Below are 258728 nucleotides of genomic sequence, written 5' to 3'. Positions count from 1 at the left end.
TGCCGCCGGCGGGCAATGGCGAGGAGCTGCCTGGCAGCGGGAAAAGCCTGGGGGGGGGCCACAGCGGGACCCCCCTGCCCCGGCTGCGTTTCTTGCTCCAGGTGCAGGTTGCACCGTGACAGCAAAGTCTGGCTGCGGGCAGGAGGATGGCAGGAACCCGCCTGGACACGGCGACCAGCTCTGGACTGGTTCGGGAGGCGGTGGGAGCCCGCGGGGCACCTTCGCCCCAGCCTGCTGACCCGCTTCTGTGCCCGTCCTCCTCCCTCCGGCGGGACGGTGCCCTGGCCGGGCCCTGCTCGGGTCCCTCTTCAAGCCGCCCATTGCTTGGGAGATGCCTCCCCGCACCGGGACGGAACCGGGCTGCGGCTCCCGTGCCGCTGAGCGAGGCCGAGCAGCCCCAGAGGAAGCCTTGGTCCCTCCCTCCCTTTGCTTTGCACTATATTGACTTCTCTTTTTTGGTACAGACTGGAGCCCGGTTGTTGGGGGGGCTGAGAGGCGGGGGGGGAACCCCCAGCCCTGGCTCTGGCCGCCGTGGAGCGGGACCAGGGGCTCTCGCGGTTTTGGCAGCGGCAACGCTGGTGATGCCGGTGATCCCACCCTGTGCTGGAGCTCAGGGATGCCTTTGCTGGGAGGCAGCGAGGGGGTGCAGGCAGGGCTGTGCAGGCAGAGCCGTGCAGGCAGAGCCGAGCGCCTTTGCCTGCCCCAGCCCAGCCAAATCCCCGTTTTGCTGGTGGCCTCTGGAAAAAAAAAAATGCCTTTTTTTTTTTTGAAAAGCAAAGACAGCAAGGATTGCTCAGCGGGGGCTGGCGAGGCGTGAGACTTGGGGCTCCCCCCGGGGCGCGCGACGCTCCCACCCCCACGAATGTCTGTGGCTTCTTCGTGACTTGAACTAACAGTGTTCCCCCCCTCCCACCACCCCACTCCACCACCCATGGGTGCCACTGGCCGCGTGCCCTGGGAGACGGCGATGCTCCACGCGCCAGCATCCACCGGTCCCCGTAGGGGCCCACGCCGCGTCCCACGTGCCCCACGCTTCCCCGCATCCCCCGTCCGGCGGCTGGGGCACGGGGCAGCGGCTCTGCCCGTGCTGGGGACGGTGGAGGCAGCGGCAGCCGCTGGCACAGCACCGGGTGCCGGGTGAAGTATCCGGGGAGAAACGGTGGCAAGGCAGCCGGGGCAGCCGATGTAAGCGGAGCTAGGATATACGCCTCTTGTGCAATGTATTTGTGGATCTGTGTACATGTCTGTTAGACTATCCAAAGCTTTGCCAAGAAATAAATGTAACGATTATATTTGAAAGACAAATCTATATAATATATTTTTTAAATACAGAACTGAAAAAGCTGTAACCCCCCTTTTCTTGTTTCCCCTGTCCTGTACTCGCTGTCTGTGGTGGATGTAATAAACGTCGCTGGGTCTGTGTCTGCTTTGGCTGGAGCCAGCCTTTGGCGTCCGCCCCGAGGGGGGCTGGCCCGAGCGGCGACACGGGGGGACCCCGGGACAGGGGGAGGCATGTGCTGCATCCCTGCTGATGAGAGGAAGGAGAGGGCCGGGGGGACACGGGGGACATCACGGGCTGGCGGTCCCCCCGCGCCTCCCTGCAGCCACCAGCCTCTGTAGGGATGAGAGTTTTTGTGCTAAAACAGCTTCTTTTGGGGATGCTGCGGGGGTACCTTCAGTGCCCGCTCCAAGCTTCCAGGAGCGTGCACAGGCTTGGCCGTGGAGGCCGCCCATGCCGGCGTCATCCCCCCGGGACGGCAGCGATCGCATCAGAGGTCGGGGATGGAGTGGTCCATGGCCGACTTCACCAGCCCTGCCGAGAGCCTGCGCACAAGGATGGGTGCTCAGTGGGGGGAGCCCATGGGTCCCCTTGGGGGGCCCCGTGGGGCCACAGCAGGGTGGGGGTGGGCACCGCGGCCCCACGGTCTCACCGTTTGACCATGTGCTCATAGATCACGGTGGGGATGATGGTCAGCGTGACCACGTTCCCGGCCCCTGACAGCACCTCCGTGAGCTGCTTATCCTGTGGGAGAAAGCAAGTGGGTCCCATGGGGTGCCCGGCTCTGCCCACCATCCCGTGGCAGCTCCTTACGGCTCCCCTGGCCAGATCCTGGGCACCCCCGGGTGTGTTCTGCACCGCCGGTTGTGCACGGCCCCTACCTTCATGCCGATGACGTTCTGGCCGTTCACCTCGCAGATGTAGTGGTGGGTGAGGAGGCCGTTGCGGGCAGCAGAGCTGTCCTTGGCCAGCGACACGATTTTCCCCTTCTTGACCACGATGCCGATGTTGCCGCTGCTATCCTTGTGCACGGTGACGGTGCGCTGGAAAGGCCTGCGGGGAAAGCGCGGTCAGCACCGGCACCGCTGCTGGCACCGCTGCCGGCACTGCCCGCCCGCCTGCTCACCTGTCCCGCACCACCATGACAATTTTCTCCGGGGACGCCTTCTTCAGCACCCGCTGCGCCTTGTCGCTGCTCCAGCCCGTGCAGTTCTTGCCATCAATCTGCAGGATCTGGTCACCGAAGCGCAGCCCCACCAGCGCTGCCGGCGAGTTGGCCTTCACCAGCTGCACGAAGATGCCCTGGGGACACGGGGGGAGCGATGACACGGGGCTGGCACGGGGACTCAGTGGCTGTGCCATGCCATGTACCATGCTATAGCACGCCATGTTGTGCCGTGCTGCACCGTGGCATGCTGTGCCATTTAATGCCACACATTGCTATGCCATGATGCACCGTGCCATGTCACGCTGCACTGTACTGTCATGCCTGTGCCATGCTGCGCCCTGCCTTGCCATGCAACGTCATGCCATGCTCCCCCACACCACGCTATGGTGCACCACACCGTGCTGTGCCATGCCACGGTGCACCACGCCGTGCCGTGCCACGCTGTGCCATGCCGTGCACGGCCCCGCGCCAGCCCAGCCCCTTCACCTGGTCGATGTTTTTCAGCTGCAGCCCCGTCTTGCCCCGCTCGTCCTTGCAGAGGTGGATCTCCCGCACGCCCGGCTTAATCTCTGCCCGGCGCAGCCCCGCGTTGTTCCCACTCAGGGGGGCGACGAGCTGGCCCGGGGGGGCCCGGTGGGTGTCAGCGCCTGCGATGGAGCCGGGGGTCAGTGGGGCCAGCGGGGGCACGGGGCCCTGCACACATCAGCCCTCGGGGGGATGCTGCATCCCTTCCCCGGGCAGGATGCGGCCCCGGAGAGACCCCCCCCCCCGTCAGCAGGGATGCTGTGGCACGGGGGGGAGCCCCGCGCAGGGCAGGTGAGAGCCACCAGCCCAGGCACCTACAGTGCTGCCTTCCGGGAGCAGGTTCTTCTGGATCTCCTCGCTGGAGAGGGAGAGCCCCATGTAGTTCTCCAGCTCGGCCAGGTTGGGGTACAGCACGGGCGGCGCTGCGGGACACACCAAGGGCGGCCTCAGCTCGTGGGGTCCCCAACCCATGGCCATTGCCTCCCCCCTGGGAGCCCCCCGGGACCATGGGCCAGCGGAAAGAAACCCCCAAATCCCATTCCCTACCCATGCACCGAACTGCAAGGGGTCTCAGCTGAGCCCCCCTGCACGGTGAGCACCGCTCCCCCCCACCCTCAGACAGCCCCTCGACAGGGAAAGCCGATCGCAACCCACGTTACCGGTGCCCGAGACGAGCTTCGGCTTGTCCGTGACCACCGTCGTGGCGGGGGTCCTCACCCCGGCAGCTGCCTGTGCCTGCCAAGAGACGGGGTTTGCTCGAGGCTGTGCCCCCCAGCCCTGGGGACCCTCTGAGAGCAGGGACCCATCGGGGTCTGTTCACCCCCCCATAACGCTGCTGCGCTGACACTGACCTGTAAGATCTGGTGGCCCTTCATGTCCTCCAGGGACGGGTAGAGCGTTGCCATCGCTGCTGCTGCCACAGCCGTGCCTGGGGATGAGGCGGTTCGGGGACGGGGCGGTTCAGGGACGGGGTGCCTCTCCCCGAGCACCCCTCCCAGCCCACGTGCCTGGCTCCGTGTGCTGTCACCCAGGGCCTCCAGTGTGACTCAGGGTCATGTCACTGGGGCCACCGCCTCCACCACTTCCCGGCAGCTGGGACACAGGCGGCTGCGTGCCGGGCACGAGCACCCCAGGCATCGCTTGGCTGGCGGTGGGTCCCGCTCCCCATGTCCACCTGCCCAGCGGGGCCATTCCAGCATCACCCAGACACGGGAGCGGGATGTCCCATGGGAACAGCCCCTTCAGTTGCTCCTCACAGTCCCCTCTGCCCCCCAATGCGCCTCATGCTGTGCCCACAGCAAGCCTCTGCCACCCAGCCCTGCCCCACAGCATTGTGTGCCCCAAAACGCATCGTCCAAAACTCGGGGCGTAGGGGCCAAATCCAGACCCAGCTCTGAGCCCCATGGGAACCGGGCAGGATCCCACACACAGCCCAGGGACCGCAGCAGCATCCCCAGATGGGCGAGACCCCCAGAGCCCAACCCTGGCACCCCTGGACTCACCTGCCAACAGCTCCTGGCTCCCTGTGCCACCCTCTGCCTGGCCCCGGAGCTTTTATAGCCGTGGCTGGCCCAGGGAGGGGCCAGGCAGCCTCAGCTGACCGACACCCCCGCCAGGTAGGGCACAGGTGAGGAAGAGGAAGAGGAAGGTGAAGCCAAAGCTGCACAGGGCCCCGGAACTGCAGAGATGGGGATGGGGACAGGGATTGGGATAGCTTTCTGTGGGTTCGGGCATCCTGGGGGAGCAGGGATGGCTGTGCCCTCCTCCCCCCCCAGCCACTATGGTGGCCCCCCCCTCCCACTGCATCACCACTCCTGCCGGCACCAGCACATGGCTTGGCCCCACCGTAGCCCTTACGCCCCAGCCCGGGCCACCGCAGCTCGGTGCCCCAGACCAGGGACTGAGGGTGCTGCCGGGGCAGGGGGGGGGCGGGTTGAAGTGGGGTGCCCCACTGTGAGCAGCCCTGCGTGGGTGGCTGCCTCCCGCTGACACCTCGCTGCCTGGGCACGTGGGGCTGACGTGGCCGTGACCGGGATGCCGTGTCCCGCACCCTTCCAGTCGTCACTGGTGGCCTCGGGGCACGCACCAGGCGTGACGGCCCCGTGGGAGTCCCACGCCGCAGGTGGAAAAACTGAGCGAGGGCAGAGCTCGCTTGAGTCAGGGCACGGGGCGGACGCGGGCATCCCACTGCCATGGGACATTGCCGCGTCACCCTGGGATCCAGACTTTGAGTACCCACCTGCGACATCCCACTGCCGGCACCGGCGATGCCACGGGCCACCGTGTTCCCAGGAGCCGGGCAGCAGGGTCCTGTGGGCACCCAGCTGGGCCCAGCGCCGGTGGCAGCAGCCTAGGACCTCGCCGGCATGGGGACAGCCCTGCTACGGAGCAGCAGCCGGGCACATCCCAGCTCCCTGCGCCTCCGCTCCTGCGTGCCAGGCCAGGAGGAAGCGTTTTATTTACTGGTGTTATTTTTAGCCCGACAGTGCCCGGCTGCCTCAGCCAGCCCGGGCTGAGAGCGGCTCGACCGCTGATACACACAGCCAGGAGCAGGGGCAGGGAGCCGTCCTACAGCACCCAGAGAAGGATGGGTCCCGGGGGGTCTGTGCCTGCCCCAAAACCCTCATCCCTACCAAACCGGAGCTGGAAGGACCCGCACCCCATCTGCATTTGTGGGTGCTACGGGAGCTGCCGCAGGGAGCTGCGTGCTGAGGGCACCGGGCTCCCCCCAGCCTCCCGCCAGCCCTGGCTTATCTCCAGCCAGAAGCCACGGCACTGCCTGGCACCGGTTAATAATTAAAGCAAAAAGCTTTGCAGGAAGAGAAACCCAAGCTCGCCTTGAGTTTCCGCCTAGAAGTAGTTGCAGCAAAGGGCAGAGCATGATGCTGGCGCCCCAGCAGCTCCCCGTTCTGCTTAACTGAGCAGCAACTAAGGGCAGTGCTTGGCCCGAATCCCACACGACCCTGTGCAAGCATTGGTGTTCCCGAATGCAGCCCAGGGAGCAGAGCTGCTCCTGCCCCATGGCCGCTGTTCCCTCCGGCGCCTTCCCCAGCCTCCCCAGGCCCTCGTTAAACACAAACTTTGCTCCCAACAAACCCGTTCAGGAGCTGGGACTTGCTGCATTATCGATCGTGGCCGCGTTATCGATCGTGGCCGCGTTATCGACCGTGGCAAATGGAGCAAAGGCCGTTTGCGGAGGAGCTGGGTGCTGGCACGTAGCGGTGCCCGAGCAGCACCTATGCCGTGAGCCACGCAACGTTCCCCAGCCGCCGGCAGCAAACTGCGGCAGCAAAGACCAGAAGCAGGGGGCTCAGGGAGCCCTGCCGACCAGGCGCGCTGCGGGATCACTAAGAAAGGCACCGAAAAAACCCCAAGAGGCTTTTCGGGTCCGTGGTGATCTGGCCTGCAAATACCGGCTGCTGGATGTGCCATGTCAGACGTTGCAATGTCCAGCCTCCAAAGAGGACTGAAATAAACGTATAGAGACGTATCGATATGCTTCTCCGGAGCTGGAGGGACCCTGGGAGCACACGTCCGTCTGCCCTTCACGCTCCCAGTCCAGGCTGAGTCACAACCGCAACGGCAAGAGGCTGTGAGGGCAACGCTTAATAGGTTATGGAAAGGCAATTAATTATGCAAATTCCAACAGGCCACCATCACCTTCCCGCAGAGCCCAGCGAGCCCCAGGCATCCCTCTGTGCTCCCAGGGCCAAGCACCCGAGCCTCACCCCAAAGCAAGCCAGCACAGCCAGAGGCCGGCCCTTCCTGCTGCCACAGCACTCTGCGAGCCCGGCACAGCACCCACAGCACCCTGCGAGCCTGGCACAGCACCCTGTGAGCCCGGCATGGCTTCCCAGCACAGCACCCACAGCACCCCGTGAGCCCAGCACGGCACCCACTGTGCTGAGCGACAGACAGGCGAGGGAAAAACCTCCAAGACACAGGGTTGAGAAAAGCCAGCATAAAGCGTTTTTATTGCAATAATAAAACTTGATACCTTTATGCGGTGGAGAAGGAAGTGAACGGCGGCAATTTCTCTTACCAAATCACTAGGCAGGGCGGAGGGAAGGGGCAGATAGGACAGCAGCGGGGGAAGCTATGCATCGTATGAGACCAGACAAGCGGCGATGACCAGCATCAGGTGTCAGGAGAGAACGGTCAGGTGTGCTCAGACCGGGGACAACTGGGGTCTGATGTTTCCTTTCCAGGGGGGGAAAGAGGGGACAGGGGTGTTTTCTTTGAGCTGACTCCCCACCAGCCCCGCCACCTCCCCTGTAGACAGCACCTTCCGTTTGTCTGCTGTTTTCCTTTTTCTTTAAAGAAAGCTCAATGTAAGCTACTGAATTTTCAGGGTGTGGTGGAGCTCTGATGGAAACCCATCTCCATGAATCTGAAAGCGGGCTGGGGGAGAGGGGGGAAGGAAGGTCCACCGTGAGATGGCAGAGTGAAGCAGGGGCAGAGCAGCCCCCCCTTCCCGGGAGCAAACCCACAGTGCCCGCAGCGATGCTGCGCCCTCCTCGGGGAGCAGGGAAAGGACACGCTGCTCCCTCGCTGCCCCGGTTCCAGGCAGGGTACCTACACACAATCCTAGCGCTACTTTGCTCTCCGCATCCATTCAGCCTCGACAGCCTCACTCTGCTATGGCTTTTGCAGCAGCAGCAATTTCTGGTTTGAAAACACCATAGAGATCTGCACCAAAACGAGTAACTAACAGGTTTCCTTTTGTTCAAATGACTCCTATCTAAGGTCAGCCCATCTGCGTGCTACTGGTAAAACGTAGTCTACACCTGGAACAAAAATAAGATTAAGAACTTGACCCAAAAAGAGTTGAGGTTTATGGCGTATAGTTTAAAAAGACATAAAAACACGATACAAGGAGGAAGAGTCAGACGCAAAGCTTAGTGACCAAAGGCATTCAATCAAGGTGTAAGGTTATACAATGAGTGTAGTGGACTATCAGGAAAAGCTCCGTACAAAGTCATGTGCACTCTTCTTGAAGCTGAGATTCTGGATTCCTCCATGTGCCAAACCTGCTGGGAGAGAGGAGAGGCAGCGTGACAAAGCTGCCCGCCTGCCCGCGGAGGAAACCCGGCAGAGGAGGGAGCGCGCTCCCGAAACGGTGGTCTCACCGCACACCGCGCCGTTCGCTCAAAGCAGAAGTCAAGCCCCGATTACAGGGGGGAGCACAGCGCAGCCCCATCCCACCTGCACTGCAGGACCCATGCACCCCAGAGCACAGCCCCATCCCACCTGCACTGCAGGACCCATGCACCCCAGAGCGCAGCCCCGTCCCGCCCGCACCGCAGGACCCATGCACCCCAGAGCGCAGCCCCATCCCACCTGCACTGCAGGACCCATGCACCCCAGAGCGCAGCCCCATCCCACCTGCACTGCAGGACCCATGCACCCCAGAGCGCAGCCCCGTCCCGCCCGCACCGCAGGACCCATGCACCCTAGAGTGCAGCCGCGTCCCGCCTGCACTGCCGGGCCCATGCACCCCAGAGCGCAGCCCCGTCCCGCCCGCACCATGGGACCCATGCACCCCAGAGCGCAGCCCCGTCCCGCCCGCACCGCCAGGCCCATGCACCAGCGGCAAGAGAGGCACGAGGGGGAGCGGGCAGCCGAGCCCAGCAGTGCAGCAACACAATGCAAGGAACCCGAGGCATGGTCAGCCAACACCGCAACGCCTCCATAGCATGAACCCGCTCTGCCAGGCTGGGAACTTTGCTCGTACCACCATAACGATCCCCAGCTCACCAGCCTCCTGAGAGCAACTTCTACCCACAGCCAGAAACCTGCCCGCTCCTTCTCATACCCCGCCACTGCCACCACCTCCATCCCACCTCCCCACACTAGCCTGAGACAAAAGACGGGGGCCTTGAGTCACCCCCAAGCCACAACGCTCCCTGTCGGCAGCTGCCCCTCCTTACCCGAGGACAGGGTGCTGGGGTAGGTCATTCCAATTTCATGAGCTCCACATCAAAAATTAGAGTGGCGTTTGGTGGGATGATCCCTGGGTGGCCAGTAGAGCCGTAGGCGTAATCTGGGGAGATGGTCATCTTTGCCCGCTGACCAACGCTCATCTGGGGCAGGGAAAGAAACACAGGGATGTCAGGAGATGGGCACAATCACCGGGGACACAGACCTGTCCCCACTCCTTTCCCTACACTGGGCAAGAGCAAGGACCCAGGCTGGACAAACCGGAGGAGATGGAAGAGGAATGGGAAGAGCATCAGAAGGCAAAGGCAGGCAGCACGGGCTGAAAAAGGAGCAGGGCTTGAGATGTCCTTCACGCAAGTCAAGGCAGGGAATGCCAGGCCATTCTCTACAGCCACCGGCACCCTTGTGCCACACTACCCAGCGGCGCACGGAGCTGGCCACAGTCATGCATGCAGGAGCCAAAGTTGCACCGTGCCCACCAGCCCTCCCTCTGCGTGGGCTTCACAGCCCGGGAGCCGACTCCACTCGGAGCGGGAGGCCTGAGCGCTCCCCGCCGCGTTCGTTCCGAGCTGACTCAGTAGAGAAATGTCACTGCTGAGTCACCGACGTGCCGTAGGTGTTCCTGGGGCCCGGCCCTGCTCCATTCCTGCCATCTGGCAGGTGGCAATGCAGAAGGTGATATTCACACCCACACCTCCCAGCGCCGAGGGGGCGGAGGGGTGGAAAACACAGGGGAACGAAATTAAAAAAAAAAAAAAAAAAAAAAAAAAAGAAAAGAAAATAGAGAACGAGCTGCACACAGTGATTTCTGCCCACGCTGCAGCTCCCCAGGCGCACGGCTCTGCGCAGCCCTGCAAGGGAGACCGTGAGGCGGAGAAGCACCGGGCACCTGAGCGACTCCTTCCTCCCAGCCACGGATCACCTCCTGCTTGCCCATCACGAACTTGAACGGCTTGTTCCTGTCGCGGGAGGAATCAAACTTCTTCCCATCCTCCAGCATACCTGGGGAGAGAGGGAGGGAGACGACGGTGACACGGGGACAGAGCCACGCAGGCCTGCGTGAAACAGGCTGTGACCTGGCAGCCTCAGCAGGTGACAGTCACCCCTGGGAGAGCTCATGTGGCCCTGAGTCAAAGATGTTTCTCAGCTCAGCCTCCTTTCCCCTGAGGAAACACCTGCACAGGGCAGCTTGGAGGGGAAAATCCCCACCAGCACCCCCCGGGGCATCATCCAGCCCAGCAGAAGCAGCCCTGGGGCAGGGCAGGATTGCTCCTGGCTGCTTCGACCCAGAGAGAAGCTCTCCTCTGGGCTGGGACCGAGGACAGATGAGGGGAGCAGATGGAGGGGCAGGGAGGTAAGAACCTTCCCCACCTTGCAGCAGTGCTGCCAGCCGTTTTGCAGGCAGCAGGATCAGGCATGGCGCTTCCCATCCCACCAGCAAACACACCTCCCGCTCCTCACCATGGGCAGGCTTCCATCCTCGGGCACCCAAAACAGAGTCAGGGCTCCAGTGCCCCACCTCGGCTGCTGCCGGCCTCCAGCCCTCCCCGTACCCAGCTGCATCCCACTGGTCTTCAGCCAAATCACTCCCGTACCCAGGAACGACGACGGGGAGAGGCAGCACCCAGCACTAGATACACGTGCCCAGGGCAGCCCTCGTTCCCCCGGCACACGCCGCATGGTGAGGGCTGAGCGAGGCTGATATCCCCAGGGCTAAATATAACTCCCCAACACGAGCAAAGGAGGAATTTCCTCCCCTCCCTTGCTCCCTGCCTGACCTTCTTGGGGAATCTCCGAGCCAGAGCTGCCTTATAGGAGCAGCAACTCCACTGGCCGGCGGAGTTGCTGCTCCTATAAGGCAGCTCCAGCTCCACGTTAACACAGCCAGTGCCCTGTACAATAAGAGCAATATTAAACTCTCCTCCAAACTCTTCTCACTTCTTCACTTTTCAAAACAGCCCAAAAACCTGTTTTCCTGGCTGGAAACCGCTCTATAGTCTTGAAAAACCAACCTCGCCCAGCAATGCATGGGGCACCGTGATTTCCCTTCACCAGGGCACTGCCCACGGGCAAGAGAAAACGCATCTGTGCAAAAGATGGGACGGGGCATCTCAGGCCCGGCTCGCACCACGACGGCGGCCAGAGCAAATGGCACACAGACACAGGCAGCCACAGCGATGGGAGACACTGAAGGGAAAGAAGGGAATGGGAAATAATACATCACCTTTGCAGGGGCAACAAGCACCGAAACCTCCGGGCTGCAGGAAGATGCAGGGGGTGGGGGCCGGCAGCCCACCTTTCTCTCAGGGAGTAGAATTAAGCTTTTAATTTCACAGAAAGCAAAAATTCCCTCTCCAGGGCTTTGAGCATCAGCTCAGCCAGTCACGCTGTAGCCCTGGACTTTGGAATAGTAAATCTGGAGTTTTCTCATTTCCTCCCTCCAGGATAAACCTCTTGTCGCTGAACCTGTTTCCAGCCCTGTCTGGCACCGCTCCCCGCTCCCGTCCGCTGGCCTTCCTCCCGCCCGGCGGGGACGCTGGCAGCAGGGACACAGGGCAGGCCACGCCGGCTGGCACAGGCAGCGCCGCTTGGCCGTGACACGAGCTGACCCTGAGCTCAGCTCTGAGCCCTCAGGCATCGCAACGAGCTGGGGTGGCTGCACAAGGACAGAGGGGACAGCTCTGTGCATGCCGCACTTCTCCCCGGGTGCCCGCAGAGGCAAAACCCTGGGGGCCACGTGGCACCGCACAACTCCCCTGCTTGCTGCGGCAAACGGGGACCCATGGGACGCCCGCGGGGCACCCGCTGCCTGCAGAAGTGCATCTCCTTTAATGCCGCAGCCAGGGGAACATACAGGCACCATCAAGGGTGCAGGAACGGACAGCACTGCCCACCCCTGCCGCCGAGCTCACCTATCCAAATCTGGCCTCGGGAAGCATTTTGGAGCCGGCAGCACCCCAGAGGCAGGAGAGAGGGATTCATGGACTAAGGTGGTTGCAGCAGCCCGGGGGGATCGACCACTCGGGCTTCCCCCAGCCCAGGATGGCCAAGGTCGCACATGGGAGCTTGTCCCTGCTCCCCGGCATGGGGCTGCTGCGCTCTCCCCATCATGCCAGCGGGGAAAACAAAGACGGTCCGATGCTTCGGAGACAGCATCCTCATCTCAGGCACGCTCGCGAGGCTCCCGGGAGATTTCTCCAGCCCTGGACAAGTATGAGCAACCATTTCCTCATCCCTGCCATCCCCGAGCAAGGAGATAACAAGATCTTAAAGCTATTACAGAGGCAAAGCATCCTCTGGCAAAAGCAGTTGCCCTGCCAGAGTCCCAGGAGCAGCAGCCAGCCCCCGGCACATCCCGGCTCGTCGCAGCCGCCAGCAGGGCTCCTTGCTTGCCACCACCAGTCCCGCAAGGAGGACAGAGCCCATGGAGATGGGTTACGGAGACCCACCTGCCCCGGCTCCCACCCTGAAAGATTTGACCGCCCCCAAACATCTCAGCAGGGCTATACGGGCACCGAGGGGTCTCGGGGGAACCGCAGTGAGGAAGAGCACGGAGCCCTGCGGCCAGGGCTGCAGTAGTTGTGGGACGGAATGGGGGGTTCTGGAGAGCAGCCGGATGGGCAGGCAGCGCGGCACTGCCAGGTCTCTGCCACACTTGGCAGGCAGCAGCCGGGAGACGCCGGCTGCAACGTGCGACTTGGCTCCGGTCCCCCCTGGGCGGGCAGAGGCAGCGGAGAGCGGCGCTGGAGCAGGCAGGCAGAGGCAGCCCCTGAGATAAACCTGCAGGTTCGGGTTTTGCCGGGTGGGGTGCGGAGCCCCACTCACGTCCCCTCCATCCCCTCCATCGGCACCTGGGGTGCTGATCCTCGGCATGGCCATTGCCTGCACGGAGCTGGCTTCCCGAGGAGAGGCAGGGAGAGACCCGGAGCAGGCGCCTCTGCTCCAGCTGGAGGAAGGGACACGATGGGAAACCGTTCCCAAAAGCCCTGGGATACCCGGCATGCTCCAACCCCCTGCGTCAGGACAGGGCTGCCCAGCTAAGGTTAAATCCTGCCTCCACCAGCAACCCCTGCCAGACGCTTTACATCCCAGGGCCTGAGCTGCCTTCCCATCACCCATCCTACCCCCATTGCCACCCACAGCTGGATGCGGGAGGGGGCTCTGCCCACCATTCTCCATGGCCTGGCAGGAGAGAGGACCCCCTGCACAGGCAGGGAAGGGATGCTTCAGGAGAAGGCGCTGAGCTCCCACAACCCACCGACCGGACGTCGTACGCCTCGGTAGGAAATGTCTCGCGACCACAGAGTGTTTGCTGCTGCTGTGTGAGCGTGGCAGCACCCAGACGCAGCGGGGAGAGCACCACCGCACCAGGTGCCATGCAGACAACAGGAAGAGACGGCAGCCGAGGCTGCGTCCAGCCCGCGCGGCAATGCACGGGTGCTGGGGAAGGACGGCGGTCCCCTCTGCGCTATCCTGCTGGAGAAGGCCAGTTTTCTCTAGTATCCCTGCCAGCATTTCCACCCCCTGCTCCAAGCCCACCTTCCTCCGACGCACAACAAGCTGGGTGCGCTTTGCCACTCGGGCAAAAGCCGTTTGGCCAAGCCAAGTCAGACTCACTCCCGTCCCGGCGCTCCCCAGCATGACCACGGGCCCCCATTTTCCCTCCAGAAGCACAGTGGGGTGGCCGTGGTCTCCCCACACTCTCCGCAGCCCCCGTGCGCTCAGACAGCAGCTCCCCCTTGCACCAGCTCTCTTCACCCCCCAGCCTGCTCCTGGGGAGCACAATATCCAGCCCCGGCAGCACTCTGGCGCACCGCAGGAGCCCCAACCGTGCCAGCACAGCATCCCACTCTGCCCTGTCTCCCGCCCCAGCAGCCAGACACAGCGGGGTTCAGATCTGCTGGCCCCCAACCCGCACCCCCCTCCCCACCGACTTGCTCCTACGCAGCCCTCCCGCCCCACGCCAGTTGCTGCGAGCAGTCCCGAACACATCAGGGAACTTTATCCTTGATTTAGTTTCTTTAAGAGCCCTTTGTAGCAGATTTCACATCAAAGGCTGTTCCAGACGCCCCGCCGCACGAGCTCTCCAGCAGCGCTCCCCCTGCTCCCCACGGGCTGCAGGCACGACCCTCCCACAAAGAGCGGGGACCGAAGGAGGGGGAAAGGGTCCAATTCCCCCAGCTCCCCCCACGCGCCTCCACCTCCGCAGTCCCAACACGAGCAACTGGCATCTCCGAGGATGCTCCGCTCTCCACCTCCTTCCCCAGCGCTGCCCTCCTGCACCAGGGCCGTCTGTCTGTCCGTCCCTCACCCCTGGGATGAAATGGCTGCTCTCAGTGGGGCCAGACCCCATGGAGCAGTGGCTTGGGCACAGGCAGAAGCAGCAGCAGCCGCCGGACAGCCAACCGAGCCGGCTCCCCACGCTCCCTCACCCTTGGGTCACCGGTGTTTTTTTCCAAAACGTTTTTTAACCAAGTCACTGCACATCCGTAACCCAACGGAGCAAGAGCTGAATCGCCGCACACCCATCATGGTGCACCACGGGCTGGATCTCCCCAGCGCCGGCAGGTTTCCGCGCGGGAGCAAAGGGCAGCCGGCAACGGAGCTGACCTGGAGCTCTGGAAGGAGCCTCGGAGCACGGCACCTCCCGCACCGCGCTCTGCCGCCGTCCCTGATGCTGCTCCGGGATCGGCGAGCACCGTACCGGCCCAGGGAATCAAAGATTTCTAACGTTTCCCGAGAGCCAAGTCCCGCTCCGGCCTCTTGCAGGGCAGGCTGCGGGGAGCCACGCTGCCGACGCAGGCAGCGTTCAGCAACGAAAACGGCATCAGGGCCTGAAGGTGTTTGATTTCTGCTGCCTGCCAAGGCGGGGGCGAGGGGCAGAAGCTGCCTGCAGAGGGAACTGGGGGAATAAAGGCCAAAAGGAGACGATAACAACAAAAAAACAAAAAAAAAAAAAAAAAAAAAAAGGAAGGAAATTAGAGAACCGCTCCCACACGCAGCGGATCGCTGCTGCTGGGGAGGGTCCGTCAGGAGCAAGTCACCACGAAGCGCTTTGCCCGAAGCGCCAGGACGTGGGGACGGGAAGCCGGTGACCCGTGAGCAGCTCTGCCGAGGTGGGGGCCGGAGTCGGGAAGAGCAACAGAGCTCCGGCAGCGCCGCGGGAGGGGAGAGACGGCGCCGGGAGCCGGGAGAGCTGGCAGGCGGCAGGGCTGGCCCACCGGGAGCCACTTGACTGCCTGCCAGCCTCTCTTTGTTCTTCCACCGGCGAAGGAAACGGGGCGGCCGGAGGAGACCGAGCCGCTTCCTCTCCCTCCTGACGAGGGAACGGGAAGGACGGGGGGAGACGGAGGAGAAGCAGATGGGCTGGACGCCCGCCGAGCCCTCCCGGCAGGCAGGGCTGCCCGGGCCCAGCTCCGCAGAGAGGGGCACCCTCGGCCCCTCACCGTGGGCAAGGGGAAAGGCGGAAAGCGCTGGGGCGGGAAGGGGAATCGGTTATTAGCAGAAACAGCCACAAATGGGTCGACTCGTTTTAACCCTGGAGCACAGCGGCCACCCCGCTGAGCCAGAGCTGTTTGAAGGGCGGCCGAGGGGGAGAGGAGACCCCCCAGGGTGAGCCCAAAGCATTTTTCAGAGTCCCAAAGTTGGTTTCTTTCCCCCCTGAGCTCACAGAAGGCTGCTAGAGGACACCGTGCAGAGTATGACCCTCCCCGGCTGTCGGGGAAGCCCCTCATCAAAATACTACGCCCAAACCCCAAACAGCGTTACCCGCACCGGGGTCCCCCCATGGGACTGGTGTCCCACGCTTCCCAGCCCTAAAAACGTCCCCGGGTGGGCTGCGGGTCCGGGTCTGCCCCACGGGCACCCCTGGTGTCACCTCCACAGGGCAGAAGGTGCTGGGGCAGCAGGGACGGTGTCGGGGAGGGGGCTGCACCCCTCTAGGGACCTCTGGCAGGGGGGACCCTGCTCCGATGCAGCAGACCCCGAAGCTCCCGGGGGGGGGGGGCTGACTCGCCGCCAGTGTCCCACGGGAGCACCCAGCGTGGGGGGCTCTCGGCTCAGCCGCTCCACAGCCCGCAGACCTTTGCTGCCCTGGGACCCCCCCCAGGGACCCGCTGGTGCTGGCCAGGGTGCCCCTGCCTGCCTGGGGTGCCCCTGCCTGCCCGGGGTGCCCCTGCCTGCCCCTCAGTCACCCCCTAAGCACCCCCCAGGCCGTTTCCCGGTGCACCCCCAAAAAGAGGCTGGATACGGGTGGGAAAGCCCCCCCCATCGATGGGGCAGCGGTAGAGAGGACTCCCACAGGGACCACCGGGGACTCCCCACGCCCACGGGGCACAGCCAGACCCCCGCACCGGGGCTCAGCCCCCCTCCCCCGCCTCGGGAAAGCCCTCCTGCCCCCCGGGGTGGGCCGGACCCCCCCCGGTTCCCCCGGGGAGCGCGGCGGCCCAACCGGGCCGCCCACACGGCCAGGCCCGGGGTCCCCGCAGGCTGCCGGGGCGGGGCGGGGGGGGTCAGACCCCGCTCCCCCATCGCGTCCCTCGGTCGCCGGGCCAGGCCAGGGCGACCGTCCCCCGGTGGCGGCGGGGCAGCCCCGCCCTGCAGGCCCCGTGGCGGGCGGCACTCACCCGTGTAGTGCACCACGCAGGTCTGGCCGCGCTTGGGGAACGTCCGCCCTGCGGGGAGACACGCACCGTCAGCCCACCGGCACCGGGACCCGCACCGGGACCGGAACCGGGACCCGCACCGAGACCGGGATCCGCAGCGAGACCGGGACCAGGACCGGTCCAGCAAGGAGGGGAGGGAGAAGGGAGGGCATGCCGCGGCTCACCGTCGCCGGGGGCGATGGTCTCCACATGCACGCCCATGCCGGTGCCGGTGCCGGTGCCGGTGCCGTTCGCGCACCCGCAGCGCCCGCAGCCCGAGGGAGGAGGGGCCACGTGTGCGCAGCCGCCGCCGCCGCGCCGCCATAGAGCCCGCCCGCCCGCCGCCTAGAAGGGCCCCGCCCCCGGCCCGCCGCCATCTTCCGCGCTCTCCCCCCCCTCCCCTGCCAGCCTCCTTCCTGCCCGGCCCCGGCCGCCATCTTGGCACCGCGCGGTTGCCGGGGAAACGCGGGGGCCCGCGGTGAGGGACCCCCCCCCCTGCAGGCTTTGCCCGTTTCTCCGCCATTTATAGGCCCAAGAAGCGCAGGGCCTGGCCGCGGCGAACCCGCCAAGCCCTCGGGTGCGTGGGCCACTGTGGAGGCCCGAGACTGCCAAAGCAGGGCTCCTCGGGAACACCGCGGTGGACCCCCAGACAAGGCTTTTAATTATTTCCACGGTTCCCAAGGCTAGGCTGTGCCTCAGTTGAGAGTGTTGGGCACATGCAATGACGGCAGCCAGAGAGCAGATAAGATGCTTGTTTTATAGATCTATATTAAATGCTGCTCACCATGCTGGCAGAGGTCAGCACCGGCCCTGCGTTACTGGGGCAGGTTCAGAAGAAGACACACAGGTTTGAACAATCCCACGCTCAAAAGGACTTTCTTCTGGGAACAACAGCAACTCCTTTCTTTTGGTCAAAAAAAAGGAGAAAAAAAAAAGCGCTCCAGGCACAGGATTTTTGCCTCAAAGCGTCCTATTTCGTTACTTCAAGGAGATGAACTTCAGCGTCCGCAAGGGAACAGAGAAGTTCCAAGGACAGCCAAGGGACTAATAAAAAACCAGTATTCTCAGCAAGTGCATTAAAATGGGACACAAGAGGAGGAGACTCTTAAAATAACAGATAATGGGATGAAGCAAGTTTTAATTGCTTCTATTCCTTGCTTGCATCTTTTAAATACTGAAATACCAAGGGGTTTTTTCCTTCCTTGATGCCATAGCATTTTTTATGTTAAAGCTGCAACACACAGATGATGCCTGCGGTCCTGACTTTCCACGAACGCACCCGTCAGCAGGGCAGGTGTGTGAGGCCCGGAGTCAAGATGAAAAATAACAGGGGAGAAAAAGAAAAAGAAAGCATCCCTCCTGATTAATGCTGTCTCGGTGAAGGGTTGGCCCTGCTCTCCCTGCAAGGGCCAGCGATAAACAAGGAGCTGAAAGGGGAAAATACTGCTCGATGTGTGCCCACGCTAGAGCCCTTGCCACGCCGGCGCGGGCACGCTCACACAAGTCAGGCACTGCGGCTCTCGTCCTGGGTGGAGTGTTTTGGTTGATTTAAAAAAAAAAAAAAAAAAAAAAAAAAAAGGCGCCTTGCTCATTTTACCGGCAAGTGAGGCCACTGCAACAACCAGTACTTCAAGCGGGGCGAGGAGCTCAGCCAGGTTTGACCACCCTTCACTGCTCAGGGTCCAGCTGGTCGAGACCCAGGAAAGTTTCAGGTCAGATTCTGGTGTCTAAACTCTGGAAAAAAGCACAAAGGCTTGAAAACAAGTGAATTCTGCCCAAACCGCTCCCTGCCCTCTGGATCATCTGCTGGCAGAACTCACATAATAAGAAATACCAAGAGGGAAAAGCGTGACCATTCAGATTTAATAGTGTAAAAAATAAATGGGACATTATTTGATATACAGAAGCACCACCCCAGGCAGCAGCAGGGCTGGCAGGCACCACGCATGCCAGCAGCAGCTCCCTGCTCTGCACTGGGTCTGGTCCCGCTCTGCAGGGCCCGTGGCCGTTCACGGCCCATGCTGCAGGTTGGGAGCTCCAGGTCAAGCCCGCTCTTCTGTCCCAAGGGGTGCATGCTTTTCAACATAATTTATGCTTTCTGCAGGATTTGAAACTCTCAGCAATCAGAGTGTTTCCTCAATGCTCAAAGGCACTTGCTTGTTCGTAAACCCACAGGCAGCAAGGCTGAAAGCAGCGCGGTGGCAGAGGGCAGTGCATCCCAACACCTGACCGCAGCCTTAGTCAGGCGATCCCAACGAACATCCTTCACACTCCAGAAAACAAAACAACCAAAAAAAGAAAAAGAGAAGGGAAAAAAGAGGAGGCCCTTTGTGCGTCTGAGAAATTGTTCTGAATCTGGGCTGCTGCAACAAACCCGCAGGTGCCCTGACGCAGCTCTAAAACACTATCTCCCCCATTGATCGCAAAGTTGCGCCACAAGACTTAAGGCTTCAGATTAATTCAGCGCACAACTGGGGAGTAATTTGCTCAGATCCTGCCAGTGTGCACCAGACTGGAGAGCTGCAAGGTCAACCAACGGTCAGATACAGCTCTAGCCCTAAAAATAACCAGCCTCACTCTCTGCCTCTGCACAAGGCTGAACACAGCTCAGCGCTACCAGCCACGAGATGGCTGATTTCTCCTCTCGTCGCCCCGCTGCCCCCTCACTGTTGCCAGGAGAGATGTGGGGGTGCTGAGCAGCTCTCGCAAGATGCTGCTGTGGGAGATCTAGCAATGGGCTACGATTTAAAAGCGACTCAGCTCTTCTTGACATTCATTTGACACTTCTGCCGTAACCTCCCAACCTGGCAAAAACCAGGACAAGCTGTCAGAAACCCCCCCAGCTGCCTGACTGGAGGCAGTGCAGCCCCTTCCCACAGCCTCTTGCGCCGAGAAGCTCCTGGTTTCCCAGAAGTGACTCAGCTACCGAGGCCCAGGCAGACGGACAGAGCTGGCTTCCACCACCCTGCTGCCAGGTGTCATTGTTTCTGCACATGCTTTAAAACACCGCTGGCTTGAACTTCACCCTTTTTCAAAGAAATTCTAAACCTTTCCCTGTGAAAGGGCAGTCTAAGCACAAAGACATACACTGTCTTGGCAGTATTTTCCCTAATTTCCTCTCAAAACCAATCCCTGTGTTCTTTGTGCACGGTTTCCCACAAGGTTAAGTGACACCTCCGCACCCCAGTGTGTGTGAGCACTGCTCTGGGGCTGGCGGGGGCCTTTCCTCCCCGGCACTGCAGTCTCTTCCAGAAGGAGAGCATAGATCTGCCTTGCCCGGATCTGTCAGGACCTGCCAAAAGAGTGGTGAGGCCGAGCCCTGGAGAAAGCAGCTCTGGTGAGATGGCAGGGCTGGGGCTGCAGCAGGACCCCATCCCCGTCCCGTGCCTGCCAGCTGGGAGAGGGAGGGGGTCAGGATGCAAACCAGGCCTTTGGGACAGGGAACAGGAAACAACAGGAAGCGATGACTTTCCCCGACAGCAGCACATCCTGACAGCACAGCAAATCCGTGTCCTTCCCCGATGAACTCACCCACTTCAGCCCTGGGTTTATTCCCGGCTGCCGCGCTGTACCTGATGCCTGTTAAAAGGAACACGAGCACTCATGAAATCTGGTGTGAAGTCAGCAACCTCCAAAATACCCCCAAAGCCCTTCGGGAAATGCACCCCTAGAGAGGATCGTAGCCCAAGCACGGGGAGCTGGACTGGACACACGCAGTCCCTCCCCTGTACAACACTTCTGTGTCAGGCTAGGACCAAGGCAGACACAGAGACTAATGCTAGGTGACCTGGCTGCTTCAGGGAGCTCAAATTTACCCCATTGCCTCCATCTCCGTTCTCATCTGCTTCCTCCTCTCCTCATTGATGGGATGGAGGCAGAAGATGATTATGGCAATGAGCAGCAGGCTTATTGGGACTGGGGCCATGAGAAGCTGCAGGGCGAGGATGACGGAGGGGTTGTATGTGCAGTCTCCAGCACGGTAACCTGCAAAACTAAAGAGAAGAATGGTTTTCCTTCCCCGAGCCCCACCGGGCCGCTGCAGAAAGGCAAGCAGGCACCTCCATCGCTCTCCTCTAGAGTCTGGTATCAGAGGCCCAGTTTTGGGGAATTCCCACTCCTTTCTGCTCCTCTTGCTCCCCGTAGGTGTTGGGAAGACAAATTGGGATACCCCTGTGACTCATTTCAGCATCTCCTATCAACACTCTAGAAAACAGCAGTGGAAAGTGCCTGTGCTGAGCTGACAAAATAGGGGAGGTAGTGTCTGGGGCTTACTGTAAACTCAGTGTCGATATCCCCACGGCAAGGCCACCTGCAAACTTGTTGAAGAAGACGTAAAACGAGTAGAAGAGAGACTCCATGTTGAGGCAGCTGGGGTTCCTCAGCATGAAGTCGTCCACCGTATCTGGCAGCATGGACCTGGGGACAGACAGCCCCACAGGCACGTCGGTGACACCCACGCCAGCTGAACTCAGCTGTAGATGCTCCCAGGCCTCTCCAAGCAGCAGAGAGAGACAGAAACCCCTTGCAGAACCCCACTCTGGAGACCGTTTTGTGCCTGTCCTCTGCCTTAGGCAAACAGGGCAGAGAGCATCTTACAGAGAGGGTGCGGCAGCTGCTTCAGTAAAAGCGAAGAAAAACAACGCCTTGCGCAATGACTGGCATCCTTCTGCCGAACCCGAACGCAGACTGAACGATGCTGCTGGGGGACCGTGGACCACATCCACGTCCCTTCCCAGTCCCACCTCTACATGTCCCTCTGCAGCCCAAAAGCTGCTGTATTGAGCAAACGGGCAGCCTTGGCACGTCATGGGTGGTGCTTTCCCAATAACCTTCCCCTCCTCTCCGCCTGGCAAGTGGCTCAGAGGTGCCTCTACTCACCATGGTAAAAGGTAGAGCACAGCCATGCTGCAGCCTGCCACGATCACCAGGAAGACGAAGGCCAAAAAGTTGTGCTTCACCTGGGTAATGGCTGCCAGGGCCGGGATGATCAGCTGCAGTGGCGAGAGGAAGAGGAGAAACAAAAGCACATGGGCCCTTTCTGCTGCTCACAGGCAGCTTGCACCCGTCCACCCCAACCGACGGCCGCTCTCCCCCTTCCCCACACATTTCATGAACAGAACTGCTTCTGTCCCCTGTGCAGTGCAGCATGGAGGCCCTGGACAGGCTGATACTGGCAGCAAAACGTTCCTCATGGTTAAAGAAGGGATGGTTATGGAGGGCAATGGAGCTGAGTGGTTAAACTGGAAAGCTGGATCTGCTAGGGCTGCACCCAATGTCGGTGAGGAAGGCATCTGGACATAGATCCTCAATGGGATTTCAGCACCTAGTTCTGCAAAATGCCAAATGGGATTTCCTTGCTGACCTGCAGAGCCAGGCAGCAGCTGGGACGTGTGCCTGATGAGCAGGCTGTTTCCCAGCCACTGCCAAGCGTGGTGCACAGCCCTTCCTTCCCTCCCCGTGCTGCTCACGGAGCTCGATGGCAGAACTCTGATCACTTGCATCAACCATGCAAGATCCTGGAGCAGGACAGAGGCCACAGGATGATGTTTGCATGTGCACGTGAGACTGGTGCGTTGGTACAGCATCTGATCACACGCTGCTCACCAGATCTGCAGCCATGGAGTCTCAGAGCCCAGACCCTTGGTTGGGTGATGCTGCAAAAAAAATCATTTCCCCACTGTCCCAGGGACAGTCCCTCAGCCTCCCTGCACCTTACTGCAAAGCTCTGCAAAGCCACGGCCACCGATACCAGCAGTGGCCAGACACAAGGAAGCACAGAGCTGCCATCAGCTACTGGCTTAACTCCTGGTCACCTGCAGTGCAGAGGACACCGTGCTCAGGGCCACCCTTAGCTGCCAGCCAGCTCTTCTCCCCAGACACCATGAGCGGCGGGGGGCAAGGCTGTCCCCTTGCAGGGCTTCTTCATCCACAGCCACAACCACAGGCAAACTCACCGCCAGGCCCAGTGACGCTGCTGTTTTCTTTCCAAATCTCCCCAAAAACCACTGCCAAAAGGGAATAGAGAGGGAAGCTGTGACCTGCGGAGAGGACCAAAGGGGAGTCTCAGCAATGCCCGCCAGGACTGCCAGTCTCTGCTTGGGTGATGTCCTTGCTGATGGGCAGAAAGAGCAGCACGTGACTCCACGAGGCTGAGCTGCCCATGCTCGAGGGCTGGGGTGACCCAGGGATCAACCCCTCCACCAGGAAGGTCTACCTGGGGCTCACTTACCAACATGATAAGCACTAAATGCTGGAACTTCCCGGCCAGCCCCGCGGCATGAGTACAGAAGAAGGCAAAGATGCCCTGTGTGATCTGGGAAAGCAACACGGAGATGTTCATGGCTGGCGGTCCCAAGTTCACTGTCCGGTTAACTTGCCCAGACATCTCATCCCCCAAGCTCTCCTCCTGCCGCGGCAGGTCTCGCACCTGGAAGGCCAGGGACGCAAAGAGAAAGCCACACAGCAGCTGGGTGTAGGGCTTGTGTCCCACGATCATCCTCAGGCAGCTGGCAAAGGGCAGCTCAACCTTCCCCAGGGGGCTGAGGGGCCCTGAGAGGAGAGACAGCAGGGCTGGCACTGGAGCTGCCACAACAGACACGATGGGTTGGGAGGCACAGGGGGATTGCGCCGCTGTGTCTGGGGTGCAGTTCAGCTGGGTGAGGAGCTATCGGAGTCTGACGTCTCGGTGCAGAGACAACAGCCGTGGTGTCAGCTCCAGGCAGGATTTTCCCTCTTTACACTGCGCACTCGGCTGGCCCGTGTAGCTCTGCAGGCTGTGTGTTGGTGAGACCTGCTCAGTGTGAAGCAGGGAGCTGTGGACCCTGGCCCAGGCCCACGGCTCCCTGCAGGAGCTCCCAGGCAGCCGGAGCCTTCCTTCCTCCGGAGCATCTCCCCTCTCCTCTGCGGGAGCAAGATGCTGCCAGCACAAACCGAGAAGGGTCTCGGTATCCAACTGTGTGTTGTGTTTCTGAGCCCCACACCCGAGAGCCATCCCCCACATAGGTGCCCAGCTCCCTCTGCCTCACACCTTCCTCTGCAACCCCATCCTCGCCATCCACTGCCATTGGGCACCCTCCAAATTGCATCTAAATGGACCTTACCAGGCTGCTCCCTGACTCCGAAGATGAGAATCAGACAGGACAAGCCATAGATTGAGCCCAGGACCAGGGATGCAAATACATAGGCCCTACGCTGGAAAATGAGAGACAGTGCACAGTGACAATGCAGGTACTACGCACAGAGCTGGCAGCACAGCCAGCGGCACCTGCCCCAGAGCTTACAGGAGGAGCAGAGGGGCAGCCGGGCCAGCCCTTACCGTGTTCTCCAGAGAGTGTGGGAGGCTGTAGGTGCTGGTGTTGGGCAGGGTCTCATTCGACACGTAACAGCCGTTCGTCATGCGGGCATGGTAGCTGCCCACAATCTGCCCCTGGATTCCTGACCCAAGGAGCGTGCTGAACACCTCCATCCCCATTCCTGCCAGGATGACCAGGAGAGAAACCTCAGTCCCACTCCCTGGCTGATGGGACACATCCCTCAGGGTAAGAGACCAGCTTTGGGAATGGAATTGGAGGCACCAGCATCCAGAGCTGCCCCAGAAGAAGAGACCTGCTATTTCTACCTGCTCTGATTTTTTCCCTTGGCTCCAGCAGTAAATGCTCTAATGTTTGGAACCAATAAATCTGGGTCCTGAGTTCCCTAGGGATGATACAGGCCTAAGAAGTGTTTCTGCAGGTAAATTCTTTGCAGATGACGACTGGTTTCATCCCTGTTTTCATATCCCTGGTTTACCCCATCCACTCTGTAGCCTGTTCAAAGCCAGAGGCACTTATTCATCTCTCCTCTGGGGAGGGTCACCCAGGAACACAGGCAGACCGGGGTTGTAGGGGCACAGACACTTACTGTAGGCAGTGGCTGAGTCACGGTCTCTCTGGGTTCCTCCCAGGAACATTGTCAGGGAAGAGTATGGCACGTGGTGGCACTAGGGAGAGCACAGTTCAGACACAGCTCTGGCTGCTGCTTCCCCGGTTTGCTGGTCATGACCCGCCTCGTCCCTACACACAGCAGCTAATGCTGCCTTCTGTGTCACCCCTGCACACAGGTGGCTTTTCACCCTCTTCTGCGATTTGCTCTGCTCCCACAAACCCGTGATGGAGAAGTTCGCATCACCATATACAGCTCAGCCCAGCTGAATCCCCAGCATTAAAATGCACCGCTCCATCTCACCGGCCCTGCGGGGATGGTCTGCGCCATCCTGCATCCCTCACCGCTCCCCAGCTAGAGCTCTCCTAGACTTCGCTCCGGGTCCCTTCCTGGCGAGGCTGGGACTCCCCAGCTGACCGTGCCCCCGTCCCTTGCCGTATAGGATGGTGTGTAAGACACTCAGCCCCAGGCACCGTGTTCCTTACAGTCATGCAAGTCTGGAAGAAGCTGTACATGAACAGGTACCACAGGAATTTCAGGGAGGCGGGGCTGGCATCCAAGAGGGTGGACCACATCATGCAGTAGCAGAGCACTCCAAATGGCATGGAGCATGCGATCCTGGGGAGGAAGCAGAGCTGGTCAGATGCAACCCTCAGATAAGGTGGTCACACTTCTAGTTGCACAAGCTGAGCTACGTAGCACAGCCTCTTCCCCGGCTTCCAAACCACAGCCCAGCTACTACAAATTCAAGATCTGCGAAAGGCAGCAGCTTTGCTCACATGAGTGTCCATCAGTCAGGCTGGGGGGGGCTAAACACAAACATTGAGAGAAAAACTAACGTCCAAGTTGTCCGGCATTTCTTATTCTCTTAACTACTTCAAGTCCTTGCCCTACAGCAGAACCTTGAGGGCAGCGGTAACCCTCTTACGTGCAAGATCTGCCCGTGGTTAGAGCCTGGTGGAGAGCTCCTGGCACAGCTAACTACCAAACTCTGTCCGTGCCACCACACAGGACTCTCAGAGCACCAAACCCCACGGCCTCGAAAGTGTGAGGCCCCAGGGAAACAGCAAGTGTATAAGTTTGCAGCACATTCCTCCTCTTTCATTGCAATGACATATGGACCCACTGCAAGTTATGTTATCTTTAGTGTCCTTGTGATGTTAAGGTTTTGTAATTCTCCCTAAGCCACAATCACATTAAACTCCCAGTGAGGCATCCCAGCTGCCTCCTTGTGCTAGCACTGAAGGAATTTGAGTCCAGCAAAGACCCTCCTGAGGCTCCAGCCCGGACACTTACCATGGGATCAGCTTCCCATATTTTCTCTTTGGGCTCTTGCTGACCAGGAAGCCAACAGCAGGGTCAGTAACCGCATCCCAGGCTCTTCCAAGGAAAATGATCAAAGAGGCATGGAATGGCTCCAGCTTGGGGGAAATGGAAACCACAGCTTGAAAGGGAAAGAAGTCCTGGCGAAAAGCTGCGAGCAGTCAGCACGATGCAGCTCGGTCTAGCCAACGTTTCATCTGCATCCCCTGGAGACCACTCCAAGCGTTGAAATGGCCCGGAAACATTGCCTGCGCGCCCACCAACGCTATTTACATCGTGCAATTTTGATCCAGTTTGAATGCCTAATTCTGATGAGCATTTCCAACGGCTTTGGCCACCCACCAAGCTCTCCCCTTGCCCCAGTCTGCTGAGTTTATGCCAAGCACCTTTGCAGATAACCCCATCTCATGTGGCCACTCACCTGCACAACATCCAGCAGGAAGATTTGGAGGAAAAACCCAAGGGCGTTGCCTGTCATCTGGTAGGGAATGCCCCCGACAGCATAGCAAACCTTTCTGCAGAGCGGCAGTCCTGGCTTCTCCTGCAGCCGAGACATCAGGGAACAAGCCCGCTTGAGAAGTGATACACACCTCTGGCTGACAGCTAACCTCCAGACGCTGCTTATCCCATCCGCTGGGTTCTCCGAGGCCCGTTTAAACCCGGACTCATGTCGTAACCCCCCCCACACCCACCCATGACAGACATGCCTGTCCTTTGGCTGGACATCACTCCACCTGATACCCACAAGCAAGGTGGTCATGGCCGTTGGGGTGCTGTAGGGTGCTTCCCCATCTGCTGGTAAGCTTGGTGGGTCGGGGCACAGAGCTTCCTACACGCGACCTGCCCTCAGGCAGCAGCCTGGCTCCTGAGGTCCTGCTCAGCGGCGTTTCATATTCTTCATAAGCCTTCAGGGCCTCCTGCACAGCCGCTTCGAGGGACGGGGCACGCTGACGGCCTCTCTCCTCGCTCCAGCCCACCAGCCCACATCCACTCCTCGACCAGCCAAAGCCCCAAGGCAAGAGCTGATCAGCGGGCATCTGTCTCATTTGCTTGTCTTGGGCTTGTCTTGTCACCAGGGCCACATCCCTGGTGTTTCACCTTGATTCTCCTCGGAGGCATGTTTGCATGAGATCACAGGCTGCTAACATAAATGAGATACATATCTAATGCCAGACACAGAGCTATATCTGCCAAGCTGGTCTAACGTTGTCCTTTCCTATTCTATTGAGCCACAATCCAGTGGTTCAAGTTCTTTAATATTAAAAAGTACAAATTGCATCAGGCTTAAAGGGACTGTAACGGAGGCAGTCCGAGAAGAAGGACTGCAAAGGCCAGAGCCCAGGGGGTTTCTATAGATCAACAGGGAAAGCACAAGGAACGTTTCAGCGTGCAGGAAAAGGGCTGATGGCAAAGCCTCTATTTTATTTGGACATGGTTAGCTGTAGTAAATACCGTACCAAGCCTCAAGTATCTGGCAAGTTCCCAGAGGCAACCTACAGCACTGACTTCCTCCCAGCCCCGAAATGAACTTGCTGTCTAGCATGATACATCTCTGCATCACACAGGACCAGGAGCATACTGCAGAATACAGGGCGAGACCACATAGAAAGCAGATGCCTGGGGCCCGGGGCTGACCTCCCATCTCAGCACAGGCTGCCTTGGATGATGCTTGGGGCTAACACGCTTGTCAGCATCTCGGCATCCTGGTCTACATCACGTTTCGGCTTTCCCCATCACCGAGCAGCTCCAGCGCAGCTCAGAGTGCAGCAAGCGGGTTGCTGTCCTGCACCCAACAAATACACAGCCCTTTCTGGAAAGATAGGGAAGGCTCCCCTGCTCAGGCGGGGCAGACGGCCATCCCAGGCGACAGGCTTGGTCCAGACATGGCTATAAAAGGCTGCGAGTTCCTCCAGCAAGAGCTCTGCAGAAGAGCAGAGAGTGCGGAGGGATGAACGCTTGGCACGGAGGCAGCTGTGCAAGAGGCTGGGCGGAGGGACAGACTGCAGGGTCACATCGACAGCTGGGTAACAGGGAAATCAAGACAGGGATCGCTTCAAATTCCCGCTTGCCTCATCTCTTGTGGGACGAGGGGGCAACCTGCCGTTCTCCAGCCTGTTTGGGCTGGAGATGGCTTGCTGTGCCGCTAACGGCGGTCGAGCTGACAGCCACCCTTGAGGGATGACAGACCTTCACTGTAACGGTACTAGGGAGCAGCTTCCGAAAACACAGGCACAATCCCAAAAAGCAGCATTCCAGAAGGCACTGAGCGCGTTTCCCTCGCGCAGCCATTAGCAGTGACTCCTCCAAAGCCCACGCCACGGAAAAAGCACTGATGCTGCTCTGCCCACCAGGCTGGGGGGCCCAGCCTCTTCCTACACGCCCAGGGGAGCAGAGTGCCTGCTTTCCCCGTGCCAGGTAACCGCAGCAGCCTGCTTGTGCCTCTCAGCTGCTGGTCCTGGTTTACTTTCTGCCTTTTACAGCACACAGCAGCGAGAGTCAGGTCCCTTGTATTTCAAATTGCAGACCAAGCTTGTCCCGCCAGGATGGCTGAAGCATTAGGCTTGCACCACCGCTGAGGAGCACTTACTCATACAGCATCTTGTTTCCGCAGCAGTTCTGTTTCTAAAATTACAAAGGCATTTCTCTCGGCTGTAAGGTTTTGCGGTGGCTTTTGTTCCCTTTATGCTCTCAGCAGGTAGGACCGCGCTCTGCACGTCTCTGCCCATTTCACTTGAAAAAGTCAGCAACAACAACAAAACGCGGAGCCTTGCTTTAACAATGTGTTCTCGAGCTTGAGTCATAAACACTTCGAAACACCCCCACAGCCTGCGGCTGCTCGATCCGGGTAGGCTCCGCGTGGGTGTGCGCACTCGCGAGGGTTAGCGTGCACGTGTGAAATGCATTTCTGCATGTGAGAAAGAAGCACCCTGGGACACTGATCTTACCTCTCTGCAGACCACTCTCCTCTGTGCGAGAGCTCCTTCCTGGGTTAACCTGTGCAGCTCAGCATCTTCGTGACCACTTGGAAGCATGACTGCAGACACGACCGTGTCCTTCAGTGGCACATGGCGGGGAAGGAGAAGCTTCCTCATCCAGCGTGAGGAAGAAGTTGCCTTGTATGTCAAAGAGCATGCCGCAGGCGCAGATCCGAGCTAGATGGAGATTTGACAAGTGAAGATACATCATCTGCGGTGCCCCAGGGGAGCTGGTAGGGGAAGTGACTGGCCCTGAGGGAGGAGCGTGGCCAGACCCTGCCCATGGAAGCAGGAAACATGGCAGGGCTCACAGTGCCGCACGCACTCGGGGCAGTAGCTCCCAGGCTCTCTGCAGTCAAGTGGAGAAATCTGGTGCTCTTCAAAGGTCAAGCTGGGTCCAGCACTTCCTTCCCATCCCAGGGCTGCTGCCACACTGAGATCTTAGGGATGCGGAGAAGTCCTTTGCCTGAGCTCCAGATCACCGCAGGAACAGGCTCAAGCCATCCCAGGGCTCCTGCCTCAGCATCAGCAACCACCAGCGGCAAAACCCAGAGCGGGCAGCCGAAGTGGCTGAAGCAGCCAGGGAGAGGGCAGCAGGAACAGGCAGTTCTTGCCTCAGGTCACTCGCCAGCAAAGCCCCTCTGTCCCAAGGCAGTCCAGGAAGACCAGGAGCCCAGCTCTGGCTCCTTACTCAGGGCTGTGGAAACCCCCTGCCCCTTTGCTTTGCCCTCTTCTTAATGGGTGCAAGGTGTTGGCACTGCTCTAGCCCAGGACAATGTCAGTGAGAGTAGGAAGCGTGGGATACATTTTCCTTTCTCTATTAAGCGAGATCTGCAATTATCAACCTCTTTCAGCCTGTGAGCTCCTGAGAGATCTCCCACGGCAATGCAGACCCCACACGGTATGTTTTAGCCTGGTGACAAGAAACGTGCTTTTCTTAGTCCCCTTTCACAGAACCCTTCATCACCGATAGAGCCCAGCAGTCTCAGTATCACAAACCAAAAATTACTCCTACATTAAGAGCCGTAGGAGCCCAGTTACTCAGTGCTGGCTGTGTGGGAGCAGCCGAGTTCCCAAGGCAGCAGTGCTCGCAGCACGCAGCCGGTCACCGTTATGAGCGCTTGGCAAAGCAAAGGCGGAGGGAGAAATTGGCTTCAGAGGACAGAAGGCACACAGCAAGAGGCTGGCAGGAAAGGGATCGCATCGCCACTCTGCCCGCTAATCATCTGTTTGGCACGTCTAGTCTCATCAGGCAGCTCTTTAAAAACAGGCTTCTCCAGCTAGATCAAACTCCGTCTCCAAGACTGAACTTAGATGCCGCAGCCTGGGCAGACGAACACAGGCAAAACCCTCTCCCTGCTCTCCTCCCAGGTTACCAAGAGCCACCGGGAGCGTTAAATCCATGCTAGTGTCTCTGTACCACCACCCATACCCAAGGGGAAACACAAGCACCCATTCTGCAAGGTTCATCACAACACTGTTCGAAAAATGCATCCTCTTCAGCTCAGCCTTGCCTTGTCCAGTGGGGGTTAATCTAAAAAACATGAATTTCGCAGGCTGAGTCAGAACTTGGTTAATAAGCCACAGTACAATTGAGTCAGCGGCATCTCTCTTCACTGCTATTTTACTGACATCCCAGATAACAAATACCACTCACGCTGGACCACAGCCAGTGCAGTGGGAGCCAAATCCCCGTCTCCCACCAGCATATCCAAGCATACATCTCTATAAGAAAGCAAAATACATCTCTCCTCACCCAAGAGGAAAGGGGAAACTCAAAAGGAAATATAAAAACCCAATCTTTATTTTTTTCCTAGGCCATTTTGTACCCACTCACCACATACACAATTACATTTGGACAGACACAAGGTACCTTTGGAAACTGTACTCAGCACTTAATCCTCTGGCTCTTTGGCACTCATTTACTCTCCAGGTGCAAATAGCTGCATTTTCTGCTCACAGACTAGAAAGCCAACAGATAACCAACAGTTACCTCCCAGAGTAGCTGTGTAGCTCTCGCTCCCTGGCTAGTTCAGTGCACAATTATCTTCAACACAGGAAAGCTTTATTTCTGCTCTGCTCAGATCCTCCCAAAGCCTTTTGTCACGTCGCTCAGTGCCTTACAGAAGACAGCATCACCCGTTGGGTCTAGACAGGATGTCATGATTGCTAGTGCAGCATGGGGAGCTCTCAGCCCGCCTCTGCGCGAGAGCGGGGTTCAGCTTTGGGCTGGAAAGGCAGATTTCGGTGAAAAGCACCGATCTCACAGTTAATCACTGCTATACACAGGGCTACTTGCTGCAGGCAATGAGCTTTCTAATAACGCCGTGTGCCAAAGCCCGAAATCTAACCAAACCAGCTCGCCGTACACTGCGCGCACCAAGGGTCTGGGGCAAAAGGACGATGCCTCTTCCATCGCTACGCTGATCTTTTGCTCTCAGATGCTTAGAAATCGGTTTTGAAAGAATAGGGAAAGCACTCAGCAACACCGCAGCTACACCCATTTTTCTGTTGCACAAATACTCGGCGAAAGGCTCAGAGAAGCCAAAGCTCTGCAGTTTAAGAAACAAGGTCGTGTTGGAGTGTACTCACTGCAAAGGAAAGGTCCCTTCCCCAGAACCCCCTTCTCCACTGCAGAAGCATGAGATCTTATCTCTCAAGGCAGCCCAGGGCCCAGGAATGCGTGATACAAAGAACTCCAATCCAAGCCATGCTAGCAGAACAGCTTTTCTCAGGGTACTATGACCTAGAGACGGGCTGCTCAGGCAAGGGAGCCCCATTGGAGGCGGGGGGAAAAGTAATCTAAAGCCAGCAAATGGGAATTTTTTGGCACAGAAGCAAGTGGCAGCATTTGGATACGTTCCACTAGCAAGTCCTCCGAAGGTTTACCCCTCCTTGACTGCTTGAAGCACAGCCAGCGGCTCTCGTGTTCCCCTTAGCACAGCTGCCTTCTCTTGGTGGAACGGGAGTCGTGACTTCAACAGCCACCAAGACGGACGAGAAAGGAGAAGAAGGGCTGTTGCTACTGTAGGCCCCGTAAGCCAATAAAGAGTTAATTTAATGAAGAGTCATGAAGTGTACCTGAGTAAATAAGAACATCTGGAATCTATTCAGGAACTCCCAGCACTGGGACAGACAGGCTCAGTGCAGACAAGACAGAACAGCAAATAAGATAAGCATTTAGGAATGTAGTAAGTCAGAAAAGGATAAATTAGTAAATCGAGAGCTGCTTGACACAGGAGCTGTTCAACTGCCAAAGAAGTGGGCCTGTTGCATAGTTAGCATTATACTACTCTCTGCAGAAGTGTGTAATTGGGAAATGTGGGACTCATTTGGAAAAACTTTTGCTAACAGGTAACTAGAAAGGATTTCTCTTCCCGTTTCTGTTGAACGCCGCAGGATCCCTGCTGACAGCCAGCCCGATCACCCGGCCAGCAGCTGCAATAAGCTGCTTACCTTGGTTTAGACAGCGTGCGTTTGCTTACTTGTTCCATCAGGATTGCCGCAGGAGCCCAGTTAGCACTTTGACAGCAGCCAACATATGAAAGTCCCCGAGCAGTCTGCAGTGACACACACCGCACCAGCTCCCAGAAGCATTCACCGCTGTCGTGCCTGCTGTGTACGTTTATGCCACGTGGTACAGCACGTGCATTATTTACCAGAGCAAGAAGGAGACTTGCAGCTGAACTCTCAGCAAACATCAACGACCTATAGGCTTTTTTCCCTTCCTAACATAAAGTGAAAGTGCCTAAAACACACCACGAAAGCTGGCAGGGCGATCGTACCTCGTTAACGAGGACTGTAGGTGAGGAGACCCAGCTCTGCACGATTCAGCACGTGAGTGTGCGCGCAATTGCCAATTCCCTTCACACCAGGCAGAGCACCGACGCGTACGTTCATCGCCGCTGTGCCTGAAGGACAGGTACAGAAGCACGCAGCTCGGAGAAGTCTGGTCTGAGTCTCGAAGCGCAAGAGGAGCTGAAAGGCTTTTCTTTCAATCGGGGATGCGGCTGGGTCGCCAGGAAAGCACGCCTGGAAGCAGGCACGGCTGAGAACCGCAGGCTCCGGCTTCCCAGCTCTGCCTCGAGTGACTGTCAGGCACCCTTCCTTGGATGATGGCAGGTGTTTACCACACAAGCACCAATGGAAACCCACAGCCTGGTAAAAAAAAAAACAACTTTGTTGCTTAATTAAAACTGTCATTTAAAGTTACCAGTCTCCATCTATAGACATTCTGGTTCACCAACAGAAACAAGACCATGTAGAAGCGGTAAGGGGGTAGCACTGTCTTGCTTTCACAATCTAGCAGTTCTTCACCCAGGCTTACCTAGAACAGCAAACTCCCGAACAGACACCAGCTCCTGCCCAAGGATTAACACAGATATCACAGGTCCTCCTCTCCTGGCGGTGGGCTTTGAAGAAACCCATAAGCATCTTGTTTTACGTGACTATGACACCAATCCCCCAAGCCAGTTTTCCACTGTAACTACAGTCAGAAGAAACATCAACTCAAGGTCCTTTTTCTTGATAACAAAGGATCTGTAAAGCAGTGCTGCTTTCAAAAGAAAACCCCCCTGACTTGAACTTCCAAAGAACTTCCCAGGAGCAGACTGACATCCTTTTAATCATTCCTCTAAATAAAGACACCAGGGAGCTGAAGACCCACCCAAGAAGCCGCCATGGCATGGAGGTCACTTTCGCCTTCTGGAAAGATTTAGTGTTGTCCAGCAATGAGGAGCAAAGACTCAATTAAATATAACTGATGATAATCAAAAGGCAACAAGAAAAAAAAAATATTAGGCCAAAATTTACAGTCATCCTCTTGTAGCTGCAGGTGTCCCCACTGAGATTTCTTGCTCCCTATCTCGCCGCTGCTTCCATTTGCCTGCTAGCTGAGCTACCCGAGTTTTGTGCCAAAACAAGCCAACCAACTAGCTGCTCTGTGCTGTTAACGTTGTTTTACCCGAACAGGCAGCTGAAGCTATGGCTACACCTAGAAATGGATGTTCCTACACCGGGATCACTGAAAAACTACTTGACCAAAAGGCACTGGGATAGCAGAACCTCCTGAGGTAAGCAGAGCACTGACCACGTAAGAAACATGGACCAGGACCGTGGCAAAAGCAGCATTACAGAGGGGAGGTAAAGTTCCCAGGAAATGGTGCAAAATGCTATCAGAAAACACAGGAACTAAGTCTTAACAACAAGGACATGTGAAAAGGAAGAAGAGAAAACAATGAACTGCGTGCGAAGGAAAAAAAAAATCCAAGGAAGTCCTACAATTACCCGTCTGAGGAAGAGAAAACCGTTAAAATACAGCACTCGGAGAAAAACACTCGGATACAGTGAGGGACATCAGCCCCATATAGGGCAGCACAGTCGTAAAACCGGGCTGTATCTTATCACACAGGAATTGAAAAGAAGCGAGTTTTCAGATGAGACATGGAGCACTGCCTGAGCACCAGCGTGTGAAAGGCCAGGAAGACAGGCAAGGCTCCCCTGTGGAGGGAATGATCAGAGAAAAAAAAAGAAAATTTTCAAAGTGAAACACTTCTCCGGGCAAAGGAGGAGAAAAAGACACTTTTTCGTGAGCATAAATGTCAGTTTTAGAAAAGCCCACTCTCAGCCTGTGACTCTGTTAGAACAAAGAAATGGAATGATAGACGAAGGAGATTTTACTAGAGAGAAAGTCAAATAAACTCGCTAACAAACCATCACAAACTGTAGGCGTGTCAGAAACAAGCATTTACCTTCCTGCAGGGGCACGTCAAACACCGAGGAGCTGCACAAGTGACAAGGAAGGTGATGTTCTTTACAAAATCGAGGTGTCTCCTTCCACCACCTCCCTTTTTCCCATTCTGGTTTTTTTATCCCTTTCCCGTTAATTAGCCTGGCTGTCATTTTTGCTTTATAGCTTATTTTATAGTGAAATGTTGCACCAGCTCCCAGAAGGAGACAGTTTAATACAGGAGATCGCACGTACGTTGCTTCCAGTTTGTTCCACGGGCTCTTTTGTCAACTTTGGAAGAAGATACGCCTATCTTGGTTACCAATACTGCTTCAGTGCTCCACTCGGGTACACTTCAGATAGCCTGGCGGCAGGGCAGAGCTGATCCTGCTCACCAGGAGATAAGTAATGAGCAGTCCATACAAAAACAAAAAAAACCAAGAAAAGAATCAGAGGAAGGAGGAGTCGGCAGCGGCGTCCCAGCGGCGTTCACAGACACACAGGAGCACAAGGTGCAGCTCCCCGCAGACAGCAGGGAGCTGGCGGAGTTTCTCAGCAGGAGCCTTCAAGGTGGAGAGCGGCTTCTCTGCAGCACTGCCACCCTCCGGCTCAGGGGAAAATACGCTTTTCCTGACAGAGAAGCATCTCCGAGCCCGGAGCCCCTCTGAATTTATCACCTTTCCATCCCACTGGTAAAGAGAGAGCTGGGAGGAAACCTGGATGTGAAACTTCCCATCGGTGAGCAGAATCTGCGCGGCAAAAATCCTTGAGGTCAGCAGCTAGATGAGTTGCCGTCTAGCTGCCAACCCTCTTTTCATTTGGGGGCACCAATGTGCCCAGCTCATCCAGCCAAAGACCGCGGATGCCAGCTAGTCACCACCTCAGTCGCCTGAAGCCACCAGCTAGCCAAGGCAGAAGCAGGAGACAAATAATTTGTCGTCTTTCCGTTAGATAAACTTTCTTTCTGGCTCTAGGGGCACATCCTGTCCAGCACTCTGGATGATGTTGTCCCAGGTCACCAAAACGGCACGTGTGGAGATGAGGATACAAGAACTCCTCCGATGAACAATTAAAATAAGTGACTTCCCACAAGGCAGTTGTGACTATATTTAGCTCCGAGGGAAAGTCCCTTTCTGAATTCTCTCTGTACTGGTTCACACAGATTACTAAGTGGTCATAATATACAACATCAAGTGATGCAGGCAGGCAAACCCCACGTTCACCTGTCGGGGGGGAAAAAAAAAAAAAAACAATCTTTAAAAATGCTGCTGAGATTTTTAATCTCATTTAGCTGAAGACAGCTCAGCACTGGGAAGCCTGCTTGCAGAGCAACCCAAAGCGGCAAGCGTAGACATCCGCGTGCACATCATCCAAAATATGAGAACAGATGGTAGCCGTTATTAGAAAGGGTCAAACGCTGTTTTCCTATTTTGCGGGCTTTTAATGGTAATTTTCACAACAATTTACAAATTTGTTGTTACGCACGTTATGTATCCATTTAGTAATGAAAAATGTAAGTTAATCCAGCTCTCAGTTGAGAAACTGTTGTAAAAATGCCCTCGCTAAGGTCTGGTATCTACTCCCGCAGTTTTGTATTAACGCAGGCAGCCAAGCGAGTTTCTCATGCCGAACCTGTCCAACCTGCTTGGCCCTCCCCCAGCCTGCACGTCCCTGGAGCTTGTTCTCTGCTCGCACCGAGGTGAGGACCTGGAAGCTTCAGAATGCTGAGGGGGGTGGACTTACAGCTCAGCAGCCGCAGGGCTCCAGCGTGACTAAGGCAGGAAGCGGATGGCACGCTCGGACCCTTCGCAGGGCAGCAATCCAGCCTCTCGCAAAGGGATACCGCTGGGTGCGGCGCAGCTCCCAGTTAGCCGACGTCTGGAGGGCCACCGTTCGGCGCAACTCCCGAGTTCCGCTCCCAAGCCCAGGGCTTAAGGATAGCAAGCGTGCCGCGGGTCGGTGCAAAGCGCCGTGGCACAACGCTATACGGCAACTCGGACGCGTGACGCTACACCAGCGCTACCAGTCCCTCATGTCTGGGCGTAATGAATTCACCCGCAGGATTCTGTTCAAAGGAAAGAAAGATATGGAGACCTGAGCCCAAAACACAAACAGCGGAACAGACCAGAGCTGGAGAATTCCAGGTGTTCAGCTATGTTAGTCCTCAGCAGAGGAGAGGAAATCAAAGGGTACTACAGCCTTGAGTTTTTCCACCTCAGCTGTTTCTACCGTCTCAGTAACTCACCTCTTAAAATAAAACTTGTTTTCCAGTAAGATAAACTCTGTTTGCCTTTTACTTTCAGTCACTTCAAGCTGATTCAGCTTTGTGCCTTCTTGGAAAGAAAAAAAAGTCAGCAGCAGGGTTTCTCAGAGAAATGCAATACAGCAAATTAAAACTGCAGTCAGCCTGGACTGCTGGAGACAGCGCAGGCAGAGCCAGCGGGTACTGCAATGAACGCCCCTAAGAGCTCTGCTGAGGGAAGGAAAGTCAGGACTTTCCCTCCGGAAAAGCCCAAGAAGAGCGTTAAACCTTACACCTGCACACACACGTCGGAGTTTTCCCCACGCTGAGCAACAGCTGTTTCACAAAGACTTCCCCCACAATGCTTTTACAGGAGCGTAACCATTATCCTGACAATCTGATCACTCATTCTCGTATAGTTTATATTTAATGTGCGAAAATAAAGGGAGTACTTTGCAGCAGTCCCTGAAGGAGAGGGAAGAGCAAAAAGATTGTGATGAGCAGTCAATTGGCACGGACAGAAACTGCTCCCTGGGAGCTCCCTTCCCCCTTACCTTCCTCCCCTCTAAAGAGTGCAGTAACACAATCCACAAAGGTAACTGAACTCTCGTGGGAGAATTTGTGGCACAACAGGCTGCAGCTCCTTTCAAAACGGATTCGTTTCGTTTATTTATTTTAAAGTCCACTGATCATCATCATCACAAAAAAAAAAAAACAAAAAAAAAAACCCAAAAAACCATGGGAAATGCAACTAAAGAGAAAAAAAGTCCAACCAAGACCTAAGAACCCAGAGCTACGAGTAGATGTGAGCCTGTGTTGCACGGCGCAGGTGCACGCACAGGACGGGACGACACATGCGCACTGCGGGCAGGCGTGTGGCGAGAGGTGGGTTCCTTTATGTTAACCGCTGAACAATGACAGCATTGAGCAGGTTGGCTTCCTTCAGGGTTTGGTTCTCATCAGTCAGCTCTTTATTTGGGAAGGTGGTCATGAGGACGAAACTGGTGGCAGCCATCGCTGGCCGAGCATCTACTATGAAGAGCCGGATGTCACGGATCCTGTCCAAGGGGATCAAACACACAAGGGCGATTGTTACTGAACATCTTGGAACAACGCATGGCAATAGCCTAAATTCATCCTTTCCAGAGCATGCAACCCTGCAGCCACTGCACTTGTTTTTCAGCTAACAGTAGAGGCCGCAGCTGGACAATTCTGATTTAACCTACTCCTCCGTAGGCTCCCGTTTAGTGAAATAACACAAGCTGCTTTATAGGCTAAAGACTTACAGCTAAACGTTCTTTTACACTGCCCAACGGGAACATCTGTGTTGTCAGGCAGCTATTTGAAATGGAAAGCTTCTGAACCCTTCAAGATGAACAGATTAACGAATTGCTTGACACTAGCTGCCCTAAGTGACTGAGCTCACCACACACAGCATAACGTAGGTGACCTCAACTCCCAAGAGCAGTCACAACAGCGACACTGGATCTATTTCCTGCACCTCATCGCAGAATAAGGTTTTTGTAACTTATTGCATCATGCTTGATTCTCTTATAGAAGCTGGAGGAACGAGTATAAGCAAATGCTCACACTCTCTGAGATCAGGTAGGTGAGAAGGACTTCAGGAGAGAAGTCTAACGAAGCAGCAGGGGATATAAGCCAGCTTCGCTCGTCCAAGGGAGCTGAACTGTTCTAAGAGCACCCCTTGGTGCTCCATTCAGCACAGGGAACAGCCCAGTAGAGAAGTCTGAACTGAGAGTCAGAATAACTGAACCAAGTTCCTAATTATCTGACAGTTTCTAAAGCCCTGAGAAGAGATTCTGGGTTTGGGGTTTTTTGGGGGGGGGGGTGTGTTTGGTTGTTTGGGGTTTTTTTTTGTTTTTTTGTTTTTTGTTTTTTTTACAGGTGACATTAAGGAAAGTTCTGCTGATAATACTGACGCTCCCAGGTGTGGTATCACTGGCTATAATCCATCACTATTTGGGAAGCAAATCCTGTCCTTCCAACAGTTCCGACTGCCTTAAAACCCCACAATAATTTTATTCCTGTTCACCATACAGAAGGATCCCCAGAGCTCCCTTTAGCAGGCTAGCCAGGGTTTTAACATCTGCTCCATCTGTGCACAGTTTGCAGTGTCATTCAGGCCTTCCCAGTCAGTAACCTGTGTTTCCTGTTGCGTTTGTACCTGTGATTGTGGTTAAACTTCTGGACCAGTCGCCCACCGTCAGCAAGCCGGATTTGGATGTTGGTGACGGGCTCTGACTCATCGATAGTGATGGCAGAACTGGCTTTGGCTTCGTTCTCTGCCTGCTGGGCTGGCGAGCTGGTGCCCATCACCTGGGGCGCCGTGCTGAGAAGAGGGAGACACAAGGCGAGCTGTTAAAAACCAAACGACTCCCCTAGCTGCAGGGTGCCAGCAGGCAGGCAGTGAGCTTATCGCCTGCTGCGCCCAGCTACCAGGGTTCCCAGTCAAGAGACACCAGTGCAAGTTGGAGGCGAGAATTTAGGAATCAGCTAGTCAGCAGGAACTTATCTAGAGCTTCACCTCTACCATCTCCCTTTGGAGCACCACATCACGGGTCTTCACACACCCACAGGAAGAGGGGCAGTGTAACCTGGAAACACTGCTTCTACGTGCCATGGTGGTTCCAAACGAGGGATCCGCCGCCTGCCACAGAAAGGCTGCGCCATCTCACAGCACACGCCAGTAAGCCTCATTTCCTCTCTTAGAGGAAGACCTCACACACCACAGGCACCGAGGGCCTTTTCCTCAGAAAGATGAATCAAAAGGCTCATCCTAGCAAAACTCTCAAGTGACTCTCTCACACCACACACACAGCAAACCAGTGCTGCTCTCTTCTCACCTGCCCAGCTTCTGTCCTTCTCCAGTAAAAGCTTTAAAGACACTTTTAGGTTTCACGTACTCCTCATCACGGTGATCCTCCATATCCAGGTTCACTTGTCCACCCCGTGCTAACCTGCGCAGCTCTGCCGGGACTTCCCTGCAAAGAGAGTGTCCTAAGGCAGCTGCCTGAAGAAGCAAGTCAAGAAAAAGTGCTAGCCACAGACCTCTGGAATTTCAGGAATCGCAGCGAGCCCTTGCTTAATTACCAGGGCAGATGCACACCTCCCCACTCCCAGACACAAATTAAAGGTTACTTTTCCCTGGCCCTCACCTGGAGCGACATGATGCATCAGAAATTCTCAGCCCAAATATCAAAGTCTGTTTGTTCACTTCAAACTCTCAAGGCCCCGTACAAACCAAAGCCACTTCCCATTTATCTGAAGTAAATGTTCCAGTCTGCCCTCCCACAGTTTCCACATTAAGAATCTAGCTCTTATAAGAAAGCTCAGGTGAAATGTGCCATTGATTCCGCATCCTGGATTTCACAAATGCTTGTGTTTCAGAAAACAGCTATTCTTTCTCTCCCCTCTCGCTACATACCCTCTGCGGATATCATCAAGAAACTGGGCATTGGATGGATCCTGGTAGCTCCGCAGTTCTCCGCTATCCAGGCTGAATCCACTCTTCCAGAGCTTCAGTACAACATGCACCTGCAGCAGCCCCCAAACAACAATCAGCCTCCCTGAAGCATCTTAGTAAGAACAATAACCGGACGCAAAATGAAAAGTTCCTGGCTGGCAGAGGACTTTCAAGGTGCAGAAAACATTCCAGCAAGGCTCCTCTGGGCTGAGGGAAAAACCCAAAGCACCGGCTACGTAACGGTCATGCATCAATTCCTAGAAGGTGGCACCACCGACCCCTTTTTGATAAATATGGTTGAAGAGCCAAGAGGGTGCGAGGCGAGGAGCCTAAACCAAGCTCCCACCAAGGTCTAGATGGGTATTTGCTCACAAACCAAGCACGAGAGAATCTTGCATTGATGCTGGTAGCTCCACATCTCTTCAATGGATAAAAGAAGAGTTAATCACCCAGTGCTCTTTGCACACTATTTTTCACAATCCGCACTTCTAAGGAACACTCAGATTCTTAATTAAAAGTTCATCAGAAAACTGCTTACCCAAGACCCAAGCATCTATTACTTGCTAATCAGAAATCCCACGAGAAGCAGGATTTACCATACTTCTGTCCTCTTTAATTTCTATCAAGCTTTATAACTCTCTGGGGTCGCAAGCTGGGTAGCTATAGTAGAGAAATCCCTCGTGTGACATCTATAAAAGAGAACAGAGAGATACTCACATCCTGAGCAGAGTTCTGTCTCCTCTCTCCTGCCACATAAGCAGACTCCTCCTCCGGAGTAGCCCCGAGGCGATACCCTCCCCCTGCGAAAGGCTGCAAGAGAGAGGGGCAGGCAAAGAGGTTATAGAATGACACAAACCCAGGACAGCTTGCTTCCCTTTCCCCAACACCGTTATGGATGAACAGGAGGGCTTCGTGGCATCAGCAACATCTATTGTCCTGCAGGCACAGTGACCAGCTTGAATAAATTAATAAATACGGCACAAGAAAGTGGCTTTTCTTGCCACGGTGACACACGAATTGGAGCTGCACTAAGAGAGTCCAGGCTTAGCTGTCCTTTTAAGATAATTCCAGGACTCCACAGTACCAAACAGCTGTCACGGTGGGAGCCTTAACTGAAACAGGGAACAGAAGGAAGAACAACTCATCGCTCCTCACTTTAGGCTTGCTAGTCTCGCCACCGCTCTTGGCCGTCCGATCAACCGCCACTGCACCGTGCTCCTTTGCTCCTTTGAACAGATCCTCCACCAGCTCATTGGGACTCTTCTTCCTCGGAGGACCAACGATCTGCTGTCCACTTCTCTCTGAGCCGCCGGCATAAAACCTAACAGAAAGCACACAGCTTCTGGGTAAGACCGGACCACTGCTTCTCCGGGAGATGCATGTGACAGGACCCAGCAGCGTTATATCGGGATTCAGTTCATTTTTGCACAGCTCGGATCTACAAATATTAGCTACTACCAGTGGATCTCCTACTGTAGCCACTTACAAGTTCCTGTACTGCAGAGACTTGCTTTTTATGTCAGTTACTGTAAAATTACCCATTGATCAATAGCAATAAAGTGATAATAACAAGAGAAACAGTCCAGACTGACAAGGCTCAGTTTCAATTGCTAGTACCAGCTTTATTACCAAGCTGAACAAGACTTCCAGCAAGTCTCTGACCTGTCAGATGGAAGATGGGCAACATCTGACTGGTATTTGAGGGAAGGCACACGTTCATGCCACACTGAAAGATCACCACACGCAGGACAGATCTGACCTGGAAGCAATGAATGCACAGTCAGTCAAACGCAATTAAGCGCTTCGGGAAGACTGGGATTATTAGCTTCCAGATGGCTTGTAACACAGACAGAGCAAGCTCACATCTGTTTGCAGAAGACCACGCAGCCTACCTAGGCTGAGCCACCTTGAGATACATCAGTTCCATTCAATTTACCTTGCCTGTTAACCTTAAGGGTATTTAACTACTTACAGCTGACATCATAGATGACTTTCCCACTAGTGCGCCATGTTCCCATTGGAAAGGGGACCTACATTTTTCTTTCCCCCTCCACATTCGACTACATTACTCTTAAGCAGCACTTCAAAAAAAAAGACAAACCCACAACCAAACAAACCCAAAACCCCAAGCAGAAAGAAAAACAATCCCTGCATTATTCCCACATTTCCGTTCTCTACGGACACAAATGATGATCTGGGCTTTTTTCTATTCTTAATCTAGGGCTTCCACATCCTACCCTAAGCTTTCTCTCAACAGCACAATTCAGTGATAAAAACTGGTGCTTATACAGCCACACTGAGCACGTGCTTGTGCACAGACTTTGCACTGACCAACCTTTCTGTGTCAAACCTGAGATTTTTCACTACAGGAATTTCATATCGACTTAAATCTGCTTTTAAAAAAAAAAAAAACCACCTGCACACAAGTGGTAAGCCGTCACAAAAGGGCAGGGATAAACACACAGGTTTAAGTCTTTAACCGAAAACTTACCGCTGTCCCTCCTCCTCTTCATCATCATCCTCCTGCGCATGAACAAGGTCTCTAAACGATGTTACTCTATGGTCACTGCAAAAGTCAATCGGAGAAGTATGTCAGCCTCATGACACATGTCAACCACATAAGCAAAAGCTCCCGAACACAGCAGTTAGGTTGACCCTGTTCTACTTTTAGGGTCTGATTCACTACTCTCTGAAATGACAGGTCAGCACTGGTGTAACCGAGCGCTGAACCGAGCTCTTGCACCTCTCTGCCAACTACACCAACAGAAAACCGAAGCGGGTGCAACTGGAGGAGGCTCAGACGGCGGCTGCGGCCACAGAAAAAGCAGTGAGTCTTCGGTCACCTTCCTTGCTCGCGTACTGGATTTCGTTGCCTCTTCCAAAGAGCCGCCACTTCCGAACCCGCACAAGCACAGGTTTCTCTTCCAGGCCCCAGGACAGCCCAGCCTCCACGTTCTTCCCCTCTTGTTTCTGCCGAGGCTGTTAGCTGTGATCCAAACTGAAACAGGGCTCGTCTGCAATATGGGCTTTATTCACCGAAGTCTGAACCGAGAGCACTTTCCTTCAAGATATAGTCAGTAACTCCTTTAAAACTGGATAGTATTTCCCTACTGCACAGGGATTTGGTAAGGCAAAACTAACTGTTTTTTGTAAAATGCTCAATTTGATCAGATCAGGTGTCACACAAGATTAGAAAAGTTTTCCTGTGGAGATACAACCTGCTCAAATGAAAGTGTCATCAACCGACTGTCTTCTAACCTCAAAAGACAAATCAAGTTTTTCCTGAGCAATGAGGCAAGTTGTCCTAACTGATCTTTGGATTAGTTGTGCAATAACATCTGCGCTTGCGATGTATAAATGCTGAGGTTTTCACAATTTCTAGGGAGCCATACGAGGTGAAGCAGATCTAAACGCAGAGCTATTTCTCCTGAAAATTAACATACATCAATGCTTTACACAGAGCTTGCGTTTTTACATAAACAGTTTTCACTGTCACGTTTACAAGCCACCGACAAACAGATCAGCCTGAGCTGAAGTTCCCTCCTCACCTGGCTGCAGTGCCTCTGGATATAGAGCTGGGTGTCGGCTGGGGAAGAGTCAGAATGTCCTCATCACCCCCGTCCTCGTAGAAACTGGCAAGCGCAATCTGGAAAGGAACACCGCAGGAGCTTTTCAGGATGAGAACAAGCATTCCAGAACAATGGCAAAACCACACCCAAATAACATAGCTGAGGCTTCTGTCACGTTGGACCTCTTAAGGCACACCAACACTAAAGACATTTCATGTCATTTCCCCCATTGGAGATCCTAGCAGAGACGAGACTTTGCCAGCTTCTAGTGTTTGGCTTTGTTACGGTAGGACACCCACCAGTACAGGTATGCCAGAGCAACTTCCCTGACGGGAAGCCCTTATTCTGCAATATTTCTACAGGGGCTATGCTAAAATTACTGCTTTTGTGACATCCATGAGTAGACTCGGAGTTTAACACAGCCAGATCGTTTGAGGGCGATGGGAGACAGGAACAGGTCAGAGTGGTGGCCGATCTCCCCCTTAATTTGGGGGTGCTGGGACTGCTGCTGACAGTACAAACAGCACAGCACTAACAACCTCACGAGCATTCAAGGAAAACCTACACAAACCCCGCAAAAACTCAGAACCCCGCCGGTTCCTCGCCCCGCGCTAGAAATTAGCTACGTTCAAATTAACGAGAGAACCAGGACGGGCTTCGGCCCCAACCAGCCCCCGGACCCGCGGCACCGGCTGAGCCCGACCCTCGCAGCCCGGCAACGGGCCGGGGACTCGGGAGCGGCCGCCGGCCGAGCCCTGAGCCTGCAGGAGACCGAGCTCCCGGCCCAGCGCCCCCCCCCCCCACTCCGCCACCGCGACGGCCTCCAGGGCCGCGGCCCCCGCCCGGCGCTGGCCTCCGCCGCGTCCCCGCCGCCGAGCCCCCCTCAGCGGGACGAGCCGGCGACGGAAAGGGCGGAGAGGAGCGAGGAGGCGACGGCGGGGCTACCTGGAGATCCCAGCCGGCGGACTCCAGGAAGAAGCGCGCTCGCTCCTCCTCAACGCCGGTCACGGCCACGAACTCCCTCAGCGCCTCCTCCCTGTCCGCCATCTTGCCGCGGTGCAGCGCCCAAACCCGCCGGGGCCCGCTCCAGCCCCTCCCTACCCCGCCCCGCTGTGCGTCGCCAAAACCTCCCGGGCGGAAACAGTCCTTAGCAAAGCGCAACGCCCTGCGTTCTGCACAGCGGCCCCTGGCGGCCCGGGGGTGTGCAGCGCCGAGCCCCGGGGGATGTGCAGCGCCGAGCCCCGGGGGTGTGCATCGCTGAGCCCCGGGGGTGTGCAGCGCGAGCCCGGGGTGTGCATCGCTGAGCCCCGGGGGTGTGCAGCGCCGAGCCCCGGGGGCATTGCTGAGCCCGGGGGTGTGCAGCGCGAGCCCGGGGGTGGCAGCGCGAGCCCGGGGTGGCATCGCTGAGGGGGGTGTGCAGCGCGAGGGGGGGGCAGCGCGAGCTCGGGGGTGTCATCGCGGGGGGGTGTGCAGCGCGAGCCCGGGATGTGCAGCGCCGAGCCCGGGGGTGTGCAGCGCCGAGCCCCGGGACGGCCCCCCCCCCCCCCCAACCCCCGCGGAGGGCTTGCGGTGCCGCCTCTCCCGGGAGCGCGGCCGGGGGTACCCGGCGGGGGCTGCAGCGGGGGTCTGCGCCCCGCGCCCGGGCGAGGCCGGGTGTGCGGGCTGCGGGCAGGGCCGGGCGCCCGGGACCGGCGGCGCGGAGCAGCCCAGGGCAGCCTGTGCATCCCGGCCCCTTTATTTCCAGGTACACACACGACAAAGCTGGCGGCGGCCGAGCCCCGGGACTCGCTCCCGGCACCGTGACCCGAAGAACCGGTCGAAGACCGGACCGACGTGGAGCGGGATGGGGCGGCGGCCCCGGCGTTTCCCTCCTCATGGCCTCCCACGCTTGAAGAGGAAGATGAGGAAGCCGCCGAGGAGCCCCTTCTCCAGCAGCATGCCAAGCCACAGGCCAGGGCTGGACAGGAGGTTCACACCTGCGGTGGGGACAGGAGACGTGAGTGTGTCTTCGGGGAAGAACCCTCCGGCCGTGCAGGTGAAAGGCACCGATTGCTTTGGTGTCACTCTGTGGTCGGGCCCAGACACAACCGGGGAGGTGGGTCTGGCTGCAGGGAGAAGTGTGGGGCCGTCAGACCAGGCTCTGCCACCCCTGTCCGGCCCCCGGGGCTGCAGGGAGCAGCGTCTCCCGCAAGGGCACGGATGTGCCCGGGGATGGCCCACGGGACCCTCTCCTGGAGCCAGCACCCAAGCCCCTTCCCCGTCCCTGCTCACCCCGAGTGCAGCCCACCAGGCTGGGCTGGGCTGGGCCAGGGGCTGCGCCCAGCAGGGCTGGTTCCCACCGGGACCTGCTCCGGGAGCCCCACTCACCGTGCACGGACACCACCGTGCCGTTTCCATGCTGAAACGCTCATCAACACCGCCCAGCGCTTTGCGGAACTTCACGCAGTAATAGATGCCGGCATCCTCGAGGCGAACATCCCTGATGTGGATGCTGAAGTCTGTGTCGGACCCACTCACTGCCCTCGTCACGCGGGGGAAGGAGGCCGTCTGGTCATAAACGGTCTCGTTCCCACTGCCCCAGCCCTTCAGCCACTTCACGGCACCAGCGGGACCGTCTCTGGACATGGTGCAGGTCAGGGTGAGCATCTCCCCCGCTGTCACCGACACCTTGGGCTGGGGTTGCTGCACCTTGAAGTCCTGACCTGCCTGGGCATCCGTACCTGGGCACAGCGACAGGAGGGTTTGGGGCTGATGAGGGGCCCCGGAGCCGGGGCACAGCACGGGGCATCGCCAGACCCCCAGCCCAGAGCAGGGGACAGAGAGATGTCCCCATCCCTCGCCCCCCGGGGCAGCCGGCACTGCTGGGGACTGCGGGACGGGGAGGGCCTGGGGCCCCCGGGACGTGCTGGAGTAAAACAAACTCTTCAGCTTGGGAAAAAAAGCAAGCTGGAAGGGAGGTAGTGAGAGAAGAGCCCCAGATACCCGCGGGCACAGGGGATTGCCCTGGCAGTGGTGCGGGCGAGTGTGCTGTGGGAAAGGCGCTGGGGCTCTGCGGGGCCCCCACTCACCCGGGGCTCTCCAGAGCAGGAGCAGCATCAGGCAGCTGAGAGGCAGCACCCGCATCGTCGGAGCCATGGTGATTCCCATGTCCTGCTCCCTGACGGCACGGCTCGCTCGGCTCGCTTGGCTCGGCTCAGCTCAGCTTGGCTCGGCTCGGCTCAGCGGAGCGCTGGGCTCTCTCCTGGCAAAGGGGAAGGAAGGGGCTCACCGCCGGCCAAGTTCCTCCACGGACCCCTTGCACAAGTCGCAGCTGGTTCCCACAGTGTTCACGCCATCTCGTGTCACGAGGCTGGTCCTCGCCAGCGACGTCAGTCCCGCTCTCCCCGCGGATGTGTGCCACGGCCACGGCCACGGCCACGGCCACCAGCATCGGGCAGCCAGAGAGAGGGGCCCCAATCCGGCACGTTCCCACCACGCGTGGCCAGCCCACGCACCTCAGGGTGCCAGAGGGACACCCAGCCCTCGCCAGCAGGATCGGGGCACGGGCTGGCGTCTCCGACGGGCCCGTGGTGCGGAGCCGGCCCCGGGCTTCTCCTGAGCCCCGCTGCAGCCAGCGCTCCGGCCGGCTTACCGAACCGGGGAGGGCACCGAGCCGCTCTCCTGCCCCGTGCCCAGCGCAGCCCCTCGGGGTCGGGGCGGGCCGGGAGGCTCTTCGCCCTCGAATGATGCCCTTCGGGGGTGAAGCCCGGCGGAGCTGCCGGCCGGTTCTGCCGCTGCCCCTCGTCCGCCCCGGGGCAGGCACCAAAAGCGTTAACAGCCCGCTCCCGCTCGCCTCCATTTCCTGCGCAGCTTCTCTTTTTCCTTCTCCCGGAGCCGGAGTCCAAAGTCGGAGCCAAGTGCCGATGGCTTGGCGCGCTGCTGCGGCGGCTCAGCTCCTGCTCGGGCACCTCAGCCTCTTCCCACTGCGGTTCCCGGGTGAGTCCGGGGCGGCGGCGGCAGCCCCCGCCAGCTCTCCCGCTTCCCGGTCCCGCTGGCCTGCTGCTCGCCCGGGGCGGGACGGCGGGGGAGCGGCGCGGCCGCCGCAGCAGATCGCTAACGCGAGCAGGCCGGCACAGATAAACACCGGACGGGGCGGGGGGGGGTGGTGGTGGTGTGTGTGCTTTCCTCCTCCGACCACCTTTTTGGGCTGCGTGGGGATGCCGGGGGCAAAGCGGGCGGGATGTGCAGCGCCGAGCCCCGGGATGTGCAGCGCCGAGCCCCGGGGACGTGCAGGGCCGAGCCCCGGGGGTGTGCGGCGCCGAGCCCCGGGATGTGCAGAGCCGAGCCCCGGGGGTGTGCGGCGCCGAGCCCCGGGGATCTGCAGGGCCGAGCCCCGGGGGTGTGCAGCGCCGAGCCCCGGGGGTGTGCGGCGCCGAGCCCCGGGATGTGCGGAGCCGAGCCCCGGGGGTGTGCAGCGCCCAGCCCCGGGGGTGTGCAGCGCCGAGCCCCGGGGATCTGCAGCGCCGAGCCCCGGGATGTGCAGCACTAAGCCCCTCCAAGTCAGTGCCGAAGGTAGCGGGGGGCTTTGGGCAGGAGGGGTTTGGGGGCAGGAGGGGTTTGGGGGCAGGAGAGGTTTGGGGGCTGCGTTCGGCTCCAGGGCCGCACATCCCTGCTCCTGGCCGGCTCTGCACAGCCCCGGGCTGTGAACCCTGCTTTCTCGCAGAGCCCCAGTAATCCTGGCTAGTGTTGTACAGAGCTGGGGCGTTAATGTTTAACAGCACTCGGGAGTTTTTGCTGCCAGGAATTCCCCTTGGCTCTGCACCTCTCTGGACTCAAGCATCCGCAGCGCCTCCTGTTAACCACACGGCAGGGGATGCGAATTTGCCCCTTGTTCATTTTGAACCCGGCTTCCACCGCTCCCAGTGCCTGCGGTTTGTCTCTGCCATATCCAGGGATATTTCTCAGCTGAGCTGCTGCAAACTGGGAGCAAGCTGGGGCTGCTCTGCCCGTGCCGTTCAGGGCGAGTGGAGCAAGCTGTCGCCTCGCTCCGTCGCTCAGCCCCAAACCCTCCTGTCGCTGTCCCCAGGTACGGATGCCCAGGCGGGTCAGGGCTTCGAGCTGCAGCAACCCCAGCCCAAGGTGTCGGTGACAGTGGGGGAGACGCTCACCCTGACCTGCACCACGTCCGGAGACGGTCCCCTTGGCCCTGTGAAGTGGCTGAAGGGCTGGGGCAGTGGGAACGAGACCGTTTATGACCAGACGGGCTCCTTCCCCCGCGTGACGAGGGCAGTGAGTGGGTCCAACACAGACTTCAGCATCCACATCAGGGATGTTCGCCCCGAGGATGTCGGCACCTATTACTGCGTGAAGTTCCGCAAAGCGCTGGGCGGTGTTGATGAGGTGTTTCGGCGTGGAAAGGGCACGGTGGTGTCCCTGCGCGGTGAGTGCAGCCCAGTGGGACGCTGCTCCCGGGGACCCCATCCCACGGCCCCCCACCCTGCCCGCGGCGGGGTCCCGTGCTGCCCTGCGCCCACCACCCTCTCCCCGCTCTGCCTTGTATCTCCACAGACACAGCCCTGGTTCCCGGCATGGTGGCTGCAGCTGTAGGACTCTGCTTCCTCCTCCTCCTCAGCCTCTTTATTGCCCTTTGCATGCGCAGGAGGAAGCGCAGAGGTGAGGCGGAGAGCCAGTGCCTGGCCGGGCCGGTGGCCATGGGCAGCTTCTCGCCCATCCCTCTGCGGTGCTGTGCAGGGACCCCCGGCACTCCCAGGTTTGTACCCACCACCTCTTCTTTCTGCACCCCGAGATGAGTGAACCACCTTATCCACCTGCCTTATCCTGGTTTCCTCTCCCTCTGGAGCAGTGGTTTTCCCCAGAAAAGGTCCTTTACTCACAGGCGCATCGCTGCGCTGCATCGCTTCTCTCTGCGTTTCACGGGAGCGCGCGGTGGGGAGCACCCAGCACCGGGGAGCTCCCTGCAGCCCCTCACCGCAGCGTCTGAGCCCGGCCCAGGCGTGCAGACAGCATGTTGTCCTTCTCCTTTGCCTTCAAAGTGGGCATCGTGCAGCCACGTGCCGCAGAGTCTGGCTAAAATTTGGGAGGGGAATTGTGGAGCGCTGTCCTGAGTGGGGTGGGGAGGGGACCTGGCTTCCTTTAGCTCTAATGGCTGTCCTTCCCCCTCCGCAGCGAAGTCCCGGATGCAGAGTCCTCCCATCTGCCCAGCCAGGTAAGAGTGAGCCGTGAATACAGGGAAGAGCATCCCGTGCCGATGCCCTGGCTTGCAGGGACTCTGCAAGGCTCCGGGGCCAAGGTGGGCATTGGGTGAGCAGCAGCTGCCTGCACGTGGTCCCGGCACGCTCTGCACCGTGGCACGGGGCCATCTGTGCGGCTGTGGCACCGCCGTCCCGGCTTGAACCTGCCGTTAGGGTTATTTTTGCAAGATTTATCTTGTGACAGCATTCCCCGTTTCTGTGCACTTCTGCAGCAAAGCAGCAAGGAGGACAATGACATCCACTACGCCGATCTCCAGCCCCTGCCCGCGGCCCCGTGGCACGGCAGGAGCCCCGGCACAGCCTGCTCTGAGTATGCCAGTGTCAGGGTAGCTGCCAAGTGACGTGTGGCACCGCAGCCTGCAAGGCCGAAGAACCCATCTCGGCGGAGGAAGCAGAGACATTTCTGCAGGGCACAATAAAGAAGTGGATCTGTTTGCGTGGCACACCCCGGTCCAAGCTCGGCACGCTGTGCTCAGAGCTGGCAAAGCTCCCCTAATTCATTCCCGTCTCAGCGGCAGTGCCGGGTGAGGCTCAGGGCTGGACCCGCTGTGCTCTGGAACGCAGGATCAGGCCACGAGGCTGAGCACCTCTGCCTTGTGCAAGCTGTTCAGTGCCGATTGCAACAGGAGGACTTCACGCACGCCTGTCTCCACCAGCACGGGCCACCACCAGCACTTTCCTGGCTCAGCCAGTCCATAATTTGTGTTATCTTGTCACCACACTAAGCCCATCCTCATTAAAGCCAGCAAACAGCCGTGCCGTCCAGTCCCGCTCGGTTCAGAGCAAGAGCAATAGTGCCGGTCCCGCGGGGTCCTGGGAGACGCGTGCCCTCCGCAGCCCCGTGCCAGCTCACCCCGCGCTGCTGCCGGGCTCGTGCTGAGCCCCACCGGCAGCTGCCGGCTCCCACCCTGCCCGCGGGCAGCTCCCCCGGGCAGGGCGGCTGCCCGGCTCCCCCGAAACCCGCATCTTCTGACAACGCACGGGGCAGTTCTCGGGAACAGTCCTCCGTGCTGCTTTGCTGCAGCTCATGGGCCGAGGACCAGCCCTCGCCCGCCTTTCCCTGCCCTCCCGAAGGGGCCGGTATTTGGGAATGGGGCTCATGATGCTGCGTTAAAACCAGGGCAGCTGGCACCAGCCAGCCCGTCCACCTCTTCTCCCTGATCCGTGCACATCTCCTGCTCCAGCCCCAGCCGGTCCATGCACATCTGCTCCATGCACATCTGCTCCATGCACATCCCCTACTCTGTGCAAGTCTCCTGCTCCATGCTCATCCCCTGCTCCATGCACATCCGCTCCGTGCACATCCCTTGCTCCATGCACATCTGCTCCGTGCACATCTGCTCCGTGCACATCCCCTGCTCTGTGCACATCTGCTCCGTGCGCATCCCCTGCTCCATGCACATCTGCTCCATGCACATCCGCTCCGTGCACATCCCTTGCTCCATGCACATCTGCTCCGTGCACATCTGCTCCGTGCACATCCCCTGCTCTGTGCACATCTGCTCCGTGCACATCTGCTCCGTGCGCATCCCCTGCTCCATGCACATCTGCTCCGTGCACATCTGCTCCGTGCGCATCCCCTGCTCCATGTACATCTGCTCCGTGCACATCTGCTCCGTGCACGCGTTCTCAGTGCCCACCTCCGAGGGGAGCAGGCCGGTGGCCGAGGACGGAGTGTGGCGGTGGCAGGAAGCCACGGAGTGCATGCTCCACGCCGGGCACCGCTGCGGCGCCCAGGCGTGCCCCGGCACGACGTACCCACACGCAGCCACCCGTGCCGGCAGGCGCTCCCACTGCACCGTGTGCCGCCACAAGCAGACACCCGCCTTCACGGGCACGGGCTAAGGGCGAAACACGCTTTTCAGGCAGAGGAACCTGCTGCTTCTGCTGCTGCTGCCTGTAACCTTGAAAGCCGCTGCAGTTGCCGGTTTCCAACTTTATCTACTTTTTACCATGAAATCGAAAAAGAGAAGTGAAAGAAGACAGCGTGAAATAGCAGCGTGTGTGTACCCAGGGGAGCTTTGTCTGCCAGCAGAGATCTTCTCGGGGAGAGAATTGTTATGGGGGGAGAGGAGCCACTACTGAAATTCATTTGCATGGCTGAATCAGCATCCTCTGCTCTGGGGGACATGCCCTGGGGACAGTTTTGGGTCATTTCTTTCTCAGGGGCACTCAGCACCCTGTAGGCACAGTGGGGTGGGGGGGGGAGTTTGCCAGGGCAGGGGTCCATCACCGCCACCCCCAGCACCCATCACCCAGCCTGGCCCCCTCTGCGCCTGCCCCAGCAGCAGTGAGGGGCTGTGGGGTGGGGGTGCCGGGGTGAAGCCTCCGGCAGCGTTGGGTCCCGAGCGGAGCCACGGCCACGCCGGGCAGCGGCTCGTTTCCCAGCCGAGGCGGCGGCTGTTCTGAGCAGGACACAGGGGTTGCCCAGGCTCTGCGTAGGGAGGACACCAAAGCTCGCAGAAAGCTCACGTCAGGATTGCGAACAGGAGTATGTAAAATAAGTGGGTGAGACTGAAACTGGGGATAGACCTCACGGACAAGAGGAAATGAAATTCAAGGGGATTTAGGGCTTTTTAAGCACTGGGCTAGGTCAGGAGGGGGGAAATCCAGTTCGATACAAGCATATGCAAAGCAGCGAGTGAGCAGAGCACAGTGGAGCACTCTGTACCTAGGAAAGGGCCCAGGTCTGCGGCTTACTGCCCAGGGGAGGGATTTGGTACTTATTATAGGAAAATCCTTTAAGCCACCAGCCCGGGGTGTGCCGGCAGTGAAAGCACAAACAAGCGCCCGAGCACAGACACAAGGTAGGAGCGTGCCGGGGAGCGCCTCGCTCGGGGGGCAATGCCTCGCTCGGGGGGCAATGCCTCGCTTGGGGGGCAGCGCCGGGCAACGCTGGGGTCGGGGATTTACTGCTCATCCGGGGTGGTTTCCCGGTGCCATCGGGTGTCATGTCCCGCTGAGCCGCCCACTGGGTGCTTGAGCGAAAAAGGTGGGTGCTTGTGCCAGGTCGAGAGCTGCAATGGCTGAGGCGGGCGCAGGGCGATGCTGGGGCCGGTACTCGCCGGGCTCCTCCTGCCCGCAGCCGGGGCAGAGCAAAGGCGGCTTCGCCGCGGTGCGGAGCCGAGACGGTGGCTGGATGGGCGGTGGGGAAAGGCTCGGCATCCCAGCCAGGGAGGGGACATGCCAGCTCCAGCCAGGGTCTGGGCTGTGTCCCAGCGTCAGACCCCATGCACGGACACCCCGGGGCGGTGCCGTGCCGGGGCAAGGGTGCAGCAGGGGCAGATGAAGCCGCGGCGGTGTGTCCTGGCAAACGGGCCTGGCAGCGGCCCCTGCCACGGTGAGAAGCTCCCGGCGTGTGGGTGGTGCCGGGGGTTTTAGCCAGGCTTTTCCTCTGTGTGGTCTGTGAGCCCGGCAAGCGCGGTGTGGAGCCGTGCTCCTGCTCCCCACCAGCCTGGTGCCAGGACCTCGCCGGATGGCAAAGCCGAGCAACGGGGTTGAGGAGAGGCTGAGCTGGGCTGTGCCGTGGGGGGGTCTGCGCGGACCCCCACCCTGCGGAGAGGCAGAAAGCAGGAGCTGGGGAAGGGCCAGGGGATGCTCGGGGGCTGCTCCGGCATCTGCTCCGCTCCCGGCCCCAGGGGCTGGGAAATGGCTCCTGGAGGTGCCGAGGCAATAGGGCTGGCAGGGCCTGCCGGGGCGGCGGTGCGTGCCGTGCCGTGCCGTGCCGTGCCGGGGAGCCAGCGTGGGAGGTGTGGGCTGTGCCAAGAGCCAACGGGGAGCACGAGCCTCCAATGGAGAACATGGAATAACAGAGAGCAATTAGTCCGGAGAGCGTGACTGACGGAGGAGGCTGGCCCCAGCAGCGAGGGGAGGGGGAGCAATGATTTAATTAACGCCGAGGAAGAGCATGGTCTCAGCTAGCACATGGGGCTGGCTGAAGCAGGGGGATGTGGGCATCTCCCTGGTGACCTGGGGGACAGGAGAGGGCTGGCAGCACTCGCGAGGGAGCGGGACAAAGCTGAGCTTGTGCTGGAGCCAGGGCTGAGCAAGGAGAAAAGGGGAGAGACGGGGATAGACGCCTCGTGCCCTGCCCCGGGATGCTCCAGCTCCGCAGCGAGAAACAGAGCCCCCCGGCGCTGGCAGTGCCTCTCACAGGGATGGGTGCCCAGGGGCCATCGCGTCTCCCAGGAGCCGGCATCGCTCCAGCTTGTCCCCTCCAGCGGCTGATGGGGCAGCGGCTCCAGCCAAGGCTCTGGTTTGTGGCTGTCTCTGTCCAAGATTCCCTTGTGCTCCTGCTCTGTCCCCGTCCCTGTCCCCATCCCTGTCCTTGCCACTGTGAGACCGTGGTGGCCACAAGCCCGTCCTCAGGGAGAGACAGGCTGGTCCCACATCAGCATTAGCCAAACAGCAATGGGTCCAAGAGCATCCGATGCCACAGGGCCCCCACAGGGCCCCCACGATGCCACAGGCACCCGGTGATGCCATGGGGACCCCGTGATGCCATTGGGGACCCGGCGATGCCGTGGGGACGCCAGGATGCCATGGGGACCAGGCGATGCCACGGGGATGCTGTGCCAGGACACTGACGGGGAGCAGCATGGGGAGCTGGAGGAACCGCTGGGGTGCTTTGAGGGGGTTGGGAAGGGCGAGAGGGTCTCAGAGACACTTTTGATTGTCCCCAAGAAATGCCACGCGGGTCTTACCTGTGCCCGCTGACTGCCCCGGGCTGCGCTCCTGCCAGGAGAGGGAACTGGAGGGAGAAGCCCTGGGATGCTGCATGGCCGGACCCCGCTCCCACCAATTCCAAACCCGCCAGCTCGCCCCTTTGCAGCTCCCCCATTTCTCAGGCTTTTCCTTGGAAAGCAAGGAACGAAGCCGAAGTAAAACAGTGACGCGCTTTACACTGTTCCTGATTTATTTCGCGTCTTACTTATTGAATCTTATTCCCCGGTTTCACGGTTATTGTGGATTTTTATTAAAGGGGATAAACAGGTCTGGGATTTGGGGTTGTCATAGGAACTGTTTCGGTGCCGCAGCCTCACTGCCAGCCTCGTCCTCCCGCTGGGTGCCTGATGTAGTGAGGGCTCTCGCCAGCACAGCAGAGATTTCTCCAGCCCCCCAAGCACAGCCCCAGTGAAAGCCACGTTATGGGACAGCCGCCCCATGGCACTGGGGTGCCCTGAGGGACCCCCCGGGATGTTCGGGGAGGAGGTGGGCTCCCGGGCACTGCCGACCTGTGCCCACGCTGCAGCCTGGCCTTGCGGCCACGGGAAAGTGAACCGGGAGCCCCGGGCTGCGGTCCAGGACTTTAAGCTGAGGAGAGGTGGAGGTGCTTGGAGAACGCTGCTTGTCCGTGTGGATTCTCTGGTGTCTAACAGGAGGTTGTGCTACCGCAGCTCTTGCTGCTGGGAACCTCTCTGCCCGACCTGGAATCATTTTCATTAAATCCCTGGAGCTGAGGGCGTGTGGGGCAGACCGGGGGTTGCCCTCCGGCCATTCCCCATCTCCTCCATCGCAGGCAGAGGGGGCAGGCAGTGAAAATGAAAGTGTCAAACACATTTCAAAGGAAATCCTTTGCGCCCAACACTCCTTTGGCCCGTGCGGTCCTTCGCCGCAGGATGTTGTGGAGGCCAAGACTCTGGCAATGATTAAAGAGGGATTTCCAGGACCGTGGGATGAACAGGAACATCCAGTGCTTAAGAAAGACTTACTTTGTGCTTTCGGTGTTTGACGGGACATTGCTCAGGGATAATCACCCTCCAGGGCCGGCATGGGGAGGGTGGATCCAGCTACGGCACTTGGTCCTGCCAGCACCCGAGAGAGGGTCCCAGGGCAGGCAGGAGGGGTGTCCTGCCTGCACTGGGGAAGCCCGGGGCTCTTCATGTTGGATCAACTGTGGGTGGCACATGGGAGTGGTCCTGGTCCCCCCGACATCCACATGTGCATCGTTCCCGGCATGAGCCGTGCGCGTTCCCGGGGATGCTCTGGTGGGTTTTGTCCGGGGAAAAGAGCCGGGGGCCGCTGCTCGGGATGGGGAAACCCTTTGGGGAGCTCCCCTTCCCGAGGGGAGCGCAGGGCGTCCCCATCAGCCAGCGAGGGCAGGACGCTGCGGGGGTCCCCGGGGCTCCCCGCTCCTCCCAGCACGGAGCAACCTTAAAGCTTGGCTGTGCTTGGCGGCGGCCCCGGTGCTGGCAGCGCCCCAAGCCCGGCACAAGTGTCCCTCTGAGGAGAAGTGCAGGGAAAGGAAAAAATATTTAGAGAGGCAGGAGAAGGGGGAAAGCAGGCGCTGCGGGAGGGAGCCACGGAGAGGGCTGAAAGCGCGCTCTCAGCGGGTTTTTGTTCGCCCCGGACGTGCCCAACGGTGCTGCCAGCACGGAGGGGCTGTGCCGGCGCCGGCGGCTCCCGGCGTGGTGCGGCCAGGCGAGGCCGGTACTCCGGCAGCCTGCCCGGCGCCTCGGCCCGGCGACACGCCCGTTAGCAGGATGCGGCCCCTGCAGAGCCTTCGGTGGGGAGCTCCATCGCCCCGGCTGGGCTGGGCCCCTCGCTGCCGGCCGCGGGGTGGGCAGCACAGCGGGATCAACAGTGCGCTCGCTAAAATAATTGCTTCTGACAGATCCATTTCTTCCGCAAGGTTCAGGCTTAATTTTATAATGGTATCGGTAACTATGGCAACGTGTAAAAATAACATATCCCCGAGCCCGGCAAATTCTCCGTAAACAGCTCCCAATCTCCAGGAGCCGAGCGAGGCCCCGGCCAGGCGGGCAGCGGCAGCCCCCTGCCCGCAGTGCTGCCGCGGCCGGCTGCCTGCACCGGGGTTAGTGTTTGCGTTAGGATTCACACGATGACTAATTAGCGGTGTTAACTGCTTATGCCTTGGGATGATGATTTTGCTAATCCTTTGGGCCCGGCAGAGCTCACAGCGGCTAATTGGGTGGATATCATTAATGCTGGCGGTCAGGAGCCTCTGTCAAAGGGCTGCGGCGCAATGAAGGCTGGAGCATCTCTCGTGCACGTCGCAGGGCAGATGCTTTGCCACCGGCTCTCCAGGTTCCCTCCTGGCACCCGAGACCCGGCACGGTGCTGGCAGCCGCCGGGGGCCGTGCATGGCTTAGACCCTGCAGCACCACCGGGCCAGCAGCCCCGTTCGCACCTACAGCCCCATCCCAGAGCTGTCGCTGCTGCACACGCATGCACGTGTGTGCACCCACATGCAAACACATGCACACACGTGCACACGCGTACGTGCACGCATATGCAAATGCATGCGCCCGCATGCACCCGCAGAACAGGCTTCCCACCTGCATGCACCCTCCCTCAGCAGACATCAGCTGGGGCAGACGTGCGTCTCAGCTCAGACATCTCTGGCCGCCGCTGCTAGCAGATAATCCCAGGCAATATTTTCGAAACCTGTTAGACATCCCACAGACCCTCTAAATCCCTGATCCCCCTCCACAGCTCCGGCAGTCCTCTGGCCCCTGGCCCAGCTGCCCGGCCCCGTGCTGCGCCATCCCCTCCAGTCTCGAGGCCGAGCTCCGGGGCAGGATGGCAGCGTTTCACAGCTCTGATCTGCAGCTCCTTACTGGGGCCAGGCCAGACCCTTGGGACTGATGCAGTCACCAGGAGCGTGGTGGATCTTGCAGAGCCAGAATTAATCCTTGTGCTTTTTGTTGCCCTTCAAAAAAAAGACAAAACAATGCAAACCCCTTGCAGAAGCATTTTCCTCAAGCTCCCAGCAGCAGGACCAGCATGGCCCCAGCCCCGTGGAGCTGGGAGTGCTGGGTCAGGCAGCATGGATGTGCCTGGTCTCCACGGGGCCAAAGCAAACAGCCCCGAGCCCCGGCATGCAGCCCCCGAGCTGCAAGGCTGCTGTGGGGACAGCGTGGGGACAGCCACCGCAGGGACAGCCCGGTGTCAGGGCTGGGGACGGTGCTGGCGGTGCTGGGGGCTGGTCAAGAGAGCAGCACCCCCGCTCCAGGGCTGGGTCCGGCCGTTTCGGGGGGTGCATCCCCCCTGCATCCCAGCCGCTGCGCAATTGCTGTTTCTGCCGCGATACGTTAGATACGGCACTTACACAAATAATCTCAGTAAAAGCCCTCACTGCCAGCCACGCCGTTATCTCTCGGCACCCTCGTTAACAACACTCGGTAAAGGGAGATGTGGGGTTATACCGGGACTCCCGCACCCCATGCGCCCCGGCTCAGCCCTCCACTGGGGCATCTCCCCGGCTCCGGAGGTGCGAGTGCCTGGCCGGCCAAGGTCCCACAGCACAAATCCCCCGCCAAGCCTCTGCTTCAAAGTCCCGCAACTGTCCCTGTGCCTCCAGCGAGAGCTCTGACGAGCAGGAAGCGATGGGCTGAGATAGCTTAACATGATAAATCCCCCCGCGTTAGCATTTTTATTTTCATCTGCAGCTGCCGCAGGACTTTATCAGGCAGCCCAGCCTGCAATGAGTTACAGCAGCCGTGCCTGGGAGTGCGCGGAGCATTATCTGCTATTGCAGCGTTGGATGCGCTTTCATGATAACAATTTGCAATCAACAAAGAACTTTGAGAGGATGCAGGAAAAAAAAAAAAGGGCAGAAGAAAACCGAGATGATATCGCTCCTCCCTCAGCCAGGCTCCTCACCCTGCCATGGTCCTAGCGGTACCGCCAAGGGGAGACCAAGGTCTTCTCTAGCATCGCTCCATGGGGCCGTAGGCTCAAAGGCACCCGCAGTCCCCACGTGCATCTCCACAGCCTGCACCCCGTCCACCCACCCGCAGCACCCCGGGAGCCCTTGGCCTCCAGGCACGGTCCCTGGCCGACCCTGGGCACGGGCACGGCACGGGACCAAGTGAAGAGCAGGGGGCAGCCGGAGGAGGATGGGCTGCATCCAACGTGGGGAACCGCCAGCAGCTCTGGCAGGGACCTGGCCCGTTGGGGAGAACCACAGCTGCAGGGGCTGGAGAGGGCGAAGTAAATTTGTCTGGCGTCAGCGTGACAAGGCTACGTGTCACGCCCCTGGTACAGAAATTAGCCCCTGGTACATAAATTTGGCTGTGGGCTGGGGGGAGCTGCTTGTGCATCGTGGGGATCTGGGTACCAGCACCGCCACCACCTCCCCGTGGGCCGGCACGGTGCAGAGCTTTCCCCTCTGGAGCGGGGATGGAGGCTTCGGCTCAAACAGCTCCCAGGAGCCCATCAATGATTAACACCCAGCTCCGAAATGTCCCCTGCATGGCTGGAGCTCCCTGGCTGCCCCTGCCTGCCCTCCCCTCCCCTCCCTGCCACTTTCTCCTCCACAGCACTGCTGCTCCCGGGGCTGAGCATCCCTTCCATGGGTCCAAGGGTCCCAGGGCAGGCACCGCTCAGCTGCCACCGCGGCATTGGGGCTGCCTGCAGCTCTGGAGCCCACAAAAGCCGGGGCGAGCCCCAGCCATGCCCCCCGGCCAGCGCGGATATCCCCACAGCCCCTGAGCTTTGCAGCTGCTAGCACAAGGGGTGCAGGATTGGGGCCACCCTGTGCCCCCCAGTGAGCTGCCCTGGGTGGGAGCTGCCTCGCGCCCTGGTCCCCGTCCCTGCGCCGTGCACGTGCTGCGGATCCAGGAGGCTGCAGCGTGGGACTGCTCGGGCTTTGCTCAGAGCAAATCCTCCTCCAGAGCAAGGGGCAGGATCCTGCCTCAGAAAAATGTCGTCACAGCCCTCCGAGTGCTTATGGCAGCTAACCGGGCAGCAAGTGCCGGCCCTGCCAGGTCCGTCCTTCCGAGCTGCCCCCCGCAGCCGGCTTTTCCCAGCCTGTCAGCAGTTTCACCCTAAACCCCGTCCCTCTGCCCATCGCCTCCGGGTCAGCCGGGGCCACTTCCAGGCCAGGCACAGGATATAAACCACCTTTCCTGCTCTGACACAGCCAGGAGGAATTCCCCCCAGTCGGAAGCTTGCAGGGCTGCATTAAGGAAGCCCGGCCGAGTTACCCGGTTTGCAGCACCCTGCAGGGTGCCGCTGCCGAGCGGTAGCAGCCCGGGAGCATTGCATAGCCCTGGGACGGGTGAGCTGCGGTGCGGATACGGTCCCCGCTGCACCCCACATGCTTCTCTTTTTGCTCAGCGGATGGTCGTGGATGGTCTGAGGCCGGCTGGGCTCTGCCGCCGCTGCCAAAGCCCAGGGTGATGGTGCGTGAATGCCGTGAGGGCACTCGGAGCATCACTCCACCCCGGCGAAGGCCTGTGTGGGGCAGGCAGTGACGGCATCCCTCCCTCGTCCTCCCTGAAAGTCATTTTATGGACTGGGAGGGGACCAGCCGATCCCGGCAGAGCACTCAGGGGCCGCTAAAATTAAGTGGGCTGCGATTAGGAACCCGGCTCCCCAAGGAGGCTGCAGTAACAGGCAGTGGGTCCGGTCGGCGTGCGAGGAGGTGGCCTCCTCGGAAAATCCCCCGTGCCGGGGACCACCTCCTCCCCAGCCGCCCCCAGCACCATCTGCACTGCCGGGGCTTGAAAGCTCAGACAAGGACCTGAAATGTCTCAGCTCGCCCCTAAATCACACGAATAAAAGCTTGACCAAAGCAATTACAGACAGTTCCCGGGAGCCCCCCCAGCAGCCTCCACAGCCCACCCCTGCCTTTCTTTTGGCGAGCCTTAACGAAGCACCCCCCGCAGCTCATTACCCCCTCCCAGGGCCTCTCCCACATAAGGGGGTGGCTGGGTGCCCCCATCTCCAGCTGCAAGGTGTTTGTGGTGGTGGGTGCTGCAGCAGCAGGAGCGTGTGCTGAGCAGACAGGTATGATACACCCCCCGGTTTCTTAGATCAGTGTTTGTGGGGCTGGGGTGCTCCTGCTGTGGGTGCCTGCTGCCTTCACCCCTTCCCTGGGTCACGGGCCGGCTCAGCTGCCCCTGTGTGCTGCTCCTTGCAAACAGGCTGCTGGTCACTTCTTTCCATCCTCGTGTTAACATATTGCTTGTTATAAGTTAACATCAGATAAACTAATTTAAGCTCCTTCTGTACTGGATGTCTTGGATTAAATTGGCATGGTACCTAATGAAGCTGAAGCTCCATTTGTTGTGCTGGAAGCCCTAAATATCAGCAGTGTAATTGGTGCTACCTACTTTAGAAGACATTTGTGTGGTTTTTTTTTTTCCTCCCAGCTCAAAGCCCTGTGAGGGTGCTGACTGCGAAGCCTCAGGGCTGGCGGGGAGAGGCCAGAGGGCTGTAGGATGTGCCCACCTGGCTCGTAGGCTGGAGGGGTCTTGAAATTTGGCTTTGGAGCTGGAGGACAGATGGGGTGAGTGTGCCCAGCCCCGTGCATGTGTTGCTCTCCGGCTGCAGGGAGGCTGCGCTGGTTTGCGTACGCCGGGGCAGACCCAGCGTGGGCGCTGGGGCTGGGCTCGGTGCTCTGATGTGGTCGCACACCTCGCTGTGTTGTGGTGAGCTATGAAAGCAGCACCTTTCGGGGTGCTGGGCCCAGGCTGGGTTGTGTTTGGGGCTGGGCTTGGGCCAGGATACGACCGGGCAGCTCTTGAGCTTCCCCGGGGCAGCGAGTCCCTGCAACCCTGAGTGCCTCGGTGGGGCCGTGCGATGTGTTACTTGGATTTATCGTGGAGGGGTCCCACGGGTGCTGGCTGCTTGCCGGTGCTTGGGCATGGTTCTGTACCCATGGCCCCAAAACAGCACTGCTGGATGCTGGTTTTAGGGTGTTTTCTAGGCTGGTGTCCAAAGTATTAGTGTTTTTCCTATGTTTATCTCTAAGCTTTCCCTGCTGGTTTGGGTTTTGAGGCTGAACTGAGCTCACAAGCCCTCCGGGACAGCCGCTGTGTCCTGGTGCGATGTGGCCGGTCGGTCAGGCCATAGGTAACCTTCCCACTGCGCCGTACCATGCTGGTCTGGGGCTGGGGATCCCGAGGGGGAAAGTCCTGGGCAGGGAAAGAACTGCGGTCACCTCCATCGTTAGTGAAATGTGGCTCATTAATAGGCCCAGGTTTGGCACCGTAGGGCAGGAACTGAAACCTCTCCCATCTCCATCACCTGCGAATCCCCCTTCAGCAGAGTGAGCCACCGCTGTCCCCGTGGGCTGTCAGTGCTGGGAGGGGATCAGACAGGCTGCTCATTAGGGGATGAAAGAGCAGTCTGGGCAAAACCAGTGCTGCAAGACTTTCGGCTGGCATCGCCCTGGTGAGGCTGTAATTGCTCCCCTTGGATGCTGCCAGGCTCAGACAAGAGGGTCTTTTTGGCCCCGTCCCAGAGATGGGGTGCTGCTGCCCCAGCCGGGGGTCCCTGTGCGGGGGGAAGGATCCCCACCTCCTCCTGGGGAGGAAGGCACCCACGCAGCCGGTCCTGCTGCCCATGCAGAGCTGCCCAGCTGAAAATGGGGAAATGCAGAAGCACACTGGGCCCCTGGTCCCTGCTGGGAGCAGTGCCAGCTCTGGCTGGAGCCTTTGCCCCAGGAAGGGGAACAGAGCCCCGCTTGGCTCAGCCTCCCTCCAGCACCCAAACCTGCGGGAGGGTGGGTGAGCCCAGCCCAGACCGGCCAGAGCACGTGTCTTCCCTGAAAGGGTGCTGGCAGCGTGGTGCAAGTTCCTCACTGTGCTTCAAAGCTGTGAAAATCAACCTATTCTTGAAAAGCTCTCCTGAAACGCTGGTCCAGTCCCCCACACCGGCTGCTGCATGGCTCCCGGGGCCGGGGAGAGCCGGGCTCCAAAATCATCCCTGCGGGAGCAGTGGTTTTAAGCTGAAGCATGAAGATGCTGCGAGAGCAAGCGCAGCCCGGCTGCCCGCTGGCAGCACAGGGAGTCTGGCAGCGCTGCCCGCCCTGCCAAACGGCGCAGCAGCCTCCTGCTCGCTGTGGGTGTTTGGTGCAGAAGGAAGCTACTAATGACGGTGTTGTGCTTCCCGAAACGCTGTGCTCTCGCTCCGTCGCGGGCATGCAAAGGAACGGACCGCTCCTCTCCCCCGGGTTCATTGCCAGCCCGTGGGGCAGGGGCTGCCCTCCCGGGGTGGATCCTCCAAACCCTCCGTGTTCGAGCGGGCCCCTGCGATGCCGAGTGGAAGGGCCGTGGGCAGGAGGGGAGGCAGCTGAGCCTGCCCATATGCTTCCTAATGGGGAGCAATAGCAGCTCTTCCAGGGAAGCTCACGCTGCACCATCTGCTCTGCCGCGGTACCTTCTCTTGCAGAGCTTTTTTAAGCTCTAACTTTCCTTCCCAAGCGCTCTGCGGCGGCTGCTTGCGTACGGGCTGTCTCCGCTTTGTAATTGCCTCAAAACAGGTTGTCTGAACCTTCAACACCAAGCGGGAGAACAGCCCAGACAGGCTGAAGTCAGCCAGGCCTCCAGAAACTGTGCTTCCATTTAAAAATAACCAGGAAAGTGGCTGTGAACGGCTGCAGCAGCGCGTCCCCAGCACCTTCCCTCTTGCTGGGCACCCGCTCACCCCCAGGGTGCCTGCTCCCAGACTCGGGCTGAGTGGGATGCGCTGCCCATGGCAGTGTAGCTGCAAGGTTTCCACAAACCACTGCTAATCCCACATCCCATCCCTGTGCAAAGCGATTATTTATTTCCATGCCACGCTGCACGTGCAAAAGGCTGAAGGCCAAACCCAGCGGCTCCTCTGGGTCCCCGCTGCTTGCTCACGCCCTCGCCAGCTGTGCAAAGGGGAAATAAAAACAACTGCTGCACTGGGCTCCCCAGGAGCAGCGCTGGCCACAAATTATTTTGCAGTAGGAGTAGCACTGGCCACAGTACTTGAGTGCAGCCTCCAGCTGCCCCCGGGGGAGCTCCCGGAGGGATGTGCAGCGCAGATGCCTGGGGAGGTGGGTCCCGGCTCCCAGCAGCAACGCGAGCTAAATTAAGGCTGGATGCAACACATGGGCGTAGCTGGGGCCGAGGGGGAGGCTGGCGGGGACGGGAACGCACGCAGGCTGACGCCGTGCACAGATTGACGGTGCCAAGTCACTTCAGATATCTTTGCTGTTTGTTTGTGCGAAGCTCTAAATAAAGCCGACAGCCCCAGCGGCTGCCTGGGGAGGGAGGAGGGAGCCGGCAGCCGGTCCCCCGGCATGGCACGGCACCCGATGCTGCCCTCGGGGCCCGGTCTGGCGTGGGAGAGTAGTTGGGTGTGATCTGCGCTGCTGGGGATGCTGTGGCGTGGGTGGGTGGGTGCTGCCGGGTGCTACCTGGGCATGCTGGGGCTGGGAGCCCCTGCTCAGCCCCGGTCTGCAGAGTGTCTACCCCGTCCCTGGGTGGGCAGAGGGGAAAGCAGAGTGGTTTTGGGAGCTGCCAGCATCACGTCTGGCTGCAGGTGACTGTGCCCACGCAGGGCACGGGGGAACGAGCTGGTCCCTGTCCTGGCCTTGCTGAAGTGCCCACGGGTGGCGGGAGAAGTTGCAGCAGGCACAGACAGTGGAGGATGTGTCCTTGTGCCTCCCCTGGGAAGGACTTTGTGTCAGGGAGAAGCAGGGCGGTGCTTCTCCCTGACACATGGGACACATGTCCCATGGATGCTCACATCCAGGCACCCTCCTCCTCCTCTGCACCCTCCCTCAGCCCCATCTCCCACTGCAGCTGCCTCGTCCTCAGGCTCTCGCCTCTCCCTGCCACGGGCTCCTACTAACCCTGTCCTGCTGAGGGGACATCATGGGGATGTCCCCATGCTCCCAGGGTGTGTCTCCAGCACCCCATGCTGAGAGGGGTGCAGGTATCTCCTCTCCATCCCCATCCACCCTCCAACTGTCTGTGCTGTGCCAGAATCCCCTCCTGGCTCTGACCCTCGTGGGCTGAGCCGGCCTGTCCACGTGGCACCTCCAAAATGCTGTTTGCGCCTCTGCTACGGGCTGTCCCAGCTCAGCCGCTGGCCCTGCACGGTCCCTCGGACGGCACAAACCGCCCTGCGTGTTCAGGAGCCCCAAGGCTGCGTGTGCCCCGGCACCCCAACCCCAGCGCTGGGATTGCTGAGCCTGCGTGTCGTGACCATGCTGGCCCTGTCGCAGGAAGCCTGTGGCGAGCGAGGGGACCCCAGCCACCCTCCTCGCAGCCCTGGGTGAGCACTGGGGCCACTGAACCATCCTTCCTCTGCCCCAGCTGCTTCCTCCGCCCCTGGGTGCTTCCTGCTTGCCCCGGGAGAGCCGGGCACCCTGGGGCTCCTCGCAGCCCTGCCCGGGGGGTCCCGGGACCGGCTCGGGGTTCTCCCCCCCCCACCCCACCTTAAGGCAGCAGCACACCGGGCAACGCCGGGGTGACCTTACAAAAGCAAGTTTGCTCCGGGCCGGGCGGTGCTGGCTTTGCCCCCGCCGCCGGGGAAGCGGCCTTAAACCGGGGCTGCTCAGAGCCCCGCGGGGAGGGGTTGGTGGGTGGGTGGGGGTGTTCTCCGATCCGGGGCCGGTCCCGGTCCCATCCCGCCCCGGTGCCAAGGCAACGGCGGCGGGGTAGGCGGCGCGGCGGTGGGGAGGCAGGCAGGCGCGGCTCCGCTCGGCACCGGGGCATGCGCCCGCCCGGGGCCCCGCCGCGGCGGCTCCGTTCAGCGCCCGGTAGCGGAGCCCGAGCCCGGGGCCCGGCCCGGCCAGGTCAGTGCCCACGGGCGGCGGCGGGGCCACGCGTGTGGTGTGCGCTTTCCGCCCGCAGCCGGGGGGAGGCGGGAGCCCAGCCCTCCTTCCTCATTTTGGGGCTGAGAAAAGCGATTTCCTTCTCCAGCTGCAATTCTTCTTTTTTTTTTTTTTTTTTAAATTGAAAAAAAAAAAAAAAAAACAACAAAAGGCAAAGCCCGAAGCCGGAGCCGCGCTCTGAAGCCACTCTAATCTCTGCTTCCCAGAAACAGCCGACGATGGAGCCGCTTCCCCGCGGCCCCGGCCGTGCCGCCTGGCCGCTGACCTGCCTGGTGTTGCTCTCCCTGCGCGGCTGGCCAGGTAAGCCATGGCTCCGACCTGCGACGGGCTCTCCTGCTCCTGCCACCCTCCTCTTCTGTTGTGTTTTGGCTTCCCCCCCCCCTCACCCCCCCATTTCTCCTCCATCCTGCTCTCTCCTCTCTGCCGCCGCACACCTCCTGTACGCGACATGATGCTGTCTCACGGCGCGCGTTCGGTTTGACCTTTCCATGGGATGACCTAGAGCGCGGCGATGGCAGAGGGGAGCAGGGGGGCTCCCGCAGGGCCCTCGCCCGGCTGCTCCTCTAGAAGCAAACTTCAAGGCAGACATTCCCCTTTCCAGCGAGACGAGGGAATTAGGCAAGGACATGAAGAGGCATGTTGTTTCCACCCATTTGCTAGCACCCCCTGCCAGCTATGTGAGAGGCAAATCTCTGCAAGCAGCCCAAATTCCCACTCGGAGGCTGCCCGGAGACGGGAAGGATGGCAGAGAGGGCAAGGGGAGGCTCCGGCAAGGGCTGCCTGCCTCCTCTGCCGGGAACTTGTTTTTCTTGCTACCCTCTGCTTTACCCCTGACGGTATGCAGTTCTTGCTGCTCTACCCAACTGTTGAGCACCAAAGCGGTGGGATTGCACCATCCTCCCCAGCGCCTTGTGTCACCCAGCCCTGCTGCGAGCACCGGCCCTGGGTCACCTCAGGCTCCTGCTGCCGGCCCCCCCCGCTGCCCCAGCCCTCCCCAGGGCTTGTGGCTCTGCCGGTCCCTTATAAAAGCTTGGGGATGCAGCATGAGAAGGGATGATCAGAGCGTGCACCGCTCCCTGGCTGTTTCCCTTCCCTCGCTAGCAGTGGGAAGTTTCTCGCTCCACCAGGAACGAAGCCCTGTGGTGGCTGCTGCTTTCAAGGATGTTTACTTTCTAGGATGTTTCGTTTTGGTGCTCTTCATCTCAGATGATATTGCTAAGGAATCACTCTCCTTCCTGCCCGCCGCTGTCTGCACCTCCAGGAAGGGACGGGGCATCTTGTGCAAGCCTCCTGGGGCAACAGCAATGCACGTTCAGGAGCATCTCGCTGCTGAGCTTTTTGCCTGGTCTGTCCAAATTTCACGCCTTCCAGCCGGCTCCTGCTACAAATAGCCCAGCCCAGGCTCCCACACGGGTGAAACGTCGTCCCGTGTGGGGGAAAATCGCTCTCTTCCAGGCCCATTGGAGATATTTACCATCGAAGCTTTACTTGAGCAGAGAGTTGAGTGCAAACTTGAGCAGAAAGCAAATGCTTTCAGCACAACACTCCTTGCTTTGAGTTGCCTGATCACAACTGAGAAGTGTTGGCCCCAAGCTGAAAACTCCCAGTTGCTGAAAGCCAAGAAGGCTTTGGCGGCGAGCGCAGCTTCTCAGTGAACCGCTGCGATTTCTGCCACGAAAGAATGGCTCGAGCAAAGCTCTTGAGTTTAATTAAACGTGGCCTTGGAGTGAGAACCCCATTTTTCCAAGCCAGCCATAGGAAAAGAACCATCCTGGGGCAGAAAGTCCTGGGTTGTGAGGTGGTTTGCGTCCCTGATTTCAAGTGCAAGCATGCAGATCTCAATTTTTTTTTTTTTTCCGGGCAGTGGAGACCCTGCAGTGAACCCTCTTGGGCCACGGCTCAAACTCAGCCTGAACTCCAGAAGAGCTGGCCCAGGCTCCCGCTGCCGGAGGGCGGCTGCTCCGGCAGTGCTTTTGCAGAAGCAAAGGGGAACAGGGAAGGTCCTGCAGGAGATCTTCCTGTAGGGCAAAGAGGAGCGAGATGCTGGGAAGCCAAATTGCAAAATCTGCGCCGTGCAGAACCCTTCCGTGCAGGCGTTTCTCGACAGGGTTTCAGCTGCACTTCCCAGAGCCTCCTCTCAAGAGGAGATCAGTTTGGTTGTGGGACTCTGGCTTTCAAGCTGAATTTCTGCTAATGCTGTAGGAGGGAAGCTCACAAATGGTGGCTGCGTGTGATCCGAGGCTTCCCCTGATGTCATGTATGTAAAATATAGCCTTTACTATAACCATCCCCAAGCCGCTCTGGGATCTGCATAGCGCTCGGCAGCTATCCCCGGGTCTCTCTTCTTGTCTTCCCCTGAACTGCAGATTCCAGGCCCTTTTTATAGGCAGCACCTGTTATTTTCCCCCGCGGGCAGCCCCGCTGCAGGTGAAATTCCAGCAGGATTATTTTGGGGCTTCTCTTGCCCATCAGCCCGTTCCTTCAGTGAGTGACCGTGGGGCTCCGGATGCCGGTGACCAGCTGCACGTTGCTTCTGGAGCACGCAGCCCTCCCCTCGCCATCCTGGAGCTCCTTACCCGGCTCTTTCGGAAGGAAAAAAAAGTCTATTTTTACCAGGCAGCATCCAAGCAGCCTCTCCTGAATTAAACCCCAGCCTCTTGCAATCTGTTCAGTATCAAATACTTCAAAAGGTGGAATACAGGGAAAAAAAAAATGTGTCACCGAGACGGAAAACTTGCACCGCCGCGAGAGAGCTGGGGATTATTTTGCTCTCAAATTAAACCGAATAACGGGAGGGAGGCTCTGCCAGACCAGGCGCAGCATGACGCCTGTGCTCATGCCTCTTCTGCGGGCTGGGAGTGCTCTGGGTCCGCTTGCGAGGGTGCTCCCACCTACGTGGGAACTGTCAGGTGGTGATTTTCAGGGCTCTAAAACCCTTTGCTAATTCTGGAGTGTAGGATAGAGCAGATTACGGGGTCAGAGCACCTAAACTCCCCTTGATCTTGAGGGCAAAAGGATCGCGCTCTGACTGTAGGTGGTTTGAAATCAAAGTCTAAGAAAATAGTGTCATCGGGTGGCACTGTGAACGTGCGGGTGGGAAGCAGGTTTGCACTGAACCGGCGCTTGTGGTGAGAAATCGCGGCGTCCCCCTGTGTGTTTGCAGCACAAAGACTCCCTGCGTCCCGCTCCCGGTGCACAAGCACGTCGCGAGCGTACAGGGCTTGCATGCGCCGCTGGCAAATACCTGCTGCGAGGGGGCTCGGCCGGGCTCCTGGCCCCGCCGCTCCTCGGGGCGAGCACCCAGAAAGGGGAAGGAGGAGAGACATCTTCTGCTGGCTGCAAGGAGAAGCTGCATTCAGGGGGAAGGGAGGAAAGGAGCTTCAGTGGAAACTTTGCATTTTCTAACTTGCATATTCTGGGGTTTTCTATCAACTTCCCCTTTGTGTTTTCCCATTGCAAGGGGGTGGGGGTATCGCTCTGCGCCCTGCTGCTGGAGTTTGAAGGTGTTTCTGAGCATGCGGTGGGGCAGGTTGGTCCTGGCGTAGGGCTGTTGGGTGCAGGGTGGGCAGGTGGGGAAGTCGGGCGGTCTGACCGGGCCTCGTGCTCCTCGGCTGGGAGGTGTGAGCGGGGCTCGTTAAGGCGGCGTGGTGTTAACGTGGCATATCATGGCTGAAGCTCACGTAGAATAGATCTGCAAACCCTGAACGGTGTGATCTGAAGAGCACCGGCCGAGCAGAGCTGTGTGTGAAAGTCTCTAAAGTAGCGTGGCGGCTACTACAGCAGAACGCATGGAAAAATACCCAAAAGCCACATTTTAGTCCTATCTGAGAGGCTGCCTAGAGCCACGCAACGTTTTCTGCCGTGACCAAGAGACCGAGAGCTGCCGGCGAAGCCTCCTGGCAGGCGGCACCGGAGGCAGCACGAAGCCCTTTGTTCCCTGGCCGCTCTGGGAGCAGCAGCACCATCAGAAAAGCCCCGCGCGGCGGCGGCCCCGCTGCAGCAGCACCTCCGGCAGCCTGTCACTGGACAACAGCACGTGCCCTGCCTGCAAATCCCTCGGCGCAGGGAGCAGGCAGGGTGCTCGCACGCCGCTGCCCGGCGAGGAGGCGACGTGGGCTCGCCGGTGTGAGATGCACGCAGACCATCCGCAGCCCGGCTGCAAACCCGGGCTCTCGGAGAGGCAGCCCCGCTGCCTGCCAGGATAAATCCCTGTGACCCTAGGAAGGCAGGAGCCTTGTGCCAAGGCGGCGGTGAGCTGCAGCCCCTGCCGCACGCCAGGCGTGGCTGGGTGCTGCCACGCTCAGTTTAACTGCCCCGTGCTTTTGTGGATGTTGCTCTGAGACCCCGTTGCTGCAACCAAGAAACATGCTTTGGGGTTGAGCAATGCCCGTTGCCGCTCGCCCTGACCACACTCCAGCGGTGGGGTCAGCTCCGGGACCCCAAAGCAGGCGCTTCCCCTGGCTCTCTCCCCTCCTGCGCGGCGCTTGCCTCCTGGGGAGATGGACAGATGGAGAGAGGGAGGATGAAGAGGAAGCGCTGGGCTCGCTGCAGGCTGGGCTGGGCTTGGCTGTGCGGGGTGGCACTGGCCCCTCCAAGCAGGGCGGCTCCCCCCCAGCGCAGGGGACCCTCGAGGGGACACGGGGCGGGGGGGGTCACCACCCCACAGAAGTTGCTTTTCAGACAGGATTGCAGAGGGGAGCAGCGAGCGACACGTTCATCATGAGGCACAGAGCCTCTGCGGCGGGGAGGGGGCCTGGCTCCTGGCACCTGGGCTGCGCGCAGGGTGCACGGCCCTTGCTGCATTGCAATGCCACCCGGTAACGAGCGGTGAGGCAATGCAGGCTTCGTTTGCCCAGCGTGGTGGAGCGAGCAATTAGCAACACGGCCACCCTGGGCATGCGAAGGGGCCGGGGAGGGGGGGTCTGTGCGGTGGGTGGCTGGGGGTGCCAGTCCCTGTGCCCAGAGCAGCCCGGTCCCCTGCCTGGGTCACGTCCCCAGGCGGGGGCCTCGGCGAGAGGTGGATGATGCTTCTCCGCTTTCAGACTTCCTCTGTGCATTTCTCAACCGTTTCTTGCGAAAGGTCCGGGGGCAGCAGGCGATGGAGAAGCTCAGGAGATGCCGCAGCAGCGAAGCCAGCGGTGTGTGCCCTGCGTCACCGCCGTGCCCTGCACATGGGGTGCACAAGCCCCCAGTGAAGGGCAGGGGCTCTGCTCCGGGGCTGCTCCCCCCGATTTGGGTGTCACCCCAGAAACACGGGCTCACCTTGCAGAAGCCCAAACAACCGCTGCTCAGACGCAAGACCGAGGCTCAGCCTGAACAACGCATTTGGATGTAACACAAACCAGGTTTCTGTCCTTCCACGCTTGTCTTATGGGACAAACTTGTTTCGGTGTCAAGTGCTGCTACCACGTTAGCCTTGACCTGGCTTCGAAGGGAGACACCAAGGGCTGAAAGTTTGGCTCACAGGCGAGCATCGGCCTGTGCTGGGGATGCAGCGGACTAATGCCCCGGGGCAAAAAGCCTTTAACTTGGAGAGTCTGGAGAAACTGTGCTCCTGGTAACTCTGGCCGTTGAGATCGAGTAATTGCGCAGACAGTGAGAACATCCGTGGGTACATCAAATACTGCTGGAAGTCAGAAGGGATTAGCAGCTGCCAAAAATCCTCTCCAGTCTCTGTGGGAGCCAGCTGTGGCCAGGAGGGGTCAGAGCAGCTTGTCCTACAGCGGGGCCTCCTGGGAGCATCCAGCCAAGGATTTTGTCCCATCCTGGGGATGGCTACGGCAGCGGGCTGCGGAGGTTCCAAGGGCAGCCTTTGCAGGAGTCGCTGCCCTGGTTTTTTCTGGTGCGAGAGCGGTGGGGGTGCAGCTGCAGCCCTCCAGCCAACAAGGTTGAAGAGTCAGCTGTGCTGACGTAGCTCCAACCCACCCGGGATGCTGGTCCGTAAGCTCCCCACGCTGCTCGGCTGCAGCAGGAGTTACCTGCTCAGACATGACGGTCTCTGCATGGCCGTGACACCGGTTCTGCGTGCCACTTGGCAGGTCCGGGATTGCAGCAGTCAGCAGTTCCTGCCCCCTGTTACCAGCAGTTGCTTAAAAATGTTCCTTTAAACAGTGACCTGCATTGAAATCTGCATTGAAATACATTCAATTCAGTCGCAATGACTCTATTGGCACGGCAAGCGTTGCCAAAATTAACCCCTCGAGGAGCTGTGTAGGCTGGGGGGTGGCTCTCTCTGTGGCTGCAGGTGTTTTTTAGGAAGTGGGGAGCAGCGGCATCGCCGGTTCCCACAGGGCTGAGCCGGCCGGCTCCTGGTGCATCACACCTGCACGGCACCGAGCTCGGAACCCCGTCTCTGCCAGCTCTGGCTGCAGGTCCACCCGAGGTGGATTTTGTTACTGCCTGCCCGCAGGGAGAGCGGAGCCCCTGCGGTTTTTCTAGAGACCTCGGGAGTTTCTCCCTGCCTGACCGTGCATGCGGGAAGGTGCGTTGGCACCCATGGGTGCGTAGGCGGGGGGGTCACTTGGGACGGCGGCTTTCTGTTTGTGCGGCGAGGGGCAACGCGGTCGGCTGGATTAGGGAGCCTCGCTATTGGGATGCTTCGAAGGGGACTGCTCTCCTCTGTCGGTGACGAGCAGGAATGGCGTCTGCCTGACTGGCACCGGCTTCGGCTAATGGCTGTGCGCCGCTGGGATGAATCAGGGCTCGGATTCAATGCAGAAATGGGACAGATTCAGTGCAGAAAATGTGGTATCGCATCTGCATCTGCGAGGGGAGCTTGCTTGTATTTTGTGCCCTCGTTTCCTCCTGACTGACAAAGCCGAGTGGCTACGGGAGGCAGCACGGTGTGCCGGCAGGCGTGGGCAGCTGGGATTTGCTTGATGTTTTAGCTGTACAGAACACAGCATGCGGTCATCTAGCAAAGCTCCGGCCGGCTCCGCTGCCGAGACCTGCGGGCAGAGGTCTGTGCCCGCTGCCGTAACCGCAGCCTCTCCCCTGGGCTCCCTGGCACTGGCACAGCCCCGTCGCCCGTGGTCCCCGCTAACCAGAGCTGTGTGCTCACCCCGTCCTGTGGCTGGGGAGGGCAGGTGGGGAACCTGGCCGAGTGTGCGGTGCCAGATGAGACTTGGTCTGTTTTTTCCCCAGGTATGGATGCCCAGGTGGGTCAGGGCTTCAAGGTGCAGCAACCCCAGCCCAAGGTGTTGGTGACAGCGGGGGAGACGCTCAACCTGACCTGCACCACGTCCGGAGACGGTCCCGCTGGTGCCGTGAAGTGGCTGAAGGGCTGGGGCAGTGGGAACGAGACCGTTTATGACCAGACGGCCTCCTTCCCCCGCGTGACGAGGGCAGTGAGTGGGTCCGACACAGACTTCAGCATCCACATCAGGGATGTTCGCCTCGAGGATGCCGGCATCTATTACTGCGTGAAGTTCCGCAAAGCGCTGGGCGGTGTTGATGAGCCGTTTCAGCATGGAAACGGCACGGCGGTGTCCGTGCACGGTGAGTGGGGCTCCCAGAGCAGGTCCCGGTGGGAACCAGCCCTGCTGGGCGCAGCCCCTGGCCCGGCCCAGCCCAGCCTGGTGGGCTGCGCTCGGGGTGAGCAGGGACGGGGAAGGGGCTTGGGTGCTGGCCCCAGGAGAGGGTCCCGTGGGCCATCGCCGGGCACATCCGTGCCCTTGCGGGAGACGCTGCTCCCTGCAGCCCCGGGGGCCGGACAGGGGTGGCAGAGCCTGGTCTGACGGCCCCACACTTCTCCCCGCAGCCAGACCCACCTCCCCGGTTGTGTCTGGGCCCGACCACAGAGTGACACCAAAGCAATCGGTGCCTTTCACCTGCACGGCCGGAGGATTCTTCCCCGAAAACATCAACGTGAAATGGCTCAAGGATGACAGCCCGATCCCAGACCAGCAGTCCCAGATCACCCCTGGGCAGACAAAATCCTCCTACAACATGTCCAGCACCGTGCTGGTGACACTGCAGGAGAACGACGTCCGCTCGCAGCTCGTCTGCGAGGTGCGGCACTCCACGCTGACGGACCCGCTGAGGGGGGTGTACCCGCTCAGCAGAGCCCTGCGAGGTGAGGGCTGGGTGGGGACCGGTGCTCGGGGTGCCCAGCTCCTGTGGGGCTGGGGGTCCCAGGGCGGGGACAGGGCACCCTGCGGGCAGCAGAGCCGAGGGATGCCAGGCACCAGGCGCGGCCTCTCTTCCCAGTTTCCCCCAGTGTCCACGTGGTCCCTGACCCGCCGAGCCCCGTTGAGGTGAACAAGACCGTGAACTTCACCTGCCATGTGGATGGGTTTTACCCGAAAGGTGTGGCCGTCACCTGGCTGGAGAACGGCGTGGAGATAAAGGTGGAGAACGTCTCCCAGCCGATGGAGACCTCCAAGGGCTTGTTCAGGCTGAGGAGCCTGGTGCAGGTCCAAGCGACGGAGGAGAAGAACGGGTCCGCGTTCACCTGCCGAGTGGTGCACGATGCCTGGGACTCCATCAACAGGACAGCCACCCTGCAGATCGCTGCCCCAGCCAGGGAGGGACAGAGCGACTGGCCCCAGACAGATAACGGTGCGTGAGAGCGGCCAGGATGCGGTCCCTGCCAGGGGCGGCTGTAAGATGTCACCCCCCCTGAGAAAGCTCAAAGTCCCACCAGAATCTGGTTCAAGGACACAAAATCTCCATATTGGGGGGCCGGGGGGGTGTGATGCTGGCAGGTACCGAGCTGTTGTCCTCGATGCTTCAGGCGTCACCAGGCCAACCCCAGCCGTAAGGCTGCAGGGACTCGGTTGGTACCAGCATTTTCAGGCCCATGGTGACCTTTTTCATTCATGTTTCAGAGAATTTGCTCCTCATCTATATTGTGGTGGGAGTGGTCTGCACTGTGCTGGCACTGCTGGTGGCTGCAATTCTTTGCCTCATCCGGGCAAAGCAGAGCAAGGGTAAGGAAACCAAGTGCATGGCAGGGAAGCAGCTGCTCCCGTCTCCCTTCTCCCTCTCTCTCGAGCATCACTGCTTGGATGCTGAATTCACAACTGTGCAGCTGCAGCTTCTGCCCAAAGGGGAGGATGGAGCAGAGCTGACCGGGTTATTTGCAGGCTGCAGGGAAAGCTCTGCCTGGTCGCCGTTGCGTGCCGATGCCTGCCAGAAGCAGAGTCAAACGTGCTTGTTGTTCCTCGTAGCTAAAATGTCCGACACCCCCCTGCACCTCCTGCCCTCTGCCAGGAACAGTCCTGCAGTAAATGGAGTGAAACTCCAGAAAACTGCAGGCGCTTGCCTCTGGGAGAAGATGTGTATCTGCTCTTGTAGCAGTTTCTGCATGTGGGCTCGCCTGCCCGGGGAAGCAGAGGTGGGGGGTTACGCTGTTTCCTGAACTATTTCTTCCTAAACTATTTCTCTTCCGGCAGGTAAAAGCTCGCCATCTGCTAGGTAAGTGCCGATCTCCTCTAGTCACTGAGTAACCCGCAGGCACTCCGAGCTGGATACCTCCAGCCCACAAACGGGGTCCCTTGGGATCGGGACGGAGCTGGATCCCCAAAAGCTTGTTGTGAAAGGGAAGGCAGGAGCGCAGGCTCTGCCCATCTCCCTGGTTGTGGGTCTGTCCCCACGGTGATCTCATACCCAAACACGTGGCTTTTGGTGAGGCTGAAAAAGCGAGTAGGAGCCGGGTCTCCAGCCTGCGGAGATGTAGCTGGACCAGCACGTGAGCAAATGCTCACCGGTGAGGACGCATCCTGCTGGGTGCTGCTGCAAGGACCTTGTTTTGCATCTGAACCCCCCAGCTGCTCCATCACTAGGGAAGAGACGACACTCGGATGATCTGACTTGTTTTGTTCCCCCTTTCAGGTTACATGAGCCGGAGAAGAGCAGCGAGGCCACTACCCAGGTGAGTTGCTCAGCCCCGGGACCTGGGGAGGGAGAGCGGCCGGGAGGCACCGGAGGCAGGAGCTGGAGGGTGGTGGTTCCTGCATGAAAGATCTCGGTGTCTCCAGTGGAGGGTGGTGGTTCCCCTGTGAAACATCTCAGTGTCTCCACGCTGTGGCTGGAGAGGGAAGAGAAGCTGCTGCAGGGATGGGGTGGCCACTTCCCAGCATCTTTTCTGCCTTCGCCCTCTCTCCTCCTCCTCCTCCTCCTCCTCCTCCCAGGGAAGTCTGGGTTTGTGCTGCCTGGAGAACCAGCTGTGCGATAGCCAGCCAGGCTATTTGTGGAGTTATTTTGCATTTGGTGACACAGTTACGAGCAAAGTCGTGATCGGCAGCAATCTGTCCGTCCCACCCGGCCTCTGCCAGCTCCCGCGTGGGCATCGCTGGGCAGGCTGGCCCCTGCCCATCCCTACCAGGACTGGGTGACGGGGCAGCTGCAGTGGTGGCTCTTGAATCGTGCTGGTGGCTCTGAAGCCTGTCGGTGGCAGCAGTGGCTGGTGATTTGAAGTCGTAGCATGGGGTAAAGCATTGCTGCAGGATCATCCCAGCTGGCTGCTGGCATCGTTCTCCCTGTGCAAGCAGAGACCGAGCTGTCCCAGGTCGAGCTGCAGCGGGATTGACTTCAGCGTGGGGCTTTGGGTTGGTGCATGGGTGGGCACGGGGGGCTCCTCGCTCGTCCTCCCAGAGGAGGAACTCTTGGTGTCTCGCGCAGGAATCGGACCCCAACAACCTGACCTACGCGGACCTGAACTTCGACAGAGAGAGGAAGACCATCCGCCGGATGGTGGAGATGAGCCAGCAGTCGGAGTACGCCTGCATCCAGACCAGCCAGGCGCCCACCGGCGATGACAACCTCACCTACGCCGACCTGGACATGGTGCACCTCAGCAAGGCGCCCAGGCGACCTGCCCCGCGCCCCGAGGAGGCCGGCTCCGAGTATGCCAGCGTCCAGATCCCGAGGAAGTGAGCAGGGCTGCAGCGGCTGCCGGGACCCCCAGCCTCGTGGGGAGCCACCCTGCTCCTCCCCAGGAGGATTTTCTTGGAAGCACTGAGAGTGATGTGAAGATGCGCTGCGGTACTCACCTTTTGGGATGGAAATGGAGCCTGCAATACTGTGGGGGTCGGCTCCCATCCGCAGAGACCCGATTTTTGGGGGCAGCTTGGTCCTGGGGCTGCCGGCTCCATCCCTTCGGGATCCCCCCCCACAGCCACGGGAGCCGCTCAGCCTCGGTGTGCTGGGTTTGCCTGCAAGCGGGTTAAGCCAGCGGAGCAGCAGCTCCTCGGGAAGCCCCAGCCGGGCTGAGGGGACGGGGACAGTGCCTCCACACCAGCTCCCATGGGGATGCCGCTGCCTGGCCAGGCTCGCATGGCTTCCCGCAGCCGCCCCGACCCCGCAGGGTCCGGCCGGGGCCCCCCACGCTGCCTTCTGGGGCTCCCTGCCACCGGCGCCTGGAAAACAAACTCTGGCTTTAAAGGAAGGACCTAAGCGTCCGCCTCTCTCTTCCCAAGTGTCCCTTCTGCGGGACCTCGGTCTCGCACCAAGGCCAACGAGGCTGGGAAGGCCGGCGAGCTGAGCCCTCCTGCCGCAGGCTTTCCCCCATCCTGCCGCCCAGGGAGGCTCCAGGTACGGCTCCCCGGCACCGAGCATCCTCCTCCTCCTCATCTTCCTCTGCACAGCCTTGCCCCGCATCGGGACCCACCAGCGCTGCCCCAGGCTTGTACAAAGCGTGCAGCTCCACGCCGGCTGGGCTGCGGGTGCCCCCGCCAGCCTGGCTCCCCCCGGGAGCTCCCCGCAGGTACCGTGTAACATGTTTTGACTGTTTGACATGTAACTGTTAATTTTTAGAGCTAAAACCCAATGTTTCGTGTTGTACGTGGGTGTACTGCTGTGTACTTAACACTAGAGTAAGATGTGCAAAATTAAGACCGAGGCCTCAGTAAAGACCCCTAAACCCCGTAGAGTTTAAAAGAGAATTACACGACACCCCCCCCCCCCCCGCCCCCAGCTCTGCCGGGGGGGCCAGGCAGGCTCCCCCCAGCCCACCCGTGGGGACAAGTGTCTTCCATGTGCCCCCTCCTTGGGTCATCGCACGGGGCCAGCACCCTGCGTTGGCTCCCGCAGCACTCGGGTGGCCTTGCAGCAGTGGGCATGCGTGGGGCTGGCCCCCCCCAGCTGCTGGCGGGGGGCCGGGGGGGCCTGGTGATGCTTTGAGAATGATGTGACTGCTTGTACAGACTTCTTTTTTTTTTTTTTTCTTTTCTTTTCTTTTTGCTTGCAAGATATTTTTATAATAAAAGTGAAAAGTCCTGTGCTGCTCCCGCACATCAGCGTGTCCCCGTGCTCAGGGTGGTCACCTTGTCACCTGCACTGGGGGTGCATGGGGGGGTGAGGGGGGGGGGGGTCTGCGTGTCCTGCAGTGAGGAGGGGGGGCCTCATCCTGCACAGCCCTGTGGTGTGCTACAGAGGGAGGGAAGAGGAGGAGGAGGAAGGCGGCAGCAGCAGGAGGTTGAGGCTGGGATGGGGGCTATGGTGCTGGTCCTGGGCAGCGTGAGGGAGGGGAGCAGCCCACCCCGAGGGCGAGGACAGACCGGGGTCTGGCCAGCTCTCCCCACACAGCCCTGCTGCAGCTTGAGGTGCCCCCGTTCCCTGGGAGGTCAGCTGGAGCCGGGGTGCCCAAACCGGGGTGCAGGCAGGGTGGGTGCTTGGCTGCAGCCTGTGCCATGGGTGAGCTGAGCGTGCCAGTCCTCTGCAGTGACCTCCCCACCTTCTCCCACCCCGGAGCTGGCGGCTCGACTGTGTCTGGCACAGAAGCTGTCTCTCGCTGGGGCCGGGAACTGCGGCGTGAGGCTTCCCGCAGTGACGAGCCCCACGGAGGGCGATGCTGCGAAGAAGTTCAGAAGGGAATTTGCTGCCCAGGCCGGGCTTTCTCAGCACCGAGCTGCTGCCGGCAGGGTCACGCTATCCTCAAAGCACGAGCGGGAAGGGGACAGCTTGGCCTCTGCCCTTGGCACAGCTGCCCCTTCCCGGCTGGGGCAGCTGCCGCGATTCCCAAGGGAGCTTCCCCTGGGTGCTCCTGGGGGTGAGCGGGTGGCCCTGCTCTGCTGCGCTGCAGGAGGTCCCCGGCCAGCACCCCGCATGCCCCCGGGCCGGGCTGAGCACCCCTGCCCTGCCCTTGCTCGGCTGGGGGGGCCCTGCCTCCCTAGGGGCATGGCTCCAGGGGCAGCAGCAACGGGGTGCGTGGGGTCCCACATCCCCCTTGGCACCCATGGCGCAGGGAAGGTACCACTGCGTGCTGCCTGCAGGTCTTGCAGCTGGCACCCCTGGCACCCCAGCCCTGGGCACCCATGGCTCCCCAGACCACCCCCCAGGCCCCAGCTTGGGGTGCGTGGACCCCTCATGCCGAGGGCTTGGTCTGCCCCACGGAAGACGCTCAGCACCCGGCACGGCTTCGGCTTTGGCTTCGTTAGCATCTGCCTTTTATTGGCTGCGGGGGGGAGCAGGGGCCGGGGTGCGGGTCGGACCCTGCCTTCGGGGGGTCGTTCTCGGAGGGGGAAGCCCAGGGGCACCAGGCGGGCGCTGGGACGGGTGGGATGCGGCGAGCGGCTCAGGGAGGGGTGTCGGGGTCGTGCTCAGCCGGCTGCCTGCCCCGGTGATGGTGCCGTGGTGCCAGCCCTGCCCAGCTGCCTCTCCCCACGGCCGTGCTGGCTGCGTGAGCCATTTCTCAGCCCAGAGGGCCTGATCCTGCCCCAGCTCATCCTTCCCGGTGCTCAGAGGCCATTGCCCTGTACATCAGCTGTGATGGTTTCCAGACCCTGCTGCGCTTCTGCAGCCGCGGGAAGGTGGAGGATACATGTCCCCCCCCTCAATTTGCCCCCAGGAGCCCTGGGGCTGGACCCGCAGCCGCACCGCCAGCAGCCGGAGGGGTGGCACTGTCCCCTTGATGCATGGGGTCCCTAAGGGATGGGCAGGTGAACCAGAGAGGGACAACTGGGCATGGGGACCCATGGTGTCCTCGGGGGACGAGGCAGGGATGATGCCGGCCACGCTGGGCTGGGCAGGGGCTGGGGCCAGGGGTGACGTGCAGTCTGGGCCGGCAGCGTGGGGACCGTGGTGCCACCAGTCCCACGCCTGGCTCTATAGGTCCGAGACCTCCGCTGAGTAGGCGCTGGGGTCCTCGTCCGACCGCGTGGTCACCTTGAACTGCCGCCGCAGGAAGCCCCCGTAGCGCTTCTGATTGTCCCACTTGAGCTTGGGCCGGATCCGGCGCATGAAGCCACCGTAACGCTTGTGCAGCTCCGCCAGCTCCTGCCCCTCGGCCCCGGCACCCGTGGGCTCCTCGCCCCCATCGCCTGCTGGCCCCGGCCCTGGGTAGTCCTCGGGGGCCGCCCGCTCCCCTGGCTTGCGGCCGAAGCCCCCGAACTTCTTGCTGAGGCCGCCCTTGCTGTGGGCATTCTCGCGCAGCAGGGAGAGCAGCTTCCCTTTGGCCATCTTCTTCATGAAGCCCCCGTAGCGCTTGGCCGGTGCCGGCGGCAGCTCGCCGGGACCCAGCTCCTGCTCCGGCTCTGCCTCGTCCTCCTCTGCCTCCTGAGGGGACGGGTCTGTCCCTTCGGCCAGGGCCACCAGCGGGGCCAGGAGTGCCAGCGCCTTCCTGCACGTCTCCCACTCGGGGCCGGGCGGTGAGGAGCCCTGGCATTCCCGCAGGCACATCTGCAAGACAGCAGCCACAGTGGCCCCGGGGTGCCCGCCGGCATCACCCCGCTGTTCGAGGTAACCCCCCCGTCTTCCTCCCGCCCTGCCCCGGGGGTGCCCCCACCCCAAGCCCGGGAGTCTGTGCCCACCGTGCTGCCAAGCTCAGCGAGGAGCCGAAGCTTGCACGTTCCCAGCACCCTGGGGTGCCCACGACCACCACCCCAGCAGCATCCAGCTCTGCCAACCATGCGCTGGCACCCGCGATGCCCTGGGCTGCTGTGACCCCCCCTGGCTAACGGCTGCGTGGGGCCCGGCACTCACCAGGGGCCGGACGCTGCTCTCAGTGCCGCGGGTCCGGGCCTCGCAGAGGGAGCACTGGGTCACGCAGTCGGCGGATGCCGCCGCGGCCAGGGAAAGGCAGAGCACTAGTGCCAGCACTCGCCGCGCCATCTCACCCCGCAGCCGCTGCCTGGGGAGGGCGAGACAGCACAGAGCCCATCACCCTCCCCGCACCAGCCCCGGGGAACCCATCGCCGCCCCGTTCGCACCCTTGGCGCGGGGCACCTACCGCCTCCACCTGCGCGGCTGCTCCTGGGGACGTGCACCGGGACCTGTGCCCATGCCTGCACCCATCCGACTCACCTCCGGGTGCTGCTCCTGGGTCCCAGGCAGGGAGAGAAGGGGACAGGAGCGACCGGCGGGGACACCGCGGGATGCGATCCCTTACCCCGGCTGCAGCCTGGTCCTTGGCACAAGCCCTGAGCCACGGCCAGGTCCCCAGGGCCACCGAGGGACTCCCATCCCATCCCATCCCATCCCATCCCATCCCATCCCCTTCATCGCCCTTTCCGTACCGTTAGAAAGAAAAGCCCCTTTTTTTCCTTAGCGTTGAGTTTCTCTGCAATATTGCGATCGCCGCGTTGGCGCGGCGCGGAGGGGATGAATCACCGGCTCTCCCCCTTGGCCTTGGGGAAGAAAAGCACCGCGATCGGAGCCGCCAGCAGAAAGGGGACGGGGGATGCCATCACCCAGTACGGACTCACCCCAGGCTGCTGCACCCCATGCCGAAGCAGCCCTGGCTCCCCTCCCTCCCACCCGCCGCTTCTGCTGGGCTGGTGCAGCAGGAGGGAGGGGGAAAAAGCCAGATTTCAGGTTCAAGCCTACCTGCAAGCCGTGATCGCCGTCCTTCAGCCTGCCGGGAGCCGTGCCAGAGCCTCTTGCCTCCGTGGACAAGGCCAGGAGGGCTGAACATGCCATGCAATGGCTGGGAGAGGGCTGTGCCGGCGGCAGCGCCCGGTGCCAGAACCCCCTGGGCGAGGCCAGAGGGGCCGGTGCCAGTCCCGGCTGCAGTGCCATGGGACTGTGGTGCCACTGTGACCACGATGGCTCCGGGAGCAAGAGCCACCCCCAAAGGGGTGCACTGGCAGCAAGCATTCGCCTCCCTCCTTGGCTGCTTTTATCTGGGGTGGAAAGGCATGACCCAGAGGGATCTGTTACACATTAATGACGCATATTAGAGACTATTGTATTCTCCAGCAGTATCTGCTAATGTACTGTAATTGGTACTGATGAAGAAATGTTAATGCCACAGTATTAATTCATGCTAGATTAAAATTTAATTTGAATTATCTGCACCATCGTGTGTCAAGCTGTCTGCATTCCGCGGCTGCACCGCGCACCGGCTCCGTGCTGCCCTAAGTACATCACCTCAGCTCGCCCTGGCAGAGCAGCAGGCACCAGGGCAGGCAGATGCCCAGGACGGGCATGGGCACAGCGGGACCGCAGCCAGCCCTCGCCGCTGAGACACAGTGACGGTCCCTTATTGCCTCGCCGCCACCGAGACAGCACCGATGAGCGAGGACTCACCAGCCACACAGGTAGGTGCCAGCTGCAGCACCGAGGGGAACGAAGCTCCCAAGAACCACCACCGGCTGCTTCCCAGCAGCTCCACTGGGAACCTTTTTCCCCTCTCTTTTCCCACCCTCTTCCCCTCTCTTGCCCCTGCCGTGCTCCTCTGCTGCTGGCAGCCCCACGGGTGCCGCCGGAGCAGCGTGCGGGGACCGCACCGGCAATGTTCACCCCACGCGTGTCCAGCAGCCGAGGAACAAGCTGCAGGCGCGACTGGCACCGCACAGCTCAGTCCCCTGGCATTTCGGACATGGTGTGTCTCATCCCTGTCACCCAGCACCCAGCCCCGCTGCAGCCGGAGGACTTCATGGCACTCAGGGGATCTGCTGCTCTCTGGAGCACAGCGTGGCCAAGGACCCTCCGCACCCAGGCACCCCGGGACACCCCGCTGCAAACATACCTTGTCCAGGCAGTGCCACGAATGCCCCCACAGCGCTCTGCCTGCTCCTGCGGCCGGGGACTGGCAAAACCGGGGCAGGAAAAGGGGAGGAAAACAAAGGGCTTTAGACAAAAGCGAAAAGAAGAAGCACACAAAGGGAGGAAGAAGAAAAGCAGAGTTAGAGCTCGATCCTGTGTGACTTGGAGGAGCCCTGAGGCTCCGGAGCCATCCCTCCTGCAGAAACGCCTCGACAGGATCGTGGCAGCATCTGGCAATGCCAGCGGTGGGTTCCGGCCGCTGCAGCCGCCCTCGGCACGTCCTACCTGTGTCAGGCATCTGCCGGGGTCCCCTCCTCCCCTGTCCCGTTTCCACTCGAGTGTTCGGTGCCCCAGCTTCGCTTGTGTGTGGAAAAGCCCCAAGCTGCGTCCGTGCATCCCAGGGGCCAGTTACAGACTCGGTGACCCAAGGCGGGATGGGGAGTTGGGACGGTGTGTGCCAGGCAGCACAGAGACCGACCCCCCCGTCATGATTAACCTGTGATTGTTTCTAGTGAGGGATGTGAGCAGCTCTCCCAGCCTGAGCAGATCTCTCCTCCCACACAGGTCTAACTCAGGCAGGTTAGGACCCTGCAGGTATTTCTGGTGGAGAAAAAGAATCACCTTCCAGCAGTTCCTTTCCTCACCTTTAAAAATGACCTGGAAACGCCTTCAGGACAAGGCTTCTCAAAAAAGCCAATGACTTTTGGAACAGAATCGCAGCAAAACCCAGCACTGCGGCCGCTGCTGCTGCTTGAGCCAAGTCGGGGGAAACAGAAACCTCCCCCCATTCTCTCCCCCCGCTCCCTTTGCCCCTCCGAGCCCCGGGTGTCCCCGCTGCCAGGGTGGCAGACATGGCACCCATGTCAAAACGAACCCCAGCGAAGCTCTGGACAGCAGTTCATGGGCTACGAAACCGCTGGAGGGACAAGAAGAGCACTTGCGGCCAGGTGGGAGCCCCTCAAAATAAGGCAACAAGCCCAACCGTGAGCCACTCTCGGCACCGCAGCTTGGGGGGCAGTTTTTAAAGAGTTGCTCTTTGGTGAGCAGGAGCGATACCCCAGCTGCGCCCGCGCGATGGGAGCGGGACGGCGACCCCGGCAGCCCTACCTGCCGCTGCTCCCCGTCCCGCTGAGAACCCGCTTCACCGAGTCAGGATGGGTGGTGGGTGGTGGGTGTCCCTCTGCGGGCGTCAGGCTGAGCCGGTCATCGGCGGCGGTGGCGGTGGCAAGGCCCCGCTAGCTGGTGGCCCCGCGGCGACGCCCAGGGTGCCCGCCGGACTCGCCGCCCTCCAGCTCCCACCCCGCTTTTATGGCCACGGAGTCTCCTCCTGCAGCGGGGCCCGGCTGCGCTCGGCGCCGCGGAGCCAATCGGGGCGAGGGAAGCTGTGAATAATCAGCCCCGCAGCATCCTCGCCACCTCCCGAGCAGGCTCTCCCGCTGTGCCGGGGCCTCCTTGCAGCCCCCCAGCCACCCCTGGGACCGGGGTGCACGTCCCGCCGCCGCACCGCCGCCGGCTGCATCCCTCGGGGACCCCCGTCGGGGACAGCCTCCATCCGAAACACGTGCCCCAAACACAGGAGGTGGCAGGGGACCGGGATGGGGTCCGTCTCCCCCCCGCAGCTGCATGCCGGAGGAGTTTGGCTGCCGGGGGTGTGAATCCCCCCTGGGCACCAAATTCAAATCCTGCCCAAGAAGGAGCAGGGGGGTGAAGCCCTGACCCCCCCACCCCGCTTCCCAGGCTGGGGACAGGCACCGTCCTCGTGGCGATGCTGGGGAGAGGAGCGAGCCTGTCTGAAGCCGCTGGGAAGGGCGAGAGGGTCTTCACACCCTGGGAAAGGCTGGTGTCCCCCCCAAAACCACCCAGCCTGGCAGTGGTTGGGCAGCAAAGCCCTCGCATGGAAACCCCCCACCTCTGCACCGTCGGGGCTCCAACCTGCCAGGCTTTCCGCCCCCCCATCCCTCTCCCTGCTGAGGACAAACCCAAAAAGGTGAGCCAAAGGGGCAGGGGGAGCGGGGTGGGGGGACAGAGACAGCCCCCCCGTGCCCTGCTCAGCCCCGATTCCTGTTCACACATTTCCGAGCCCAATTTGGGGGTGAAGGAGGGCAGTGCCGGGCAATGCCAGGTCCCCCCACCCCGAGCCCACGCACCACCGTCCCCCTGCACCTTGTCACACCAGAGGTGTGGGGCTGGGGGGTCTGGGGCGCAGACCCCGCGGGGTCAGGCCAGCCCGTCCTGTCCCCTGCAGCCCCGGCGGGTGCAAGCGCATCCCATGCGCCGCCGGCAGCGCAGCCCGTCCTCTCGCCTTGAAGACGGAGCTATTTTTATCGGAGCTCAAGAGGGATGTTTCCCAGCAACCTGCCTTTCTCCCCGGCTCGAACACCAGCTGCCAGACCCCGTGCCCCCTACTCAGCCCTCCCGGCGCTGGCGAGGGGTGCGGGGGCCATCGGCATGGCCGGGGACACTTCACTGGGCACCCGGCAGCCGCAGCCGGGCAAGCAGGGCAGCCTGCGCCAGCTGCCCGTGGTCCCCCAGCCCCAAGGTTGGTGGCTGCCTCCACTAGCACCCGTGTTTGGGGTGCCAGGCTCTGCTCCCCAGAAAGCACATGGGACCCCACAGCTTTTGCTTGGAGGTGGATTTTAGCTCGCCCGGGCTGGGGCCGTACCAGCACGGAGGGACCAAGGGCAGAGCATCCTGCATCTCCCCAGGGCCGATGGAGGAGACGTCCCCTGCGGGACCCATCCTGGGAGGTGACAGCGCTGCGGTGAGGGGGGACGGAGCTCGGGCCCCGTGGGGGGGCACGGGCAGAGGGCAGCCACGGCCCCCCCCTCACTGCGGTGTGCTGGGCTGTGCAGGCACAGAACAAAGCCGAGAAGAACACAACGCAGCTGCAAACCACCACAGACACCCTCGGCCGGGGGCTGCGGGCATCGCCCGGGCAGGTTTAACCCTTGCTGCCAGGACTAGAGGTCCTGCAGGCACCGCAGACATGGTGGGGAGGAGCATTTCTTACACCAAAACCATTATTTCTATCAAATAGCCCTCCCAAACCCATGAAGTCCATCCCTAAAGCCCGGCCTCCCTGGTTCAACCTGCCGTTATGCAGGCAAATGGCTCCATCCAGGAGCCGCATCTCCGGGTGAGAGCAACAGCATCGTCCCAAAGGCCGGTGCCTGCCCGAGGATCACGGAACGCGGAGGGGAGCAGCGTGGCCACGGCTGCCGCCAGCTCCCCACCCCAAAACCAGACCTGCTCGCAGCATCCCCCCGGAGCCCAACGGCCCGGGGTGCAGCCGCCTGCCCGCGCAGGGTAATTGCACCGGAGGGAGATGCGCTTCTGGAGACGGAGCAAACCCCACAGGCACAGAGAGAAAAGTCATTTGTAGTAAGGTTCCTTCCTCAGGGCTGATTCCCTTTGCTCCGGGAGGGAGGTTGAGTTAATCCTGTCCCAGGAGCAGAGTCGTCTTATTTTCTACGTGTGCCGCAGATGTGCTGAGCTGGGTGAGAGAGTCCTCTGTGGGGCCGGTCGCGGTCCGGGCAGGCATGAGGGGGTGACAGGGTCCCCCCCCCCGGGGAAAGGAGCTGGGAGTGAGCCCACCCACCAGCAAGTTTAATTAATATTCATCTGTCGCTTCCTAATGGGAAACTGTCTCTGAGTCACACTGACATTTCCCTGGGACAATGGTAATTAAGCACCTGGGTAAGAGAAATGTGCAGTAATAGAAAAGTTAAGTTTTCTTAACTACACGAGCGAAAAGCGGGTTGGGCGAGGAGGGGGACGAGCGTGCGTACCAGGCTCGCGCGAAAGCGAGTGGGAGTTAATGGCAGCTCACGTCACACAGCGCTGCCGCTCTGCCCCGACGCCCCCAGCCCCTCCCCGGGGACTCGCCCCCCAGACCAGACAGGGCACCTCGAGGGTGCCCAGCTCCCCGTCCTGGGATGGGGTAAATCATCCCCGCGGGCGGAATGAGCTCTGCCAGCTGCCCGGGCTGTCCTCGAGCAGGGGGACCGTGACCAGGCGCTGCCGGCGGGAGCATCCCGTGGGAAGGCAGTCGCTCCACTGGAGTTCCTCCAGCACTGTCAGCTTTATCCTATTCAGTGGGACAGGGTTTTTCCAGAAACCGCTCCATTGCTCCCTCACCCTCGCAGCCCTAAAGCGATGCCAGCCTGCCGCGGGCAGGGCAGGGAGGTGGCCTTTTTTGCAGGCAGATGTGGGCACGGGGCAGCAAGGGCTGCCTGCAGCTGCTGCCGGGCTGCGGGGCGAGGGATGCGCCGGCCGTATTTCATGAGCCATGAGAAGCTCCATGGGGATAACTGCCCGGGGGGGAGCTAACCCCGGGGCTCTGCTCCCAACCGCCCACGGAAGCCGTGCAGTCTGCAATCGACCGCGACAGCACCGGAGCGAACCTCCGGCGACTGCACCGGAGGCAGATGCTGGCCAAGTGGCACGGAGCAGGGAGAGGTCACCGCTGCGGGGGACGCGGCAGCCGGCAGAACATCGGTGTGGGACCGGGAGCCGATTCAGCCCCTGCCCGCGTCACACCGTGGTGGCTTGAGGTCACCATGCAGCCCAGGCGGGCACACGTGCGGGCGCGCGGTGACCTCCCTGCGTGGGCAGGAGGCACAAGCAGCCACTCGACGCCGGTACAAAAAGCAGAGCTTAGGTGAACACTGCGAGCCACGCCACTGCCATTGTCCTCGCCGCCGGCACGCACCACGCCAGGCTGCCGAGCGGCCTCAGGAGCACGGGACTGCGGCACGGCCCCCTCGCCCCCAGCCTGGGAGGTGAAGTGGCTCCATTTAAAAGCAAATTGAGTTCAAACCACTTGCAGGAGCTGCAGCCTGCGCCGTGCTATCGTGCCGCAGAGGGTCAGCTCCGCCGTGGGAGCCATCACCTGCCCCGCACGCCAAGCCCTGGGTGCTGGTGGCTCCGGGGGTCTCCATCCCCGCCCCTCCCTGAGGGGAACCAGCGTGACACAGCCCAGAGCTGCTGCGGGCTGCGTGATCGCAGCGGCACATGCCTCAGAAGTGAGTCAAGAAACCAGTAATTTTAGAGCTCCTTTGTAAACTGGCTCGGCAGTTGCTCTCCTTGACCGTCCGCAGAGTGCCTGCTGCTAACGTCACCGGCGCGGGGGGCAGGAAAACGCGGGGAGATGCAGCTGGAAAAAAAAAACCTGTGTTACGGGGTTTGATCGCCTTTCCCGGCCCACCACAAGCCCACGGGGAGCGGCATGGCGGCGTGCGAAGCCCCGAACCCCAGGGGCTGCCGGCCGCCCGCCCCCAGCAGCACAAGGCCCAGCAGCCCGGCGTCGGGATCAGACCCCCTGCACCGGCCGGGGTGGACGGATGCTTGTGACGTCCCCGGCCAGGGGGGTGAAGAGCAATTTGGGGACGGTGTGTGGGACAGGGACCCCTGCGTGGGGACGCGGCCATCCCACACCGCTTGCCCACGGGAGCAACGTGGCCAAACCAGCCCCGCAGGGAGCCAGGACCCAAGTCAGGGGGACACGGCCATCCCGGGGGGACACACTGCAGGCCTGGGGGCTCCCACCCGACCCCTGCCACCCCTCAGGGTCTCGGTGTACGGCAGTCACCGTGCCCTGCTTTCGGTGACCCATGTATTTCCCATCCCATGGGCACCCAGTGGGTGCTGGGCCACCCCACGCCAGCCTGCCAGGTCCCAAAAGCCCCCGCTGCACCAGCGCCCGCCCGGCCCCGGTCCCCAGGGCAGCGGGGCGATGCCCCCCGGGATCTCAGCGACTTTCCCAGGGAATTTCCAGCTGGAAACCCCCCCCCCGTAAGCCCCGGGAGTGGGGTCGGACCGTCCCCGGCGAGGTGAGTGCGGTGCCCGGGAAGGGTCCCTGAATGCTACGGGGGCTCTCAAACCGCCCCCGAACCCCGCGCCCGCCCTTCCCGGTGCAGCCGTGCAGCCCCGGTGCACCGACCCCTTTGCACCGCACGGCTACCGCCAGTGCACCGGGTCCCTTCTCCCGCTGCACGACCCCCCCTCCCGGGGCATCACCCCCTCCCTGGTGCATCGACCGTCCCGGTGCGGTGGGGGGGGGGAGGGAGGCGGGGTCGGGTCACCCCCGCCGTTACATAAGGGGTTACGTCAGGGCGCGCGGCCCCGCTCTTATCCCGCCGCCCCGCCCGTTCACACGCCGCCGCCGCCGCGCAGCGCCCGGCCCGGAGCTCGCTGCCGCCGCGCCCTAGGTGAGCCCCGTGAGCCGCGCCGCGCCGCGCCGCCTCCCCCGTTCCGTGCCGAGAGGGGAGGTAAGCGCGGATACCGAGCCAGGCCGGGGCGGCCGCTGGGCGCCGCCGCCCCGATGACCGGCCTGTTTACACCGGGGCGGTGCGTACCACGGCGGCGGGGGGGCGGGGGGACCGGCCGCCGCTCTGAGCCCCCACCGCGCTGAGGCGCCCTGGCGGCACGGCGCCCTGGCTACCGGGTCCGGGTTGGAGAGGCCGGGCCGCCGTTACCGAGGCCCGCCCCGCCGTTGGGGGGAGGCCGGTTCCCGACGCGGTGCCCTCCTCCCCCCCCCCGCCGCCGCCGTGGTTCGTCCCGCTCCGCCGCGATTGGCCGAGCGCTTAAAGGGGCAGGCAGGGCGCGCTTTTCCGCCCTCCGACGCGGCGGCGCGTGCCCCCTCGCCCGCGCGGCGCTCCCCGGCGCGGCGCTCCCCGGCGCGCGGGGCGGGGGGGGCGGCGGCGGCGGGCGCGCGGCCCCCCCTCGGCGGCGCCATGGAGACGGCGGACGGCGGCCGCCGCGGGACACAAAGGGCGGCGCGGCGGCGGCGGGCAGCGCGGCGGGGCCCTATGGCGGCGGCGGCGGCGACGGCGGCAGGGCCCGGCCCGGGAGGTGGTAGTGGTGGTGGTGGTGGCAGTGGTGGTGGTGGCGGCGGCGGGGCTCCGCGGTACAGCCTGCTGGCCGAGATCGGCCGCGGGGCCTACGGCGTGGTGTACGAGGCGGTGTCGGGCCGCAGCGGCGCCCGGTTGGCGGTGAAACGGATCCGTTGCGACGCCCCCGAGAACGTGGAGCTGGCGCTGGCGGAGTTCTGGGCCCTGACGAGCCTCCGGCGGCAGCACCCCAACGTGGTGCGCTTCGAGGAGTGCGTCCTGCAGCGGCACGGCCTGGGGCAGCGCATGAGCCACGGCAACAAGCGCAGCCAGCTCTACCTGCGCCTCGTCGAGACCTCCCTCAAAGGTACCCGACCCCCCCCACACCCGCCCCGGGGCACCCCGCCACTGCTGCCACGCTGAGGAGACCCCCTCCCCCCTCCAGCACCCTCCTGGGCACCCCAGCGTCATCCTCCCTGGATGCCCCCCACCCCAGTGTCACCCCACTCCCGGGTTATCCACCCCTGAGCACCCTGGGTCTGCCACCTCCCTGCTGTCACTGATGCCCCCGCAGTAGGTAACCTCTGGGATACCCCACACAGGACACCCTGGTGTCACCCCCTTCCCAGACACCCCTGCCCTGGGCAGCCCCCTTGCCCCCCCCCCCCCATCAGCCCATTGCTCAAATCCCTCCTTGGCATCACCTGCCCTCATAGGAACACCCGAAGCTCCCCCCCACCTCTCGCAACACCCCTCTGTCCACCTTAACTCACTACTTTGCCAGTATAACCACCCCCAGACTCCCCCCACTGCACCCCTGGTCGTCCCAGTCTCATCTGTCACCCCTGCCAGCCCTAGGGTCCCTCTGTACCGCAGTAGTACCTGCCCCAGCCTCGCTCCCCTCTGCTCCCATCACCCGCCTCAGTCCTGTCCCTGCAGGGCTCCCCCACAGGGTCCCTCTGCTGCCCCAGCACCCCTCTTTGCTACCACCCACCCCAAGCACCCCCTGGGACCCCTGCACAGCATCACCTGTCCCATGCTGTGCCCTTGGGCTCTGCCTGTGTGTCCCCTCCACTCTCTCCTCTTCCTCTGTGTGCTGCTCCCGGGGACACCTCTCCCTAAGCCCCCACCCCATGCCTCGGCAGCCCTGTGCCCTGCCCGTGGGGTCCCTCCCTGTGCCCTGCACCTCTGCAGCACCCCAGCCCCGTGCCCCTCCTCCTGAGGGACCCCGTTGTCACCCCCAGGCTCAGACCCAGCCCTGGGGAGCGTCCCTGTGTGCTGCCCTCAGCCCTTCCCTGTACCCCCTGCCAGCGCTTACCTCCTCCTCCCTTGCACCCCCCCCTCCTGGGGCTCCCTCCGCTACCCTGACCTGTGCCACAGCCCACGCACGTCCCTCGGGGACCTTCACCGGTCTCTGCCCCAGTCACACCAAGGGGACATCTCCCCCCTCTCCACCTGATGCACAGTCCTGTCTCCTCTGAGCACCCCAAGGCTGCAGCCCGTTACGGTGCCCTGCCTGCTCCCTCGAGTTCTTACAGCTTTGGGACCGTTCTTTGTGCTCTCCTGTCACAGTGCTGGCTCTATGGGGACAGCCCTGGAAGCACTGGTGCCTGTAGCCTGGGCTGACACCCCCATCTTCCCCTGGGGTCCCTCAGCAGCATCACGGGGCTGTCAGGGGTCACCTTCTCCTGCCACAGTTGATGATTGTGATGGTGACATCTTTGAAATGCTCCCTCCCTCCCTCTGCTCCTTTGGCTGCTTGTCAGACCCAGCTCTGCCAATGTGCAGTGAAGATGTGGAAAAATACTGGAGCCCTGTATCCTCGGTGCCCCCCAACCTGTCACAGCCAGAGCCAGTCACCCAGTCCCCCCCCCCTTCCCCAAACTTGTGTGCCAGGAGTCCTGTACGCTCCTTGGGGAGCTCAGTCTCCCCAAGCCCTGCCCAGCTGAGCCCTGCAGCGTAGGCAGCCTCCAAACCCTGTGCCAGACACAGACTTCATGCAAGGCTGCCGAGACCCATCCTCCGAGCAAACCTCTGGCTCTCAGATTGCCTCTGCCTTGCCTGTCCCCTCCGCACTCCTGCGGGGACGTGTCCGGACCTGCCTGGCTCTCCCCCATGCAGACCTGATCCTGCTCTCCCTTCACACTCCACAACCACCCAAGGGAGCCTCCCCAAGAAGGGCAGTGTCCTCATTTCTGTATAGCCTGCGTGCTTCCGTTATGTGCTCTCGCAGCCACGACTCCCTGCGAGAGAAGCCAACTCTTCCCTTTGGGTGCGTGTCCAGCTGTAGCAAGTCAAGCTCTTTCTGGCAGGTATGGGGGTTTCCTGCCCCCCTTTGTCATGTTGCACACCCCAAGAAGAGGTGGCATGGCTTGGGGAAAGCTCTTGGGTAGCTATAGGTGTCCCCCATCTCTAGGTGAGAAGAGACCCCCCAACTTCCCTTGCCGTGGGGGGGCTTTGCCTGCCCTGGTCCTGCTGCAGCCCTCTGAAGAGGGGAGCAGAGCTGGGCTCTCCATCCCAAGGCTGGAGAGCAGCAGTTTCACTCCCCAAACCAGAGTGCATTCTCCCCTCCATCTGCCTTCCTCCCGACTGCACTCCGGGCTGTGTTGTGCTGGCCACAGCCTCGGGCAGAGGCTGCGCTCGCTGCCTTCCCAAGCTTTGGGTCTGATACGGCACCGATAAATATTTTCAGAACAAAAGCTAGAGCTAGATGAGCCTCCCAGGTCTGCTTGCTCTCCTTCCCTGTCCGCAGCACGCGGGCTGCACGCGTGGAGCTGCCGTGCTGTTGCTCCGGCTGAGGTAGCCGGCACGTAGCTGTGCTGCCGTGCCATTCTGCACGACCGCAGCTGGGCTATTTACGGGCCTGCACAGATGCTGTGCCAACGTGCTGGGGCTCAGGGCACGGCGGGGGGGATTAGTCGGAGACTTTCTGAATTGGGAGCACAACTGTCGGGATACCAGGCGATGTCGGGTCTCAGCTACAGCACGGCGCCTGAACCTTCATCGTTTTAATGAGATGTGGAATAATTTAAGGGCAGAGTGCAAGAAGGAAGCTGAAAGCCCGGCACTGAGCCTGGAGGAGAGGCACGTACTTGAGCAATGTGCCCTGATACATGCACGCCTTCAGGGCTTGTGCATGGCCATGTGCCCCTCTTGGGGTTCCTAACCCATAGCAGTCATAGAGCTGCCTTAAGTGAATGGGTATGAGGTGTTGCTTCCTAGCATGTCACCCGTGGGGCCACCAACTTGCCACCAGTGCTCAGCCTCACTCGTGAGCTGCCCTGGCATCGCCCACACATTTTACCATCAGTCCAAGCACCCAGGCTTCATGCTGCTGGCTCTCATCTCTCCGGCACACAGAGGGAGTCAAAGGTTACACGTGGCAGTGGGGAGTGGGATGCTGGTTCTGCTGTCATTAGATCCATGCCCGTGATGCTAAGCAAATTAGCAAGCTGTTAATGAGCTCCCAGGACAGGTCGTGGGAGAGGCACTGCAGGGACGGAGAGGTTAGTGTGTGCTGTCCTGTGTTCGGGCAGGGAGCGCGCAGGGATGCTCGCTTCGTGATGGAGAACAGGTCTGGCCTGTCGTCTGCATCTCTTCAGCTCTTGGCTGCTTGACTTCGGTTTGCTAACATCTCATCTTTAGGAAGCGGCTTGCCAGCTCTTTATGTTTAAAGCTGTTTGTTTTGAAGGCAGGAAGATGATTTAACAACTAAAACACTTTCAGATTATAGAAAGAAAATGAGGAAATATTAGTCTTGGCTTAAGCCTCTCCTAGCAGCACTCCACCCAAAGTGAAGTGCATGGTGCTTGCAGCTACTGCTGGGTCAGCAGCATCCTCCCTGCGCTTGCTGAGGTTCAGGGGCCAAGTTTTAAACCAGAGCCTTCGTTATGCTAAAAACAAACCTTGGCTTGTTGGAGCCAGCAGGTCCTGGCTGCTGGTGAGCCAGTGTTTATGCTGCTTCCCTGCGGGAAGGGGCTGTTGGCAGTGCTGCCGTGTGAATGCTCTCACCTCCCACCTGCCTGTGCTGGCCTGATGCTCCTGGCCGTGTGTGACAGGCACGGGGCTCTGCCATGCTCCCCATCGTGGTGCGGTTCCTGGCTGAGAAGAGCCAAACCCTCCTGCTCCCCATGTCAGGGCTGTATGGGTGCTGAGGAGAGCAGGAAAGCCAAGCCCTGTGCTCTGCTGCGATGTTGCTGGGGTTTAGCAAACCCGAGGTAGCGGCAGCGGTGTGATCTGGGGCTGTCCTGGCTGTGCAAAGGTCTCTGCTCCCGGGACAAGCAGCCTCTGCTTCAGTTTCCATGCTGTCATGCTCGTCTCACCAAAGGGTGACTCGCACCGGAGAAGCTGCTTTTCCCGGTCAGCGTTTTGGTCTCCAGAGCCAAGCTGTCCTGTGCTACTCCCAGTTGGCCCTTGGGCTTGCGTGCTGAACCCCGCTCCAGCACTTCGGGTGTCTCATTTGGCCCCTCAAAGTGCACCCAGCGCGCTGCATCTCCAGCCTGTGCACGGTCCCTCCCATCCCCCAGACCTAACCTTCATCTTCTGCTGAGGGTAGGGAGGTGCAGCCAAATCCTTCTGTTGTGCAGACTTTCATTTCCATAGCAGTAGCCATGGATACAGACTGTTTGTGCAAATAACCAATATTCCCACCCACACCGATTGCTGACCATTGCAGGCACGGGCGCCTGGCAGGCTTGGTGTCCCTTGTAGTCCTTGGCTTTACCTGCTGCTGGAATTTTGCTTTCCCAGATGTTCTCTAGGGCTTTGCTAAAACAAAACCCAACTTTGTCAAATGGGTGGAGTTATTTAACTGCTTTCAAAACACTCGGATTCGTCCGTGTGACTTGTTATACTGTGGCAGAGGTGAGTGGTGTCCTCCAGCTTCTCCCTTATGGTGCTTGAGGGTAAAAAAAAAACCCTAGTTTCTAGAGCAAAATGACACGCTGGGTGCTCTGTGCAGGGGTCTGGCAGTGGGATTTGCATCCTGGCATCAGCTAACGGGACCGGGTCTGCCGCCGGCGCTCCCCAGGGCATCCTGGCATCGCGATGCGATGCCAGGATGCCCTGGGGAGCGCCGGCGGCAGACCCGGTCCCGTTAGCTGATATGATGCTTGTTGCGTTTCTCCGCGCGTCTAGTTTATGTGCAAGAGTGTGGTTTGCCTTGGCAGCGCGTTTGCGAAGTAAAAACTGGATGCAATGAGTTGGACCTGAGACGCTCTGAGCTTGAAGAGCTCAGTGAGATGTCTGGTGAAGGAAGAAGCTGTTTGGGGCATAATATTGAATAGCAGTACTAACGAGCGAGGCGACAGTTATATTCCTAAGCGTGGCTGAGATTGCACTTAAACGTTGTTTGCTGCTTGGGCCTCCAGTTTCCTCTCTTTAAAGACTTGTTGGCACTTAATAAAAGCTGTATGAAGTGGCAGAGCTCCCCTAGCACAAACATAATGCTTAAACGTACAAATTTAGTCTGAGAAGAGCCAGTGTGCTGCAAGGCTTTGACAGTGGTGTGACTGCTCTCAGCGAGGCTGTGCTGGCACAATGTTAAGGGGTATGATTTACTCCGCACTTGCACTTATACTGGTAAAGTGTAAGGTATAAGCCAGCCTTTGCCTCCTGCAGCAGAGCTCAGGTGGGAGAGCTGGCGTTCACAAAGAACTGATTTTTTTTTTTTCCTGTAGACTCGCTGCTAATTGTGCTTTTAGTGTCTGCTGCTTTGGCTTTCAGAGCCTGGGGAGAATTGCCTGATGGTAGCGCAGGAAAATAACCCTCCGCTTCAAAGTTCCCTGCAGGCACCTGAGAAGACGCATGCTCGGTCTCACTCACATGCCTGTGCTTTTTGCTGGGAACAGGTCCCGAGCTGGCTCCCAGGCAATGGGCTCAGATAAACGCGGTGCTGGTGCGTGACACTCAATTGGATCCTAAAGTACTTGAAGCCACAGCAGTGCCAGCATCACTGCTGGTACCCTGCAGCGCGATAGGTCCCGGTCACATTCCTAAGGCCTTTACTATCCGCATAAACCAGACGCGTTCCTTGCCCACGCTGAGTTAGCGTGGACATTTTGTAATGCATCTGAAAAACCCACTCTTGCTTTTGTCCCTTTTGGTTAGGTGAGAGGATCCTGGGCTACGCGGAGGAGCCTTGCTACTTGTGGTTCGTCATGGAGTTCTGCGAAGGGGGAGATCTCAACCAGTACGTGCTCTCACGAAGACCCGACCCAGCGACAAACAAGAGCTTCATGCTGCAGCTGACCAGCGCCATTGCCTTCCTGCACAAGAACCATATTGTCCACCGGGACCTGAAACCAGACAACATCCTGATAACCGAGAAGTCTGGCACGCCTGTTCTCAAGGTGGCCGACTTTGGGCTGAGTAAGGTCTGCGCTGGCCTGACTGCTCGGGGCAAGGAGGGTGGGCATGAGAACAAAAATGTGAATGTGAACAAGTACTGGCTGTCTTCGGCTTGCGGCTCCGATTTCTACATGGCGCCTGAGGTTTGGGAGGGACACTACACTGCCAAGGCTGACATCTTTGCCCTCGGCATCATCATCTGGGCCATGATTGAGAGGATAACTTTCATCGACGCGGAGACCAAGAAGGAGCTGCTGGGGACCTACATCAAGCAGGGGACCGAGATTGTGCCCGTTGGGGAAGCGCTGCTAGAAAACCCAAAGATGGAGCTGCACATCCCTCAGAAACGCAGGACTTCCATGTCTGAGGGGATCAAGCAGCTCTTGAAAGACATGTTGGCTGCTAACCCGCAGGATCGACCCGATGCCTTTGAGCTTGAAACCAGAATGGACCAGGTTACATGTGCTGCTTAAATTCAGGGCAGGGCACTGCTGTGCTTTGCAGCTGGGTAAGTGATCCGCAGTTTTTTTATTATTCTGTCTGCTGTACCAGCCGATAATGCACTTTGTATTGACACAAAGGAGGCTTTTATGTTCCCAGAGCTATTTCTATAGTGACTCATCAGAGCACTGCTTCTGATTTTTTTTTTTTTTTTCCCCCCCCCCCCCCCACCTATTCTACTGCAAAAATAGAGGTGGGAAACAGAATTAGCAGCAGCATGTCCCACTGCTGCCCAAAGGCCTGGCAGGGCTGGGCAGGAGCCCTGCTCCTCAGAGGTCCTGGCCAGTGGCTGAGACAGGCTGGTGCACGGCAGAGAGACCTGCGAGCACCTTCTGACATCAGCTTTGGGTACGTCCATCTCTCCCAGGGGCAGGGAAGGAGCTGCCAGTTCTACCTCCTCTGCTATGTGGTATAATTTCTGCCGTCAGTGCTGGGAGCACGTCGCTGTCTAGCGCAGTCCCCTTCCCCTCTGAAACTCAGATAGGACACCTCGGGGCTGGGCTGGCTTGGTGAGCAGGCACTGAGTGGCAGGTCCGTCTCAGCGCAGACAAAGCCGTTTCCTTTGCTTTCACCTACGAGGCACGTGGGTCTGTCTTCTGGGTCCGTCTCGTTTCATTTCCTTGTTAAACGCAGGACTTCCCTTTGGTGTGAACTGCAGTTGCCAAAACCCGGTAGGATGCTTTGGTCTCCTGCATCCGAGTTTGTAGACCTGTGTCTGCTCAGGAAGGAAGCTTACAAAACAGTTGTGCTCAGACTGAGCTCAGCTCCATTCGAGCAGAGTCCCCTCCCTGCTCCCCCCCCCAGCTTGGTTCCTAAATAGTGCCAAGCTCAGAGGTCCTGGTCCTGAGGCCTGGGTGGTCACACGTGGTCTGGAAGGACCCCCAGGGATGTGGGGAAGCTGGCGATGTCATGAACCAGTGACACCAAAGGCCTGGGAGGTGTTGCCTGCATGGCAAAGCTGTCTGTAAACAGGAGCTGTTACTAGGGATTCTGCTGGCCAAACACTTCAATGAAACTGAAAAACTACAGATTACAAGGGGGTGAGGCTGACGTCTTCCCAGCCCAGGTTCTTTTTCAAGCTCCTGCAGAGCTGCCTGACTGTTGCTGGTCACAGGAGACCTCTGAAAGCCTGCCTGTGTCAGGTGCTGGCGTTGCAGCTTGGGCTCCCAGCCCTTACCTCACCCTGAAACCGCACAGATCCTGCTGGACCAGAGCAGACCACAGATACAAGAGAGCAGAGAGGGACGAAATGGCTGCCCTAGCCAGCAAACACCCGGCCTTCAGCCCTGCAGCCGATGGCTGTGTGCCTGGCCCGCTCCTGAGAGTGAGCTTCCAGCAGCAGGGCGGTGGGGAAGGGGGGGGCGGTGTGTGTGTGTGCATTTTGGCAGGTTTTGCTAAAAAACCAAACCTCATTGCTGCCCACCTGAGGGTTCCTGAGCTTACGTAAAGCGATGTGCTGCCCGTCCCCTCTCTGTGTGTGTGCCCAGGTTCTGCAGCGCGAGTAATTGATGCGACTGCTTCCGCCTGGGGCTGGAGCTCCTTACTGGTCCCAGTGCAAGTGTGGGCTGGGGATTAGGGTGGGGGAGTGAATCTGCAGAAATGTGAGCCCTTAAGATGGGTGTGATAAAGTCCTGGGGCAAAAGCAGGGCACCCCACCTCGTGCCCCAGGGCGAGGCGTGGGTCTCCTCCGGCTGTCGGGAGCAGCTCTGCTGCGTTGCGGAGGGTCGGGGTTTGCCGTTGCCATCTGCAATCGCTCTGTGCTGACACGATGCTGCTGAGTTATGCAACCAGCCCGTGCCCTCCGGGGAAAATTCATCCTGCGCATATCTGCAGAATAGTACATGCAAGGATAACAAACACCGAGGGGACAGTCCTACCCCGGGGCTGTTTGCTTAAAACCCAGCTGCCTTCTGCAACCCCCCCACCCCACTCCATCCGCAGCCGGAGCCAGCCGTGAGTCTGCACCGATCGGCTCCGTCGGTGACACAGCTGCAGCAGAGATGGATGCACTTATATAACGCAACCTGGCATGCGTAGTGTGGCCGCTTGGCCCAGATAGGAGCCCGGCGCCAGCCATATGTTCACCGCAAACCCAGAGCGTCGTGCTGTGGGGAGCGTTCCTCTGGCTTGTTTATGGGGCAGCAGAATATTTGGTGTGCTTTTCTATAGAGTTTTTCTAATGCGTTGTGTATTTGTGCATTCAGATCAGCCTACCTCTGGCTGTTATTAAATGCAAATCTTAAATTGGAAACCTGCTTGAGAAGCTTAAAATGGGATTTAGAGCAGGGCCTGAGTTCTGCTCTCAGGTAATTTAAGTTGACCGAGAAACTCAGGTAACCTTTTCCAACTTAATTGTGGCACTGGCGTGTAGCTTATAGTGCTGCTGGGTCATGCAGTGAGGAGTTCTTCCCCAGGACAGCTTCAGACCCTGCTCAGCCTTGGTTCATGACATAACCTGGAAAACTGTAACCCTCCCTGACCCAGGCAATCAGATTTTTGCTTATTCTTTGGTATGCCACTCACCTCTTCTGATTTTGCTTCGTGTCCCGGCAGCTTTGCCTTTAGTTCTGCTATGGATGCTGCACGCACCTGCTAGTCGGCAGGCTTCATGCTCTGTTACCCTTCCAAAATGCAGATATTAAATGTCAGTTCTCAGCCAGGAAAGTGTTTCTGGCTTGGTTTCTGCTGGACACCAGGGTGTCTGGGGTGGAGATGAGCCTGCTTATCTCCTTGCTTATCTCCTTGCTCCCCTCACCAGCACTGCTGGTGGCCCCAGGGCAGTAGGTCCAGCAGAGGTGGGCAGCATTTCCCTGGGCAAAACAAAGGTCTTCTCTTTCTTATTTGAACACTGTGCTTCCCCACCTTCTGCAGAAGGAGTTTATCTAAAGCCTGAGATCGCTGTTCCCTGAAGCATGCCTTTTAGGCAAAGAGGACAAAAGCCTTTTGTCGTGGTTTAACCCCAGCCAGCAACTAAGCACCGCTAACCCAGCCAGCAACTAAGCACCGCACAGCCGCTGGCTCACTCCCCCCTGGTGGGATGGGGAGAGAATGGGAAGGGTAAAAGTGAGAAAACTCAGTGGGTTGAGATAAAGACAGTTCAATAGGTAAAGCAAAAGCTATGTGCTCAGGCAAAGCAAAACAAGGAATTCATTCCCCGCTTCCCATGGGCAGGCAGGGTTTCAGCCATTGCCAGGAAAGCAGGGCTCCATCACGCGTAACGGTGACTTGGGAAGACAAACGCCATCACTCCGAACGTCCCCCCTGCCTCCTTCTTCCCCCAGCTTTATGTGCTGAGCATGGCGTCCTATGGTCTGGAATGTCCCTTTGGGCAGCTGGGGTCAGCTGTCCCGGCTGTGTCCCCTCCCAGCGTCTTGTGCACCCCCAGCCTCCTCGCTGGTGGGGTGAGGAGCAGAAAAGGCCTTGACTCTGTGCAAGCACTGCTCAGCGATAGCTAAAACATCCCTGGATTATCAACACTGTTGCCTGCACAAATCCAAAACACAGCCCCATACCAGCTACTGTGAAGAAAATTAACTCTATCCCAGCTAAAACCAGCACACCTTTCTAGCACAGATAGGGAGTGGCTGGATTGTGCTGGTACCTGCTGATCGTCTCTTGATAGCTGTGCGATAGCCCAGCGCTGTGACTGCACCGCACACTAAGGAGTATTTCACCCCTCCTTGGCAGTACTGGAAGGCTGGGGCCACTCTCCTCCTTTCCTGCAATGCGAACATCTTTTTCTTTGCCTGTCTTTTTTGTAGCTGCCCTCTGAGTTCCCCAGGGCAGGCGAGGGGCCTCCCACGGACGCTGCTTCAGTGGGACCCTCTAAGGTTGTGGGTTTGTGCAGTGTGGATTGAGCAAGCCTTAGACAAGTTGCTGAGGAGCGCGGTACAGCGAGAGCACGTGGCTGTTTGCTGCTCGCTGGAGTGGCACCAGTGGCCTTGGCCACAGAAACAAGGGGAGCAAGCGGCAGCATCACCCACGCCTGCAGTTGTACATGTAAGAAACTTTGTAGTTTTAATTCACATAGGACGTCAAACTGCAATGGTTGTGATCAGTGTGGAAGGCAGCTTGTTCTGCTAAGATCATGTTCCATGATATTTTCACTGTGGATAAAACAGTCGGTCTGATTTTGGGGTGGATGCTCAAGGTGAACGGCGGGAATCTGTGCATGCGGCGTGGTGCAGACTGCAGCATCTCGAGGGCTGCTTTCAGCAGGAAGGTGTCTGACAGCCGAGGCCAGCCTGGTTCACTCCAGCACTCCTCTTCCTCCTCTGTCACTGGTTTTGATCATTCCGGTTTCAGCTGAAAGTAACTGTTTGCATTTGCGTTGTTGTCCTCTTTGCATTTTCAAAATGCAACGGGAGCTGATGCTGAACAAGCTCATCTGCTCTCCCTGCATGATGGTGCCTGTCCCCAGCGAGAGCTCTCTGGTGCTGTCCCAGCCACTCCTGAGCACTGCTAACAAACTGCTGCCCTACGGAATTTCAGACCTGGAGGGCAGGAATTGGACGTACGTCAGCAGCGTCTCTGCGAGCTGTCAGTGAGCAGGGCTGTTGCATCAAGTTAGGTCTTGCCTGTTAGTACCGCTCAACTCAAATTTTACCGTGCGGTAAAAGTGCCCTGACCCTGCTGGCCAGGAACAGGTGAGCAAGTCAAGGAAAAGGATAGCGCTTTCATTTCTGAAACAACGTTGGTTCTGACTTCAGACTGTTTTCAGTGTGGTTTGTGAATCTTGGCATGGACAGAAGCCACGGGACAGTAAAAGCAAGGTCAGTTCCTCTTCTTGGCCGTAGCAGCGAGTGCAGCATTGCAGGGCCACCCTGCGGAGTGGTGACATCTTTCTGGGCAGCGTTGATTCTACCTGGGGAGAAGCAAAGCCCTGAGGTTGAACTGGATCACGTCACCTCTGGCCAGATGTGTTAGTGGTCACGTTTGCTCACAGTCACCCCCGCTCTATCTCCTGGGGGAGGCCGCTGCGGTTGGATTTAAGGAAGCTCCCAAGGAGTGCGTCACAAATACACGTACAGAGCATGAGGAAGAACTTAGGAGATAAAGCAGGCTCTCAGCCCCCTTCCCTTGTACCCTGTGTTCCCACGCAGGGGTAGATAATGTGATTAACACGAGAAGGTGCTGGGTTATCTCTCCCTCCCCTGCGCTGAGTCCTCTGATACCACGCAGACCGCATTGCCACCTCCCATCTCTGCTGTGACCCACGCATTGGTGTCATCTTCCTTAGGTGCTGGATGAGGACTCCATGGGCTGCTGGTTCATATCCTGCTGATGCTGAATGAACATTTGAGCTGATTAAAACTATAAGTGGCATCAGTGGAGGGATTAAAAGCTCTTGAACAAGCCCCTGAAACAACGTGCGTCAATGGAGTGAGCTCTCCTGTCTCAGAGCTGTGAACTCGGGGCTGCTCAAGCAAGCGCCTTCCCTGAAAATGCTCCTACTCCAGGGAAGCATGAACAGAAACGCTGCCCTACTTGCTAATGAAGCTGCACCACAGGAGAAATCTTCCAGAAAATTCCTCGCGCGATTGCCCCTGACCTGATGTCCGGGTGCCTCTCGCAAGCCTGCTTTCTCAAACAGAAAGGCTTTTTTTCTGATTGCAGCCTGCAAAGGCGGCATCTCCCTGTTAACCTCTCCTGAAAAGCAGCGTGGCCGTGGCCCTGGCTTCTGCTGCGAGCAGCAGAGGCAGCCTCTTCCTTTAGAAATGTGTTCCTCGGGCATGGATTTCTTTAATGAGATTTCCTAGGGCAAAGGGATTTGAGTAATTTGCTGGGCAGTGGCAGTTTTTCTTCAGCAGGTCTCTTCCCGCTGCTCCGTTGCTGTTGCTCAGTGTGTCTGCAGAGCCTCTCGCTCATTCCTGGTGGCAGAGGACCTGCCCCTGCTGAAGGGGGGAGCTAAATCCAGCCCCCCAATTTTTTTCCATGTAACTGTGAGCTCAGAGCTCAAGTTTGGGGAAAAATTAAACTGCTGTTAACTCCTGGAAAATTACCAGCCGTGCATAGCACGAGGGGTGATGAAGTGAAGCAGGGCCCTCCCCTTGGGCTGAAGGTTTGCATGTGTTTCAGTGACTTCCAGCCCCGTCCCCTGCTGCGGGAAGCCCTCGAGGAGCCAGCGGGCAGAGCTGACAGCAGCGGGGAGACCCCCGGGTCCCTCCATCAGGCAGGTGGGTCCCAGCTTTCATCGAACCATCACTGCTGCTTCCCAGCACAACTCCTGGCCTCAGCTCTGCTGGTCCCTCCTCTGCAGGTTCTGACATCCTGAATGATGTATTTCTAACACAGAAGTGACATCGCGTGCACGTGTGCTGTTCCTCTGCTGGGTCCAGCCCTGCTGCTGGATGGCATGTCCACAGGGAATTTCCTGGGTTGCAAACAAACTGGGTGGAAAATGCTGGTGGCTTATGTGCGGAGTGGAGCATTTCTGCGTCCCTGAGCTCGGAGGACGGGAGGGTGCGGTGCCGGGGCTGTGGATGAATCGGTGCAGCACCCTTGGTGCTACAGGGGCCGTGGGGCATGCTGTACGTTGAGGCTTTGGCCAGAGCAGGGACTGGTGCAGCAAAGATCTGCCTGTTCTTCCCTAAGATCCCTGACACTGAGCATCCTCGTGGGCTGTCGCAAGCGCAGCACAGCCGCGCCGCGAACCCATCCTGCTCGGCTTTCAGTTGCACTGAAATGGATTTTAACCGCCTCTTGCAGAGCCACTTGAGAAGCCCGAGCTGCTGCTGACGCACAGGGCGAGCGGTGCAGGGCGTCCCCGGTGTCACAGCTTGTTCCACCTTTCCTGGTGGAGTACCGGGAGCCAGCGCTCGCGGTTTATATCACGTGGAGCCTCAAGGCTGAGCTCTGCTGCAGTAATGCTCGTCCTTGTTCCAGCCGGGCTGTCACCACAACGAGCCCTGCGAGATGAGGCTGTGTTACGGGCTCTGCGGGGCGATCCTCAACCCCCAGCCAACCCATCCCAGCTCAGCCCGCACGCTGGGGCAGCCGGATGCGTGCTGCCCTTGGCAGCGTGCTCTGTGCAGGGCTGTCTGAATCACTCCTGAGAAAGAAATGACTGTAAACCGAGTCCAGCTCCGCAGTGCCTGGATCGATAACAAAAGCACTGCAAAGCAGAGAGATGTGGCAACGCCCGTCTCGGACTAACTGGGACCAGCGGGAAGGCTGTGGGAGTGGATGCCCTCTCCACAGTGGTGTCCTCCAGCCCTTCCATCCAGCAGCCGGATGACTCCGGCACCAATCCGGTTACCGTTGCACCTTCCACCCGGTGCAGTTGTTCGTAGGCGTTGCTGTTTGCACTCGTTGGTTGGGGCTGTGTAACGAGAAGGTGTGCGCTCATCTCGAGTTCTCCCAGACCCTCAAATGCCGCTTTAATTAAGGCTTGGGAATGAAAGGAGAGGGGCAGCGAGCACGCTGAACCAGCGATCCTGCTTGCTATACCTGACTGCAGTCTGGGTTAGGTGGCAGCGGGAGGGCTGGCAGGACGCTGTCACAATGTAGTAACTGGGACAAAACCACTGACATACCTGACCTCTCTTTCTCCTTTCTTGTTTTTCTTGCAGGTTTATTTACCAGGGACCCATAATCTCCATTATTTACGTGCAACGAGGGAAGTCAAAGATAAGGGAAGACGATGATACAGAAGATCCCTGGTCTGCAGGATCTCCGGCAATGTGAAATCTTTGGGTGTTACTTTGTTTTATTGGGAAGAGGTGTTCTGGGGGTGCGAGGGGGGCTGCAGGGGCCTGTAGAAGAGCGCTAGCTGGCAGCTATCATGCCCACGAGACTTCTAAACAAGATCCAGAGTGCAGAGCTGCCCCTGCCCAGCCCTCGCTGCGTCTCCTGTGCTGCCATTGACTCAGTAGATGTTTCTAGAGAAGATCTGGTTCCATAAGGAGGTGGGAATTGGCAGCCCGGCAGCGAGGTGTGCTGCCAGGCACCAGCTCTGAGTCCGGCTGGGCACAACTTTGGGTTTAAAGCTATTGCTTTTGCCGGGGGGGAAATGGGAGCAAAGTGATTGCTAGGTTTGCACCGGGAGTGCAATGCTTTAGAAAAAGCGAGTGTCTCGGACCACGTGTTGCAAGCAGCTAAATAACTTCATAGCCAGGCAGCTTCTGAATGGATGGATGCTGCCCGGGCTGATCAGTTGACATTAGGATAGAGTAGCATAAACAAGCTGGAAAGCCGTTTGGCAAGGCAGGTCTGCTGCTGCGACGGGCAGACCTTCCTTCTCCCCGCGCTGGATTTCACTAGTAACGTTTGTTACGGTCTTTCTATACAGAGGGCAACGGGGAGCCCGGAGGTACATTTTCAGGTGGACATCGTCTGCATACAAGAGAAACAGAAAGCAGTCCACTACTCTCATCCATTTAATGCCAAACTTCAGTTGTTAGGAACAATACTTGGGAGAGGAGGAGGTTTGGCCTAAATGGCTCACGGGCTGGATTCTAGCCTCCCAGGAAACACTTTTCCCTGCTAGATAACTATCTCTAGGAAGCAAAAGGCCATGCTGCTGTTTAGGTTTGGTTACAGTACAGCTCAGGTAAGGAGATTTGAACCTCAGGCTGAGCAGTTAATACTCTATTTCCTTGCCTATATTTAGAGCAACACTAATATTCTGGGGCTGACCCCGTGTTGATGGTCTTTAGACTTTGCTCACTGTAAATGCAATGTAAAGCACCGCGTCTTCTCCACTCTGCAGGTTCTGAACCAACTAAAACATTTCTCACCAAGCTAAATCACCCGGCAGCGGTTTGGGGAGCGGGCTGGTCTGACCCAGCATCGCTCACGAGTTGGCCGGGTGCTCAGCCCTTACTGCAGCCGGAGCTGGCCAGGGCCACAGGCAGAAAGAGGGTCCCTCCGACCCCCTCGTCCCTGGCTGTGGGAACTGCTCCTTGCCTGCGTGCAGGTCGCAGCTTTCCTGTGTCATCACTGGAAGGTTCCTGAACTGGCAGCGCCTCCTTGTATCTACTCAGTGTACTTTGCTGACCTCACGGGAATGAATGGAAATGCAGGAAATTCAGGTGGGCTAAGGCAGAGCTAAAGCAGGGAAAGGAGGGAGGGGTTTCTTTTGTTCTCTTCCATCTATTCCAGGACACAAAGCTAGGGCTGTCGCTGCAGGAAGGGCAGGTCCCTCTTAGGAGGACGATGCCAGGAGGCTCCAGACCATCTGTCTGTGACTTGTGAAGGTTCGGGCAGCACAAATTCAGCGCCAAGCCCCCATTCCCACACTGCTCTTCTGTTTGTTCCTAGGGATGCTTCTGTGGGCTGTGGCCAGCCACAGCCAGACCATGACTGTACAGACTCCTTCCAGGCTGGTTACTGGGGTTTGAGCAGTTTGGGGTTGGTTAGCAGGCGCTGTGCTCGGCCCTGGCCGCAGAGCACTCTCAGGGTCTTTGAACAGAGTCTTTGGCTGCTCTCGTTTCTCTCTAACTAGCAGCAGATCCCTGCAGCGGCCGTGCCGAGGAGCTGCAGGCGGGTTTCTCCCGCAGCTCCCGGGGAGGGCTTGCAGAGCCCTGCATCCCGCAGGAGGGGCTGCGCTGAGACGAGAGCTGAACCCTGTAGTTCACAAGTGCCCTGATCACTGGAGCATCCTTCCTCCACCTGACAGAGCCTGTGCTCCTGACTGTTATAACTGTTATAACCTAACCCTGGCTCGAACGGGTGCAGTAAGAGGGCTTTTCCCTCCCAGCCCTGCTCACGTGGCTTTCCCTGCTGGAAGGGCCCCTCACCAGGCGTTACACCCCAGTTGAAGGGAACTTCCTAGCAAGAGGTTTCCATGTGTGGAATCCAAGCCTGAAACGCAGGACTTGGAGGTGGAAGGTGGTGAGCGGGTTGTTCACCGGGACCGCTGCCTCCAGCCGGCTGCCAGCACCCTGCTCCTCTCTTGGGGACAGGAGCGAGCCTGGCAGGCAGCTCCCGTTTGGAGAGCGGGCAGGCAGGAGCCAGGCAAGCCCTGGGAGGGTCAGCCCTCTTGGTCCACCACTGTTTCAGGCCATCTTCAAACCACACGTCTCCACCTCAGCTTTTTGCATTGCAGATGTGTTTTTAAAGCAGCTTGATGTTAGTGAGCTAGACCGTAGTGCCTTACTTAGGATTTAGCAAACACTTCCAAGGACGAGTCCTAGGCTGCTAGCCTTTGGCCAATGTGGATGTTTCCCTGATTAGTTTGTCCTTTTAAGAGCATTTCTCCCTGATGATTTTGCTGCTGTTTGTGCTCGACTCCCCAGACTATACGGGAACCTGCCTCATGTTTACAGCTCCCAGCATCTCTCCTGCCAGTTACTTTGGCCCAGACCAGCTCTCCCTCTAGAACAAGGTGGGAACAGGGGAACAGCTCAAACCTGCACGTGCTGTGGGACGGAGGATGTTCAGGCTTCTCTTCCCAGGTGGGTCTGTTGGGCATCTCCTGCCCGGCTCCTGCAGGCTGAACTTCTCCCTCCGCTGTAGATGTTTTTGGCATTAGGATGCGCCGCTGGGAAAACTCAAGCTTAAGAAAGCAGCATCGAGCCTGCAGCCCATTGCCCAGCCCAGGGTCAGGCTGTCTCCATCTCTTCCTGGCCGCAGCGAAGCTGAGCATCCAGGTGCTGGGGGGGCCTGGTCAGTGCGGGGGGAGCCAAGCACCCTCTCGCGAAACGCTGCTGCCCTCTGGGCTTGCGGGGCCCCAGCCGGTGCCCGCGCCGGGGGAGTGATTGTATGAAACTGTTTACTTCTGACTATGCTGTTTACAAGAGGGATGTGGGGTGGGTGGGGGGAACAAGCCAAGCCTCAGGAGGATTGGGAAACGTGTTATCTGCACCAGCCTGCAGCAAGGCTGACACCGCCGGCATCGTGCGGGTGTCGTGGGGATCTCCCGGCCAGCTTCGGTCCACGGGGAGGAGAGAGCAGAGGTGGCTCTAGCCTAGAGGGGTTAGATTAGCTCCCCCTTGTCCCCTTGCTGCTGTTTGAGGTTCAGCGGTGCTAGTGACAGATACGAGTTACCCCTGTGGTCTTCCTTTACTCCTCAGGACCCAGCTCCTTCACATATCAGAGGCTCCCAGAGCCTTTCTGGAGCAATAAGACTTAAAACAAGCATTACCATCGTTGTGGAAATCCTCCATTGTGTGCGTTGTATGTCTCCTCTGTATGCAGTACCGAGTCTGGGTTTAAGCCTGCCAAGCGTCATGAGGCAACTGCTTCAGGGCACAAACCGGGACACGTTTCCCTGTGCTTTCTGCAGGTCACGAGAGCAGGGAAACACATTGCTGCTTTCCTTCGTTACCCCAGGGCGTGCGCTGCCCAAGCCTCACACTACAGCTGCCCGGGGCGAGGGGGGCTCCTGGTCCGCTTTCGGCGACGCTGCTGCAGGACGGGCGTGCGGTGCTCAGCCCCGCGCCGGCTCGGCCGTGCCGCAGGAGCAGGCTGCGTGCTTTAGCCCGGCTCCTTGCAGCCTCCCATCCCATCGGCCAGGCTGCGCGGGTCTGAGGCTCAACAGAGGGGCAGCATCTGGAAAGTAGAGCCCCTGGCTCCCTCGGCAGCAGGATGCGGCCGATGCTCGTGCTGCTGGCTCGCGCTGCCGGGAGCCGTCGCTGGTGGTGGGGAGAGCTGCGCTGGCGGCTCCTCTGCTGCTCAGCTGGTTACCGGGCACGTCCCAGCGTGTGGCCCTTCATGTCCAAAAGCATTTCACGCTTCAGAGCAGGGTGTCGGGGTGGTGGGAACAACTGGAAGGAAAGCGCAGGGAGCTGCTCTCTTCCAGCTTTGACCTGACAAATCCTGTTTCTCTGCAGTCAGCACAAGTGCTTTTAACTCCGAGGGTGACGTCCAGGCTGCTGGAAGAGCTCGCAGGGGCCACACGGGAGGGCTTGGTGTCCCCATTCTGGTGCCTGCCCCCTCCCCAGCAGCTGCCCAGCCCACCCTGGGCCTTCAGCTCACTCATCCAGCAAAACCCAGGAGCTTTGCAGAGGAGAGCCGCTTCCCTGCCACGCCGGGGAGGGGCCGGGCCCCCAGCAGCGCTGGGTGAGCCCCGGGACAGGGGCACCCTGGCCCAGCCCTGCTCCAGGCTCCCCCCGCTCCCTGCAGCCCCTGTGCTGAGCTAGGAAGAGCAGAAGGCTTAAACCCAGACTCCAGACTAAAGATAATGATATTAGTAAATGAATCTGTATTTTTCTTTTTTTTTTGCACAGAAGCTGGTAATCTAGGACCTATGTGTGAACAACTTTATATAAATATTTTTTGTACTTGGTTTACTCGGGTTGGTATGAGACGTTCTATTTAAGTTCTTTGAACACTGTGGATACCCTGATGTGTATGAGTGGCAGAGGCTTTGTAAATTAAGAGACGTTTGTGTGAATAAAGCTATTTGATGGGGTTGAAAAGCCACACACAACTTGAAACACAGGCTTTGTGCGTTTGTCCTCAGCCATGCTGCCAGCAGCGGCTTTTATAAGGAAGGGGAGTCCCCGAGCACCGGTGGGCAGACCAAGGCCCTAAAGCGGTACCGAGTCCATCCCGGAGGGCAGGTCCAGCTAAGCCTGGGCTGGGCTAGCCGGCCTGACCCCAGGAGCTTAGGGCACTAAACCAAGGCATGGTGGCCAGTGCCAACCAGAACGTGGCTCCCTGGCATGTGGCACCCACAGCCATTTATCCTCGCCCCAGATTAGGATTAGCCCCATTCTCGCTGCAGACACCAAGTAGGCCATGGTGATTAGCGGGGCAGGCAAGCTCGGCCTCTGCCCGCATGCTGCCTGCGGAAATGCCTCCCTGTCCTGCCCCTTCCCTGGCAGTCCCACGGTTCGGGAGCCAAAGAGGGCGAGCAGCCTCTCGCCCAGCCGGCCACCCGCTCTGGAGGAGGCTGCAAACCCAGCAAGGAAAATGCCCTGCAGAACTGCTGCTTTAGTAGCCACAAATATTTTCTCCCTTTGCACAAATCCCAGATGCACGGACCAAAACTAAGCCGGTCACAGCAGCTGGGAGCCCCTGTAGCCCCGTTTCCAGCCAGGACCCCCAGTGCCACGACTGACATCCACAATAGGAAAAGCACAGCGAGGCTGAGCCGCATCCTGCAGCGACGAGAAGTTTTCCTTTGGGCAGGGAACAGCAGCCAGTGATTTCCCAGGTATTGAGCAGCTTGGGCCACCCTGAGCCGGCGTGGGACACAGGGCCATGCACTGCTGCTCGCCAGCCCTTGCATAACGGCCCCACAGCCTCGTGCGACCCAGGGCAGCCGGCAGCGCCCGCGCTGGGACGTGCTCGGCGGCCAGTCCTCCCCTCCCGCTCCCCCTCTGGCAGCCCCAGCACCACCGGCCGCACGGCCGCAGGCTCCCCCCGCATGGCCATCAGCATTGTGCTCCCTAATCGCTGCCGACAGGGACCTAAAATGGATGCTTTCAGCCCAGTGGGGCCGCAGTGGGGCTGGTCGGCCCCAGCCGGAGCGATGCCGAGGGGCCAGAGCTGCCCTGCTCACCAGCAGGCAAGCAAGGAGGGGCCCAAGTCGCGTTTCTCCCAGCCCTCCCAGCTTCCAGCTGGGTTATCTCGGGGCCGAGGGGCATTGACTGCATGGCACCCACTGCGAGGGCAACTCTGGGTGCTCAAACATCTGCCCCGGTCCTGCCCAGAGCGTCCTGCCTGCAGGCAGGGAAGGGGTTGGGTTGGCTCCGGTTGCGCTGGCAGCGGGTGTGGGACAAGCCCCGAGACTGTCCCTGTCCTGGTGACAAGTGCAGCTGCAGAGAGCGGCTGTGCCACGCCGCTGTCCCCCACCACATGCGGTCACCCCCAGACTCCCCAGCACAAACGCTGCCGCACCTCCAAGAAGGCTCCTTTTGCTCTCATGACTTCTCTCTGTTTTAAGCTACACCAGTGAGAAGGATCGTTTTGCCGCCCTCCAGGTTCGTGGCATCATGCACTTCTCTGTGACCGGACACGTAACGTGCTCCGTGAGCTCCCATGGCCCCTGGGCCCCAGCTCTCGTTAGCTCAGCCCCTGCAAATGTGATGAAGATGAAATTCAGCAGGAACTTGGGGTGGGAGCCCGGGTCACCTCGCACGTGTGCTGCTGCGCTGCAGGCGAGAAGCCGGTAAGGGCAGGTGACCGGCACAGCCGACAACCGAAAAGCTTTTAACATCGTTAGCGGAGAGAGGTTGGTGTCAGTCACCAGAAGAAATGTTTCACTCTGGATTTGCTCTCTGGAGACCTGCTATTTCATATGCAAAGAGGGCTGCTAAACTCCACAAAGACGCTTCAAGTACTTGATAGCTGACAAAAGTACCCCAGCACCAGCCATCCCCTGCCCTCCTGCTCCCTGGGGACCCTGGGGCACATGCTGGGGTAGAGCTGCACGTGGCAAAGGCCACGGCCAGGCAGCAGGCAGCAGGCAGGCAGCAGGGCAAGGGTGGGATGGATAGGTAAGGAAACCTGTGGCAGCCACCACCACCATGAGACCAGTTGCGGTCCCGAGTGCCAGCTGGGCAAGCACCCACCGCACCCTGGAGGGATTTAACATCAGAGAGCAGAGGTGAGATGCTGCCGCCATCAGCTTTGCTCTCCCTCTCCCTGCTTTCACACATGGTAGGAACATTTTCAAGAGCCTCCTCTCCACAGAGGCTCTGGCACTGCGTTTTACAGCTAGAGCATTAAGTCATTCAATGCAAAACCTAAGTCCATATTTCTTTTAAGATCTCTTGAGCTCCTCAAGCAGCAGCCACTTAAGCAGTCCTCGCTGGAGCACAGAGAGACACCAGCTGCTCGAGCTGGTAGGAGGAGAGCAAGGCCTGTTTTATTGGTACAGGACATTGATCTGCCTCATCTCCACACTGATGAATAGCTCTATTTTACCCCATGTCAGGCTCCAGCAAAGCAGAGGATGAACAGCTAAAGCTGCGGTAAGCCCACACACTCCATTTAGCCGGGAGATGACTCAGACGAGGCTCTTTGTGCGGGTGGAGGTGACGATGAGACGCGAGGGTACGAAAGCCGGCACGCTGGCGAGCGGGGGCTCTGCTCTCCCCACCGGCCGCCGTGCTGCGAGGCAGGAGGGTGAACCCTCCTCACCCTCTGTCCCCCTGTTCGGTCGCAGGACAGTCGTGGGGGTCCTCGGCACAGGGACAGCCCAGCCCCGGTGCTCTGCCGCATGGCGGATAAGGCCGTGGACGGCATCAGGCTGTCACTTATTAAATACCTTTTATCCCATTGCACACAGCATCCCAACAGCTCTCCAGTGCCGGCTCGGACAGGAGCAGTGCAGCCCCCGGTGTGCATGGGACGGCCATGGCCATCCCCTCCTTCCTCCTGCAGAAACCCCAGGCAGCCCCAGGGATGCCAGCCCTGCCCGGGGGACCCGGGGGATGGAGCAGGGGGAGCAACATCGCCCAAACCACCTCTCAATTCCAACCAAGGCTTCAGAAAAGAAAGACGGCCAAGTCAGAAAGCCAAATATCTTTTTTGCCTGCTCTCTGCCTCGAATGCACATTTGCGGAGCTGCGCAGGGTGCGGGGCGCAGGGTGCAGGGTGCCCACCTCGTGCACGCTCCACCTGCCTCTCCCCACAGCAGGGACCGCAACGTGGCAGAGGTAGCAGCTTCGCCCAGAGCCACTTCAGGTGAGTCTCAGTTCCACAAACAAAAGCCACTTCTCATCTCCAGCTCGTTTCCTGGCAGAGTTAATGGCCTGCGCCCCTCTGGGGACCCAGCACTTGCGAAGCCACGCTGGGAGGCAAGCAGCAAGGGAGGGAATTAAGACCTTATTTCCTCTGCTAGAGATAAGATCTTTAAACAAGCTTCTCAGCCAAGAACTTTAATTTTTTTTTTTTTTTTACAGGTTTTGCAAGGGAATCTTGTTCTCCGGAATTGCATCCGCCTCCAACCCCACTTACAGCTGCCAAAGCCTGCGCTTCCCCCGGGACCAGCCTGCGAGCGGCGTGGATGGATGAGCTGACACGGGCATGACTTCACCCCTGCTGTCCTGCCGCCAGAGCCGGGGGCTGTCAGGATTCCCAGAGCGACCCCCCTGCTCTGGCCCTGCGTCGCAGCCCCACCAGCTCCCACGGATCGACCACACGGACCACTGCCATGCAGTGCCGCAGCCCCCTGCCCCAGCATCAGGGCTGGATGTGGCCCCCCGGGGCAAGCATCCCTGCGAGCAGCAGCAAAGCCTGACGCAGCGGCACACCGCTCCGAGCTCCAACTTGGCTCCCTCTGCACGAATCCAGCCCCACGGCTGCTTCTGTTTTAACCCGGGAAGGGCCAGCATCTGCGGTCTTGTGAAAGATGCTCGTTTCCCCTCTGAAAAGCCTTCTGGAAATCAGTGAGGGGCACTAAAGTGGCCGTGCAGGGTTCACCTCCCCTCTTCCACAAACCCAAGCAGGTTGTTATCTTACCGTGAGCCTCAATTCCTCCTTGTAACACAGAAATGCCCCAGTACTGGCCCTGTTTTTGGGGAACACAGACAAATGTTCCCAAAACCACCATAACCTTCAATGGCAAGAAATAAATGCCCCTGCCTTGCTCATGCCCTGGGGGTTTGCAGCCCCCCCGTTGCTTGGAGGCTGCTGTGGGAACGAACGCTTGGGGCTGGTTTATCTGGCACATTGGCACTGCAGATTAACGCGCCAGCCCTGAGAGACGGAAGGGAGCGCAAGCCAGGCAGCCAGGCGATAAATCACAGGGCGCAGGCTCCAGCTCTGCCCGCCATACTCTAGGACACTAAAGGTGCTGGTCACCATGTTCCCAGCGGGACGAATGCTCGAGCCTCGGAGCTGCTTTCATGTCCCATCGGGGAGGGCGGACAGCCGGCTCCCTGGGAGTGCTGCATCCTGACATTAGCCCAACTGCGCTCCCCGCCAGCCGCAGCCCCGAGCGGGGACCGACCGCAGGTGACGACCAGGGGACAAGGCTACAGGCTCAGCAAGTTTCCCACGTCCCATCTTCGCTCTCTGTCCCACATCCAAGCAAACGTGACCCCCTTGGGAAGTTTTCCTGGAAAAAGGGGGATGCACGCTCGCTGCTCGGATGAGCCTGCCAGCAAGGGCCGTCTCGTGGGATCTGGGACACGACGGCCTGCCTTGAACTTATGCTCAAGGACGTCTGTCTTGCAAAGTGCAGCACAGCACAAGGATATCCAAACGGGCTTTTGATGAGCTTCCAGCAAGATAAAGGAGCTTCCATGACCCCGCTCCATCTTCCTGAGCTAGATCATCGGTAAACCAACCGCTGCTGTAGCCTGCAGCTCAGACGAGCTCTCACCTCTCATGTCCTGCACACGTTTCGGGGTACTTAAATTAATGTCACTGCTGGAGAACGGAGGATCTGTCCGTCCTAGGACTCCCCTTCCGTGCCGAGACCTGTCCGGGCTGTCCAACCACCAAACACTCAGCAGGGGAGGAAAGGAGAGCTAACACACGAAGGCTCCCTTTCCCTTACCCGAGGAAATCCCGAGCACTCAGCCCTGCACGCAGCAGATCTCGGGGCTGGCCGCAGACCAGGGAAGATTTTTGCCCCAAACCAGCCTCCAAACCCACAAACTTCTTGGCTTGCTGTAGGCAAACAGCTACCCCAAACTCCAGCAGGTCCAGGCTGTGGGGCTCCCTCCTAGGGTGCCATTAGTGGGTGTAATGAGCTGGAGATAATTGGTGCCTCGGGGACACAATTAACTCCTTCCTGGCCTGGTCCAGCTGGGGCTTTTGCATCCCAGGAGAGCAGTTCCTCCCCCCCGCCCCAGCTTGCTCAGAAAACTTACATCCCTCTTCCTTCTCCAAGTGAGCCTTCTGAATCACAGCCTGACGAGCAAAGCGAGTTCACTGATGTGAGTGGCGATGATTTAGATTTGGGATCTATCATCAGGAACGTATAATTTGTTTCAGGTATATGAGGCACCAGTGAAACTGGGAGCAAGCAGTGAGTAAATCAGTCACACCCTGGTGATAATGAGGTTTGATGCAGCTCAGTGCAGTCAGCTGATGGGCAGCCCTGCTCTGAAAGTCCCGCTCCCATGGGGCCAGGCAAACACGACGAGTTACGGGTACCATCTGGAGATGCAGGGACACAGTCAGGAACCCTGGAGGAGGTGGTGACGTTGGGAGACTCATGACAGCGCTGCCAGCAGCGGCCGTGGCCACACAACCTCTAGCAGAAAGGTCTGTGTTGAACAGCCCTCTGTCCCTGGCACAGGGATCACCTTGAACCAGGGGCTGCCCAAAGAGCTGCTCCAAACCTGTGCCTGCCTGACACCCACCTTCACCCACGAGGTCCCATCTGGAAGCAGCAGAGGAAGAACCAGACACAAAGTCCATCCTCCTCCCTGTCCCTGTGGTGGTTTCCTTTGCAGCAAATCACTGCTTCAGAAATGCAGTAGACATGACATATGAAGACAGAAATTGCCAGCGACTTTTAATTTGGGTTCTGCCAATTTCTCTGTTCCAGCTATTGATTTTCCATAAAGATGAATCCCCGCTCCCAGCTCTCTCTGACAGGCACTATCTGGGTGTTTCGCTTACCCCAAGAGTGAAAATACATGTTTTATTAAGTGTCAGAGCTCCCTAATGAGAGAAGGAGGAAAATCAATTGTCTGCTTATATCTTGATCTCAAAGACAGGACTAACAAGTTCTTTATTTTGATGCTGTGGGCAGGAGGACAAGGCAGAATGATAAACATGGCAGACAACGGCTGTCAGCTCTGCTATAGAGACAGCTCAGCTGATGAGAGAGAGGGGAAAAGGGGGTACATGGCATTTGAATGCTTCAAACACATTTGTATTTGTATTAATTCAAAGAGATTCATGGAGTCCTATAAAATCCTATGGTTGAATAGATCCCTGATGCAAAGCTATGGAAAACAGTAAAATTTGAGCTGCAGACTATGAGCAAGTTTATGCTCATATTCCTAAAATCAAGGCAGCAGCTTGGCCGGCTGTTTGGGATAGGGGCAGCCAAAGGGTTTCCATTTTTCCCTGCTAAATTTGGGAGGAAGGTTAGCATTTATGACAATGAGAAGTACAAGCAAGCTCAGTGCAAAAGTCTGTGCACAACTCCAGCAATAAACCCTGGTTCAAATGTGCACCATGCTCATAGCAAGTGCTCAGGCGACATCCTAACCCTGCCAAAATGAGGAGCAAAGCTTGCTAAGCCCAGGATTTCACCTTTGCTGCGTGAGAAGCTCAGCCACTGCGCTCAGCTCAGCTGTGCAATACTTTTATCTTCTACCTCCACCTTTTTCAGGTCAGTTCTGGGGTACAGGAACACCCTGAGTAGCCTAGACCTCACCAGCTCAAAGGCAGACACGCTCTCCACCGAGAGCTATTAAATACAAAGACGCCATCATAACTTCAGAAATCATGGGATGGGAGGGTGCCAAGGGAAACGGACACAAAGTGGAAGCCTTGTTTTAAACTCCTCCCTGGGCATCTGGCACAGGCCATGGCTGGAACAGGAGGCAGGGTTAGCTGGACATCCACAGGACTCTTCGTATGTCAGACCACCAAGGCCGAGGGAAAAGGACAGGTCCAGTTCCCAGCACACACAGCCCCAACGGCAGGATTGCGATCCATGACATGAGCATGAACATTCATTTCCCGCAGAAACTTGGCGTTATTACCAAATACCGATCTCTGCCAGCCCTCCCCGCCCCCCAAGCAAGGCTATCAACCTTCTTTCACTCATATTTGTTATCTTCCTTGTCTGTTAGAGAACCACACCTGACAATTGCATGGTTAATCTCTTGGCAGCTGTGAAATGAAATGGTAAGCTCCGTCTGCCTTGAGAAGATGCATTGATTTCTTAAAATGACAGATCGCCTCCTCCCTTGATGTTCAAGCAGAAGCTCAGGGCTGGTGTTATGGATCTTGCCTATCATTCAATTAAAAAAGCTTAGCAGAGATGCACCAGCTATGCGTACAAGACAGCATTAAGGCTAAGCCCTGACCCAAAGATTTAATCGCAAGGAGTATGAAGGCACCTTCAGACGCAGGACGCCTGTCCGGTTTGCTGATGAACACACCGGTCACGGTATTGAGCTCGCCACTGTGAACCAGACGAGCCAGTCTCTTCTCCACAATAAAACAGCTGGGACCAGTGAGGTCCCACAGCAAAGCAGAGCAGGAAAATCCTTTCCTACCCAAAAGGAAGTTTGCTGCACTTAATGGAGCAGTTTATATCCTATTTCAACACATCTCTTTAATAAGGATTATGTGTTTAAGTTAAAACTCCTGGCACTTTGTGAAACAGCCTCAGTCTCACTGCAGAGAGCAAAGCACTGGAGTGTGTCTGGCCTCAGATGTAAAGACTGCAAGATTCACCCTCGAAGAGTGAAAATGCCCCCACCCCACAGCATGCCATAAAGCCCTGCAGCTCCCGTCAGTACCCCTGAACCACCTATGCTTTCCTGGGTGAATATGAACATTTGCAAAGCAGCAAAAAGCAAAGCTGAAGCCTATCTGTGGGTATCTCGGATCCTCCCCACGCTGGGCTCAGAGCAGGTCCCAGGCAGGGCAGCAGTGGGGTGCTGACGATGATGTCCCAATGCGCAGGAATTCAGGGCAGGGTCATTCACAATCCTCCTCCCAAAAATGCTACGAACAGCACAGTTGTTTGGAGCAGCCTGGCTAGCCAGGGCTGCGAGGATTCACCAGCCCCAGAGGCAGAGGCGTACCTGCACCAGGCGACTCAAAACCCCAGCGAGGTGCCTGCGGTGTGAGAAACAGGGCAGCCGCGTGCCGGCACGGTGCTTCACCGCGGCCACCTCACAGGGTGCCACTAGCATGACCTTAAGGCTTCCCAGGATGGAGCCAGCTTTTCTGCTCAGTGCTGCGCTCACTACACCTTGCTCTGAGCGAGCATTTACCATTTTCTGGCTGTCCTGCCTTAGCTACTTCATATCTCTGTCTGCAGGGACCCTTGGCTCGAGGCCATGTCCCCGCAGTTCACCGCTAAGGTCCGGGCTCTGCAGAGAGAACAGAGCTTTAAACCAGCCCACAGTGAAGCAGCTCAGTTAGGCTCCTTGGCCGTGGAGCTAGGGCTCATAAAACACTGAGGCCGCTGCCTAGCTCCATGGAGCAGAGGTGAAACGTTGGAGGAGCCGTGGGAACATCACACGCAGGGAAGCAAAGCTTTGGAAATCACATTTTGGATTCTCCAACGAGAAACAAACCCCGCAGTCCTCAGAAAATGGTCCTTTCGTCAGCTTAGCGCTCCCACAGCCCCATCGCAGCATCAAGGGCACAAGATGGGAGTGAAACAAAACGTGCCTGCTAAGGGGGAAGCACAGAGCCCTCGGCCCCTCTGCTCTTCTCCTCCGTGCCCTCCAGCACGATGGGAAACTGCCCGGGCACAGCCCTGGGGTGGGGGACAGAGCCTTCTCACACCTCGAAGTGCACAATGCCCAGCTCAAGGATCTCACTGACCCCTCGCCCCGTGCCCAGCACCGGGAGATGCATCCCACTGTGATTACAACAGGCAGGCATTGTGTGCCGGCTCGCTGTAAGCGACCTGAGTCACCGCTTTCGGTATAAAAACAGGCGCCGCTAATTAAGCAGGCAGAGGAGAGCGCGGCTGCGCTCCTCTCCCCACGCACGCGGCCATCTCCCCTTGGGGCCGGCCTGGTGTCACTGAACCCGCAGGGACCCAAGGTACCATGTTTCCCCAGGGACCAGAGGGCGAAGCGGGGGGATTGTGGCTGAGAAGCGGATTACTGAGGTTTATTGGAGGGGAAGGTACAAACGATTTTGGGGCCTACAGTCCTGTAGACAATTGGGGTATATGTCCCCACAAACCACTGCCGCCAAGAGCAAAAAGCATCACGGTGAAAAGCAGGGGCTTGGGGGGGGAAGTTGGTGGGTGCCAGGGGCTCAGCCCTGCCAGCCGGGGCACGACTGGGTGGTGGAAACCAACTGCAGGGAGAGGGAACAGCACCCGCCTCCACCCAAGACGCTGGAGCCTCGTCCTTGGGCGGTTTGCCCGCGGCTCCCTGGGCCTGGGTGGTGGGGAGGGCAGGCAGGGACCCCCCCCGGTCCCGGTCCCGGTCCCGGTCCCGGTCCCAGCACAGGCCCCGGCCCAGGCCCCGCACGCCACAATGCGTCGCCATGGCAACCGCCGCGGCCTGCAGGGCTGCGGGCTGCCGGGCCGGGCCGCAGGTAGAGCCGGGCAGGGCCGGGCCGGGGCCGGGGCCGCTGGACGGAGCTCCCCGGGGCCTGACAAGGTGGGTCGGGGCTCGACGGGGCTGGGTAAGGCAGGCTTGGGCCTTCCCGGGCTTGGCCCTTGCTGGAGGGGCCAGGGCTTTTCCCCCAGCCCGGGGCAGCGTGAGGAGGCCGCAGCCCTGGGATGAAGGGCTGGGTTTGAGCCGTGGGGAAGGTGTTGGGGTGCCCCCGGCTCCCCTGGGTGCCCCCTTCCACCCCCTCCAAGCGCTGGCCTGGGGGAGGCCCCAGCTTGGGCGACTGCAGCCTCCCAGGCTGCAAACATAGCGGCGCTACTGGGAAAACAGCCGTTTCTGGCAAGAAAAAAAGGGATGTAAAAACAGAAGGGGAAAACAAGCACAATCACAGCTCTGTCTGTGGGCAAACAGACTGCTTTAGGGAGCCACATCGCTCTGAAAGCGGGGTAATGTCACCTGGTGCATGTGCTGTCCCTGTTGTGCTCCATACGGGGATGCCAGGAACTGGCACTGCTTTGGTTTAGGTTTTTGGGGTTTTTTTTTTGTGGAAAGAAAAAAGTGTAAAGGAAATACAGCTTGTTTTTTTAAGTTGACAGCTCTCTTGGGAAAACAGTTGCAGTGAATGAGTGAATTAGTATAAATTGTAGTGCAGCTAGGGGCCAGACATCTGAAAGGTTTACAAACGCTTGAATTTCCTACGAGGAAGTATTATTAGTTCTGTTATGTATTTAGGGAAAATGAGGGTAAGAAAAATTGCTTTGTCAACTAGATATCACCATCTAGCTTCTACAAGACATGTAAGAATTAAAATATCCCAGTTAGATACTACAAGAACTTAAATAATTATAACCAGAAAATTACATAGAATGAGGAAAGTTACACGTTGCTAGAGCGTATCATCACAATCTGACTGAGGTCACAAAATCCTACTTTCAGAATTCCGTATTTATTTCTTTTTCAAATCGAGCGTGTTCAGCTCGTGAAAGCCACGTTCTCCACGTCCAGCTGGGTTCTCATTACAACATTACCAACAACAGGGAGACAGGCATTTATTTAGCTAATTTCTGTTTATGATACATAAGCTGTGTGAGCCACAGGTACTTCAGCTAAAGCACAACAGAGAAATGCCTTCCATCTTGGCTCAGCAGGCACCACCAACCAGGGCACATCTTTGTCAGTAAATAAAACAGCTAAGACTAAGACAGCAGATATAGCGTTGCAAAGGACCACTACCTAAACACCTTCGTAACAGCAAACCGTTATCTGTTCACAGGTGCTTTACATGTGTTTCATTCTCTTACTGTACATTGTTGATAGACTAACAGTGTTCTTCTACAAGAAAGCAAGTAGATGTCATGGACCGAGGGTGATGATGTAAACTAAAACCAAAGAAAGAGAAAGCAGTACATCACTGAGAACGTTGTCAGGTTACAGCTGTCAATCTGCCATTGAAGGCAGAGGTGCAAGGAAAAATGCTGGCACTCCTCTTGAAAGCTGTTGTGAGGCGGCACTCAGCGTATTGCGTGGTTCTGCCTGCTGCATACCAGCTTGCTTGAGGGGCAGAGGGTTAATTTGAATCACCAAGGTGATTATATAGCTGTAGGAATTGGCTTAGAAGATGGGTCTCAAACCTCAACAGCCTGGCAGATTATAAAGAGAGAAAAATAGACATCTCCAGAGATGTAGAAGAATGGAAAGAAATTGCTTACAGGAGTACAAAGGCATCTAATTAGAATGAAACAGAAGATAATAAGATAGGGAGAAATTTTGGCAGAGTATACCAGAGAATAATTCCTGACAGTGAATCTATTAAGCAGAGGTAGAACCTCTCAAGGGGGGTAGCAGGAGACCAGTTGGTTGGAATATATAAAAGTAGACTATACAAAACATTAGAAACCATACAACTATAAAGGAAAATTCCTCTGGAGCTACATCTAGTCTAACAGTTCTTTCCCATCTATAAATTTATAAGCTAAGCTTTAATTAAGAGAGGAGAGTCACAGCCATGATTATACTCCCTCACAGCTGCTTTTCCTTCGGTTCTTAATGTTATTATTGCTGCTTTCTTACACAGCAACTGAGCTTTGGAATCATGGCTGCGATTTTCAATGAGTTTGAAACCGGTTCAGAGAGTACTGCGCACAGCGAAGAACAACAAGGCAATGCCAGCTGGGAGCTGTACTTGGAAAGGAGAAGCCTTGTTCTGCAGTTCCTGCACTCCAACCTGAGCCTCCACAACCTCCAGCACTACCAGAACAAAGCTGAGCTTCTGAAGAAGTGTTACTTTTACTTGGAGATCGAGCCCAAACACGTGAACGTGAGAGACCAGAACCACGTCATGCATCGCACTGACATCTTGCGACTAATAGACTCCTACCAATTACAGAGGATGAAGAAGGTGGGAAAAAACCAGACTGAAATCCAGCTATCACTTTTAACTGAGCTGTTAGAGCAGCTGGAACGAGGTCGGGAGGAGCTGAGCTGTTACGTAGAGACCTGTGACGTGATAACTTTCCTCTCCCGGTGGGACTTGATTATGCAGAGACTGTCCAAGCTCTCTGAGTTTATGGAAACTCTCCTTTCCTTGCAAGTGCCAGGAAAGCTCTTCGTCAAGCACCGTTTGGTGTCACATGTGGATCTTAGAGGTACTAGACTCCCCAACATTAGGCTTTCTCTCTGTATAAAGATGCCACTGATTTTTGATCGAAAAGAATCATTTGCACACAAGGACTGGGCCAAGCTCAAGTGGTTTACCGAAAATCAAGAGTCACACCTCGAACCATGTGAACTGTGCGTTAAGTTACTGACAAATGGGAGTCAGACAGAAGCGGGATACGGTAGGACTTGGGCAGTCACCTCCAACACATGCGTAGTCCAGGACCTGCAGCCTGGCAGATTATACAAATTCACAATTAGAAGATCACACACTCAAACATTTGTCTGTGACAAATGGCACGACAGCATTACGCTGGAGACAAAAACTAATGCTGTTGAAGACGCGGAAAGCAGTGCTTGTGCACCAGAAGGATGAGGTGGCACACAAGAACATTTTTCTCATGTTATCCATTTGAAAAAGACAAATGAGAAAAATTAAAGGTAAACCTTATTTTTAAACATTCCGTGTAAAACTGAACTCGTTCTGTTTTCAACAACAATTTTACAAGCGCCTTCCCCAAATCTTTCCAGGTTAACAGTAACCCATTCCAAATTTCTCACACAAAATAACATCCTTAGGCAGCATTCGGGACTCACCACCCACTTCCCGCTGCCAGAACTCACAGGTGGGAGCAGCTAGAAGCAGGCAGTCTTGCAGGACACCTCGGATGCAAAGCACAGGAGCTAGAAGCATCTCCATCATCCCGTGCTTTCCAACCACCGAACGATGCCCAGTGCCAGCTTCTTGCAATGATGTTGTTTTGGGTTTTTTACCCCAAGTTATTTTTTTTCCCCACGTCCTTCCTCCAGAACACCTGAACTGAATCCTGAGCTCTTCAAATCACTCACCCTAACTTGTCTGCATCTCTGGTTCCTCTCACCCTCTACACCCTGTGCCTTACAGGTACCTAAGCATGATTTCATGCTCATCCCTCTACAGCGCATGAGAAGATCACTCTGATTAAAAAAACCAACACAACCCAAAAACAGAACAACAAAAAAACCCCAACCACCCCCCCAAGCCCCCACAACAACCAGGGCAGGGTAATACATCCACACGACCAATATGTAGAAAACAATCTTTTCCGCCATGTACTACAGTTAATGCTCATTTGCTTTTTTACCAGTTGGTTCAGTCCAAATATAGCTGTCCCCACACAGATTCTAGTCAAACCATCGCATAAACAGACCTTTTAGTAATAAAATTTATTATTTAAATAAATTCAAATCATTTTTACAATTATGGCTTAAATATCAAAAAAGGAATGTTGAGGTTCATTCTTATAAACGGTAGAAGCAGGTAAAAATATTTGTATCCAAAACGTCATTTGAGGTTTGCTGCAAGTCACAGACATACAAAAGATAAAAACCTGCCACGTTTAAAGTTCCTTAATTTACACTTCATGACACTTAACATTTCATTTCTATTTTTAAAAAACCCAACAATTTATTGCAGTAAATTGATTGTCCTACACAGATCGGTCCAAAAAACAAGTCCAGTGGGCTTCTCCTTTGCCAGCTGAAGCCAAGGAGAGGTTTCCTAGTTCTGGACGTCTGTAATTTCACTGCCAGTCCGAGCAGGATGCAAGGCGATGGCTCCAACTGCACGAACCGTCACAGGCTGACGCCTGGCACACCGCTTGCTGCGTACGCAGGTTCCCGTTGTTCAGCTTGGGCTCAAGCTCTAGCTAGTGCCGAGGAAATTAAGTTATCCTGTTGGATGAATTGACATTTGTGTCCTGCAACAATGTTCTTTTGTCTGTGAGCTGCGGAAAACGTAGAGCCTGTGATCGGAGAGATACCCTGTGCACCATGCTGCCAGTGGTTTCCTACTGGAATGACCGAAGGTTTGGTGGTTTTGTTTTTTACAAGTATTTTAAGAATATGTGCTCCAACATAAAATTCTTTCAAAAGTAAATTCAAAGCTCTGTGTGCAAATGAAACCGGACTACGTTGAACTGTTTTTTCTCTATTAATCTCTACGATTCTATCCATAAGCATCAGGACAAGAACACGATACTCAGCTGTCACTAACAGTCTATAAAAAGTTTGATTAATTGCACTTTCTGCTATCCCTGACTATTGCAGCCGCATGACCAACTCTACAGGTACCTGCTCACAGCCCAAACAGCCCAAGAGTCCAGCCTGGCTGCTTGGGTGGTCTAGGGCAGCGTTTTCTAAACACCAGTTACAAAATGCATCTTCGGGGAGGGGGGGAAGTATATTGTCTTGCAACACAGAGGTGAGTGACCAAGCAAAGCATTTCAGTCTAGGCTTTACCCTCCAAGGAGTAGCAGTAAACAGTTTTTCCCTGCTGAAGGCAAAGGGAGATGCTTTGTGAGGTCTCTTTCTTGGTCTACACGAACACATGGCCAAACCCCACACAAGAGCAGTGGACTAAGCCACTACACTTGGGGTGAGTCTCCTCATTTGTGTTACGTGTAATGAAATAACCAGCAAAAAAACCAGCGGAGAGACTCTTCGCTTACATTAGATCATGAAAATGAGACCCGCTGGTTCCAAAGGGACCAAGATGACTTTGTTAGAATGATGCTGGCACCATGGTAAAGTATTTATCCCAACAATTCCAGCATCTTTTGCAATTCTCCACATCAGCTGGGAGATACATGAGTGCATTCCAGTACTCCACAAAATTATTCCCATACAAGCTTATTTTGGAATTGCAATCATATTTGCAAAATCAGGCTGGCGCAGAATCTTTTAAGATCCCAGCCGGGATGACTTCAAAGAGGAGCAATGAACTTTACAGCTTTTCTCGAGCATCTTTAGAACCAGCAGGAGTTACTTCCTACAGGCTTTTGTCCCTCATGGCATCGCCAGCCATATGCCCGTTATTATGCTTCAGTAAGACAAGAGCAAGCCTGGGTGGTCTCTAGCGTACAGATCAAACCCACCAAATGCAGAAGTGCAGGAAGGTAGTTTAAAATAAGGAAGAGAACAACAAAATTTCTCCATAGGTTGAGTCAAGTCTAACACAGAGTCACGAGAAGAAACACAGCATTAAATAAGGACTTTACCAGACACAACGCTTTCTTATTGCACATTCCTGCACACTGGAAAGAGCCATGCTGCATTTTCAGTTGCAAACACAGGACAAAATTCATCCCTGCCGTAGCGCTGTGAAGTCACGGGGACCCCTCACTTACGCCAAGGAGGACTTGTGTCCCAGCACAGTATAGACCTGGTGCAAAACCACCGTGATTGCATCTTGGCTCCAACCCACGTGAACATCTAGAGACAGCCAAGCGTGTGGTCTTGGGGAGAGCCGAGGCAGGCACTTCATACATTCAGAATTGAAATGAGATAAAAGACACCCTCCCTCAAAACTATCATGCTTCAAAAAGCAGCTCCATGATTCAGCAGAGAGCACCGCTTCACCGCTATACATCTGTATCAGCCATACGTTACCGGGCAAAAGCAGCTTTTCTCTAGTGAATCACAGCTTCCAGTTCACAGCAGTTTGGCTACTTAAAATAAAAAAATACATTATACACATATATATGCTGTGGTACATTTATCAAATTTCCATCACCGCTCTTAAAAACTCAGGCTATAAGACTGTGAAACAAATTCACGGAGTTAAAAGTTAATAAATTAGAAGCAGCTTTAAAAAAATATGGGGTAGGAAAGGGGGGCTCTTACAGGAGGAGATTTCAACTAAAACTCAGAACAGTTTAAAATATGCTTACAAATTCCAACGTTTCCTGGTAGGAGCGGTCCTTGCTTTTCATTAACTTTATGCTGGTGAGGACAACCTCCTTTGTACAAAGAATAAGTAAATCTATTTACAAAATCAACTTGGCCTTCGCTCTGTGATATTTACACGCTCAGAGAACAGCGTTTTGGCCAGACAAAGAGTGGTACATGGTTCTCTCTTTGCTTTCTTCCTTCACTTAAAAAAAAACCCCCAAAACAAAAAAAGTTGGTTTTCTGCGTTGAGAAATGAGAAGCCTTAAAAATTCCCTGGCCTTGGTTTTAAAATGAGTGGTAGTACTCAGAAGCTTTGGTCCTCTATGGCAAATGGCAGCTTGCTGCACGGCTCCGTTGCGTGCAGTCATTCCACCCTCGATGAATGGACTGAGTATTTGGTCCCCAAAGCGCAGCTGCACTGGCAGATAGGATGGGGGCTCTGCTGAGCATCTTACAGTTAAAAAACCAGGATCATCATCAATAAAGTCACACACCCATCCATCCATTTCCAATGCTTTTTGGTTTGCTAGAGCTGAAAGTTCCTGTCCAAGGTTGCACTGATTAAAAAAACCCCCAAGATGCCAAAGCACGCACCGAAGCTGAGCTGTCACTGCGCAGGGGAAGATCCCGGCACCCCCGCGGCATTTGGCTCCATGGGTCATGAAAGAATGGAAAGATTGCGTCCTTCCCAAGGCACACGTAACGCAGTTCAGGTAGAGAGGGACGAGCTCATCGAGGTACAACCCATCCTCATCGGCGGAGGGCTGAAGTCTTCCTGACAAAAATCCCCTGGGCTGCAGTATAGCAGTTGTGCTGTCTGTAATGCTGCAGCAGTCTCCTCCACAAAGGGTTGCACTCCAGGAGGTACCGGTTCCCTGTTGGCACAGGGATGGGGGCAGCGGGTTAGTGGCCAGAAGAGGCTCGGACGATACCGTCACAGAAACTTTTGTCTAACATTTCTAGCCTAAGGGTGCTGGATAACTTGCAGGGACATTTCCTTCTAGCCAGAGCTCTGTGAAATCCCAGCTCCCTTTCCAGTGCTGTCATATCTGCGAGCAGCTTCCCTACACATCACAGCCTACGCCTGCGTGATTAGGAGAAAAATAAGCAGCCAAATGCTGTTAGGAGAGAGCTCTAGCATGCAAGTGACAGAAACAACGTGGTCCAAACCAGAGGGTGAGAAAAACTAATTATACATGCTGCATACGAGCCACGCACGATCTCTGCTTTGCACAGATTGCCCAGATAGCCCAGTTTCAAAGCCACAGACAGTCTAAAGGGCAAGACCATCGGTAGTACTAGTTTGGATCTCCACCCCTTTATCCAAGCATCCTGTTCCCTTGCAGGCCTGTGCACGCTCCCAGGAGACCCACCTAAAATGCAGAGTCCTTCCTGAGCTCGCGTGATGCCGACATTGACCTGGTTTGGGTCGGTAACAAACCCCAGGTACTTCTTCTGCCAGCTCTTTGTGGGCTTCCGATCGATCTCTGATTGGGGGCAGGAGCGTACAGTCGACAGGATCACATATCTCCACTCACTTCCTAGAAAGCAGAATTGAAGCAGATTTTTTTAGAAGGAAGCATCTGGCCACCCTCCACCCCACAAGACACTCATTTCTCTACAGCAAGACCCACAAAACTGCAGCCACCGCTTGTGTTTCTCCAGTTTTGGAGGCCATCGGACTCCCGGTCTTTGCTCTCCAAAGACCACGTGTTATGGCAGTACTTTAACATCCCCTTCAGACATCCTCCACCTTCCTATCTTCAGCAGTCTCACCCTGCCTGGGCACTCCAGAGGTTTCCAAAGGATTTATTATAATCACAAATCACCCCGAAATCTGGCCCAAGGATGCTTTCTCCATGGCTGAAACGACCCTGGTGTAGGATTTGCTGGAAGACCGTCTCTGTGAGAAGTTGCTTGGGTCCTCAGGAAGGCAGGAGAGAACCGAACCAACCCTCCCCTCTCCTGCCAGCCTCACCTTGACTCTTCATGATGGTGCAGACGGTCACTCCATGGATGCTCTCTTTCAGGAGGCTCTTGCTGATCTCCGACACCTGGGCGTTGTAGGGGCTCAGGATGGCGATGCTCTCCGGCTGGATGGTGCCATCTAGTGTCAGCTGCTTCGCCATCCTCACCTGGGGAGACCAGGGTCCCGCTCACCTGGGAGCTGTGGCCGGAGGGAACCAGCCCTCCAGCACCCTGTCCCCAGGGCAGCGATGGTGCCTGGGCTGTGCTGCTCCCCCTGCTCTGGGTCACACTTCCCTACAGCTCCCTCCAGACCCAAGAAGACTCCAAGCAGATACTGCACCCCGCTGATCTTTATCTTACATCGCTACTCATCGTCCCTCCGCAATCCCCAGGGTCGCCCAGCACAACACCCTCCCTTTTGCATCTCCAGCAATTCCCCAGGACCCTCCTCACCGCCTGCTCCGCTTCTTCTGGGTTAGCTTTGGAGTTCTCGTTTCCTTCCTCAGTGGAAATCATGAGGCTCTGCTCCTTCCCCTCCACGTGCCCGAAGATGATAGGGCAGCAGCTGTTATCTTTGTGGTAGAAGACACTGGGTTTACGAAGAAGCTGGGGGCACGTTTTCAGGCGCGTTTCATAAAACTCCTGGGATGGGAACTCGCAAATGCCTTTGTGCTGGCAGAGAAAAGGGAAGAAACAGGTAAACAAAACCCAAGGAACTTCTCGACCTGCAGCATCTTTTTGGGCAGGCTTCACCTGCAATGCCATCGTGCTATAGCTGGCACCGGGCGAGCGCATTATTCATTACTCTAGGAAGGGAAAGCACAAATGGAGAATATCTGTTTCCCAGTGGCTTGAGGCAAGCCCCGCTAGCAGCATTTTCTGTGAGGGAGAAAAGACAATCCACTTGAGGGCCTCACCATGCGGTACTGCACATCCAGCATCCACGCCTGATTCTGGTAGCGCTCAAAAAGAGACTTCTCCATGCCAAGACTCTTGCAGAAGTCATTATTGACCACAGGCCGCAGCTGTTTGTGATCCCCAAGCAAAACAACCTGGAACGAAGAGTGGACACCTCAACTATGAGGGTGGTGGCACTGGTGAAGGCAGTCAGCTCTTTGAACAGCTATTTGTACACAGACATTTGTTGCTCCTTATTTATGTTACAGTTACAGCAACCTCAATCAAAGACCATGTTGGGCATTATATAAAGATCCTGACCCAGATAACATGGACCCTTGTTCCCATCTGATAGGAGAAAGACGTCATGTAGTAAGTCTACTAAGATGTGCTCTATGCTTCTTGTCACGTTAATACTTCGTACCTGGGTCAGCACGTTTTTTGGTGGCAGTGATACCCACCCTGTAAAGAAGCACCAAAACCCCAGCCACACCACCACTTGTTTTCTCTTGCAGAAAGCCAAGAGCAAGTTCAGAGGAGATGGTATGGGTGTAACTGTTTGAAGACAAGGAGCTGAGCTGATACACACAGCAGAGAGGCAAGCAGATGCAATAGTTCTCCACCACAGCTTTCAGGCCTACAGCAGGTCTTACGACTCTGCTTTATGTGGTATGAACAGATAATGCGCAGCTCATGCATCTAGTGAGAATACTTACGTACTGCATGTACTTCTCTGTGCCTGAAGATTTTAATTATAGTTAGTAGACTTATACCTCAAAGGAAACAACTCCCTGAAGGCTGAAACATTGATACACCATCATAGATACTACCAAGAACAACCTTAAAACCTGGTAAAACTTGGAAGAGCAGCATGGTAAGGGGTGGAAGACATGCTGATGTTCAAGAGCCCTGAGCAGCCGTCATAGAGACACGTCTTTGGAAGGGACTTACCTTCTCAGCATGGTGGTGGCTGACCAAGGGGATGAGGGTCTCGGGCTCCGTGGACATGGCACACTCATCGATGATTATCTGCTTGACATTGAGCTGCTCCAGGGAGGTGGCAGATGCAGCAGAGCACGTGCACAGGATGACATCGTGGCCTGTCAGTTCATGTGCACGAGCAGCCGACAACTGATTTTTGTACCTGGTGGTCGATGCAGAAGACACCAGGTTATGCATAAGGGAAACATGTCCAGGTCCCTCATGCAGGAACCAGGCAGAGGCTATACTTTCCCAAATAATTATGGCTTCATCTCCCTCCCCAGGAAGAGCTGGTGTTCCCAGAAAAGGGCTTTGGATGGACACTGTAGGAAATGTACTTTGTCCTGAACTCAACAGGGCAGGGGCTCAGGGTGGAGGATGCAAGTGTCACACATGCATAATATGACTTTTGGTCCAGATGGACAACAGCACCGGAGCTGAAGTGATGCTGAGGCTCTGCACTGTACCACTAACCCTGAGCTAATCACTTTTGATCATCGTTCCAAACACACAGCTTATTAATCTGTCTTGATGTTTTCACCTAGTCCCTTGGCTTGCACGAGCCAGGACAAATCCGCTGACTTTCACGCAGTCTACAAGTTTGTGTCAGCTGAGACCTAGCAAGTTCAGCCCAAACCTCTTCTCGCAGGGGGAGGAGATTGCTGCACTGCGCTCCTTCGGGCAGTGCTTCCTTCAGAGGTGGGTCACGGCCAAAGTCAGCCGTCTCTCACCAGGGTCTCTTTGTACTCACTTCCTTGTTTCTTCTTCTGTTATCTGCTCTCCTTTCTTCATCCGAGTGTCAAAGTTACAGATCTCCTGCCAGAAAGGGTTGGGCGGCCGCCGGATGCGATGATGCAGGATTATTTCGCTGAATAAAGAGTCAACATATAAATATTTTCCCCCAACACAAACCCAAGTGATCTCTTCTGCAGTGAAGCAGACCACGCTTGTCTATGTGGAAAAACCCCATTAGCTAAAGAAGTCACAGCCAGACTGTTCCACCTTTATCACACTTAGTTCACCCTTGAGGACACAAAATACCACCACTTTTCTTTAGCAGTTGCAAGCAGGAATGAAGTCAGAGACTTCTAGAGCTGTTCAAGAGAGAGATGAAAACATCTAAGATCTTTTCAACAACCTGGGTTTCCTGACTAGGTGCTACATTAGACTACACTCCTTCACTTGAAAAAATTAATTACAAAGCAGGTTAATAGTGCTGCTCCACAGTAGCGGAGTGGAAACCGCATTTGCTCTGGCTTGTTCAGCTTTACTGGTGCTGAAAACATCGCTCCCCAGCACTCTCGGAACCCGCGGGGCCATGCGGTCCTACCTGAGCTCACGCTTCGGTTTTGCATCCCGCAAGGCTTTGCGGTAGAGGTGCCGGTTGCTGCCTGGGTATGGGTATTCCATCGTCTCAATGGCCTCCCCGTAAACCCTCAGTGGTTTCAGGTTCTTCATCTTCAGCAGCATCTCTGGGGAAGGAGGACAGGTCTGCTCAGACAGCACCAGACACCGGTGATGCTGAGAAAGCTCACGGCCTGCGAGGTGTCCAGCGTTTGCCATGCACGTGCCTCTTCTCCCCACCCCTCGCTCATCAACCCCACCTTCACCGATCCTCGCCCTGCAGCGAGGGGTCTTCTGTAAGGACCAGCCCTGCTTTCGGCCCCTCCTGCTCGTGGCCACATGTTCTCCCTCCCACCAGTACGAGCCACTTCAGGGGCTTAAAAACGATAGTTACCAGCAACAACATCAACAGACTTGTTGGATGGGCCACAGTACAAGATGCACTTTCTCCCCTTGGTCTTTTCTTCTTCAGAGAACAGTGTTTGCTCCTTCTCGACGCTCTCCTCATTCAGCTTATGGAACCAGTAGACAATGTGAGTTCCAACAACGGTTTTCCCTGTGCCTAGAAAAACAAAGAGGTTGCTGAGAACACTTGAACCACGACACCCATGCTCTAGATCACCATCCGGATGATCAGTCACGAAATAAAATCAAGAACTGAGGGGGCTGCCTTGAACAGCTGCGGGTGATGCCAACCCACGCTCCCTTCTCCTGTCGCACCAAGGGTCCTACGGAAAGCAACAGATTAGCTCTGACCTGCCTTTCACAGCAAAGCAGGCATGTACTCGTGCCGTCCCCCCAGCCTTACCTGGTGGGCCTTGGATGAGCGTGAAGGATTTTCTCAGAGCATTTAGAATAGCCTGGTTCTGACTCTGGTTAAGCTTCCCGAGGCTGCCAGGGAGATCAAAGGATTTTCGCTGCAGGATTTTGGACGTTGTCACTGTTACAGCAAAGAGCCAAGAAAACAAGTTTAAAGGAGGTTCCTGAAGACAGCACACAAGCGATTCAACAGGAGGATGCAGCAGCAGGTACCAAGCAATCGTGGCCCATTTACAAGACCACCTAAAAGTAATCCTTGTCCCATACCAAGATGTTCTGCCCATGAGCCTTCTCTGTGAGTCCCGGCGATTAAAACATCACCCGTGCCACTCGCCAGCAGGGCATCCCATATTACCTTCACTCTGCCAGCCTAGCAGCTCCTCTCCTACCCTTGGCAGGGGAACCTCCTGGTCTGGGAGCGTAACCCCTATGGCAAGGGCCCACGGAAGCTGCCAGGGCACCTGCCCAGGCCAGAAGCAAGTAGCCACAGGGTAAGAAAGGTGAATATTTGCACTTACCTTTTTTAGGAGGTTCATGGCCGAGGGCGATGCTTTTAGCAAGCTCGGAAGCATATTTGAGCCTCCAAATTGCCTTTTCTTTCCGTCTGACAGACAGGGAAAAATAAGAATGAATGGAATGTAGCATAAAATAGCAAAAATTGTAATACAGCTTTGTACAACTGTCTTGTTTATTCTTTCACTCTGCTTTGGTATTGCATTAAATCCTTCCACAAAGAACTTAAACCAAAACAACTCATTCTGCTCTTGTGCATCTGGGACTATTTCTCAACTGTCTGAAGAGCTGAGCCTGCAAAGATGTTGAGAGCAAGGAGCAGAACTTCTGTCCCAACTCCATTTTATTATGGCCCACCCCATTTTATTGGATTAGCTTCCAATTTTTTCCTAAAATTCACGATACAAAAGGAAGCACATTCTGCCCTGAAAAAGCTACAGCAGTTGTGGATGCGTAGCAGTCCATGCTGTGTACAAAGAAGGGCAAACTAGACATCAGCTCTGCTTTAATAAGAGCAGATCTTGCTTCACAGCAAGAACAAAGGGGAACGATTGGGAAATCAGGGAGCACTTCTGCTAAGCAAACCCTGATCCAGTGCTTCACACTGCCTTTTATGACACATATTGCAGCAATCCAGTAACATAAGAAACAGATGCCCAGGGAAATTTCAGCACGGCACCTTCCCCTATCTCCCCGTTCTCAAGGCCAACCAGAAGAGCAAGAGGCTACCTGGAGAACAGATCTGAGAAATGCTGCCACCCCCGCCAAACATCAACGGCCCAGCAGCACGGCCAGTCGGAGCTGGGCAAAGACAGATTTTTCAGGGGATCAGCCGCACCAGCGAGCAAAGCCCGTTTGGGTGCAGCAAAGGAGTCCCGTGGGAAGCCGTTGCTCTGCATGGACAGGTTAACCAGAGCATGACCGCTACGCACACTTACACGTCTGGCAGCATCTTTGGTATGAGCTCCACCGTGAACCTGGCAGAGGCCTGTGAGATTTCCACAGGGATGTTCTCCATAGACATATAGTGGATGTAAAAGTTCATAGTCTGCTGACTAGTCCTGTCTGACTTCTCGTCGTCGCTGAACTCTTCAGTGACCCCGTGAGCCACCCAGGTGTAGGTATCTGGATCAACCACAAGTTTGCTTTCTGAACTGCCCTTGTTAAGAAAAGTCAGGTTCTGGAGGCTGTGGCTAAGGTATTCCTCATCGCTTTGAAGCTTCAGCCCACCTAAGCGAATGCACAAGTAACAGTGGTTGAAGTCCACTTCAATGGAGCACTCCTTCAAAACTTGCTTGTTTAGGAGGAAACTCCCTTGCAGCTGCCCTTTTCTTGTCCTTTGCTTTGCCCAGGTTATTTTGACATCATGGAGGACAATCGAGTCGTTTTCGGCCACTGCACACGAAGCAGACTCCATGGCGCTCATCGGCATCCATACCTTGTTATACTCTGTTGCGTGCTTGTACTTGTCTTTGGACAGCAGGGTGGCGTAGGCAGAGAAGCAATCAATAGGCTTTTCCGAGTGCTGCAGGCAGACGTCGAAACCCGGCGTCACGCACCACAGCTGCACGAAGGGCACCAGGAAGCCCCGGCAGATGTCCGTGGTGAGCTGGAACTGCAGCGCATCGCCGGCGCTCAGCTCCAGGAAGAGCTCCACGTAGTGCGAGCACTGGCTCTTCCTTACCCAGCCCATGTGCCGCTGGTGCAGCTCCTCGCTCTTCCGAAGGAGGCAGGCAGCGGTCTCAAACTCCTCGCTCTTGATGGCTGTGAGCACGTCTTGCCAAGTCCGGGTGCTGAAGAGGGTGATGTTGCGGTCGCGGAGAGGTCCTTCCCGCAGGCTGTGCTCCTTCATTGTCTCCACAGAGTACATCCTCCTCTTCCACGTCAGCCTGATGCTGCTCCGCTGCTGGATGAACACGGGCTGCTCTATCAGCTGAAGAGACCTGTAGTTAATTATCTGGGGATCCGGAAGACTCTCTTTGTTCAGTGGAAACAGGACTTTAAAATACTTGTTCATCCCTTCGATGTTCACTACGAAGGCGACCTTCTGCAGGACTTGGCCCTTCAGCTGGGTGGCCATCTGCAGACAGTGGGCTCTCTTCTCGTACATCGTCGCCTGGGAATTCTTCCTGTTGAAGTCATGACAGAGAAACTCAATGTCGTCTGCAGAATAGACGATGGGCTTCTTGCAGAGCACGGAATGAAGGTGCCGCTGGACCACAACATCGACGTACCGGCGGATGGGAGAGGAAGCCCAGGTGTACGAGTCAACGTGCAGGGAGTAATGGCCTGCTTTCGACTGGACGGTGGAGTTGGAGCGACTGAAATAGGAGCGGCTGAGCAGTCTCCTGAACTCCAGGGCCACGGGGGCCAGCTTTGGGTGGATGTCATCAGTAACGATAAGGTCTAGCATCTTGTGGAAGTCACGGACGTTAGCGGCTGACTGCAGGTGCTCCCAGATGGGGGCCAAGAGACTGAACTCCACATTTTTAGAGGAGTCTTGGCCAGGAGGCACCTCTCCCAGGTGGTGCGAGAGATGGATGGACAAAGGAAGGATGTGGCTGTACTTGTTTTTCATGAGTGACAACTGTTGAGAGCTTGGCTCACACTGACACCGGAGAGGAGTGACATTTCTGGTGTCCTCCTGGTTGGTGAGGAACTCGGCCACGAAACTGTTGAACATGATCATTAACTCCTCTATCATCTGATGGGATCCCCTGTTACCTGGGGAGCTTTCCTCGTCCAGCCGGTCATAGAAACAGTCCTCCTGCAGCCGAAACTTCCGATGGATCCTGGAGAAGTGATAAGCCACAGCTATGCAGTCCTCCAGGGTATCGAAATGAAGAGCCCCTGCCGCTCCCCTGTAGCGGTCCTTAATGCAGAGCTCTGCCTCTTCATAGGACAGCTGCCTGTCCGAGCGGATCACAGAGATGGTGAAGACTTCCTTTAACATCTCATCAGTCTCCTTTTCTACGGTGACAAACAAGGAGATCACCCGACGATCTTTCTGCGGCAGGAGGCTGCAGACGTCTTGGCTAATGTGGGGTGGGAACATGCACAGAGGCTCCTGGTTGGGAGCGTAGTAGGTGACACCCCGCTTCTTTGCTTCCAGGTCCAAGGCGCTGCCTTTGGGAATGATGCCAGCCACGTCTGCAATGTGGATCCCAATCTCATAGTGACGCCCAAGATCCCTAACGCTGACAGCATCGTCCAAATCCCTGGCACCTTGGGGGTCGACAGTGAAGGTTACGTAACTCCGACAGTCCTTCAGATTTTCCTTGGTGAGGTTTAGTTTGCTGCTGGAGGTGTATTTGGCTGACTCCTTGGTGACAGTAACTGGGTATTTCTTGTCCAAACCATACTCCAAGTCAAGGATCTTTAAGCCTTCTTCTAAAGTCAATGCTGCGTGCAGAATCTCAGTTATTATCCCCAAAGGGTAGTAAAACCCTTCCCGCCAGGAGATTACCTGGACGCAAAATAACTGGCATCTCCTCGTCTCCTGGCTGATCTTCTCGCAGCTGACCACTCTGTACTTCCCATTGACAAGCCTGCGGATGGGAATGACGTTGGGTTTCTCTTTCAGCCCTGGGACGAATATTTTGGTGACAGTGGGATCGATGGGTATCATCACCCGGGGATCAAATTCGTCCATCATGCAGATGAAGGTCCGTTCTCTCTCCGCGCGCTTGAAGATGCCCACCACCTTCCCCTGAGGGCGGTGGCTGCCGCTGTCAGCCGTGCTGCTCTGCAGGATTGCCACAAGCACCTCATCCCCAGTGAAGGCCGTCCCGCAGTGAACTCTGCCTTTGATCTGAATGGTCATCGCAGGGGAGTCGTTGAGGGTGAAGGCAGAAGCTCTGTCGAACCCTTCTTTGATCAGCTCGCACCTCTTGTACATTTTGGGGTGCATGTGCAGATACTCCTGCATCGTCTGAGAAGAGAAGCTGACGTATTCCTGCCTGTCTTCCCACAGGTTTGAAGTCTCAGACTTCACATTCAGCAGCCCTTCTTCGGACACCGTCACCAGCACGTTCTTGCTCTCATCTAAGAGCTCCTGGAGGATGGGATCGTCGGGATTCACGCTCTCAGCCTCAGAGCTCCAGGAATCCGTGTCGCTGTCCTCCTCATCCCTCTCCGGGCTCCTCCTGCTCCAGATCTCCTGGTCGCATGCAGCCTGTTTGATCTGGGCCATCGTTAGGTCCTCCGGGAAGACGCTCCCCTTCTCGATGCACTGCTGGATGAAGCGCTTCCACACCTTGCTGCACTGGCCGTGGGAGCACAAGGCCACGGCATCCCCCACCGCAACAACCAGCGACTGAGCCCGGGTCATGATTGTGTTGAGCACTCTGGCTTCGTTGAAGAACTCGTGGTGGGAGGCCGAGACGCACAGGCTCTCACTGGTGTGGACCGTGCTGATGATGATGACCCGGAACTCCCGCCCTGCACCAGAGGGGACAAGGGAGAAGTCATTCACGGGAACCCAACGAGGAAGACCCTGTCTGGCTGCCACCCGATGCTCTGCCCATCTACGCCGTGTTACGTGGCTGTGGGCTGATGTAACCTCACTTGGCTGAGTCATGGAAAGTCTCCTGATGTGAATAAAGCAGCTCTTGGGGATCGTGAGGGCCTCCAGGCACGAACCAGGATGGACACCATGAGGCCACCACCACCCACACACCAGGCAGGGAAGGGCAGCGTGGAGACGGGAGGAAGGCAGGTCATCGGACCAGTGCAGCCACGAGTGCCCATGGAGCAGCCCCGCATGCTCAGTGCCACCGGCAGCCCCCGCCAGCCACTCCTGGCAAACACGGGTAGAGTTTTCTGTGAATCCCAGATTCCTCAGGGAACTGAGGGTCTTGCAGGAACAAGAGCAGTGACCGTTTGCAAGAATCCCTCTCCCCTCAAGGACAGCTCTGCTGATCGCATGACAAATAACAAACAGCAAGAGGCACCCTGGTGATTTCAGAGCTGGGAAGAGACTGCAAAGAAAGGGTGTGGAGATCAGAAACACACCCCAGGGGTCAGTTATTCTCACCATGAGGAGTCCCAGCTGCACAATAAAAAAAAATAATAATAATAAAAACATGGATGAGTCATAAACTAAGTCCTTGAGGACAAAACCAGCCCCATCCCTTTCTCATCATCCAGAGCAGCAGACTCGTCCTTTAGTGAGCTGTTCTGCGATTTTTGCTGTGACTGGTACCCACAGGCCATCCTGGTTTCAATTCCCTTCTATTACTAGCCTCCCCCGCTGATACTTGGGGCTTCACACGATTCACACATGCTCAAGTCCCTGGGATCGCGCTTACAGGGTTTTCACCCTCCTACAAAGCAACGTCCATATATTTGAAACGAGTTGACAGTTGGGTGCAGATTTAATTCAGTGTGAAATCTTATTCACTAAGGAAAGACAAAAATCAAAGAATTACCAACCAGAAGGGGATGGAAATCAGCCAAAGGATTTCCAGGCACTCCCTTCTCCTAATCAGCGCTACGTGGGCTGTGGTGGTGGCAGAGCCACGGGGAAGGGCAGGGGACCTCTGCCTAACAGCACCGCATGCACCAGCAAGATATTTTGCCACGAGATCAGTCAGTATTTTGCATTTTAGCAAGCAGGACAACATTAAGATGCCAGAAAGACCTCTGCTAACGACCCAGTATCTCTTCCCCCTGCTCATTACACAGTGGCTGTAGCTGCAATAGACTCTCCTGTCCACCAGCATGAGTTGGAAAGTTCTCTCTAGCACACAGAAGACCTCAAAACGCAGCCAGGCATGACTAACTATCACACAAGACACAAACCTGGCAAGTTTTCATAGTTTTCTACCACCACATCTTGTAGCTGCCTCTTCCTCAGCTCTTGTCTTGTTGCAGAAACCTGGTAAGAAAGAAATAGGCACGACTGAATACAGTTTCAGCTCAGAAACGCCCCCCACCCAACGCCAAGGTCCCTCACTCTTCTCAGCTGCAGGCTCCCCAGGAAAGTTACTCAACAGCAGCCACACATCCTGGGCTGGCTTCAGCCAGGGCTCCCAGTCTGCCCTGTAGTTAACCTGCCTAGAAGACACTGAAAGAAATCTTCAACTAAACCATCCCACCATGAGGCATCTCTGCTCCGACCACCCATGACACACTACCCAAATGGAGAGCGCCTTGAAAAAACACTGATGGCATGCAAGACCCCACATTCCCTATTTTGACTAGCACAAGGTTTATCATAAATAGAGTCCAGCATTTATTAGGGAGTGTTTAGAGAGCGGTCAGCAGTGCATGCATAGCCCCTTCATGTGGGGAATGCGTGGTTCTCCTACATACCTGCGTCCCATGGGAGACCACACAGATCCTCTTCAGATCTCGGACACCCCATTCATCTGGCCACCTCTGATAGATCTCCTTCACTTTCTCAATCACTTGTATTATCTCGGAGGTGTTGTGCCAAGAAATCATGGACATATCCCTTTCAGCCACGCCAGACACGTAGCAGAACATGAGTGGGTACATTTCGGGATGGGGTGGGATGTTCCCACTGGCTTGGATAGCATTGCCTTTGCCAACGTAGAAGTGCTTGGAGACAAACTCAATTATGCCTGCAGTGGAACGATAATTCTCATTGAAGATGATCCTGCTCTTCATAGCCACTTCATGCCTCTCTTTCTGGTAAAACTGAAAGAGTCGGTTTAACAGGGTGTGATCAGCAGATTGTCCATCCCCAACACAGAACAGCTTTGGGGTTATCTGCATGTGGTCCCCAGCAAGGACAATCCGGGTCTCAAAAGTGGCGTAGGAGAGTGGGACCAAAGCTTCGCACTCCAGCATCTGAGCAGCCTCGTCGATCATGATGTGGGTGAAGTAGCCTGGGGCAACCTTCAAGTTCTTGGATAACATGGAGGTGGTGATAATGATGTGGTGCCTGTCGATCTCCGCCTGCGTGGGGTGCCGGAAGGAGCGCTGGTCTGGCGAGATGCAGCAGTACATCTGAGTGATGGGGTCCGTCAGGTTGATGGGACGGTCAGTGGATATAATCCTCAAGGGAACAGCCCACGGATGCCCGTTGGTCACGTAGTTATGGAAATACTCCCGGATGTAGATGTCAGCAGCACTGGAGGGGAACAAAAGGCGAAACCCTCAAGGAACTGTAAGTGCTGTTCCCAAATGCTGTGACCATCATCCCAATGCGCTATCTGATCATCCCCCAACACGCACCCAAACTCTCCCCCAGGTTTGGCTGACAACGCGCTCGTCACAGGAGATATTCACGTATGCGCAAAGAAGCCGCTGTTTACGCAGCCACCAATTCCAAGCCTATTTTGAGAGTACGGTTTAAAATAGGAGTCGATACTCAAGACTAGGGCATCTCTCGACGCTCATATGGAAAAACGCAATGTGCCCAACAAAATCTGTGGCCCTGCTGCTCTCTGGGGCCAAGTCACACAGACGTCTCCTCTGACAGCTAACCATCCCCAGCCCGGGTGGGTGATACAAGATCTGCAGAAGAAGCTTCAGTGCAAGCAGACAGCCTGAAACAGGCTAAGATTAGCAGTCACCCATTTATTACACATTAAAAACTAAGGCAGTAACAGCCTGCAGGATCAGATGTGGACACTCTTTTCAGCGTAACTGCTCTAATTTTAACAATCTTGGCCTAGTTTCTCTGAAGGCAGATTCAACAGCAGTCAGACCAGATCTGCATTTCCTCTTCCCCAAACTCTCCCCGGAAAAGTAAAACAATTGGCATGTGCACAGAGCACAATAGTCTTCAAGGGCAAGTAGAGCACAAGATTATCGCAGCAAGGTCAGGCAATGGCTTTCTACTTCTTCCAGCGCACAGTAAACGCTAGAAAGAACTAACTGTCTCTCCGACCCCAGCCCCATTTTATAAAGAGGCAGGAACACACTGCCTCTTCCACAAAGACTTCCACCCATGCCAGGCTTCTTCCTAGCAGGAAGTGCTAGAGCAGTTTAAGACATATTAAATAAAAATGATTTAAACCAGGAATTGAAACGCATACTAAGAAAAGGGCAGCTCAGCTCTGTCTCATACACCCTGGCTCCCACTGATCCCACCAGGCAAGCAGTGGACCAGCTCGCTTGGACCCGGCCCACAACTCTGGTTGCCTCTTCCCTCACCCCCTGCTAACCTGTTAGTGTGAGTGCAGATCAGCACCCGTGTGTTGGGCTGCCTGAGGATCTCCATGGTGGCCATGGCCAAGGTGAACGTCTTGCCTGTGCCGAAAGGCCCGTAGATGAGAAGAGGTGGGACCTGCCGGCTGCTGGTTGCCCGGCCCGTGATGAAGGAGATGGCTAGTTTCTGCTTTCTATTCCCTTTCTGTGGTGACCCAAGAGAGTAGGGGACAGAGCAACTGGCAACATCTGGTAGGACCAGCTTCTCATCCAACAAGCGGTCCACAGCCTGGTGCCACTGCCGGAACAGCAGCTGGTCGATTTGGAACTGGATCTCCACCTTGTGGGAGGTGTTTGGCTTGAAGTTCAGCTCTGAGCAGCATCTCTTTGGTATCTGTAGCCAGATGGTGTTCTCTGTGGTGGCTTTATGCTCCACACTAACCTCGTAAACCCGATTGTCTGCAGGTGGGTCAAGTGCCAGGAAAGCAGTGGGCACAGACCTGCTCAGCAGATAGCCCTCGTCTGTGTCCGGCGAGAGGTTATAAGGGGTAGGCACTTCAGCAAACAGCTCACCAGAGAGGGCAAACTTCATCCCCATGGAGAGGCTTTGCAGCATGGGGGTCAGCGAGATAAGGACCCGCAGGTTGAGTCTGAAAGGAGGAAACACCCAAATGAACAGCAGAGAACTGGCCCATCGGCTCATCAGCGACCGCCCTCCCCGCTGCAGAGGGGGGATTGCCACCTACCCCCAGCGAAGCTCTGCCAGCCCCCTGAGCACACGGAGACAGAAACCGTGCTTCTAGCTAATCCACGGCCACAGGACAAGACCCAGCCCTTCCCCTCCTATCACCACCCTGCAAGCCATCTTTCTTGGCAGGTTTCCTTTTTTCTGGGAAGGCGCCCCAGGACCCAACCCAGAAGGGACAGAGACTTCAGTAGCAGCACGGCCCCAAGGGTTAGCAACGGGCCCGTGGTCCACAGCGAGGAGGAACCCCTCTGGATCCACACTTGGCACTTACTTGGCAATCAGAGCCTGTTCGGCTTCTTCCTCACGGAAGAGGAAGCTGTGCATCCTCTCGCGATAGTTGAGACGGGTGATGGGGACGGTTGCACCACCTTCGCGCTGGTAGTCCAGCGCGAGAGCAGGAGGTTTGTACTTGGCCAGCAGATCCACATCTTCACCAGTCCTTGGCACGCTGGGAACGATGATCCGGTTACCTCTATCCCATCGCACAAAGTTGACGGGGCGGCTGCTCTCCCTGCTGCCGGGGACTTGCTGGGGGGTCTCCCGCCGGCCCACCTTCACCTTGATCTTCTGCATGAGGACGGGGCGTCTGCCGAAGTCAAACACCACCCACTGCTCGAAGACGCCCAGCGTGCAGCACTCCACGCAGACCTCCACCAGTGCGGTGGGTGGGGAGGAAGGCAGGGTGGCCACGTGCTGCCCCCGAAGGTAGTGGAGGCCCCGGGAAAGCCCATTCCCCGAGAGGTAGAAGTTGACTCCAGGTTCCCGTTTCAGCAGCGCCACGTGCTGCAGAGGCATCTGCCGGTTGAGGAGAAAGACAGGGACACGGTGAGGGCAGCCCATGGGAAGAGCCCAGCGGCTGATGAGGTCCTCCCAGCAGCATTTCCTACTGAAAGCTGCTGCAGGAACCGAATGCCGTGTCGCACCTACAGCGCACTTGCAATTCTCCTTAAAGGAGCTTATTCCTTGTGCAACGCCACAGCAATTACTTTAAGCTCTTAAAGAACCTCAGGTTTCAGTTTTATAGCAATTGAGCCAGTCTGCTGTAAAAGGGAAATCTCCTACGTTGAAGAGGACAATGAGACCCAGGCTCTTGCCCCCAACACGCATGAAATCCTGCGCAGGAAAGCAGCCGACTCTTGTTATTTGTGATGATACATGGGAGGTGCTGAGAGCAGCCGGGGCCACCCCAGCCCCACCGCACGAGACGAGACAGGAGACATGGTGGCTGCACCCCTCACGCACGGCCCCAGCTCAGGCACCACCTGAGCCTGAGCGGCTCCCAAATACCCAACACATCCCCAAATCCTTATCCTTCTGCCCCTTGCAGAAACAATAATTAAAAAAACCAAACAAAAAACCCCAAAGGACAAGGACTGTGCACAGCAGCAGGCACTGCCAGCGGCTCGCAGCCTCCCGCTGCACAGAGCTGGCCTTACCTGGGAGTGGACCCTGAACTTCCACTGGTATTTCATCCTCCTGTCCTCCAACTGTACGTGCAGAGGCTGCTCACACACAACTCTGGCACCCTCGACATGCTCAGCCATCTGTGGGGGAGGCACGAGAGGAGCGGGACTGAAGGCAACATCCCAGGGACACGCTGCAGAGCCCTCCGTGGGGCCATCTTCATCCTTTGCCTTTACACTACATCCCCCCCGAGAGAGCACCGTCAGTAAATCCTCATGCTCAGTCCTCACCTACCGCTGCTCAGCGTCCCCAGGCAGCGGCCTTGGGAAATGAAAGGACCCACGGCAGAGCAGTGCAGTCGGGTACCCCGAGCAGGCTCTCGGGTTGCCATCTCCAAAGGGGTGAAGGAAGGGGGATGCGACAACCCTTTCTGCATCACCGTTAGAAAGGTGAGCGGTGGGCCCCCTTCCCAAGCTCTTACACAAGAGACTTCTCGCGATGCGCCGGACCAACGCGTTCCCACCCTGCCGCCCGCCACTCACAATCAACACCTCGTTGGAGCACATCCGATACTCGGCAATGAGCCGGTCCTGGTAGGACAAGAGCCCTTCCTTCAGTGCTTGCTTCTTTTTCTTCACAGCAACCTTCACCCTCTGGATCCACTCCTGCAGCTCCTCGGCGGAATGAGCCTTGGTGCAGCTGTCCCCCATTTCGCACACCTCCGCTCTGTCGGGAGAGAGGTGTCCCAGGTGCCACCCATGCCTGGTGGCATGGGGGTCCACAGGGAGCCGGCAGCTGCCTGCTGCCCCTGCCCTCTTCCCCGCTGCACTGGGTGGATGCCTTACCTGCTACACAGCGAGAACTTGCTCAGCCCGAGTGGCGGCGCGCGGTGGACCCACTGGACAGAAGTGTCGGCCGAGAGCATCTGCATGTGTTCGACGGAGGAGCAGTGGCTCTCGAAGCTCTCCTGCGAGCTGAAGGTCACCAGACAGACCCGGCAGTAGAAGTGCACCGGCGCAGGCGCCGCCAGCTCGCCGTTGGAGCTGCAGGTCTCCGTGGCCGGCAACAGGTCGGAGCGAACCAAGCCGTGCTCCCTCTCGGCTTCCCAGACGGCCATCTCCACGTCGCTGTGCGCGTACTGGCAGCGCTGTGGGCTGTGCTTGCAGGGCTGGCCCCTGGAGACGAACCTGCAGTAGCTGAGGATCGGCATGAACTCAGGGCAGGGCCGGATGGCGGTGTATTGCTGCTTCCTCCGGCTGTCCGACACCACGTGCACCAGGAGGGGGTCCCAGGTCCAGTGGAACTCGCAGAGCCGCCCCTGGCCGCCCGCCGAGATGCGCTGGGGGCGGCCGAAGAAGCAACGCTTGCAGATCTCCTGGAACTGCCCCCCGAACTCGCTGGTGATCTCGCCGGCGGCGCTGGCCGCGGGGTGGGGGGTGGCGGCGGGGCGACCCCCCAGCTGTGCCTGCAGCACCGCTGCCTTCAGCTGGCGCCGCTCCAGCTGATGCTCCCTCTCAAAATTCCAGACCATGGCCTCCTCCGGGCTCCAGGCAAAGGTGCACTGGCTCCTGTGCTTGCTGCAGCCCAGCCCCACCACATAGTATCTGCAGACAGTGTATCGAGCCGGATTGGGGAAGCCCGGCCGCCTGGACACCTTCCTCCATGCTGTGCTCCGGCGGCTGCGGCAGCGGGCCAGGAGGATCTCGTACATGCACTTGTGCTCCACCTCTCGCAGCTGGTAGGTGATCTCGTTCTCCTTCACGCTGCACTTGGAGCAGACCAGGCGCAGCTCCAGCTGCCGCTGGAGGCTGCCCAGCGGCACCGCCGGGCCGTTTGCCGTCGGCATCCTCAGCGGTGGCTCGAGTGGAGCAAAATTAACGGCGGGAAGTTCCTACGAGGCGATGCCGGGGGGAGGAGGCGCCATGGAGTGGCCGTGTCCTAGCTCACGACGTACCTACCAGCCATTGGTGCGAGTTCACAAAGCCTGACAAAGAAACGAGGAACAAGCGACTTAGCAGGAAACATCAGCCAGTCCCTGCCTGAACGCACGCCGAGGCACCGGCACAGCCTGGCCCCGCTCGCCAGCAAGCAGCCAGGAACCTCACCCAGCGCCCAAACCCACCAGACACCCTCGCCCTCGGCACCCAAGCGCCTGGGGTCTGCCCCCACCCGCTCGCCCAGCTCCGTTCACCCTCCAGCCCAGGTCCCAGGGGACCGTCCTCTGCAGGGACCAGGCTGCCAAGCGGCGAGGGCTCCTGGCAGGGCTCAGCTCGGTGCCCGGCGTGCCACAGCCTGCAGACCATCGGCATTTACTGCCCAACGCAGGAGAGCCAGCTGCAGTGGAGGCTGCCCTGGAGGGCCTGGCGTGGACCCCACGGCGGCCACCGACCTCCTCCCAGACCGTGGCCAGACGATCTGACTTCCTCTTCCCGCTGCCGGCGCCTCCCCCGCCTCGGCTCGCTCTTGCCAACTTTCTCTTTCTTTTTCCTGCTCTCTCCCCTGGGTCCGGTGGGGCAGCCCCACCACCGCCCCACACCGAGCGGGAGAAACCCAGCTCCAACCCCCCAGCCCATCTCCCCCCATGGCACAAAAGATTAATTGGAATTAATTAACAAAACAACCGCCCTCTTTGCTCCTCGGATGCAGCACCCGAGGCCAGGAGACGGGCATGCTGGAACAGGGACCTGCCAGCATCTCCTCCGGCCAACAGCTCGGTAAACATCCGGCTGGGTGAGCTCCGGCTCCGGCAGTGAGGAAGGTGACTCACCGCTCCCTGCCCTCTCGGGCCACCAGCTCCGGCATTTGCCGGCAGTCTCCTGGGTAACCAGAGGCCAGGAGCATCCCTGGGAATGATGCTGCAGGGTTTCGTGGCTGGGCCACGCGGCTTGGGACGAAGGGAGCACGCCGGGGCGGATCCGCAGGCAGGGTGTGCTGCCAAGCAAAACCTCCAGCCTCGCGCGAGCACCCGCCTCGGGCTCCTGACCCGCAGCCACCAAGGACCGGCTCTCTAGCGATACAGGGCAAGAGCGGTATTTATGGCTGCGGTCCGGCAGACAACGGAGCAGGGGCGCAGCCTTTGCGCTGCTTCTGCAGAAATACTTTTTCACTTTTAATTAAGATTCCTTTCCCCACCTCTGGGATAAACGGGGTGCTTGGTGCTGGGGGAGGCGGGCAGGGGGGTGCTGAAGCTGCTGCTCCGGCCGAAGCTCCAGGCAGCAAACACCGAGCCAGGACTGCAGGGGGGAAGCAGCCAGAGCATTACCCGCCCTCCCAGCTCACCGTTAGCGAGCTCCTCACATCCCATCCCAGTGCCACAGCACCTACCCGCTGCTGAGCTAGGAAGAAATCACCTAATCCTACTTCTCTGCCGTGCCATCAGGTTGGACACGCGCTCGGTGGATAAACACCAGCCCTATTTATCTCTCAAGGTCTGGCAGCAAGCCTGGCGCTGGGCAGAACTGCTAGTTTCTGTTTCAGTAAGCTGCGAGACTCTGTGGCGAAGTCCCACGGCAGCACTGGCTCTTCCTCCGCCACGATTCGGGTCACTGTGCCACGCCGTCGGCTCTCCGCACCAAGAGCTAAATCACCCCGACTCATCTCTGCGCCTTCGTTTCCGCACCCTTACCTGCAGCACTCCCGTGCAGGCTGGCAGCCCTCACTTGCAGCACGAGCTTATAGCCGGATGGGCAGCATGGCCCTGCCACGGCTCTGCCTGGCCTCTTACCTATAAATTGTCCAAACCTACAGCATCTGCAGGGATCACCGTGGTCCTGCTCAGGCAGCATCACCCACTCGCTGCGTCCTCCCAGGCCCGAAGCCCCTGCAGAGCTGCTGGATGTGAACGCAGCACAAGTGCTAAGGAAGAGCATCCCCGATCCGGAGTGGGGCTGGGGCCAGCGGAGAGCCAGGGTATCCCCATCCTCTGACTGTAGCAAGGTCACAGTTATCAGAGGAAAACCGTTTCTGCAGCCCCGACACGGCACAGGGGTCAAGAGCTCTTTCTTTGCCGTGGTTCTACCACAAAAAAAAAGAGGTTGGGGCCACAGCAGAGGTTTTGGTGCTGCCCGATTGCCGACTGATGCAGAGAAAATGCTTTGTACTGAAATGAAATAACTTGGGAAACAATAAAAATATAGGAGAGCACCTATAAACAATAGAAAGGCAAGAGAGGGAGTGGGACGCTGCGTCTCCTGCCCAAGGGCACCAAGGGATGCTCCGCTGATCCCCAGTGAGACAACGAAGGCAACGCAGCACTGGCATGGGGCTGCAGACCCTGCGCCCGGGGGCTGCTCCCGCTGAACCCCCCCAGGGCCATCAACACCTGCAAAACCCCCGGCCGCCGGGAACTGAGGCAGCGGTTTGGGGAGACACGCTCTGCCCCGAGTACGGCTCCGTGGGACCCCGTGCCGGGCTGCAGGAGAGGAAACCCCTGCACCTTCTGCAGGGGGCAAATATCCCTCCTGCACCAGCCTGGGCAGACTGTTTGTAGTTGTCCAAACCGCGATGCTAAGTGGGAGCATTCCCGCTTGGCTTTCCCCGGCAGGTCAGGAATCGGCGGCTGGAGCTAACCCGGACCCCGGGGCAGAGGCACGGACCCCCGCTGCCGCAGGCTCAGCTTGCCACAATAACTCCGCACAGGGTCCGGCAAGGCAGGGGCTGGCAGCGGGCAGGGGGAGACGGCGGCAGCGAGGGGCCGGTGGGGCCAGGCTGCTGCCGAACCACAGCCAGCAGGAACGGCCGGAGAGGGACCCCGGGTCACGCTGAGCCTCCGAGAGCCTTTCAGCTCCTTTGAAGCTGGCAGGGGTGAGCAGCACACTCCCAGCAGAACCAGGGCTTAATTCGGGGCTAAAATCTGCGGCTTTGGGAACGCTTCGGTTTCCCCCCGATAGCAGTTTCACCTTCCTTCCTCTGGAATTCTCCTCCTTAGGACGAGCCCTCCTGGGAAAGGCACTCACGTTCAGGATTTGTGCAACATCTGTGCAATGCTGTCACTGCTGAAAACTGCAAAATACCTCAGTAATACACATGAGAGGGGAGGAAATCTGATTGCTGGCACTCGACTCCATGGAGCAGGAGCCGAGCTTCCTGGTCCCAGCACGTCCACAGCCACAGAGCCCAGAGGAGACACGGTCCTGCAGCAGCGACGACACCGACCTGCTCGGTTAAACGCTTTAGGAACTACCCATAAGGACCGTACAGGACAGCTGGGCTGTTACTGGTATTCATGCCTAGGCAGGGCATCCCAGTTTGAAAAAGCTAAGAGGGAATATTCCACCTTTAAAGGGTCAATTCCCTTGCTGTTTATTTTTTTAAGAAAGCGTTTGATTTTGAGCAAGCTGCCAGAACATGCTCTGGGTCTGGAGGTGGGAGGGAAGAGGAAGGGGAAATGCAAACCCCTCTTAAAGTCTCCGCGCAGCACCGGCACTGAAGCCAAATTAAAGCCTTTTTCTCTCTACAACCATCTTGTACCAGAAAAGAAAGCGAAAAAAGGAAAAAGCTACAAGAACTTTTGCCATCCAAGCCTGGGCGGAGGAAAGATGCAGGGCATGAGGAAGCTTGGGAAGGTGCACCATACGATAGCCGTCCTACCGATAATAAAAGTCTAATGTCAACAGGGCAAAATCCAAGTGCCCCAAGGAAGGTGGGAGCTGATCGAGAGCAATATTTACCAGCAAGCCACAGACCATGATTTGCAAGCTGGATTTTGTACATTTTAAGAAAAACAGCCTTCTTTACACTGGTCCTGAAAAGCCCAGCCTGGCGTTTAAAGCCACTTGCGTCCCACTGACGGGTGAAACAAGTCACTCTGGCAGACGGAGAGGCTGGTTTATTGCACGCCCAGCTCCGCACCCGCTTACGGAGGCTCACGGCCCCATCGGGGCGAGTATCTGCCTCTCTCCCAACAGCACGTACCCTCACCAGGCACCGACATGGACACACACACCCACTGCCCAGCACCGGTCCAGCCTCGCTGCAAACCAAACCGAACCAAACCACGCCATCGCCTCGCTAACGGCGTTTCCTCTGCGCTCGGAAAGACGCTTCGGGTCAGGGCCGGGCCACGCTATGTCCGAGCATCATCCCCCGGCAGGCGCCTCGCGGGGCTGTGCTGGCGCCAGGGATAATCACATTTCCCTGGAAAAGGCAAGTCGAAGCACGGCCGTGGCAGAGAAACACTCATCGTGCCTCCACGGCCGAGTCCTGCCGCTCCGCACCCCTCTGCCATCCCGGCCCACCGGGACGAAGGTGGCCTTTCTGTCAGGTCTCGCCTCGATTAATTATTGACAGGAGATTAGGCAACACGCTACGCTGGAGTAAGCCAAGTGCCCCTCGATCAGAGCAAGTGACGTGGGTCAGAGTGCCGTGACAGCCCTCCGCACGGATGGGGACAGGCCAATGGCACACCCAGGGGACCGCACGCCTCAGGGGACCGCAGCCCCGCACCCCGCTTATCAGTCCTGGCCGAGCACCAGACCCGGGGATCTTTTTTCCTCTCTCTCGACTGCGAGCACTCGGAGCAGTGGTGCGAGGCTAGCGCAGCATTCCCCCAGCGCCCCATGAGCAAACAGTGCGGCCGGGCTGGCTGGAAGGGTTTGGCACGGGTGGAAGAGGAACTGCACCACGGATGCTGCCCCGTGCCACCCCACCGCCTGCAGTTATCCTCCCGGCTGCACCGAAACCACAGCCCCTCTGGTATTTCCCTCCTGGGCAAAACCAACCTCAGAAATTCTTGGGGCCCCCTCCTTTTCCCCAACCTTTTTCAACACGACAGTTCACTCCACGTCCCACCCAGAGAGCTGGCACGGCCCTGCCAGCCCGGCTGCTCCAAAGGGACAGCCGCGACACCGCTGCCCGAATCGGTGGGCAAGCACGAACCCCCCCGCTTTGTGCACAGCCCCCGGGCACCTGCACCCCCAGCTACTGCATTTGCCTTATCCAACTATCAAAAGTTCCCTGGGAGCTCCCGGACCACATCCCCGAAGCTGAAAAGCGGCAGCAGGGAGGGAGAGCCGCTGGGGATTGCTTGCCGGAGCCGGCACCGCGCACCGGCCCAGGGCTTTGCACCCCAAGACCTGCACCCTGACCCTGCTTCCCCCTCCCACCCCCCCGCCACCTCTCCCAAAGGGGCTCCAGCACGGGCAGGGATGCTGCGAGCTGGGGCGGGAGCAGACGGGGGCTGAGCACCCCACACCGTGCAGCACCCCAAAGCATCCTTGCAGGGCTACTGGGAGCATCCTGAGCCCTGCAGCACCCAGCACCCCGAAACACCCGGCACCCTGCAGCACCCCAGGGCGCTCCGCGCACACACACACACACACACACAGAGACACACAGACAGACAGACAGCCGCCCCCCCGCCGCTCTCACCGCCACCGCCGCCGGGGGAGGGGGGGGAACCCGGGGACTCGCCGCCACCGGCGGTTTCGTTTCTGGGGCCTCCTCGCATTCAAACCGGGGCCGGACTTCGCGGAAATTGCATCACGGCGGCCACGCCCCGCCCGCCGGCACCGGGGGGGGGGCGCGGGGGGGGGGAGCCGGCATCGGCACCGGGCGGCACCGAGCCGGGGGCGGGCAACGCTACCCGCACCCCGCAGCGAACAAGACGGGTGCTCCCACCCCGGCCCCGGCGGTCCCAGCTTCCCACCCCGGTCCCGTCCCCCCCCGGTGTGTGTGTGTGTGTCCCCCATCCCCGCCAAGCCCCCCCCGCAGCCCCCCCAGCGCGGAGGCGATGCTCCCGGGGCCGCCGGCCGCTGCTCACCCACGAAGGGTCGGGGTTCTCCCGCACTCGGCCTCGGTCCGCAGCCCTGGCACGGCGGTACCGGCTCCGGGGAATAATAAAGCGAGTACGGAGCGGCACGGCGGCAGCCCCGGTGCCCAGCCCGGCCAGGCCCCCTCGGCAGCCGAGGAGCCCGACGGCCGCTGCTTAAAAAAGGCCTCTGGGAGGGGCAAAGCGCACTGGTTTCCTTTCTGTTCATCAGCACCACTTTCATTTTCCATTCCTTTCCCTGCCTGACGAGGTGCCCCCAGCTGCAAAAACTTCAACCTGAAGCCAAAAAGAAAAAAAAAAACCCCAAAACCAAAACCCCAAACAAACCCCAAATCCACTCCCAGTAGCAGCGAGCGATGCTCTGAGGCGAGCAGAGTCTCATTTGCATCGGGCTTTGTGCAGCGCGGCAGCACCCACACCCTGGGTGGCAAGAGCCCGCACCCTGGTTTGCAGGCGCATGCCGCTGCACAAGCGCCGTCGCCTGACCCTCAGCACCCGGGGCGCGGGGGGTCCTCAGCCCCCCCAGTCTTTGCCCCTTCCCAGCTTGCCGAGCCAAACCCGCTGCAGCTCAGCGCAGCCCCAGCGTGGCACAAGGCAGCATCCTCCCCCTGCGCGGTTTGGTGCTGCCGTACATCGAGGGCAGCATGCACAGAGAGCCAGTAAGCGCAGAGAACCCCACTAGCACTGCAGCCTGAGAACCCCCCCCCCCCCAAACCACATGCATCCAAGCGAAAGGCCCGGGAGGTTCCTCTAAACCCCCAGCCCCAGGACCACACCACAGCACGGGGGCTGCGGCAGCGCACCGTCTCACCAGCCCGGACACGAGGCTTCAGAAAGCACCGACCTGCAGAGCAGACGCTGTGCTCGACGCAGCGATGCAGCCAGGCCACAGCCTTCCCACCTAATAAAATTATCGTCATGCCGGCGGGCAGCTGCAAGCCCTGGAAAGCAACCAGGCAACACTAACACACCTCCAGCTAGGAGCGACTGTAAAAGATTGCAGGCACCGGAGGCAAAGTTTCCCTGCTGACAGCAACGTCGTTAAATCCCTCTGTCGAGGGATGGGCACATCGTGCTTGGTGACGCCACACAGGGGCCCCGACACAAAGCCAGCGTTGGTGCGGGAAATGAAAGCTCGTCCTCGAAACAAGCGGAAGGAGGAAACGCCGAGGAGCAGACAGTCAGCCCGCGGGGCACGCCAGCAGCAGGAGCAGGGGAGGAAGGAGGGGCAGGGACCATTTTCTGGCATGTTTGTCAACACCGAAGGAAGGAGGAAGATGAATGATGTTTTTTACCTTCCAGCTTTGTGCGGTCGCACCCATCGGGTGCCTCAGAGAGAGTCCCCACCCTGCTCCCATCCAGCAGCACCCCAGGGAGCCCCAAGAGAAAGGGGCTTTCACACCAGGGAGGGGTGCAGGGCAGCCCAGGCCTGTGGGCACTGGATGGATCCCACCGGAGCAGTGGGTGGTCGTGGGAACCGGCCGTCCCTGGGCAGCAAACCCGCCTGGTCCGTGCACCAAAGCCCCGGTCACTGCCAGACCCGCGGCCGTGACGGCTGCCTGCAGCAGGGCCACGGCTGCAGGGCTGCGCTCTGCTCCGCTCTGCATTTTGTCAGCGAGGAGCAAGCGGGCGGCTGAGCCTCGCAGCAGGAGCTGACCCCGCAGAGCCCCCCACGCTCAGCTTTCCTGCCCGGGAAGGAGGCTCTCCGGCCTTTTCCTCGCAGCTGCCATGAGAACCGTTACCGGTTGAGGCAGCACGGGGGCCCCCATCCCTGCCCAGGAAAGGAGCGGTCCCTTCCCCTGCAGAGATGCAGCCCTGGAGCTAAGCGAGGCCAAAGAGCTCGGGAAGGCGTCAGCTCCGGTCCCCAGCCCCGGCACGGAGCGAGCGCAGACACCAGGACGTGCAACAGCGATGGAGCTCGTCCCTGCTTTGTGTTGCCTGTGGGCAGAAATCGTCCTCTCCACAGCACTGACTCTAAACCACAGCAAATGTCTCTGTAATAGCCCAGGCATCATCAGACAGCAGTAAAAAACAGAAACGAAATACCCTTGAACAACCCCCGCCAAGATGCCAGGGCCAGGAGGGACAGTGCCAGGCTCACCCAGGCAGAGCAGCCTTGGCGCCGAGGTTTCACTCTGATTTTACAGGTGGAATATTTTCCCTAGAGCTCCAGCTCCAGTAGCCAGGAGAAATCAGCTTTCGCTATCTTATATAAAGCTTCTGGCTTTGCTTGGCACACATAAAAAGGCGACAGAAACAGAGAAGAAACTCAGGGGAGAAGCTGGGCTCTGCTATTACTTAATCTCTGGCCGGCGGAGCGGAGGAAGCCTCTGCCCGGGCCGGGCAGCCACAGCTGGAGCAGGGAGGAGGCAAAGCTGCGTCACTGCATCAACAGCGTCAGGGTGGGGGAGAGCCGAAACCCAGGATTTGCTGATTTTAGACAAACAAACACCCAGCTGAAAGCCCTGAGTTTCGGTTTCCATTCCCGCGGCGACGTGACCGACAGCCACGGCAGTGTTTCCCCACGAAGCCATCACTGCTGCCCCGGAGGGGGGCTTGGCTGCAGCCCCCCCTCCAGCCCTGGGCACGCTGTGTTCGTGCGCTGCACAACTGTCCGAGGACAAGCTGGGACCCGGGGGGGGCCTTCCTGCGAAGATGCTGGAGCATCTCCTGTCCCAGCAACAGCCCTAACCAGCCCAGAGAAACCCAGCAGCTGAGGAAGTGGTGATTTCTCGCAGCCTCCCGCTTCCTGGCAGCCCGCGGGCAGCAGCGCAGGCAGCAGCGCAGGCAGAACCACGGCATGGCTCTGCTTACAATGCTGCTGGTTGGATGCCCGGACAGCGGGAGCCTCTGCGGGTCTTTCCCAAATGCTGCAGGCTGCTCTCGCGGATGCCTGGAGGGGAAAATGCAAGCAGCCATGCCTCCATCACCGCACAACCCGGAGAAAAACAGGGACTTGGCATGAGTCATCCGCAGCCCTTACGTAATTTGTCTCTGGATGCGAGTCCTCCACGCCTGGCTGCGAGCGGAGCAGCCCTGGGCTCCCCACAGGATGCTGCCCGGCCCTGTGCTGGGGAGGAAAGGGGAGCGCTGCTGAGCACCCAAGGGGGCCCTGAGAAGGCAGCTGCCGGCAGCACCGGGCTGGCAGAGTGGGCACCGGCAGGCACGTGGGAGCCCCAGCCCTGCCGCAGGGACCCCAGGCTCACGTGGCGGATTGAACCCCTGGGATTCACCCCGATCCTCCAGCTGTGGGGGTGCACGACACCCACCGCAGCCCTGGGAGCCCACCCCGGCTCCGTGGCGGCACTCGGCCCGTGAGCGCAGCATCGCTGGGGAGGGCAGGGCTCGGGGGCTCCCCAATGCAGAGCCCCGGAACTCGGTGCTGCTGTCAGCGCCGTGGGGAGAGCCTGCCTCTGATCTGCAGGCGGGACGCGCTCCCCACGACCGATGCTTCACCACCACTGCTGAAACCAGGGCTGAAGAACCAGGAGACAAACCAGCCACGCACACCACGCGACTTTCCCCCCGGCCGAGGCATCTTGCTCAAGCCCCAATGGCCACATCCTTGCTGCATCCAGCCTGAGGCCAGTTACCCACACGCTAACCGATAATCTCTGTTTACAGCTTGCTGTAGATGACTTCCCCTTGCTTTTCCTTCTCAAGCCTCAGCCCCAGCCCTACCATGAGTTACTGACGGCCCTGCAAGGACCCAGCCGCCCTCCATAGAGGGGGGAAGCACCGTGGCACGCTCAGGAGCAGAACAGCCACCCCGGGAGCGGAGCACAACGCCGGGGCATCCCAGAGCATCACAGCCGGTCTCTCTGGGGAGACAGGGCTGCAGCACCAGCACCTCCCTACCCAGCTGTCCTGAAAGCTGCTGCAAAGGGAGAAGAGGATTGCACCAGCCAAAATCTGCCTGCAGAGCTTTTATTGCTTGGAGAGCTGTTTACATCCCTAGGAAGCGTTGCCTTGCAGGGCAAAGTACACCCTCACCGCCAGCGAAGCGATCTATAGTCTCCAGGGCAGGTAAAGGTGCGTGGAGCCAGGGAAGAGCTGCTGCCTCCTGCCCGCTGCCAGCTCTGCCCCGGCACTCGCTGCCCGCTGCCGTGTCCCCAGCACTGCTGACACTGAGCGTTCCCAAAGCCACAAACCCTGCCCCACCCCACGCTCAGATGCCACCTCTCAGCCACCCTTAAAGAGGAGCCAGGAGGCCCCTCCAGCCACCCCCCTTCAACCTGGCCGTCCCCTCTCAACCCGCAGCCCCCGGATAACCTGGATGGGTTTGTCCAAAGCAGAGACGGCTGGTGCGGGATGCTCGGCCCGCAGCTCTCGAGGGCTGGGCAAATGCACCAACGCCTTTTCCAGCCCCCGGCACTGCTAGGGGAAGGTGTCCCTGTGGCTACAGAGGGACCTTCACTCACTGTCACAGGGCGGGGACGGGGGGCTTTGGGCAAGAAACGCACCCCTGGGTCTGGCTCAGCACCACTGCTCACGCTGCAGAGGCAAGAGGTGGCTCACGGTGATCACAACCCTTCACATTTCCTTGGTCTGACATACTAATGTTGTCCCAAGAACAAAGATAGCAAAGAAGAAATGACTGCGATACCTTAACAGCAGGCAGCCTGGGAGAGAAAAGCCGCTGATTAGGCAGGACTCCTCCTAATCAGCTGTGGCTCCGGGTTCAGGCTCAGCCTAAATGAAATAGAATCTAACACCTTAGAGGAATAAATAATTTTTCCTCCTGATTGCGTGTCATAACTCTTCTAAAGACAGCTTGAGGAGCTGGTGGTTATCAGCGCTGGGTGCAGGCAGGTCCGCCCCAGCCACGCCATGGACAACCAGACTTGGGAGCCGCGTTTCAGGCTCACCAGCCCTGTGCACACCCTGCCCACGCCGGGGACGCCCCAGGGACACAGCCTGGCCCCGCACGGCACCCCAAAAAGCACTTGGCTCAGCTTCGTAACCGCTGGGAGCTCTTCTAAGGTAAAACTGGGACTTTGCAGGCAGGACGTTATGGGCAGCACGGCAGCGGGTGCCCGGTGCTGAGTTCGCTGCTGGTATCGGAGATGGAGAGGGCATCGAGTGCCACGAGCAAAGCCCAGGCATCCAGCGACGGCCCTGCCACCCTCCCTGCACCATTTCAGGATGTGGATTTCAGCGTAGGCACGGCTGCAAGAGATTTTTCCTGGGATGATGCTGCATCCACCCACATTCAAATCCCAGGCGAAGGGCAGAAAAATAAACCACCACAAAGTGATCCGAGTGTCCCCGTACAAGAGCAGATGTGCAGAGTCCATAAAAACCAACTTTTTTAAAGACACCTAAACTACCTCCAAAAAGATGCCGCTGCTCACAGCATCCGCTGCGACTTGGGGATGCACAGGCTGGACCGGTGAGCGTTCGAGGGCTCCCCCACCCACCGGTGGGCACACAGGCGGGACGGACAGACATCCCCTCTCCTGCTTCACCCACCTCACCCCAGCATCCTTTCAAACTCAAAAAGCCTTTCGGGGCAACTCCGCCTCCCCACACCTGCCGGTTTCAAAGCAAAGCGCTCCCTTCGCAACACCCCCCCTCCCGACAGCCGTGTCCGTCTTCACCAGGGTTAGGTCTGAAAACAAAACTCATTATGTATGAAAATTGCTGAAAACCCCTGAAAATACCAAGTTGCTGAAGCTACGGCAGCTCCTGCCCTCAAGAGAGGATGCGAGAACCTTCCCCCAACCGCAGGAGCATGGAGAAGAGCCCCCTTGCAACCTCCTCCCCGTCCTCCAGGAGCACCAGGGACCTCGGTGCCCACGGCAGGGGCCGGGGGCTGCCGGAGCACCCAACGCTGCTGAGCCATGTCCTCACCCACCCACCCACCCCAGTGACCACAGCTGAACCAGCCAAGACCACACCAGAGGAACCCCCCCCTAGCCCCGCACACCTCCTCACCTCCGTCCCCACGGAAGGGCCGGCCTGGCTGTGCTGTCCCCCTCCCCGGGGCGAGGAAGGAGTTAACATTTATTTACCCAGAGGAAGTAAGCGATAGTCAAAGCTGGCCTGGTGGAAGAGGCAGAATTAGCCAATATTGGGTTGATTTAATGGTTTTGCTGGGGCTGTGACACACAGAACTAGAGGTTTCTGAATAATGACCCTGCAGCTAACGAAGAGGGGCTCTGCGGAGATGGGCTGTGCCTCCAGGCGGACACACGGCATCCGTCTGTCTGCTGCCATGGGAAAGGGCCGAGCATCCACTTGAAGCGGAGCTGCAGGAGCCGCAGCACAGCCACCCCTGGGCTTCATCTCCAGGCTCTTTCCCCGGAGCAGCACACGCACACGAGCTCTCTGCTCCATCCCCTGCTCCTGTGGTGCCAGGACACGCCGGCACAGCCACGGCGCCTAACTCGGCCGGGGCAGCCCCGTCCTGCAGCCAGGACAGATGATCTTCCATGTGGCTGCTGCTCTGCCAGGCTGGCAGGGTGGCACCAACCTTTCCCGTTCCTGAAATCAAAGGCATCATCTGCAAAGAAAAAAAAAAAAAAAAAAAATCCTTTTATGCCATGAACACCGTTTGGGATAAAACAGCTCCCACTCACAGAGGTAGCACCAAAATCGCTCAAACTCACGTGTCTGTCAGGGTCTGCACCAGCGCCGAGGTTCCTCTTCCTCCCTCCAACCGGAGAATCGCCCTCTTCTAATGCAAAACTCTTCTTGTCTTCCTTTAACACACCCTAGGGTTTTTCCCTGAGTTTCACTCCTCCCGGTGTTTTACCAGACCAGCACCCCCAAACACAGCTAGCAGATTCAAACAAACAAAACACCCCCTTATCTTCCCTGTGGTTGATAACCCCCCCCAAACGCAGCGGTGCATCCCAACCCAGACACTCCTTGAACACCCAGGATACAGTCAGAGAGCATCACAACGCGCCCACAACCCTCAAAGGATTCGGAGCATCTTTGCACACGCGCGGACGGCAGCGAGCAGAGAGTACATGTACATAAGCATTTATATTTATTAAAAGCGTGTTCCTGTCCCGACTTAGCCCCGCTTTGCAACCCTGGCTGTCACAACCAGACACAGAAACACAATAAACCAGCAGCGCTCTTTCAAAAAGAAAAAAAAAAAAAAAAAAAAAAGAAAAATATTTATTAGCTCATTAAAGTGACCTGTCGTCGCTGCTGCTGCCAGATCAAGTTTGTAGAAACCCCAATACTTCAAGCACCCGACTCCTTCCAGCCGGAGACAGCGTGAACATCGCTGCGGCCGCACGGCGCACGTGTGCCCTAGAACAGGACCAGATGAGACTCGCAGCGAGCTGAACGGTCGAAGGAGTACTGGGGGATCAACCACCCCGTTACAGAACGACTGCTCAAACCCAGCGGGGAGGGAACGGCAGCGCCCAGCTCCCATGGGATGAGGCGCCCGGCGAGGTGCTGGGGACCGGGGATCGGCCTGATCCTGCACCATGGTCACACCTCATTAATAAGCGCAAGCTCCTCAGAGCACTGCCGTTCAGCTCATCTCTCCGCGCATTCAACAGTACATCTCTGCCTTACAGCACAATCTTCACAACCAAAGGGCTTTGCTTAAAAATCGCTGTTTGCTTAAAAAAATCCCAAAGAATGGATTTTTTTTTTTTTTTTTTTTTTTTTTTTTGGAGAAAACTAGAAAGAGACCCTAAATCCTCACAAGTTACAGCTCTTCCCAGCCCTCTGGGTTTCTCTCTCCCCGCTCCTTCCCCCAGCAGACCTGGGCAACCCGCCGTGACCACCGTCACGAGAGCTCCCGCTTGTTTCTGCCACCCAAAGCCAGCATCACACGCAGAAGCAGCTCCTGGGGCTCCTGCCCACGCTGCCATACAGAGCCTCTTCCCAATTTCGATGACAGCACACATCCCACGGACGACCCGCTCTCGGCATCCCCTCTCCCTCCCCGGAGCCCCCCGGGGACGGGGAGCAGCCGGCTCCCTGATGCCTCCCATCAGTTCACACCAGACCCCTCGGCAGCCGGATCGGTGCCTGCTCAGCGCTTCACCTGCTTTTCCTTTCGCTACCGCCTTCTCCCTGCCCTGCGCCCCTGCTCCTGCCCGCTCCTGCCCGCTCCTCTAACGGACGCTGCTCCAGCTACGCCTGCAGCCGAGGCAGGGCTGACGAGCTAGAACGGAATAACTATTCCAAGAGAACGGGGGAGGAAAGCTTTATAAAAAAATAAGCTTTTTTTTTTTTTTTTTCCCTTCTCCAAACAGGGCAGAGCACTTTTGCCTTTCCCTTCTCCGGGCACCTTTCCTCCCCCTCCTTCCCTCTGACCTGAACCTCCTCATTACCGACGTGAGCCGCTCTGAGTCTCGTTAACCCGTGCCCCTCGTTACACCGCTCCTCGTCCCGCAGCGCAGCCAGAGAAAAGGCAGTTCCACCCAGAGCGGCACGGCCAGCGTCCCTCCAGGCAAGTCCCCCCCCCCGCCTTTCACTTCTGCTCTGCCTCGTCGGCCACTGCGGTCACCTCGATGGCGGCGGCAGCGTGCTCGTCCCCGGCGGCCTCGGTGGCACCAGACGGGACGGTCACGACCGTGCTCCCGCCGGGAGCCATTTGCGTCACGTTCTGGATGGTTGTGCCGAGTCCTGGCAGCGTCAGCAGCTGGAAGGGGCTCACCACCTTCACCACCGTGCTGCCGTCCTGGACCGCGGCCGTGCTCAGCACTGTCAGGTTGGAAGCGTCCGGGTGGATCTCCACCGTACCGGGGAAGGTAGAGCCGGCAGAGGCCAGTACCGTGTACCCTCCCAGCAGCGGGGAGGCCGGGGAGCTGGCGGCAGGAGGCTGGGACGGGCTCTTCCCCAGCACCGAGGGCGGGAGGGCTGAGACCACTTTGCCGAGAGGGAGGTTGGCAAGCTGGGAGACGGGCACGCCGGGGGTGACGGCGAGCTGCGCCGGCTGGGACAGGACCTGGGAGGTGATGGCAGCCGGTCCGGAGGTGGCCCTGGTCAGCCTGGGACGTTTTAAAGGCGTGGGGACGGAGACGGGCGTGAGGGTCATCAGGACGTTGTTGAGATGCTGCGATTTATGCTTCAGCTCCTTCGCTCGCTTGCGGTGCTCATCACACTGCTGCTCCAGAGCTGGAGAGAGAAAAGGGCTGGCTCAGCCCGGAGCCGGGACAGGCTTCCCAGGGACCGCGGCGATGCCTGGAGCAGCAGCAGCCGCCAGTCCCACCGCGGCTGGTTTAGCATGCACCAGCCTTAACACAAACCCTACTTTCTTACACAGAAAGAAAACACACTGGCAGCGATGAGAAGTGCCGGAGCATACCTGCCAAATCCCGCGCGTACTGCTCCCTCGAGCGATCCATCTGACACTTGTGGCTGGCCAGGACCTTCTTGACCAGATCCAGCATACCAAAGTTCTGGACTACGTTGTTGAGTAAAACAGCATCTTAAAAACAAGACACAGATTTTTGAGGAAAGCAAAATTCCCCACACAAACTATTTATGGCTTGGTAAAAAGCCGTACGACAGTGAACACGTTCAGCTGAGACGGCCAAAATCTGCGCGAGAGTAACGCAAGAAGCTGGGGAAAAGGAGAAGACAGGAGAAGTCACGAGAAAGTTCAAGAGGTCGCTAGCGTATAAACAGTCCTCTCCTGCTTAGCAGGGGCGATAAGAAATCTGCTGGCACAGTAGCTGGTTGCTGCATCGTTATTCCGATGGCCTAAATTCCACCTCGGTTCCCGAGCCAAGCGTTTGTCCAGACCCAGAGCCAGCAGAGGAAGCCCCAGGCACAGGGAACTGGAGAACTGAGGCCACCTGAAGCGTCCCTGAGCACAGCTGAGAGCCCGCCCGGGGAGCAGCCAGAAATGGGATTGAGTTATGATGAACTATGTCCCTACAGTGCTATCCAGATATCCCTAAGGAGAAAAAAAAATCCACAGACCCCTCTCCTGAGATGCCTCTGAGCGCCCGTGCCCAGGTCCTTACCACCGAGCTGCAGCGGGGGATCCTGTGCTCGCTGCTGCAAGCCCTTCATGGTCTCCACTAGCTCCTGGTGGAACTCGTGGATTACTTCTTCCAGGAGACCCGTGTCCTTCAGGCTTCGCCAGAAAGCAAAGGTGTCGTCTGGAGAAAGAGAAAGCAAAGGACAAGCTCAAAATCCTCAGAGGGGGTTTTAATGGCGATCCGCTCTGGGTTCTCCTCCTGGCCCCTACAAGGGTGAAGTCCTGCTAGGCTGCAGGTACAGGGTGCTGGGGCAAAGCCCCGCCGGAGCGCGCACCCGAAGGAGGGGCAGCTGGAAAAGGACATGTTTTTCCCCATCCTCTATTGCACACAAACAGGACACCAATGCTACAGAAAAGCCCGTTTTCTCCTCCAGCTCAGGATTCAAACTAGACGGAGGGGTGACCAAGGCTTCTTTGGCAGGCGGACCTCCTGGGTGCAGCCAGACCCCATCCCGCCTGCCTGCCGCGTTTGTCCCCTCAGCTCGGAGCACACCAGAAGAGCAAGAGTGATTCTAGGACCCCTCTGATTCCCCCCTCCCCGCCCCGCTCCTCCCTAGAGCCACACCGAGCATTTGGCCTACGCTTTGACATCTTAGTGCTCAGAAACAATTTCATCCCAAGACGATGCCGCAGTCAGACCACACACAAGCAGGATATAAGGCAGTGCCATGCGCCGGTAAGCGGCAAACAAATAATCCCAGTGGAGGCTCAAGCAGGGCTGCTCTGGCAAGAAGGGTCCTGCTCCTCATCCCTGCTGTTTCCCTCTTTCCCTACATCTCCTCCATCCTCTGCCCTGGCTGCACCCAGCCCGGCGGGATCCCAAGCCGTACCTCCGATGCTGGTGCTCCAATCACTGGCATCCTCGCACGTTTCTATGGTAATCGTAGCCGGGGATCCGTTCACTGCAACCAATAGCAAAAAAGAAAAGAAAAAAAAAAAACCCCAAGTCCTGATTTTCCTCTGTATTTTGCACAGGCTGTTTCTGAGGGAAGCACTCCCTTGCTGCATTTCTGCGACTTCTCCTTTTTATTGCCTAGGACCACTTTTACGTGAACGTAGCTCTCCAAGCTCAGCGGAGAGAGACGCCCAAGCGGAGGGTGAAGCCGCACGCGGCTGCTGTGCCAGCAGTACTTATTTTTCCACACTGGAGTGCAATACCCCAGGGATTACTTCTGCAACCCTTGCACAAGAACACATGCCCAAGAGCAGCATTTCCTTCCCGTTCCCCCCTGCACACACACAAAGCACTGCTTAGGGCAGAAGTAAAACAGATTTACAGTCTGATTTTTTTTGGCAATCCTTTTTTGTCCAGCTTACAGTTTGCAGGACTGGGATGTCTGGAGGGTTTCTAAAGCCTCGAAGGGGAGGGCATCGCCCCGCTGCACAGGGATGCAGAGGGGCTCCTTCCCTCCCTCCCTCCAGCTCTGCCAAATCTCAGCGGTTTTGTTACCACAGGGCTGGGGGAACCGGTGTCATTCGAGCCGTGCACAGGAGCGGGATGAACGGGAATCTGGCCAGAGACCCGCGGTGCTGTGCGGAGCGTTTGCAATGCTCAGCCGCTGCCATTAAATCCAATTACTCTGCTCCTTTACTCTGCAGTCTTCAGGGCTCTGGTTATTCCAGCACAGCCCAGTAGCATGGGAAACATCTCCCCGTTAGCGAGCTGATGGCCACGTTTAACGGGAGGGCTCGGGACAGGCTGCACCCCACATCGGCACCCCCACCACACCACCGGGCCGTGGTGCCGAAGGCGCTCTGCAGAGCCGGCCAAGGGGCTCGCCTTGTCCGTGCTCCGCTCCCACAGACACCCGCTCCCATCAGGAGCTCGGGGTGTGGGGCTCTTTGGGGGCTGTTCTTAACTCTCAGAAGCAAAAGGAGTTAAGAAATATAGAAGTACTTAAAAATTAGAAAGCTTTCCAATAAAATAGTTGCCTGTAATTATAGGTCAAATTAAGTTTAGGGCTACAGCTATGTAGCCACAACATCATTTAAATCCAGTTTTATAAACTACATACATGAGTGCAGATAAAAATCTGTTGTAACCTCTAGTCCTCTTTAATCTTTCATCTGACAAACCCAATAATAATTCTGCCAGGGAGCCTTAAATGAAAACCCCTAAATTATTCTGGAAGAAGCCAGGTTAGAGCTGGGAGGAGGAAGGACTCCTACCCTGGCACCCTGCACAGCAGGAGAAGCCGAGCTGATCCCTGCCTCCCAGGACGAGCCCTACGGACACAGTGCCCGACTGGCAGCAAGGACAGAAGGGGACTTCATCGAGCAACGACTACTGTTTTCTTACAGATTAATTGCAGTCTTCTGCTTCAGCTACACAGTTTGGGGTAAGGCAGGAGGCCAGAAGGGCGGCTCTTCGGGTCATGCAGTGTTACAGAGCAACTAGGTGAGTTATTGCATCTCTGCCGAGACGCTCTAACAACGACTCTGCCTAGCTCTGCTATTGGGAATCCTGCAACAGAGCAGGGAGAGAAAGCAGAGGATAAAACAACCCGCAAAGCCAAAAAGAGAGGCAACCGTACGGGGTGTTGGTTACGTGGCACTCGTTGCGCTTTAATGCTTCAAAAGCCCCTGTTTAGGGTGCGAGGAATGGCTGGACGTACCATCCGCAGAAGCGGGAGTGAGCGGGATGTACTCCGTCGATGTCTGGCTGGTCAAGGACACCCTGGCTCCGGTCAGGTCGATTTTGGTGCTCCGGCAGGTGTTGGAACAGACCTTCGTGTGCTGGTAGAAATCCAGCTCCCCTGAGTCCATGATCTTCCTGAAAGACAGGGAGCAAGCACAGGGACAGGCACGTCAGCGGGAGCAGAGAGCTCCGAGCCGCAGCTCCTGGCAGCCTTCACCCCCAAACTTCTCGAAGTCCCAGATGAAAAGCAAAAGCCAGGAGAGCAGGCAGAGGCAACAGTCTGAATTTCCCTTGACAAGTCCTCCCGTGTCCTGACCTTAGAGGCAGCGTTAACTAAGAGTTAATTAAAATAGCATCCACAGCCTGCTCCGTACTGGATACATGCACAAATCCAACAGCCACGCAATGTTCCAGTGGTGGTAAAGCCTTTCAGGAGGCTGGGATGGGGAGAAAAAAAGCCCACAGTGCTGTAGCTGCGGTAAAAGACTGGAGCAGATTCAGTTTCTGACCGCTTCCCTGCCATATCCCGCATCCTCCTGCGGGATGGAGGAGGAGGAGTGGGACTTCAGCCCTCTGAAAAGGTTCCTCTCCAGGTCCAACCCAGAGAGGATGAACTTCCTTAGTCCAGAAAGAAAGTCCTTCTCTTTGCCACTGGAGCACCCAACTTGGGCTGAGAGGCTCAAGAGACACACAAGCTTTTCCTAAGGATATATCCCTGTAAAGCTAAACGTACCTTGAGAAGCATCGGGACAAACCACACTGCTCCCAGCAGATCTTCTGCTGGCTACAAGCCTTCAGGGAAAACGTACCGTTTAGAGCCCAAACACCGCCATTACCGTAACGGCAGCGAAGTGGGGAGAGCTCTTCCCCATCACCCTGGGCCATGCTCCCACGCAGCAGTTCTATCCCTGCCCTGTGATGCTGAACAGGGTCGTCCTCCTCCCTGGGATCTCCTGACCTGCTCTGAGGACATCCCCTGCCTTTGCACGAGCAACACACACCCACCCCGAGCGTGCCCACGCGTCCGTGGGGCTCCCCACGGCAGAGGCAGAGCCGCCCCGTTCTGCTGCCTTCCCACCTCCTAAGCAGGGCAACGCTTGGCCTCCAACCAAGCTGGTTTCAGAGCTGGTCCCACCTCTCTCAGCAGGCTCTTCTGCACGGGGGTCTGTAATTTTAGCTAAGAACCCTTGCTGGGACTGATGAACTCCTGGTTCGTCGAGGGAGGAAGGAGAAGGGAAGGTCCCAGTCTGGTCCCACCAGCGCCTTCCCCCTGTGCATGCCTGCAGCTTCCAGCAGAAGGGTCGGCTGAAGTCTCAGTTCAGGGTGAGACAGCAGGAAGTCTCTTCCTTCCCTTTTTGACTCTACATCTCAAAAAGAGATGGGGCATAACCCTACTTACAAAAATAAGGTTTCTCAGCTTAAGCAACGGAGGTTGCAACATTGGCGTATGTGATCTTCCCAGTCTAAGCACGTTCTCTCCAAAGCAACCCCAGGCTTTGCTGGCCAACAACAACCTGAGCTTCCCAAGATTTGCTCCCATGGGCTGCTGGGCTTGCCTTCACACATTCCTCGTGAAGTTTTTTTTCCTTGAAAGACCTGCCTTACCAAAGCATAAGCCTATTATGCAAAATCTACATGGAGCAAAAGCTGCTTAGAAGGAATACGGGAGACGCCTGCATTGAAGCAGAAGAATATAGGCAAAGGCAATGTCACCCTGTGACAAGAGTACAAAACCATTGACAATTCCTGGGGAAAGAGGTGATGCTTTTTTATCCTGCCTACAGGCAGAGACAGACTTTAATTAAATCACAGTCTCAGGCTGGTGTTCAAGAAGACCATAGAAGAATTAAATTACTGTAGTTAAGACTAGAGAAGAGAAATGCTTGCATAAATAAGCTTTAAGCAAGTCCTTGGCAAAAAAACCAAACAAGAAAAAAGTGACGTAAAGCAGACATGCTGCAATGGGAGCGTTAGGTGATGACCAGACTGACTTCCATTTGGTAGGTCACACTGGGAACCCGTGGACAGCACAGCCCGACCACCAGTGGCCACTGAAATTCTCAGTGTGAACTCAGTGTGGTTCAAGTCCTAAAAAGACCGGGGAAACATTTCTTGCCCCAAATTATTCCCTAGGCACAAGGATAAAGCAAAGCCATTGGACAGACCGCATTTGGGGCCAGGCTGTTATTAAGATAAACGTTCAGTTTGCTCTCTCAGCAGTGAAACAGCCGTGCCGAAGGCTCTGTTCCACCCCACCGTTATCCCCCAGAAAGAAGTCGTCTCCGCTGTTGCTCTGCAGATACAAACGAAGAGACTAACCGGAGCATGATCCCGTTCATCCGGATCGCCCGCTTCCAATCCTTCAGGGTCGATTTGCCCGCCAAGTGGACAAACTCCTTGGGACTAATTAGGTGATCGTCAAACTGCAAAAGGCAGAAGTGCAACATCAGTGCGGCAAGCCATAAAATAACGAAAGTGTGCCCTGCGAGCACGATTCAGCAGCGGAGCCAGGCTGCCTGGATGGCATTTCCCAGTGCCCAGCAGTGGAGTTCAGCTGCGTCGCAGCCTCAACGTGCTGTTTAAATAACACCACCAAACCAGATGGCTGACACACACTTCCCCACCTTAAAGAACATTGACCGAGTTAAAAAAAAATTAAAGCCAAATCTTGCTTTCATGGATAGTTAGTTAACAGCTGCTCAAAGCCAAGGGTTTGGGGGGGTGTGCAGCACAGAGGAGTTTGCTAAATGCCCAGCCCAGGCAGGACGGCTGGGAAAAAAAACCCCATAGCTTGTGCAAAGTATCATTAACAGCAGCGAGCTGCTCACGCTCCCACCAACGAGCGGACTCACAATGAAAGCCGGGCTGCCGCCGGTAACGTTTGGATCCAGGGGCACGCTAACGTCCCGTGCAAGCGAGGGAAGGAGAAGCCCATTCGGTCTTTGACCTCCTGCTACCGAGCCCAACCATCGCTATCAGTGAAACCTCTGGCCTCTCGCCCAGCGCACACCCACTTCGACCGAAAACCAGTTTAGGGAGTTGGCACACGCTGTACCAGCAGCCAGCTCTTCCCATTTCTTTTATTGCCCTACACACCCAGCCGTGCCTGAACCCATGAGCTGACCTAAAAGCAACCTGCAGAATCACACAGTCCTCTAAAGAGCTGCTTTACAGCCTGTCTCAGAAAGGATTTCCCAAGTCCAGGCCTCCTCTTTTCAACGCCCATGTTGACCAACATAGAGCTCACTCACCATTACTGCATGAGAAACTGCTTCTCTGAACAAGTCCATGGGCTTCGGTGCAAAGCCAGGACTGATTTTAGGCAGCAGCATTATCTGGAGCAGTACCTGTCCTCTGCCTCGGGGATGGGAAAGACCACCTCTCCTACGAAGGGCAAGGACCACCCTCTGGAAAGCCCTCTTGCAACAGAGCCCAGAGGAGATGCTCCCTCAGCAGGGTATCGTTTAGTCCGCGTACAAATGCCAGCGATGGCTTACGACAGCATTGCTCACGGTATGTTCCTGAATTCATGCAAATTTTAACCATGAGTTATCCAGGACACAGTAGAAGCTCTTCAGCTATCCCTACCAATAAACTTCTCAACAAATTCTCAACTTTCAAACTGAGCAGACACTGGCAGCGCCCAAATTTCTCAAACTCTCTAATAATGCAGTAAAATTGAGGCAGCATCTCTCCAGCCAGGACTGCTCAGCCTGAGCGAGAAGACAAACATCAGGTACCACAGTACCAAGAAAATTTCCTCCTTTCCCACCGTGATGCGGTTCTGATGCAAAGCAGCTTACCAAAGCTTATCAAAACCAGGACGAGCCAGGTGAGCCTGCAACGCGGGCACGGGAAGGCACGAGTTCAGCGTTGGGGCCCTTTATTCTCACCTGCACACACTTCACGTTGATCCCAGGGCACACAAACTTTCTCCAGATGAGGTTGGCTTTGCTGTCCCCGCAGGTGATGGGGTAGACAATCTCTGCCTCCAAACTGTCCTCATCTTCAGCCATCTTCACTTCTCACAGGGAACAGAGGAAGGGACAGATCAAAAAGAAACGTGAGTCACAGCCCCCGATTCACCACCCCGCGGCACACATACAGCGATAAAGCAGTTCTGAAGCTCAGGATTAAAAAAGAAAAAGTAGATGATGCACGGTGGGGTGTGTTGGGGTTTGTGGCCACCGCTCACTTGCAGTTTGCTACTAAAGCATCCAACCACCCAAATTTCTCAAGCAAAACAGCACACAGGCAGATTTATACCGATCTGGCTGCAGCTGAGTGCGTGAAATCTGAGGAGTCAGTGGCCAGGGCTGAAAAAAAATGCAATTTTTGATCAAAATGAAAGGAATGATGTTGCTTGGGTAATTATAAAGTCACCCTTGGTTTTAGAGTAAAACTGGTTTTAACTCAACTCTAGCCCAGCTGGTCACAGTCTTTGCTCACTAAATTCACTTTTACTTGTAACCAAAGCCAGCGAGTTTGCTGCAAAACTGACATCCCCACCGCAAGCTGGAAGGGCAGGAGCCGGCGGTGGCCAGACACAGGGTCTCATCCTGCACCAGGAGAGGGCAGCAGCAGCCCAGCCAGCAGCTGCCAGCTCCCTTCCGTCACCCAGCCCCTGCAGCTCTCCCGGCTCCCTTGGGTGCTGGGGAGAGCATCCCCAGGGCCAGCCGGGAGAGCTGCACAGCAGTGGCCGGATCCTCTCGGCCGGCACCAGCGCAGGGTTGTGCCACATTGGGGTGATGGAGCTGGCACGGCTCAACCGAGGGGCTACGGCACGGGCTGAACCTACCTAGGACCGCTTCCTTCAGATGCGTGGAGGCTGTAAAGGCGGCAGCAGCCGCAGCAGCTGCATTTTCGGTCTCCAGCGTGTCTTCGTTTATGTCACCGCTGGTAAGAGAGTCGGAGAGGCAGAGTTAAGCCACATGGATGTGCCAGCCCCACACCCGATGCCCCGTGGAGACATTGCTTCAAAAGTCACTCGGACTACATTTTCCCACAAGAGCTAAAAGTCAGCTCTGGTTTTGAGAGGCTCAGCTCCATTTTTCCGTACGGAGATGAAGAGCCCCGCAGCAGGCAGGCAGGACCGCTGCCAGCAGCCTGGCCGGCTCTGCCTCGCCTCCCTTTTAATCCCAGCCCCATGGAGCTGCCTCCAGCGCAGCCCGTGCTGGGGAGCTGGCGTGGAGGGATGCTGTCAGCACGGCCCCTTGCTCAGAAGTCACTGCCAGCCTCTGGCAGCTTTGCCTGAGAAGATTTCCCTCTTTTTCCAAGGAAAAACATGTGCGAAACATGCTGCCGCTGTCTGGGCAATGGACTGGCTGCATCCCCTGGTACGCGGGGTGCTCCCAGGAGCAGAACCTCAAGGAGCCGCAAACACGCTATAAAGGAGTTCAACAAACCCTAACAGTGGATCCGTGAGCAGAGATAATGTCAGCTATAGACCCTCACGATCCAATCTCTGAGCCTCTTACAACTCAGTATACCCATGACATTAACTAATAGCTGGCTATCCAACTGCTTTCATCCTCCCCACCCCGGAGATCTCCGGCTTCTCTTGGCGCTTTGCCGATGGAGACACACAGCTGGTCCTGCACAGCATCCGCACCCTCGCCGTTGGCCCGTTCCAGCTCTCACTGCGGCGTACAGAGCCCCAAGCCCCTCTAACGAGCTTCGGTGCAGGCTCAGAGGGGAAAGGCTTTTAGGGCTGTGATCTGGGACACGCTCCTCACCCCCTTGGCTGGGAAGGTCCCGCGCGAGGGAGGAAGCCCACGCTGGTACCCTTACGGATCCGACCTGTGCGTCACGGCCAGCTCTCAGCACGGACCGTTCCTAATGGGTTTTAAGATGCGCATTCGGTTTTGTTATTGAAAATGTCTAATTACTGGAGCAAGCTTGTCCTGCAGGGGCAGGGGGGAAAAACAGTTAACTTCTCACATACTTCAGCATGTAAACTTCCTAAGGAAGACTGTAAGGAGAAAATAAACCTGAAATCTACCCCGGTTTGGTACCACGGATGAATTAAAAGAATGGTCCTAGCGACTCACTGGCAACCACGTTTCCCACCCACGGCGCCACAGGGACAAGCAAATTCAAGAGCAACTGCTTTTTCCATCCTGGCCTCCTAACACACGGCTCCAGGGTGGAACTGCAGCTTCAAAGCATCCCTCCCCTTGCCAGCTGCAGGGCAGGTACCTGATGGGGAGCAGCACCGCGATAAGGGAACCGGCGTGGGCGGCAGCTCAGCCTCACCGGGTGAGTAACTCGGGAGATGCTGCTTCAGAGGAGCGAGAGCTGAAGGCAGCCCAAGCTGTGGAAGAAAGGCGCCGCGCGATGTCACGCTGCCTCTGCAGCTTGCAGCGACCAACAAGCCAGACCCCTGGGAGGGAAAGGTGATGGATAACGCAAACGGACTCGCAAAGGTAAACTCGGAGCTGACGCGTTTGCACGCAGGTGAATATTACAGAAGTGGCAGTCTGACACGAGACAAATAGAAGAATTATAAGCTGTTTTTTCTTCATCTGTTTGCTGCTTGGTTCTTGCATTTCTCCAGATGCATTCGGAGAAAAGCCAGCAATACCACTTCAGCAGGGCGCCAGGGCTGCAAGAGGCAGCCGCCACCTCTGATGTGCAAAGCCCAGCACCCCACAGCCCTGACTCTGATCTGCCTCCGCCTGCCACCAGATCAAAAACCTCCACCGACTTATCTAGAAGAAACACCTCAGCACCTGAAACAGCTTCCTCCAGGACTCCATCACATTCGCACTGCTCCAAAAACTGACCGAAAGGCATGATTGTGTTGGGAGAAATAACCCAGCCCACATCTTAAACCCCATCCTCCAGAGGAAAAAAAACAAACAAACAAACAAACCAACTTCAACAGCTTGTATGAAAAATTCAAGCAACTAAAGTCTGTGTCTGCCATGGAGATGTAACTGGGGGGCGAGAGAAAACCACAAAAAAAAGGGTGAGTTTCTCCACACTGCTTCCCCCATCCCGTTCCAGAGGAACGGGCTGAGGCAGATGCAGGTGCAGGAGAAAACTCAAAGACCTTCCAAGCCTCAGCGGTGCATCCCACCAAGCCGGTCCTGCCTTCACCGGTTGCCATGACAAAGCCGGGGGAGGATGGCTCTCATCTTCCTCCCCGGGAGAATCCATAAACCAAATGGGAGGGAGAGAAGACAGTGCGTGCTGATAAAGCAGCAAGCTTGCGTCTCCTTTCTCCTCCGCTCCTGCCTCGCCTCGAAACTTGAGAGAGGAAAAAGTCTCCACCAGAAACCTGCGCTGGGGATGCTGATCAGAAATACAAGCAGCTCATCAGAGCGTCAAGTACAGATCCCTTCCAATCGCAGATGGAAGAGAAAAGCTTCTTGCTGATCATCACTATTTTCCCATTTCCCTCTACCTTTTCCAGTCAATCTTAAAAACACATGAACTACTTAAGCTCTTAAGCACTGGTTGTACAATTTTCTTTTTTAAATAGCAAAACCATACCCAAAGGAGCACTAGAAAAAGGCATCAACCCCCAAGCTGAGTTTAGTTTCTAAGTGCCACAGAAGACAAGTTGAAAGCCTGCTTCCCGTGTGAGCGGCGACCGAGCCAAAGCCGAGGAATCCCAGCCCATGCTTGCAGCCGCTTTCCCTACGCCAGCTGGGGCTGCAAAGGGAAAACAGAGGGAGAGGGAGCCAGCGCCGCTACGGCGTCTCCCCGGGAGCAGAGCCCGGCGGAGGCAACCGTCCAAGGCTATGGAGAGACCATGGGTGGCTCGTGCTGCCACCCACTGCCAGCCCCACAGCCCTGCTCGGCAAGGGGAAGCCCAGCAGCCGGCGCAGTGGGAGTCGGGTGGGTTTTGCTCCACGAGCCTGAGATCCACGTCCTTCCCATCACCCTGCTGCCATCCTGGAGCATGGGGGAGCGAGAAGCCTGCCCGCTGGCCCTGCTCCAGAGGGCCGCATGGAAAACCCTCGGGGAATCTTTTAATGCCTGCTAAGATATGTTCTGCTTGTAGCTGCGACTAAATAAAAATCATCCTCTCTCCGCTGTGTAGAGCTGGCCTGCTCCTGACCATCCAGGGGACACTGGGAGGATGAGAAAAGGTTTCCAAAGGAAAATAGGAGGGGAAATAAGAGCGAAAGGAAACCAAACTGATTGAGACAGCCTCTGCCGTGATCCATGTTGCCGGAAAACACTGCGCTGCTGCACGTGGGTCTGCAAAGGCTCGGAGCCACATTAAAACCAGAAACCATTCTGCATCCAAGAAGAGCCACATCCCAAGTTTCACATCTGGCTGCTTCTCCACGGAGGGAGCTAAGGAAGTCACCGTGGGCCAGAAAGCAAGAGGAGCAGAGCCTTTCTTCCCCACCATCACCCGCTCTTTTGGGAATGGAAAAGGCTCTCAGAAGCGCTCGGACACCCGGGATGCGGAGGAGCAGGGCAGCTCCTGCCCGTGGCGTCCTCACTGCCCGGCTCTCACCCCCTTCCACCTCCGCGGGGAGAGGCGAGCAGGACGCGGGGTCCCACCGAGGCAGCGGCTCGCTGCTGCTGCCTGCCCCTGCCAGGAGGTCACAAGTTTTATACCAGGTACAGCAGAAGGACGGGAACGACACGTGCGCTGTAACGTAAAAGCTGTCCCCTGAAACAGCAGGACGTATTTGAGGAAAGGAGACAAATGTGTTTTGTGGAGAGCAATAAACAGCCGCTCGCTACCCACTTATTTCAAGTGCAGGGACTTCTGGATCAGACAAACCTGCCCGGATCCAGCTCCAGGTGTGAACTTGGATTTTCTGCCCACCGAAAGAGCAAAGCACTAAAATGTCTCTGGGCACTGTCCCATGAAAGACTGTAGAGAAATAAAGCCAAGAGCCCAGCGCTACACGGGCCTTCAAGGTACCAGCCAGGCGCTTTGGCCGTGCAAGCAAAGACGTGACCGACCTGCAGCTGAACAGACCAGACCTGAACCAACAGCAGCCCTGGCTCTGAAACGCCAACAGGGCAGGCAGAAGTCGGGCAAAGCAGCAGCACTTAAAAAAATGAGACGTATTCGCTCCGTTTTTTTGAGCAGTGCCTCTCCACTCAACGCCGCGCGGTTTCAAGGCCACCTCTCTCACTCCTATTGCCGGCAGCGGAGGTTCCTGCAGAGCTCTGCCAAAAAACGTGGCCCCCAAACCCCCCTTGGGGAGAGGAGCCCCGCTGCGTCGCACTCGCCACGCCGCAGACGGAGACTCCTCTCTCGGAGGTACGCAGCTTAGTGAAGCAATCATGAAATAAATAGCAGAAAAGCATTGATTTAGCTACTGGTGTCCTGTTCCAACCGGATTCGTGTCCATTCCAACATCCACATCCACTCCGAAAAGACATTTTGGTTTGGGGTTGGTTTTCTTTTCCTTGTTTTCTCCAAAACATCCAAAAGAAACCGTTGCATTGCTTTTTATTCCGGGTAACAGCGGCTTAAAACCACTAGCAGTAACTCAGCTTTAACAGAAAAAGAGTGGAGCCTGCTCTGCTCTGCAAGCTCGGAGCTGCAGAGCCCAGAGCCCTGGGTATGGTCCCAGGGCTGCCAGCGAGGACCTAACGCGGAACCGGAGATTGCCCGGGCATCGCCGAGGTCCCTACTGTGAGAAGCGATGCAGGAGTAAGTAATAGGTGATTAGATACACCCAGCCCAGCTGACTACAACCACGAGCAGGAGGTTTTCCAGCACGTCACCTTGGTGTACGCCGACCCCGTCTCTTACCCGTGCTGGGACAGGTTGGTGGTGACCAGCACCGTCTTCACCTCCTCCACGCCGCCTCCATCGACCGCGCCGTCGGGCGTCGTCACCACCACCACCTCCTCCATGTGAACGCTGACGTCTGGAGTCGCCATCGCGAGGCAGGAGCGGGCAGCGATGGGCAGCCAGGCGGGAGAGCCCTCGGTCACCAGCTGCCTGTGGAGAAACGAGGGGAAGCCCCGCGTCAAAAGGTCTCCCTGCTAAAATTGGGTGTGGAAAGACCGTCGGCGTGGTGGGAAACAGAGAGGGGGCTGCAGGGAATTCGCGCTCCTAAGGAGAAGGGAATTAGCAAATCCCCAAGCACTCCATCCCAAGAGGAGGGATGAGGGGAGGCTTGTAACCCAACACGCGCTTTGCAGGCTGGGTGAGGGTGATGGGCACGGGAAGAGGCAAGAGGGGACTGGGGTGCAGGTGGCGAGGGGCAGAGCGTGGGAGCAGATGGAAAGCAAAAAAAACCGGTCCCGGCATTCACCAAAAACTCTACGAAGATACTCAGTTTGAAGGTGCATTTCCAAATGTGTTTCAAATTATCTCAGAAGGATTTCATGCTGCTGGAGGAGCTCATCACTGTCTCCTCCACGGCAGGAACTCTCCCCTCCTCCAAAGTCACACACACACACACAAAAAAATCAAATTAAAAAAGCACTTCGAGCCTGCAGAAACAAAGTGACATCTGAAAACTATTTCAAAGTGTGTGTTTCTAATAAATCAGCAACAGATTTAAGACAGCATTTAAAACCGACTTCAGCGCCCACCCCTGCAAAGCCAGTATTTCATATGCAAGAAGAAACCTGGGACAAAAAAAAAAAAAAACCCACTCCTAGTTAACTAAAGGCACGAGGAGCTGTGCATCTTTATGCTCTCACGGTTGCACTACATCCCTGGCTGCTCCAGCCTCCATACCCAGAGCACAACGTAACCCACGGGGGAAAGCCCCGGTCCCCCGGGGCCACCATCGCGCACCTCTCCTGCCAGCTCACGCCCTGTGCCTGCTTTCCCGGGGATTTTAGGTAACTGTAGAATTAAAAGCAGTTTTAAACAATAGGAGAGGTCAGAAAGGGAAATAAATATCCTTTACCAACACATGCGTATATGTGCATGCATAAACATCCTCCAAACACCCTTGTTATTGTTAATGTTACAAGGACAGCACGATAAAATTAGCGTACGCTATTTAGAGCCATCAAACTGTTTGCAAATCGGCTTCTGATGAGATCTTCAGCCCTGTCCCATGAGTGAACCACGTCTCCATTTCCCCCTCAGCAGCACTCGCTTGCACGCTAACGCCCAGGTACTGAGAAGCAGGTGACTACAAAGCATCTCCTATAGTACCTATAGCACCGGCGCAGTCTACACAGAGACAGGTAAGGGTATAGTTGTGCGAGTGCTCCCCTTGTCAAGCTCAGACTCCTACGGAGTCCTCCGGAGCAGCGGCACCGAGCGCGGTGGAGGAGCCGCTCGGCTCCCACCACCTTCCCCAGGCCACCACCGGAGCCGCGCACCGACCCGACGTGTCTGACGTGACTTTGCAACGTGATTCACGCCCTGCAGAAACACCCGCCTGACCCACGCGGGCCCCACGGGAGATGATCTTCCCGGCCATGGGGTTTATCCGAGCAGCTAAAGGTGGTCTGGCCCCTCCAAGACAGCCCAGCGTGAAGCCACCGACAGAACCGCTTTGGTTTTTGCAGCAGCAAGGAACAAAGCGAGGGAGGGCGGCCGGACCGAGGGCAAGGCGAGAGAAACCAGAGGGTTTGCTACACACCAGCATTTTAACGATTGCAGAACCGGGCAGGGTTGCAGCGCGCCAGGCGCACGTCTGCTCCCTGCTTCCCGTCCCCCTCGCTCCCGCACCGGGACGGCAGCTCCCTGCGGCAGCCACTGCCCTTTATCGGGATAAAAGCCTGCTGGGTGCTGCACGTCGGTGAACAAAGGTGTAACACATAGCGCAGATGCTCGGCTGCATTCAGTTTAATTACTGCAATTTTTGTTGTTGTTGTTGTTGCTCTATCCCTACACCTGTCTTGCCTTTTGGGGTAAACCCTTCTTGCAGCGTTAGCGTTACCCACGATGGCCTCCGCCCCAGTGCCCGGTTTTGGGATGTTCTGGACATCCCGCTCAGCTCCCACCAGCGCTGACGGAGGGCTGGCTGCACAGGCACCACGGGAAGGCTTGAACTCCACAAGCGCGTGTTGCTCAGATACCTTCGGGCAGGAACCAGTGTGGGATGGAGAAAAACTGGGCTGAAAACACAAGTAATCACCAGCAGCGGGGTGCAGCGGGGCGGCTGGAGGGGGATGAGGGCTGGCAGGGAGCACCCCAGCTCTACCAGGGCTCGGTGCACCCGTGCACGTCCGTCCTGGTGCACCTCGGAGGGCACTGAGCAAGCTTCAGTGGCTGCAGGAAAGATTTGGGGTGAGGTGGGGGGGGAAAAAAAAAAAAATAAAAGGAAAAAAAAATAGCATTGCACAACTCAGAGAGGAGGGAGAGATTTTTGGGGTGCACTGTCACTGGAGGAGAGCACAAAGGACTGGGAGGGGTTGGGGGTGGCACTGCTGGGGGACAGGGGTGCATGGGGGCAGCAAGGAAGGGGGGTGCACGGAGAAGGGGGTTGAAGCCGTGCATGCAGGGAGGATGCAGGGCGGGGGGGCAAGCACGGGGGTGCACAGAGAGGGAGGTGCATGGGGTGGGCCGCAGGAGAGTGCAGGGAGAGGGGGTGCATGGGGAGGGGGCTTCACCAGGGGTGCAGGGGGGGTTGCACAGGGCGGGGGGGGTGCATGGAAGGCACAGAGGGGTTGCACAGGTGTGCATAGAGAGGTGACTAAAAGGGGGGGGGAACGGAGTGCAGCACAGGGGTGCACTGGAGGTGGGGTGCACGGAGGGGGGGGTGCACGGAGGAGGTACATGGGGGGGTGCATAGAGGGGGGTGCACGGGGTGGGGAAGGCTGCCCGAAAAAGGGGTGCACGGGGGCGGGGGGGGGGTGCAAGGGGGTGTCGGCGCGCGCAGGACTCCCCCGGCGCCGGGGCGGGGGGGGGGGCGGCTCGCGGCGCTCCGCGTGGCGCCGGGCGGGCGGGCGGGCAGGGGGTGCCCCCCCCCGCCCCCGCCCCGCGGCGGGGCGGCGCGCGCGCTCCCGCCGGCGGCGCCACGCGCGAGGCCGGCGGCGGCGGGGGGGGGGGGTGAGGAGGGAAGGGGGGGGGGGGCGTGGGCGCGCTCACGCTGGCAGCGCCGGGCGCGCGGGAGGGAGGGAGAGGGAGGGAGAGGGAGGAGGAGGAGGAGGAGGAGGAGGAGGAGGAGGGGGGGGGGGGGGGGGGGGGGGGGGGGGCGCGGGGCGGGCGGCCGGGCGCTGCCGCCGTCTCCTGCCGCTGCCGTAACGTCCTGACGCTCCGCGGGGACCCGCCGGCCGGACGGCGCGTGCGGAGGCCCGGCGGCGGGCGACGCCGGGCCTGGCGCTTACCTCAGGCCGAGGTCCCGCTGCCCCGCTCCGGCTCCGGCTCCGGGCGCTCCGGCTGGGCGGCGGGCGGGCGGTGGGTGCGGGGAGGGAAGGGAAGGGAAGAAGGGAAGGGAAGGGAAGGGAGGCAGGGTGGGGGGCAGCGGGGCTCCGCCGCGCGCGGCTCTCGGCCCCCGCGCAGGCGCACGGCCGGGCCCGGCTCCCGGGACTTATTTCGCGGGGGCGCCGCGGCCCGAGCTGCCTGTGAAATAGGTGCCGGGCCGGCGCAACGCGCCTGCGCAAAGGCGGCGGGCGGGGGACGGGGGCACAGGCGGGCGCCCCCCGCCTGGGATCTGCTGCTGCGCCGGCACCCGCCTCCGCGGGGGATCCCCCGGGCCCTGCGTGCTCCCCGTGTCCCCCCCTCTGGCGCCTTGCATGTCCCCCGGGGCCTTGCATGCCCCCCGCGTCTCCTGCGTGTCCCCCCTTCCGGGACCTGCATGCCCCCCGTGTCTCCTGCATGTCCCCCCCTCTGACGCCTTGCATGTCCCCCGGGGCCCTGCATGCCCCCCGCGTCTCCTGTGTGTGTCCCCCCCCCTCCGGGCTCTGCATGCCCCCCGCATCTCCTGTATGTCCCCCCCCTCTGGCGCTTTGCATGTCCCCCGGGGCCCTGCATGCCCCCCACGTCTCCTGTGTGTGTCCCCCCCCTCCGGGCTCTGCATGCCCCCCGCATCTCCTGTATGTCCCCCCCCTCTGGCGCCTTGCATGGTCCCCGGGGCCCTGCATGCCCCCCTCGTCTCCTGTGTGGTTCCTCCCCCCCCCCCGGTCCCTCCGTGCCCCCCCCTGGCTCCCCGCATGCATTGCAGGGTTCGTGCATGCCCTCAGCTGTGCATGACCCCCTGGGGCCTGTGCATGCTGCCCTCCCCTTGCATGCACCCAGTGTGCGCGGGCTCCCTGGGCCCCCAAATGTGCCCAGGGCTCCTGCATGCCTCCTAGCCCAGGGCACGGCTGCGCTAGGGATATATATATGCACCTTGGGTGTGTATGCCCCCCCCTCGCCCCCCAAGGCTGTGTGTGCACCTGAGGCCGAGTGCAGCGGGGTGCTGGGTGTGCATTTCTTTCCTCCCTCCCCGTGGGTGCATGTGCATGCATGGGAGGTGTGTGCACGCTGTTTGGGGGTGCAGAGCAGTGCTTGTGCACGTATTTGATAAGGGCCTGGGGAACTTTTGGTACCTGCCTTTGCTGTTGGGGCACAGCGCATACCAGTCCCCACAGCATTTTGGGGTGTCCCGCGCACAGCCCAAGGCATTTCTGCCCAGTGGCGGGCACACACTGGGCCCAAGTGAGCAGCCAGGCCACGCAGGCTGCCTGCCCGCGCTGCTGGGCAGGGCTGGAGGCTGCCAGGATTCAGAGGAGGCATCAAGGTGTCATCAGTGACCTTCCAGCCTCTCCCTCCCCGCGGTGGGGCTGGCCCCGAGGGAGAGCTTCAGGCATCTGCTTTCCAATACGTGTTTCACTCATGTTTACAGTACACGCTGCAGCCCCGCAATTGCTCCGCAGCGCTGCTTTGCCTCCGATTCAAAAGGCCTAATAAAAACAAAAGTGATAAAGAAGTTCTCTGAGGACTCTTTTACTGTCCTTATCAGCAATGAATTATAAAAGGGGAGATGGAAAAGTGTGTTTTGCACCTGGAGGGGAAAGCAGCCGTGTCTGTGGAGGTGTTTAGGTTCAGTGGCAGTTTTTCGTGCAGCTCAGGAACGCGCTGCAGGTTTGCTCCGTTGCGGTGGACACCTCCCTCCTACCCCAGGTGTCTGCAAGCCGTCCCTGAGCTTTGCAAACTCTTCAGTGGGTGTCCCATGCAAAGGCAGTTTACTGACTGAGAAGTGCCCTTGTCCCTGGAAGGAGAGGGGGTCCGCACGGCGCCCGGGGGCTGCAATGTGCTCGGGCAGTGTCCCAACGCTGCAGTGCTGCTGTTTGATCCGGGGTCAGTGATTTCCTGCCCGTTGGCAAAGCCCAGGAGCCGTCCCCGAGCTGCTGTACCCAAGACCTGCTGCTGCATACCAGCACTAAATACCGTGCTGCGACTCTGCTCTCCGGGGTTTCCCCCGGCCACCTCGAGCTCTCACAGGTTTTGGTGTAATTTCTGCCGTTTCTGGGCTTGCCCTGTGAGCTGTGCCCGCGAGGTGCGGGGTTTGAAAGGCGTGCAGTGATTTTTCAGCGAGGACTTTTCGCGCCGTCTTACCGCATCATGCTTTTTCTGCAAGTGGGTGGGTAACGCGTTCTGAAAAAGGAAGAGCCAGACCAGGGGCCCAAAAAGTCGTGAATCCTTTTTGAAACACCCTTGATATGTTTTAGTTCTGTCGGCTTTTCCCAGCCACTTGGCGAGTGGCTTTTTCTGCCTTGCATTCAGGTGGCGTGGCTGGCCCGTCGCGTGCGTGTTTGATCTGGTTAGCAGTATTTTTTTACCAGAATTTCTAATGAACTCGGCTGATAGTGGTTTATTTAGTGCTTATTTTTCCTAAGGCTCTTCCTTTTCTTTTTCTGTCCTCCCGGTCCAAACCAACCCTGCCCGATAACCAGCCGCCAGCTCTATTTCCCTCGTGTTCTTTTTCACTTTGCAGTTTACCCAAGCTAATACTCATTAAAGCGATATTTCACAAGAAACCCTATTTCTTTTCCTTCTCCAAGATAACCAACGGTGACCGGCGATGTTAATTCACCCGCTAGAAATGGTGACGTCCTTTTCCATGGAAGCCTGTCTGTATTTCTACCGACGTCCCTGGCAGCAGCTCCCCGGGGACCTGCCCTGGCAGCTGTGTCCTCGGGACCTAAGTGGGGCTGGACGGGGCAGATAAAAGGTCCCTCTGCCACCGTAACCGGCTCCCTACGGCACCCGACGGCAGAGGCATTATAAAGATGGTAAGAAGGCGGCAAACCCACAGCGACGCTGCCCTGCTCCAGTTTTCCCAGCAGCTGGTGGCCTCCTGGAAAGCAAAACCTTGCTTTTGCTGTCAGACAACGGGAAGCGCCCTGGGCTCCTCCCCAGCACCCATGGGCGGGGAGGAATTTGCCTCCTGGCACCTTATCTGCTCGTTGCCTCGCGGTCCGCTCCTTTATCGGCTGGCAGGCTCCCCTCAGCCTTAGTGCCCGTGAGGTTCCCGAGAAAGGGCGTCCTGTTATTTTCCAAACCTTTAGCAAATTACTCTGCAAAATCTTTTTTTTTTGCCTGCCCAGGCAATGCCTTTGCATTTACCTTGCCACAGTCGCCGTTCCCTTCCCTTCCCCTCGCTCAGACACGGCTCGAGCACTTCGTAGGGATCCTTCCAAGAGTCACTGACGATATTTTGCTTTGTTGGCCTGGTCTCGATCTCGGAAGAAGCGTTTTGGTTGGTGCTACAACCTGGTCCAAGACTTCAGTATCGTGTCTTGAAGCCCTCTCGGTGCTGCCGGCAAGCGCTCGGCCCCGCAGGGCTGCACGCGTGGGCAGAGGCTGGAGGGCGGTGGGAGCCTCTCTGCAGCGCCTGCTGCTCCTCCCGCCCACCCTCTCCCCAACGGATCCCATTCCTCTGCGGTTTTCTCCTTCGGATCACAAGAGGATGAAGGCTCTGACTTGAATTAACTAGTTAGAGAGTAACCGCGCTCGGTCTCTCTAACATATCTTGAATTTTGCGGCACCAAGAACCGTGCCTATTTTCCTGAGACGAATGCAGAGGCTTACTTTACTACATCCACTTTTTTTAAGAGCCTGGATTAGTGGTCTATAGCAAACCTCGGAAGAAAAGTCAGCGATGCTGCATTTGCCGTTAGTTCGTTATCTCTAAAATCAGGAAGGTCACGCTGCAAAAATAGAATTCCTGTTTGTGCGGGCAGCAGCGTCCTGCGCCCACGTGGGAAGAGCGTCGGGCGCAGGCTGCTCGGCCGCCGCCGCGGAGATGGCCCCAGCACTGTCCTCCCCGCTCTTAATTAAATTTTAAATTAAATTTTTACCGCCGGGAATTAAAATTTACCACCTCCTGCCTTCCCCTCGGTTTAGCTTCTCGTACACCAGGGTGGGGGATCCTTTCCACAGCAGCTGGGGAAGCGGCCAGGCACCTTCCCCTCAGGCGTCCCCATGGATTACAAACCTCCCCGTTTTCAGTTGCAGCTTTTTGGGTGGTTTTGGGTAGCTGGCCCCAGGGAGGAGGTTTGGAGCGCTGGCCATGCACCAGGTCTCCCGGGTTAGGGTCCCCTCTCCTTGGCCGTGCCCGGGGAACGGCAGCCCCGCTCCCCCCCACCGTCTCCAGCCCAGGGGAAGGACCTGGATCGTTTCTCAGGAAAAGCTCGTTAAGCAAGCGCTGGATTTCTTTTAAAAAAGCAGCTCACGTGTTTTCCAGAACTGGATATATTGTATTTGTAATTGTCTCATATCTTTTTCGATCTTCTTCTGTAAAGACTTTGCGTACCCTCGCCTTCCCAGCCGCAAGGGCTGTCAGCAGCACCCTTGTTCAAGCACTTTATTATTTTTTCCCTCTGAGAATGGCGATAAACTGTGGCTCTCTGTGTCTTTTATGCTGGGTGCAAGGTAGTCATTTAGCATACAGATGCTTAAAGTCTATTTTGTGAAATCTTTAGGTCAATTTTCCATTTAATGCATTTTATTAGTGTTCTCACAATACAAAGAGAAGCCTCAGAACTAAACCAATCCATTTATGGAGAGAGACGGACACCTATGGTTTCATACCAAGTTTATTTCTTTTTTTTTTCCTTTTTTTAATTTTTTTTTTCATAATCACTTCTTTTGCACAACAACAACCTCAAGTTGACAATGAAATGCACGCGGTAGACCGAAGGGAACCGGACAAGGCTCTGTTAGTGATGGAAAGTCCTTCCACGACACCGCGCCACCTCCCCACCCAGCTGCCCACCCGACACGAGCAAAGGTGGCCCAGGCTACGGCAGGAGGAGCGAATCCTGCCCGGGAGGGCAGCCGGGGTGCTGAGCCCTGGGGTTACGGCTCAGCCCCACGACCACGCAGTCATCTTCCAAACCTCTGCCTGCAGCCCTGGGCCGGTTTATCCCTCCCGGGGCGGACAGTTGCGTACCACGACTCGGTACTTCGGTACTTTCCGTTTTCAGAGCACTTTAGAGACGCGGATGCTGCTGGCTCTCCCGCGGTCCCCGTGGGGTAGAGAGCGTCCCTGTCCCCTTGTCGCGGCGGGAGCGGGGGGGAACTGAGGCACGGGGGATGCCGGGCCTGGGATGCCCGGCTGCCCCCCGCGCTCGGGTCCCACCGTCCCGGCGGCGGGTGGGGGCGGCTGCCTCCCTGCACCCCGGGGACCACGGAGCACCCAAACGTGGGCGTTGGCCAGTGCCCCTCTTCTGCTTTACTTAAAGACAACTGACTACAAAGGTGGAGTTTATTGGTCTTACTATGTCATCTCATCCCTAGCATGGATAGTAAGAAATCTCTAGCACCGTAAACAGCCATTCCCTGACTCATTTCAAGTGGTATAAGAGTGTATGTGCATATATCGTTTCCACGTATGCATTTCTGTGCGCGTGTGCACAGCCAAGTGCACAGCCACTGCGAGGGAGGAAAGTAACGCAGCGGGAGGGAATTAAACGAACCCCATGAGACAGGCTTTGCAGAGCCAGGGCCAGAGAGTCACACCGGGCTAAGCGAAAGCAAGCAAGCTGAAGTTTACATTTTAAAAGGAGCAGCAATACCGACCTACCCCCAAGGTAGGATGCATGCAATCGTGAACTGCCACCGTCCCTGGAAGGTCAACTCAAAGGTAACCGCACGTCTGGGTTAGAGCAAGATCTTTTAATGACTCAATAAGACAAGGAATAGGCTCAGTCCAGAAGCAGTCTGAGGGGCCAGCATCCTTGAAAGCTGACGGACAGAGCTGAGCCCTTTGCCATAAGGGATAACGTGAGCGCAGAGCTTTAATTTGGGATACGAGGCCAGTTGTCCCAGCTCTCGCGCAGCTTCGCTCATCGCCCGGCTGTCCGAGCCAGCTGGGAGCTCATTTAGCTTCAGCTTCTCCGTCTTGCTCAAATCAGAGGCCCTTCTCCAGGAGTGCTCTTTGAAAGGTGTATGCATGCACGTAATAAATTGTCACCATCTCGTCTTCCCTCCCTCACACAACTGCAAACGTTCGTGGTCCGGGCAGGGATGCTGCCAGCCGCCTCGAGGATGCTCTCCCTACCAGGCGCAAAGTCTCGTGCTCATACGCTGCTGCAAAAATGGGGCGGCTAACTGTCCTTACAAAGCTTGATTCATAAACATCTACGGGAATCAAGGAAGCACCTCAAGCCCTACCATAAGGAAGGTGGCCCCAGGAAGTGGGGGGTTGCATGCCGTGTCCGCGACCGCGGTATGTGGGAATGGTCTGGGAATGAGGGAGGCTGGGACGGTAAGGATGTTAATGAGGATACTTAATTAGTCTCAATTGAGGCGTGAAGTATGCTGCTGCACACAACCATTAGCAACCCTGGGATATGGAAAGGCATGAAATAACCGTGATCCCGGACCCTGCCGCGTGCTGCCGGTCAGGCACGGCACCGCGTTAGCTGCTGGCGCCGGCAGCACCGTCCCCGTGGGTTTGGAGTGGCGGACACCCCTCGTCCAGCCGAAACCGCGGGAGTTGGTGCGTGCAGCCAAAGCAATCACACATTTCCCTGATAGCGTCCAGTGGCACCGGACAAATGTCAAGCTCCCTAACATCCCTACTACATTCATCTGCACCGGGCAAACATCGCTCCGCTACACCTAAAGCATCTGGCCCCACGGGTGAGGCTGTTCCCTTGGCACAGCGCGTCTCGGCAGCAGTTACCTGACGATACCAATGCAAAACTCTCCCTGCACATCCCTGCTCCTCTGACGCAGGAGCTTCCCCTGCAGTAACACGTTTTCCAGCCACGTCCACCGTCCCTCACAGCACCGACCCGACGGAGGTGAGAAAAATGAGTTCCCCAGTGCTCACACCTGCATGAGCACCGTGTGCCGGGCCGCTCTCCTGTGCGTTTCCCGCGGGATTTTTTTGCCAGGCAAAGCAATTGCAAGAATAAGTCCCCACCAGAGATCCAGGCTGGCCTCCAGCGAGGGGGAGGAGAGCGGGAGCGGGGCAGCACAAAGGACCGAGATGGAAGAGCCAGGCAGGAACTGAGTCCAGAGACTCCGTAGCTGTTTGGGGAGGACAGCTCTACCTCCAGCCCAACCTGCCACCGACCGCTCCTCCTTCGGCACACGCCAAACCTCGCAGCTCCTCCGGCTTCCCTGGGGGCTGCAGGGAACAGCCTGGACCCCCTCACAGGAGGAGGTCTGGGTTAAGACTAAATTATATCTACCAGAACTGAAGCATCACCTCTGTTCCACCTCTCAGCCCTTCCTTCTCCTCCCAGCACGAGGAGCAGCCCGTCCCCGCTCTCACCGCCCTGCCCGCAGGACTCAGCTGCCTCCAGCTCCCGACTCCATGATTTTCCAGCTGCTCTCTGGTCCGGCATCCCACCTTGCCGGCACCCTGCCTTCACCCGGCCCAGCCTCTGACTCCTTCTGAGCCCCCAGGAGAGAGTGAAAACGGTCGTTTCTCTTGTTTTAAACTCCTGCTCATGAGTACAACATTTCTGATAATAATAATCATAATAATCATAATAATCATAGTACTAAAAACAGTATTTACAACAAGCTCCAGGTCAGAATTACACACCAAGCAAACACTCAGCACCACAGAGAGTAGGACAGGGTTAATATCTCGCAGATACCTTCTCAGATCCCACCAACGCGGGACACAGACATTTGACAGTTTCAACCATTTCTTACACACAAACATTTCGTTTAAATTACTTTTAAATTTTTTTTTTTTTAAACTTTTTAAAATTTCTTGTCACTATATGAATGAGGTGATGCTGGCGGTGATGCCGCGCTCTACACAGATGCTTATCTAAGACAGCTGCTACTATAAACTGATCATTAGCTACTGTTAAGAAATTCAACCCTCAGTTTCCTTCCCTTTTCCCTCTTTGCTCTAAATCTTTTTTTTTTTTTTTTTTGTCACTGACAGCGCTGGGGCTTTCTAACAATCCTGTCCTCCCCCCGGCCCAGGCGGAGGGGTTTGGGAGTAAGTTAGCCCTTCCTTTTAGGAGCAGAGTCCCCTAACATCAAACCGTGGCCATCGAGGGATCCCTCCCGAATCCAGCTGGGAATTCTGGGGAGATTAGCCAAGAGCCCCGGGATCTGACCTCCAGCAGCTGCTGCTCTTTGGCTTTCCGTGGGGTTTCTGCGACCGCCTGATGCTCACCCCAGGCCGTAATCAATTCTTTACCTAATTAAAGCACAGGGTAGACGGAAAACTTCAGCTTCTGACAAGACTCAGCGACAATTTCTTTTTCAGAGGGGAGAGGCAAGGGGATCGTTATTCCCTGTGCAAACCCCTCTCATCTGCTCTAGCTTCTCGCCGCCGCCTGCCATCGCCGTGCAGAGCACGGTCCCTGGGGAGCCCCGGGCCGGGCTGTGCCCGTGCCCCGCTGCCGGGCTGCCCGTGCCCATGTCTGCACCCCCTGTGCACTTAAATTATTCCCCAAGGATCCTGCAAAGCCCACCGCAGGAGTCCCTCATCCCACCCATCGAATGGCTCTTTGGAGGCACAGTGTGCAGATACCAATTAGTAATAATTAACCCTTGGATGCCCCTTTGGTTTATTCGGGGCTCTGAGAGAGCAGCCGGGACGGAGGGGCCATCGCGAGGAGGCGGGGAGCGGTGCCCTGCTGTAAATACCACCCAGGCACCCTGCGCCCTGTCCCCGAAACACTCCACCGCTCTGTTAAAAAAACAACCACCCAGTAATCTCTAAGCACCGGACAGAGGGGAATTCTTGTGACCTTCTGCCTCAAACGCAAGCAGCTTCCAGCGTCTCCTCTGCAAACCCTTGCCGCAGGAGCGTGCTCCCGCAGGGCTGAGTCCCCAGCGCCGCGGCCTGCGAGGCCCCGCTTGCCGGAAGGCGGCCGTCCCCTGCTTTTGAGGTGCAACACCTCCACTTTTAGTTTTTCAAGGCAGAAGCAGAGCTGGGGCGAGGTGAGCAGGGCTGTGGATCTCAGCGGGAGGATGGCAGCCCCTCGCAGTGCACGGTGCCTGCCTGGACCTTGGCCACCTCCGTAAGCCGTGACACCAGAAGATGAGGAAGTCCATGGGCTTTGGCGGTCACCTAGCTAGATCAGACATTACTGCTGCGCTTGCACGTTCTCTGCTCATCCCTACCTCCACCAAGAGACAATTTTGTCTTAAAAACAGGCCTTGAAAAGCTAAAGATAGACAAGGAACGAGCACGGGGACATCTCTTCACCCTTACCGCAGAACGGCTCCCCCTTAGCTCCACCTCATCCAAAGCCGCAGGTCTGGAGGTACCGGGCAGGCAGCCGGCGTGCCCTGCCTCCCAGGGTGCTGCCTACACGCCAGAGCTCTGGGGCTCACCTGGCGATGCCTGGTCTCGGTGTCTGCCCTGTAATGGCACCGAAGAGTCACATCCATCTTTGGCAAGAGGGAAGGATGATTATTCCGTTCACTAAAAGGCTATTTCACAACCATGCACCGTCTCTATTGGATTTGCTTTCTTACTGGAGTGAAATCTCGTGTTTTGGGAGCGCTGGGGAGCCCGCAGACCGAGCTCCCTCTCCCAGGGCTCCCGCGGAGGCTGGGGACGCAATCGCCGCCTGCGGTTCTCCCGGGCTGCTCGGCCAAAACCTCTCGGTCCCCGCTCTGCCGGGGAGAGGGCGGCTCAGTCTACCGGCTCCTATAGCCCGTGGCCAACCAGGGCATCAGGCGGTGCCGTGCCGTGACAGGGACCTTCCGTGCCGTGACACCCGGCACCGAGCTCTGGGTGGAGACCCTCGCCTACTTCCACACGGGCTATCAAAGAACCATCCGAAGATGAGGACTTTGGGTCACTGCCTGCCTGGGCTGGCTCCAGCTGCAGCCAAGAGGAGGGGGGTTCTGCACGCCACGACTGCGGAGCCATCCCGTCCCTCTCTCGTTCCTCTCTCCTACCACTGGCAAACATGGGGCTGTTCCCTATTCCACTTCACACACAGAAATTATCACTTACTTCCCGTTATTCTGAAACTGATATTTGGCTCAGAGCAAACACCAAGAGGAGTAAAAGCCCCGGATAAGAAATCCGTATCTCTGTGACACTGCTGGTTGAATTTATTAATATCTTAATTTTTTTTTTTACATCCGTTTAAGAAATATTTTTTTAAAAAAGGACAAAACCCTCCAAAGAAGCTGTTTGATTGACCGATTGATCGATTGATTCTCTATTTCATGTGAACTAGTTGCTATTCTGCTTAGAGGTCCCTATGATCTGTGAATCCCCACAAGTACTGACGATTAAGGATGCAGAGATAGAGAAGCGTGTAGCTGGGGGACGAACACCAGGGGAGGGGGGGATGGAGAACCGAATGTTGCATCTAGACAAACAAAATAAAATGTGTTGGTTGGTCGATTGGTTGGTTTGTTAACAGGAATCAGGTGCTAGATGTGTAGAAAAGCCCTTTATCCAGAGATCTCCTCCCGCTGTTCCTTGTTCCTGCGAACTTCAGCTGCGTGCAGTTCCTGCAAAGACGGGAGAGACGACACCAGGCTAACACTTTCTGCTCTTGCAATCTCTATTTTCCTCCTCTCCCGCACACAGGATTTGCACCAGACAAAAAAAAAGAGACCGGTCTCCCATCCGACACACCCCGAGGACAGTGGGGTACGCCTGCAAGGAGCGAAGCATCTCATCTGCGGGAGCCTGGAGGTGATGCAAACCTCCAGCGAACGCGTTCATGGCTCCTCTCTGCAAAGCCCTTTGGCCACGCAGCCCCTGGACACAGAGCGGGCCTGATCCTGCGCCCCTGGACACAGAGCGGACCTGATCCCGTGCCTTTGAGCTTGCACTTATCAAGATCAGCCAGACGGTATTTTCTATACTGACCTTGAAGGACACGTCCCCCCTCCTCGTACTGCTCCGGAGCGGAGCTGCTCCGCAGCCCGCTTTCCACCAGCAACGAAACGCCCGCTCCCCTGTACCCATCGCACCGGGACGACCCCGCAGGGACTAGACCCCAAACTCCCACCACGGGCACCGGCACCCAGCCCTCTCCCGGGGCATCGCACTCGCCTTCTCGCGGAGCCGCTCCCTCAAGGCGGCGAGATGTGCTTCGCGGATCTCCCTGCTCAGCTCCATCTTGTAGTTGAGCTTCTCCTCGGCCAGGCGGCTGAAGTTGTTGTTCTCCTCCAGCGCCTTGTGCAGCACCTCCCGCTCGTGTTCCCGCTTCTCCGCCAGCTGCTTCAGCACCTGCGCCTCCTGGGTCTGCCGAGGCAAGGCGTCGGGAGAGGTGTAAGGCAACCGAAGGGGCTCTGCTGGCCTTCAACTCCCCAGAGAGGCTTTCTGACCATCTCCTCTACTCAAAACCCCTCTGCCAAACCCCTCCATCCCGTAACGCTCTTGCTTGGAAGATGCTTTGACAGCTTTTTCCTGCTACGGGGCAACGTCTGCTGGGTCCGGTGCTCTGGGCGGGCAGGCAACGCAACGCTGCGCCCACCGAGCTGCTCAGCAAAACCGAGGTGACATGCATGCGGGCGCAGAGTCCCCTCTCCGAGTGTCACCTCACTCTTTGAATTATTTCAGCTTGCTCTCCTCTTACCTGCCACCACTCCTAACATTTATACTTTGTTTCACTCTGCCCATTTTCTCCTTTTCAATAGTTTTCACCAGAAGACATTTTATACAGCACTTACAATAAAATGTGGCGCAGCTAGCTGTATAGGTTCGGAGTTTAAGTGTGGTGTGCGACCAACTGCTCCATCTCCTGCAGCGTTACCTGGTGAGAACTGCCCCCACAGCCAGGTCACACGCAGAGGACCGAGAGGACCCCATACTGTGTGGTTTTAAGAACAGGAGGACAATGATGATCATCGAGTCCAATTCCCTGCCTAAACCAGGCTGCAGAACCTCACTCCACGACTCCCATGTCTCACCTGACAATTTACAGTGGAATATAACACTAAGTGTACAACCACTATTCCCAGCCATTTTAGATTGCTCCGGCCAAGCCAGTTTTAGGGTTTGGTGCAATTAGTACCCGTCACAGAAAAGTCCCTGCTTCTACAGGACATCTCCTTACCTTCCTCCTCTCTTCTGCAGCCTCCAGCCTCCTCTGCAGCTCCTCCAGGGACAGGTCCTTCTTCTTGGGGGGGGAGGAAAGGATCGGGCTCTCAGGAGATAAATCTGAAGGGGACTTCAGGATCACTTCGAAGCTCTGGCCTGATGCCCTCTTATCCAGCTGCTTCACCTCCATATCTTTGGGGGGGGAAAAAACAGGGACTCTGTGGACCTGTGACGCTCAGGAGAGCATTCACCTGAGGGCACCGAGCTCTTCACACAGGAATTAAGGCGTTACTTCCCACGTCCTGACCTGGGTGATTTTGTTCTATCTCCAAAATTTCCCAATTAGTGATCAGCTTCATCCCCCTCCCACCCCCCAAGTCAATGCAATTAATTTAAATTCACAGCATAATTACAGAAAGGCCGTATTGCTGCTAACGTCTTGTGTGTCACCCCAGTACGAAGCCGACAGCCTCTGCAAGCAGTTTCTTCCTGGGAAAATATGGGTTACGCTAATAATATAAACTGTGAAAGGAGACTAAACAGCAAGACCCCGGGCTGAGACATGGATCGCTGCTCCGGGATGGGACAGCCCAGCACGCCGACGAGCTCCCACGTTGCCTGCAGAAGCACCACGCAAACGATGCTGTAGCTCCTGCGGGAGCCGGTTACGTACCTCCATACTGGTAGATGGTGTTAGGATGGGGCTGGGTGTGGAAACAGGAGCAGATGAGGGAGAGCAGAGACAGCTCCTTCATTTTCTCCTTGTAGGCTGAAAAATACGAAATAGCAATGAGAAGAGAGTCCAACGGCAATGGCAGCTCTTTTTCATGGAGAAATGAAGCAAGTGCACACAAGGAAACCCATCTGCAGCTACCAGACTCTACGCAGGCTTTTCCAGGCTGCCATAGCTTGCCAAAAGGTCCCCAAGGAGCGTCTGTTCTAGAGCAGACTAAATTAGCTGCCAGTGTGGCAAACGTCATGGGAAGACGCGCAGTAGGAATTTACCACATCTAGAGGTATAAGTTTCTGTGGAGGATTTTCCCTCCAGAGGAGCTGAAACGCTGCAGCCCGTGTAGTTAACCACGTCGGGACGGCTGCCCGGACCCTTCCTCCTTTCCACTTCCAGACTCAGAGGTAAAATGATGCCCATCAACACCAGGAAACATTGCTCAAGCCCTGGCAAGTTAGGAATATTTCGCAATTCAGCATTTCTGACATCAGGGCAAAGAGGCAAGAGGCAGTCCGCAATGTGGAGAACAAATGGGCATTTGAGTGAAGAAACGGTTCAGGGGTGCTGCTAACGGGGAAGCGCTGTAACCCAGCTTCCCGAGGGACCTGCTTCCCTGCAGAAGCAGATAAGGGAGGAGGTAAGTGGATTCTGTCACCACCTTGGCCCACGCAGGCAGAGGCTGATACTGGTCTGCAATCGCAGTAAACGCTGTCCCCTGCAAAGGACAGGGAAATACCCAAACCCTTTGAGCTCTGCTGCTGCGAGGCCCCCAGTTTGCTCATCGTTCCTGTGACTGGAGGAGGCACCGCGGCAGCCTCAGTGATCACAAGTGCACGAGCTGCTGCCCTAACGGCAGCAGCACCCACGGCTTGCAGCGGGGCTGTTTCTGGGGCAATCTTCACCTGTATTTTTGGAGTTTAGCACATTTAAGACAGGGAACTGTTAGCACACACTTGACAAAGAACCTCAGAATAGAAGAAGGGCTTGAAAACAGAGAGGGGCTCTGTCACGCTGTCAAGTTCTTTATCACATCAGTGTAACCCTCACAGCATCACTGCTATGGCGCAGGTCAGCAGCTGATGGCTCAGCAGTGGGTGCTGCTGTCTCATGGATGCTGTGAGGCTCTGCCCTGGACTGGCTGCTCAGGGGACACCCAGCCACATGGGGACAGAGCTCTCATGGCTGCGTGTCCTGCCAAACCTGCCCTGAGCCTCCTCGTGCCGTCCTTCCTCCTACCTCCACCACAGGGCACGGGCATTCTGGTGTCCAGCCTCGGCTCTGCCTCTGGATTTCCCACATGGCCTTCTGCTTCTGGTCTTGGTTTGTCCCTTCCTTACTGAGCTCCTGTTTCGACCTCCAGCCAGAGGTGAATCTGCAGCCTGGCTGCCAATGCCACCTTCATAGCAAGACCCTCCACCAGGCCAGGAAAGGGAAATCCCCAAAACTTTGTGATATGAAAAGGCATTAGAGGCAGAACAGTTTTGGAAAAAAATGTCATCCTGTATACCACTTGCCCTCAGGAACACCTTTCAGGTCTTATCCTCTGCCTTCCTGCAGCTACTTGGGTGGGAAAACAGTGGTTTCACATACCTACTTCATACTTGCACTTATTTTTCCTCCTAGGTGCAGAACTTCGTCCTACTTAACACCCTCCTTTTGCTAACCAACAGTCCCTGAAGCTCAGATCTTTATTGAACATTTCCCAGTTTGCTCCACATTCTGATTTTAACACCCTGCCCAGTCCTGCTGTTAAATGTAAACCAAATAGGAACAGTTTACATCAGCAGTGCCAACCACAGAGCAGGACATCTTTGATTTTGTTCTTAATGAAAAAAGTCTTTGGAAAGCCTCTGAGAGCGCTATATCGTGCTAGAAGTTGTGGCGTGCAGCAGTAAGCTAATGTATCTCATAATGTGCTGCCAAGAGCCCCGAGGAGGGTCCCCTGGACTAAACGAGAGACATCATCATTTAATACAAACAAACCACGCACCGAGGTCGTTGCTCCACCATCATGTCTGGTCCTGGGTGAAACCAAGACATCAAGCAGATGTGCCACACGCCTGACCCACTCGTTTCATTGTCTCCTAGCACTTGTAACAGAGCACAGTGCTTTGTATTTCATTGCTTGAACTTCAGTAGGTCTGCCCAGTACTGGTTTCACGCTCCTCTGTGTAGATGAGCGTATGCTGTAGTCCCTGCCTTTCAGGAGGTCTGTTGTAGTGATTTCGCAGCTGCCTCCATTCCATTGGGAGCTTCCCTGTCCCGCTTTCCCTTCTGTAGAGCAAACTGACCGTCCCGCTCCGTCAATTAAAATGAAAAGCAGTGAGAGGACAAAAGGCCACCGCTTCACTGAGCCGCGGCAGTGCTTTAATGAGCCATGGAAGTGCTGTGCGTCCTTCTCCCGACGCTGGAGCCTGCAGCTGCACCCCGGCGCCAGCCATCAGATGCAATTAGCAGCGTACGGGCACACGGGTCGGGGGAGCGGGGCTGGGAGCTCCCGGGGCCCCGGACACCGGTGGGGGACGATCCCAAAGACCCCCGACCAACTGAGAAGCCCTCACTGCCGGGCAAATCCGCTCCAGCCTCCCCGCTATCGGGGGGGGGACACGGGGAAAGCAGCGGGAAGGGCGGCAGCGGACCGAGACCACCCCCCCCCCGGCCCGGTACCGGGGAGGCTCCGCTCGGCGCCGGGCCCCCGGCCCGGGAGCTGTCCCTTCAGCACCACCGCCCCCCCAGCAGCCCCCGGCCCGGGAGCTGTCCCTTCAGCACCACCGCCGGCTTGCCCCCAAGCAGCGCCAAGGCCGGAGGCTTCGGCATGAGGAGGGAGGAAGGACCGACCCCTGAAGAAATCAGCCCTGATCCACACCCCGAGAAATAAATGGAGCCCTGGAACACACACACCCCACACCCCCCCCCACCGTCTCTGCTCCCGAGCCAGCGGTTACACCCGTGGGACACAGAAGCATCCACGGTGATGACCTCGTCCTCATGCGCTTTTGATCTGGCACGTTCAGTGACAAACAAGAGGCGGTACGAGTGTCCAACACACTGTTAATAGGTTAAAATAAGAAAAGGCATCCTGCGAGGAGAGGTAGATCCTCTGATTCAGTAAATAAAAGTAAGAAACATAACCTCTGGCTCACGATTTAGGAGGCTGTGTCAATGAAGATCAAACCCAAGATCTCCTGAAGCAAGGCTATGTCTCAATCACAGCTGCATCAGAAAGGGCGTGCTTAAAACTCTCAGGGGTAAAAGATCAGCATTGCAAACCTCAGCACTAAAATTTACTTCAGAAGTATCTGTACTCACATTTGCCAACAGAGAGAAGGTTTTGAGGACATATTTATGCCAGTGGACAAAATCCTTGAACCAAGATAAGATAGCTGGCTGGCCAGAATATGACATGGCCAGCAAGTCCCTCCCAGGAAAGACTGTATGTCTTCCAGTGCACAAATGTCCATATTTTAAGAACAATTAGACAGGAAATGCTGAACTTTTTATTTAAGCATCTATTTGCATTTTTTACTTCTGCTAAGTTAGTAGCAATAAATTCAGCTGACACTGAGCAATTCTTGTCTAGGCGTATGAATTAGTGAGACTATCTGACTCTGTTCCTGTGGGGCTTTATACCAAAGCATCACTTTGGTCTCAGAGGTGCAACAAGAGCTTTGTCTCGCTGACGGGCAGAGGATTAGGACAGGCTGCTCACTCAGGTATGAATTCCTGATATTTTCTATTTCTTTTTAGGCAAACGCCGCAATAGAAGGATCAGCAGCAAGTTCCTTCACTCTGATATGGTCTTTATCACTAAGTCATAACACTTCACTGCTCTCATATTAGAATTGGGGTGAAGCATTGCAAATAACTGAGTTGTGTACATTAAGAAGTGGATAAACTGTAGAAGTTATAGAAAATATATCAGAGTCCCATCCTGTAAAGTGGGGCAAACTTGCATTTTGTTGGCTTCATAGGACCCTGGGTAGTGATTAAGCTACAGTCCTGTCTAAAAAGGTGCAGTCAGTTCCTCAACATTTCTGAATATTTATGCCCTGTAACCAGCACAGTCTGATCCTGCTGTGTCTATATCCCAGTGCACAGCCCATGCAACAATTAATCTTTATTAACTTTTTTCATCTAACTTTTCTCTGCACTGTATATATTGCATGGGCAAAATTACATTCTCCCTGTTGCAAGGAGAAGAAGGGAGATTACCTGGGCTTTCACCAAGCCACCAAGCGGGTCAGGGTGCTCTCAGCTTGCTTTCTCTCTAGCGGCTCATTTCCTGTGCTCCCTCTAGTGCTGTACAGTACGTACTGCATTTCCATATCCCTGCTGCTTCGCATGAGAACTATATACGGCATTTATCCCTGTAAAGTGTTTATCGCCAAGTTAACCCCCGGAGATACTATCCAGCTGCTCCCCGAGCGGCTGCGGTGCAAGAGATGGAGGAATGGCTGGGGAGGGGCGCGGTGCACGAGCAACGGGAACCATCTTCCTGCTCGCGATGTGCCTGGCCGGAGGGGCTCGCCACCTATTATTCATCAAAAAGTTTTATTCTCTTCTTCCTAACCAGATAAAATTAAACTGTAGGCTGTTTGAGCAGCCTGTCTCTTTGTTTGGTGTTTAACGACGTCCAGCAAAACACAGTGAGGCCATTTGGGCACAACACCGATACAGAGTCATTCATCATGAACCAGAGGCACAGCAAGACTAATTTCTGTGAATTCAGGCAATTTAAATGGATGTGCTATGTCTGATAGCAAGGTCAAAGGAAGGTTATTAGAAGAAAACAACTTGGTTTGCAAAGATAACTTTGGAGAAGTAAAAATTGCTTCCATAAAGAATATTATATCATGAAAAAATGAGAACAGTCCAATTATAGATGTAGCCAAAGCACAAACAGAAGGTAGAGAAGCTAGAGAGACAGGGAACCGAGTCCTTCAGCACAAAGACTGCAATGCCACATACACAACAAAAGCGACCATAGCCCTCAATAAGCCTTGAGAGTACAACAGACTCTAGATATTCTCACCTGCTATGAATCCTGTAATAAAAATAATGGCCAGACCTTCACTTCAGTCTAACTCACTTCCATCTTCGTGCTCCCCAGCTTCCAAAAACAGGTCAGCAGGAGAGCTCACACAACCAGAAAACACCAGTGGGTTTGGTTGGTTTTTTTTTTCAGATCAGTGGTTGTACCCCACACTGATGCCATACAGCATCTCAGCTGCTCACCGTGAGATTTGAGGCCCAGAAGTTACCATGGGCTCATGTGGAATCATCCATAAGAACAGGCAGATGCGAGGGTTACTCTGCCTTCTGTCGGACATCTGCTAAACTACCACCCAGGAACGGTTTCCAATCACCCGGCTCCTTCCCCCCCAGGTTTCATTTGCAGCTCATGAACGTCACATCAAGCCGTGTTATGCACAGCCAACAGATTTTTTGCAAATCACTCAAGCTGTAGCACTGGAACCTGTGGGTTGCCCTCAGGAAAATAACCAGGGAAATCTCCTCTTCTACGGGCTCAGCAAGAGAGAAGGGCCCGAGCTGTGCAGCAGGGACCCGCCAGCCTGGGCTGGGTGGTGGCTGATAGGAAGGAGAGAAGCATGGCCTGGGTTGCTTGATAAAGCAGAGGAAGGAGCCAAATGGAGGCAGCTGTCCCAGAGTGTTTGTGGATTTGGGGCAAACATAGGTTCAGCTGGTCAGGTTTGGATGAGACAAAGAGCTACAAAGGAGCTGGGGACTGGATAAGGCAGCGGTTCATAAGACAGTCAAAGACAGGAGTCCAATGCCATGATGTGTCAGGTACAGACATGCTGTGTGACCACAGACAGTCATTTGGTCTCTTTGGATCTTGGGTTCCTTTGCATTAACTGAGGATCATTGTACTTGCCCATTATACAGTGGTATTATTTGTATAAACACATTCCAAGAATATAAGATTCTCTAGTATGGCACTAAACATGTAGAGGTACCTTGAAAGAATAAAAGGATTGTTTGGAAATATGCTGAGCAGCTCTTCACCAGTTGGGATGTGCCAAAGTGCTACAGCACGTGAACACAGTCTTTGGTTGCTCTCTAGCTCTTTTGTATTTCTACATCACAGGCAAAGATCTGACCATTGCTTTAACTCCCCTCTGGATAGGAGACTTTTTTTTTAAAACGTAAGCTTACACCTGGAAGAATAAAGCCGATGTCAGTGGGGCAACTGGGAGGCATTAGCCAGGCATGTTGTTTCCACTTAATTTAGGGGTATAGAAGTTTTAGTGAGCTTCAGGTCCCTCCAAGTATTGTCATGAAGAATCACCAGCCCCGTTCACCCTAAGAAAGCTTGAAGTTGCAATCCATCCTGCTGCCCACACTGCTGTCACAAAGGTCTTATCTGCAGCCTTCCAGTTGCCACATCAGACCACTAAACCTCAGCTTTTCCTTTGCGGAAGGAGGATGTGTTCATCTGATAAAACAATGCATGCACCAGATCTGAACCAACATTGATAAGCTCCAAGAATCTCTTCTGAGATATCTAAGGGATCCTCACAGAGTCTACATGGTGCCATCAAAGAAGATATGATTCATATTTTAGAAAGAACAAATATTTGCCAAGGGTTTAGATCCCTCGTTTGGATACAATGGTAAAAAAAAAAAATAAAAAAAAATTCCTACAACAGATTCTTTTGACTGTAACTGAAGTCCCAATAAAAGTACCATAAATTTTTAAGGCCATATAGACTCCATCAAAACCTGAAGAAAAAAAAAATAGTGATTCCTTGAGAACACAGGGAGATGGAGAGCTTGATAGAAAGGACTCTGTCTTTCCAGCATGGCAGTAGAAGTGTCAGGAGAGGGCAATACCATATGGCGTCCACCAGTACCATCCAGAAAAGGGACTAAGGGGATAACCCAGACCTACGTAAAGTCACACAACTCTCACTTTTCAGTGTAGGAGGGGAAAACCTTGGGATCTGTCAAGGCACATTTCCCATGCCCAGTCGTGAGGCCGGGAATGACAACCCGGTGTTTCCTCTTGGCTCCACCTTCTCAGACACGCTAACGTCAGAGAAAAGCCCACGAGGCCGTCACCTTACTGCATCATTTCATAATCTCCTGTCTCTTTATTCAACCCAGATGCCTACAAATGGTGGGGAAAGTCATATAGTCCTGCAGAGTCCAGCCAGACTCCCCTTCTGCGGCGTACAAAAGCACAAAGCCTTGTGCAGATGCTGTGAGGAGGAGGAGGTGCGAGGGCTCTGCCCCTGCAAGGTCTGCCCGGCAGCAGGGCCAGCACCGCAGCTGAGCCTGCACTGAGCATGTGCCGCCGATTCCGCCGCTCTAGCACCAAAAACAACCGCCTCGGCCAGGAGAAAACGCCTGAGGTGGCAGGGAGAAAAGAGCGAGAGGACTGCTGGGCTGGGGGAAGCAAGCTCCATTTCTTTTCATCCCAGGGATTTGTTTGTTTAAACAAACCCAAGAAAACCTTCCCGAGGGGGATAAGCCCCCGGGTGTCAGCTGCAGACAATTGCAGCTGCTCTCCCTTCAGCACGCATTTGCTTTCGCTGCGGATAAAGAAGAAAATAAAGAAGAAAGCAAACGAGACTCTTCCCTTAATTTAAGGATTTGCTTGCCTTTTTCTCCTGCCGTTCCAGGCTGCTCTCCATTCCTGCTATAAGTGCTACAGGCGATGGGGAGCTGCTCCCTGCAAAGGCAGCTGGGCGAGGCTCAGCCTCGCTCCCTTCCTTGGCAAACACGGCCCTATTCTCTTTCCTCCTGCCACAGCACTGGTTTCCCATGACTTTCTACTCCTTGAAATTGTTTCTCTACTTGATCTGAGCCACAAGGAAGCACGGTTTCTCTGAAGCACATGCTTCTTCATGATCCTAAGTCTCCTTTGACAGTAAAACTGCATCTTTGGGAAGAGGAAATATGCCAGAGGCATGCGGTGGGTTGGGAGGGTGAGAATGCACCAACTGGAAAATGCATATTATGCCTACGCGTGTTTCATCCCCCACCTTGTCCATCTCAAGTTCGATGCAACCTTGGTTTAGATGGCTGGTAAGCCTGATCCATCCCTCCCACCCCCACTCCGCAACCGAGGTCCAATCCTGTTCTGTAGGGAAGGCAGGCAGATGGGTGGGACCTCCCGAGCGGGCACTGCCGCACACGTTCATTGAGACAGGGATAACTGCAGAAATAGATACAATAGCTGGAGATTTTCTATCATAGAGATACATTTTTACAATGCTGCTTTACCCTCTTTAATTGCATGCAAAGCCCGCTCGGGATCAGCTGCACCCTTACCCCCCCCCCCCCCCCCCCCCATCTCTCTGTCCTTCTCTCCCCTGCATCTCCTGGTCTTTTAAAAGGAGAAAGGAACAGAAAAGGCACAGCAGGAGACACGGGCAAAGGCCAGTGAAAGAAGCCAGAAGTGTTGCCTGGGCTCCTTCTGTCTGGTTCCCTGCCTGGGGGGGCACAAAGCACTGCCCGCTTTTCCTTTTTGTCTGCTGTTCCTGTTCATCCCAGCCCTCCAGGATTTCGCTTCCCCCGCCCAAGCCCCTCTTTATGGACTGCAGAATTCAGAGCCATTGCAAGAGAAAACTTGGGGTTTTTTTAAGAAAAAGACCCTCTAAACCCACCCACTGTTCATTGTACCATTTCAGGCTTTTCTTCTCCTTCCCCCACGTTCCCAGTTTCAGCCATTTGAATCCTTCCTCCCCAGTTAAAAGGGGCAAGACACATCTTTAGGAAACGGTTGGACCGAAGAAGCACAGCATCCTCAGGGCAGACTGCCATCCTGCAGCCAAACCCGACCCCGGCGCCAGGCTCCTGGCCAGCCGCCCCGTGATTCCCATTATTGCTGCAGGAGGGAGGAAGGGCTTCCCTTGCAGCATTTGATATCACCCAACGCCATCAGAGGACCGCTCCCCTATAGCATGTTCTAAGGAAGAAATGTGAGCTGTGGAAGAAATCTAGGGATGGGAAGCTCTGAGAATACACAGAAACCCATCCAGGTTATTCTGGTTGGGTTTGCGGGGGATTTTCTAGGGCATTACTGTCAGTCTCTTGTCCGTGTCTTTCTTTCCATTACCCATTTAGGCAATACATGATCTTCACAAAACAAAACGTAATTGCTGATTTCTCTGCATCCAGCTACACAGCATGCAAATTTTTCTTAGGGGGGGGAAAAAATAGCTGTATCACATTAAAAAAATAATAATTAATTGGCACGCAGCAGCATCTTCTTATGGCACAATGTAATGGCAGAAATATTTTAAATCGGCAAGTTTATCACATGTGTATTCATATTAAAATAAAAAGCCCACCTGCTATCTTGCATCAGAGGGGTGTGTGTATGGGGGAGGAAGGGGAACAATGCTGCCATACCAGCTGCCTCCTCATCAGAGAACTCCCCCGAAACGCACGGAAAAAAGAAAAAAAACCCCAAACCCTCAGAATAACGATAAAAAAAACCCCAAAAACCTGATGGTTCTACAAGCGCATAGATGACAAACCCCCCAAAAGATGTCTGTCCTACCTGAGACGGTGCTGGCCATGCTGCTGCGGCGGGAGCGGAGCGGGTGCTGCAGGAGTAGGAGCGCAGGGAGCTGCGGAGGTGCTGCAATGCTGCGGGGAGGGAGGACTGACTCAGCTGGAGGGGGCTGCAGCCATCCGCGGCAGGGAGAGGCTGGCGAGCCCAGAGAAAGGGAAGGAGTGGAAAGAAAAAGAAGGGTCACTAGTTCAGAATATTAATTAGCGTATCAGGCCTCCTTTCCTGAGTGGCTTTGACGGCAGATCCCTCCCAGGCAAGACTGCCTGCCAGAAACACAGACCCACCGGGGGGGGCGAGGAGACACACCCAGCCGGGCTCTGGCAAAAGATGGTTTTTCCTCCTCTTCCTCCCTTTCTTGTCTGCTCTAGATGGGCTAAACTGCTTTTTCCCTTGCTGAAAGCAGAAATAAGCAGATTCATTGATTTTTATTTTTTTTTTTAAACCCTCCATTCCAAGGCGGTGCCCACCCGCAGGGCCAGGTCTGGGGTCTGGCTTAGCTAGGCTGAGGTGTAAAACCCAAACCTTGCAGCAGCTTTAGGCAGACAGCAAAGGGAGGAGGGATCCCAGACAGGCTCGGCATTTTTAGGCGTTGGTTTTTGCACCAGCACTGGGGCACAAAAGGGGCTGCGGTTGCAGGGGAAACTGCTGTAAAAGTAGAGGAGGAAGAGCAGAACGGAGCCTTCTGAATTCAGTGGGACTTCCCCGGTTTTCTCCCCGCCCCAGGCATCAGGAGCTCTTTTCTTTGCCTTTTTTGTTCTTTTTTCTGTCATTTCTATCTTTTCCATTTGTGGCTGTTGCTAGGGGCCAATGCATCTGTGCTTTTAGAGCATCACACACAGGTTTGGGACCAAGGAACCCTCCCCAGTCCCTCTTGCCGGCTGCATCCATCCGCCCACGGCTGCGCAAACCCCACCTCGGGGCCTGCGGTTGCGATCCCCGGCGATCCTCCCAGCCTCTGGCCCTCTCGTGCCAGACGGTATCCTGCCGGCTGCACATCCCCTCTGGCCGAAAACACCCCAAATCTCCCAGCACGCTGCAATGCAGACGCTCCCAAACAATTCCAGCAGCTGCAGGGAACTACAGGTTGTTCGAGTAGCTGCCGGCGCTCTGGCTTGGCCGGGGGCAGAAGCCACAGGCAGTGCCTACTAAATTCAGTTTAAAAAGACAGAGATTTTCCTTTTTTCCTAATTTTTTTCCCCGATCTCCAAGTGTCCTATTCCTTCAACACTGTACATAAAAAGAAAAAAATAATTATAGAAAATAACTCTGACTCAGAATAGTATTAACACTAGCCATAGATTTTCAACGCATGTTTGGAACAGGAGCTTTTTTATTACCATTAACTGCTCCCTGTTCTGTCCAAGGCTTGTTTTGTAGTTGCAGCTCCCTCTCCTTTCTCCTTGGGTTGAATCTCTAAGACTTTACAGGTTATCTTGAAGCCAGCAAGCTGAATTGTATGTGTTTCAAAAACACACTCCCCATTAACAGATGAAGGCAGCTATCCCAGGCACCTGAACGCTGGAATAATTTCCCTGCTCTGTTCAGGATGAGCTCTGGCTTTGACTTACCCAGCAGACCTGAGAGGGTCTGTCCACCTCTTGCGACATTCTGGATCTTCTGGGTATAAATCCGGTATGCATTTTATTCCTTTTATTTAGAAAAAGGTACAGAATGCTTTCAAGGTGCCCTGGCATGTGTCCCAGTGGAATACACTGTATGAAAAATGGTGAACAAACGATTTATGTGGCTACCCCACACATCATACCCTTTTTGTTCACACTTTCTAGATAACCTGTCCTATAAATAATGTTAATACAGTTAATTCTGGATCCATCTGTAACACTGGGCGATACATCTTCCTTATTTTAAATGTAACTATCTTTCCAAGTTCTCCCTGATTTTCACTAGGGAGCATCAGAAGGCACCGGGTATTTTTTTTTCAAGATGGGGATTAGGGAAAATTGGTGAGTATTCGGCTAATGTGTCCTGTGCCTTCATCACACACGACACCTAACCAGGCAGACTATCAGGAAACAATAGATTTTCATGGAGAATCAGCAAAGAAGTTGGTTTTGTAGCATGCACTTCTTTCACTACCTCATTGCAAATATTTTCAACGTTTTTAACAATTAAATATTCCTAGATGTCTTTCGATATAGGAAGGGCTTCTTCCAGTAACTTGTACTTTCAACAACGTGGAAAACAAAAGAAAAATTCCCAAACTGACAGAAAAGATTCTCTCTTCAACACATTCTCCCAAAACAGGGACCCGTACCAATCCTCATGTTTCAGTACAGGCAACATTCACCTAGGGCGGATCACCGAGGAAGATTTGCAAGGTGTGGTTGTTACCAGAAGGGTCTCGGGCTGGGCACACTTTATATTGCTATTTGTGGCTGCAAGCCTGGCAGAAGCATGGCTTGCAACAAGAGATATTTGGGGAACAATTTTATCTAGCGACTAATGAAATAACCTTGAAAGATGAAAATCATCCGGTCTGAAAGGAGGAGCATGAACTGCGATAGGGGATGCTGTAACTCACGGTACCCGGGCAATGGCATTGGCGTGAGACCTCCCAGTACCATTTGCAGTCTCAAGCTGGGAGAAGCTCCCTTAGTTGGCATGACATAGTAATAATAATAAAAATTCCACACAGGGCAGCAGTCAACCCCCTGAAATTGTAAAATAATACAAGAGAAAGGAGAAAAAGAATCGAGGGAGAGAAACCAGTGCCAGCAACATCAGCACTAACCCAGGAAAACGCTTCCCTGAAGGCAAGAGAAACAAGAGGGTTATTCTGATGTTTCCTCTTTAGTATCTATCACGTGCACTTGAGAAATGAGGCCAAGTTGTACAAAGGATCGGGATCAGGAAGAAGAAGAAGAAAAGTTGTACTAATTCAGTCACGTAGAGGTGTAAAGGAAGCTGGGAATTCAGGTCACCCCAGGGCCTGCTCAGCTACAACGGGTATTGCGTGTACATAAAGTCAGCAGTGCCAAGCTAGATGAGTGAGCAACGACAAATGGTGAAGAGCAGCAGATGTTGAACACGTGAAGCTGTGAACTCTGCTCCGGTGGTTTCCTTCTGGCCTCCACCAAATCACCAATCCCATCTGCTTCGGTTTCTTCATCTGCAAAATGAGTATTTACTCATCTTCCTAATAACAGGATGATTGCGATTAAAATTGGAGGGTCACAGTGGGAAGCTATTTTGTTATTTCCCAACAGTAAAGAGATGGAAAGGCTCTGGATTATCTGGATTCAAAGGAATCAAATAATTTTGTGGTCAAACAAAAGTTGTAGACTGTTGCTATGGGAACCATTACATCTCCTCAGAAAGACAATGAATGGCAACTTAATCTTCTCCTATCTGAAAGGGGAAAAATAACCTTCATGTGAACTGCGGGAGTTTCACAGCCGGTCGTTGCTGCTCTTCAAGCTCTTTTGTCCCATTCCTCAAGATTCTCGCTCGTCTGGGAAGAGGAATCCTGCCTAGGCGGCCTCTGAACAAAACCGAAGGTTATTCACTTTGTATTTCTGTACCGCACAAGCTTTCTGCTTGCCGGGATCTCTGCAGTTCGGTTCAGTCACTCACACACCCACCTCCCCACAGAGTTTAAGGATCGTGTTTTCCAAGGTTTTTCTTTTGTACATTTTTTTTTCCCTTGAAGGCACCACTTCAAATGAAAGATCATTCAAGATCTTCACCATCCACTAACGAGCGAGCAGTGGAGATGCCCTGGTTCCTGCTGTCTGGGTAGCACGTAGGTGCTGTTATGGGTATAGGGACTGGCCTTTCATATAATGCCCTGTGCCGCTCTCACAGATTTTTTAAACCTCTCCTCTTCTCCCTCGTCCGCCCTCTCCAAACTCTTGCCGTATATGAACTCAGGGTTTATCCTAGGGAGCCAAACACCAGAAGGACAATCCAGGTGTAAGACCAACGCCGGCCTTTATCATGTCTATATCCCAACATAAACAGACACTGTAGCTTCAGTAAACTTTCACGATTCTTTTGCAACCTTAGTAAGATACAAATTTTTCTCTTTAAACATAGAAAATTTTGTTTTCTCCATTCTCAGTTTTTAGAAGAAACTGGCGTAGCAACGCTGAAGACAGCCTTGCCAATGCTGGCGCTGCAGGTCAGGTAAGGTAAATGGTGCAGAGGAACAACCCTCCAGAAGGATGAAGAGCCCTCAGCCGGTGCTGACTCATGTTTGCCGCTGGACACCAGCGCATCTGCTGACTCACACTCCTTTTTGGGTTTGGTAACCTTCCAGCTCTTCTCTCTCAGAAGGTAACACTGCTTCAGTCAACATCACTTAAATAAGTTAAAATAATCTGATCTGATACACTATGGATATTATTCTTCAATGTAGGAAAGATATATTTACAGGAAATAATAATGACACCGTATTCCATATATTTACGAGGAGTTTTAAACCTTTATTCTCCATTATAAATACTTTATCCCACACTCTCATTTTACAATCTTTACAAAGCCATTTCTTTTGCAGCTTAATTTTGCATAACTGGCATCAAGTTAAAGAGTTCACACAGTCAGAAACACGAACAAAATCCGTTGTTACATTTTGTGTGGAGCGCTGTGAAGATCCGAAGGAATAACTCAGTGCTCTCTAGCCCATTCGCTACGATTAAAGACAGTTTACAATCCAGGCAAGTTCAGCTCAAGGAGTTTAAAGGCTGGCAACCACAACAGCAAAACCTGTAAGCTCCCCTAACCGAACACCTGGAAGACACAGAATGTACCAGAAGTCTGAGAAGAGAACAGATTACATAGTACACTGAAGTTTAAGGTCTGTTCCTTTTAACAGTTATTTTTCTTTCTTTAAATATTAGAACACTTCTACATACAAACAAGCTGTGCAGCTTGCTAGGAATAAAGGTGTTTTAAAGTTACAATAAAACAAGCCACATCCTGTTCTACATCTACGCAGTAAGCATCTACCAGCGTGAGATGCAGCAATAAAGTACAGACAGATGCGTGTAAAATATTTTCTTCCTACCTTCTTCCTCATAAAACTCCATAAACTATGGTTTTGCAAAATTTGGGGACCCAGGTAAACCATGCCTATCCATTTATTAAAACACTTGAGTCTTACAAACCGAGTAATCCATCAATCCAGAGCAGTTCAGAGTTCACTACAATCACACGCATGTGGAACCAACCCTGAGCAACCAAAATGCCGCCGCAGCCGTTCCTGGCCATGAGCATGGATACACTGACAGGGAACTGAAGGCTGAAAGGATCGTGCTGAAGCAAGGCAGGGAACAAAGGAGCGCCACATTCACCCCTAACGAAAGCTACCCGGCAGAATTCATCACTGTTCTTAAGGCAGAAGCTACAAGGCTCAACATAATGACACAGAAACCCTCATATCTTAAATGCTGAGAGTTTCAACAAAGAATCCTGTAGTATTCTGCCTTCTCCCGTACGCAGCACCGCCGAGGGGTGGCACACGCGCAACACAAAGCACAGCAGTGCACTGGAGACAAATTCGAGCCAAGGGCATCGCTTATCACACAGCTCCCCTGAGCCGCTGATGATGGGGAGGAACGCCAGTCCCGGGCGGCCCTCACCCAGGAGCGCTCACACGCTCCAGGGGAGCCAAACAGGGCTGAGAGGCTTTAAAAAGGCAGCCGCTTTCCCACTTTTAGCAACCAAACAGCCAATCTCCTGCCTCTTCGGGGCCAAACCTTGGCCTCTGCCCCGAGCACAGCGGGGGGAAGCGGCTGAGGGACCCTCCAGCTGATCCACCCAGCGTCTGACCGGGGTGGGGGGCCTCTCCCCAGGCCCGGGTCCCGCTTCCCTCTAGGCCCGGCAGAGCCCAAATCCCACCGGACTTGGTCCCCTTCTGCCCGGGGCCCCTCGGACCTCCACAGCAGCTCACAGGAGACGGCACCAGACCCCCCGGCCCCGCTCAGCTCCCCGCCGGCCCAGGCCCCGCCGCCACGGCCAAGGCCCACCGGCAGCCCGCAGCCGCTTCCCCACCCCGTTCCCTAGGCAACGGCGCAGCTCTCGCGAGAGTGCCCGGCGGAAGTTACGCACAGTGCGTGAGGGGCGGGGCAGGCGGAGTGGGGCACGTGATACAGGCGCGGGGATTCCGAACGGTGGAGCGGGAGGTGAGGAGCGGATAAGTCGCCGTTCTGCTCGCGTTTCCATGGCAACCGCCGCCGGAGCGGGCGGGGGGGTTCCGGGAACGCGGGCCCGAGCGGGCGGGGGGTCTCGGGAACGCGGGCCGGGCCGCACCGGAGAGGGCGGGAGGTCCTAGGCCACGGGCCGGGCCGGGCCGGCTTCCTCCGCATCGCCGCGGCCGGACCCCGAGTGCCCGTGAGCCTTCTGCCCGGGCTGCGGTACGGGTCCGCTGGTAACGTCCCGTCCCGAAATATGAAGCGAAAATCGGGCCTTTCGGCATTTCGTCGTGCAAATGAACCTGCCCCGATTGCGGTTCGTCGCTCTACGTGACACCGGCGGTACGGCCTCCTCCCGGTGTGGCAGCAGGGTAAATCCCGGGCCTGCGCTTCGTTGCAGGGACGTGACAAGAAGCATGCCCAAGGTAACGCTGAACGGCATCACGGTGGATTTCCCCTTCCAACCCTACGAGTGCCAGGAAGCCTACATGGCCAAGGTGCTGGAGTGTCTGCAGAAGGTGCGTGCCCCCCGCGCCCGGAGGCGGTGCGGTTCGTTTGCTGCGTTTTATTTCTAAGTAATAAAGGACTTCTCTAAGAAGAGGTTGTCGCAATTCAAGTTTACTTTTTGTTGACCGTATCCTGCCTTTTCCAAATCTTCTCTGACCTTCTTTTAGTTGTATTTTCATTTTACTATATAGTTATTAAAAACCCAGAAGTGTGCAGGCGGCAGACAGTGGAAATGTAGGTAGGGTGTTTCTGCCTAACTTGGGAAAAGGAAGAAGAGCTAAGCAAGTAGTCCTTGTGTTCATGCAGTCTGTCCTTAGCTATCGGGGGTTTGGTTTTGTGTTGTTAGTCCTTGGACTAGTAGTGTAATTTTTCATTTTATCTCTCATAGGATAATCTTACTGAATGAACGTCAAATAAGAAAATGTTTTTTACAATAGTTATCTCTGTTCTGGAGTTGGTTAACAGATCTCCGTGGTCCCTGTTCTTCTGAGAGATCAAACAAGCTTATTGTGGAAGCTTTGGCTTTCCATGTGGCTCAGCATTCATCCATGTCACGGGCAGTGGCTTGGTTCCTGCTTGGTACCTCCTGGTTTTAAAGTAAAAGGCTTGTAAGCCTATATATAAATTCTTTTCATACACTTGAACACGAGTTGTCACAGCAGTGCAAGCTCAGCTGCTAGGTTTTCTGCAACTTGTAGTATTGTTATGCACTTTAAAATTGTAACATCCAGTAGGACAAGGCATTAAAAGTGCTGGCAAAGTTTTCTGCCTAACCTATGACGTGGGATATAGTCTTAATTCTAAAGGAAACTAGCAGTCTGTAATCTAAGAGTCACTTTCTGGGTTTCTTTGCAGTAACTTCTAATATTTTAACGTATTTTATGCTGAAATGTGATGCACTTTAGTTGCTCTAAGAGTGGAGAATTCCTCTGCTCGATAAAGGAAAATAGCTGGCTCTGGGTTTTAGATTGAGCCTCACTAAGTTGATTAGAGGGTCCTGCAGGTCGTGCATTTATAACAACCTTACGTGGGGTATGTGTGTGTTTCTGTCGTATGGTAGAGTCTACCAGATGGTGATTGCTCTTATACTGAGGGTATGCAGTACCGCACAAAGACCTGTTCTAGTTGAATCTCCAAGTCACTCATTTTTTCCCTTTTTATTTTATTTCTCTTCAATAAAGAAGGTAAATGGCATTTTGGAGAGCCCTACAGGCACAGGAAAGACCCTCTGCCTGCTGTGTTCCACTCTGGCTTGGCGGGAACACTTTAAAGATACTATCTCAGCCCGCAAAATTGCGCAGCGTATGAATGGAGTGGAGCTCTTTCCTGAGAGACCCATGTCATCCTGGGGCAATGCTGCCACAGATGCTGATATCCCAAGTAAGTACTGTGATTTTTATGCTCGGTAGGAGCGATAGAGGAGTGTTAATGAGCACTTGCTTTCACCTATCTCTTGTAATAAGTATGTAATTATAAAAGTCATGGAGCCATTGTTTAGCAGCTGAAGCACGATTTTACCATTTTATAGATTTTAAAGGCGTTCTACATATTTTTAATTTTTCTTAGAACATTAGAAACTCATTTAGCTCATTTTGTGCGTGTGAATAGTTAGATGACAAAATTTCTTGCTGTCTCTACAAGGCAAACTGTTACCATAGTACCAGCTGGGAAAGGAGGCTAATAATACCTCTAGTTCTTCTTTCCATGCTAATAATGTTTTTCTGCTTTTTCTTCTCCTCTATTTGGCAGCTTATTACACTGACATTCCGAAAATAATTTATGCCTCCAGAACTCACTCACAACTTACACAGGTCATTAATGAATTAAAGAACACAGTCTACAGGTAAATATGATTTAGGATAATGTTCCTATTCAAAGAGAAGGTGGAGAAACCCGCTGATTTAGTTATTGTTTGAGTTTATGTGGATGAATGTATAAAAAAATGATATCCAGTGAAATGTAGTTCTCTTAATGTGCATGTATAGAGCCTGGATTTCTTTGTTGGTTTGGCTTTTTTTTCATACTTCACAGCTTCTCTTATCTCCTTCGATCATTGAATTTCCTGAATTTGATCTGGTTTGGTTCTTTACTTCACACATTTACTTCTAAAATTACCTTTTTTTTTCTTTTCTTTTTTTTTTTTTTCCTGGGGCATTTCCTTAAGGCAGTGGGAAGCTGTTACAAAGTTGTATTCCTTAGGCTGATGTAAATCTATGAAGAACTTTGTGTTTTTGCTATACCAATGTCTGTCACGTTTTCAGCTGTTGACATGCCTGTGTGTAGACCGAGCTCTTTGGACAGGCAGTAATCATTTGTTTATATGTTTCTTGTAAATATACAGCCTTGTAATAAGCAAAAAAGGTATTGTGAATGTTTGTAATGCATTAGTTCTTGTCATAACCTTACTCTAAAAATCACAGCCAGCTTGGAATAGCTTGTAATAAATGACAGGCCCCAGGTTCTTCAGCTGAACTGTCATAACAGAACCCAGATTTTATGGTGGATGATGGAAGCTGCTACTCATTACCTCCTGCTGTAAACTGCTGCTTATTACCACCCACTGCTACCAGGGAAATGCAGTACCATAAAGTCAAATAACATATATAGCTGTTACAAGCAAACTAACTTACTTACTGTTTCTGATTCTCACCCTTATTTTGGGCTCATCTATTTCTCCTGAACCTTTCACTTCTGATATATTATACCAAACCTAGGCATGTACAACTGTGTTTTTCTTTCTTGCTTTATTTTTAACATCAATTTTGTGTATTCTGCTTGAACAGGCCAAGATATGTGTTTTGGGTTCCAGAGAGCAGCTTTGCATCAATCCTGAAGTGAAGCGACAGGAGAGCAACCACATGCAGGTGAGAACAGAGCCTTGAAAGCATGCACAGTGAGAACATGGAGGTGTTTTTTTTGGTGTACGGTGTGTAATTCTTAACTCTGACATTAACTACTGGAGGCTGTAGGGAAACGTAGTAGTTCTAAATGTGTTTCAAGGAACTTTTAGTTTCTAGTTTTGTGAGTGCAAAATTTAATTCTGAGTCTCTGGTAGCATTTTCCATCCAGAGAAGGATGTTGTTGTGTAGAACATGAGAGTTAATAGTTTGCAGTTTACTTTCTGATCTGCCACTTCAGTGTTTTTCAAGAGCAACAATAATTTCAGAATAGTGCTTCAGTGATTGATTTACCTGTTATTTTTACAATATCAAAGATTACTGTTTTGAAAAGTATTAGTGGCAAAATATAACAAAACTTCCTCTGAGCATCTGAGCGTTCTGTGCTGCGTGAAAGAAAGCCTAACTTTTAAGGTGGACAGAGGGACACATGATTTTAAAACTGAAGAACTGTGCTTAGCATTTATTCATTAGCTGGTGTAGCAGAAAACTAATAGCTCTTCACCCCTTAACATGCTTTTCAGTGCTTGACAAGCTGTGCTACTCTTGGCTAAAATATACTATATTTTACAGATCTACATGTGCCGAATGAAAGTGATGGCTCGTGCTTGTCATTTCTATAACAATGTGGAAGGTGAGTTTGGCTGTGGAAGGAAAGCCCTATTTTTTGGAGAGGGAGAGGTTTGCTAGGCAGGTAGAGAAGTTTGGAAGAGTTGGCAGAATCTGCCTGTGCATGCGTGCGCGCGTGTGTGTTTTGCTCTGCATTAAAGTCTTTAAAGAATGAAATGTTAGGAAGTGGATGAGTGTGATGATCAGGGTAACAACAAATCTTTGTGTTGATACCTTTACCTAAGCTTGTGGTTGTAATATAATTTTTCACAGAAAAGAGTACAGAGAAAGAACTGATTGAATCAATCATGGATATCGAAGACTTGGTTAAAAATGGAAACAAGCACAGGTAAATGATTCCCTCTGACTTTCCTCCCCCTTACTTGTGAAAATAGTGAAAACTATTTCTCTGCTCATTTTTATTAGTACCTTGGTATGAACTTGACATACACTAAAGTAGCAGAACAATGATGAGAGCAAAGTGGAGTAGCTATATATGTTGCAGAGACAGTTTCCAACAAAGTCACGTGGGCACTAAAGCCTTAACTTCTGTTACTGCAGTTTTCATCATACAGCAATTTATTTCAATCCTTACTTGTGTAAAGACTGAACCAGATCAGTCAGGCTCACCAATATTTTATTTCTCGCTTGAGCAGAGGCTACCAATATCATCTGACATGACAAATGATATTGCAGTTTTGTTTCAGATCTAAGAGGATGAGGTGACTGATTTGTTGAGATAAAATAGTCTAGTGCAGCATTTACTTCTAGTCTAAAGGGGTGAAATGATAATGCAGTGATGAATGCCGCTCTTTCTCCTTTAATTTATTTTTTCTTTGTTTTGTTGAGCTGCACAGCTAGGTATTATTTTCTACACTTCTTTTTACTTGTCTTCTGTGTGTAGAGCTAGCCATCTGCCCTAAAACTAAACAAGCCAGTTTCAACTCCTTAGGTTGGTTAGAAATCCTTGAGAGTATGAAACAGAGTACATGAATGTTGATGCACTCTTAATATTTCTGCAAGTATTACTTCATAGTTTGTACTACTTTTTTTTAAACAGAGCTTGTCCTTATTATCTCTCTCGAAGCCTGAAGCAGCAAGCAGATATTATTTTTATGCCTTACAACTATTTACTAGACTCAAAGGTAACATATATCTTTGCTTTTAAATGCAATTATTCTTCTATTTATCTTATATTGGCTTTTAGTGGATAAGCTGTGAAGAACTGATGCAGAGCAAGTGAATGCGTTATGTGGTATACTTCAAAACTAACCAAAACCCAGTTCAAATTCAGAACCATAGAGGATGCCATTTTGTGTTTTCCTCTGTAAAGTTCTTTCCCACAGTTAAGAAATATTTTCTTTTTTCTTTTTTGTTTGAGGTCTTGCTATTTTTATAGAATTAGCTTTGCAGAATGTGATGCCCTTGTTGTTTGGTGATACCTCCTGAATACAAATCTTCAGTCGCATACTGTGCAGTGGTTTTGCATGCATTCTGAGACACTTTTGTTTCTGCAGCCAGCTGCATGATTTCTAGAATAAGGAAACGTTTTCAGTAGAGACTGGACATCTCTCTTGGAAATAATTGCTGGCTTTGTAAAACAAGCTGTTGCAATAAGTTGTCCATATTTCATGGATAGAAAATGAAACCTTTGAAAACTCTGTTGAGGAAAGAAATCTGCTGACATCTTCGTGCAACTTGGAGTAATTAATGAATTACAGTAAAAGTCAGATTACATTCTACTGCTACAAAAGGCAAAAAGACCAAATGTTTAATAAATTAAAAAATAAAATTAAATTAAAAAAAATCTCTGACCACCTTAAGCGAAGCAGCATTATGAAATGGAGTTATGTGGTCTGGTACTGCTGGGGCTGTTTTCAGAGCATCCACTTCTTGCAAAGACGACACAAGCATAAATTTGTAAAAACAAGGCAAATCCCCCTGCTTCACACCCCGCTCCTCCCAGATCCCTATCGGCAAAAACAGTGACTGAAATTAATTCTGATAAACTTGTGCATCCTAGTATGGTACATCTGTTTGCTTCCTTAGTACAATGTCAGTTGTAACCTCCATAAACTTCTACACGATAATTTTTAGCACCTTCATTTCCAGAGAAAACGATTCTGTGGTTTATATATTAAGTAGCCACAGCGATTACTTGCTGTAGTCTCAAAAAAAAAAAACAACCCAAAAACAAAAAACCCCCAAAAAACCTCAGAGTACATGAAACCCCAAATCTGGGCCAATTTCTCAGTCAAATCTATATTTCTTGGTGGCCTTTTTATCCATTCCCTCATTCTCTTTTTCATCTTTAGAGCCGGAGAGCGCACAACTTAGACCTGAAGGGGGCTGTGGTAATACTTGATGAAGCTCACAATGTGGTAAGCTGTTTCTGGTCTGTTGCCATTTTTCAGACTTCATCCAAAGAGAAAAACAGACCCGTGCCCTATTACAAACAGTCTGTAAAATCTGTACTTGGCTATATGTTGTTAACGTTCGTTATCACGAACATTTCTTGTTTCCATGACAGTTAAAGCTTTGTAGTGATTTTCTACAAGGTGATAGTGTCTTCCTGAGGGGTGGATCTCCAGATTTATGAGGGCGCTCATTTTCTTGTTTGGAGAGTTCTCTTCCAGGGTGTAAGAAATCATGAAAGATCCATTCTTGAAGCTCAGCTGCATCAGCTGTCCAAGTGCAGTAGATGGCAAATGTGACTCTTGTAATATTTCCAAGTCTTCACTCATAGAGAGAAAAAGAAAAAAAGAAAAAAAAAAAAAAAGCGCTGCATTATGAGATCTTTCTCTTAGTTGGCTCAAAACTGCAGCCCTTTGCCTAAATAATGAAATACAAAGGAACATTTGAAATATGTCCCTTTTTTCTGCCACATGAACAACCTCCCAGTGGGATTTCAGCTAAACAGCTGCAAAGTTCATTTTCCGATTGTGTGTTCTTCTTTCAGTAAGCAGGCCATCAGAGGGTGTGCTATGTTTGACTAGAGATAGTTGCAGAGTTGCATCCAGTATGTGCTCCTTTCATCAGAACATCTTTTTTTGCGTTGAAAAATGGGTGGAAATCCAGTCATAGCTGTTTGGGTTTTGGTGGTTTGTTTTGGTTTGTTTTTTTTCCCCTTTGTAGTGTTGTCCTGGTTTCGGCTGGGACAGAGTTAATTTTCTTCTTAGTAGCTGGTACAGTGCTGTGTTTCAGATTTAGTGTGAGAATAGTGTTGATAACACACTGATGTTCTAGTTGTTGCTCAGTAGCGCTTATCCTAAGTTAAGGACTTCTCAGTTTCCCATGCTCTGCCAGCAAGGAGCTGCACAAGAAGCTGGGAGGGAGCACGGCCAGGACAGCTGACCCCAACTAGCCAAGGGCTATTCCATACCATGGAACGTCATGCCCAGTATATAAACTGGGGGAGCTGGCCGGGAGGGGCAGATCGCTGCTGGGGCATCGGTCAGCGGGTGGTGAGCAATTGCATTGGGCATCACTTCTCTTTTCTTGAGTTTTATTTCTCTCTTTTTTTTTTTTGTGATATTCCTTTTCATTATTATTATCATTATATTTTTATTTTTGTTAGTATTTTATTTTACTTTAGTTATTAAACTGCTCTTATCTCAACCCATGAGTTTTACTTTGTTTTCTCGATCCTCCTCCCCATCCCACTGGGAGGGGGGAGCGGCTGCGTGGTGCTTAGTTGCTGGCTGGGGTTAAACCATGACAAGTGTTTAAAAAATACTAATTGATGCCTGCATGCGGGAATTAACCAGAACAGCTATTCTAGAACTACTTGTTTTGCAATAGTTATCCCATGATACTGTCTGTTCCAGGTTAATATGTGGAAACTTAGTAATGACTCTGAAATAAAATTGACAACTTTCTGATTAGTTTGTTTGTGCATGCAGCTAGTTTAGCATTTTTTTCTTTATAATGTATTTCTTCATAGCTATTGCAGTCAAATTTTTGTGGTTAGTCCTTACTATTTCTCTTCATTCCTCAGGGAAAATGATTTTTTTCATGAATGAAAAATTTGTAACAAAACAATATGTGACTTATTTTTCAAGGTCATAGAGAGTTTTGTCAAACTTACCAATTTAGTGAGTGTTCAAACCATTAGTTTTTTTTAATAGAAAGTTGGTATGTTTCCTTCCTTCTCTATAATAATATTTGTTCTGGCATACATTTGGCCCAAATTTTACATATGAATAATATGCATTTTACTGTTTGGTTTTGGGTTTTTTTCATGGCCCCCCTTCCCTTTTTGCTCCATGCCCCCATCTCTGCAAGATCATGAGGGGCAAGGACCGTGTCTTCGTATGAGTGGATATAGGGATACGAGTATTTCCTAAGAGTGTAAGAGGGACCAGGAAGTAGCTCTTTCAAAGGACAAACTGATTCTCTAACTAAAAAATTCGCTACTTGGACAATTTTTCATCGGACAGCAAGGTATTTGGAAACTGCATGGGAGAAACAAAAGGATGTCAAGAAAAATCTATTAGCAGCAACACTAAGAACACAGAGGAGGTGACACCTATTAAAAACAAAAGGGATCTTAATGATGACAGTGATTCACTACTAGATGGGAATGGTAGAATGTTGATAACGTGGAAGAGGCAAAACCTGTTCTACATTTCAGAAAAAAAGGATGCCTAGTAATAGTCAAAGTCTTCAGGTGTTTCTAAAATGTCTTCTGGCCTGAGCCGGAGATCAGAAATGAAATCAAGCTTGGTCATCTGGACCTTATCATCTGTGAAATTGCCTGAGCAAATAGCACACTGAGCAGTCCAAGTAATGCTTCCATTCCTTGATATTTTAGGAGAAGTTGTGTGAGGAGTCGTCGTCTTTTGATTTGACACCCTATGATTTGGCTTCGGCAATGGATGCTATAAATGTTGTACTGGAAGAACAAGCCAAAGTAGTTCAACAGAATGAAATAAATGCTGAATTCAATATGGAGTTGGCCAATTCAGGTGTGTTGACAACCACAAACCACTGTTTCACTGGGATTATAGGGTGCCACTACCAAGAACTGGAAAATAACTTTTCCTAACGGTTTCTGGAAAATTTACTCTCATTAGTAGATAAATTATTGTTAATTAGTAATCACTGCCAGACAAACATGAAAAGATTTGGCCAAATCAATGTGACGTGAGGGGTCATGAAAGAGAATAGTGGGTGGAACGCAGATGATGCCTGTCCATGTACACAGTTCTAGCCCTCATATCGGTAATTTCTGAAAAGCCATAAAGAAACTGGGAATGAAACAGACATGAAACATCCTCTTTGAAATCTTTCCTTTCTTCAACAGGACTGAACATGGAACTTGAAGATATAGCAAAGATAAAGAGTAAGGTTATTTTTTGTGTTGTTGAAAATTGTTGTTGAAGCTGTTTCAGAAGGTCAACAACTATAAATCAGGCTCACGTAGCATTTCTGTAGACATTGCTCATAACTGAGAAATTCCTGGAAGATTAAGTTGTCTCTCTTTTTCAGAGAATTTTGTGGAAAGTTTAGTTACATTTTTTTTTCCCCCAAGAAGATGAGAGATTTGGCAAATGAATGTGTCACTTCTTTCTTTGCTAGAAGGTCCCTTGTTTTGTAATCTTGTCAGTGTGCTGGAATTGTATTAGTTGCGTCATTCTCATGTAAGAACATGGTGCTACATAAAGTTAATAGCAAGACCTTGAGATGTCTCATGTTTACAGAGCATTTCCAAGAACAACTTTCCCCACCTATAGAGAAGAGTTTAACATTTAGCTGACAACTTAAGCTTCATCTAAGAATTGAGGTCATAGAAGTTCTTAAAGTTGACTAAGAATATTTAGAGATGGTATCTAGGAAATTGGTTTTGATCATTTTGATTTGTTTACAGAATTAAGAAAACAGCTAGGTTGCTGTCTTTGGTAACAGCCTTTGTAATAAAGTATGTTTGAAAAAGAGACTTAGATGTGTCCCAGAAGTGAGTTTCTGTGAACCCTAACTTTTTTCCCTCTTGGTTCTCTTAAAGAAATTCTTCTTCAGCTAGAAAGTGCTATTGATGCAGTGGAGCTGCCACCAAATGATAGTGGAGTCACCAAAGAAGGAAGGTAAATTTCTTCTCATTAATATGCTTACATGTTAAAAGTACAGCAAATTCTAGACCCAGATGAAACTGGGTCAGCTGTTAGGATTGGTAGCACTGTTCTAGTTTCTGGGAATAGTATTTATTCAAAGTTTTGGGTTGCCTTAAATCCCCTTTCTGTAGGAATCATTATTTCTGGTGGAACTCCCTTTTAAAGTGTTTCAAGAGTGGAAAATCCTATGCTGTGTGTATGCTTATCAGGTATTCTGAACAGGAAGAAGCTCCTCACTGTGCTTCTTTTAATGTTGCGTCATGATTTAAACAGAGGTATTAGTGCCACAGTGATTTGGTTTGAGGTACCTCAGAGCTCTGTAAGTCTATGTCTAAACTAATGCATATTGTATATTGTAAAAAAATCATGGAAATTGCATGCAAATCTGTTTCTAAACTAATACATGTTGTATGTTGTAGAGAAATCATGGAAAATGTGAAGGATGTGGTCAGTATGCTTTCTGTCATGTCAATATTGTCTGCTGTCTTTATAACCAAATACTTATTTTTATTCCTGTAAGTTTTTCTTTCTCGTGGAGACAAGAACATGTTTTGCTACTAGATGGTGAAATTGTTGTTACAAAAGAGTAACAGTAATTGTGTCCATATGATTATTTACAGTGTTTACCCATTTGTGCTTTTTCTTTGTAAATTGCAGCTACATCTTTGATCTGTTTGCAGCGGCCCAAATAACATTCCAGACCAAATCCTCACTCTTGGAGTCGCTAGAGCAGATTTTACAGTTTCTTTCAGGCCGTAAGTGTAAATTTGTTAGTTGTTTCGCTCGGACTTTTCTCTGTAATGTAAGTAATTGGAAGTTTGCATTGTTCAGGGAGAGGAGGAGAAAGGCTTCTTTGTTTAGATTTAAATTATAAGGCTTTTAAAAGCTGAAATTTGACCCTGAGGACCTATGTCTTTTTATTAAGACTTGCTGCGAGGTCCTCTGCTAGGAAACATGGTTTATGTCTGTTCATGCAATGGAACTAGTTTTAAGAACCACTTTGTGTCAAAACCTGAGCGTGTACCAACATATGTGTATACATACATGTGCATATGTAGAGGGTTTTTGCACACAGCGCTATTTGTCTCCAAAACCAGAAGGATTGTGAGGTGGAGCTTGTTGACATTTTGCTGATGGCGCTTTTAGTGTCTTGAGTTCTTCCGTGATGGTGGAGTTATGAAACAGGAATGCTGGGAATCACATAATATGGTTTTGTTTGGTTTTTTTTTCCTTGATTTAGCAAGCTTCTCTTCTACTGTCTGTCAGCATCTTGTTCTTAATTTGCCCTTCTGCAAAGAAAAATCTCCAACTTCCACATGTGCTAAGAAAATGATTTAGTTAGTTCTTACTAGCAGACTCTTCAGTAAAAGCATTGAAGAGAGCAAGCCCACTCCATGGAGACTAGAACATAGACTGTCAGTTCTGCAAGTGCATCCTTTGAGAACACTTCTATCCTTCCTTTTTTTCTCCCAGCATCTTTCTCCTTTTAGGCTGTTTGCACTCTGGCTTAACAGGTGCATCTGTTTATTATTTCTGTGGTCAAATTCTCATCATCGGTGTATTTCGTATGTTCTTGTAACTGCCGCTCTGTAGTCACTGTTTTAAGCATACTAGAAGCTTGGAAATGGTTGTAAAGGGCTATTTATAGCTATAGCAAAGGTTAGTTTTGTCTCTCTGCATAACGGGGTAGTCGGTTTTCTATTCTTTTTTTTCATGAGACTAATATTAGTCATGTGAGCTTTTGAAAGAGTAACCTAACAGTTTAAGCATGCTTATCTTTGTTTTAATTATCTCCTTTCCAATTTTTAATGTAGAGGAGCCTTAAGAAGTTTACATAACTGTCTCAGATGACAGCTTCCCAATGTGTCAGAGACATGAAACTTCCTTTGGAATGCCAGTATTACGTTTCTCCTTGCATCTTGAATAATAATGAAAAACTTGAAATAATTTATTTGTTTCAGATAATATTTTCAAGTCATTGTGTTCAGAGTGTTGTGCTGTTCGGATCAGATATGGATGTATGTTTGTGTTGTAAAAGTAATCATGCATTATTCTCTCTAGGTACTGGGATATTTGTCAATACATCTGGATTGCATAAGCTCTCAGATATTATCCAGGTAAACAATTAACGCTGCTTCTATATACGTCTGAAGGATAGAAGAGTTGATTTAAAAAATGTGGAAAGACATTGGATCTGTTTTATTCTTGATTGTATGTACGCTTGTGCAGTGATGGAAGTCTCTGGGTTTTTGAGGAGAAAGCTGCTGCCTAATGGGATGGTCTACTTTGATATTTACCCAGGTTGTTCCTTTACAGTTTTGATGTCCCTTTTTGGAGATGCTCGATTTAAATTTGTCTGGTTTTAGCCTCCACCAGGTGGAGCTGGGTTATTGAGCTGTTTACTTTCTAGCAGCAATGTTTGGGAATATGAGACCTTCTCGTGAAATAACAGGACAGGCTAAGGAAAAAAAGCATACAGAGGATAATTTAACTGTTTTTTTTTTCATTTAATTATTAAATTAAGAGATCTGTAAAATAAAAATCTTTTTAGTGCCACAGGAACTGAATGTGACACTTGTGGGTGTCCATATGGTGCTGTCAGTCCTCTCCCTGTTGTGCGCTTGCAAAACATTGATTATGAAAAACCTGGGCCCCGTAAAATTAGAAGGCACAGTGGGCCAGTGGCCTGAAATTCAATTTCTAGCTTCCCTCTGAAGTTGACCAAAGCTCTACTGTTCTTGAGTGATACTCAAAAAGAGGGTAAAAGTTCAAACAAAATAGCATCTTAGCCGTAGTGTTACATATTGAAAGATCTGCTGATGCTTGGGATTAAGTTCACTATATTCCTAGAATTTGATGATTTCAGAGCATCATCTTGGCCTGAGTTACTGGGCGTCAGGTTAAATTAGACCTTTTCCTGACAGTGAAATAAGACCTTTACTTCCCAAATACTTGTGGTTTTTTTGGATCAAAAAGATCTCTTTCCCCTTCATCTTTAGTAGGTGGGTGATAATAATGATGACATTTTAATGTGTGTTAATCACTGCTTTTCTGTCTTGGTTTAATGATTTATTTTTTTTTTTTTTTTAATTAAAAATTATAATTCAGCCACTGAGGCAAGAAATTCCATGACGTTAAAGTCTGTTGTGGCTGGCAATGTTCAGTCTCTTTGTAGTTCTCTGGTTCTGTTCTACTCATTGGTAGCCTGCCTAATAGGTTAGCTGCCTGACTTTTTCAGAAATCCTTGACGTCATAGATCTATCTTCTGGAAAATGTGCTGCTTACAAGTGTAACCTATGTTTATAGGAAGCACAGGAGTGTCAAAAAAGGTGATGAAATAATGGAAACACAGGCAGGAGGAGAGTAAAATCTATGTAAGAGCAAAAATGAGGAAGAACACAGCAATTTATTTCATCTGAAAAGTGAATTACTTCTGTGTCCAGCTCTGCATTTGGCAGCAGCAAATGAACTCTTTTTTCCTTCCTCAATATTCTTCCTTATTTGCAGAACACTTCTTAGAAGATTTGTAATGAAATTCTTTTCTGTCTGGGTGTGGTACCGACTATGTACTTTGTTTTCCCTTTTTGCTGAAGAATTTATAACATTACATATATTATAACTTACATTTCCCTTTACCTGAGATTATTACTGTTTATAGGTTTTAGTGTCCCTTTTAAGTAAACCAGGAGGGATTAAAGCATCTAGATTTGAATTTAGCCGTGTTCTCTAGAAGTCCTATCCCGCGTCTTGGATTTTATTTATTTATTTTGAATGACACGGCTCAGGTCTATTTTGTTGTATGTACCAAAATCTACTGACAACATTCACGTTGTCTTCCTGCTGATTACTAGAAAATCTTACAAAGAGGAAGTGTGAATTGTTCAGTATCGTTGCTTGTCATCTAAGAATTTACTTGATAGCTTAGCTTAATTGTGAATCCTCTTCTAGAATTGGAATTTAATAGAAAAGGATAATCTTTGTAATTTAAAATTTTCCTAAAAAACATTATTAGATGCTTATAGGAGAACAGTCAGCTCAAATTAACACAGTAATTCCTATAGATGATTCATTTGTCTTACTTAATAAGACTTTCTGTGCTTACTTTTTCTAGTAGTAGTGTATGAAGAAGTCATGTTGCGCCTGTTATGCTGGTGGAGAGCAGCATGCATGTCCAAAAGGACACCACAGAATAACACCCCATGTAAAACTAAAAATGAAGAAATGTATTCAAACTTTGCAGACCTACATGATAAAGACAAGTTATCTAGCTGTATTTTGAATGGTCCTGGTAGGTTTGCAATACTGAACTCATTGAATGCATGGATGTTTGTGAGGGTGTATTCGCAGTGCCATACGCAGTATTTCATTTTTATAGCAGTGGTTCAACAAAAGCTATATGTTCTGATACAGTAGTAGCAATTTGCGTACACTGATACCAAAATGATTTCTACTGGAAGGTGAGTGTCACTGTTCTTTTGTCGGGAAGGTGAGGTATGCTTAATTTAAATCAGTTTCCCAGGATTTCAAAGCTGAGAGATGAGAAGATTCGGAAGTAGAAGCCAGATCTCCTGATCCCAGTGACCGGAGCCCACAGATTAGTGTGTGCTACAGGACTGGAGAGAATTGTCTGTGTGTGCTCTTCTAGCCTGTGGATAGATGCAAGGTGATTTGAATTGGAAGAGCAGTCTTTCGCTGAAAGTTAAGATCCCTTTGCTGCTGCTGCTGAGGACATGCACATGGACAGTTATTGCCAATCAACTGCCACGTGATAGTTTGTTATCTTGAGATATTTTTCAGTAGGACTAAGTCACAGAGTCTTTGTTGGTTAAACACAGTGCTTTCTTGTTACAGAGCCTTGTCTTCAAGACTGAATTTATAGCCAGCTTGTTTTTATTAATAACATTTTTTTTCTTCCTTGTAGGAGAACACTTACTAAAATCTTTTTTTGTACACCCTATCTTTGGCTATTTTTCAGAAGTTACTATTTCCAGGAATTGTACTTTTTTTTTGACTGGTGGAGAACATCTTTCTTGTTGCAACTAGCAGACATTTTTATGAGTTTGGATAATTCCTTTTAAATGTCTGAAGAAATTTTGTTTAGAAAAATTAACAGAAGTTATAAATATTTGAGAACGACAGCTGTTTTCATTGAAGTTGCGCTGGAATGCCATACGTTTGAAAGAGGATCATCCTTAGTCATAAGACATCACATACAGGAAAGGGGAAGAAGCCGAACTCTGTGCAGATTTCATAGAAGCTTTTAATTTAATATATGGACAACTAGATATGATTACAACTTGTTTTTTTTTCCTGGCAGAGTATTATTAGTGTAGGGTAGCATGGCTGAAACTTTAAACTAAGGGAATTCAAAAGGTTCTTTTACGCTCAGTTGTGACTCTGTGATCTCATGAAGTGTGTTTATGTTTATCCGCAGCCAGAAGTCATGAACAGTGTGAATAATAATACTGTCATTTGTATAGTTTGAATGTATTTAGATACTGGCTTGTGGTTTTTGGAACGATGAGAAAGCCGTGTAGTTAGCAGGAATTGCCTGTAAAAAATTTATTTATTCAAGATTCTCTGTCTTTATTTAGCAACAGGAGCAAGGAGATGTATTTAAGCTTATCACAACAGTAACTTTTGTGGAGATACTTGTCAGTGCAAAGATAGATTAGGGATTTTGCTGGAAACAGTTGTTGAATCTTTCCATTTGTTTAAATCCATTTTCCAGACAGTATTCAACATCGATCCTCCAGAAGGCACAACAGGTTTCATGCCACATCAGTCGATATGTAAATATTATAAGGTATGGGATGCTTTGTGATCTACATTTTTCCTCCCTGGCATTTAATGTCCATGCTTAGTGTATCCAAGACTCAGAAGGATGTGGGTAGAATAGCAAATGATGTTGATGACAGGGAGGGTATGTAAGTTTTTCCAGAAAAAAACCCAAACCAAACAAAAAAACCACCAAAGGAACTGTGGTTAGTTTCGATTCCAAGGAAAAAGGGGAGCTACACAATAATTTTTAAAGAAACTCCTAAAATGAAATTAGGAAAGTGCAGCAAATGCGAATTATTGAAAACTTTGATACTGCATATTATGCAAGAATTGATGTGTTCTTCCAATAATCTGTTCTCTTGACTTTAGCCTATTACCAAGCAAGTACAGTAGAGCCACTGAACCTCCCCCCCTAAGTCCTTATAATTTATTTAGAGTTTGGGACTTACGGGCTGTGATGCTATAATGAATTTTAGGAACAGATCTTTTTTAGATAAAAGGTAACTTTCATATTAAGTTTAAGACTTGATACTATTTTTGTTGCCAAATGAAGCAAGTCTTTCTAACACAGTAATTTTTATTTTTTTTTTTCCCCCTAGTCTGCGTGTTTTATTCTGGTGGACAGTACCCAAATAATTGGGTTCTTTGTCTCTGCTCAGGGCAGCCCATGAACAGCTGCTCCCATAAAGTGACTCAAAATGGCTGGTTAAATGGTGATATACTTCTTTGCTCCTTGTTAGATACGTTATGAAAGACCGGAAACAAAATAGGAAAGACAGACAGGAAATAATACGACCTTAGGAACACTATAAAAGTGGCACTAGTTATGTTAACTACCCTTAATATGGGCTAGCTTTTTTGAGGGATGAAGCGCAAGTTCATTTCTGTAGCCATCTCTAGAAATGTTTCTGTTGTTTTCCTTCAGGTACATATTCATCTGGATAACAGTAATCAGAAGAAGAAACAAAGGACAGATCTCTGGAATTCATCGTCTGCAAAAAAACAAGGTACAGGACTTGGTCTTGGGGAGGCTCACGCAAAAGCTGGATTGAAAACTACTCAACTGCTCCTTTCTGATTCAAATAAGAGAAAACAATTGAAGACATCCCAATCTGCATTATTGCACATTTGTGAACAGGAAGTCCTCTGGCAAATTTTGGAATGTCATTGTAGGATTTTGAGTGAAACACTGCCTATGTTATCTTAAATGTTAAAAATGACTCTGAGGAATAAAGGGCTGAACAGAATAATTCAATGAGGGCACGCTCCCGATGTGTCTATATGCAAAAAATTTTTCAAACCCAAAATGCATAGTAGTGTTTCTCATAGAGCTGGAAAGTCTTAAGTGCGTGATTAGTATGCCTTGTTGCCATGGTGCAAGTTAAAACCATCAGTAGATGTGGGATTGGGAAAGATTTCTTCCCCCCCCCCCCTCCACTCAGTTAGCAGAGAACCAGTGGGTGGTTTGGTTGTAGGGTTTTTTTTGGTCATCTTCAGTAAGATGAAGAGACTTGGAGCATTAGTGTTGCCCCAGAGCTCTCTTTCTCTAGAACAGGGTAGGTTTTTACAGCTTTGGGACTTTAAGTCTGAAGAGTTCTAGGATTGTTTGAGGGTGCTCCTTTGCAGTTTTATGTTTCCAAGTACAGGTCCGTTGTGGATACGGTGAGTTGAGGTGGTGCTTTTCACTTTTATAGTTACTTCTGAAGGGGAGGTGACATGAGCAATCTCAGTATAAAAAATTCTTGTACCAGTGCTGCTTTGTGTGCTGCTGGATTTCTTCTAGTGCAATTATTCCAGGGAAAGAAAATCATCTCCATTCTGGAATGGTTGCTTGTATTGGTGAAGAGAAAACCTTCAGATCAGCCCAAGAATGGGAAATCTTCCTTCAGGATTGACATTGAGGTTTATTCTGTTATCCTCATATCAGCTATATTTCTCTATAACTGTGTTGTGTTAAACACAAAATTAGTGTTGCTAAGGCTGTAAGTACCTTTTACAAGAAGGAGATTCATGTATAGCTATGATACTGAAAATGTGTGCCAAAGGTATTATAAGAGTAAATTCCATGAAAGTTCTTAATCACTTGAAATTACACCTATATAGTGGAGGAGTGATAATTGCTTGGCTCATTCTGAAGCTACGTAGTGAAGGTTCATGTGGTGTGTCAGAGAACTAACACCTGAGAATGAATTCTTAGCCGGAAAATGCCATGCTAAGTAACAGCCTCAGGGCACTGTTACCTTCTCTGAGATACAACCTTTTTTTTGAGCAACTTCCTAAGTTCTTCAGGGCATGTTGTCACTTCTTGATAGTTTCAGCCTCAACTATACTTTTCAGTCCTTCTTGTTCAACTGAGATTTCTCCCTCTCCTTGTCTCTCTCCTCCCACCTATTTTGTTCCTTATGCTCTGCAGAACTTGGTATCTGGAACTACCTCAATATAACCATGCTTCAAAACAACATATTTAGAAGAAAAGAAACTTGGCTTCTGAATCGAAGGCTTATCTTAAGGCTCCTATAAAGCAGCACCGAGCTTGGCTTTGTTGGACTTCAAGATTCATTCTTTCTGATATTTTTAATTATTTTTTAATAAATACAGTTAGGTGGAAAACAAGATGTTTTCTGATTAGAGAAGACAGATGCAGATCCCTTTACTTAAGCCTTCTTAATAGAGTACTCTCCAAGGATCTTTGTAAATACTTTGCCTCATAACTGTCTACTTAATTACTCAGTTACATGCTCTTGAGAATGTAAGTATTTGTTTCACAGAAGTCCTTTTCTTAAGGACAAAAGTAACATTTTTCAAAGAGTGAGTTTCCACGAATTTAGTGGTTTTGCACATAATGTCCCCTTAAGTGTTTCCACAAAGTAAGTTCTGTTCTGTTTATAAACAGAAGCATGCTGTTTGGTAATCTGCAAATATTGCTTTCCTGAGATATTGCTCAATTGGAGTTTGAAGTTACAGGAATAATTCTAAGTAGATTTTGTTAAATACATGTGCAGGAAAAGGCTAATAGAAACATTTTAGGTTTATTGCATAATTTGGAGGATTTATACATAAAAACAATAAAAAGGAGTCACAGAATTCTTCTGTGATTTAGTAGATGCATACCGATATACTTGCTTTTCAAATAAAAACAGTATGTGTGAGTACCTATGCAACAGACTAGCAATTCGTTGAGACTTGCACCATGTGCAAACCTAGCAGAGGCCAGACAAGACTGATCAAGTCTCCAGTTTCCTGTAGTGGTATAGCAGATTGTATAGAAATAATGCAAACCTTTTAAGAATAGCTGTTTTCAAAGGATTTTGTGGAAATTATTCACTCAAGTGTAATTCTCTACAAACTGTAATTGGTGAGAAGTGGCATAGCTTGGGATAGCTGATGAGATTACTGCCCTAGCTGTCTGTTCTGTGCACAAATCCCACTTAGGAATGCAATATTGAACTGTTGCAGTTTTACGTTAAGAAAAAATGCTCTTACTCATAGTTTGCTCTAAATCACCATGTTGTATACTATTAGCAAACCATTTCTCCATGGATTAGCTGTCCTTGCACCAGGAATGGAAAAAGCTGCTGCAGAGATCTACTTTGTGTAACATCTAACAGTTCCTGCTGGTGAATGGGACCTTTAAAATGGATTTAACATTGTTAAGCTTAGAGACATGATTGCGGAACACCAGGCTAAAAATGTACTATAGTTCCAGCTTCTCCAGGAACTGGGCAACTAGTGCCTGGCAGTCACCCTGCGGGGTTACAGAGAAGTATGTTTCACACTGAGCACTGGCGAGGCAAATGAGTGGTTGGTGGTGTTCTCTTCTAGGCCATCCCGTATCAGCACAGTTTGCTTTTATGCTGGAATTTCTTAGGCTCCTGACATAAGTGACTTTGCTCTTGTCTGTAGATACTTACTGGCCTGTCCATACACAGATCTGAACTGTAATTTGCACCAATTCTTAGTGTGAATTAAAGAGATACAGAATTTGCTAAATTTTGGAATGTGATTCTTCTAGAATCTGGACATCATCTGGATGGATTTGCCCAAATGAGATGGAAGGATAAAACTTTAGCTTAAAATAAATGTTCTCTTGTAATTCTAAGCAGTAAGTGACTCACTGGGCAAGTGTTACTGGGGATTTCCTGAAACTGTCAGCTCTGTTTTGGAAATAAAGTCTTTGAATGAAGGGTGTACATTTGAAAGACAGGCACATGATATATGGATGCTAGATTTTTTTTTTTTTAATTGAAACTAACCTTGCAAAACAGAATCAGAAAGGGTAACAAAAGCTAATGTTTTATAAGGCTGGTCTTGTTCTTGATGTAGGTGATTGTTTCATTCCCTCTTTCCTTTGACTGTCTCTGAAAAGCTGATGCCAAGTTTTCAGCAAGACCAACAATGGTACAGCTATAAGCTGAGCAATGAAAGAAATGACTAGTGTGATTTATCCATTTTTCTTTATAACCTTTCTGTTGATCATTTATAGTGTGCCAGATTTTCAGCGTCACGCACATTGTATACCCACATCCCAGAAAAGGTTTGAGCAGAAGTTGAAAGGTTTGGCAGTTGACTGTGGGGAAAATGGAAAGTTTAGGTGAAAGGTTTATAGCCATTGGAAATTCCTGATGGAGAAGGGGTTCTTCTCTTTTCAAGCAAAAGCAGGGGTGGAGAGTTTTTTTTTTTTTTTTTTTTTTTTGGTTTTTTGTTTGTTTTTTTTTTTGTAACTTCAGTCATTTGTCCTTCATCCCAGTATTCTGCAGTTCTTCTATGATGCTTCCCCTTCTAGTTGTCCTTGAGAGCAGGAAGTGAATCGGTGGACTGAAGACTGAGTAGTTTTATCTGCTCAATCTGCCTGTTACTTGCCAACAAAAAGATCTGATGCTCTCTCTTTTCTATAACCATCTTTTGATTAAAAGTATAATCTACTTAAGGTGTGAGGGAGCAATGACCTTTTAAACTATATTTTGAATGGGCGTAGTAATTAAATCTGGGAAGGACCAAAGCAGAACATACCATACATCTGGAATTTCAGCTTCAGATGCTGGCCATTTTACTTCCAGAAGTTCAGATGTAATGTGCATATGCTAGTCATATTCTAATTTTTCCACTTAGAGACTTGCTTCTTAGTGTTTTCTCTTTATTTGACACAGGGAAGACCTTAAGCTATTGGTGTTTCAGCCCTGGATACAGCATGCATGAGCTTGTTCGACAAGGAGTCAGGACAATTATCCTTACTAGTGGGACTCTCTCCCCGCTCTCATCATTTACAATGGAAATGCAGATGTAAGTACCTAGATGTGCGAACAGTACCATTACTGAAAATGCACAATCTGCTCTTGTGATTTTAGGTTTTATCTCAGGATTTTTGAGTGTTCAGGGCTGGTAGCCGGTAGGGAATGATGTAATGAGTATGACTGGGATCTTACTTTTGTGTTTCTTTAGCCCTTTTCCTGTTTGCTTGGAGAATCCTCATGTTATCGATAAACACCAGCTGTGGGTTGGGATCATTCCTAAGGGACCTGATGGAGCTGTGCTTACTTCTACCTATGAAAGACGGTAATGAACTTCCGTGTGGAATTCTGCTTTGAAGTCTTGGGTTCCGACATTTTGGGTTCCGCTTACAGGAGGGTGCTGGTGAAATAAGTGGTGTCTGTAGTTCTTTTCTTGGATGAACACTGTACTGAATGACAACAGCCTTTAACCACTACTGTTGAAAATATAGAACTGGAGGGCTGGAAGGGATCAAATGTCAGGGCACTAATAGTCCTTAATGGCCCTGACCAGCCTCGCTGGGACCTCCACCCACAACCATCACCCAGGAGCTCCTCTCAAAAGTCTGGCATAGGCCTTCAGTCACTGCCCAAGCCGTAGGACTATCTGTCTGCAGCTCCGTCATAACCACACCTGGCCGTGGACCCTGTTGATCTGACCCTGACCTACTGATTGACTTCCCGGTTTGACCTTGGACCTGCCTGTCACTGTGGACCTGCCTCGTCGTCCCTGGACTGTGACACTCCTTACTGTCACTGGACCTGCTCCTGGTTTACTGACTTGCATTCCTGGCTTGACCTTGGACTTTCCCCATCACCATGACTTTGCCTGATGATCCGGACTTGTGATTGAGCCTGGCTACTGCATCCAAGTCTTTCCTGCTTGCCTTGCTCTGTTAGTGTGGGTCTGGGCCCTGGCTGGCAAGACCCCTGCCCTGCATGCCTTCACATCATGCTCAGGTACCACCTCCCTGTCCCTTACAGAGCAGTCCACCCTTGCTGACGTGGAGCCCCATCCTAAATTTCTTTGCTGAAGGCTTAATTGATTTGAAACATGACTGGCCTTTGCAACAACTATTTTTATATGTAAAGCTTGTCACCGTGACCAGCCTCTCTTTTACCTCTGCATTGCCTTCTTAAGGAAAATATATCCAAATATTTGTCAAGCTTTTCATCATCATTTTTCTTGCTTTTCTCTGGTCTTTCATCATTTTGCCTGTGTCTTTCTGTTCTTCAGAGTAGACAGTGCTTCTACTGCAGCTTCTGCTGCCAGCAGAATATACTGCCAGCATGGAAGGCCAAAACTTGATTTCACTGTATATTGACTTCCGTTGTGCGATATGATAGTCTCATTGGCATCTCTGCGTATAATTTTAAAAGGCAGTTTCATGCTTGGGGCACGTGGCAGAAGGTTCTGTGCTTGCCAGTTCTCTGAAGTTCCTAGAGTGGCATCACATTGGTGCTAGTACTGTGTTTAGGGATGTAATCCTTCTGTACTATGTTGAAATGAGGATCAGTTCCTTCTATATGATACACGTGGTCTTCCATTTAACTTTCTTCCTGTAGTACATGCATTTTTATGTGTTGGCACATTCTTAAATCTGTTTCAATTTCAACATTATAGACAAACCTCTGACAGAGAATTCTGTAATTAGCCTACTGCAGGCCTGACTTAACTCTTTTTCAGCAATACAGAAAAATAAAAAAATAGATCTTAAAGAGCTTTTACTGGAAAAAAAAAAAGGGGAAAATGCCAGATGTTCCACAGAACTAGAAGGGGACTCAGCAATTGTAATTGATTTTTACAGAGAAGAAGTCTGGAAAACCCTCAGACTGTATTTTTCATTTTTAAAAGCTTAGTATTTTGTTGAAGATACTGTCTTTCAAAGGGGGGAAGGTTGGGGATCTGCCCCCTAAGGCCTAGAACACCTTTTTTTTGAAGGAAGGGAATTCAGTGTTTGCTGTGTTTTGACAATGTCTGTGTGGTGATACCGGTATTTGTAGGTCTTACAAAAATAAGTATTTTGGGTTTTTTTTCCCTGCATATGTAAGTTTCCTGGGAAAACCGTACGCAAAACTACAGGGCACTAAAAAGAAAGAAACCTAAAGGCATGAGAGAAGAGGTGACTTTTCAGTCAGGGCTGGAAGAAACATAAATACTGCTCACTGTAGAGCAGTACTTTTTCAGTCAAAGCAAAAGTGATTTACTTGGCTTATGCCACGAGTAAATAATAACCATAGTAACCAAATTCACCCTTTTTGCCCCTGCAGCACCTCATCACACCTAATTCATCAATAATTATTTTAAATAGTTGTAACGTTAGTCAGGCTTGACAGCATCTGCAGACTTTTCTGGCAGAACTTTCACCATTAAGTTGTTAGTATTAATCATAAAACTCATATGGCTGCCCATTTCCGCTTGTTACCTTTTGGTAATATTGAAGCTGAGATCATCTTCAGTGCTAATAATAAGAATATTTAATAGTAATGTGTAGTCAAGGTATTACTCATTTTGTGTCCTTAGTATGGGTGCTTGCTGCAGGAAGGAGAGCAGTTGGGAGTATGGATATGCTATTTTAGGTGAATGTCAGAGGAAGTCAATATGTGTGAAAAACATAGAAAAGGAAGTACAATGATGTTACTTGATTTTCTTCTTTGTAGGTTTTCAGAGGACTATTTATCTTCTCTGGGGAAAACAATTGGTAAGTGAAGCGTGCGGATTTCAGAAATGGGTTGTTGCACAGGATTTTTATAAATCTCCTAGGAGAAATAGTAAAGAAGACATAAGAAGACAGAGAAAGGTAAAGGATTGCATTGCATATCTAAATGCTGTCTGGTTTTGTATGCTTCTGTTTGCTCAGGCAGCTGGCTACTGTAATTGCATACAAAAATGAGTTTGAGTCCTTGGTTTAATATTTCCAAGTTAGGAGTTCATTTTTATTGTCAGGTGCTTGCGTTTGGGTAAAAAATGTGGTTCCTAAACATGGTCAGAAAGTGGCGCAAACTAGAAAATCAGTGCACAGAGGTGATGCAGCCAAGCATCATTTGCAGAGTAATTAAGGATAACAAGAAGGCAATGCAATTTCTTGTGATATTTTTAAAGGCACTGTGTCAAGCCCGCCTTAAGTCAGCATTTATTGTTTTGATAATGTTTTACAAATAGAACTACAAAATTTTAACACATGAGGACAGAATAAAAGACAAGCATTTGTGTAGCTTGACTGAGATATGATTGAAAGGAATCTGTTACATCTAGAAATGTCTGAAGGAAATGGAGGAGAGTGCTCTGAGGTGTTCAGCTTGGCCTAAAAGGTAAAATTAAGAAAATGCTTTCACAAAATACCAGATTAATGTTTTTTCAGTGAAGTGTATACTATTTGACTAGAAAACTCTCAAAAGCAATCTTGTGGTACCTCATCCATTGCTTTGAATGTTTAGACTGCAGTGGACAAAGAGTAGAGAAAATGATCAAAAAATAGATCCTACTGTCACAATGGTGTTGTATCTCTTTTGTCTATAGTGTTTGGTGTAGCTCATAATATCTTTTATCCTGTTAACACTACACTTTAGAAAGCTAGTTAGGCATCTGTATTAAAGTTTATACCTTGATGACAAGATTATTGAAATGATTTTTAAAAATGAAACAACTTCTAATACACAAACATTCATGTCAAGAAAGTAGAAGAGATTTTGGAAGGAACCCGTGCTGTTATTTTTCCTCTGCAGTCTGCGTACTCCATCGCAGGATGAAAATGCCCTCAGCTATACACTTGCCTGTCCCGTTGCAGGTAACCTTGTGCGAGTTGTACCACATGGACTGTTGGTGTTCTTCCCATCGTATCCTGTCATGGATAAGAGCCTGGAATATTGGAGAGTATGTTAATTGCTCTGCCTTTATTAGGTCGCTTGGTTACACACATCAGACAGTTTGTAGTTATGCTGTCTAATCATGTGCATTAAAAATTCTTTGTTAATAAGTAAATGATGAAATCTGGAAAGTAAAAACCCAGGTCAGGCTTCTTTTATTTTGATCACAATACACTGAAACGCAGTGTTGTAGAAACCAAACCCAAAAGAATCTTAATACATTATAATTCTCCTCTGATCTGATCTCAGAGTTCATTTAATTTCACCAGACTTCTCTTCATTAAACCTCCAAATTCTAGTTGGTCTAGGTGTTTCAACTCTTGGGGAAAAAAATCCCAATATGAGCATTTCTCTTTATTTTTAATTTGTAACTGTCGCAGCTGTAACTTTTGTAACTGCTGTGCTCATGACTTGAGTGTCCCTGGTGGGACTTGGTAGAACAGTTCTGGTTTAAATGTTCCTCCTCCTCAAAAGTGAATGCTGGGACAGAGGTGTCATGCTGCAGAGTGGGTCTCTGGGAGGTGGACGTTGGGAACTTGCAGGTTGGAAAGAAAAGAAATGGATCTCTCGTTTGCATAATGTCTGAGTTGCACCAACTGCAAGGAATCACTGTCAGTGTAGGATTGCATGTTTCTGCTTCCATCTCTTCCTCTGTTTGGCAAGAGAGGAACAAACTGTGTTGGGGAAGTCTGTGGTGACCACTCCTGAGCATTTCCTTTCTTGTGGGCACTTCTGATATGTGCTTACTTTCACATGTCCGTTTCTGATATGTTCTTTATCTGTTTAACAGGAGCATGATTTTGCTAAAAGAATAGAAGAAGTGAAGCCAATGTTTGTGGAACCCAGGAACAAAGGAAGCTTTGCAGAGGTTGATTATTTGCATTCCATACCTGTAACATTTTCAGAAACTGTATTTATGTTTAAATACCTTCTCTAAGATGTGTTTGGGTACGAAACACCCAAATTTTGTCCTAGGATAAAATTAAAAGTCTCTGAGCGCTTCTTTGAAGCGTAGTTCTTCTGTGCATCCTTCCTTTACTCTCTTGGCTGGTTGTGCAGGGTCCAGTCTTCATTTGAAATCCAGTGATGTAACAGTGGCTAACATACGTATGTACTGAGTAATCGAGGTGGTAGAAAGCTGTCACTTCAGTAGTCAGCATCTTGTAATGTTCTGCAGGACATTTCCTCCCAGCTTGTCATGCTTTGGGTGTTAAGGAATTGTGCAGTGTAGTCTTGTTTATTTATAGCCACTCTGTTTGCTTCTTAGAGTAAATAATATCCTTGACTTTCTTTCCTGGTTTGCCTATTTTACTCAAGGATCTGCAGAAACACAGGACAGTCCATATTTTTACCTTCTCATCAGAAGTATCTGACATTAATCTTTTATGCTTACCCAGATGTATTCTAGATTTCACAGTAATGTAAGGATTTTGCTAAGTGAATGGCTTCTCACATTTGCAATTAGTAAAAGTAAAGAAAATTATACTAAGCCAAATTAATCACATTTTAGATCTTAGTGTACAAGTCAAACTTAGCGAGTACAGCTTTCTACTTATGCATGTGCAAAGGGTAATACCATTCCTGCTCTTGCTTAAACTAGTTTATCTTTTAGGTAATGGATGCCTACTATGATAAAGTTGTCTGTCCAAAGTCCAACGGAGCTGCTTTTTTGGCAGTATGTCGGGGGAAGGTAATGTAACTGAGAATTTGTTTCTTCTGAGATCAGATTATATAGTTGATGGAAAAAACATCATTCTGGGTTTCAGTACATTTCTGTTATCTGACTGTATTTATATGTGGGGAAAAAAACAAGAGAAGTAGGATGCCCTGAAGCCTTTTCAAAGTTTTGTCAAGTTTACATATGTCTCATTCCTGTTTTTATTAAAGGGATACATCTTTGAGTTCTTTAAAGGGTATGAGCATCATACTTATTTCCTGTTGGCTGCTCACTGAAAACTCAACCCGTTAGATGAGAACAACTGTTTTGGAGGAGAACTAAAAGAAACATTTGTAATCAAACATGTTAGAACCACACTGCTGAAAACCAAAAATATTGTTTAGCTTTAAAAAATTTACATTAACTTCAGGTCCCCTGGACACATTTGATGGCCTTTCATTTACATTTTCCAGTGTTGATAAATTGATTTATGATTACCAGTGGAAATATTTGCAAAATTGTAAATTACTCTTAGAGCCTTTTTGCTGCTGCTTACTGTGTACCAAAACAAGATTCAACTTACTTTGAACCTTCGGTCGCAGTCTCTAAAGCTGCTGTTTGATCAGTGAAGAAAAGACGTAGCTCTCTTTGGGTGAGACTCTCAGCTGAATATGCCTGTCCTTCCAACAACAGCGTGTTACCGGGAGAGGAATAGAGTCTGTGGCGAGATCATGCTTTGCAGTAACATGCAGTTGAAGGATAGACTCTTTAGTTTGTTGTTGTCACAGGGTTAATAGCGTGACTGCAAAATTGGAAATATTTGAGAAGATAAACCAAAGGAGGCATGTTGTCAAAAGCTCTAAAACTAGCTCCCTTCTCAGCCATCACTTCAAGATTCCCTCCCAGGCTGTTGCTCAGCTTTTACATTGGCAGTAGGTTCTAGCAAGCTTTTTGGGTTCTCTGTTCCCTGAAAGAAACTGAAAAACCCAGTCCTTTTTATGAAGAGGAGATTCTGTCCCAGTTGCTCTACTTCTTTTGCTAGCTGTATCTAGGCCTTGGGTGTCTTTAAAAGTTCACAGGAATTTTCTTTCCTGTTTTGGGTGGGTGAAAGGGCGGGGTTTTGTTGTTGGTTTTTTTTTTTTAATTAGAGTTTTTTTCTTTTTGTCTAAGGTTGGTCTTCTCAGGCTGTTATTAGCCTGAGGGACTTCCTTTGTGCCCAAGATAAAATGTCCATAAATACAACTATACAATCGCTAGCTCCAGATGGATTATAGTGCATGCTGTGATTGCTCTTCTTAGTGGCAGTGCTGGCTTCAGCTGAGTAGAGTTGATCGTTCCACCCACCCATCCATCCCTGATGTTATATTCCATCACAGCTGCTTGTGCAGTATGGTAAATGAGATTGGAGAATTGATTCAGCCAAAAAACAAACCAACTTCCCCCCCCCCCCAAAAAAATGATTTTTTTCAGTCTGTTCAACACTCTGATTTAGTTCATTTCACAAAGTGATTTGCCAGCACAGCATGGGATGTGAGCATGTACAGGGGGCATGAGTGACAAATGCTTGAGTGGATGTAAGCAGCACAGCGGGTGAATACGACACACTGATTCTGAGCAGATTTCTGGTAGCTTTCTGTTATTGCTTTGAAATGATTCTGTTCATTTTTAATGTCAGAGAAGGTTTGCTGTGTTCTTATCACGTCTTGTTAACAATTCAGGGTATGGAAGGTTTAAACAGAGGTATTGACTGACATTTAAGACGTCTTCTGAATACGGCTGTTCTGCTTATCCAGGAATAAAACACATGCATTAATGGTGTTGGCTGAGGTATGCTTTGTCAGGGCCTCCTAGAGGAAAAAGCTAAGTTTTAAAGTCCCAGTAACAAAAGCAAAAAATCTAGTTGAAAACATAATTAATAAATAACTAAATTAAATAAAAAAGCTAAGTTTTAAAGTCCAGTAACAAAAGCAAAAAATCTAGTTGAAACTATTCATAATGTATTCATAAAGTACACTTGGCTAGAGATTTAATTTACTGGGGAGAAAAAAGGCCAATGACTGCTGAATTGCTCTGAAATGTCACTTCAAATCCTGTTGATAATGGAAAACACTATCTCTTTAGGCCAGTGAAGGCTTGGACTTTGCAGACATAAATGGACGAGGAGTCATCATTACTGGGCTTCCGTTTCCTCCCCGTATGGAGCCCAGAGTCGTTTTAAAGATGCAGTTCCTGGATGAAATGAGAAGAAGTGGTGCGGGTGCACAGGTAATGCTGGGCAGCTTTTCACTGTTGGCTGTTTGCAGGTTCGTGTCGTTGTTTCTCCCTCATCTCTGTGGATTTGGGCTTTTGTTATCCTCCCAGCCTCATGGGACCATGAATATCAAAAAGTCACAACCTTGGGAGTTTTTCACAAATACAGTCACCTTTTTGTTTTAATAATGTTAAGGGTTCCAAATTCTGTCTCCAGTGACATGGTCTCGATCAAATATAGGCTCAAAAATGGTATAATTCAAGTTTCAGTCAAAATCTTTGTATGCATGTTATCTCTCTATCTTTCTGAGGGAATTATTTCATCCAGAGAGAGGGTGGGCAGGAAGAATTGCCTGTGCTGGCTGGTTTGGGGATTTTTGTTTTGGTGATTTGGGGGGTGGGAGTTGTTTGGGTTTGGGTTTTTTGTGTTTTGTTTTGCTTTGTGTTTGGGTTGGGTTTTTTCTATTGCTTCAGGCATGAGAATGAATGGCATTATAACTTTAGTTTATTGTTCTGGAGGATAGCTGTTAGGTCTTAAATAATATGGTAAGTCTATTGTACTACCAAAGCTGTCAGTGCATCATATACTAAATAGCCCCTCAAGCTGGAATTACTACTTGAGTTTTCTGTGCACCATAAGTCAGGTGTGATGTTCGAGTCAACCTGTATTTGGTTTTCCTAGGCTTTTAGAGATTTGTCAGTAGATCTTGTTGGATACATTCCCCCCCCCCCCCCCCCCTTTTTTTTTTAATTTCTTTAGAAAGAAATAGTGACTGTACAGCACGGAGGATACAATTTACCTGGTAAATAATGTTAATTCTTCCTCCCACCTATTGCAGTACTTATCTGGGCGTGAGTGGTACAGTCAGCAAGCTTCCCGGGCTGTTAATCAGGCTATCGGCAGGGTCATCAGACATCGCCAAGACTATGGTGCGATCTTCCTATGTGACCACAGGTGAAACCTCGGCTCTAGAACATAAACATACATCCACATCTTTATATCCCAACATGGGTATTGGTATTTTGTATATAAATGTGCTGATGTTAGTGTTTGGAGAAGGCTACAGTTCATAAGTAATTAAATTATTTTATATAACAGGTTATATAAATATTGCACTACTTTAAGAAAGTAACTAGATTGTTATCTTCTGCTCCCAAAATATACTGTCTTGGAGCTGCAGGAAGAGATTAATGGTATTAATGCAAAATAAGCCAACTTGTTGAATTCATGTTTGTAATGCTACTGGAAATTATGTGCTAATAACATTTGCATTTTCTCCATCTCTCACTTGAGAAGGCAGTCACCAGCACTGCAGTTTTTGGAGAGGAGGACGAAAATGAGGAAAGATTATATTGCTGAAACAATATAATCTATATTAATATAACGTATTGCTATTATATTACATTAATAGCCATTAATATAATATTAATTAATATGGATATAAAAGGCAACAAGAGTTTAACTGATAGCGTTCAATGCTGAGGCTCGACTGGGGACAGTGAGTGTATCACAGTTCAATACTACTGTTACTGTTGCACAGTTAAAGTCTTTATGGATGAAAGATAAGAATTGGCTGATCACATGGTACATGTTATCAACAAAGCCCTTTTCTCCTGAGTGAAGACATCACCCCATTATATTTACTGCACTGTTTCAATCTTTTGTTGTCTTGCTGCTCTTCCCTTGTCTTTTTGGACCCTGATCTAGCGTTTGTTTCATTCATTTAGGCCAGCCTGGCAAATAACCCTCTCCTTTTCCAATCCCATACAGGTTCACAACTGGTGATGTGAGAGGCAAGCTGCCTTCGTGGGTCCGCCCGTATGTGAATGTTTATGACAACTTTGGGCATGCAGTCAGAAGTGTCTCCCTTTTCTTCCGTGTTGCTCAAGAAATTGTAAGTGCCTTTAAAAAAAAAAAAAAAAAAAAAAACCAAAAAAAAACCACCAAAAACCCGCAACAAATTTTCTTGATAGTGTTGGAAACTAAGAATGCTAAGCCAGGTGAGAGATGTGATGGAGTCACTTGTCACTTCTAAGCATTGGAAGCTTTACGGGAAAGGAGAGATATGCCTCATCTTTCTCTAAGAGTGAGCTGGGACAGGATGTGTTGTCATGCTGGGTAACTCATTAGGTTAGATCACAAAAATAACTTCCTTTTCCAGTTCCTCCTAAGTAAACACAGCTCTCATTGGATGGTATGCAAATACTGGAACTGATGTTAGCATCAAAAACCTTTCTACCTCACCCTCAGGGGGAGGGTATATGTGTGGAAGAATCAGTCAAATCCTTAAATTTAAATCGAAGCTGACTGGTGTAGAGAGACAAACCCATCATTTATTATTACAGTTCATCACTGAGTCATCTGTACTAATATGACTTCTCTCTTAGCATGAAGAAGCACTTTTTCTCAGTAATAGTTCCTTGATTTAAAAAGTAATATTGTAAAAAGACTTTCTAATTGACTGGAGAAAGTCATAGCAAGAAATGGGCTGGAAGCCAGAATGAGGAATGTTTGTCCCCAAAATAGAGATTAAAATTAAAATAAACACTTACAACTTCACATATAGACTCGGCTGACTTCCTGGAAGATGCTTTAGCCAAATACAAGTTGTTCAAAATAATAAGTTACAGATGGATGATACTGGGTGACTCGATGATCTTTTCTGATCATAAATGAGAGTTTCATGCTAAATCAGAACCACAACCCAACGTGCTTTGCCAGAAGGAGCTATGTTGTGGGGACAGTGTTAGGAAACAATTGTTCTTTAGCAGGGTCATGACCCTTTTTCTGTTAAAGTGATAACTGTTAAAGTTTTCTGTTAGTGATACTTAGGCGTATCACTTAGTGATAAGCCTGCTTACTACACTTCATCTGTCTGTGTCACTTCCTAGTTATTTGATCCTTTTTTTAAGAGCACATAAACCCAGAATGCCTAACAATCTTGCTGTCAAAGGTTATTTGGGAAAAAGGAGATGTCTTTGGGTTGTTGCTGAGATTTTTGGTTGCAAAGGAAGTGGAGCGGAAGAGTAGCTTTCTCCTACTGTAACATTTTGTAAACTGCTTGCAGATGCCCCCACCCCTGCCACAATGCCCTTCTGGCTCTGCTGGTTCCCTAAGTGAAAGCGATACGGCACCATCTACTTCATCTGAGCAGATCCTCTCCCTGAAAAAAGCCAAAAACTTGGACGACCATGTTCCCAGTTTGAAGAGGAAAAGAAAAGGTAAGTTTGGGTCCTCACAGATATCCTTTTTTGGTTTAAGCTGAACCAAAAAAGGAGGAGCAAGAGCCTAGAAACTGGAATGGGAGAGAAAGCAAGGAGAGTTCAAAGACCGATGTAAAAGTCTGATCAGAAGGGACATAGCTTGGCATTAGAAAATAGGGGAACCAGTTGCAACTACAGAGCAGAGAGGCAGATGGGGCCTGAAAGTGTCCTGCAGAACGGGAAGAGTTTGGTGGAATATCATAGATAGTTTAAAAAATAAGAACTGGAAGTCTGTTTCTGACTAGCACTGACTTTCGTATGTCCTTCTTCCATCCTGTTGTATAAATGACTCTTACACAGTAACCTGACTAAGAAAGCAGAAAGACAGTGTTGACCTTGGAACAAAACAGTATTTTAAAAGTTGTGGTTAGCTAATGCTAAAGACTAAAGTATTTCTCACATCAGATATTCTTTCAGAATGTTCCACTCTAGATTGCTTGCTGTTTTGGAACAGAACAATGAAACTGCATTTAAAACTGTGGTTCCAAACCAGTTATGACTGAGTGTGAGGGTGACTTCACATTACATGTAAGCCAGTGTGACTGCAGGTTGTCGCTGGAAGGGATTACTTTGGCCACCACTTCTTTTCTCCCTCAATGTCCAACCGTGCACTTACGCTCCTTCCCTTGATTTGAATCCATCTATTGTGCAACTACAGAGCAAGCACACGAGCTTGCTGAACCAATTCACCTTTCATCCACGTGACTAGTAGCTCCATCTCAAGGGATGGGCTGGAAGGTATGACTGGAGGTAAAGGGAAGAAGCTGCATTGCCTCTTTTGATACAGATTTTCAGTTGCATTGCATTAGCTGTAACATCAAACTGCACCTGTAATCATGGTTTTGGCTAAAGAGTTTCTTGTACTGACTTTTGAATTTATAGCGTAATATACTTCCCTTCTTCTCAAAATAGTGACTTTTCTTAGTAACTGACTGTTGAAGTAATTTCACAGAATAGTGGAAATATATTTTGAAGAGAATGCCTTTTAGAAGCAGCAAACTGATACTAAATTAACACTATATTGTCCTGGTTTTGGCTGGGATAGAGTTAATTTTCTTCTTAGTAGCTGGTACAGTGCTGTGTTTCAGATTTAGTGTGAGAATAGTGTTGATAACACACTGATGTTCTAGTTGTTGCTCAGTAGTGCTTATCCTAAGTTAAGGACTTCTCAGTTTCCCATGCTCTGCCAGCAAGGAGCTGCACAAGAAGCTGGGAGGGAGCACGGCCAGGGCAGCTGACCTGAACTAGCCAAAGGGCTATTCCATACCATGGAACGTCATGCCCAGTATAGAAACTGGGGGGTGTTGGCCAGGAGGGGTGGATCACTGCTTGGGTATCAGTTAGCAGGTGGTGAGCAATTGCATTGGGCATCACTGGTTTTTGCCCCTTGAGTTTTATTTCTTTTTTTTTTATTTCCTTTTTTTGTTATATTCCTTTTCATTATCAACATTATTCTCACACTAAATCCAAAACACAGCACTGTACCAGCTACTAAGAAGAAAATTAACTCTATCCCAGCTGAAACCAGGACAACCTACAGCTCTAAATTCTTAAATTTAGAACCAAATATACCTGGATCCTGATTAGTGAGAATATGTATTCTTGGGACCTGAGGGTGACTGTGTCTTATAGATATTGATACTGTGAGAATTGTAGGCTTTAAAAAACACTTGTTCTGTTTAAAAATAGTAAGTCATATTTCATGCCAGAATCTCTTAAAAACAGGAACTCAGTTTCTGGGAAATCCATAAAGCTAAAGTAGTTAAATGCAGAAAACTGTTGCAGTAAGACCTTTTTTTCCATTGATCCTAAGTAATTTTGAGGTTAAATATGATGGTGACTTAAGGAAAAGTTTTGAGAGAAGTCCACCAGGTTGTGGTAGCAAATGCTTGAGCAATTTTGGGAGTGATGAACCAAAGCAGTCTTCTTACTAAGTCGTATAATGTAATTTTGCAAGATGTGGAAGATTAAATAGGCCAACGCATCTTTGTGGATTGCTACGTAAGATTTTGAGGTATTACTAAGTCAAAGAAAATGCAAGAGAGAACGTGGAATGTTAATTTGTCATCTTTATTATGCTGTGATGCCAGTAAATGGAGGTGGAGCATCCAGCCTATGCGTGGAATATGAACAAGAGCTCGTCTCACCTAGAAGACAATGTATTGGGCTCTTGGATGCATTGGAGCGCAATGACAAGAGCAGCGAAGATGCAGAGGAGGAAAGTGACTTGTCGGGAGAGGAAAAGGTAACGGCAATGGTGTAGCAAAATACTTGCTTACGAGTAAAAATTGTAGGCTCTAAAGCAAAGTGAGTTTGGCATTGATTTAAGAGTACCAGTTCAACCCTCTTTCAAGAAAAACTCACTGTAATTGACACTGGTAACTGCACGTTCTCATAATTAAGCTTAATCAAAGGGTTTCCTTGCCACATTCAACTAGATGACCAACAGGTACATACTTGTACTGTGCTCCATAGCTGCTGACCACATAGATTCCTGGAAGTTAACCATGCTCTCTGGAGAGCAAAGAGCTCTCAAAGACGAGGTTGGTAGATATACAGTTCCTCCTGGGTGGAATCTCTGTCAGCGCTTGGTATGTGATCAGATATTGAATTAAAAAAGGGTGGGGGGAGGGTTTATGAATTAGAAATTGCACTTTCAGATGAAAATCTTTGATTTGCCTCAGAGAATGAATATTGCAGACTTGCGGAATATTTTATCTGAATCAAAAATCCACTACTGCATGAAGATCAACAAAGCTTCTTCTGTGCAGTTCACTTTCTTTCCTTTTGGATTGTTATTTTTAATACATCAGTTGTTAGCCTGTGTTCTTCTTGCTTTCCCAAAATCCCTGTTTGCAGCTGCTGGTGGGGTAGCTCCCTTACCTGGCTACCATCAGCAGGAATATTAAACTGCTGGCTTGCAGCCTCAGTTGGCTGAGGACTAGTGTGTGGACTCCAGGAATGCCTATTGCAACATACCTAAGCAGTTGGCTTAGGGGAATAATGCCTAAGGGAAAGTGTGGAGGTGTAAGGAGTATCTGGGGAATATCTAAGGACGCCTAAGGGAGATGGATGGAGACCTGTACAAAACAGAGGGAACGTACAAATTTGGAGAAACTAACAAAGACAGAGAATATTTAACTTGTGTGCAGCTGATTGAGAAATTGGCTCCGTCACCCATGGGCCGCCACGGCATAGACACCAGAACTTATTCTTTGGAAAGCCTGGCACATCTCCAGGGACTTGGTAACAGCTACGGTATCTTGTTAACACAGCTGCACTGCTTTTGGCATAGTTCAGCATTTCCTTAAGTGAGATAAGTTGATGGTCCTGCTGGCTCGGCAGTGAGTCAGCTTGTGTCTGCTTTCTGTATTTGGCATTACTGCTCATCTGCGGCTTGCGGAAAACTGTGGGGTCAGCCTGTGCTGCACCTAAATTGATGACCTCTGGTGCCAGAGATCTGGGGAGTGTAGTCCTGAGACATGCAGTGCCTCTGAGGGAGCCAGCTTTCACTCCAACTCTAGTATTGAGCTGATTTTAATAAGCACTGGATTTGGACTGATAATGGGGTTGGTGTGCTTTCATCTCTTTCTTCACCATCCATCATAGTATCTGTGTTACCATTTTTTCTTTTATCAAGCTTATACTGCACCCTTGTTCCCTAAATAATGGAAAATTAGCTGCTGTCATTCTGAAACAATTTGCTTGGGGTGAAAAAGAGAAGAAGAAAAGCCTTTGTCATCTCAAAAAATCAAAATACAAGAAATAGTCTCTCAATCCATTTAAAGAATGATTTGACAGTTCCCCTTAATCAGTTTTCCTTGTGAGATATGCCTTATGGAAACTTGTCTTTCAGAAGCCTTATTTGTTCTGGATCATGCTATTCAAGGTGGTGCCTTCACATAGTCCAGGATTAAAGATGGTTTTGATGATGATTTTTCTGGCTTATTGCATGTATCATAAATGTTTGACTTGCTGCTTGTATTCCAGTTCTTCGTTCTGTTACATGATACTTAAATAAAATATATTTAAATGTGCACTCAAATCATGGTCAGGCTTGCCTGGAATTCAGTATCCTTGCAGTATTATGAGTGCACTGAAGATTCTATTTCTGAGTATCAGCAACTGACTTTATAAACTGGCAAATCTGAGGTTATTGGCTTAGGGTTTTGTTTATTTTTAGTGTTGTTGTTTTAGTTATAGTTAGTTTAATTTGACTCTGAAGCTTTGTGATCTCAATAGACATATTTAGAAGTCACAGTGGAATATAGGGGTACTGTTATGTTTCACTGGTTCCTCTCACAAATGAACAACACTATTCTGTAAATGCACTGATAGTCACATACTTGCTATGAAATTCTTTTATTGGGCAAGAGCAAAGACATCACTTCACATACCTGCTTTCTCAACAGGTATGTAGAAACCAACTGGCAATATGGGGCTATCCCGCAGTTTCTTCTGCTACTTAGGTGATTGTTTTCAATGTGGTTGATACTGGCTTGATCTAATATTGGAGACTCTGCTATTAAGCAATTCCACTCCTCTTGCTTATGCCCGCTTACTTCTCTTTTGGAGCTTTGTATATACCAATATTCCCAGTCACTGCAGTACAAGCCCAATTCTTTGTTACTGGGAATGGGAGATGCTAAAGAGTTTGTCAAGCCACAAGTGTTTCTGCTACTGTCTCATCCTATCTGCCCTGATATTTTCTACAAGACTGCTTAGGCTTCCCTTCTCAGTACCCCAAGAAAAGCCTGATACAGCTTTTCTTCAGAAGAGAAGTACTTCCAGGCAGGAAAGTGAAGGGGCATGTGAAGCATCATTACACACAGGTATGTGTACACTCCCAGGGTTACCCTGAAACAGTTAGCTGTAAGTCCAGCTTCGCTTAATCGGGAATCTGCACCCTCAGACAACTTTGTCTTTAATTTCTTCTGTTTTGGTCTCTCTTTCTCAATTGTCCAGTGATTACCTTCTAGAAACACGTATGTGTCCCAGGCTCTGTTGCAATAATTTAGGTTGACTTGTTTCACTTTCTTGAATGGTGTCACAAACTGGGTTAACAAGCTTTACTACTGGAAATGGCTAAATTAAATGGACAATAACTTTGAAAAGCATTTTTTTAGACCTTTCTTCTTGTCTTTTAATCTTCACAGGCACAACGTCTGTCAACACTTTCCCTTCAGTATGAGAAGAGGTTAGCAGATGAGCAGAAAGGAGGAAGGAGAAAATAAAGCTAGTCAGCAATACAGTATGTGTCTTCATGTGTCTGTGCTATCCCTGTGATCTGTAGACTGCTTTAATTTGAATTGGAAATTTCCAGGCAGACAGATGACTAATGCCAGAACAATTATGTTTTTCCTCCAAATTGTAAATATTCGTCAATGCACAGCTGACGTCTGTTTCTGTCATGGTCTTTCTCAAATCTAGACATCACAGACCCAATCAAGCACAGGTCCAGGTAGGGCTAGTAGGTGAAAAGAATTGTTTTCTGGCGTTTTCTCACGTTGTCTGCCTTGTGAACATCTTCCATTGACCATGTGTGGTGGGTGGTTTCGTTCTTTTTCATTAGAATAGAATAGAATAGTTCAGTTGGAAGGGACCTACAACGGTCATCTCCTCCAGCTGCTGGTAGAGCCTCAAATGGTATAACTGACCAGTTTTGGTTGGGTAAGCAATCGCATCATAACCCGACCTGTGGTAGGTCATTGTTGTGTGTTATGTTTGCTGTTGTGCGTTATTGTTTTGCCCTCTCTCCAAACTCAGTTAACTCATTATGCAGCTAGTTGCTTAAGAGTCACGATAAATTCATGAGAAGCCCCTGGGTGATTGTGTGTGCCAGTAGTTGTCCAAGGTACTGTGTTAACTGGGTGCTGGCTGGCTGTTGGACTCCCAGTCACCTAGTAAACAAAACTGATAAAAGTAGTCATAGATCCTGAAGCCGATAATATCCAAGGTGTGAGGAAGGGAGCAGGTTCATTGCAGAAGGTTGTGTTTGCAGTTTGTTGCTATCTGATGTCATGATGAGTCAGCCTAGCCCTCAAGGTTTGGAGCAAATGTCACTTCTCTTATTAAGCCTTCTCCTAAGAATAGAATTGTGCAATGAGACTTGGCTGCCTTCTCGAGGAATATTCCTCTGAAGCAGTTTTGTCAGCAGAGAAGGTGAATAGCATTGCTCTTCTGTGAGGGAACGAACGTTCTGTGAGGGAATGAACGCTCACAGATGTTAGAGGGACTAATGTTTTAGAAATAGATATAATAATCAGCTGGGGAAATTAATAATGTACTTGTGCCTCAGGATTGCGCCGTTGATGCTGTTTTTTGTCACGAAGACACGTGACAAGGGTCCAACGGCTTATATGTTCAAAGTGTGTGAGCACATTGTAATGCACAGTCACTTTCATAAAGGAAGGGTTGTTCTGAATCTTTTTCAAGTCCCTGCTGCTTGTAGATTGTAGAAGAAGAATGCTTCCCGATACGAGAGAGTAGTCTAGCTTGCTCGTGTGTATAGTGTCTTCAAGAAATGTCTTAGAGGAACGAAAATGCTTGAACACCTTCCGTTTTTTGTATCTCCTGCTTCAGAGATTTAGGTTTTTCGGTTAATTGGACATTTCCAGGAGGTAGGCCAGTTAGATTTGTGTTTATTCTGTGGCACTGAAGCTGGTTGGGTTTTTGTTGGGTTTTTTTTCGGGAAATAACACATGGATACGGGGTGACTACCATAATTGCAAGAGACAGTAACCTGTTAGTTGAAAGCATTCATTGTTCTGTGTGCTGGCAGAATCGTAAATATATTGCTTCCATCTGAATTCATGTGAGAGTAACTCCTCAAGTCATACTATTTACTGAAAAGTCTTCGTGTCTTTGCAGCAAGCTGATAAGAAAGCAGACCTGACGGAGCCAAAGAAGGCCCGAGCTACGTTGTACATCGCAACAGTGAAGGAAACCCTAAGCCAACAGAACTATGATCTCTTCTCTAAGGCTCTTCAGCACTACAAGAAGACAGATGACTTCCATGCTATGTTATCTCAAATGAGCTCTCTCTTTATAGAGGATGAAAAAAAGCATATCTTATTACGAGGTATGATGGCTTCCTTAGTATATTTGTGACATGACCTTTGTCTTTGAAACAGACTTGGGTATTTCAGAGGTAGGTGGTTTAGATTTGAACTACAGATCAATCGGGATGATAATCATGAACATTCATCACTGTATATCCCCAGATGACACAGAAAATCTTCTCAATCTAATTATCATATGTTAGTTTGCATCTTGACAGGCCTAAAAAAAAATCACGTTCCGTGAAAGCTTGTGTTATTTTAAACTTTGCCTAAAAGTAGTATAGCTTATTCCCTGTGATGTAGGAGGTAAGATCAAGAGTGTGGTTGTGTGAGTTGGATAGATGCATTCACAAGGGTTCAGTGTTAAAGCAGTAAATAAGTAGCAGAATATCTAGAGAAATTTTCCATTTAAATAATGGTGAGTATAAAGCAAGTGATCTGGGCAAGCATGGATAGTTTACTGGTTTAGCTGGTATTTTCTTGGCTTTTAACTACTGCATTGACAGGAACTGGACTCCCACCAACATTTCTGCTAGTTTAACAGTGTTTTCTCTGTGAATTTTCATTTCCCTCTCAACTTGTGAGCAAATGGGCAGACTTTCCTGTGACTTTTTTTCATCTACTAAAATAAAAAAGCATAGTTACGCATCTTGTAAATTGTTTAAGGTTAATTTTAAGGTTAAGGAATGGGAAGCTCAGTATGAGCACTTAGTACTAATAGTAGCCAGTCTGTTTCCCAATTTGCTGATCTTACTATATACATAAGAAAATATTTGATTGCCAAATTAAGGCCTAAGCCTAGTTTTCAAAAGGCAGGCGCCTGAAACCTAAAGTTCATTTGACGTTTAGGCTTTTGGTTGGCAAGCATTTTATGGTAAGTAAGAAAGACGAGGTGTAAAATTAACAGTATATTGGTTATTCAAAGTATCAGCCTGCCTAGCAGATACTTTGACCCCACGGTTTATGAGGTAGGTCATGACCTTTTGCTGCAAGTACCTGTTTCACCATGGTACTTCATATTTACAGTGAAAAAATTACAGTTATTACCTACTGGTAATAACATTGCTGGAAGTTTGCATGATAGCTGACCTTTGTGTAACTTATAAGTGTGCTTATTGCATAAATATTAGATAACGACATTTAGAGTTTAAGTTACTTAGCTGCACTTTTTTATCTTCATGTTACCTGACCTAGAAGTCCTGCCATTGTAGGTTTCTGTGGCATTTATTACCTGTTGTGAACTGACTTCCCCCCCCTTCTTTTTTTCTTCCTCTTCCCTTTCTCTAATGATAGAATTTTACCAGTTTGTTCGACCTCAACATAAAAAACAGTTTGATGAAGCATGTTGCAATCTGACTGGAGTGGGCTGTGGCTACAAACCTGAGCACAGCCTTCTGCGGGAAGAGAGAGAGATACTAGCCAAGAAAATAGGTGAGGAGCTTGTTTCAGCACTGTGCAGGCAGTTGTATCGTTTGATGGACATTACGCAATCGTAGAGCAAGATGCGTCTAATATGTAGAAATGCAAGGATGGAAGGCAATTTAGTTTAATCAGTATTGAGCTAAGTCTCTGCTCTGCATGATCCTCTTGCCTGCCTTCCTGTGGGCATATGCAGATGGCTGAACATCAGTTACTGCATAGTTAGTAATGACACCATTTTATTTCAAAAAGGGATTTTACAGATCTATTTAAATCGTGAATCTAGTCTGTGGATTTAAAAACTTTGTGTGTGTTTTCTTTGCTACCCACATAGTGCCACCAGAACTGTGAACAGAGGGTAATCATGTCCTCACAGAGCTTGTGAAATCTTTGAAACCCTGGAACAATAAAGTCCTAAAAAAGCAGGGTGTTAGCTCATCCCCTCTTATCAGAGAAATACATCTACATCTTCAGGTGTTTTCAGCATAGAATGGCATACTTTGAAATGCACCATTCTACGTTCATTCTTCCCTAAGTTCACTGTTAACGGACTGGTTTGATTTGACAGAAGAAAAACAGAGTCAGCAGAAAACTGCATTCTCAAAGGAGTCGTGTGCTCAGCTAAACCCTGGGCTCCACTTGAACCGGGGAGGATTCCACTTGACAACAGGACTGAATAGTGCAGGTACCCTTCATGTTAAATAAAAACGCAGTCCCAAGGTAATACATGTTATGTTTTATTTCGTCACTGACTGTAAATTCTCCTGGTGGGAACCAATGTTTTTTGTGTTCACCTAGCAGAGTGGCTCACTAGCTGTAGTAGGAGTGATGGTAATTCAGAATTTTCAGCAAGGATTGTACAAAACTAAACACAAAAGCCAATAAATTAAATCAAGGTGGATCTGAAAGAAACCAATTAAAGCCAGAAGTTTGCACTAGAGACTGACCTGGCATACGTCAGTGAGGGAAAGGGTGAGTTGAGCACAAGGCTGCTGGGCTTCCTGTTTGTCCAGGGCTCATGAGAGAGAGCCATTTAAGGAATGTAATTTTAGATTAGGTCAATATGGAGCCAGGTATGGAGAAGAGAGTTCCTGTTTTGTTATCGGTAATGTGTACACTCCTCATGTGGACAGTCTGTTTTTTATGCAGAAACAGAGACTAGCAAATGTATTCTCACAATTGCATGTAATCTCTGTATGCATCCCTCTAATCTCATACTGTCCAGTATTTATCTTTTGAAGTCAAAGGCTCAGTTATGATTTGATTACAGATATTCCTGAGAACAGCTGGGAATTTTTGTATTTCTCACAAGGAAATGAGTAGGATAGTTGGACAGCTTAGAAGTCTTTCTTTAAAGGGTAAAGAATAGTCAAAGGCTAGTCCTTTCTTTAAAAAAAAAAAAAAAAAAAAAAAAAAAAAAGGCGATGTTTCCTGGAAGGCTTTAAAAGCTTTTCATGTATGAAGCCATTTTGTTTCTTTTGATTTGTTTTCCTGTTTTGTTTTGTATCTTAAGAACATTTGAACAAAACAGAATCTTTTGGTAATTATTTTGTCCGGACGTCCATGAGATTGATTTTCATGGAAACCTGTTTCCACTAAAAGTAATTGAGAAAATAATAGCAATAAATGCATGTATTATTTCTGTTGCTCACTCCTTAAGTAGAGTATGCTCCTGTGGAAGTGTCAGAAAGCTGTATGATATGCAATAAAATATACTGATTATAAAATTCACACTCATGTTTTTCCCCTTTCAGGAAATTGAACTAAGCCCATCTTTTAAAACTGCATTATCTTCTTTAACTTCTTTAGAAGTTCTTTAGTGGAGAATAAAGATCTAAATACCAAAAGATGTGGCTGGTTAATTTAAATCAGGTTCTTATCATATACTTCATCCATATTTGCATGCCTGCAATGTGCAAAACCCTAAAAGTTATCAAATCAAAGACTGACATTTTGAACAGAAGTCCACTTGGAGTTTAGCAGGATGTTCCTAGCTGCTCCTACCTTCTGTTGTACTCCTACATTGCTCTTGTGCTATCTCGTGTGTTATTTCAGGTTAGTTATTCTTTTTTGGCATTGTGTTTTCCTGTTGGGAAACACACACACACACACTTTTCCTCTTTTATTAATAAGGGGTGAGAAATCTATTCTTTAAAATTGCTCTCAACAGTTTACTTGCCCACGTGTCAGGCCAGCATAGTTGGTTAAGCCATCTGTTTAAAATGCTCCTTCAGGGTAGCACAAAACCCGATTTATTGCTGACCTCCATGCACAGTGTCTTCTGTGTCACCTTTTTCTCATTCCCTAGTGACCATCTGACACATTTCTCCATTTAAAAGGTCAAAAAACTCCGGAAGATGCTAAAAGCGATCCCCAGAATTAATTTGCTCTGCCCAAGGCCATGCCAGAGGGAAGTGTGGGGCTGTGCAGGCAGTGTTGGCTTTACCACTTTGAAGTAGTCCAGGAACCCCCTTCGGAATGAAAAGAGAAGTCGATACGAGTGACCTGTTTGTCTCTGTTCCTCCCCAAGCCTTGCTCACATGTGTTCTTTGCCTCTCAGGGCAGAATGCCAGTCGAGCTCCAAGGAAAGACACTGAAAAAGCTCCAGCTCTAGGAGAGATCACCACCAGCTCCTCAGGGCTACCTATCTCAACGACGTGAAAAGGGCTTTGAACAAAAGCACTTACAGCCGTTTCTACGAAGCATTGTTAGCTTACAAGAAGACAGATAACTATGATGCTATGATATCGGTGATAGCAGCCCTCACCACTGAGAGGCCAGAAGATTTCCATCTCCTACAAAGTAAGGGTTTGTTTTTTTTTTTTTTTAAATCACTTTAATTTAGTTGAAAAGAAGATGTAGGTGCTGTGATCTCATGTGAGCAATAACCTTTCACTGGTCATTAGTTTGCAAATTCTCCACTTTTAGGAGAAACTTTTAGCATTGGTAAACTTCCTCTCCCATCTTTTGGTTTAGCAAACCAGGTAAATGGAGCAGCAGGAAAGATGTGCTAAATGAATGTCATTCAGAAAGCAAAAACTGTCAAGGTTATAAAATGTTATCTCTGTTTGTTCAGTTAGAAATTGTCCGTTAAAATCATTAGATAAGACCTCAGTAATTCCAGTCCTAACCTTCAGTCAAGCTAGCTTCAGTCAGATGGTTTCGTCACCTTTTTTCCCCTCAATTACTACAAGTGATTGCTCTTTAGAAAAGACAGACTATTGAACTGACTCAATTTTGCTCTCATGACCATTGGTTGCTATACTGGTGGTAAGCTCTTGGATCACTTCCAGGTTTTGGGATAAGCAATCACACTTTTGGTTCACTATTCTTCTACAGAGCTTTACCTGGGAATAGTTATGGAACTGTGTCATAGTTTAGTATCCTTATCATTCATAATAATCTTCTAGAAATTTCAAGCTGATACTTATTTTCTCAGAAGTGGTTTGTTTTGGTTTTTTTTTCCTTTCATGGGTTTAATGATGAAAGGATGTAGGAAGCTATAAGTTTTCAAAATTTGAAATTGGGCTTTATTGTTTAAAAAAAAAAAAAACAACCAAGAGGAGGAGGGATTATGTACTGGTCTTGATTGCCTTGATGGAGACATCGTGTCTCGTGCTATGTAACAGCTCAGTTCCACCTTCTCCCGTGTCTCTGGTGTGAACTCCTCTGCAGGAAATGATGCATACAGTGTATGCTGGGAAATGCTGATGTAGTTTTGTTTATTGTCTTTAGAAAATAACAATGAGTGTTCCATTGACCTTGAACAGATGTCATAGTCTCCAAATTTTTAGAAAATATTTTTGTTTCTGGTGCATTAACTAGTCAGATTAGTCTTGACACAGTGAAGAGTGGGAGGGAAATGAACTGTGTGGCACTGTGAGTCATAATCTCCCCCTGAGCATTCTTTCTTACAGACAGAGAGTGAGTATCTTTACCGAGCAAATGTTTTGACCTCAGAGGACTTTGTGGTAGAATTGTCCATGCTTGACAGTCAGTCATAATTTGGGATTTTTTTTAGCGTTTCTGTATGTCTTGTGAATCCTTGTCAACCAAACAGTAACAAGAAATCTCCTTTTTGAGAAAGTCTTTTCAGATATTGTGTGTATACCCGATTTCACTAGATCAGTTGTCAGGTGAAGGGCTGAATCAGGTATTTATGCTTAGCTGTAGAAAACGGAAGAATTTCGAGATAACTTGAGATGATTTTCAATACTAAATACCCATCTGTCTTCTGGCAAGGAAAACCCCATAACTGTAAAATCAACAGAAACATCAAGTGTTCCACCAACCTGAAGATACTCTGAGGAATATGGCTGATATTGTTCAGCTTCCAAAGAATTTCTCCCCTCCAAAGCAAGGAGTTTTCCATGGTTAGGCATTTATTTTCCTGTGCAGTTGACTGTATTTTCTTTTGGACAGGGTTTTACATGTTTGTGCGCCCTCATCACAAAGAGCAGTTCAAACAGATGTGTAAAGATTTGACTGGAATGGTCTGCGGCGAGGGAGAGAAGCAATTGCAACAGCAGGTACAAGGTGAAGGGAGCCCTCTGAGTTCGGAGAGCCGGTGCGCTAAAGGAGAAAACAGCCCCATACAAGGTTGGGAACAAACATTCGTCTGAAGTTTAGAATCTTATTTATTGTTGCGATGAGTAGTGTCTAACAGCCTTAGCTGTGGGCTAGGGCCTCCCTGCACTAGGTGTGTAAAGGAAGATCAAAGTAATTGGCCACGTCCAAATTGTGTTTAAAAAAAAAAAAAAACAACCAGGTGTAAGACAGAAGGCAATGTGAGGTGGGGAAGTGCAAGGAAACAAGAAAAAAAATTATAGTGCCATCTTCTTCAAACTGTGAAGTGCGTTATGGGTGAAGGCAGAATTTTTGCATCTAAGTGGGGTGGGAGCAGGAGTGGATCGAGATCCACTCTGTCTAGGAAGAATTTCCACAGAACTATTTCAATATAAAGGGTCCCTTTCAGTACTAATGCGTGTGTTAGTATCAGAAACTTCTGTTACCAAGCAGTATGGCGTAAAAAAATAGTTACACAAATTGTGGTTTTCTTCTTATACAAAGAGAACTTACTGAACTTACCGCTAATTGTGATCTGCGGAGTCTGTGTATTGTATTCTGCATTATACTGTTTTGTATGCTGGGTTTTGGGGGGTTTTTTGTATTTTGGTTTTTTTTATAACCAGATGCAGCCACTTCTAAAGGTGAGGCGCCAGAGAAAATTCAGAGGAAGATTTCCTCCTTCTGCTTTAACCAGAAAAGCAAACTTGAATTGCCAAAGACCAAAGTATCAAAAGAAACCAGTAACGTGAGAGCACCCACAGGCTCTGGAGCTGTGCCTATCTTCCCTCTAGAGATGGAGCCAGAGTGTGGTAGGTATAGGTGAGATTTTGGATGTAATTCTCAAACACTCAGAATAAAGATAAGTTATAGAAATGAGAATTATGCTGATAGTCTATTAAATGATGACTGGTTCATGCCTATATTTGCTCAGGTGCAATAATGATTAGCGTGGTTTACTAAGTAGAATTTGTACTTTCTGCCACTTGCATATGTTATTTCAAAGTACTTCATTGTCTTTATCACAGTGGTGTAATAGTTTCCTGAGAACTTATGGGTTTTTCTCGACAACTTCCTTGTAAAGCAAGGATGTAATCTCTGTTTCTAAATGGAGATCTGAAGCACTGAGAGACCGAGTGAGGTCATGTGAAAGAGATAACGTAACAGGGCCAGGTATTGCACTGTTACGGTGGTTCGTAAAGCTCATGGTCATTGTTTTCTGAACTGCACTGGAAACATGTATGCATGAGAATTTCACAGGTGATTACTGGAATTTTAGTCATTTCCTCCCTCTCTTTCTCTCCCCCCCCCTCCCTGCCCCCACCCTCTGTTCTAGGAAGATTCCAGTGCTCTAACTGCAAATCTGAGGATGATGTGCCTTTTAAATGTCCATTATGTGACTTCACTTGCTGCAAAACATGCTGGGAGCAGTTCTTAAAGGTTATCTTGTTTATTGGTTTCAGTTTTCCCTGAAACTGCTGGTGAATTTTGTGCTTTTCAGGAGAACCATGTGGACAGCCCTGGGAACAGAATTCCTCTGTTTACAGAGAGAACACCCAAATCCCGATGGAAGATTTACCACTTGTTTCATTATTTTCCATGTTCTGCAATGTGACTGGAGGCAGACCTCTGCCTTATGCTGTGGTTTTTACACCTTTGCATCTCCTTCTGAGCTGCCTCCACATGTTTTTCCATCTAGAGCTATGCAGGCAACAAGCTGTGGAGTCAACTTGAAAAAAAAAAAAAAAAGTTGGTGGTTTTTTTTTTTTTTCCATTTGAACCTTTATTTAAATTTTTTTTTCTTGCTTAGTTTCATAATTTTCCCCATCTAAAAACCTACTGTAAAGCACTATCATGAGCTGAGGCATATCAGGAACAGGCTGCCCAGGGAAGTGGTTGAGTCACCATTCCTGGAGGTATTTAAGACTTGTAGACATGGCGCTTAGGGACATGGTTTAGTGGTGGACTTGGTAGTGTTAGGTTAACTGTTGGACTCTGTGATCATAAGGGTCTTTTCCAGCCTAAATGATTCTATGAATCTATGATTCTAAATTCATGCTCAAATATCTCCTGTGTTGTCCTGTCCTTTGGTTTTCCTGACTGAGTAAATTGGTGGTTGAAATTCTTTAGGTAAGAGGATGTAACTGATCCCACAGTGCATGTGTTTGGTAGCATCTTACCCAACATTTGATTCAGCACCCAGCTATTAATAATCTGTGACCCTGGGTATGGAAGTCTAATACAAGAGTTGAGTGGTTTCTAAACATAGGTGATGAAGGAGGCTGCTAATCAATGGAGCTCAGGAACCTACAAAAACAGTACAGAAGGAAAAGAAATTTCTTCAACCTGTGAATCTATAAGCAAGTACCAAATAATCAGTCATTCCGAGTTCCAGAGAAAGGTCTTTTTCTCAGGAAGAAGACACTGAATTATGTCAGCTAAGTGTAGAAAATAAACAGTATACTAACTTCCAAATAAAATAGAACGACTAAGACAGACTTGGTCCAAGAGGAACACGGAATAATGTCCAGACTGATGTTCTCAGACATGTATCTCCTAGAGGGAATTCAGAATAGCTGTTCAACTAAATTTCATCCTCAGTCTGCTATGCCATATTTCTTTAAACATGTTAAAATCTAAAAGTATTGGATTATAAGGAATATATGAAGAAAGTACAAGAAAGCCGAAGGAAGGCATCTCATGTTTGCTGCAGATTGGGCAGTCAAACCAATTGCCTTGAATAGGCATTACCACTGAATACTCAATTTTTCCTTTTATGCCAAAGTATAACGGGGATGAACATCTGACAGTTGGCATACTCCAGAAAAGATTCTAGGAAAGTCATGACAAGAGTTTTACTAGCATGTGTTTATAATCGCTGCTGCTTGAGACTGGAGTTGATTAAGGAACAGAAGGAGCTCCCTGGGGAGTTTTTTTGGTTAGGCAAGCATTTATTATCCCACAGGGAGATTATGTTATCTCAGCTCATAAATTTTTGTCTTACAAATATCTGGGGAAAAACTCTCTCCTTTTGCCAGTAAGATGTAATTGTTTCGTCAGCTTAAGAATCCACAAGATGAGAACTGTTGTATATTGAGCAACTGTAATGCCCTGTTCTGTGGTTTTTGTCTTGAAATTGGTAATTCTGAGGTCTGGTTTCCTCCTTAATCCCCAAGTTAATGTGCATTTTCATAGCTCATAGATAAATCACAGAACTTGCTCAGACTAAATTCTTTTTAATCACTCCTTTATCTGATTGTACATCTCTTAGACCGGGGATTAAAATAGTCTGGTCTACTAGATTAGACTCTGTTTCGGATTCAGGTACTTGAATGCATCCAGAGGAGGGCAACGAAGCTGGTGGAAGGGCTGGAGGGCACGTCCTATGAGGAGCGGCTGAGGACTTTGGGTTTGTCTAGTTTGGAGGAAGGAGGCTGAGAGGCGACCTCATTGTCCTCTACAGCTTCCCGAGGAGGGGACGTGGAGAGGGAGGTGCTGATCTCTTCTCCCTGGTATCCAGTGGCAGGACGCATGGGAGTGGTTCAAAGCTGCGTCAGGGGAGGTTCAGACTAGATATGAGGCAACATTTCTTTACCGAGAGGGTGGTCAAACACTGCAACAGGCTTCCTAGAGAGGTGGTCAATGCCCCAATGCCCTTAGTAATATGCTTTAACTTTGGTTCAGCCCTGAAGCGGTCAAGCAGTTGGACTAGATGATCCTTGTAGGTCCCTTCCAACTGGAAGTATTCTTTCTGTTCAGATGTCCAATAAAAAAACGTGTTTGGGGAAATGAGTCATTCCCCATGGGTCATTTGTTATTAATAGCTTCCATATTTGCCACTTACGTGAATAATCTTGCTAGTTACAGTGAAACTTCATCCCACGTTGTACCAGGTGATGGCAGGGAAAAGAAAATACCTGTATTTTTCTTAGCAAGGTGAATCAGAGCTTTGCTTTGTGGTAGCATACCACAGCCCTGTGAGGTGAATACAGCCTTATAATTTGTAAAGATTAGGAAAGACAGATAGAGTTTGAAGCAAATAATCAAACGTAATAGCAGGCATACTGAGTCAGAGTACAGGTCCGCCCAGCCCAGCATTCTGTCTCTGACAGTGGCCAAAAAAGGATGGCTAGGAAAGAACAACATGGCAAGCATGAGTGATGATTCTTGCAGGTGATCTCTCAGCCCCGAAGCTATTTGCAGCATAAGAACTCCCTGAGCCAAAGGTTGCTTCTATATATTAAGAAACCTTTGATGCATTTCCATCACATCGTCCAATTCCCTTTGAACACAAATGAACTTGTCATCCATGCCCCACGGCAAGCACTTCCACAGCTTAGCCAAATGCTGTGTGAAGAACCATCTCGTTTTTTGTTGTCATTTTGAATCTGCTTCTTTCTAGTTCAACTGAATGCCCCACTTTTTTAAAAAGGACAAACAAAATTTTCTTCCAGATCTCAAGAAAATGCATCATGGATACTCTGTCCTTCGTAAGTGCACCTTTGGAGTCTTTCTACGTACAGCAACAGTGTGATCCATTTGCCTCCTCCATAGACAACGTCCATCAAAGTCTTTATTTCTAAGAATGCTTTTTTTTTTCCCCCCCTTGCTCTGAACACACACTGTTGGGTGTGGGGGATGTAAGAAGCATCTTCTCACCAGCTGAGACCTTTTGCTCTACTGTTCAAGCACCCCTCAAGGCTCAGCATGGCTGACATTCTATAGCCTTTGTTATGGAGAACATGAAACTACATGGTCTCGTCACCTTTTCTTGCCTTACTGATGACATACCTCTCTAGTGTTGAATGGTTCTCAGTATACAGTAATGTTAGCTTGCTTATGATACGATTCAGGTTTAGTTCAGTTAATGAGAAGTCAAATATCTTGTAGTTTGGGATACTACTTGAGGACTGATGGAGAGAGATACTTCTTCCAGTGATGAGACAAAACTGTTCTCTGCTAGTCATGCAGACGAGAAGGAAGAACAGCTTGGTTGAGAGCACGGGATTGCAAACAGGAAGAGGATTATTCCGTGTTTCTCTGAAACCAATCCCAGAGGAACCATCTCCTAATATGTCCATCCATCCGCATTCCTTCTCACGCGTTGGTTGGTTGTACAGAGAGCAGACTGCGTTCGTGCCAAGGGCTGTGTTTGTGATAGAGGTACCCTTACCAGCAGGAAATGAGCAACCATGTCTGTTGTGTCTGAGCTCTGAACTCTCATCAGATGGCATTGGGCTTTGTCACCACTGACTGGGCTGGATCTGAAAACTCATCTTTTTTTCTTTGCTAACAAGTTACTCACTATGTTTCTTCAGCTTAAAAGCACTTTGGTGCATATTGTCCTATGAGGAAGTGACTAACAGCTTATCATTCAAAATGCAATGACTTGGTTTTTGCAAATTATGATGTCTTTTCCAATTTGTTATTTTACTGAAATAGCTTAGTGGTGGGGAGAGGCGGTAAATAATTTTGGAACGTTTTAGAAGCTTTTGGAGAAGCAGAAGGAATTCCCTGCAACGGGAGGGGTAGTAGAGGGATGAGTGCCGGTGCGTGTTGGGTGATTTGTCAATGCGTTAGGGGAAGCCTTGCAGAGACTGTGCCCGTATACGCTGCTTTTGGGTTTACTTTTCTGTGCAGAGGTCATTGCTGCTTTTCGGTGTTTAAATGCATCGTTTATTCATGCTCTTTTTGCAGGTCTTCCAGAGAGACTGGGTTATTCTCATTTGGACTATCTGTAATATGGGCAAATAATATAAGGTTTCACAATTATATATAGCACTTAAAATTTTCAGAGCTCTTTGACAAATCACTGTCTACTGGGAGGTAAAGTGAGTTTTCCTCTCCCCCTCCATTTATGGTATTTCAATTAATGTTTCTGGAATCAAAATACTAGTGCCTGAGCCTACTTTGCAGTCTACATCTTTTGTTGCAATGATTAACTTCCATACTGTAGGGAAGCCTGCGCAGTGCCGCTGATGTAGGTAACCATCACTTTCAACTACTGAGCTGCCAATTTTCTCAAAGATTAATTTTTTAAAAAATTTTTTACTGTCTCACTTTTGAAATAAGCAGAGCATTTTAGTTTTACCAGTAATTTGCAGTTGGGGTTCATCTGCAGGTCAAATGGCTAAAGACCAGACTTGAAAATTTAAGATTAGTGAAGAAGCAAACTGAAACCTGGGTGGAGAAATGGTTGCCTCATGTACCCAGTCTTCTGCTGTTAATCAAGAAAGGTGTGGGGGTGGTATGAAGAAATAAATGTACTTGGTTCCCCTGCAAAACTCTTGGTCATTACATTACCACATATATCACCGATGTCCTGGTATGCCCAGGAGATCACTTCCTTCTCATCTGTGCAAGAGGAAGCAGGAGTTCAGGGAACTCATCAGCCATCTGACGGGATTTTACTAATACCAAGTACATCTATACTTCACAACAGCTCTTGCAGGCTCTGTATTTCCTCGTTCCTGTATTTTAGTCTTCCAGATATGTCATAGCTGTAATTAATCTGAGACAACTGCTGTAAAGTTTGTTGCTACTTCACTGAGAGGCTTTGTTTTTCCTCCTTTTATTACTAGCTGTTGAATAACTGACTGCACAGTAACACTGTGTTTAAAAATAGTAGATACGGTATCTTGGGGACTGTCAAAAGACTAGCATGGCTCACAGTTCCTATTGGACAATTGCAAACTTGAGAGAGAAATTTAATATATTATCTATGTATTTTGTTCATTTATTTACGTAGATGGTGAAGAAGTGCCCAGGGTGCCACAGTGATGTGAAGAAGCAGCGATTAATCCAAGTTTTCTTCTGGTCATAATCTCACCGACAGAAAGGGCGAGTACTTCGTATCAGCAGAAAGAAATTGCTGCACTCTGGCTCTCAAGCTGAAGAGAAGCAGGATGAAGGTTCATTTAAATGTCTTTGATCCGTGGCTCTGGATTACATGCTGTGCACCAACTCGTATCACTTCCTACAAAGGCGATCAAGTCTGGAAGGTCTCTTTCTTCAACCACTGGCAGGAGACAAAGCAGAATATTGTCCTCTGTTGGACCTAAGAAGGTTAATTCTGTACCTGTTTTAGCCTGTAAATTCTACTGTGGCCACTCTTAGGCCGAAATTTTATATCCTGGCGGGGGTGTCATTCATGGGCCCTTCAGGTAACATCAGATCCTGGAAGAGCCCTAGCAATAGCACTGCAGTGGAACTGAGCTGGCTAAATAAGGAGGCCCCGCTACCTGTCCTTACTGCACCGGTGTTCCTGGAAGAAGTGATTCACGCTCACTGTTTGGTGTTTGGCAGCAGCTGCTGTCTCCCATAGCAGAAGATACTGCAAGGATGACTTTTTAAAAACAAATTCCAGTGGTTGGATAGTGAGCAGAAACACTCCCTTGCATCTGCTGTGCACCCCAAAGCCCGAGTCCTTCCATCGTGCTGGGATTTTTTGAAACGTGCTTCTAAGGAGGCTTTATTTTCTGCTCAGTACTGATATTTCATTGTGCCTGTGTTATCTGATGTTTACCTTCCAAGAAGAAAAAGGAACTAGTTGATTTAAGACTTTCAAATAGATCGAGTTAGATGGGTTAAAAAAAAATTCCTTAATACTTCCACTCTCTGTGAGTAGTGGATATAAGTGGTTAGCCTGAAGAATTGTATCAATTTTAAATCTTCAGTAGCTGCTGTAAATTAAACCATAAATAAAACCATTTTTGTCTTAATTGGGTTTTGTTTGATTTTTTTTTTTTTTTTTTTTTTTTTTTTTTAATTTTTACCAGCTATGAGAACATTGGGTATTGAGTCCCAAGGGCCCTGGTAGAAGTAAGTGGAAAGGTTTATGCTGTGGGATTTTTGACACTTGAATATTTTTGTTTGACAAAAATGAGCAAAGGATTGCCAGTTAGTTTTGGGGTTCCTGTGATGACAGACACTTCATACAGTGTACGTTTTCAGAATTTTCTGGGAGAATATGTTCTTTAATAATTTCAGGGGTGTTTCTTTCCTCAGCCTGTAGGTGGATTTCATACCAACGGAATCTTGGAATATTTTATGTTAGTAATTGATAACTCCAAAATTGAGAAGTGAGCTGCATTTTAACAAAAATTTCAAAGGTTCTTATTTCCCCCGGTTCTAGAATTCAAAACCAGTGTCACTTCAAATCTCATAGTTGCTGGGGTATTGGTCTTCACTGAGAAATTTCTTTTTTCAGATTGGAATCCACTTTACGTAGAAACCACCTAGCAGTGTGTGTGATACTGTGCCTCTCGTGCATTAAAGAGTCGAATAACGCACGTGTATTCAAGTCGGGGTTCACTGCGGTCAGACTATCTGAAGAACAAGAAGAGTGGTGTTCTTAAATGGCAGTGAAACAGGAACTTTCCGTACTTCATTAACTCATAATTAGAAATTTTGGGCTGGCATATATTCTGACGTGTTTAAATCTGTGAATGAATTTTACCTTCGATCTATTCATGTATCCGTTCAGTGCACTACTGATAGTGGTTTAGATTCTGAATACAAGAATCAATAATGCAGAGAAAGCCCTAGATACTTGAAATGTAAGTGGGAAAAGTTACAGAAAAAAAGTATGTATGTATGTATATATGTGTTATAAAAACGAACAGAAAAAGATTTGGAGCAATGGTGTCAAGAAGGCAGTAGTGTTAAACTCTTGTCCTTCAAAAGGTCTCTGAGTTTTGTAGCGTGGTGACTGCGTTGTGTTTAATGGTGGAAAAGCTACATTTTGCTGGACTGAAATCTTGCCAGAAACATGGAAGATGACAGCTTTGTTTCCCCAAAACAAAGCAACTCCATACCCGAAATGTGCTTGATTTTATTTGTTGGTCAAGGGTTTTTTGTTGAGGTTGCACCTTCACAAGTTGTGCCCCGAGTGTTCTTTATCATCGTTTGTTCTCTCTCGCTTTTTTAACGAATATAGCGATAACTATTGCATTACAGAAGTTCAAAAAAGAAAACAAAACAACAAAAGATGCTGTCAGGGGAAAGCAGATGAGGCCAATGCGGATGTTCTGGAGTCGGCAGCTTTGGGGCAATCTGAATTCTCCGTGTAGGGCCAGGCTCGCAGCTGCTTCTGAGCAGGTCCCTGCGACTTCTTTTGGATGCTTGTTTTGAATTCTTGGTGCGTTCTCCCGGCCTGGGCGAGGAGTGGAATGGGAACTCTAAGAGCTGAGTGTAGACTGGGAGCGGTGAACAGTAAAATGTTACTCAGTGGTAAGGTAGTTCAGTGCCTTGTCTGCTCTGTGAAGACCTCTCCCTGGGGAGAACTGCAGCTTACGGCTTGTGCCACTGGAGGGAGACCACAGCACAGGACACGAGCTCTGAACATCTTCAGAGAGGCACTGAAATGATGGCTTTGTTTAGGCTTGCCTGTTGGAAATTATCTGCTATGGACTGCAAAAATGCTGTAAGATCCAGCAAGACTAAATGAAACACTTCAAAGGTATGTGTGATTTGCTGGGACAAAAATTATTACACTCGTTTCCCCCCCCCCCCCCAACTAGAACAGTTTTCTAGCTGTGTTTTTTCCTTGCCGCTGGAGTTGCTTTAGTTCTGGAGACTGTTCCTACCTGGGAATGCTCCGCTGTTAGTGAGACAGGGCAGAGGAACTACGTTAAAAATATCTCTGTGCCTTCAAGAGATTCACACGTTCCTTAATTTACTCTTCAGCAGATGGATCATCTCGCTGGAGAGATTTACTGTTAGGCGCCTTCAGTAGCTGAACCCACCCTGACAAGCTCTGGAAGGCTTCAGTGTCCCCGTCAGTGAGTCAACCACGTGCAGATGGAATTGATTTGGAGCTGGTCTGGTTTTGTTGCTGCTTTCTGGT

General features: G+C 53.4%; 14 protein-coding genes across 19 annotated transcripts; 5 read left to right on the top strand and 9 right to left on the bottom strand.

The window, feature by feature from the left end:
• Positions 1 to 1744: 1744 nt before the first annotated feature.
• Positions 1745 to 3877, bottom strand: SDCBP2 (syndecan binding protein 2). The gene is given in 9 exon segments (XM_050907411.1): positions 1745 to 1824; positions 1932 to 2023; positions 2161 to 2332; positions 2406 to 2581; positions 2934 to 3073; positions 3076 to 3094; positions 3291 to 3394; positions 3632 to 3707; positions 3824 to 3877. Coding segments are annotated over 9 exon segments (888 nt in total). The 3' UTR covers positions 1745 to 1769.
• A 3041-nt stretch (positions 3878 to 6918) lies between these two features.
• Positions 6919 to 16811, bottom strand: FKBP1A (FKBP prolyl isomerase 1A). Of its 2 annotated transcripts, none has more exons than XM_050907223.1 (5): positions 16741 to 16811; positions 16538 to 16585; positions 9802 to 9914; positions 8903 to 9055; positions 6919 to 8005 (listed from the first exon to the last, which is right to left on the bottom strand). In XM_050907223.1, exons 1-4 carry the CDS (start codon positions 16775 to 16777, stop codon positions 8927 to 8929), a joined length of 327 nt encoding a protein of 108 aa, XP_050763180.1. In that variant the 5' UTR covers positions 16778 to 16811; the 3' UTR covers positions 6919 to 8005; positions 8903 to 8926. The 2 variants fall into 2 exon arrangements, with proteins under 2 accessions (XP_050763180.1, XP_050763179.1); XM_050907222.1 differs by having other exon boundaries at positions 6919 to 8002.
• Positions 16812 to 19808: 2997 nt separating this feature from the next.
• LOC127023495 (sodium-dependent lysophosphatidylcholine symporter 1-like) lies at positions 19809 to 28890 on the bottom strand. The gene is given in 15 exon segments (XM_050907610.1): positions 19809 to 20134; positions 20371 to 20547; positions 20828 to 20971; positions 21434 to 21546; positions 22510 to 22593; positions 22785 to 22868; positions 22983 to 23104; positions 23656 to 23746; positions 23871 to 24028; positions 24455 to 24561; positions 24935 to 25093; positions 25772 to 25896; positions 26220 to 26339; positions 26502 to 26516; positions 28756 to 28890. Coding segments are annotated over 15 exon segments (1665 nt in total). The 3' UTR covers positions 19809 to 20103.
• Positions 28891 to 37384: 8494 nt separating this feature from the next.
• Positions 37385 to 44843, bottom strand: NSFL1C (NSFL1 cofactor). The gene is made up of 9 exons (XM_050907517.1): positions 44742 to 44843; positions 43776 to 43873; positions 42719 to 42793; positions 41383 to 41548; positions 40945 to 41037; positions 40189 to 40298; positions 39608 to 39745; positions 38929 to 39093; positions 37385 to 37801 (listed from the first exon to the last, which is right to left on the bottom strand). Exons 1-9 carry the CDS (start codon positions 44841 to 44843, stop codon positions 37639 to 37641), a joined length of 1110 nt encoding a protein of 369 aa, XP_050763474.1. The 3' UTR covers positions 37385 to 37638.
• Positions 44844 to 46202: 1359 nt separating this feature from the next.
• On the bottom strand, positions 46203 to 46963 carry LOC127023494 (tyrosine-protein phosphatase non-receptor type substrate 1-like; the record flags this gene model as incomplete). Its single annotated transcript, XM_050907609.1, has 2 exons — positions 46865 to 46963; positions 46203 to 46516 (listed from the first exon to the last, which is right to left on the bottom strand). Coding segments are annotated over exons 1-2 (393 nt in total), but the record flags the coding sequence as incomplete, so codon positions are not given.
• A 635-nt stretch (positions 46964 to 47598) lies between these two features.
• LOC127023323 (signal-regulatory protein gamma-like) lies at positions 47599 to 50801 on the top strand. Its single transcript, XM_050907397.1, has 5 exons — positions 47599 to 47771; positions 48862 to 49215; positions 49344 to 49545; positions 49962 to 50001; positions 50260 to 50801. The coding sequence occupies exons 1-5, from the start codon at positions 47699 to 47701 to the stop codon at positions 50386 to 50388; spliced, it is 798 nt and encodes a 265-aa protein (XP_050763354.1). The 5' UTR covers positions 47599 to 47698; the 3' UTR covers positions 50389 to 50801.
• Positions 50802 to 65823: 15022 nt separating this feature from the next.
• LOC127023322 (tyrosine-protein phosphatase non-receptor type substrate 1-like) lies at positions 65824 to 77489 on the top strand. Its single transcript, XM_050907396.1, has 8 exons — positions 65824 to 65912; positions 72756 to 73109; positions 73372 to 73686; positions 73821 to 74171; positions 74441 to 74542; positions 75008 to 75029; positions 75447 to 75486; positions 76236 to 77489. The coding sequence occupies exons 1-8, from the start codon at positions 65831 to 65833 to the stop codon at positions 76488 to 76490; spliced, it is 1521 nt and encodes a 506-aa protein (XP_050763353.1). The 5' UTR covers positions 65824 to 65830; the 3' UTR covers positions 76491 to 77489.
• Positions 77490 to 79658: 2169 nt separating this feature from the next.
• PDYN (prodynorphin) lies at positions 79659 to 84057 on the bottom strand. Its single transcript, XM_050907573.1, is given in 4 exon segments — positions 79659 to 80231; positions 80535 to 80682; positions 83646 to 83896; positions 83899 to 84057. Coding segments are annotated over 4 exon segments (1131 nt in total).
• A 5200-nt stretch (positions 84058 to 89257) lies between these two features.
• Positions 89258 to 103935, top strand: STK35 (serine/threonine kinase 35). The gene is made up of 3 exons (XM_050907475.1): positions 89258 to 89735; positions 95477 to 96224; positions 103789 to 103935. Exons 1-2 carry the CDS (start codon positions 89273 to 89275, stop codon positions 96187 to 96189), a joined length of 1176 nt encoding a protein of 391 aa, XP_050763432.1. The 5' UTR covers positions 89258 to 89272; the 3' UTR covers positions 96190 to 96224; positions 103789 to 103935.
• A 13161-nt stretch (positions 103936 to 117096) lies between these two features.
• FNDC11 (fibronectin type III domain containing 11) lies at positions 117097 to 121366 on the top strand. Its single transcript, XM_050907608.1, has 2 exons — positions 117097 to 117120; positions 120410 to 121366. Exons 1-2 carry the CDS (start codon positions 117097 to 117099, stop codon positions 121364 to 121366), a joined length of 981 nt encoding a protein of 326 aa, XP_050763565.1.
• An 817-nt stretch (positions 121367 to 122183) lies between these two features.
• On the bottom strand, positions 122184 to 142787 carry HELZ2 (helicase with zinc finger 2). Its single transcript, XM_050907469.1, has 19 exons — positions 142342 to 142787; positions 142039 to 142222; positions 141529 to 141636; positions 140364 to 140887; positions 139362 to 139994; positions 137539 to 138322; positions 137026 to 137101; positions 132162 to 135663; positions 131229 to 131314; positions 130700 to 130831; positions 130286 to 130453; positions 129878 to 130019; positions 129299 to 129415; positions 128518 to 128710; positions 127587 to 127721; positions 127123 to 127341; positions 126680 to 126836; positions 126075 to 126242; positions 122184 to 125576 (listed from the first exon to the last, which is right to left on the bottom strand). Exons 1-19 carry the CDS (start codon positions 142704 to 142706, stop codon positions 125452 to 125454), a joined length of 7818 nt encoding a protein of 2605 aa, XP_050763426.1. The 5' UTR covers positions 142707 to 142787; the 3' UTR covers positions 122184 to 125451.
• Positions 142788 to 157708: 14921 nt separating this feature from the next.
• On the bottom strand, positions 157709 to 175193 carry GMEB2 (glucocorticoid modulatory element binding protein 2). Of its 4 annotated transcripts, none has more exons than XM_050907471.1 (10): positions 175097 to 175193; positions 171606 to 171797; positions 166668 to 166765; positions 165763 to 165893; positions 164189 to 164292; positions 161847 to 162004; positions 160062 to 160133; positions 159215 to 159352; positions 158551 to 158673; positions 157709 to 158360 (listed from the first exon to the last, which is right to left on the bottom strand). In XM_050907471.1, the coding sequence occupies exons 2-10, from the start codon at positions 171734 to 171736 to the stop codon at positions 157714 to 157716; spliced, it is 1602 nt and encodes a 533-aa protein (XP_050763428.1). In that variant the 5' UTR covers positions 171737 to 171797; positions 175097 to 175193; the 3' UTR covers positions 157709 to 157713. The 4 variants fall into 4 exon arrangements, with proteins under 4 accessions (XP_050763428.1, XP_050763430.1, XP_050763429.1 ...); XM_050907473.1 differs by having other exon boundaries at positions 165763 to 165890; XM_050907472.1 differs by lacking the exon at positions 175097 to 175193 and adding an exon at positions 173905 to 174056.
• A 10038-nt stretch (positions 175194 to 185231) lies between these two features.
• STMN3 (stathmin 3) lies at positions 185232 to 197478 on the bottom strand. Of its 2 annotated transcripts, XM_050907326.1 has the most exons (5): positions 197460 to 197478; positions 187871 to 187966; positions 187214 to 187389; positions 186208 to 186399; positions 185232 to 185657 (listed from the first exon to the last, which is right to left on the bottom strand). In XM_050907326.1, the coding sequence occupies exons 1-5, from the start codon at positions 197476 to 197478 to the stop codon at positions 185598 to 185600; spliced, it is 543 nt and encodes a 180-aa protein (XP_050763283.1). In that variant the 3' UTR covers positions 185232 to 185597. The 2 variants fall into 2 exon arrangements, with proteins under 2 accessions (XP_050763283.1, XP_050763285.1); XM_050907328.1 differs by lacking the exon at positions 197460 to 197478 and having other exon boundaries at positions 187214 to 187415; positions 187867 to 187964.
• A 6504-nt stretch (positions 197479 to 203982) lies between these two features.
• On the top strand, positions 203983 to 256592 carry RTEL1 (regulator of telomere elongation helicase 1). The gene is given in 38 exon segments (XM_050907357.1): positions 203983 to 204144; positions 205315 to 205513; positions 205883 to 205976; positions 206585 to 206591; positions 206923 to 206997; positions 207604 to 207664; positions 207913 to 207988; positions 208700 to 208784; positions 209955 to 210020; positions 212453 to 212606; positions 212945 to 212983; positions 213644 to 213722; positions 214407 to 214504; positions 215811 to 215866; positions 219481 to 219555; positions 220456 to 220537; positions 224678 to 224810; positions 224970 to 225083; positions 227459 to 227499; positions 228586 to 228671; positions 229455 to 229532; positions 230277 to 230354; positions 232443 to 232586; positions 233411 to 233526; positions 234343 to 234466; positions 235640 to 235793; positions 237926 to 238080; positions 240992 to 241058; positions 241061 to 241086; positions 242706 to 242916; positions 244190 to 244327; positions 244884 to 245000; positions 246876 to 246920; positions 246923 to 247117; positions 248738 to 248914; positions 249508 to 249693; positions 250218 to 250321; positions 255630 to 256592. Coding segments are annotated over 38 exon segments (3912 nt in total). The 5' UTR covers positions 203983 to 204042; the 3' UTR covers positions 255705 to 256592.
• Positions 256593 to 258728: the final 2136 nt, after the last annotated feature.

This window comes from Gymnogyps californianus, chromosome 17 (genome assembly GCF_018139145.2).
Source record: "Gymnogyps californianus isolate 813 chromosome 17, ASM1813914v2, whole genome shotgun sequence".
Lineage (NCBI taxonomy): Eukaryota > Metazoa > Chordata > Aves > Accipitriformes > Cathartidae > Gymnogyps > Gymnogyps californianus.
Note: the sequence above shows the minus strand (reverse complement) of the source record. Positions and strands in the feature narration are given on the sequence as shown.

Excerpts from the sequence above, each read along its gene's own strand:
- NSFL1C (XM_050907517.1), bottom strand. The coding sequence starts at position 44,843 with ATGGCGGACAGGGAGGAGGCGCTGAGGGAGTTCGTGGCCGTGACCGGC. Across the intron at positions 41,038-41,382 it reads GCGAGACTAGCAAGCCTAAA|CCTTTCGCAGGGGGAGGGTA; the intron begins GTGAGGAGCGAT and ends TCTCTCTTGCAG. Across the intron at positions 37,802-38,928 it reads AAGTTTAACCACAATCACAG|GATCCGTGACATCCGGCTCT; the intron begins GTACAAACGCAA and ends CCCCTTGGACAG.
- FKBP1A (XM_050907223.1), bottom strand. The coding sequence starts at position 16,777 with ATGGGCGTGCATGTGGAGACCATCGCCCCCGGCGACG. Across the intron at positions 9,915-16,537 it reads CTGCGTGGTGCACTACACGG|GTATGCTGGAGGATGGGAAG; the intron begins GTGAGTGCCGCC and ends CTCTCTCCCCAG. Across the intron at positions 9,056-9,801 it reads GGGAGGAAGGAGTCGCTCAG|ATGAGCGTTGGTCAGCGGGC; the intron begins GTGCCCGGTGCT and ends TCCCTGCCCCAG.
- LOC127023323 (XM_050907397.1), top strand. The coding sequence starts at position 47,699 with ATGGCTTGGCGCGCTGCTGCGGCGGCTCAGCTCCTGCTCGGGCACCTC. Across the intron at positions 47,772-48,861 it reads CTTCCCACTGCGGTTCCCGG|GTACGGATGCCCAGGCGGGT; the intron begins GTGAGTCCGGGG and ends CGCTGTCCCCAG. Across the intron at positions 49,546-49,961 it reads GGGACCCCCGGCACTCCCAG|CGAAGTCCCGGATGCAGAGT; the intron begins GTTTGTACCCAC and ends CCCCCTCCGCAG.
- GMEB2 (XM_050907471.1), bottom strand. The coding sequence starts at position 171,736 with ATGGCGACTCCAGACGTCAGCGTTCACATGGAGGAGGTGGTGGTGGTG. Across the intron at positions 160,134-161,846 it reads CACTCCCGCTTCTGCGGATG|TGAACGGATCCCCGGCTACG; the intron begins GTACGTCCAGCC and ends TATTGGTTGCAG. Across the intron at positions 158,674-159,214 it reads TCCCCCGCTGCAGCTCGGTG|ATGCTGTTTTACTCAACAAC; the intron begins GTAAGGACCTGG and ends CTTGTTTTTAAG.
- LOC127023322 (XM_050907396.1), top strand. The coding sequence starts at position 65,831 with ATGGAGCCGCTTCCCCGCGGCCCCGGCCGTGCCGCCTGGCCGCTGACC. Across the intron at positions 65,913-72,755 it reads CTCCCTGCGCGGCTGGCCAG|GTATGGATGCCCAGGTGGGT; the intron begins GTAAGCCATGGC and ends TTTTTTCCCCAG. Across the intron at positions 73,687-73,820 it reads GCTCAGCAGAGCCCTGCGAG|TTTCCCCCAGTGTCCACGTG; the intron begins GTGAGGGCTGGG and ends CTCTCTTCCCAG.
- HELZ2 (XM_050907469.1), bottom strand. The coding sequence starts at position 142,706 with ATGCCGATCCTCAGCTACTGCAGGTTCGTCTCCAGGGGCCAGCCCTGC. Across the intron at positions 138,323-139,361 it reads ATCTGCACTCACACTAACAG|TGCTGCTGACATCTACATCC; the intron begins GTTAGCAGGGGG and ends GTTCCCCTCCAG. Across the intron at positions 131,315-132,161 it reads CCAAAGATGCTGCCAGACGT|ACGGAAAGAAAAGGCAATTT; the intron begins GTAAGTGTGCGT and ends CCTGTCTGTCAG.
- STK35 (XM_050907475.1), top strand. The coding sequence starts at position 89,273 with ATGGAGACGGCGGACGGCGGCCGCCGCGGGACACAAAGGGCGGCGCGG. Across the intron at positions 89,736-95,476 it reads CGTCGAGACCTCCCTCAAAG|GTGAGAGGATCCTGGGCTAC; the intron begins GTACCCGACCCC and ends CCTTTTGGTTAG.
- FNDC11 (XM_050907608.1), top strand. The coding sequence starts at position 117,097 with ATGTCCCCGCAGTTCACCGCTAAG. Across the intron at positions 117,121-120,409 it reads CCCCGCAGTTCACCGCTAAG|CAACTGAGCTTTGGAATCAT; the intron begins GTCCGGGCTCTG and ends TTTCTTACACAG.
- STMN3 (XM_050907326.1), bottom strand. Across the intron at positions 186,400-187,213 it reads CTGCAGAAGAGAGGAGGAAG|ACCCAGGAGGCGCAGGTGCT; the intron begins GTAAGGAGATGT and ends TTGCCTCGGCAG. Across the intron at positions 185,658-186,207 it reads GGGAGCGGCTCCGCGAGAAG|GAACTGCACGCAGCTGAAGT; the intron begins GCGAGTGCGATG and ends CCGTCTTTGCAG.